At 39.9% G+C, this 288,358-nt stretch overlaps 2 protein-coding genes across 3 annotated transcripts; one reads left to right on the top strand and one right to left on the bottom strand.

Annotated features, from left to right (window-relative positions):
• The first annotated feature begins 93,419 nt into the window (after positions 1-93,419).
• On the top strand, positions 93,420-200,802 carry ALCAM (activated leukocyte cell adhesion molecule). 2 transcript variants are annotated; one of them, XM_088533737.1, is made up of 17 exons: positions 93,420-93,697; positions 168,302-168,402; positions 171,189-171,408; positions 175,359-175,423; positions 175,808-175,895; positions 176,777-176,959; positions 181,526-181,653; positions 183,442-183,571; positions 188,723-188,835; positions 189,596-189,731; positions 189,818-189,955; positions 191,530-191,658; positions 192,372-192,410; positions 192,709-192,826; positions 194,434-194,490; positions 198,618-198,734; positions 199,983-200,802. In XM_088533737.1, exons 1-16 carry the CDS (start codon positions 93,619-93,621, stop codon positions 198,703-198,705), a joined length of 1,812 nt encoding a protein of 603 aa, XP_088389863.1. In that variant the 5' UTR covers positions 93,420-93,618; the 3' UTR covers positions 198,706-198,734; positions 199,983-200,802. The 2 variants fall into 2 exon arrangements, with proteins under 2 accessions (XP_088389863.1, XP_088389867.1); XM_088533741.1 differs by lacking the exon at positions 194,434-194,490 and having other exon boundaries at positions 93,423-93,697.
• A 24,513-nt stretch (positions 200,803-225,315) lies between these two features.
• LOC104566991 (E3 ubiquitin-protein ligase CBL-B) lies at positions 225,316-283,345 on the bottom strand. Its single transcript, XM_088533680.1, has 16 exons — positions 283,129-283,345; positions 273,182-273,338; positions 269,964-270,085; positions 267,526-267,663; positions 266,008-266,095; positions 263,132-263,263; positions 260,275-260,478; positions 252,563-252,748; positions 249,952-250,317; positions 245,215-245,309; positions 239,479-239,622; positions 235,438-235,526; positions 235,191-235,322; positions 233,795-233,935; positions 231,201-231,320; positions 225,316-226,778 (listed from the first exon to the last, which is right to left on the bottom strand). The coding sequence occupies exons 1-16, from the start codon at positions 283,236-283,238 to the stop codon at positions 226,516-226,518; spliced, it is 2,487 nt and encodes an 828-aa protein (XP_088389806.1). The 5' UTR covers positions 283,239-283,345; the 3' UTR covers positions 225,316-226,515.
• Between the last annotated feature and the right edge of the window lie 5,013 nt (positions 283,346-288,358).

The following is a 288,358-nucleotide window of genomic DNA, read 5'->3' as shown; positions in this document are numbered from 1 at the left end:
CCTCACACCAGTCCTGCCTGTGCAACATCCCAGAGCCAAGTGGAGCAACTGACAGCACAGCCAAGTTGGACCAGAGACTTACGCACTGTCTGCTTTTCATCTTTTTAGTGTGCTTTAGCTACTAAAAATCAGGAAAAAATGTCAGTACCCAGGAACAAGCAAGGTCTACCAAGTGTCCCACCTGACACATGTGGTTATCAGGCCACAGCCTCAGGAAACCACATGTCGGAGAGGAGCTCTCACTAAGCACTAGATACTTCCTTCTTGTTAGCAAAAATATTTTTTTTTTCTTTGACTTTCCTGAAGAAGTGAAATTACCAAGCAGGAAGCAAACAGGGTTAGGAGATAAAGGGAGTTATAATCACAGGCTTAGTACCAGCATAGAAGACTTTAAGAAAAACTGTGCTCAGAAAAAAAAATGTTCAGTAAACATCCCAAAGTCTGCTAAACCAAGAATATGACTCATTAGGTACCAACTGACTGTCAGTGACTGCTGTTTGTTTGTTCTCAATTTTTATTTATTTCTTCTAACTCAGATAAATAAATCTTGCACTAGCCCTAATGGATGACTCACTGTTCCACCAAAAAAGCAGGTTAGTGGCAGCAGCCTCCTCAGCTGAGAGGTATTAAACATCTCTCCCTATCTCTCCCCTCCTTTATAGCAATAACTATTTGGTGTGGAGATGATAAGAGAAGCCCCATTCAAGGGTTCAAATGCTCCCAATGAAACTAAAAATTAGTGCTGAGAGTAGCCCTGAGTTGGAAAGTGGATGTCAAAATTTCCCATTCAAATTGTAGAAAGGGGTAGGAAAGAGGCAGAGGATATGAGAGGAGAGAATGACCTGCCTTTTCTATGCTAGTTCCCAGAAAGATTCCAATAAATCTAAAGCTTTTTTTTTTTTTCTTTTCTCTTTGCAACAGTAAATAGTTGCTTCAATGAAGTCCATCCCCTACAGGCCAAGATTCAGATTCAGGCCAAGAGAAAAAAGTTACCTCTTCCATTTGCTAGCCTCTATAGCTGAAAGAAATTAAAGTTACAGGGATTAAGGCTGCTGCACCAGCTCTGCACTTGTTCGGCTCCTGATTGAACTTGAGCTGCTTGCACAGCACCCCTGGGCAGCACGACACTGGAAAAGGCACCACGGTGCTCATGGTGACCAGAGATGACAGCACCAAAAACTTGTAGGCCGTTGTAGAAAATGGCATTGCCATTGGTGGCTTCTGTTGTTTGCCCTCGTTGGCTCTGCAGAGATCTCTGCTCTGGAAGACAAGCATTGCCCAGCAGATACTTGAATTTCAGCCCAGGACCCTGACTTAGTTAATGATGCATAGCTGTGTATTCACACACACATATAAATATACATTTATATGTAAATATTCCTTTCTTTTTTCAGCTTAGTTGTGACTTCTTTCAATTTAGTTTAAGCCTTTCTTTTGTAGATATATATATATAACTGAAACAAACTGCTTTTAAACAGAAATGATAAATCCTCATAGAAGCTGAAAGCATTCAATTCGTTGAAGAAGAACAAAAAAAACCCCAAATTGAGACAGTACTACTTTCCACATAAGCAGGGCTTTTCTATTTTTGTGCAGTCTTGTTACTTAGATCTAAGTGCAGTCTTGACACTTAGCTCTTCATTGGTGGTATATTTTGAAATTTCTGAAATGCATCTATAGAAAGAAAAGCTCTTGGGGGGCATGCTTATTTTCATTTTATCCATAACACTGCCCATAAAAATTTGTTCGTTGGGTGAGAAGAGGTAGGTGCTTCAGACCATGCATTCACGCCACACTCAAGGCCAGTATACACCTGCCTTTTATTTCTCTCAGTTCATTTCCTGCTTGTCATATATTCGCTATGCAAAATTAAAACATGTAAGCATTTTACGCTGGTCCTTCTTCTAGGCGAGTTGGGGGACCATCAGCTATACTAAAGCTCTTCTCTTTGACAGGCCATATTTACATTGCTTACAATGTTGGAGGACAACTATTTGCAATATAATATTCTATTTTTGTTGCTGCTTATTATTGCTTTTCTTTATTTTGGGAGAAATACAGTTAGTCTTTGAGAACAAAATCAGAGAAAACAGTTTTCTTTTGTCATTTTCTCCCGATCTTCTCTCTGAAAATCTCCAGCACCCTTATATTTCAAAGAAGCCACGGCCTTCTTCTCAGGACCATACCTCTTCCTGTCCCCAAGGGGAAAACTCCCAAATTTCACTTAATTATAGTCCATGGGGAAGGAATCCAGATTTCAGAACTTCATTTTGTGGATACCAGTGCCACTGGCCATGCACCAGTCCAGGACTCTTTTGGAGCTCTTGCAAATGCATTTCTAAGAAAGAAATGTGATTCAAATCTCAATAAAACCTCAGCTAAATCTTAGCTGAGTTTCTCTTGGGAGAAAGCTGGCTGAAACATAAAGCAGAGCTGAAAAAGAGGATCAAAACAACCCTCTGGGCCATAGGATAACTCAGGCAAATAGGGTCCAGTCTCCTGCTAGACATAGCAGGTCAGGATGATTGCATGGTGAACAGTTGCATAGAAACAGCATAGTCAGAACTGGCTTGATCCACTGAGGTCTTGAAAATCTCCAAAGATAGAGCTTGCTTAGCCTTGCTGAGTAACTTGTTCCACTGCTTTATTGTGCCTCTGGGGAAAATTTTTCCTCATATCCAGTCTGAATCTCTCTTGTTTCAATTTGTGTCTGTAGTCTCACAATCTTTCACCATGAAACTCTGTGAAGACCCTAGAGCCTTCTTTGTGATGCCCTCCTCAATTTGCGCAGGTTGACTTCTCACAAGCAGTCCCTGGCTCACCTTCATCCGCTCCTCAAATCCTTCCTGTTAGCTTGGAAGACCTTCTAGGTGAAGACTGGAGAGGCTGAGTGTGGGACTGGCTGGACGAGGAGTCTGGGACATGGGCCAGAAGTCTGGAGAGCTGCGAGGAAGCTTATGAGGAGGCTAGATCTAGGGTGAGAAGACTGCGGAAGAGATGAGGGCTGGAGTAAAAGTTTGGAGAGGGAACCATGGAAAAGAAATGGACCAGACAAGGAGTCAGAAACTGCATAAAGCAAGCTTTCAATTGGCAGATTTTAACCCCAAACTTGTTTTTCTGAGTATCTGACTTCGTACCCTGAGGCCTGATCTGTGGAAGTGCTGAGTACTGCAGCTGCAGCTGAGCTCAATGGGACCTGAACTCTGCTTTTTAAACACATAAAGCTGCATGCATTGGAAAAATCTACCCTTAGGTAGCTCAGACTGGAATCCCGCTCCTCTCCTTTTTTTTTTTTCTGTGAATTTGTAAATTGGGACTAATAATATCCCTTATTTTCACAAGGATCCTGTATAAATAATTGCAAAGTGCTCGTATACCACAAGGATGAGCTCGATTCAAAAGCCCAGGAGGCAACTAAAAATTCTGTCTTTAGAGAATAATTTGAATAGTGCACAGTAAACAAGGCTTGGGGCCTCTCATTTTATAATGAGGAGTAAACAAGAGACTGAATAGCTGCTGATTAAGTGAGCAGCATCCATCCTGTGCACTGAATGAGGTATAGTCCTTTAGAAAAAAAAATTATCACTGTGTCATTAAAGACTATGACATAATACATAGACACAATGTAGAGGACAAATTTCTCTTCTGCATGATTTTATTTCTGATATTTCCTGGCTTTTTGGTAAAATGACTTTGCAGGCATAAAACTGCTCTTTTAACATCATTTGTGTGGGTGTGCACTCTCTTGTATGTATGTGTATTTAAAACAGTGTATTTTAATACAACTCCAAAACAGATTTATTTTTGACATATGGCTTTATTCCTATAATATTGTTAAAGCAAGAAATACTGTCACTGGTTACATTTTCTTTGTTGTACTCATTGCTCTTAGTGCCCATGAATCGTTCTAACATTATCAGTGACTGTGAATTCATTTCTTGCATGGTTTTGTATTCCCATACTTAATCCATTGCATCAATAACTGTATTACAAAAGTATGTGTTAAATGTGTATCTAGCATAAAACAGGCAATCCCATTAGTTAAGGAAGGTGTATTCATGTCTCCATATGCAGAAAAATCCTGGCTGATGTGTTTGTCATAAACACCTGTAATAAGAAAGGAAAATTGAGTTCTGAGTTGCTAGAAGGAGTTTAAATAAATTGTTTTATTGCTATTGAAAACTGCAAAAATAAGAAGATGCTTTCTAAAGCAAGGTGAGGCACTGTTCTCAGGAAGTAAGCTTTTTCCTTCTTTAAGCCAAAATAAGTTTTTTTCAATTCCATTTTAGTTTGGTGAGGCAGCTGCAGTCAGAATGTGTCCTGCTATGGCAGTAGAGGCATTTACGCATTGCTTCCCATCTGGCTTGGCTCCGCATTAGCCTTTCTTCAGAATGTCAGTTTACTATCCTTATTCGACTTCCTTTTTTAAAAGGCAACCCGCAGCTAGGGATTTGCCCATCCATTCCTGAGGCGGCTTCTCTAAGCATATTAGCCAGTCTTAAGTAAGGCCTTTCTCCCCTTCTGTATGCAGCTGCCAAAATTAAATCTTTCTTGCTTTGTCTATCACTAAGGCAAACTGTATCTGAGAAATAAGCATCAGAAACCTTGACAGTTAAAAGCTGCACAAATCTTTTTAAGAGCATGGGTCCATTAAAACCATTCCAGAAAGCAAGTGAAAACCCAGGCCAGCCCGCAGTGTCTGCTGCCATGAGTTAACTACAATATCATTAAAGCACAGGTTTCTATGAGGGAAAGGAAAGATGTGTTTACAAGAACATGCGAATTTGCTTCACCTATATGAAGGGTTTAAAACTTCATATTTGGCCATGTCTAGTATGAAGAAGAGCAACCAGTCTGTCAGCACCAGAAACGGCATCAAAATATTTTGGGATTAACCTGTCTTTTCTGTGGGCAGTGAGGTGTGGAGATTATTTGCTCTCAAGATTTTGTTTTCTTCCCTGTGCTTTAGTGTCATACAACTCTGCTACCCCTAAACATGACAGATGACACTTCTGCCCCTCCTTCATACTGGAAGGCTATTGGGGAACTCAAGAAAGAGCTGAATGTGGTTTAAGCTTTCACCACCACCCTTGTGGTCTGCCTAAGAACTTGGGCTGGCAAAAGGGGAAAGAAACAGCACAATTATGAGGGGACCAATGTCAAAATTCTCCTCGCTTGTAACTGCTCTTCCATGGGAAGCTCTTAGGATCTTGACATTTTGCTGTCAGATTAAAATCCTGCTGCTGAAGTGATCTCTGCTCCCCCGTCATCCTCTCAGTCTTCTCACAAAAGCTGCTGCCCACAGCTGAGGCAGGGCTTGTGCATCACCTCTTGACTGTGGGGTTTTGCAGCATGGTGGATCACAATGATTTATGAGTTAGTTACTGTAATAAGCCCAGCAGAAAACTGCGCTGGTTTAGGAGAGGTCCCACAGTCCAGACTGCAGGGGCAGAAGTTTTGCAGAGAGGGACAGGACAGAAAGATGGAGATGATAATTGTTTTGCCTGCCACTGTTTAATCTGCTCTGAATGTGTGTGAAAACCTTCAGTAGATATGATAAAAACATAAAAAAAGAAAAAAGATGAGGAACTCAGAATAATAAGATTCATGAGGTAACTTGAGGATCATATAACATAACCTATACACTCGGATCACATAAGAAATCATTGCTTTTGTGAACAGATAAATTGTCATTTAAATCTAAGTGTTTAGAGTAAGGAGGTGAGTTTCCAAGGGACTGGATAGAATTAAAAGGGGGAAAGAGGGGAATGACAATTTCACTAAAGCTACAAATGTAATCTTGGGCAGTGTCGTTATTAATTAACAGTTAAAAGAATAAAAGATAGGACAATGAACAGAAACAACGCAAGGAACTGAACCAACCCCAAATAATATCCTTTTCTCCTCACCATCACCTGTGTCTTAAGACTGGTTCAATGTACAGAAAAAAGAGAGAAATATATAGACTAATTGGCTATAATTATAGCAGCCAAGCTTTTTCACACCCACCATTTAATTCCCTTCCACAAGGCATATTTACCATGCAGGCATGAGTAGGCAAGCTATGCCATCCGCTGCAGGTAATCCTGCAGATCAGTGGGACACTGCCTTTCGCAGGAGCCCATGATGGAAAGCAATTTCCTATCCCTACGTGGGCTGGAAAAGCACCGTCTGGCCCCATGGTGTTTTTCTAGCCATATCCCAGAGCCAGGGCTGTACCAAGGAGAACCTGTATGAGCTTTGGTGATCTGGGGACTCCCAATGTCCTGTCAGATCCTGGACCCTTTAGGGGAAATGTAGTGATATCCAGGGTGCCACAAGCCCCCGGCACTGGGCAGTAGCCGCGTGCACCTGCATACCACATGCCTTAACGTAGGCTGTTGAGGCATGTGCCGCAGGGAACTTGTTTGTATTGCAAGAAAAGGCAGTAAAATTCACACGAATAATGAGCAGATGGCTACAACTTTGTTTTCTCCAGCTGTATATTGTCCTATTGCATGAACTGCAGGCACTGAAAAGTAAATGTTGACTACTAAGTAGCTGGGTTTTTTTTTAAAAAGTGATACAGATGATTCTGAGTAGTATAAGCACTTCAGCTGATATCTTATTCTAAAAAGCAGCACACTTTCTTTTCTCTTGCATTGTAGGGGATCTGACTAAACTGTCAAGTCTATTGTGAGGAAGGGACATCTAGAGCCATAGAATCGCGTAAGAATACCAGCATGGAAAGTGGCTGTTGCTTTCAGAAAATACATATCTTTGTTGTTGCTTGTTTGTCACAGGAGCAGCATCTGGAACCCCTATTGTGGTGGCGAGGTCTAAAAGGGAGCTTTATTCAGTAATGAGAGGCAAAGCTGTGCAGCTCTCGAGCGGCTGCAAATTTTGCATGTCCTGTTCAGAGGCTGCTTTCAGAAGACCCTCCACCTACACCAGCTGCTGCCACGGGGCAACATCCCCCACTGCCCCTGCAGTTCCTAGATTCAGTAAGCAAAGATGAAAGCCAAAAACAGGAAGAAAAATGCTCTTATTTATTTCCCCCAATCTCTAGAGTTTCCGTGACACTCAGAACATACCTCCCAAATGAATAATTTAAACCTTTGTAGCTCATTCAATTTCAGTTTACACACTTCATTTTATCCAGTTCCGTCTATGTCAATATGGAGCAAAAGATAGCCACGCAAGATATTGAGTTACTATTCTCCATATTTCTAACACTGGCCAGTATTCAAGCCTGGACACAGAGGCTTTTGTGCAGATATTTTTGGCTATAATGGAAAGTGTTTTGATAAAAAAGGATGGAAGCCATCTGCAAAACCCATATGCACACACACACACACACACACACACACAAGCAGTTTTATTGGTCAAGAAATTCAAGATCAATGCTACACTTGAACTCTGGATATTATCAGAACTATACATGAGCCAGAATTTCATTCTCAAAGACACTCCAGGATTTGGAAACTTTCCATATTAGATCAGATTTTCAGAATTTGTCCCACAAATGCTTTCAGTTAAAATGTTACTTTCCAATTTGACATGTCTTTTGTAATTTTTCATTGAAAAATAAAATTTGAAGTGAAAAGCTGCTCCAAAATAGAAACGAGGGGTTCCAATCTCATTAGTTTCAGTCTTTCCAAAACATTGCATGACAGAAGGCAAGGAGGTGGCTTCATTCTTTTTCATTTTGTTCAAAGTGAAATATCATTAAAATCAATACCTTTTGCAAAATGTCCCCAGCATAATAAGTCGGTATAATCGAACATAAAATTGCTCCCACTGAACATATTTAACCATATTTGCTGGAGGTGCTCATATACATAAGGACAAGTCAAAAACTTGATACCTTTTCTATGCAGTGATTCTTACTCCTATCTCAACCTCATTTCTTACTGAAGTCACAAGAAGCAAGCTAGAAAAGCTTGAGGAAAGGGAAAGGAGACCTAGTGGGAAAAGCAACAGCTGATACAACAGAAGGAGATGCTTTTTCCAGGGAGAACACAACAGTGAGCAGGCACTCCCTTTCATGCATATTGTTGCTGCCAAAGATCTGTGGGACCAAAGGACGGGGGTTTCTGAGCTGAGCCTCTCATCTCACTCAAACATACCATGTTCAGGGGCTCTGGGGTCAGTTTGATTGAGTCTTGTCTTTGCTCAAATGAAATACTTGGTAGGAGTGCTGAGAGAATCATCTCTGAACTGGGGACAGCTCCTTGACAGCAGTTCTGCATGTGATCATTCCCTCTGCCCCAGGGCACAAGCAGCGGTACCGAAAGGGTCAGATGTCTTGGAAGTGCCACTTAAAATTAATGAAGATGCAGGCTCATGTCCTCACGAGAAGCATGGGAAAATCAGGCACTTACCAGGTGCCCTAGGAAAAAAAGGCAATGCTGAAGTGGTCAACCTACATGTCTAAAATGAGAAATGTTACTGCAGGGAAAAGAGCAAAACATTAATTTTAGAAACAATGACAGACCAAAGGATTTGTTTTCTGGTAAAGCAAAGAAGAGCCCCCATACTGCAGGTGGATTTTAGCATAGTTTCCTGCTGCTGCCATATCTCTCGGCATTTGCTTTCCTCGCCGGTTCTCTGCCCAGCCCGGGCAGGCTGTTCCAGGAGCTCCTGGAGACACAGGACAAGCCCCTGCAGCCTCACCCTGCCCCTGGTGCAGGCTCTTCCTGGCCCCTCTGCCCAGCCGTGCTGCAAGGGAGTGAAGGCTGGGGCATGGCTGGCTTGAAGTGGCTTGCTGCTGCTTCTACTCACCTTCTGTCCCTCTCCGTCTTTCCCAGTGCTTCCATCAGCCGTGCAAAGGTGGCACCGTGCTGTGTTCCATGCCTTTCAAAGTCAGGACCTGTCCAACATTGTTGGGCATGTTTAAGTGATCTCTGGTGGCGCAAGAGGAGCAAGGGCTCAGTGTAATGGAGAATCTGGCCCAATGTTGTCTTTGCCTTTGTTTTCAAAAGGAATATTTCTTCTTCCTTTTAAAACCAAACGAGAAGACCATTTCCTCTCTGTCCTAGGTTTGCTTTGCAGTGTTTCAGCACAGATTTGGACTTTATAGTGTATTATTAATATGAGTTATTAATAGGAGTTAATAATGGAAGCACAGACACTTTAGGGAATGAGATCATTACAATTAAGAATAAGAGGAGCCTACACGATAAAATGAAACCTTACATTGCTTAAACAGCTTTAACAATAACCACTGGGTTTCCACTCATTAAGATTACTTTAAGTGTCTGTATCAGAGAGATGGCCAAAGAAAATGTATTCAGAGATAAACTGAAGGATAAAGCAGGGCAATGAATGGAGGATGAGATCACACTTCTTTCTAAATATGCAAATAGATAAACATCAGAACAATAGATTTCCTTCTATTCCTTTCACAAAGGTACTGTTTGCTTATCTGCAATCTGTGTGAGCCTGGAATATGAGGCTTAATACAAAAATCTTTCAGAGGCAGATAAACAGTCTGGCCAACATGGCTTTAATGTAGCAGAACTCTTTATATATATATATGTATATATACACACACACAAAATATATGTGTGTGTGTGAATATTCATATTCATATGTATATGTATAATCCATATATTTATATTAACACATGGACATCTGTGTGTAAAAAAAAAAGCAGGTTTTTCCCTTTCCATTTATTTAGAAATATAGTTCTGTAATTAGAACAGTGGGCTCAAGAAAATAATTATTTTTTAGCTTACTAGAGATTCACACAACCACATAAAGAATTTCTTTGTGTGACATGCTTGCATAACTACTTTAACAGACCTTCATCTTCCATTATGTTTCATGTGTCATCTTACCCTGTAGTGATGATAATGAAACACCTTGGGCAGTTGAAAGAATGGAGTGAGTCCATATTTCTTTGCAAATTCAAGAGTATCATCTAGCACAGGCAGTAACTAAGCCCTAAATAGAAAGAACATCCACCTCCTATAGGTTTTACTGTACTCACTTTGTTTTTTCTGCTCTATTTCCCTCCTTTACCAGTCCCATACACAACAAGCTACTGAGGGAGGAAGAATTATGCATTTCTCCTGGATGCCAAAGTCAGGACTGCTGCCTCTTCACTGATACTTACCCCAGCACTATCTAGACTGAAGCTGATTAAAGTGCATTTGCCCGTTCTGGGATAATTCCTTCCATCACGACATAAAAAACTCACAGTTGGGAATCCACAGCTTACTGTTTGTGTTAATGAACAGGGACAGATGTTCCCTGCTGTACACCTGTGCTATACTCCTTACCAGAAAAGTTTACTTCGGAAATTTTTCGTGGTACATACCACATTTACTCAGAGTTTGCAGTACCGTAACATACAGCCACACAGCATCCCCCATCCCCTTTCAAAGCTGTGTTTACCTGTGTGTTATGCTGCAGGTGCTGAAGGCAGGAGTTATATTTACCTTACTTCTTTCCTGATTACATTAGCTTCCCTAACAAGGAAAGGGAGGTGGAGGAAGTTACAATGCAAACCAATGTGTCATACCTTTTAAAACAATAAAAAAATATATTATTGTGGCTTTCAGATTTTCATTACATTTTACCGCCATTAGTTAAATATATTTCTGAGATAGATGGATTTTTATACAAGACTGTGTTAGTATCAGGTACTGGAATAGGAACAGGTCACTCTGTGTTTGACACAAGCTAATTCATAGAAGCCACCTGTGTGAAAAAAATAAACTGCAACTGTATTGATAAAACATATTGTCCATGAACAGGAATGTAGCCTGAGTAAGTTTTCATCAGCGCTGTTTCCTTAGAAAGATGTGTCATCCCCTGAAAGGTATGCGTTGTGCTGAGAGATGAAGAGCAAACATGCAATGACTGGGTGCCAACAGTTCTGCAAAAATAATATTCCCCAGATAAAAGGGAGGTTGTCATCTAGAAAGCTGTAGTCAGCAAAGATAAAAAGACTGTTTTAACAAGGGAATCGATGTCTGTAGTAAACAATGTTAAAATGCGCAAATATATAAATACAAATGGAAAAAAAATGTGTATTACATCATGCCATGTTATTGGAGCAACAACATATGTGATCACAGGAGAAAACACAGCCAACAGAGCCAAAAGGGGAGAATTGTGTTCAACTTGAAAATGTCAATAGTGAAAAGAGGCATAGGAGCCTGAGCCTGAAGGGGACCTACATAAATTAGGATCTTTAGTATTTTTTTTCCTGTAGTTACCTCTATCCTTTACACTAATTAAAAACTTCATTTACATGTACTTTGTCTCCCTCTTTCTCCTTGCAGCTTCACTTGGTTCTGTTCTCTTTCTCTCCGCCACTTTTTATCTTTGTAAATATCTTTTTAAATTGATTTTTCTTTAAGGTATTTTTTTCTATACAGTCCAGTAGTGGAAGTCCTTTGTCTTCCTAACTTACACCCTTCCTTTCTTCCCTGTGTGTTTCTTCTCCCTTCTCTAATTAGTCATTTTCTTCCTTTCACCCTTTCCTTTTCCTGGTTCCTTGTGTTCTCTCTCTGCCCTGCTCTATCTTCTTTCTTTACTCCCATACACCCTCCCATCTTCTCTATCGCCAAAATTCTCACCCTCTTCCCAAAGCCAACAGAATGCTGACTGTAACTTTTCACCAGGCACACTGTTCTCTTCTGGTGATTTTTCTCATTGTGTCCGGGAATTTGCATGCAGTTACATACTTCCTTTCCACCAAATTTACTTATGACTTGTGTGTATGCAGACTGGTATTCTTTTTCCCTCTGGTTGTAAATAGAAAAACCATCATCTGCTATTGCAATGCCAGAGGTAGGCTAGATCCTCAAAACTTGAAACCTTCTTGTTCTGACTGCCAGCCGCATAGGCTACAGGTATCCTGCTCCTCCCCAGAGATGTGCCAAATGGATGAACATGCAGATGGGTGGATTGTACTCTCTGTACTCTGGGGTGTCTCTAAATGTATGAGTCTTATCATCAAAGCACGTTGAGGACCTCATAACCTTGGTGTGGTTATGGTGGTGTCTATTGCTCCAACATCTCCAGGGATGTGGAGCTGCTGAGGAGAGTCCAGCGCAGGGCTATCAGGCTGATCAGGGGCCTGGAACATCTGCCCTGTGAGGAGAGGCTGAGAGAGCTGGACCTGTTCAGCCTGGAGAAGAGAAGGCTGAGACGGGACCTGATCAGTGTCTATAAGTACCTCAAGGGAGGCAGTGAGGAGTATGGTGCTGGCCTCTTCTCAGCGGTGGCCACTGATAGAACTAGAGGAAATAGCCAGAAACTAAAGCATCAAAAGTTCCACAGGAACTTAAGGAAAAATTTCTTAACAGTGAGGGTGACAGAGCACTGGAACAGGCTGCCCAGAGGGTCTCCTTCTCTGTGGAGTCTCCTTCTCTGGAGATCTTCCAAACCCGCTTGGACGCAGTCCTGTGCCACGTGCTCTAGGTGACCCTGCGTGTGCAGGGGGATTGGACTAGATGACCTCTAGAGGTCCCTTCCAACCTTAAGCATTCTGTGATTCTATGATCTCCACCAAATTGAGGAGTGGGAAACTAATGAGAACAGGAAAAAACAATGCATCTGGGGCCATGAGAAGACCCTATAACAGAGCCTTAACTCTGTTGCTTTGCCAGTCCATTGTTCTTCAACCTCCTCCGACAGGCCAAGCCAACCTCAGCTCTCTCCATGTAGTCCTGATGCTGTACCAACATAAGCAGCCTTCTGTTTTTCTTGGGAAGACACGTAGCTCTATGTTCTTTTCAAACACATGAGTCTATACTCTTACACAAACTCTTTCTTCTCTTCCTATTGCCCTTTCCTCCATTCATGTTCCTGCATATTCTGAGTACCTTCCCAAACTCACTCACTTCTGCCTTCTCGTCGTACTTCCAGCATCCAGTGCCAGCACAGACTAGTAAAGAAAACTTGTTCTTGGGTCAAGGGAAACACATAAGTGAAATCTATAGCTTTTCCTCGCTCTGTGAGCATTAGGATGTTGGTAAAGGTGACTGGCCCATTGGCAACAGCCACCAAAGGTAAAGAAGTGTGATAGAAACCAAATATAAAGGAAGAAGATGCTCCTGGATGATTTTTAACTACTAACTGGGTAGCAATTTCACCAGGAACAGGAAAAAACACAAGAAAGACAGGAACATCACTGTATCAGTGTTAAAATGTCACAAGTGCAGGAGCAGCCACGTGCTGAGGCCAGGTCAGCACTCCTTGAAGTAAGAGTGCTTGCAGAGGTGGTGCTTCCAAAGCTTCCATTATTCATATCCCTTTAGCACTATTTTCTATGTGATCCGAACATGCATTCTTACATATCCTACCATTCTGCAGTCAGGTTTCAACTGGATGTTTTTTTCTAATAGAAGTAGCATATTGAATTGCCAGCCTGAAATACGTTTTTGCCTCCTTTGATGACACACCTCCACTCTCTCACTTTATCCATCTATTGGCACTTGCTCAGCAGCTCTCTAAATACCAAAGAACTGAAAGTCCAGGGGAGTGATTAAGAAGATTTATGACAATTTATAACATACCCTTCATAAGTCTATAATGAATTTGAATTGATTTGATGAAAACAGGTCATTGTGATTGTTTTAATATGAATTTACAGTTCAGAATTACTTGCAGAGTTGGCACCACGATAGAGCCGTGTGATGTGGCACTTGCCTGGCAGCACCACTTAGTAAGGTCACGGTCTCACAGAGAGTGGTGGTGGTGGTTGGTCCCTGTCAGTTGGCTGGAGAAACAGTTACTTGCAGGAGGAAAGACCTGTCTCCATTATAAATGGCAAATTAGCCCTGTTCCCCTGTTCCTAATGCTGGAGGTTTCATGCTGCAGGTGGATGTCCAGATAATGTAGGCCTTTTAACTGGTTAGGTAACACGGACATTTATTTTCCTTGTTTCTGTTCCCCCTTGGTGCTTTGATCTGCAGAGGACTACTTTGTTCCATTTCAAATAACAGCAGCTAAGTGACAATCCAGCTAATAAAACCACAGTACTAATTGACTTAACATGTTGTTTCACCTGCCTCTCTTATGTTCTCCATTTCTTTTTCCCTTTTCCAGGGGAAATGTTTACTTAATTCATGGACACACGTTAATTCCAGCTGTCCGTTTCCTCAAGGGAAATTTTCATTCACAGCAACAGAGCTGCAGAAAGCGGGGAAGCAAAAGGAGAGCCCTGATGCAATGCATAAACCGGGATGTCAGCAAAGTACCGGAGTTTGTTTGTTCTTTCTTGTTAGTATTCTGTCCCCACTGGTTCAATAGCAAATTTTAGCTGATTGCTCCTTTTGAGAGGAGTCCCCCAAAGCCTTCTCTCCTGCCACTGCCACATTATTTTCCTAGCCACCGCCTTCTGCTTATTTCAGCTACTTTCAAAAAGCATTTTGAAGTGATCAGCAACCCCTCAAGCCAGATCTCTCCCACGTCATCTTTGTTTTCATGTTCATTCACACCTAAACTTTGTCCTCAGGGAGAAAAAATATTTGTTAGCTTGAGAAAAATATATATATGTATAAAATCAGTCTGCGTGTTAAGTGGAACTTGACCACAGGGGAATAGAAGCACACTCCTGCCTACACTAAAACTAACTCATATTGTCTCTCTGCTTTTTTTTTTCTTTTTCTTTCTTTCTTCCTTTCTTTTTCTGCTTACGACTGTTTTTATTCTATATTTGCACTGTGGGAGAGTCTAAAACACAAATCAAGGATAGGGGCATTGCTGCACAAGGCCCTTGCAGACAAACAACTAGAACTAGTTGAAAATGTCCTCAGGGAACATGCTGATTCCTTGAGCTTAACAGGTTCAGCAAAGAAGTGTTGATTTTGAAAAAAATAAAAATAAAAATCTTTTTTTTTGGCATAGTGAAAGCAGAGGGTTTCAGTTTTCTCAGAAATGAAATTTTGATGCTTGGTATGAAGACAAGCTTGTATTTCAAAATGTATGATATATTACCACATGTTTAAAAAGAGTGCAACACAAAATAAAATAAATAATGATCAAATTTCTGCACAGTGTTTCTGTTCATAAAAAGAAAAAAATGCAGTGCCATTATCTTACTTAATTTAACTATTGTGCAAAAGTCTTTTATTGTGGAAGATTTGGAATTGTCAGCCTTTCTGTGAAATTTTATACAGAATCGTGAAAATTCAGGCTTTTGGATATACTTCAGTGTATTAGGGTCTGGGAAATTCTTTGTGTTCCTGAATGACATTTATGGATCAGAAAAAAAAATGCAATAAAATTAGAAAGGAGCCAGTTACTACTCAAATGATGTGCTATCTTTCTTACATTATGTTTGCTGAATTAATAGCTTGCTCCTCTGCATATGTTTGATTTGAAGAGTTCCTCGCTCTGGAGATTCTGTAATTGTTCAGATATAATGATGCAGACTGAAAAATGACACTGCTCAGGCTCAATCGCATCCAAGCAGGGCTCATCGCTAACCACAGGGAGCACAACTGCTTGCAAAGGCATCATTAGTCAATAGCTAAAGATGGTAACTCACCAGTCGCAATTATTATGCTTTGCTTCTACTTTTCAATTCTCATGCTGTGTTTCAGTGCCACCGAGAGTAACAGGCAGGACAAATGAAACACAAGCGATAGCTCCTTCCCATTGGAAAAGGAAATTTTCCCCTAGAAAAAGGAAATGGATCACTCTATTGCATGACCTTTTTCAATGAGACGTAATGAAGTGGCACAAAGACAGCTACCAACTTCACACTCAAGAGACTTTATCACATCATTCAATTGACATCTAAAACTTCCTCTGTACAACATGGTTGCCGAGATCAATAAAGGCAAACTATAGAATAATAAAGTCTCTTGACTTCAGTAGGCTGTGCTGAGGCTCTTAGAAATTACTACTCTGTCTTCCTGAAGGAAAAAAATGTTTCATCTAACACTGAATGACTAGAGAAGGTGGGTGCAAGCAATACATATGTGAGAAAAGAGTACAGCACCCACAAGGAGTTTGCAAGAGAAAATATGGAAGTTTTTTTTTTCTAAAAAAAAAAACACAAAAAACAGAGAACTACATTTCAATGTGTTTGTTTTTTCTCTGAAATAAAGATTGCTATTTAATCCTACAAAATGTTATTGCATTTTAGCTGAATTAAACAAGTAATGTGATCAAAACACCTGTTAATCCTATATGATTCATTTTTTCTATTGCTAACACCACCCAGAACTGGGGTCTAATTAACAGCAGACAGAATTATTGATTGCTTCTGTTTTGGATTTAAGAATAAGAAGTTCTTTAACCAAATTTCCAAATTCAATGAACATATAAAAGTTCCAAAGAAGGAGAGAAAATGAAAAAGCAGTCCAGCATTACTGGAAGTAAAGACTTTCCTGTTTTCAAAGAGCTTTCAGCAGCAGCACCAACTCTTTTAGTTGGTTCTCCTGCAGAAAACAAAACAAAACAAAACAAAACAAAAAAACTCTGAGAGATGGAGAAGATGGAAAATGGTAAATGGAAGATGAAGGAAAGCACTGAGAAGAATAGACGCTCCAGAGGTGATTCCCTTTATCAATGCAGAAGTTGCACAGCCCTCACAACATCACATGTAGGCAAACAAGGCCTCTTCAGAGTAAAGAGTCTGCTTTCTATCCAAACCTTCAGTGGAAAGCAGTGTGCATATCTGCACACCTATGGATGCTCAAGACAGCACCAGTAGAATAACTTTGATGATTTTTCTTTGAAGAATATATTTATTTAACACATTCTACGCTTAACTAGTCAAAAAACCCTACTGTGGCTTGTTTTGTGCTCATTTTTACCTAAAAAACAATCGTCTCTTCTTCCCTTCTCCTTGAAATAAGTAGCCTGGCCTTCTCTCTTGTTTTCCTGAGTACCATATCACAGTGCCAGGTAATTCAGACCTCTGGCATCTTCTCCTCCCAGTTCTGCAGACCCCTTTCCCTCACAAACTTCCTCCTCATCACTCATCACCAGACAGAACTCGGAGGCAGCTTTGTAGTGGCTATGGCATAAATTTCAAAGCAGCGGAGCATGACTAGCACAGGAACAGCTTTCAAGCCGCCGAAAGGCAGACGGGGGAGCAGGACAAGGTGAAAGCTGACGAGGATGCCTGAGCAGCTGGCCCAGAAGCTTATGTAGAACCTATAGACCAAGTCAGCTGCTGAGAGGTGAGGCAGACAGCTTGAATTGAGACACAAGACTGATCATTCAAAAAAAGGAACTTTTAGCTTTTTTAGATGAAGAATGGGTTCCCTTTTCCTGAACTCGTTTCTCTCTCCTTTTCTTTCTTTTTTCCTTTTCTAACTCCGCATCCATTGGCAGGAACTCCAATAGGCCTTTTGAAGTGCTGGATAGGTACTGCCTCCCTTATACCACTCACACCTTGAGAACTTTTTACTCAGGAAAGTGTCTCAGCCCACCTATAATGCATGCTAAGGAAGGAGCTCCTTCGTGAAATACCGTTAGTTTCAAATAGCTGCATGAAAGTGGAATGTGGTTATAAAATCAATGTTATCCACAAAAAAAAGATAGGGTCGTCAATGTAAACTACCTAAGCTTCACTGTGTTCTGTCTAGCGGTTATCTTTTTGGAGGCTAGTAGGCTTAGAGAAAAACAGAAGAAAATGAAGCATATATAATATTCTCTAAAAAGTCACTAGATAATTGTTGCTGCCCTAGTGCTTTATTAAGGGAAGGCTACACCTGTTCATCATCAGCAATCAGCAATGTACCACTTTGGCACTAATGCTCAGAAACCTCAGGGAAGTGATAAACATGGAGGGGAAAAATGCCATACAAAAGTGGTCAATTCATAACACCAACTTTCAGCATTAGATGGTTTAATTAATTGAATGTTCAATTACCGAAACACTTTGCTTTCTGCAGTAATGATGTTTCAAATAATAGGTTAAAAAAATAAATGTCCAGCAAAGGCTAGGAAGCAAAAGGAGAAGAAAAATACCTTTCAGGATAACAGGTTAAAAAAAAAAAAGCCATTTGGTAAGTAAATAGTTGTCTGAGCAATGTTTTGTTTTGCAGATAACTATTCACAGGAGACGGAGGGCAGTAGTTCAAGTGTGCCCATTGCTTTTCATCCTTGTATCAGACAAAGATGGTGCTATCATTAAATCAAAATGGATTCTATCTGAGGGTTGTTCTCATGTTAAATAATAGCAAACAATTTCCATGTATATCTGTCTCCAGCTTTAAGAAATTGTTTGTTGATTTGGAACCTTAGCATGAGGCATTTCTTTTTAACATTTTAAAATAACACTAGCTTTATTATTTTTGTCTTAATATTTAAATAGGTTCAATAATTTAACAAAGAGAATAATCCTCTAATTTCACTTTAATGAGGGCTTTGTCAAGACAAACCCTGCAGACATTTCAAAACTCCATCATGAAAAATCTAGACAGTAGAAACAGGGGCCAAGCATTAAATGTGGCAATTTTGAGGCTGTCAACTCAATTCACATGTAGGTACCCAATTCATTGTCAAGTCACAACAACTTGGCAATGGAACAGAGTGGAACAGAACTCCAAATGGAGTGGAACAGAACTCCAAAGTCAATTTGACCTATGTGAGACTATGCCTAAAGAGTGACAGTACCCAAATCTGCAAAACAATTGGGCCAAAAACATGAGGAGACTGAGCACTCACTGAGTGACAGGTAGATGGAAGCCTTCAGTGAAGCCAGTGTAAGTCTGATCAATGAGAGCTGTAGGGAGCCTTTTGGTCCCAGGGCAATTTAACCACAAGCATAATTCTAAGTACATGAGTCGAAGTCAGTAGACTGCAATTTTAGATTAACACTAAGAACATACCAAAATGCTCCAAACCCATATTCTGTCAATCAGTAAAATAGCCACATACACCTTGAATCCTGGACCTGATCATAGACAACTTTCCTAAGCACAGCCTGAATTAAAAACACCCCCAACTAACCAAACCAAACCCCTCGAACCCTACTTTCAAGACAAAATAATGACCTGCATTCCAGCATAGCACTACAAATCTGTTATGCAAAAGCCATGTTCCCAAAAACAGCCTCTGGTTATAGCAGTGCTGAAAATATGTTGTCTTTTTTATCAAGGAAAACAAGGAAAGAAAAAACCCTTTATTTGTGAAAATAAATGTCCAGGATTTCATTTATACAGGAATGACTTTGTTGTGTGGTATGCCCTTCAATAAAATTATAGCTTAGGTCCACAAGTGTGTGCATGTTTTGATGTCTTAGTTTTATCCTTTCTTCATTTTGAAAGGTATTCAGCATCATTAACAATCAGGACTATAAGTTACACACATACACACATGTGTAAGTTGCCTACCTAATTTTACAGCCCCCTATTAAATGTTCTAACTACACACAGGGGTTATAAATAATAAGCCTCAAATGTATCTAAATATTTTTTACAGCAACATTAGAAGCTATGAAATGTCTTAGAATATGTAAGGTCCTGGTTGAAAAATAGCTTCAAAATTTAGAACTGAAAAGTCTTTGAGAAGTCAGACCGTTAGGTTGGATTTTTTTCCCAAACTTTAATCCACTTTATACTACATTAACAGAATTCTTTAAAGTCTTTTGTTTTAAGGCCCTTGTTGTTATGCTAGTGTGCTCACATATTAAAAGCTACACTGGAAAGTCATTTCTTTTACCTCATTATGAAGAAAATGAAATTAATATACTCCCTCATAATAACTTAGCATTTCCCCAAATGCACATATTTTCATTATTTGATTGTACAATATTTATTTCTACCCCCTTTGACCTTATTCCTTATAAATATGCTCTAAAATTCTACAAGAATATGGAAAGAATACTTAATACAAAGTGAAGTAATTATAGTCTGAAGGTTCTGAAATATAGCTGAAGTGTATCCCTGGGGCTATTTCCTGGTAATTAGGTATGATATAAATAATCATGATTAATTATGTTTCTGGATAGTCATCTGCCTCCAATGAAATATTGTTGTTACTGATAATGCTTAAAAAAAATCTAAGTGTGTTTAAATGGAATATTTTCTTGAACGTCATATGCAACTCAGGCTATAAGTGACTTTGATGCTGCTCTGATATATTGTGCTACTGGAATTCCAATTCTTCATTTCAGAGCACATTAAATAATACTGTCTGGCAATAAATCAAAATGCAGGAGACCAAAATTACAGCAAATAATTTTATCTGATGAGTTTTAATTTAATAGGTTTTGAACACAATCATGTTATTTTTTTCCTGTTTTTTCCCAGTTTATAAGGATGTGAAAAATTATTTGCCTGTTATGTTGGTTATATACCCCTGGTTATGGATATATTAGCAGACAATATAGGCAGGTATGTGAATCGGAGCTGGGACAACCCAAGATAATCTCAAAAGAAACTTCAGTTGATTTTTTTTTGCTGATGAATTTGTACCAAATGGGTTTCTAGATCAAGAACTGGATTTTCCTTCTTCCAAAGAACCCCACAGCCTTTTCTGCTTATGGCCAGCACATTAATGTATTATTTACATACTGTAAGTGCCTTGAGACTCATCTTAAACTGGACAACACAGTGTCCTGCCAAAGAAGCTCAGAGGTAGAAAGTAGAACTGAAGGACACAATTAGCAGTATCTTGCACATGAAAAACCTGGGGTGCCTCAGAGCTTGACCTTCAGGTTCGGACTTGCAGGTGATCAGTGACCATACAGGCAGTGACTGCAGGCACCTCTTACTGGGACCACGGGCAGGTATCATGTAGCTGGTGGAGACTCCTCTTCCAGAGAAGCAGGGCCTCTGCCATGAAGTCAGTGAGCACACTTGATAGGAATGGCCAAGAACCACACACGTGGACTGAGGTGGGTTCCCTAGGTACACCACCATGCCACACGCTCAAGAGAAACACCAAGAGACTACAGCAAGCTTTGCTTCTTTGTGCTGGTGGTTTTCACCACGACTAAGTTACAAACCTGCTTGCAGGGAGACAGTGGCAATGTCACCTTTGAGCCAAAAGCAGCACATTGGCAATGAGAAAATGTGACAATACCTGCTAATGTAACTGGGTGATCCCTGGAGAGTCTTGTTTTCAGCAGCCCTGTCCCTGGACCTCTAAAGTTAATGCCAAGTTGATACAGGAGAAATTTAAAGTGGTAAGGTTTAAAGCAGCCTTCTTAACAAGCCAGAAGGTGGATGCAGGAAAGCCAGAGGGAATGGCAGCTGTCAAAATGAAAAGTAAAATGACTAAACAAGAAGCTCAATTGCAAAAAATAAAGTAGAATAAAATAAAACAGTAGGAAAGAAGGGGACATATTCTTAAAATAGTTCAGAAGACCTAAAGAGGAGAAGCAAGGAGTAAAAGCAGATGAAACAAGAAAAAGCTAATAAACCCCCACCTGTCAAGATTGTCAATAAAAATGACAGGAGCAAAAGGAAGAGATTTCTTTTTTTCCCCTGCAGCAAGAAACACAGATGGACAAATTTATAAAAGAAAAGACTATATGAGTTTCTCATCTGTGTTACCTTTCCCATGAATGAGTGCACAGGTAAAATGTTTGCCTGAATTATGTTAACTGTGAGCAAAATATGGGTTTATATTCATGAATATTCTCACCAAAAAGCCAGGTTAAAGATTTTCAAATCCTAATCAGTTTGGTTCTGAGAGAAGTGTAATAGAGTAGCAATATATTTGGTGAGCTGTATTAGTGCAAGATGGGAATACATCGTGAATAACGCTGAAGAGATTTATTTTAAACATATTTGCACTTGCCAGTTCTTCATTGCAGGAGCTGGGCAAAGTAATAACTAAGCAAAGTTTGCAGCAAATCAGAGAATTAGAAGGCATTACCAGTCTCTCTATCATTTTGCTGGAATGCATGCCAATATTTAACATACAAATTTGTGCTCCTGTCACTGATGTAAACCCTGCTTCTACAAATATTCAACAAATATGGTATAAAATTTCTGCCAACATTCAGTCACCAAGCTGCAGCTAAACTCTGTCCATGTTCTCAATAACTGTGATCATGCTATTTTTAAAGCTGCTTGAAAAATAATTTACATGGCAAATATAACTAAGCTCTATAAAAATACCTGACTTCTGCAACTACATGGTTACCTTATTTGAAAAAGCATCTCTCTGAGAGACAATACTCTAAGGACAATAGAATCAGCAGAATAAAGACTGTGGAAGGGACCAGTTCTGCAGCCTCTAAAAGTTAGAAAGAACTGGAGAGTCTGCACTGCCTTTAGGAAATGCAGAAGTTCCAGCTCCCAACTTAGCTAGTGAGACTTGACTGGTTTCTTTACAGATGAAAGTTTGGCTTCTTTGGAGCAGCCTGTCCAGATGACTCCATGTCTTGACCCCAGGGCAGTCTGCTCAGTTTTGCTCTTTTGGAGCTGGGAAGAATACAAGCAGAACCCGGAATACAAGCTCAGGACTGAAGCATGATCTGAATCAAACTGACACTGCAGATAAATAAAGATGGGCCTGAACCAAGCAAAATAAATAAATAAATAAATAAATCAAAATCTGTCTCAATTCCATCCTTGACGGGGGGCATTAGGTGCAAGTCATATATATTTTTTTTTATCCATGGTCCAGATTCAGCCTTCTGGTGTGTTTAAGAATTATCCATTAATTTCAAAAGAAGTTGTGCAATTCTACCTATGAACTTGGAAGCAGTCTGAGCTTTCTTTTCAGTGTAGAAGCTTCCCTGATCATTTTTCCAGTTTGTGGTTCTGTGCTAGTTGGCTTGGTCAGCATATACTTGCTTCTTTCTTTGCCATATTGCTTTGTAATGAACCCTTAATTCAGCATGGGGCCTCTCTTCATTCTGCCTTTTAACACAGGCATGTGGTAATTGGCTCCAGGAAGGAGCCAAAACATATGTTTCCTTATGGCACTAATTAATTGTTTACTCATATGCACACTCGATACTTAATTGCTGTTGAACACTTTAGCCTTTGAGACTTAGGTGAAAATATCTAACTTTATACCACTCTCAATTAGAAGCACATGTAAAAGTGAAAAGTGCCTGTAGTCACAATAAGCAAGAGCATCAAAATTTCACTATTCACACCAATCATTCCCAGCACATCACTTAAGAAAAGTCTTCTGCATAGCTTTTTATACATTTTTCTAATGTAACCAGACCTGGAAGCATAAAGCATCTGCGCTCTGCTTAAAACTGCTGATACGACAGAGAAAAACCTCTTCCTCAGGACTACTACTCCTCTCCTGTAGCATAACAAGTGCTAGTCAACCACAAGTGCTCCTAAGAATGGCTACTTTTAGTGCTTCTTACCAATAACAGGCAGAGGTTTGCCCATTAAGGGTTTTATTTTCCATCTTACAATAGTAGCGACCATTTGGAGTTTTGCCCATACCTCTCTGTGCTGAATTTTTAGGTATTTATAACATTTCTATGGTACTTACTGCCATATTACCAGAGCCCCTCACACTCATTAATCTCCAGTATAAATTGTTGCTTTGTTCATTTCTTAGTAGATGACTAAGATCAAGACCACAGCCTCTTAAGAAGATCTAGCAGGAAAAAAAAAGAAATTGAGAGTAAATAAAATATTCTTATTTTCTCATTACTCTTCCACTTTAAGTGTTCCTGAAATAGCCAGAATGATTAAAACAAACAAAAAGAAGCCACAGCACTAAATTTTACTCTTAAAAATGTACAAGAGACAGTGAATTCCATAGAGTCCAGGACTCAGTATATCTCAAAGACTGAACATAGGTAATTTTATTTTAAAATGAGAGTAAAACATTGCGTATCTTTCAGATCACTGTGCTGGCTCATTTTGAGAAGCTCAGTTCTAAAGAGAATCACTCCAGAAACATTCTGAGACTGCTCAGAGGACTAGCTCTGCCAATATACTATTACTAAACTAAACCTTTAAAAAGTGCTGGATTTGTAAGCAACTGGAACGCTGGATAAACAAATAAATATAGGCAGCCAAATAGATAATAGATAAATTAGAGTAACTAATACACTCGAAATACATCCACGTGTAAAGATCTGGTATGCAAGTAGGATGACTCACCAGAAAACAGCTGTGGTGATGCTCATCCTTGGTTGTCCTTCTTTCTGAGGTCCCAGTCCTTGATGGCAGGAAAACTTGACCTGCTTATGAAGCAGGGGATGGATGGCCTTAGTTGCTAAACCAGAATATTAAACAAGTTTGTGCTTGTCTTAATACATCAGCCAGTTATTTCCATAGTTCAGAAGCTGGGATGTGAGCGAATAAATACTCTTCTAATAAGGGCAGAATGGCCAGTTTAAGTGTGAATTCCTACATACCAACAAGAGTAACTATTCTTGAGATCTCATAGAACACTGAATTTGCTTACAAGCAAGCAAACATGTACAGAGTAACAGGAATTGTTTGCAGCAAATCTGTTATCTGAAAGGTAATATTGCACAGTCCAGAGGCCATTTGAATCTAAATTCGGGTTTGTTCAATGTTTGCTTTAGTTTGCAAAGTTTACATAAATATCTAGAGTGGCCAATGAAAGATTTAATACTTTCCTATGCCATTGCACAACTGTGATTGCAAGTATAACTCTTGCTCAGAGTAACTAAGCTAGACCTAATTCCTGACCATCTCTTCTCCTGTCATTTATACCTGTGCAATGAGGGCAGAAAATGGAGCACTGAAGGGTTCTACATTTTCTCCATTCCTCGTGGAGTAGTAAATGAGTTCAACAAAGTGAAGGACAATGAAGACAGTGGTGCAGACTCAGGCAAGATGAGTGTCAGGAATATAATTGCATACATTCATGCAAATGGCAGATTATTCAAGGGAAGTAAGTCCATAGGCAACTGTATTGATACGATTTTTCAAGAAAAAGGGAAAGAGAAGGACTGTTTTGAAAATTACCTTAGAATCCTTAGTAACCAGGAGAACCAAACTAGTAACCATATAAATTGAGCAGCTGATTTTCCAGCTGTTAATACACCTCAGAGATGTAGCTGCTGGCATACAATGTCTGAAATGAATGTAGTGCACAGCAAGTAGCACTTTCCATAGGCACCCATTGAAGCTTTTTTTTGTGTGTGCTTACTAAAAAGAAACTGGAAGCTCATTCTGTACCATTGAAAGCATTAACTTCTAAAGAAGGTACATCCCAAAGAAATACACATAGGAAACATGAACAAAAAAAAAGTGCTAGGAGAAAAGAATTAAAGATAACCTTAGGTGGCATTGATTTCATATAATAATCTATCAACACAAATTTGGCCACTCTACCTTTTTTTGAGCCAAGAGGTTAAACCAAAGTAAAGTTTTAGAAGATCCGTGTTCTAAAAAAAGCAATGTGATGAGAACTAAAAAGACTCTCATTTCATCATGCCAAATAGCAGCAACAGATCTTGAATTTTATTTTATACCTCTGGGCCGAGTGGTCGGAAGCACAGGATATTCAGGTTGGTGATTGATGCAAGTCTGGTCACATCAGTCGTGATAGGCCAGTTTACGTCATATCATATAATGTAAGGATTTGAACTAGGACAGAGACTTTTTCTTGAAGTTAATTATAGACCCCTCTGAAGACCTCTCTGTGCATGCTCTTGTTTTGATTTTTCAGCAGATCTTGAAGGCAATGGATCTACAATGCCTGAATATCTGGGCCTCTGTGAATACTTTTATTGTTCTTATATTGAACAAGCCATAATAAAAACACAGAGACAGATCTGTTGTTACACAAAGGAGAAATTAAGTAGCTAGTTCCAGTGAAATGAGGGTCAGATGGTTAGCTTTCCTGTGTGTCTTAGAAAAACTTCCTCTCCAAAATCCTAACTATTCCCATGTGTTCACTATATTCCATGGAATAGTCTGTTCTTGTATTTCTATTTGATCTCAACCACTCAGTTTATTGCAGATTTGGGGATAAAATACCATCCACACTGCAAAATAGCAGCAGAACTCTCACTCACCACGAAGAGGCCAAGTTTCATGAATGAGAAATGCACTGCTCCTAACTTGATCAAAAGAACTTGCTTCATGTAGATGAGACTCTTAGTAGGACTCTGCCTGGAGTCAGACTCTGTCCTTTGGCCACACCAGCAAAACTGGAGTCCTGCAGGGACTCTATCCTCCAAGCCTAAGAGAGCTGCTGAATTAGTGAATCCCCAAAATGTCTATATTGCAATTCTTTCCAAGGGGAGAGGGCTCTGCCCAGCTTGTGCATGCCTGATGAAGAAGCTTACCATCACAGTGCAAAATATTTGTGTCCTGAAGGCCATTTAACACTAAAATCAGCAATCTAAAATATACACACATTCACGGAGGAAAAGATTATAGATGCTTATGATTTATAGTGACTCAGTGCTGAGAGGAAAAAAAGCCAGTCACCTTCTTGAGTTCATTTGCCTTGGGAACGAAATCAGAATTTTCAACAGAGGTACATAAAAAGGAACTGATACTGAATGGAGGGGTAGGAAGATACAAGCTCTCCATCTCCCACCCTTGTTGCATTCATTACCTTACTCAGATATCCACATCAACACTTGGAGGCTACAGGTAATGGATGCTTAACACAGATTTTCTTACTTCGTTGTAGAAGAGATGACAAAGGCAAAGCTTATGGTTTCTTTTATAATAATGATGATTAATTCATGTCACAATAAATTAGCACCAAATGTAGTGACGATAACAGAGAACTGGAAAATAATTGCCTGGAATCCTACTTTGGGCATTTTTGGAAAGTTTCCTGGTTTAGTTTCTTAGCAAACTTTCAAGTTTCATTAAAATAATACAACCCTACCTGCTGTTCAAGCAGAACTCTATCTCTCTTTATCCTTCTCCTATCGAACCAGCTTCACTATAATTACGTGTACAGACACAAAGTGAAATTACTGTAGCAAAGGTGCAAATTTAGCCTAGAATGAAAAGGGGCTTGAATTTCATAGTCTATAACTAGGTTCGTTTCAATATCAAATGCTCAGTAGGAGGCCAAGAACTTCAATATTTATTGAGCACATTACACTTTCTCATTACATAATACAGTCCTGTGCTACAACACAAATGTATTGTTTTTACAGAAGACTTTGGATGATATTATTTGAAATATTGCATTAACATTCAGTTTAGCTTTAGCTGCCAGAACAAATGTATTAATCTGAGAACCATGTAGTCACAAGTTCTTTGAAAACACATTTATTGTAGCTATATATATAATATTGTAACAAAAAATTAAAATAATTTAATATTGGCACTTCAAACACGGATAACTTGACAAAATAAATGCTCTCTGCTAACCCTTGCTGATGCTGCCAGTTGCCCTTTACAGAAGTAATTAAAATGATTTGCAACAATGGAGAATGAATATAAAATTAATCTCCTCTGCTTGATCATTGATTGGTAGTAAAGTAGTTGCAATCAAAAAGGGTATTCTGAACATGGCAAAAATGAGAATTTTCATCATATCTAACAGCTTAACTTTTCTGGTATGTTAAACTGATCACTTAATATTACATTTAATGTTTTTACACTTACCCAGACTCGACAAGAAACTTAGAGTAAGCCGACACATCATTTGCTTTTGGCAGATGTCGATTGCTCTCATCATTGTTTAAAAAAAGAAAAGAATGTGACTGCAAGAAATGAAAAGGAAGATTACCTCATTTTCATTCCAAATAAAAATGTATTATTGATTAGATTTGCTGCATTGTTGTCTGTTTATCTCATATGTTGTTTACATTATTTGTTCAGAATTTTTTTGTTGTTGCTATTGCTGTGGCATCTTTCTGGAGTTAAAAATGCAACCGGGGAACATCATTTTCCTTTATGCTTCTTACTAAAGGAAGGAATGCTTTAATGTATATGTCCTTGGCTTCCAAGAACATCTGATAGGAGCAACTAATAAACCTTTCACACTGAGCAGTCAGGCCATCACAGTCATAGCAGCTCAGAAACAAACTTGGGTGATAACTGTGGGGATTTGCGATATCGTTGCAGGCTGACAAGTTTCTTTCTTCCTATGAATGGGGATATGAGCCAGATATGAACTAGCTCTGAACCATAGTATAAAGCCATGTAATTACAGTTAAGCACAGTGCTGAACCCAAATTAGCAAGGCTTACCAGATCTTCTGTGGTATCAGAAAGGAATTGACCTGTCTGCGCAGCAAGGGTTTTTCTGTTAGCCAGAAGTGTTTCAAAACAAAATTCATGTAAATACTGTTTTATCCATGTTCTTTTTTAAAAAAGAAGAAGAAGAAAAAAAGACAGGAAGTTTGAAAACTCAAGGTTTGAAGCACCATACTTAAGTCACATTAGCATAGATGATGGAGTAGCTCAGGGAATGGTGTGCCACATCCTGCACCACTGAAGGCAGACAAGAAATGCTCTCATTGAATTGAGATAATATAAAATTAAGCTTCTGAGAGAGAGGCTGTAGAAACATTTAGAAATAAAAACTTTTGCTTTTAAGCATATAAAGCTTCAAATGGATGTATTACTTCATAAGTAAAACATGATCATGCAACTAAGGACTGGAAAATTCACACTCATTCACTTGAGTACATGACATACCTTAGCTTCAGAAATGCTCAACTTCAGAATGAATAACAGTGAAACCAAAATACTGTATCCCGTATGTTTCTGTATTTAGTGTTATATTAAAGAATGTCTGTAGGCATAAATTGTATGTATAAGAAGCATACACAGATAAATACCTTTCCCTGTATACACACATAAAACTTTTTATGCAATGCATTATTCACACCCAGTAATAAAATAAAAAGGTCATGCTAGAGAAGTATTTAGCAAGAATGAGCTTAACCCTCAAGTTTGCCAGAACATTTGGTCATTCTGATTTCTAAAGTAAAACAGAAAACATGCACCAAGCTTACACATTTTTTAAAAAGAAAAACTTCTTCACAGTGAACTTTGGTTGTGGACTCAAATAGCTTGCTATTTGAATTTTTTGAGCTTCCAGAGGAGAGGGCAAAAATTAAAATACAATCATTGTGCACAGAATTAGTGTGTCTCAAAGGAGACTTAAGGCTTTCCATAATAATATAATAATGACATGCAGGATGTAACTTATGTAATTTTTTTTTTGAAAGACAACCAAAAGTCTTTAAATTAGCAGAATTAGCAGGAAATTTAAAATGGCGTCTAACAAATTAGTGCAACTTTCAAGAAATCAGCTCAACCAAGTATCCAAGATACAGTGGGGCAATATAAGGGGACCTTTACCTGAGCAAGGTCAAGTCTTCAATCCTAACCCAAGTTAGGTAAGAAGAATAACTACTGATATTGAAAATAAAATATGAGAAAATGGATTAAATTCCACTATTCGTACTATAAATTCATTTTTTTATAGAGAACCAGTGATGCACATAAGAAAAGGTTGCTAATTTTCAGTTTTAATAATTACACATTTAACAAGTTACCATTATACTTCAGAAGGTTCACACTAATGCATGAATAATTACTGGCCCAATTAAGCATTTGATATTGCATCTACAGACAAAAATGAAATATTAGTTAAGAGTGTGACAATGTTTTTTTTATGTTGGATAGAAAACAAGAGGTAATTTGGATACTGATGCCCAGACTGAATTTATGACACAGCTCATAAAAAGCAGATAATTTCTACCCTTTAAAACATTTTAGGAGCATATTTTTCCCCTCTCTCTCTTTTCTGATTATTTTTCAACTGCACAACCTTTTCTTTTTCTTCCAGAGATGAAATCAAAGAGGAATTATCAGAAACTGGAGAATCCTCAGATGGGTTTGTATTTGGGGGAGAGGTTTTTTTTGCACAAGAGTGAGCAGAGGGGCTCTACGCTGCAAATCTATGAATTCTTAAATGCTACAGCACAGGGTGCTCTTTGGTATTTCCAAGGCTATAGGAGGCAGATGAAGTCATACAGTAAATATCAACACACAGTCAAAGAGAAAGAGCACGTCTTTCAAGTAAACAGGGAGGTAGTTACAAGATTACTAGATATTTTGCAAAACGCATTTGAGAGCGTGGCACACAACAACAAATAGCCAACATCGCAGTGGCTTTCATCAGCTTGCTGCTACTGTGTTAGTTTTCTTCACACCAATTCACCAGGTGTGTAAAGCCCGGTCTTGTTATAACAAGTATTTATTCCCACTGTTACTTGAGTCTCAGCAACATAGGAGGGTAAGTCACAAGAAGGATCCCTACTCATATTTGCAACATTCCAGTAGTTTTCCACTGGAAATGGGAAACCACTTTGAATGTACCACTGTTATTTAACTCCTTGTGGCTTGCTTCAAAACACGTCACCTATGCCATAGCTCTGCACCCCTGAATCTCCTGTAGCCCCCTCTTACTCAGCAATAAGGCTCCAAATCTGCTTGTTCAGAAGTCTGCTTTAAAGCCTCTTTAGAGAGGTAGATGAGAAGCTTTATAATATTCCCACCTTAAAGTTTTCAGGATTCTGAGATAACATACAGGCTCAGACACTCTCACTATAAAAATCCCTAAATACATGTGCTCCCCTCATACCCTGGTACCACATAGGCAGCAATTTTTCCTTACCTGCTCTTAAAATGGAAGGTCATCGGAAACACTGAGAGCCACTCTCCTCCTTGTGCTCATTACACCCTCAGTAACTGAAATGACGCTTTTATTGACTGAATCCTCCCATACTTGTATATGTAGATTCTATCAATTAAAAAAAAAGTATATATTTTCATATTTTAATTGATCTTGTTCTTCCTACACCCTCCTTTTGACTCCTGGATCATTCAGTTATCCAGTACTTCTCATGCACCCCAAGAAGGCTCTTGAATTTGAAAAGTCCCTGTTTTCCTGTAACTCCGGTTGAGGAGAAGCTCACTGATGGCATCAACTAGGGATGCATGGGAAGAAACTCCTGAAAAAGCAAAGCACCTAGAGAGATTCACACACTAGAATGTGCTTCAATTATTTCTACAGACCCTATCAAACAATTTCAGTAGAATAAAGACCACATCCCCTCTATTTTTCTCACCTGAACACTACCCCATCACTGTTAGTGGTTTAGGGCATTGTGGAAGGAACAATTAAGGCCCTGTTTTACCAGACTCTTCCCATGAAATTAGTGGGACATCAGCTCTATCTGCAAAATCAGCTGGGAAGCACCTTTTCCATTCAAGTAGACCCTGACCACAGCTTTATAGTTGAGCACAAGATTAAGTGGTTTGCATAGGGACAGACTTAATTAAATACACGCTTGCAGTATAAGCCCAGGTTCATAAAAGCCTTTTAGGAATCAAAGAAAAAGTAATTCTGGAGACATGTCACCTAGTCCATTATGCATACACTTACTTTCATTTTTGTCATATATCTCTCTGTCTTTTGAATGTACTATTTCTTGTTTCCATAGTTCCATAGGCTGAAGTGGGGATGACAATGGAAACATGGGCAAATTGCAATCACATTTTTAAGACATTAAAAGCATAACAGCAGATTATATTGTCTTTCCAAGCAAAAGCTTAATGCTGGTAAATTATAAAATTGTAGAAGCCACTCTTGGTTAAGGGACTTTTCACTAGTCTTTCAAACTTAAACAGATTACTGGAAGAAACATTCTGTACAAATTGCAAAATGAGTCAGTAACACCTGCAAGATTTGGGGACTGGGCTTTACTGGAGTTATTTTTTACTTAGAGCTTTTAGCAACTATTAAATTAATTCTTTCAATTTCACATTGCATACAGCAGGTGGAAAATGGCAGGGTGTGGGGAGTGGCAAAGGGGAGATGAGCTCTTTAAGGCATTAACTCCTTCATTCCTGAGGATTCTTTTTATGCTTGAAATGAATTTGATTATTTCGGTTTTCTTCTCCTTTGTAACTTTGTCTCCATTAGGATTATTGCATGTATCAGGGGCTGCAGAGACTGACCCTTATATTGTAATGTAATCACAGATGGATTCAGCTCTGCAATCAGTCGCTCATCTATGACGCTCTTGGTCCCACCAAGAGTTTCTGGAAAGCTCAGCCTTAGCTTTGCACTGATCACATAAATCACTAAGAAAAAAGTTCCTTCTGTATTACTGTATATTAATTCACACATGCTGTTTTGAGGGAAAGGAGAGAGGAAGAATCATGAAGCCCGCTTCTTTACAACATTAATAAAATAACTGTGCATACCACCCAGAGCAAACACTGCCCCCCAAACTTGCACATGCAAAGAAAATCTATTAACTAAAGGGGAGGAAGATTTAAAAAAAAATAAAGAATGGAAACAGTTTGTAATTTAGAGTGTGCATGTGGGGAGAAAAGGGATATCCAAAGATCAGCATCCCTGAGAATAGGCCATTTACCAATGTCTAAATAGCTAATAACTGAACGTAAAACTGTCTACTCAATGTAATAAAAACATACCATTACATTATTTACTACAGTATAAACTTCAAAACATTAACATGAAAAAGGTAAATAGAAAACTGAATATTTACTGTGTCAAAGACTAACCTTGCTTTCTGAAGTTTGAGTCAAATATTGCTATTAATAATATTGACAAGAATATTTCCCCTGACATGACTGGAATTAATATGAGTTAAAGGGAGTATAGAGAACTGCTGAATTTGGCTTTTTGTCTCTTGCTTCATGATATCCATCTCTGCAGAGTCCCTTGTGCTTTGGACACCTGGAAGGCTAATACCAGACTCCAATATTAGCTAATGGCTTGGACTCTCACGTCTGTGCATGTGGTGACAAAAATTCATTTTATTTCTGGCAGGCAGTAGGTATACCTCCCCCTCTGGAACTGTCACTGCTATCTTCTTATTCAACAGCTTGTATCTGGTACTTTCAACAAATGTTGCCTTCACTCTCTATAGCCTAAAATGATAAATACTTCACCTGGAGGCTGTATCTAGCAGCTCTTGCTAGCACTTCTTTCTCAAAAGGCGACATAACACTTTAGAGATGGAAAATAAACATCCACAAGGAATTCTGAAGAGGGAAGGGCATGTGCAAGTGCAGCCATGCAGTGAATTAATCTTTAACCACAAAATGTCAACGTCCTCTTAAAATATGGAACAGCTCAACACTTGAGGTATCAGCTAAACAACTTCAGACAAACACCACAAAGCCAGCGGTGGTGGGTACTTCTCGTATCTGCGTTGTTGTTCATCAGGTCTCTGCATGGCAGCGTGACTGGAGAGGAAGCAGGCTTGATAGCAGTTTCTCTCTGGAGTGCAGTAGTTGTCCATGATGATAACGAGGATTTTGCTAATGTGCTGTCCAGATGCTTGCACGCTAGCGACCCAGAGGCCGCAGCAGTGCTCTGGGCTGCACTGCTATGGGTGCCCACCTCAGACACTGCCCGTGACGCCCAGGCCCGTGATGTAGATGGCTCTTGTCCCCTCTGCAGGTGCCTTTCCCTTCGGAGAGGAAATGTTCAGAAAGACGGTGTCCTCCGCAGGAATTTTGGCCGGGTCGAAAGTGCAGGACAGTAGCACTCTGTAGTGCACTCTGCTCTCCAGACTCTTCACTGCCCACAGAGCAGAGCATCCTTTGCAGTGCATACTAGTTCTCCTCCAGCTCAAATATCCAGGTATTTTTCCCCTAGAAATCAGAATATAGTCCAGAAATGGACTAATGGACTATGTGTTGCCCTGCAACACATTCAGTGAACAGTCAGGTTACGCCAGCCTCAAAACTTCTCTATTTGCAGCATAAAGAAGGCAGTGCAGCTGCAACACTGATAACTTGATCCTTCCACATCAATGTCCACAATGTAGTCACTTTTATACTCCACATCTGCATTTTCCAAGGAACCTCTTCTCTATCACATCTGTGTATAATTTGTAATTTTACAATGGAGGAGAGGAGTTGTGTTGTTCCTTGCTATTCAACCTGTTTTATTAACTTCACTAAAAGGTAGGTGTCTTGTTAGCGGAATTGGAAAGATGGCAATATAATTTTCTCAGACTATAATACAGGTTCCTGACCAGTTTAGTAGCACTTTTCAGGCCAGAAAATCTGGACTGGCATTCAACCCGGAAGGCCAGAAATTCCCTACAAGACTTTTTTTTTTTTTTTTTGGTTTTCCATGCCAGGAAACAGGTCAGAACAGTCTTTCTGAAGAACAGTATAATCATACTTATTTCTTACAAGAATTCACTAAAGCAATTGGAAGCTGAACTTCATACCACCAGCCAGCAGTACACCTCCTGCAATGAGAAGATCTGCTTCAGAGCCGGGGGCACAATATGACCTGTAATTATTAAGGCCAGAAGAGGATTTGGCTCCCTTTTGTGAGCACTATCACTGACTATTCATATGAATTACTGCTTTTCAGTAAGGGAGGTAAAAGACTTTAAATCCCTTTTCATTCCCAAAGCAAATAGGAAGCTTTTCATATCCAGCAAAATGTTTCAACTATATTTTCATTATGAATAATTCTACATGTTTCTCCTCAAAATGTAGAATATCAATAATTCTTAAATGTTGGAACATTTTTAGATGAGCCTATTTTATTGTAGTAAGGCCAGACTTTGAAACTCTAAGTAGCATTTTACTGCACATGTACTTCCACTGACCCTATGGGACTACTCTTAGCATATGTTATCATTTGGCACAAGTAAATCAATATCCCATAAATTGGCCATAAATTGTAGCAATAGGTCTGATTTTGCAGCAATAGTTCAGAAGTGAACTGCATAGGAAAGTTCATTTGATTTCTAAAAATGAAGAAAGACATAAAGGTATCAAAAACTAGGGCTCCTTCTCATTATCTTAAAGAAAGGTCTGATATTTGGCAAACTTTCAATAATTTCACATTATTTCTGTACATGGCTCATAATCAGATCCAAGAATAAAGTGAAAAAAAAATCAAACCAGTAGTTAACTTGAAGTACTTTTTAACTACACATTGTTCTCCTGAATGCGTTCAACAGATCTCTTCTTGTTAAAATTATGGCAAATTGAAACAGTGTTTCCTTTCTGAATCAGCATTCATTTCTTTTTCCTTCCCCCTGAAGATTGTTACATTTTGAAGCCACATATGATTATTTATTTATTCCTCTATAAAATGCACACATGGTCCCAAAAGCTAGAATATAACATTCTTTAGTACTCACAAATGCAGTACTCATTATTACAAATTATTAGATCACTTAATCTTCTTCGCCAGTTCCTTCTCTGAAAAAAATATTCACAGTCCCTCAATACCTGCCTAACATACAAAACAATAAAAATAATAGTAATAATAATGATATGTTTGCTTGGTCTTTTATGGCACAGAAAACAAATGCCCACTGACTAGTGCTGTTCAGATTTACACATTGCAACTTGATACATGGCCGCGTAAACTCCTTGCTCTGTGGATGCTCGGGCCGCTTAGAAAACATTCAGTATGCCTTGAATGCTTTGAATGTTTCTCTTTAAGATGAAATAAGACTCAGCCCTCTCAGCTGAGAGGTCTCTGTATTGAGAGCATGATCTTTTGGCTGGGCTTGTTCTCCTTGTGCCCACAGGCACTTGTTGACTGCTGCCGTGGGACAGCACAACAGCAGACTCCAGGCTGACAGAAAATCCTATCTGGGATTGGTCTCCTTGCCCCTGGCTTTTTGGCCTGCTTTTCCCAGACCCGGCCTATGCTCCAAAGAGCTATTTGTTCACCTGATCTTCCTCATTAGTCTCATCTTCTGTGTCAAGGGCTGTTTTTCTTCCTTTATAGTCAATGAGAGTAAGTGTCTGGTTACAAAGGGACTTTCCCAGCAAGAACAGACAAAAGCAAAGACATGCTCTGCGTTTCCAATAATCCAAATCATGATACGAGTAACGTAAAATACAAATTCTTCTCATTCTCCTGGCAAGTGATTACTGAGAGATGATGTAAAAGGAATATGGACTGTTCATGTCCTCAGAAGTCCGTACATTGGTAATGAAATCACATTAATATAAGGCCTCCTGGAATAAAATCACTGTATCTACTTATTCTTCCTGTTCACTAGCACTGAATCAGGTGAGCGCTGACTTCAGATTTTGGCTCTGTACGCTGAATGAAAGTAACAAATTCCTGGTAGACATAGATGGTATACACTAACCCACTTTCCCAATCTGGACATCTCAGACTTTCTTGCATACAAGGAAAGAGCACTCAAATTACAAAGGAATTGCACATTTTCATATCTCAAGAAATTCTATCACAACTGATATGGTAAAGCTGGAACTTAACACATCTAAAATCCAATTGATTCTTGTGTGTCTTTGGAAAAAAGAAAAGACAAGTGGAAAGAGAAAATTCTGATCTTTCATCCTCTTGTTAAAGAACTGTAGAGCCCTGTGATTTTTTCAGTTTTAACACTGAATATAACTAATTCAAACTTTCATAGAGTTTGTTATTATTTAACTGGGTCATAGCAACAAGGCTGCACCCATACATAACATCCATACGGCAGCAATAATAATCGTTGTATTTCTCACTGGGCCTGGGAGAACAAAGCTCAAGACTGATACTTGATTTGGCAACACACATTTATAGTCTTTTACAGTGTGGGAAATGCAGATAGGGCTTCTGAGTCTTTGGACTTAAATTTCAGAATGAGACCCTGTGAAGAGCAATGCTGATATTTGTGCCATTTTCTAGAATATTTTCAGAACAGTTATTTATAAAGTCAGACACTGTGTCTTTATTTTACTATCAGAAGGAGAAAACTTAAGCATTTCAGCATAATCTATTTTCTGTCACCATTTGTGTTTCAGAATTACACACATGAAAAACAGGTAAATCAATTTTGGAATTTAGAAGATGAAACACTGGATTAGTTTGATCAAACCAGGAACAAGGTAGACGGCTTGTTCCTCCTGATAAATAGTTGTGATAAAACTTCACTTTCTACTGCCTTTTTTGGTCAAAGACAAAAACAGGTTGTTAGATGGGCTGAAATTTCCTATCCACTCTTCCACTCCCACTCTTTCAATATCTGTTAGTGCATCAAACAATTATCCTGAGACTGTAACTCATGCTACGTAACATATGTTGAAAAGATAAAGTAAGAGTCTTATTAGCTGTCTCTATTAGCAGGAATAAGCAGGAATAAAATAGCAAGTTCATTTCTGGGTGTGGGGCATTACACATCCTGCTGAGCTGAACAGAGAAAATTCACACTTCTTTTGAATGCTGTCAGAGCGTAGGCTGGGGGGGATAATGCAGCACTGGGTTACACAAAATACAGGTACTGTGTAACCAGAAATGCTGGAAGCTTAAGAAAAGTCACAAAAGCTTAAATTCTGAAGCTAAGTTTTGCCACAGGCATTGATTCCCATGTCACAGGGTAGCTGAAGAATCCCATAAATTAGGCAGCCTTGATTAGAGCAGAAGCAGTCAGCAGGCCTTTGCAAACTTCCCACATAAATCTGCACTAAACAGGGGGATTTCAGCCTTGGCACACCTATTCATTTCTTGCACCTGTTTCTTATTTCCACACAGTCCAGAAAGAAATAGCAACACTGATGAAGGAGGAATGATAGAGAGGGCATCCCTCCTTCTCCCATTTGTCATCTCAGCCCAAGTCACGCTCAGATCCACAGGCCACAGACTTCCCTTTGTGTTGAATGACAACAGGAAGAAAAAATTTAAAACTGAGCCAGAGATGTTGTAGAATAAGATTTCCTGAAGATTGCATAGGAGCTGGAAAGGAAATCTATGAGATTTGAAGAAAAGATGTTTTGGTGACTGTGTTCATACTGGGAAACTGAAGCAAGTCAGTCACACAGCACAATGTATAGGCTCACTTTCTTAAACTCTTAAACTCTAGAACTTCACATAAACTGTAAAAATTATTTGCAGGAGTTAAGCCTGTATGTACTGATTTCTAGCCAGTTACAGTAAAACTCTATTGTCGGCCTTCACATGTGTGCGCTGCTCCAGAATCTCTTTTTCCAGAAGTAATCAAAAGGAAGGAACTTGGCACTCTGAGCAGGCTTGGTACCCCTGCCAAACGTACTGACCCACAAAATACTTCCCCCAGAGATTCTCAGGTATTTTTGAATCATCTAAGCTTAACAGACAATGCCAGGTGACGTATTCAGCGTCTTGCATGCAAAGAGCCATATCATGTCTAGTCTTGCAGTCATCTACCAGGATCTCAGAAACGGCTTTTTCAGAAATGGCTTTTTCAGAAATGAGTAAGAGCTGGATGAGGATGAACTTGAGAATGCACAAAATTTTCCTGCCTGGGAAATGTAAAACTTAATTACATGAGAGCCTACCACTGCTTTATTGTTGCAAGAAAGCAGGATGTTGGAGTCCATATTCCCTCTTGCACGGAAAAAAATGTATTGACAAGTCTGCAGGCAACAGAGAGCACGGACACTCTCTTTTTGTTACAGCAGCAAGTTCCTGCATGCTCATTAGGTCCTTCATGAAAGGGCTTGACTAAAATTCTACTCGTCAAATGTGTTCTTAGAAGTCTCCTTTGGGATTTGTCTTATTGTCATTAGCAGTTCAACCATTTCTAATATCAATTTGGAGGACAGGTGAGGAGGAAGGGAATCTGTTGCTGGCAAACACTGTTTACAATGGACTTTGTTTTCTTTTTGGTGTGGAAATAGCTTGATATTGACCAAAGTATACCTGAAACAGTTGGGAAGAAGTAAAATATCTCCATACAGACACCTGTGCTTGCCACTTAGAAAATACTAGTCTTCACTAGATAGTACTGGAGACTTATCTAAGAAGAAGTGCAAAGTGACGACCGCAAGTGTCAGGTCCTTGTTTTGACAACTCAAGGGGGGAAAAAAAAACTTTTTTTTTCTCCCTTGCTGCAGGAATGAATGAGCTATATATTGTGGTTATAAGGAATGGACATTATTTAATGTTATCCTATTTACGGGGCCAGGTCCTCCTCCCTTGAACACACTTTACACTTGGTAGGATATTTTCTGACTGTATAAAGTCAACATCGATGACCTGACACAATGTGCTACTTGGCCACATGCACCTGAATTCTCTTTTACCATTTCAAAGTATGAGGAAAGCTTTGGCAGCCTGGGACAATCAGGAGCCCCTCTGGGACCCAGTCATCACTGCCATGGATAAAGCAGCCCTGGGACTAGACACATCTGTTCCAGGAGCCAGAACAGAAAAAGGACTGAAAGGTGACAGAAATTCACTTTTGCCCCACCCTCAAAAGAGTAGGCACATTCCCCATGGAGTCTTCAAAAAGGAAACGCATATGACATGTATCCAATTATTTTAGATTGCGAAGTCTAGAGGCACTTATGTAATGTCTGTGAAACACCTTGATGTATCTGAAAGAAGCGGTTGACCACACAAAGACATCAAGGGTGATTTTGCTACTTTTTTCATCATGCAGCACTGTGCAGAGGATTCAGATCCAAGTATAACCAAACGGTCTCCAGAACCAAAATGCCCTCAGTCACTGCGGGCTTGGGTATGAGCTGTTAAGTCTTTCAAGATGTTAAGCTTGCATGCACAGCACGGCAGCTTGCTTTTGGAAGCAAAGCTACGCTACCTTATCCTGATTCTTTGCCAAGAAGGACCAGATTCACCATTACGCTGTCCTACTTGGAATGGTCTTAGTCCAATCTGTTGATTCATTGACATCAGTGGAACTCTTAATTCACTTGAGAAACTACAGAACTAGATCAGCATTGGGTACCTATTATCAGAATCTCTTCTTCTCTGTAGAGGGAGACAATAATTTCATTTTCCTTTTATTTTCCATTTTTAAATGTCTACAGTTCACATCAGATTCACGAAATTTTATGTGAAGATACAAGCATATCCGTTTTAGTTATTAATGTATTTAGTTTGCACCACTCTGTTTATAAGTATTGATCTGTTTGGATCATTAACTGCAGCAAAATTCTAAAAATAGAATAATTAAATTCAATAAAACCTAAATTTAAGAATAGAAGTTTTAGGCTTTTAATACACCAACCATCAGTTAAAGGGCAAGCCATCTGGACAGAAGAAGAAACAAGTCATGAGGCTGTTTCCTACAGCTTCTGAAATAGAGATTAAAAATGCATCATTTAGTTGCTAATAAGAACAACTCCTCTTCCAACTAGAGATTGGCTTAACAGAACCATTAAATAGACAGTGGCCTGCACTCTGACCATGGTCAACCAAGCCCTTAATGATGATAAGAGCACTGAAAGGGTAATGACTACCTTTCCATCATAATCTCACAAAGAAGGTGGAAACTTGGATATCAAGGATCACATATACAATGAAAGGTAGAAGTAATAAAGAAATTCTACTTCTCCAGACCAAAAGAATAACGATCCTTGCCCAGTGAGGAGAATGGGGGCAGAGAAAAAGGCCTCTTTGTGCCACCCTGGAGTGAACAGAGTAAGGCATCTCCCTGAGGGAGGAGCCTCTCCACCCAGAAAGGCAGCTTACAGGCTCCTCTGCTTCTTTCCACTTTCCAGCCTCCACTGTGCAGCTCCACAGTCTGGAAGATGGGACGTAGCACATATTAGGTGAGTACTGGAAACCTAAGTTTAAAGGAAGCTATCATCATATGAATATCTATCTGGATAAATTTATATGTTTCTTGGCTTGACCAAACTTTGCTGACACTGAGACTACCGTAATGTCTGGAAAGTGGATATGCAGTTGGACATTTCACACATTAATCCCATTCCTCTTCAGGACAAATGACTTTCCCACTTATTATTATAGGAGAACCACCGATACGCTGTAATTTACATGTTCATTCCTTGTGTTCTCATCAAGACTGGCTGGTCATGATCTCAGTGTAGTGCTACAAGGTCCAGAATAAAGGACCTTCTGCAAAAAGGGAGTTTAAAGTTCTCTCTGAAGCAGAATGATAGATGCTAGATGGCAAGGAAGACTCAAGGAGAAAGTTTTGTTTATGATATATAGGGTAAGTGGCTCAGATTTATAGAAATAAACATCTTCTAGCTCACATGCATTAGGATAAAGAAATAGGGAGGTGTAAAAAGCAACTTGCACTAATTCTCCCTTGTCAGGTAGATAGAGTGCTGTGGAGCACCCTCCCAGACAAAACTCCCACATCAGACTCGTACCAAATCTGATTCTGAACACTTTCTTTTACTCAGTCTGGAACAGAAAAAAATATCAGTCCAGTCCTTGATGGTCTGCCATTCACCAGTTAGCAAGCAGAAGCTCACAAGCCTTCCTACTTGTTGAGTGGCTGGCCCCTTAAAACAATCCAAAGTGAATAAATGCTATTTAAACGGACAGTGTTCATTCAGTGATTAAATTGGTTTAAAATTTATTACATGCTGTAGCTTACTTTGACAAGACAGAACACATCATCCATTTTAAAAAACAAAAAAAAATTTTTAAGATAATCAAACATTCAGTGAAAGACACTTACTGTTGCTTTCTTCATTTGTTGTGGGGATGGATTTTTTTATATTTCTTTGGCAAACCCAGCATCACTGAATAAGCATGGAAAGGTTACAGGAATTTGCTTGACTGACTTTACTATTAGTTTGAAGAGTGTCTGAATTTATTTTTATCTTGATTTAAATGTGTACTGCAGTATATTCATTCTGCAATTCTTGAATAAGAAAATATACCCTAGAATATGCTAAATAAAGAACATAATGATTTTAAGGGATTTTTAAAAGCAAAGATACATTAAAATCTTATTCCACTGTACTAGTTGCATGCTTCAAATGTAGATAATATTTGCTTTACAATTGTAAATTAATTACTATGGCTACGAGATATAATATTTAGTTTGCAAAAGCAGGACACTATTGGACTACATTTTCGTGCAGAGGAGAAGCGAAGGGGAGAGAGATTTGGGCAAAAAGTGTTTTGTACTTGTGAGTGTTCAAGCCTTTTCAAAGGCCTTTCACATCAGAATCAAAAAAGGGCTTTCAAAAAGCTTTCAACAAGAACCCTTACCAAGGGGTTCCAAATAAATGTGTTCACAAATTTCTCAATGATGCTGAATTATTCAGGGGAATAAAAACAAGAGGACGCTGTAGAGACATACGGGAATCGGAAGCAGGAACTGGAACGATAGGAATTATCAGGCAAGAAGCAGACAACAAATCTGAAAATATCAGTACGGCATTTTATGAAGCCATGTTATATCCACATTTGAACATGCCTGCAGTTCTTGTTTTCTGGTCAGAAATGGTGAGAAAACATGCAGAGAAGGGTAACTAAAACAAAACAAAACAAAAAAGCTATAGTGTCCATATGCAAAACAAATAGGTTAAGACTCTTTTGCCCAGGAAAGAGACAACTGAGGATAGATATACCACAAGAGAATATAATCATCAAGGACACTGAAAGGATTAATACAAAATGATTATGTAGATTTTTTACCATACAAAAAGTAAGGTCAACACATGAAATAGTAGGGAGGGAGGCAGGCTGAAGACAAAGTAGATGCTTTTTTCAACTAGCATATAGTTAAACAGGAGAATTCCTTGCCTGCAGATATTCTAAATACTGCAAATTCTTGTGGGGTCAAAAAGCAAGAGGACCAATCCATGGAAGCAAATCCTCAAAAGGAACATTTCTAGTCAAGAAAATTGCTACGCTGCGGATTGCTGGAAACTGGAAGAATATGTGAGGGAGGTACCATTGTATTCTTCCTCTCCGCTTACAAGTATTCCCTAGGCATGCATTACTTGACTATCCTGTTGAAAACAGGATACAAGTTGGATGGATTTTATTATCCCTCAAAAAATGCCGTAGAAGTATGACGTGCCTCTTAAAAATACAAGTACTGGTAAATACAAGTACTGGTATCGATGTAGACGGTTGTGCTGTATATTGTGATCAGTGGGCTTGCCCAAAGAAGACCAATGAGTCCCTGGCAGATTTCAGTGCTACAGACAAAGAAAGAAGGATGATTTTTTATCACGCTGAATCAGTGAGAGCTTGGGCACTGACAGCAATGGAGGGAGGCATGATGTTCCCTCCTGCTGCCTGAGTCCCAAGGCTCAACACTCCCCACCGTGCCAGGGTTCCTCCGGGCCTGGTGGCTGTCTGAATATTCACTATGAAATGGTAGAGAGATTTTCAAAGCTCAGAACTCTGTAGCATGTTGTCCAGCACAAATGAGGAGAAGAGTCTAAGAACTACAAGAATGTTTATTTAGACAGCATACAAAAATGCACAGCCATGGTGGAATTGTTCTGTATTGCAGTCATTCTTATCAATGCATTGGCTCTGTTTTAACATTCGGATAGCTGAGCATGGAAAGCAAACCTACTTTTGCATCTTGAACTGGGAAATGGAAATGTTTTATAGGCTTTCATGCTTTATTTGAAGATTATCATAAAGTGAGATTTTTCATATTGCAAAGGCACTAAACCATAAACCCTTAAGACTGCTGACAGTTATCACAATTTTTTTCAGGGAATGATCTGATCTGTATTTTCATCAGAACTGAAAGAATCAGAATTTAGGTAAAAATTCTACCTACTTTTTAAAATGAAGAATTACTCCTGATTGAACAAAGCCTCCCTAAAAGATTTTATTTATATGGATTCTGTCAGCAAATTTTCTTTGGCCTTTTAAGAAACATTTGATTCAAAAGATTATTTGGTTTTTTAAAATGAGCATGATAATGGATTTCAAAAAGATTTGATATAATACTACTTTGGAGCTGAAATGTGGAATTATGAACTACAGAAAAAGTATTCAGCATTGTGAATCAATATATATCTTCTTATTAATATTTGCTTGATCCATATAAATCCAATAAAGGAACAAAAGTAGAATCTCAGCTTGTTAGGAAAATCTCTCCATAAAGCAGTATTTTCTGCACATTATTCTGCACCTATCGCCATTTATTAACAAGAGTCATTTCAGTATTTCTTTAGGAACAGCAATTTGCTTAATTGTAGCTGAACATGATGTCTGGAAAGTGCTGAGATAGATACACAGGGAGATTTTTACCCCTGACAATTCATGAGGTAAACGAATCTCTCCCTGATGGATGAATCAGATTTTTAGAGTTCAAGTCTAAATCCAATAGGTGAAGCTAGTCCACTGAGGGCTTTAATAATAGGAAAGGGGGAGGCACAAGAACTATATAGCTAAATCATTGCAACTAGACAGTTGGAAAGGCAGAGACAATTTGCACTTGTAGAAACTTAGATCTCATGAAACTATTTAATGAAATAAAAACCTTAACAAAGAATTAAAACAAAGATGGAGGACTTTAATTGAAAACTTGATCAATTAGCAGAGAGACCATAAGAAGGAGGCAGCAGAGCATGAAAACTGATTAAACAGAACCATACGTCCTGCCTCATTCCAGTGATGTTGCGAAACTGATGACCTTGAAAAGAGAAGACATTAGAAGAGTGTAAAACAGCAGTTATCTCAATGCTGGTTAAAACAGAGAACTGATAATAAATATTGTACAGTAAGGAAGCCTTAAATTAAAATCACATACATATTCAGAATTGAGAGATGGGTAGTCATAAATTTCTGTAATTGACATGCAATTCAAATTTATTACAATGGATATAGGCAGAGGGAATGCAAGAAAGTGCCCTAACTTCACAAATTTGACAAATGGAGCAGATCACACTATAGGTTGCTGACTAGTCAGATTATTTTTGACAGCTGGCACGACTCTACTGCACTGGGTGATCCTTTGGCAGTAGATAAAGTAGATTAAATTCTAAAGATACACTCAGTGTCTACAGCAGCATGGCACTGGAGTCACGTTCTGATTCTTCTCAGTGTTGCCTCAAAATTTAATCACAAAAGGCCATTCCTTCACCCATGCAACACTGCCATAAACCCATTAAAACCTCCCTTGTTTTTATAGCTATGATAACAGGGGAACTGGACATGCTATTGAAGACAATGTCTCTGTTGTTGTGGCCCACAGTTGTGGCTCATGGCCATGGTTCAAGATTCTGACAGTCCATGCCCACCCAGCAGTCTATATTCTCCCAGGACTAGATGTAAGCACCTAACCGCACCTAAAGCACCTAAACACACAACATGGGGCTTATGTCTTGAACTGCATTTCAGCTTTACACCCGTTGTAAGCAGACAAAAGGTGCCTTTCCAATATAAAACCAAAGGGAAATGAACTTTGAACGTTTGAACAATTTGGATTGATGGAGTTCAGGTTCAGTGCTCTATGTCATGTGGCTATGGCATTTTGATTCTCTTCTGTGCACCATAAAATTAGATCTACTGCAGGTGGAAATACAGCTTAAGTGATTTTGAGGAGGATCTTTTTCAAATGGCATATCCTTGCAGTCACTTAAAGTTAGCAGGATTGGAGTGAGAACAACACAGAGTGCTTTTGAGAAGCCCACTTACAGTGAATGCTGAAATTTTTTAAAAAACAGCAAATGTAAAAACACAGTGTGCTAGTTTTGCCATTAGCATTTCTCTGGGGAAAAGTTTGATGGATAAAGATCCTTATAAAAAAAATCTAAACACTTTGTTATGGGCAAGAGGATCGACAGCTTTCCCTGCCTATTTACAGTCCCTGCTGATCTGCTCATTGCAAAACTGATAGCAGGAGATTGATATCGGTATCATGTCATAAAGGTCATTTCATCATTGTTATTACTTTCTGCTAACATGTTAAAAAGCTAAATAAAGAATATTCAATTTTGTTCACAAGGTCAGGGAATGGATGGAATTTGTGTATGCAGTATAGCAGGAAAAGTTGCACTGTGCTCACTAAATAGGACTAAATCAGTTAAACACAATGGACTGGATTCGCCATTAATGTAAATTGGTTCTGTTTGCCGTATTGGACCACCTCTCCCTGTTTAAGTTTCCTGCAAAAGAGTAAGAGATAAGTATGGCATAATATTGGTTTGCAGCCACCAGGGCTTGGGTATGTGCAGTCTCAGAGGAGCACACATGAAAGGCTTAAAAGTACAAGACATGTTGAACTCTGTGCAAATCATTCATGCACATTTTTAATCTATTCCCTTATTTTTATTTCTCTTTTGAACAAGCTACCAAATATTTCTGGCTGCAAACTTCTCACTTTGACCTTCTGAAGTCCTTCAATTTTTTCTCTAATTCTGTGATAGACAGAAAGCTTGCAAACCCTGCGTGTTTGTTATATTACATTTGCTGTCACTTTGCTGGACTGGGAGAGTACAAGTTGCGGCCCTGATATTCTCTAAGGCTGCTTTCTTTTTTATCTTCCATTCTTATTCCGTTTGTTCAGAACTGTTTTTCTCAAATGAATGAAAGACACTGCCACCCACTTCCACAAACACTCATCTAAATGATATCAATATGTAAGGAAAAGGTGTATTATTTATGTGAACTGCATTTTCTTCCTTTTTGTTCCAATGAAGCCTATACCAATTTTCATCAGTCTGGTTTCTGAGTATCCATGGTTATCCTTTCCTTTCCTTTCCTTTCCTTTCCTTTCCTTTCCTTTCCTTTCCTTTCCTTTCCTTTCCTTTCCTTTCCTTTCCTTTCCTTTCCTTTCCTTTCCTTTCCTTTCCTTTCCTTTCCTTTCCTTTCCTTTCCTTTCCTTTCCTTTTCCTTTCCTTTTCCTTTCCTTTTCCTTTTCCTTTTCCTTTCCTTTTCCTTTCCTTTTCCTTTCCTTTCCTTCTCTTCTCTTCTCTTCTCTTCTCTTCTCTTCTCTTCTCTTCTCTTCTCTTCTCTTCTCTTCTCTTCTCTTCTCTTCTCTTCTCTTTTCTCTTCTCTTTTCTCTTCTCTTTTCTCTTCTCTTTTCTCTTCTCTTTTCTCTTCTCTTCTCTTCTCTTCTCTTCTCTTCTCTTCTCTTCTCTCTCTCTTTTCTCCTTCTTTCTTTCCTTCTTTCTTTATTGTCCCTTTCTAAATTTCACATCATGCAGGAGAGGCAAAATGTATTTATTCAGAGATAGTACTATTTTAATACATCCCACTAAATGAAGTAGGCTCCTAAATACTGCCTTTTTGACAATCAAGTTGGATATGGGAATAAATATAAAAATATAAAATTTCATTGGCTGAAAGAATGAGGAGCAGTCTGTTAATGCAACCATCTTGAAAAAAAAAACCACAAGGAAAGCAAAGTCTTTGTGTTCTAAAAACAAAAAATAAAACAGGTAGATTAGAGCAGTAATTCATAGGCACACGGAAGAGGTCACCACCATGTTTTAAATGTGCACTGCTAATGCATGAACTATAAAGACAGAAAGAACTTGAGAGTCGCTCCCCAGAGGTACTTTTCTCATGAAGCACATGACCTACCACTAGCTAGCAGCTGCTCTTAGCCACCAGTGCCCAGAAAGATGCCATAAGAACACAGGAGATAAACCTCGCCAGAAACCGGTTTGCTAGCAGAAATCACAAAATGTTTGGAGCAGATTGCAGGGAGTTCAGCAGACTCTGTGCAGAGTGGCCAATCTGTCTCCACTAGCAAGCAATCTCCTTTGGAGAACCTGCCCACCTCAGAAACCTGAGCATGAAGCTGCTTCTTCCTGGTCTCCTCCCAGAGAGGAGAAATTGTGGGCCATCCCCCACTGCAGGGCCATACAGTAACTGCATTATTTATTTGCTGAAGACTTATTTCATTCTTGGGCCACATGCATGTGAGGTCTTGAATAGAGAAGCAGGTGAAAATGGGTAGACAAAGCATTTCACTTCTTGGTTTCCTGCATTTTTTCCAGGAATTTCCACCCCAATTTGACTGCTACTGATGGTCACCTTTTCTCACCATACCTCAAGTAGGCTTATCAAACTTATAATCAACAAATTTGCTCATTTGTTGTTTAATTGCACTCTCATTGTGACCTTTTACTGTGGCTTCACTTAACCAGTAATTTACTAATCTTACTTATTATTTCAAAATTATCAACACTATTTTTAAGATGTTATTCAAAATAATTAGAGTATCATTCATATGAATTCTTCTTTCAAGTGGGTATAGTAAAGCTTTTGATTCTTCTCCAGTTCATTTTACCTACTATAAGGCTTTAATTGTGGTTGTTCTTATGAAAAATTCAGTAACTACAGCTATGTTTTCAACAGCAGCTTCTAATTTATGATTCATCTGTATTGAAATACCAGACTTAAGATACCTTGTAGCTAATTTTTGGAGGTGCTGAATGGCTACAGCTGCTAGCTCAGCTGTTGTATACTAGTCTGCCTTGAGGCCAGCTGAGAGATGGCATGTTAAGCATTAATGTACACGCATCTGCAAGACATGTAGCCCTATCTCAACCCTGACCGCAGGGTATTGGGTCAAAATGCCAGACTACACAAGTTACGAAGTTAGGAAGCAAGGATTCAAAGACCAGCCATTCCACAATGGAAGCTGTGTGAAGCTTATTAATGCTGCAAGTAGGAATGAAGTAGCTTAGCCCATGTTCAAAGACATTAAAACTTCCAGATAACTTGGAGAGCCAAGCAGGACAGAAAGTACATTTCCAAGTAAGCTACCTCTCTCTTATTGCTCATGAACATGTCTGCAGAAGGAATTAGTTTAGAGTAACTAGCAGAAGTGTGGATTTACTAGTAAGAAATGCAGCTGTGCTCTTCTCTATTCTGTACTCCCATTCTACTAATGTCACTCACTGTGGTATTTCAGTTCCTCAAACATAAGGTCACAGAGCCCTTTCCTTCTTCCTCCCTAATGCAGATGGAGTATGTACACCTTGGCATTGTAATCTCATATTCTAGCTTTGCAAAGCACTCACTGTTCTATGAAGAAAAGACCCAATAATGAGAAAAGAGTTTGGTTGCTACATCCCTGTAATCCTTGGTCATTCATTCAGGCTTGCATTAAGTCAAGTGGATGGTGGTTATATACTGGCGCATAGTCTCCAGGAATTTGACTGAAACACATCTCTTCGACTGTAAGGAAAGGGTAATGCTTTATGGTCACTGCCAGACAGTCAAATGTGCACTGTTCCTTAGATTGAAAGAATCAAGAAAAGAGTTATTCTAATCAACATAAGTTTCCTGAGCAATCTGTGGTCCAAACTATTGAAACAGAACTGGGAAATGTTGAATCAAAATAGAAACATGACAATATTCACCCCAAAACTGAGAGATAATTATGAATTTGTTTTACCCTTTCCTTTGTTTCAGTAGCATTGAAATCTTGTGTTTTGAGATGTTGCCAACATTTGCTTTCACTTTGTAATGCCTTTTAATGTATTAAGGCTTCAAATTCTTTATGTATTATTCCTAAGACCTTCGGTTTAATGTGATATTCTATTTCAGCATAATTGAAATAAAATAGTTCTGAGTTTCAAGATAAAGCAAATCAGAATTTCTAGCCTAGCTTAGATTTTAATGATGATTGAGAAAGAAAGTACATTTGGAAACTTCAGAGTATCTTGCGATATACTGCATTCTCACTTGTTCTGCTTTGCAGTCCTTAGAACTGTTAAATGTAAATAAAAAATACAAGCCAGTGCCTCCAGAGGATGACACTGAAGTTTAACTAAATCTTGATTCAGCCACTATTTCTGTACTTTCACACACAAAGAAGAAGCTGTATTTGTTACCAAAGATCAAAACATCACATAAACATGTCAGTTGCCACTATTTATCTCTCTTTTTTTCAATACTGTTACAATGATATAACACCAAGTCCTGGATGATAATTGCAACTGCAGTTTACAATTGCTTCTCATCCATAAAATGTCCTAACATTCTTTAGAAGCATTTATAGAAATATGGTTTGCAGGGATCTATGACTATAGTTCAGTCACCTCTGGTATGAAATTTGCCAATTGTTCAACAGCCTAATTGCACAGGAAACTAGAGATGAATGAGCAATTTACAGGTAGAAATGTAATCACTCAGGTGAGCTTAGACAGAACTTAATGATTAATATTAGTAACATAACCAGAATACAGCCCGTCAACATACATGCCTGAACCAATGATCTGTATGGAGAACAATGTGGAACTACATAAGTTCTGGGAAATATATGACTTTCTATGAAATGGGTCTTTTTCTTTCTTCATAGACTGTTTTCTGTTGGGAAAAGTGGAAGAATTTCACTAACGCTTCATGCTTCACTCATTTGACCACCAATGGAAGGTGGATATATGGTGACACTATGAAGGACTACTAAAAAAAAATCCCTTGATTTCTGATCACTCTAACATTTCTGATTGTAACATTTACTTCTTTCTAACTTCTTGGGCAACTATGCCATTTACCAGGCTGTTATTCCTGAAAATGGCCCTACACATATAAGAATGCAAGTGATATTCTCAGAGTTAGGAATATGTATCCATACGAATAACTTTGGGACCTAAAATCTTGCTGCAGTCTTCTGCCTCCCCTTTCCTTCCATTCTTCCTTTCCTGGAATAGATTTGAAGATATTTAATACAAACAAAACAGGGAAACTCTTGGGCATTGCTGTGCGCACACACATATACCCCACAAGCACACATGAAGATTCCTAATGAATGAAAGACTTTGTAATGATGCTATGTTCGAAATTGTAAGTGAATAGACTAGTTGCACCTGTCACACAAAATGCAAGTGGGACCTTTCCTCTCCTCTTGCCAATGTGAAGTTCTGGTAAACCACGAATGTGTGGCCAAATCATCATTAGATGTTCCAATTGCACCTGCATTAGTCAGGGTTTTGGCTCCACACCACCTCTGTTAATGAGAGACAGTGTTCAGTGCTGTATGTATGAACATTCTGTGTGTGCTGAGAAGAATTAAGGCTGTACCGTGCTTATCTGATTACTCACAGATATAATCACACAGTATAAAAGAAGTAGCTAGGCTGAAGTCACATCCACCTCTGTTTCTTCATTTGTGGTACAATAATTTAAAGTTGAAAAGCATAAGAATTCCTGAAAAATCCAGAACGTTATTATTATAGTTAATGCAAGTTAATGTCACATAGGTATTTTCATTTTGGCACCTTTGCTGCAGGGGCTCAAGGGTATTGTCCCTTTGGACACCTTCCCCTTCATGAGGCCATCATTCTGAATCTGCTCCCTCCCCGTGAAAATACAGTGCTATTAATTTTGTCTATTGCTCTACCCACTTTGGGCGTAGAAATCTCCAGGTGGGTCATCGAAAGAGACTAGAAATCTTTGCCTTAACTTCTAATGTATTTGCCTTCTACCCTTCTAGTTCAAAGGAAAACATGGATGAGTTGCTGGCTCAAATAGAAACACACCTGCAAATGGTGAGTACCTGGCAGTCTGCACAATCCCCCAAAACCTTCTCACTATGCTATTCAACCCCCGGAGTGTATTTTATGCCTTATGAGTTCCTTGTTTACAAATTTCCACCAGGCCCTTCTGCCCTTTATAGCCACTGGCCAACCAGTGCTGCCTAGAGAGGGACTGAACTAGCAGAGAAACTGGCCTAATACAAAACCTGGTGCCTACGAGGACCGCTCTCCTTTTTCTTATCGCTAGCTGAAAGTGATAGATCCAAGAGCCTTTCCTGGGTTACTGCGCTGTGCTCCCACTGCATACATGGGCATGTAAGAAAATATGTGGCTTGGCAAAGGCAGAGTTCCCAGCCTGAGCAACAAGCGGGGCCTGGCTCCGAGTCGTGTCAGAGTATGAGATGCAGCACCAGATACATTGCCCAGCTGGGTATCTGCTACAGGTCCCCCAAAACCTTCCTTCAGAGTTGGCACTATGAGCAAACACGTTGCCTTTCCTGCAAGAGTTCTAAAAATACCATGGGAGTATCTGTCAAGCTTTTTAAAGATGCTGTGTCTACAGATCTATTCTCACATCTACCCACTGACACAGAAGAGACTAAATCCTTAACATATGTGTGCTTTTTTTTAAAAAAAAAGAAAAGCATAAATCTTCGATAAAACTATGGAAACTCAAGCATGTTAACAGAAAAAAAAGGCCATGCCCAGTTGCTCTTAATACAGCATAATATTTAGCACATTTCTATCTGAAGTTTCTTAGGGTGAGCCTAAATGAGAATATCAAGGAAACACCTTTTAATGTAAGAAATATGCTTTAAAAGAACCATTACCTTTAATGGAAGATGCACAATTCAGGCTGCATGCTTACTCTCTAATGTTGTTTTAGAAAATCCTTTTTGACTACATCTCATCAAGTTTTCAATAGTAGGGTTCCTACATATACATTAGAAATTCATAATGGGAATTTTCAAGTAAGTTTCCATGAGTCTTGATAATCATTTCCATTTTTATCTGAAAGAGTTTGACATTTTTTTTAAACTATATTTTCTCATAGGCCACCTGATGATGTGTTGTACATTCAGAAGTATTATTGCTATTTATTAGTGTTAACAGCGTTATTTTCTGTGTCACAAGCTATTGTTGCAATGGGATATGTAGATTAGCACCATGCCTACTGTGGCACATGATAAGACATCTAATTTAATATGTGCTACCTCTCTTACGTTTGTATGCAACCACTGGGATGCAGATATCTTTCTCTAAAGTGATTGATTTTCTGTTGATGAAAGTTTATTGGAAATCCTAAGACTCCAGAGGTTGTTCAGTTGATGGCTCTGAGTCCTGAAGATAGATTTTAAAATACTTTATTTATTTCTTTAAATTTGCAAAAGAGGCACTGAGAATAAGTTTTCCTTTCAAAGTGACATGGTAAAAATGAGACACAAACTTAAGGGTGGTTGATTATGAGAAGTAGTTCCATTTGAGAATTCACATATGATTGACATAGTCTATGCTTTGATAAGATTAAAAAAATCTCCAGAGATAATTGCTCATAATGAATCATTTATTATGTATATCTCTTAATTCTAGTGGGGTTAAGGATGAGTGAGCATGAAAGCCAGGGACAGAGCTTTTTGCTCTCATAAGGAGAGCTCATAAACACTCCTTGCAGATATTTATATGTGTCGTCAAGCACCACTGCATGAAATACAGGAATCAAGGACAGATCCTGCTTGTCCTTGAAGATGGTTGCTACACAAAAACAATTCACTTAAGTCTGAATCCTGTCACAACCTCAGAATTCAAGGAAGCACCAGTGGCAGAGTGACAGGGCAGGGATCCAAACCAAAGCAACCTTTTCCTTGTGCCACATATTGAAAGGCATAGGATGCAGAGGGCAGCCAGCTCCTTGTATGTAGCTGATATGGATTAAGGTATGACAGACTGGTCAGAAATTCATGCTGGTAGGAATTCACGGCCTCGTTTTACAGTGCTACCTACTCAGGTCATTGAATAATGCTGGCCTTTTTTTTTTTTTTCTTTAGATTTTAAAATTCAACACATTATCTGAGCAGTGTATGGATTGTCCACTTCCATGAGTGGGAAAAATGCCAGAATTTACTAAAGTAATTAGGCACTGTCATTGTGGGGCAGTTCAGGGAGCTAGGTAGGCTGGAATACAGAGTGATGTGGGATCCATCACCCACTCCAAGCTATAAACCCAAGACTGGCTTTTCATTACCTGGAGTAAACAAAATGTATTGGGACAACTGCAGGAAATTCCCTTAAAATTTGCAAAAATATAGATCATAAGCAAAAATATATTTTTATTGCCAGATTTAATGTGCCTGGATTTGATCACAGGTCTTAAATTACAAAGAACAACGCGGAGGATGCGTTTCTCCTGGGCCTGAATAACACTTTATACAACCGTGCTTCCTGGTCTAGACCTGTGTGTGCTACAAATTACAAAATATAAAGCAACCAACAACACTGGCAGTTCCCTCAAAGTACCTTTTGCAGAAGTGCCGTAAGACTAGAACAAATATTTCAGCTTGCCAGAAATTAGTGAAAGGAAAACAGGAACTTGTTCTGGTTTATCTTTCATTGAGTTTTATTTTTGTGTTTGCTTGCTTGTTTGCTTCATAAACGCTACAAAATCCTTTTAAAATGTGCCTCTCAACCTGTTTATTACCTAAAACAGACTATAGATCAGTATTAATGTCACTTTAAAAAGATTAGCATGTGGAATTATTCTCATTTGGTGGGGTAAAGGTATTATGTACAAAAGAAAGAATAGGAAGATGCATGTTGAATATAGTAAGGAAGGTCATCAAAATAAGAGTTTATTTTTCTTCTAAAAATAAAAATAAATAAATAAAAGAGAAGCATTCACAAAATAAATATGCTGAGCACACAAACGTTAGTGCAAATATAGATCTCTCCTAATAACACAGTGGAAGCTGTTAAAAACAGATAGAAGCAGCAATTAGATTTGTGCAGGTATTATGTCTGTGTGTGTGCATTCGTGCATGTGTGTTTAGACTTTAAAATGAATGTATGGACTTCAAGATCTTATGAGTTGGAAGCCAAGCATTTAATCATGCAAAAAGTACAAAAAGCAGGATTTTGCAAAATTACTGATTTGAAGAGAGGACAACAGTGTACTGAAGAAATGGTTTTGAATCCCCTTTTTTGCAAGAGCACAACTGAAGAACTGAAAGCTTCACATAACTATAGCAATCTCTGTCAAATTAGCATCAAAATAGGATATCTGGTTATTGTGCAAGTCCGCAAGGCCACAGTCTAGCAAGCCTCTTATTCTCTGTGATCACAAGTTACGATTTTATGTAAACTGCTTTAGCGATTTAAGTAATTAAAAATCTGCCACTTACGTAGTCCGCACCACTGAAAAGGCTTCCACTGAGAACTGGAAGACCACACGATGAGCAAAGACTCTTCCTATGCTTGCCACAGGTCCTGAGAGCAGGGCCAGAGAAGGAGTCATGAAAAAGGTGACCTTCCTCAGCATTAGCCAAGGGCACCGAGCCCTTAGTTCTCTCATTCTGTAGTCACTCCTTCCTTCCCTCAGAAACTCAACTAGGCATCCTGGTCTGTGGCAACTGTACAGGCCTCTCAACTTTGGGGCACACTGACTGCCTGTTCTGCCACTCATGTACATGGGACTACTTCAGTGAATAGCATCACATAAGAAAAAGCTTTTCAGGGTCTTCACAAAAGATCTTAGACCCCAGCACTGAGGGCATTTATGCAAGAGGGAAACTATTTGCACATGCATACAAGCTTTTCCATTGAATATTCAGATTTGCATAAAATTATTCAGATACAGAAACCCTAGATCCTTTCCCTAAAATAGCTCTCAATAGAATATCTTCAGGGACTTTTCACCTTGTGGATGTAATTCCTTAATTAATTATTTCATCTTCTGTCTACAATCCTGAAAACCTGTTGGCATATCTGTTACGATACAGTTTCATATTCAGGTGATCCAAGATCTGTCTCAGTCATGTGTGCTTTTTATTAAAAATGTGGATTATGATCACAGTTCTTTTCTAAGTCGTAGCTCACCAACACACCCAGGCAACATAGATAGCTAGTTAATAAAAAAGATAAGGAATAACTGGGATCAGGCTTCAAACAAAGACATGTGCATGTACATTCCTTTAAAATGTACATCTGTACCTTTTGTCCAGATACTCAGCTGCTGCCCTTCTTTCATAAGTAAGGTAAATATTTGCCTTCTTAAAGTATCTTATAGAAGACAACTATTTGTATTTTTCTGCAATCACTGAGATAGAGGCAACCCTTAGGTCAGTGGTTCAGGCTCTATCACACACTTGGGATTATGTGTACTATCCAGGGCATATGGGAAGGATGCCCAATGTCTGTCCAGTAAATCACAGAATCATAGAATCACAGAATGGTTAAGGTTGGAAGGGACCTCTAGAGGTCATCAAGTCCAGCCCCCCTGCACACGCAGGGTCACCTAGAGCACGTGGCACAGGACTGCGTCCAAGCGGGTTTTGAAGATGTCCAGAGAAGGAGAGTCCACAACCTCTCTGGGCAGCCTGTTCCAGTGCTCTGTCACCCTCACAGGAAAGAAGTTCTTCCTCATATGGAAATTAAACTTCCTATGTTTCAACTTGCACCCGTTACCTGTCACCGGCCACCACAGAGAAGAGCCTGGCCCCATCCTCCCTACAATCACCCCTCAGGTTTTTGAACATGTTGATCAAATCTCCTCTCAGCCTTCTTTTCTCCAGACTAAACAGGCACAACTTGCTTAGTCTTTCCTCATACAACAAATACTCCAGTCCCTTAATCATCTTCATGGCTCTATGCTGGACCTTCTCTAGAAGCTCAATGTCCTCCTATTGGGGAGCCCAGATCTGCACCCAATACTCCAGGTGAGGTCTCACCAGAGCTGCGTAGATGGGGAGGATCCCTCCCTCAACCTGCTGGCAACACTCCTCCTGATGCAGGCCAGGATCCCATTGGCCTTCTTGGCCATGAGGGCCCATTGCGGCCTCATGGTTAACTTGTTGTCAACCAGAACTCCCAAATCCCTCTCCCCGGAGCTGCTTTCCAGCAGGTCAACCCCTAATCTGTAGTGGTGTCTCTTTATTGATCAAATTTATACCATATATATCCTCCTAGCTGGAAGCAGCCCGCAGCCCCCGCCCGTAAGCATACAGATGCATATGTACACATCACATATGAACACAAGACCAAGAGGTAGACAAGAAATTCTGGGGGCACTGAGCAAAGACAGGATGTGAAAGAGCTTCAAGATGAGTAAATGACACATCTAAATATTAAACAAAATTTATCTCATGTGTTCATTCCTATCTAACTTGCTGTGTGTATTACGTTCAACGCAGTGATGTCTAGAAGCCATTCAGAAGCCATTTATTTTTAAAGAAATGATGATATTATCCATATTTTCTTCTTTCTCCTCCTCCTCTTGGGACTAGTGCTCTGAAAATATATGTTGGTTGTTGGAAAGCTAAATCAAAGGAAAAGACCTAGCTGGGTTGATATTCTAACTGCTTGTTAAAATATATTTTGGAGCTGACATAAAATAGTATCTTTGTATTGTGTCCTGTGATTGCAAGTTTCAATATTATGGTAAAAAATCTTCTGAAAGATCATGCTTGTAGAGAAAGACGGGCTTTCTTAAGCATCTTTTGCCAGATAATGTGATTTATCTGGTATGAAACTGGATCCAAACAGGATTTGGCTTCATTTCCGGTTTGTTTTGTGAACTTGCCCCAAGTTCATGACTCAATCTTGTTTTCTTATTTTGTGTCCTCAATAGTCCAGGGGAGGGACTGTCCAGATATGACTTTGCAAACTATGTAAAATAGTAGGTCGCTATTACACTACAGGAAAAAAAAAAAAAACAGTGAATCCTCTGTGGAGTTTTGAACACAAGGCATAAATCTAACTTCATTCTATATTCAGTGGGGAACCACTGGAGAACAGAGCACTAGGGAAATAAGCACACAGTTGTGGTGTATCTAAACAGATAAGTTGCTGCATTTTGTCATCTTGGGCTGTTTTCATAGTAGATAGCTGTATTTCCAGATAATGAGGTGCAATTTCTTCAAAGTAGCTCTAAACCTGCTGAAATACTGTTGACGTATTTTATAACAATGCTTTTTTTTTTTTTTTTTGGTTCCTAAAAACATGGGAACAAATAGTAAAGTGTTGATTAGAAAGATTTGAGGGATTATCCATATACTTTAGAAAAACAAAAAACAAAAAACAAAAACAAACCTCCAATTCTAAATATTCCAATACCTACAATTTTCTAAATGATGCAAACTTGTGGCATTTCTTTTAGTGCATCTTCTTCATTGAGGAAAACTTTATGGGAGATCAATTTTAGTGTACTTTTAGTCTGCCCTCTAAATTTGGATGGGGCTTGGGAATTGTTTGTTTCTTTGTTTCTTTGTTTCTTTATTGTTAATTGAATTATAAATGGTCACAGAGACAATTCAATCTCTAGAGACTAAGATTTAACAATATTCTGAATCTTCTTCTGAGAGTCACCCACAGCGGAGTAGTACAGAAAGAGATGCCACCATCCCTGTGCCTAACGCAGCTAAACCCTATCTGACTGCCAATAAATGAAATAAATAAATTAGCAAATCTTTCTATAATTTAAGTGAAACGTGAAAAATATTCTTTCTTTAACTTATTTTTAGCAAGCTGAATCAATGTAGTTTGGGAAAACAAATATTATCTGTTTCCCCTGGACAGCTGACCTTAAAACCAACTTCAGTCTCTTGCTTTCTCTCCTTTTCTACCAAAACTGTTGTATTCTGTATACTTGAAGGGCTACACAGAATTTGTTACTGTCTTATAGCTAATACATCATTGCATGGTACCAGAAATAACACATATGAAAATGAAGAGTAATATCTTTTTATGTGTAAGTTTTTGGAGTTGATTCTTCCTTTGTGTCTTTATTTCAACTCATCTTTTTGCAATATGCCATAGTGACAGCTGTTGAAAATAAAATTTAATCTATAATTAAGTACAGATAGAACACAATCAGAAGTAATGTGGGTGTAGTTATACCTATATTCCATAGTATGAGTCCAAAAAGAAAGAGAAGTCATTCACCTGCTGTGCCACATAAAAGGGAACAGAAAACAGGCCCTGGACCCTTGGCAGGAATGCCACCTGTGAGCATAAGTCATCTTTGAAGAAAGCAAAATACCCTTTATCTCAGCATGGGGAGGGATACAGCAACTCAGCACAGATGCGATAGTACACAAAGCACTTCCTCCTGCAAGCTCTGCTGGCACAACCTAGAGGACTGGACCCAGCCTCCTGGAACATCTCATCAAACCTTCCTAACTAATGATTCAAATGACTAACTAATGAATCAAACCTTCCCAACTAATGATTGCAAGCATCCCCCCAAACTATAGCACGATTCAGCTGACCTACACGGGACTGGAGAAGGTCTCTCTTCTCTGCTGAGGTCTATTGATAATGGAAAAGCTAAAACCCTTCCTTTATTAGCAAAGCATACATATAGTCATTGCTTTATTAGTGTCTTTGTGTACACAAAGAGTACCCAAGATCTCCCAAGGTCCTCCAATTGACTGTTCATATCATTGCCCTCAAGGGAACTGAGTTATCCCTGAGCACACATGGTATTACGCTGTTAATAATTTCCCCAAAATGCCAGCGTCCAACCTGCAGCCATGTCAGGGACTGTTCCAGTAAGGAAGGTTTCAAAGGTTGTGAACTTTAAAAAACAAACTGGAAAAAAAACCCACAGTACTGTATTGCTATGGTTTAAACAAGCTTACATGAGGAAGGAGAATTGAAAAGAGCAAAGGACTTAGGTATCTCATTACATTGAAAATGTCTAGGCCCTATGCTCTTGAGTTCCAGAGGATCTTTGGAAAGTTTTCTCCTCAAACATAAGGCTTCTCTGCAGCACAAGCAAAACTGAATCAAGATAGAGCCAGATATCTCCTGCTGTTGGAAAGAAAAGAGATGAGGACAAAACTGGGAGAGAAATCCAGTGTTAGAGATCTGGAGATTTGGTTTTGTTGCTCTTTTTGCTGTGTGTGAGACAGGGAAAATCCATCCTCCACCTTGAACATGAAGGTTGTCCTGCAGACTATCATCTCCCTTATTTAGCTTCAGTAAAAGCTAAGCCTGATTTTGCAGTGCTCTGGCACAGGCGAAGCTACCAGAGGGGTACAATACCACTCCAGAGCAATCTATTATCTCAGGCAACTACCTATTTTTGCCTATCCCTACAGACAGTCCTGCATTCAGGTGTTAGTGAGAAGCACACCAGATGAAGATGGGTTAAAGGGGTGGGCATCAAAATCGTTTGAATGAACAACTCGATTTCTTGCAGATGATAATGTACAACTTTGCCATTGCTAATTGCTCTTGTTCTTCTCATTCAATTTTATGGAGTTCTGAAGCAAAAGGCAAGCAAAGGCAGAACACAGTAAGAAGAGAATTATCAAAATAATGGAAGGAAATGGCCAAGTCAAATTGCAATCATTGGGGTACAGGGCGAGAGTTTGACACAAAGTCAAGAAAGAGGAGAACAAGGGAGAAGAGATCTTTATTTCCCTGCTTGTTAAGTGTACTATCAGGGTGCCTAGGAACCCTGGCATAGGCAGAACATGGAAAGAGAGTCTCTATCACAGAGAATTTACATTCCAAATGGGAAGGAGAACCCTAAAGAAGATTTCAAAAGCAGGAGGAAGCTGTTTGTTAAAAAGTAATGCTGGTGATACTGAGTCGAAAAGAAGGGCATTTTGGGCTCTGCCCAAGCTCCATCAAAACCATGCCAGCACTGTCAGCTGCATGTAGCAATTGGTTGAGAGACCACAGAAGATTACCACTCCCTGGGTATAGTGCTTTTGAACTTCTGGGTAAAGCTATGACTTTGCTAGCAACCACTGATGTTTTTAAGTGTCCCTCTTGGCCTCATAGATCAAATTAAGTTCAGTGGAATTATAGTGGTATGGTCATTGTAAACCAGACTCAAAACTATTGGGAGTGTGACAAAAGTTAAGTCTTCAACAGACACTCTTTTATGCTCATGATACATGTTTAGTGTGTCGTAGGCTATGTCTTATTTCTAAGTCACTAAACTCAGCCACGTGGTTTGCTACTGAGCACCCATCACGCAGCTCCATGGTAAGCCCTGTTCAGTTCCCCTGCATCCATCTTCACCTCTTACAATAACCGTGACAATTCCTTGTTACCTCTTAGTCCTGTGATTTGGAGGCTTGCTCAGCCCCTTAGCACTCCAAATGTGTCTGTGGTCTTAAAATGTCACACAGTACATCCAGATGTAATGCCAGCCTGATATGTTCCTGAAGTCTTCGTATCACTCTGTAAAAAGTTATTATATTACCTTGTGAAGTCATTTCAAAGCACTAGCGAAAAGTAAAGGTCGTTTTCAACTGAGCTGAAAGTAACTATCCCCAGAAATACCCTGATTTTAAGTCAGCCTGGGGATTGGAACCAACCTGAGAACATTACGCTTCATTCAAAAAAGGCATTCTTCATCAATTTACTTTTGTAAGTGCAACTCCTCAGTGCTGCAGTGGTACAGTCCTGTATCACTGAAAGTAGTAGCAGTTTGAAGGGATAAAAATAAAATAAAATAAAATAAAATAGACCCTAACTCATTCCTATTGTGAAGTTCCACCGAGCTTTGCAAAGGTTGTCCGTCTGTACAAGGTCAAATTAACACACCAAGACCATTAGTATTATAAATGAAGAAAACTCAAAAGGATGGATGGTCGAATTGAAGAAAATCAATAGGAATGTTCAGCAATACTGAAATGTCTAGTGGCCAATAGCAATACTTGAGACAAATTTTTCAAACTACCTTGCCTAAAGTCAAGCATCCACATTCATCCGTAAGCAATGACATGAGTGATTTGAGCTACAGAGAATTCAGGCAACCACTACTCTCAGTTGAATTGCTTATCAAAAATCAGGCCATATACTTCCAAACCTAAGTATGGATTTTTAGACATACATTAAGCAATTTTGAAAGCTCTGACTTAAGAGTTCTGTGCCTTTAAAATACCAGAAAACATTAATTCATTGCTATAAACATAGGGGCAAGTACTCATATACTGTCAATCAACATAGACTTATTGAAATCATGAAAAGGAATTGATTTTTAATGAGCGGAAGATCTTGCTTTGCATTGCACTGTGGTATCTGCGATTCCATGCATGCATGGTAAGTCCATTTGAGCAGGCAGAGCTGGAGAGGAACAAGAGAAAAGCTTCAGAAGGCCAGAGTTACAGATTCACTCCAAGCTCTGCAAACAATTTTGTGTGAGATTTTGGACAAATCACTTCACTATTCTGCAATTTCCCTCTCCCCACATGCTATATTTGTTTAGAATCTAAAGTTTGTATAGTACTGTGGGCTCATATAATGCTGAGTGCAGCTGGATACTCATTTGGTTTGTACATTCATTACTTCAAACATCACCAATATTAAGTATATATAATATTCATAAACCTAGACCAGACTCCTTGCCTTAACCAAATAAAAGTTGCACCTGACTCAGCAAAGGAACAATACACCTGAGGAGCTTGCATCTGCCTAGGTTTGCACAGACTCCATATAATAGATGTAACTGCACATAAAATGTTACAATGACAATAAATGCACATAAATCTACTAAATTAATGAGCATTCAGTCAGGCCTGATTAATGATTCCCTCAAGAGCAGCAACAAGCTGCATTTTCACCCTTAACATTGAATAGCGACAGTTCTAAAGGATATGAAGCAACACAGAGTTCCATTTTTCTTCCAAGCCCTTGAGAAACATTCCCAGCACGATTCTGACCACTACAAAAGCACTGAATGGCAGCTAGAGTTCGGGAAGGTACAAAGCTTTGTCAACAGCCCCACCACAGGAGTGAGAGAAAACATAATCCCTCCTTCTTGTTGGTAAAGACTGTCACAAAGGACTGGATCTACCTGCCTACAGACTTACAGGAGTTCCTCCACGCCACATAACCTTTGAACCATCCTGAAACACCCCTCCAATGCAGTACGTACCTATTGGTATCCAGAAATGCAGTCTTCCGCTCAAAATAATACGCCTAGCTAGGACGTCTCCACAGGTTCTGGACTAGGGCTGGCTCTCATCCAGATAATATAAAGCACCACAAGCTCTGGAGTACCTGCACCTATTCCTGCAGGAATGTCAAAAGCAAGGTATTAAGACCTAGCTCAGGCTGAGATGATAGTTAGACTTCAAGAATTCTTGTGCCCCATTCCTGTGCTCAGACCAGCATCTCTCTCTGCTAATCACATTTTCTATGCTGCCAGTGTAATTTAAACTGAATGAATTGGTTTTAGAGTATTTAATAAATAATGCCTGCTGGCATGAAGGGGACAGAAGAGCTGGAGATCAGAAAGAGCCAAACATCCCTTTAGGCACCTTTGCTCTAATGATGCAATTGTGTCTCTGCCAGTCTTTGCCAGTCTCAGCAGACTGGCATTAAAGTGACGCTTTGCCCAGGAAAAAGTAAATTGACAGATTATGCTTCATCTGATCCATAAACAGTGGGATCTTATTAAAAGCCACTGAGTGCAACTTCAAATAGCAATGTATTATAGCCTATGATTAATTTGCAAACCATTGGTCTAGTGAATAAAGGCTGTCTTCCTGCAGCATTTCTATTTTAAATAATATGTGGAAATAGTATTTTGTAGTAGTAGTAGTAGTTGTAGTAGCTGACCTAAGAGGTCAAAGTAGTCCTGATGATTAGGCTACCTAGTTAAATACTAATACTCTACAAAACTGGCCAATAGTCTGGTTTGTCAACACATCTTAACAGAGAAATAGAAATGAAATATGTCCAATTTTCTCAGTCACGGTGCTTTCAGAACGATAGATATATTTATGCTTGTTTTTCCTTGTTTTGTTCTTTGAAGAGGAGATGTTACATAGGTCATGGCCAGACGTTAGGCACAAGCACAACCAAGTTTTGATCCTGAGCACCATTAGCCTTGCTGGTCTCTCCCTGTCTATGTACCTGCAAGGCAGCTTTATATATCACCCAGAAACAAATATTAATCAATTTATCCTTCATTGTATATAGTGAAAGCAAGAGAGATAAAGCCCTAAATTCTAGTACCTACTTGCTGTAAAGGCGACTATACAACAAAAGCTTTAGGCAAATTAGTTCCAAATAATCAGCTTTGGGAATTTTCAGCATGGTGAATAACTCGAAATTTTAAAGTAATGCATCAGGTGTCAGAGGTAAAACTGAACCTCACGTCATGCTTCCTTTCTTACCTAAAGGACAGTGTACTGGCTGGCACCCAGCTGACTTATGCCCTATTTTCATCATTCTAATGGAATCTTACGGTATACCACTTCCCTTTTGCAAGCTGTGCTTTCATCAACTGTAAAATTAAGAAAAAGTTACCAAATTTGTTGCAGAATGCTAAGATTTCTTCAAAAAAATAGCTACAGAAAAGTTAGGCATTATTATTCAAGTGTTTTTTTATTTGTTTGTTCTAACAATAGCATGGAAGGCCAATTGATCTCCAGCTCACACCCATGCAGTCATATTTAATCTGGCCTTTGCAGAAACTGTCTCTTATCTTATGATAATCTTTTAATTTAACATGAGTAGTGAGGGAGCCCAGCTGGCATTCCCAACACCAGACACTGACTAACAGATGTACGTTTTGCTTAGTCCAACAAACCTGGCTCTTACCAACTCTGCAAGACACACAGCAGAATTTCCAGAGAGTGCAGTCCTGACTCCTCCACACTCCTCTGAAAACCTGGCTTTAGTGAAGAAGCAGTAGATTTCACGTGACTGCAGACATCAGTGTAGAAGGATGTTACTGATGTTGAGCATGACTGTAATTCCAAACAGTGCTAGAGTGAAGGAAGGTAACAGTTGGAGATGAGATGGGGGTGCTTTTTTTGTTTGTTTGCTTGTGATTTCTATGCATGCTCACACTCTCACATTTATTGATACGAATATTTTTATTTACCTAGTAGAAGAATTCAGAAAACAAGAATTTAAGTGCTGCAGTCACTAAGCTCACACTCCATTGTTCTTACTGCAAGTCAGCAGAAGTTCCTACTCTAAAGTGTTCATAATCAAAATAGACAAGACTGATGAGATTTGAACTCAATAGAAGTGTGAAGATATGATGTGTCACCAATTTGGCAACTGCCAAAATCAAGAAAAAAATCTAGATCCAAGTCTCACTCCAGTAACATATCCAGAGAATTTGTCTTTTCTTTCACCATCAAATTTCAGCACCAACTCAGGCATAGTATAAAGAAAGACCTTCTAGGCACCTTTAATGAATCAGAAGGAAGATAAAATAAAAATACTGCCTAATGAATATTCGTCTTTCCTCACCATTAGATTCTCTGAAATACCATCCTTTCTCCACATTTTTACTTTCTCCTAACTCTGCACATTTAATAGCTTTAAAGAATAACATTTCACAGTTCTAACTTTCAGCCTGCAATGGGTACTTTTATTCCGGTTTAATAAATTGTTAATATTGAATATGAATAATGAAATAACTAATGTAATATAACTCCCTAATAATCATTACAAAAGTGCATTTTCTGACATGATTTAAACATATTACTAAAATACACTTATCTCTACGCAGGCAAAGTTAGTATTTCTAACATATTTATTTCAAATAATAATTTTGTTTAAAATAAAATCCTAGTTTTTATTTGAAATCTCAGCTTTTTTTCAAATAAGATGGTTTTACACTAAAAATGGAAGCAGTCTGTTTCAATGCAAGCATTCTGTTTCTGCAGCTCTCAAACTGTATCCATCTGTTTTGCAATGCTGTAAATATGGTACTGAAGATGGTAAGGCTATTCCATGTTTACACTGAGGCAAGTAAGGAAAAATCTTGACTGATCTTACACTTGAGGTATACAAGCCCACTGTTCGTGTACCAGAACTATAGCAAGACATGCAATTTTTTCGTGCATGCTAACTTAATGTCCTTTCATATTTCTGAAGTATAGACTCATCTTTGAAGAATTTGGCCTAGACACCCTGATAGTGTTTTAATAGTAACTAGAATTTTCGAAGGTTTTTTTTTTTTTAATTAGCTAACTATAGCTTCTAACTTTACTTAAAATTGTGCCAAGGCAATGCCAGAAATGGCCTTTAAATAGACAAGATACTCAAATTAATGTAAAATGTGTTTAAAAGACTGTGTCAGGAACTTGCCTGTTACAGTTACCAGTGTCTAGCCATTCTTGGAGCTGAAATAAATAAACTAAAATAAATGGCTATGGAGCCTGACATAAAGCCACGTTTATGTTAACACCATAGAGGCAACTGAAAAAAGCCTCACAGCAGTGAGCAAGGTTGTGTCCATCCTGAGCTCAAGCTGGTTTTCGACTGTCTCTGTGAAAACTACAACTTTCATACTAAAGACTCGCTCTGTAGCGGTTAACCAGCAGTAGATTGGTAATTCTGTGCTGTATACAGTGCATGAATTTTCTTCAGTATCACAGGTTCATTTGCACTTGCCCATCTAACTTCACCCAGATCAACCTTTCAAACATCCACTGGAATATGTGCAGTTTTCTGCAACGCTAATGCAGTTCCAATGGTACTCGCTCATCTCTCTCTTCCGTTTAAATCCTGAATTTACAGAAAACAAGCACATATGTTTATACAGTGAGCAATCCCCTGCCTGCAACATAGCTGTTGACTTCATATACAAGAACCCATGCACACATACTCAGCGATGCAAAATCAGGGCCTACGTAATTATTTTTGAAATCTAGAATTCCACTTTTTACTTTGTTAAGGGCACTTTGTTGGGGCAATAATATGGTAGTTTTATACAGGATTTACTGTATTTGGAACATAAGGTCTGCTCAGCAATAGTTCTTTGCTAAGCTCTAATTTTTGCAGCCCTCTTTTGTTAGCAAGTACCAACTCAGTATTCTAAAGTACTGACATCCAAATTACAACAAAGCAATTAAAAATTTGAACCCTACAGTTTCTTCACCTTCATAACATGGTGGGGCTATCAGACTGACTTTCAGGAACACTGGCACGTACTGAAAGGCTGGCAGTTCCAAGAGCTCACAACACCTTCTGTTCGGCCACAATGCTGCTTTTGGAAAGATGTTCGGGTAGCTGCTTGATATAGAAATGTTTTCTTACACAGGAATCTGAGTTAGGACTCTTTTAATGGGATTCAAAGAAGTTAGGTGGAATCTGGAAAACTTTCTTACTTTTCAATTTCTCACTTTCAGTAAATTAAACAAAGGCTGAGGGCATTAGTGAAGTGACACATGCAAAAAAATCCAGGAATTCTGCTTTACACTGATACCATTTGAACAGTACAATGGATCTTGTATAAAAAGCATGAAACAATTAGATAAAATATGACCATAAAGAATGCATCTGCAAGACAGGAGGAGAACCTCTTAATACAACTAGAATTAATTGCTGTTAGAATGTTTCTGATGTAGAATATTTTGATGGTAAACTAACCATTTGAATTTTTATTTAGCATTACAGGTGAATCCTGATAGCACATATTTCTTGGGCTTCTTTCATCCAGACAAAGTTTCTTGTCAACTCCATGCAGAAGGTGTTCTAAATCCCAGTGTTTTAAGGTAGGCTATTTGAAGCCATCCTTTTTGTTTCCTCCTGCTTCTGACCAACCATTTTTTGCATCTATCAGGTTGATCTTCCTTCTTCTTGAAAGAAGTTTTCACTTGATTATAGTCCAGCTCCTCCTCTAGGAACCTGATTAATACCAACATAGCTTTACTTTATGTTTGCTATGTTCAAGATGAAGCAAGCCATTATAGATACCTTAAAAATGGTTACATAAATAATGTTTAGAGTAGTTTGCTGATTTGTCCAGGGGCATGTAACATCTCCTGCTGCCAAAACAAGAGCCAGATCTCTTGGCAGGGTCAATTCATATAAATGGAAAATAAAATGTGCTTTAACGAACAGGAGAAAAGGGGTTTGAAACCTTTCTATAGAAGAATCATCTGGATGATTAGAGAGATGTGAACTGGAAATTCCAGAAAGATATAACTGAAGAAAGGAATACTTTATCAAAGACAATTCTTCTTGTTGTTTAAGAGGTTAGCAACAACAAGCCACTAGTTTACTTTAAAGAGTACACCTTATGATCTGCAATGTGAATTTTACTGTGTTTTCACTTGATCGAGGAATCATTCAGAATAGGCAAGATTTGGATTTTTTAACTTTAAAAAAAGCAAAAACAAAAAAACAAACCAACAAAACCCATGGGTCTTCTCTATGCAAGAAGGGGAAGGTGATGGTCATCTTCAAGAAAATAATGAAGTACAAAGGGCTAGTAGCAAATGCTAACCAATACTGAAATGAATATGGTACATGATATGCAAAATGCCTCACATCAACATGTTGTACATTTTTAAAGAAAGTGGAGAATTCGCTGAGAATCTTTAATGCCATGTGCTGAGAACATTAGGTATTCAGTGCAAACCCTGTAATTGCATGTATATGTAAATACTCCAAGGTGTAATGCCATGAGGGCACACGCTCTCTATTTCCAACCAGAAGGTGAGAAATAGCACAAGGAACACTGGCCTGAGAGAACTTCTCAGCTTGCCAATGATCCCAGGGCACACTTTGGGACAGTAGTTTGGAAACCACATGGTACACCTGGGGATCAGTAAAGCTCCAGGTTTGGATGGAAATACCCTGATCTGCTTTTAAGAGCTGCCGGCATCCTGGGATGTAACAGAGCGCACACGAAGTGAAAAGCAGACGAAGCTCTTGTGCCTTTTTCACACGTTCCAGGTGGAGAAATGCCAGAGTTTCTTTCCTAGAGCCCTCCTTGGAACAAACACAGATGTCTGGCACAGAAAGCACATCTGTGTTTTCACTGGATGCCAACCCGGAGCTCAGCTTTGCTCGCTTTCGTTTCAGCCATTCATCACGGGGACGCTGAAGTGATCCCAGGCTCCAGCGCTCCTTTCGGAGCCTGAGCACACCTCACCCTGAGCCATGAACCTGAGACAGGAGGCAAAACTCACGCCAAAATCTAGCGTGCTGTGGGCTGAGTCCTCGAGTCCACGGGCCCGGGAGCACCTCTATTTGCCTATGCGGTAGGCAGCAGCGTGGGGTATGTGCCCATTGGCCCCGTCCTAGCCATGGGGCTGCCTCCCGGGAAGCCTTTGGGGTGCGGTGAGAGCAGGGGAACCCTCCCGAGAGCGCACTGCGTCGCGGGCTGCCGCGCGGCCTGCGCTGTGGTGTCGCTCACTGCGAAAGCAGCAAACTCGGCCGCTGAAGGGAGCTCCCGCTGCCTGCGCGAGCGAGCGTGGACTGGATCATCGACTCCTGTGCGAGGAACGCTTCGGTTTTCTAAAATGAAACCTATCTCAGTTCTGAAATTGATTTGAGAAGAAGCGATATCTAGGAGCAACAGCATCTGTGAAGAGAAGGTGAAAGCAGCCTTTACTATCACGTGTGGCTCTGCCGCTTAAAGACCCTGTGTTTAAAACAGAGATGATAACCTCTTCCAAACAGTGTGAATTGAACTAATAGTTCTTCACAAGGCATTTCAAAATTCCCAAGTGAAAGCTATTAAATTTATGATTATTATTATTAAATTTTATTTTTTTATAAAATACACAACGGTTGCAAAAGACTATCAGATCTTAACATCTTAGTCAAAAATCTAACAAAATTTGCTTTCTCTCAAAACGTTGCAAAAGCTGTATGCTGCTTTGTGTAAAACAGCAGACACCCAAACAGAATCTCACTGTACAAGAACATCAGACTTAATCAGAAGTTCCTGCTATGTACTAAAGACTGAAATAAAACCCACATAGAATTTACTTGCAGCAAAATGCAAGCAATCACTTTAAGAATACTGTCTTTTTCCTGATGGTTGTCTCAGTATTCACAGAACATAAGTTGTGTTTACAAGGTCTAAAAGTAATTTGAAGAAATCTTTGATTAAAAATTCCTAAACATTACAAAATAATCAAACATTTTTAAGCTCTTATTAAAAGCTCCAAGTGAATTACTACATCGAAGTAGAAATTTAGTTAAACATCTAATTAGAGTTTAAAAGCCACTGAACACTTTAATAAAGGCCTAACTAAAATCATGTAATTTTCTCTGCAATATCTCGATGTAATATTTCAATTGCACTTTTGAGTTCTTCCTACAAACCCTTGGAGAATCAAAAGATCACACATCCATCCCTCTCTCCTCATTACAGAATCTACCCAGGTAAATTGATTTTGAATGAAATCCCTAGAATTCCTCTGAAAAGGACTGAATCTTTACAGGGAGTTGCAGACCAAATTGAGGTATTGATTTTTATGTCTCTTTTTAGAGATCTGATATCGCCAAATAAGTAGAAGTGGAAATTTAAACCAGGGTGATTCATGTTTGACTATGACCGAGGGCTATCTATCCACAGAACTGTGCTCTTGAACTAACATGTAAAACTTCAGCTCTGATTAAACTGATCCAGATTTGCATAGGACTTAGACTAAAATAATCCTTGAGCGGACAGGGTAAATCTGAAGTGTGTCACAACACTTCACTTCCCCTCATGTACTGAAAGGTAAACAGGCAGTTACTTTTTTTTTTCAAGATTGTTTCCTGTTTTTATTCCTGACTTTGTGGTAAATTTTAATGTTACATATACTAGAGGCAAAAAGTGCAGAAACATTTTTCCCGGGAAAGCTTGGATTGAGTTTCATCATTTTAAAACGTCTTTTTTTCAGCTTTTACCTAGTGAAAATAAAGAGCTGCAAATAAAAGCATGTATCTGTGATCTAGAACTTACACTCTGAATCCCTGGAGCACCTCCCAGGTGGGACTATGGGAAATAAAAATATAAATTACCTGACGTTAGATGTCACAGACTATTGGAATATCAAAAAAGAGATGGCCAAGTTACATCAATCAATCCCCAAGTCAGTTTATTAATTAAAAAAAAATCACATTTTTATGTTATCTTTCTAGAACATTGTGGTATTTTGAAATTGTAAAGAACATTTTAATAGAGAAACAAGCTTTACTTTCTCTACAAAATGGAATGAGGTAAATTTAAAATACTCTTCAAGAACTGTGTGCCAAATTATGATTGGCAGATGCTGTGCATTATGAACTGAGACAGTCAAGGTTTAAAAATTTGATTTCATAAGAAATTACACCACTGTATCTTTTCCTGCTGTGTCTTCAGATTGAAGAGTGCCAATTTTGTTTTTGCCCTCCCCACAAAAAAATTACAGGAAAGATGAAAAGCACATTCATATTACTGCTTATCAAAGCTTACCTATTCATATCACTGCTTATCAAAGCATTTAGTTTTGACTTGTTTGCTTGTTTTTTTTTTCTTTTTTTAAATACAATGTGTATATAGAATAATACCCATTTTACATACTACAATAAGGAATCAAAAGGTCAAAATGAAGGCAAACCACAGCAGTGTAACCGAAACAAAAATTCAAAACATTTAATTCAAGCTGTTGCTGAAACTGTTTTTTCTTAGAAAACATTTTTATTCAATCACATAGCATTTGAAATAGTCCATCACAAAGCATTCTAACTACTGCTAACTCTTTATGCACAAGAGAAAGCCAAAGCAACATGCTGGTTTGCTACGCTTACTTTATATAAGATACACATCTTTTCCAGCAACTTATTCCTGAATTTAACTCTTCCTAGAAAGTGACTGATCCAACAAAGCATAGCTGCAGTGCTTTGAAGCAGAAGGAAAGGAAGAAGCAAAACCAAAAAAAGCTAAAATAGCTGGAAGGCACAGAAAATATGGTATGAAAGCCAACGGCACAATATCTGCACAATCCAGAAGATCAACAAGGCGCAGAGCTATTTTCTCGCTGCACTGGCTGAGCTGGAAGGAATTGGGGAAAAAAATCTGAAGTGCTACTTACAAGCGTGAAGCAACAGTCATGACTAAAGCACAGTGAATTGGAGCCTGCCACGGCCAGCTGCCATTTCGAAAGTGTTGTGTGAATAGTGGTTTGTGGAAGGAAGCCTGGAGATGGAGAAATGCCTCCAGGAGCCCCAGGGAAATACAACTGCTCCTCGCCCATTAAAAATAGCAGTGTGAATCCCTCCTCTGACAACAGGGCAAGTGGAAGGTCTTTGGCCCCGAATAAACAGCAAAAGAATTCTTAAAAATCTGGGAAGCTCCTTGAAGCCTTCCCCTAGGCCAGCCCTGCTGAGCCCACACTCAGCCTGGCTAGATACCGAAATCTGAGGAGCAAAAGCCCAAAAAAAAAAAAAGGTATGTAGATTTGAGAGAAAGCGAAAAATGCTGTATTGCTGAGCGGAAAGCTCTGCTTGGCCTGCTTAATCCTTTGCAGGTTGGAAATACTCGCAGTGATTCTGTAAAGCACTGGCATGGAGGGCACAGGAGTTAGCTGGTTGTATCTTCGGTGGGTAGTGGTTCATATGAATAATGTTCCAGCCTTCCGAAAACAGCCTGGAGGTCTAAATCAATTAACTCATGCAGCCTTTGTGTGCAGCGAGCAAGCGACATCGGCTCTTTTCTGAGGCAGGGATAGCAGAAGGAACCAAAGTCTTTACAGCAGGAATGTAAAGCAGACAGGATGAATACCTCGTATTTCTTTTGTTTAGAGCTGTGATAGGAAGAATGTGTCCAGCCTGTTTCTCTCTCTCCTTTTATGTTACTCAGTGTTATCTATTCAGATCTCAAAAGTGAGTTAAGCACCAGAAAATGTACAGAGTGGCTGAACACCCCCACCCCCACGGCCTCTAGGAGCCTTAAAAGCCCTAAGAAAGGCAAAACTGGATTTTTTTTTCATTCTTTAGCTGGTTTTTGGCATATCCACTTAAAAATGCCATCAGGTGATGATTGCAAAGAAAAGCTTGAAAAACAAGTAAAATGCAGAATCGTTTCTTTTTTTTTTTTAATTGAAAGCTGATACTTAAACATATGGCTGGACTTGCTGAAGCATTAAATAAGATATTCAGCATTGACAGTAATCTGACATTTGATGTCACTTTATGTGGAAAAAAAAAGTTAAATTTATTTGAAAATCTTGTTCTACTAACTCTCAGAATTACTTCAAGGGAAAGCTGGTAATAATGAGGTGCTTCTGGATGCAGGGTGAGACTGTATTGTCTAAGAAGATGAAGATTTATTCTCCTATTCCTGAGCAGGACTCCTAAGATCAACGCTCCCATTGGACTGACCATATACTTGCCTTTGCACTTTATCCAGGGAAATCTACTGGAAAGCAGGCAAGGTGGAAATCCCAGTTCTGCTGAAGATAATGGCAAAAACTCCCAACTACTTCAATTAAGCTTGTCTGGTATTAATTTCTTGTTGCAAACTACAATTTAGGTGATTATTTTGAGGAAAATCAAAATCTATACAATGATCTTTGCAACCAGGTGGGAAAGTTATCCCAGCATAGGGAACATATCTGTTACAGGCTGTTGCACTCTGCAGTTCAGGGGCATTATTGAATAATTTTTTATACTGTGGAGACACATGAGTTAGGATATAAAAATCCAGCTACAAGGTGTCTACCCTGATGAGAGAGTTTAAAGCTAGCTCTGACGTCTCTGAGCTTTGTGGCAAGCAGTGAAGCCATTTCCTCGCCGATGAGTGAAGTTTACATTCAGTTCATCCTCTCTGAGTGATATGTAAGATAAATTTTCATGTAAACATGAACTGATGTTACTTCTGACGTTGATTTACGACAAATCTTTTTCACCTCTTTACGATACCTGTTCTGTGCTGGCTGGAGCTGACTAGTACTTTGAAGAGCAACAGGATTTACCAAAAATGTCTCTTGACCCAAAATGTGATATTTTTGTTTTAAACTGGGGACCTACATAACAAAAGTGAAAAATGAGGATCCATTTTCTACCCCCCAAAAAAGTATTTATAGTAGAAGAAATAAAAATCAAGAAATATCTTCCAAGACTACCTCAGCCTATTTAAGGGAGTTTCACTGTTTCAAAGCAATATAGAAGAACAAGTTGGTACAAAGCTCAATTATTGCCTTGAGTGCAACATCAGTATTGCTCATGTCTTCATATAACCTTCTGAATTTTCGTGCAAGTTCAAAAGGCTAGAATGAGCTGTCTAAGAATTGATAAAGAACTTGAATTTCTGAGGCAAAATACAGTGCCCACACCAAAATCAGTGGTGATTGGAGGTTCTGACAGATTCTTCTCATCACAAGGGTCACTTCTTGGTAAGGTACATTTGTTCCTATTATAGAAAAGCTGCTGGCAGATTTCTCAGACTGCATAGATACTTTGCACAGTGTTGTCAGTGAACAGTCTGGGCTTCCAAAACAGAATTAACGTCCTAATTTCAGAGGAAGTATGCCATAAGCCGCCACTTTCCCAATGTCACAACATGGCTCTGGAAGTTGTTATTCGCAATAACTGAAGTTTGAGGGGAATCCAAGCAATCAACATGTGTGTGTGTGTGAGCTAGGAAAACATCAGAGGGCCACATTCCTAGTGTCCTGATTTCGTATCTAATCTTCTGATCCTTGATGTCACGAGCCGCTGCAGTTGGGAAGGAAACATCCCCACACTGTTGCTGTTAAAAGGATGAAACGTGACAGCTGCACATCACAGTAACAGAAAGGTGAACACCCAAAGATGCTATTTTGATTTCTCTGAGTTGGCATTTTGCGAGGCCTCCAGAAGTGCAAAACAACAGATCACATTAACACTTCTGAATCGCCTGGAATGCCCCAATTGCCATTTGGGCTCTGAATTGATTCCCTTTGTGTCCTTGGCGATACACTAAGCAGTACCAAGTTACAACACCCAGACTCAGGCTGAAAAGCTCCTTAGCCTGCGAACAGCCCTGCCAATTCCAGCAGGAATAAGTATGAAGCAACATGTTACGCCTCTTGAGCAAGAGATGGTGCAGTCAGCTTTAATAATTTCATGCATAAAAGCAAGAAATTTTAAGAATAATATATATCTTTCCTGCTCATATATGGGTTATAAGATTTAATGTTTTTCCAGACCTTTGGAGATGAAAAGATTGACACTGAAATTAAGTATTTTTGCTAAGTTATTGTATGCTATAAAGGCAGCAGGATCTGCACACATATTCTGCAATATGCCCTACTACCTTACCTTAATGCAGCATTTTTTTAGTCAAAATGTAGAATATCTTGGCTGAGTGTTGAAGGAGGAATTACAGTGTGATTATTTGGGGTATCTCTCCATCAAGTATAGCATAAGCTGGAACACTGGGTAGCAGTGTCTTCTCTCTCATATTGGTCCTGCCACTTCACTACCTCTCATTCAAACAACTGTACATTTGGATCACTGCCTTTACCTTGTGACTCACTGATGTACAACTATTTCCTAGAAAATGACAAAAAGATGTGGCTTTTATGGAACTTTACATAAAATCAAGTTTAAACTTCAGTGGCTCTCCACAGGACATGAGACGTGCAGTCCTCTCAGAATGACATTTTCTGCTGGGTCGGATAAATACATGCCAACAGGACAGCTTTGAGATGAGAATCTCAGCATGTATTTTTTCTTCCTTTTCCTAGGGCCTGAAAGCCAATATATACATTTGGCCAATCTGTTTCTCCCCAGCTTGCGTGCTTTTGAAATCCTGTTTTCAGATTTCCAAATGTGAGGGTGAGCTACCAGCACCTAGCTCCGATGGTTATAAACAAGGTCCGCAATCACCCAGACTGATACAAGCTCCAAACTGCTGTCACTGAGATGTCTAGAGGACCAGAGAGCACCTAAATCTGGGCCTTGAGAGGGAGAACAGGAGTAATCACTTCGCCACAACTAGAGAAGGTCGGGCAACAAATGTGATGTTCCAAAAGGGCAGGAACCATCCCTCACCAATTCCATTTTCCTGCTTCCCTTGTCCGTCCCTCTCCACTCCCAGACACTTCCCCAATCCAGCATCATTTTCACACATACTTTGCATATAAATGCATCTTCTTGTGAGTTTTGCTTTCTTTTCAAAATACTCTGAACATTTTTTAAGCCTGTGCCAAATTCAGCGCAGCCAAACGCTAAAAGCATAGGCATAATATATGAAACTCAAGAAGGCAGTATTACAACTAAGGAGTATTATTTCCTACTAACGCTTTATAAGAATTATTTTAGCCAAAGTATAAAAGGAAGTGCACGCAATGGTGAACTTAGAGGATCCCAAGTTCTAGGCTAGCAAAGCTGATTCTCACAGTTTTCCTCTGAAACTCTGACAAGTCTCCACTCTTCATTCCACATCTTTTCTCTTCCCACCGCAATAATGAATTTATCAAATCTCTTTGATGAATTATTTGATAACTACAATATAGAAGTATAGAAGCACAGAATACAACTACAGATTTATTTGCAACAAAAAGGTTTCCTTCGCTGTTGCCATTTGTTCAAACTTCTACATGAGTAGAAAAAGAGTTTGGAAGAGGCTCTGTCAAGCTAAATTCAGTAACCCTGAAACTCTTTAATAACGTCTGAAAACTTTTTAGTACTTTGTAAGAAGTGCTTTACTTCCATTGCATTTGCCATGAGACATTAAGACAGAGCTGTTTCTGCAGCAGATATCAGTTTTAAAGAGCTGAACATAAGCAATGCAAAGTAAAGCATTATCACCTCCTTGCACAAATGTATATGCACATAAGTGAATGCGTGGATGTGTGGATGTGCATACCTTTATAGATATATATATACATATATATGCATGTGTTTGTATATATGCTTCCCTCGTCCTACCATCACACTGGCGGGAGGAAATGTTGAAGCTTATTTCAAAATGAAGCAAATTGCCTGCTGGCATTTCCATTTTCGAAGCATTTCAGTAAATTGTTTTGTTAAGAGTAACATCATTTCCATCTCACTTAATCATTATTCTTCTAAACAATGTTCCTCCTTAAAAAGTACACTGCTTTTTACTACTAAGTTTTGTTGATTTATAAACTTCACTGTCCCTAAAGTAGTAATATTGCAGAGCGTGCTGATTAGAAGATTACATTTAATGTTGTTATGCTTGAACTTCTTTCTGAAAATGAGGTTGGAGCCACAAGGCTGCACTGTCTTTGTTGTGAGTAAAAACAAGGACACAACAAAGAAGTTACTTACTTATGTAAATGAAAAAGATCTTGCTTAAATAGAACCTGTAAAAATAGAACGTGTAAAATTTGTCCCATTAATTGTTCCAAAAGGAATTATCAATATCACTTTTCAGTGATTGCCCTTTTTCTCTAAGCCACCAAGAAAGCACGATTTTCATAAGAAAAAAGGAACTCTGCTCTTAATGTCAAATACTTGCACCTTTTCTGCATGAGTTTGTTAACTAATATGGGTACGCTGACTGCAGCATTCTTGCCTTCAGTCCTGCAAACAGTTATTGTTACTTCAGAAAAGTCTGAATCAAACATCCGTTGAAGTCACTGGGCCGCTCACTTCCACAGATTGAACCAGGTCCAGATATGTATATGCTAATTTTGCAGGACTGGGACATTAATCCCGACCCCAAAGCACTTTCGTTAATACTGCAGCTATACCAAAAGCAGAATTGCAGAAAGCACACAGAAATGTACAATTCAGGAATGAGCTCTTGTCTCAAATTCCTAGACAGATGGAAACTACAAACACTGAAAAAACTGGAAGCACTTGGATTCAGCTTTCTGTCTTGGAACAATATATAGTAAACTCTCAACCACAACAAATGCAATATATAGGACTACACTTTCATGAAAAAACACACACACACACACACACACAAAAAAAAATCCAAAACACCAGAAAACCTCTTTGATCCAGGCTTCTCTAATATTCTGAATTCTTACGTGACATCTCTGACCTCTGTAAATTCCGTAGATGGGGTAACCTGGGTCAAACTATGAAGAAAAATATTCCATACTCATTTCACTTTCCCTCAGCTGCATTTCATTTGTTTTACAACTTGTGTGTTTTTTTTCACAAATAAAACTATGTAGCAGTTAAAGAATTTGAGTGCCTTTACGAATACACCTATAATTATAACAGATCTATTATGAACCTTAAAATTATTCTTATAAATGAACTAATTACTGTTATTATTATAATAATTTATTATAATAATGACAATGCAAAAACATATGCTTATTTAACCCAAACTCCTCTATTTAGACTCAGTCAAGTACGGAACAGAATCCTCTCACCAAAGGGTTACTTGAGTAAGCAATAGGGAGCCCAAGATGTTGAAGCAGAAGTGTGCCACATACCATGAACTGCCTTGTGCCGTGGCCTTGGTATCTTGTGGTACATCTCTCAACTGAACAGCAGGTGCAATGAGCCTTTCATTTCAATTACATGCGTTTACAGAATGTTTATGTGTTTCTGACACTCTGTGTACGCACTTCCTATTTTGATTTTTTTTTTCCTATTCAGTTAAGGGTAATCGGAGCCATACTGTTATTCATAGTATCTAGCCACTTTAATTCTGACATAAAATATTTTTTTTCTAATATGAAATACCTACTGGTCATGGTTCATCCTGTTTCTTTTCTCTGCAGACCTGAACACGTATTTCAGCCATATACAGCCATCCATTTGTAGCTGTTAAGGGTGAGTTGTGCAATGGTTAGCAAGTCAATGGATGGTGAAGCGATTTTTCCCCTAAGAAATTGTGCAGTAGAGAGGAGATGCATTCAAGGGCTTAATAAATACCCACAGGGACAGTAAATTGCAACAGAACCAAATCATGTCTATTGAACAAAAACAAACAACAAAAAAGTGGGATCTTAAAGGCTTGAATGCAGAAGGAGGATGTTGCTGCATGCCATACACTGGACACCCCACTCAGTTCTATACCAGCACGTTGTCATACATAAACAATATCAAAATCGCAAAAACACTGACAACAGAAGACAGAAGAATTTGTTTTCATGGCACTTACTTTACCTAAGAACCAGGAATACATTCACCAAAATATATGGAAGAAAACATAAACACACAGTTAGTAAAGCGTCACCCACACCTTAAAGCAGTTCTGTGATGCCAGCTGCTGCTGACAGACACGCTACAATATGACCGGGCAACTCAGGGAAACATTCAGAAGATGGGTGGTGGAAGGGTGAAAGATTGAAAACCAGGGTAATAGTGATGGTTAGCAGAGCACAGCAGTAAGTGGCTGGCAAAGGAAATTCAAGATAGCAGGCAGGCAACTGACAGACAGCAGAGTGTTACTATCCGTGTGTATATTTAATGTATGCATGCGTGTGTAGGGGTATATATCTGTGAAAAAATGGTCTCAGCTTTAAGGCATGATACCCATTCACATTGAAATACATATTATTTATAAAATGTAATTATTTGCAGGCCTTCTAAGATGCATGCAACTGTTTCTGTACTAGAATGATTAAAATGAAATGAATGACAATTTGAGTACAGTATCCTACCACAGAAATTGGAACTCAACATATCCATGAGGCAAAAAGGAAGATAGTATGTTATTTACATCATGCTGCCAGTGGAAACCTCCTAGACAGCTTCCAAAAGGCAGAAATTTCTTCAGTGCTATAATCAGTTAATAAGAACCATTTATGCTGAAATGTATTTTCTTTTTGCTGCTATACGAAATTTTTTCCTCTCTTCTTGGGAACATTGCTGCTGTGAGAAAGACTTTAAAATAATAGAATGTGCAATAATTGGGCTTTGAGATTGTGATTGCTATGTGGAAGCTTTGAAGAAATTATCATTAAGATCCTTCAATTAGAATAAAACACAGCAACTCCTGTTTGCAGTGATTTCAGCTACAGACGCCCAAGTGATAGAGCGGTATCATCATTTCTATCCTGTAAAGCTTGTGCTGTCCTTCCTTAAAAGTCTGTGTTGATTTAAGGTTCTCTTCCCCCACAAAGTCTTTATGGCAGCTAGCTAGCATAGCTTTCAGATTTTATCTTGCCATATGTTTCAAGTTGTGTGCTTCGGTCTACATCTGCTAAGTATCTGCTATGGTATGGCTACAACATCAACTCAAAAACAATTGGGACTACAGCCTTTATAATAATTACTCTCTGCAGCTGTTGAAATCAGACTCTTCAAAAAAAATCAAAAAGCTGTAGCTGTTTTTTCTCTCTCACTCTCTTTTATTTTAATCTCAGGCAAAGACTAGCATGGTTGATGTGACTTTCTGGTTCCTTTTTGAATTGTAAAATATAATTAGTTTTTTTTCAATGTATAGTATAAACCCATATTACTTTATACTATGGAATGAAGGTATATCTGGTTTTTGACATGATATGTGATTAAAGAGAACCCTGTGTGGAAAAAGATTTGCAGTATATTACACTTTATGTATTAGAAGTCTCATTTGGAAAACTATATTGACTATCTTTTTACAGAGAAGTTCTGCTTTTTGAAGAAATTTGCTGGGTTGCCAGAAACCTAAGAATATATTAATAACTAAAACCCTAGCAATTTGAAGCTTCCTTCTCTTACGGTTTACTAAGGCATTGATAACTTATTTTCCTGAACAGCTAGAGAGTTAAAACCACCTATCCTTTAACCATGTATGTTCAGGTACATCGAAGCTGAGAAATGAGTCACAAGTTAGAACAAAACTAACTTTCAGTGTGATTCTGTAGTTCATACAGAACTGTACTACATTAATTCTTTTGTCCTCTGAATGCAATATCGATTTTTATCTGTTTCAAATGGTAGCTCATAAGAAAATTCAGTTGGAAGGGACCTCAGGCAGTCCTTAGTCCAGGCTCCTGCTCTGGGCAGGGTCAGCCAGTGGGCAGCACAGGTCATTCAGCTGGGTCTGGAAAAGCTCCAAGGACAAAGCCTGGAGAGCCTCACAAGGAACCTGCACCTGCAAAGAATAAGGTTTCCTTATATCCAGTCCGAACCTCTCTTCTTTTCAACTTATGTCTGTTGTCTCTTGTCCTCTGACGATGTAGCCCTGCTAGGAACCTGGCTTTGGCTCCTCAATAGCCTCCTCAACAGCTATTGGAAAGCTGTTCCTAGGTCCTCCCTGAGCCTCCTCTTCTCCGGTCTGAGCAAATTCAGTAGTAATAACATAAAACAAGAATACCTGTATGTATTAAAACAATAACGATGGACACAAATGGTGCTATTATTGCTATTAAACACAACTATAGGCATACCGTTCCATAGTTATGCGGGGGGGAAAAGTTTCTAGTCTTAGTGGAAATCAGCTATCTAAACACTTGCATCTAAACACAGATTTTCAGCAATGACAATGTAAGAAAACACATTACTGTCATCACAATCTGAACACTTAAAGCTCCTGCAAGCATAACAACTTGCTGTAAGCATGTGAGTAGCCACATCTGGAATATTTTCCAACTTAAACCAAGCACATACATGAATATTTTCAGTCATGCCTAAAGATGTATATTCTAAGAAAAAAAAAAAGTAGGAGGAACAAGCACTGGGATAAAGGATATGTGCATAATGATCAAGTTCATTTTAATAGTGAAAGCAGCCATTTTCTGTTTTAATGGTTTTAGAGGGCTGCCATAGGAGCCTTACTACTTTTTAAACTATTTTAAATTTCATTATTGTTCAACAAGATCTTCTTGTGTGTGTAATTACACTGCTTTGAAACACGCAGAATTTGGCCCTTGCAGTAGGAAGGCAGGAACCCAGAAGCTAGTCTGGAAACACTGAAAGCAGAACATGCACTGGAAAGACATTTATTTAACTGTTCAGCTCTTCATTTAAAATGTGGAGATGGAAACCTGTGCTGGAGTGAAGCTGATGTGTTGTGAAGATAAGGTCTACAAGGTAGGCAGGGCACTAAACGATGTGTTCTGCTAGCCAGCTTCATGTGAAGTCAGCTTAAAAAACATTACAGACATTTTCTGCTTTTGGCTACAGTCTAGATACGACAGTCTGTACATGTTCAAAGCACTGTATCAGTTTTAAATCTCTCTAAATACATATATCTAATATCTGCATAGGTATAAGCATGAGTTAATGAGAAAAATGTACTAGGACTTAACAGACAAAAGTTTATCTATCAAGCTACTGCTGCCTTTTTCTTCATCATCATCTGTGCATTTAAATGCAGAGAAAATGTATTTAAAGACATCATTTAGAAATACACATGAAAGTAAATATTAGCCTGTGTTCTAAATCCAGAAACTACTATTTATGGAAAACATACATAAAAAAACACCTGTAAGAATACAGAAAATGGATCACATTAAGCCAAGAGCTTTCTTTGAACTCTTTCTAGAGCATATTCAATATTGCATTTCTCACTTCCAAAATTCCCACGGGAGCACCACATTGAAGGCACAGGAGCTGAGCAAGAGGGCTGCTCGAGTTTCTTATGTTTTAATGAATGGGTGTTCAATTTTTAAAGTAAGATACCAAGCCAATATTTAAGTAACAATAGTTTTCTCTATTTGTTTTCAGGGCCAGGGTGAATACGATAATTACATGAAGCAAATCTTAGCAAGGTTACTCCTCCTTTCTCTGTCTGTCTTTACTTTCTTTACCAATTGAATGTAGACTAGAAGCACATAACATTTATTATGGATAACAACATTAATTCTCAGACCTCATAGCAAGGAACCCTCAGTGATCCGCACTTATTTTTCTATGCACCAGCAAACAAGCTATAAATCTTATGAACGTTGTTACTAATATCCCTATCTTTTCTAGTAATTACAAGCAATATCTCAAAAACACAGTTGCCTATCCACTCCTACGGTATTGTGGTACAGTTTGATAATTGTAGCTCTACAGGCAGTGGAGAGTTCAAATGATGTTTCAGTCTCAACAAAAAATTGATAATTTCGTCAATTGCTAGAACTTATTAAGGAACCCCAAGCCCTTTGTTTTACTTGTCATTCTTCGTGTCACCTTATTTTTTTCCAGATAGAAGGTGTTAGCATAGTAAGATAGGGGGAAAAAAAAAAAGAAACTAGAAATGATAGAAGTGGTACTGAAGTGAATGCTGGGTGAGATTGCTCATGAATAGAGATGTCAACTTGTTTAATGGGATTTTAATTGGTTAAAAAACACAAAATAAAGACATGACTTCCCAAGTCCTGGAGGCATGCTAAGTAACCCAGGCACCAAAAAAGCTTAGATGAGAACTTGCTTGTGGCCTGTACACACTTAGCACAAGCAATAGGACGTCTCTCTAAAGTAAGACAATCCTATTTGGAGTATTAGAAATCAGAAGTACTTAAAATGGAAACAACATCTTGCCACCATTTAGAAATATGGCAAAAGGAAACCAACAGCAAAAGGGAACCAATGTTTTTACTCAGTGGCTGCCGTGTCAGCTGTTGGTGCTAGTTATTAGTTTGAGAGCAATAGAATAAGAACAGCTCAGAGTGGGTTAACTTCCCAGTTATTCCCAGCGTTTCATGGAAAGTGCGTTTTTGAAGCCTATGTAGTTGTACTCAGACTAAAAGGCAATGTCAAAATACTATAAAATATTCCAGAGGTTATGGCCTTGGTTGGAATTCGCTATTAACAAGGCTCTTCGACTCTTAAGACAAACAGGACAGATTTAAGTGAGTGTAAAAGTAATTCTTCGGATCAGCAATAATTTATGTAAAAATACCAGTGCCTTTTGACGAGCCAGCTCCCTGAAGGAAAGTTTTGATATACATAAATTAATGAAAAGTAAAAATCTTAATTTCATATTAAATGCTACAATATCTCTGTTTCTTTAAGACCACTTTGCTTATACTCCACAGGAGTGTTGTTAAGAATGATGTTGCCCCTTGAACATGCCATTGCAGTAAATCAAATAACCAAAATAAATTAACTGTGGACGGCAGTTATGTTGAATATATCTTACCAGGCAAAGCTTTATGTTTAGTATTAGATTTTTTCTTAAACTTACTTTCATAAAGTAAAATAGTTTTAAAGCTAATAAATTAAAAGACCAAAAATAGGAGCTAACAGATGTATAAGGCAAAAGTATATGTATCTCTGCAACTCAATCTCTCTATTCTATTTTTTTATATTCAATTTTCTACCCACTATAACTGACTCATTTTTCCACCTTGTTATAAAAGGAGTTAGCTCTGAAATTGCTGTATTGGTGATAAGAGGGGAAGGAATTTCCAAAGTGAATTCCAATCTACTGTTTAGTGCAAAGCTTATATACTCACATACATGTTTACATATATCCACTGCTACTGCGTTCCATGTGTTCAAACAGCAGGAGTCATCAGTAACAGCACTTGCCCTGCATGGGGAAGACAAAAGCCTTTGGAAAACCAGCAGCCAGTTCTTATCGACCCTCATTATAGAAAGAGAGGTTATTTTCAAGCAAATTCCGGAGGCAGAAACAAGACCGTGATGACTATAGGGCAGGACTAGTATTTATGGGACACACTAGCTGTTCCTAAGTCTGCTGCAGATCTTCTGGATGACTTTAGACAAGCACATGACTGCCTCATGACTCAGTTTCCCCATCTGAGTAATGATACTCGATTTCCCCACAAGTAATGATACTGACATCCCTTCTAAAAGTACTGTTAGAACTGTGGATGACGAGCACTTCATAGAAGCTGTGTTTAAGTATTATTATTCTTTTTTTAAAATTTGATAGGCACTTAGATTTGAGTGAGATAGATGCCATCTCTAAGCACCTCTCCAGATCTCAGAACTCGGTTCATACAGTATAAAAATGGCATGGCTGTGCCATCCTCCATGTCATTAAGCAGCATGTGAAAATGTGACATTAATTCAGCATGAGCTCAATTAAAGAACTCAAATCTCTCTGGCTGCCTTGTTAGTGGATTTTGCTTTTCAAGGGGTTCATGCCTCTCCGAAGTGATATGATTTGCAAAAGGCAGCCAACAATGTATGCAAGATTAGTTGCAGTGGTTCAAAGAAAAGTGGAAACCTTTCTGCTTAACCATTCACTTCTGCAATCTATTACTGCATTTATGCCCTTCTAGATTCCACCTCAGTTCTTGGAAAGCTGAAATTTTGTACACTGCTGCCCTTTTTCGGTGAAGCAAATTCTAATTTCCTAACCTATGTAACACACACACACACAGAAGACTCTTATTAAACGTCTGCATCTTCTTTCCAGTTCCTTTTTTTTTGACCTTTTATTCATGTGGGAAAATATAATCAAAGATTTATACCTGAAAAACAGGTAAGTGAATGTGTGCAAGGTCTAGTAGAATTGTGATTAATGCATTCATTTTCTCATGTGCCTCTGTTTGTTTAAATAGATTTTACATCTGCCTTACGAAGAGCTGCAAGCAAAAAAAAAAAAAACAGTTTTAGGATCAAATGGATCTTCATCATACATCTTATACTTGTAAACTTCTTTATTCTTGTAAAAATGCATCTTCATATCTTGCAATATATATTGGACATACAATTCTGTTGGTGAATAGGTGGCATAACTGCTATTCTGTGTATATCACTATCTATCAATAAAGCTATATAAAGTCATAACAAACCTGTTTACTTGTAATAACTAGATCACACCTTTGCCAGAGAATGGATGGAAAATCCTCCTAACGTAAACAGAAAATCAGCCATTGGGCTGCGCCATGTTCTGGAAGGAAAAGATTACAGGTGAACTTCCAAGTCAAAGCCAAATTTCATATTGTGGAGCCCAACATCTAGTGGGTAGGAGACTCCACAGTGGAAACGAAGAGTCAAGGCATTCACGGTGAGAACCAGGAGAAGATGCAGAGGAAGTGTGGGGAGAAGGACGAACTGGCAGATTAAACGCTGCTTTGCTGTAGACAAAAGCGAGCCCAGGAAACCAGGAAGATCCCGGTAAGTGTGCCTTTGGGACAACAGTTTTGTTGGGAGGATCTGAACTCCTTTTGCTGCAGTCAGCTTCTGCTTTGCAGGACACTACTAAATAGACCTGGCAAAATATGTTCATTGGTTATCCACACTTATCTGTCGCTCTCAATACTCCCTAAGAAAAGAGCTCCTGCAGTGTTGCTTTGGCAGCTGCACTGATTACTTTAGCCACTGTGAACACATCACTGCTGCCCCAGGTAGTCTATTTAATAAGGATGCACCATCCACGGGTCCTACCTTCTAGGATGTAACTCAACACTAGTCCTTAGTCTAACAATCTGTGCTTGCATCTTCTGCCAATAAGTGCAGGGCCATAAATTTCCTTCCCCAAGACATCTTCATAGTTTCCCGAATATAACAAAAAGATCATTTTTACCAGAATTCATCTTCTACTTTTATTTCTGCAAATCAAAAGTTTCTTCAAGTTTGATTTTATTCTTCACACATTTTTTTGGCTTTAATCTAAACTTCTGATGCACAGAACACTGTAACCTACTAGACTGAACCACGATATTTTGTTGGTCACCTTTTGATGTGGATGAATTTTTATTTATGTTGAAATATTTGCTATTGAAACTAGTTTAAAAAGATTTGCTGGATGGATCCTACAATTTTCTTTTTTTTTTTTATAGATGCACTGTTCTGTAAATTTTTATAGAACATCTTTCCTGCATTTTTGACATGCAAAACAGCAGACTTTAAGACCATTTACATTAAAATTTTCTCTCTCCAGAGAATCATGTCAATCTCACGATGCCTCATAGTCCCATTTGTGAAACAGGAATGACATTTCTCTTTTCCTTTCAGCCATCCTTTGCTCATCCTGTCTATTTAATCTGTAAATTGTAGTAGCAGGGGCTTCCCCCTACTCTGGAATAATAAGAGCTATTTAGGGAGAATCTTGTCATTTCAGACCATTTAGGGCTGTTCCAATACAATATGATATAGTAAACATCTCTCTCCTACATGGCTAATACCCACACCCCACTTTCAGTCTCTCCTCATGTCCAAATCTGTTGGTACATTTCTATTGATTTGATAATAAAAACCTGTTTTCAATTTATAATAACTGTATCCTCCTTCTTGAGGGCTAATTTTATCTTCTGAGGAACCAGTGCATATAATAGAGATGTTCCAATACTTTTCCCCCAAGCTGTGTTGCAATCCAATCAGTGCAGTCTTGAAAGCCTTGTAATATTCAAGTATTAAAAAATAATTTACAAAATAAGGCTTGGCACAAATACCCAGGTAAAGAACAGAGGATCAAATATATTTTTCCAAGGAAATGGCTGTTCAACAACATGGCTCTGTGGAACATGTGAGCAACACATGGCCTTTCATTCCTTCAAAATCATCTCCATGGATTTAGGTAAGAATTGCTCTTTCTAATGTGGGAGTGTTGACTGCAGCACAATCGGGGCAGACACACCGCAACAGAGGTTGTAACTGATGCTGCAACAGAGTCAGTGAGTTCATTTAAATGATTCTGCATAGGGCCAGGTGGAAAAGCATCATAGATTTCCCACGGATCCTCCCCTCAGGTTAATGAATGAAAACAAGTCATGGTCGAAGGCCTGCAGCATGAGAAGTTCTGCTACTACCATCGAGACTAGAGAGAAAAACTGGTAAGTAGGACACATGCTGGGGGTTGATACAATCCTTGCCACTTAGGGAAACTGTTCTGGTTTGGGATGTACAGAATCTAGCATGCCAGCATTGCAGACTAATGGGAATTTGTACTATCTTTTTATTTTAATTCCTACTTTTCACTTTGCTACGCCTTCTTAATCCAGTTCTTATTTTGCTATGTTACCCACAGAAGCAGTATTTGTAAGGAGCTGAATTCTGCAGCATAGTGTAACCAACATACCTGGGATATTCAACACTAACTCATCAATCTTCATCCCTTGGTCCAGGTTCTCTGGTTCCTCCAAGACAAAAACAGCAGAAATCTGCTTCTGAAGGAGGGCTAACAAATGTTCTTTGGCTCAAGTGAGATTTGAGCAGGCATGGCAGGCTTCAAGCTATCTGCTGCCCTGTCCCTCTTCCATAGAAAGACCTATAGGCTGCTGTGAGCCTCACCATTATTTTCTTAGACACAAACAGAGCTAAAACCACTTGCTCCCTATTTACATGCATTGAGTACAAGCGCAGACCAGCCAAGGATTTATCCCATATTACCTAATTTTCCACCATTATAAAATTATATTCTGTCAAGAATACTATTGCTTTCTACTGTCCTACTTGTGATATAAGATGATGAACTACAAAAAGGTGGCAATAGGTAGCCTCCTAAAGCATTTATTTTTCTAAGTTAATCTTTGTTTTTTTTGGTTTTCCTTTTCCAGCTTCACATTTTTGATTTCTAGTTTTTGGTTCTAGCTTCTTTTATCATTAGGTCCATATTGATTTTATATTTTATCGCAGCTAAGAATTATGTGGAGATGGGACAGGGCTAAAGGGATTGTCTCCCTGTTTTCCCTGATGGACATGTCATCAGTCTGCTAGACAGAAGGAGCTATGAACATGACTCCATTCCAACTTTTCCACTTTTTGCCTTCCAAACTTTCTGTTGAACATACATCCCATAGCGTCCTCATAGGCAAGCTGAGGGAGTGTGGGCTACAGGGACAGTGGAGGTGGATTCAGAACTGGTTGAATGGCATCGCTCAGAGGGTAGTGGAGTCCCCCAGGGGTGAGTCCTGGTCCCAGGACTACTAAAATGATTAAGGACTGGAGCATCTCTTAACATGAGGAAACACTGAGAGAGCCTGGAGAAGACTGGATAGGATCTTAGCCATGTGTGTAAGTATCTCAACAGAGACTGTAAAGAGCATTGGGCAAGATCCTTCTCAGCGGTGCCCAGTGACAGGATAAGAGGCAACGGGCACAAACTGAAACATGGGACATGAGGAAAAGCTTCTTCGCTGTGAGGGTAACAGAACATTGGAACAGTTTGCCCAGAGAGGTTGTACAGTCTTAATTCTTGGGGATATTCAAAAGACATCTGGACACCATCCTCAGTAACATGCTTCAGGGGACTCTGCTTGAGCAAGGGGGTTGGACCAGATGATCTCCAAAGGCCCCTTCTAACCTCACTAACCTCAACTATTCTGTCATTCCCTGATTCTGTGATTTTTCCCCATTCTTTAACCATTGCTTTGTTAAGGAGATCTGGGGAAACTGCTTATGTCTTGAGGCTTCTGTGTCATCTCTGTCCTTACATGCTGTCAAATGCCCAATGCTGTCACAAGCCTTTGAATTCCTCAAATGAAAGGCAAGACAGAAGTACTTGAGTACCTTGTTTACAAAGGTGTTGTGATTTGAGGCCTAATCAGCATGGATAAAAAAATGCTGAATATAAGTATTAGATTTGATAAAGCAGGTGATTTTAAAATCACACAGCTCTTCTCAACTTATATATATATAAAAACAGTGATCTAAGTAAGAATTTGAAATTTTGGGCCAAAATCAGATCTCTGTAAAAAGAAAGCTACAATTAATTTCTGAGTACGAGGATATTTAGAAGGTCTACTGGTGTTGATGTAGGAGATGGCATGAGTGGCTATGCCCATCTTTGCTCTGCTGGATTGCTTCCCCAGAGGATCTTGTCAAGGGCCCTCCACAAGGAAGGACACCTGCAGATGACTTCAGAACGCCCCATTCACTCTATCTCACAGTCCAGAAGGTGTTTGGCATCCTCACTGCTGTCCCAAAATTGGCTCCTATGCCAGTTTATCTGGTGTCACGTAATCCCCAAATGATTACGGATTGCTGCCTGCCTGACAGCACTGTAGTACAGATGAAAGGAGGGTGCAGGCCAGAAAGGGCCTCTGTTCTTCTCTGTTGCTTTGCCAGCAGCTCATCTGTACTTGCCCTGGCAGCATAGGTAGAAGCAGACAACAGAGGCCCTGATGTGGGTGTATTGCCATGACAAAGCTGAGAGTCCATTTGGTCCTACTCTCAGACACAAGTGACAGCAATGGAACAGACAGGAAGATGTTTCAAGCATGAAGCTGCAGGCAAGATCATTCTCACTCTGCACAGCCCTGTGGAAAGGCCTTCAGGCCTAGGCCAATTACCCCAGAAGCAACTTCCCAAGTCCAGCCTGAGCCCTGCTGAGAATGGTGCCTTGCACGGCTTGAGATCGTGCATGGAAACCTGGCAGACAGAGCAGCCGCAGGCAAGCACAAGGAGCCGGCCAGAGACACCCCACAGGGCAAGGAAACCCATCAATGCCCTCTTTCTCCAGCCAGCACAATACTGACTGAGAAATTAGAAAACTCTGCTTGAATCGTACCACACTGTGGTCTTGCTTGTTCCTTTACAGCTTGGCAGCATTGCATGTCTGATTTTGCAGCACTGGCTTGCAAGGTGTTTGCTGGCAAAATGGGATAAGCCAAGTGTAGCATGGGCTCAGCCACTTCCTACAGTATTAGGGTGTCTTCCTCCTACAGCCAAGTAGCAATAAGGACTAGAAGGCATGGAAGGTCACATAATTTGGCACAAAAATGGGGAAACACTGTGCAATCATTTTAGCAGTGTTAACAAATTTGTTCTTTGCGTTAGAGCTGTGTTGCATCTATGATATATTACATGCCACTCTTTGCATGACACCATCATGTACCCTACTGGATTTGCATATAAAAACCCTTTCTTTTCCCTTGAAAAGCCATTTTCATCATGAAAAAAAGACACCTGATCTAAAAACTGTACTTTTTTACCTTCCTCAAAACTGTTTCAGAGAAAGAAGGAAACTGAGCCTTCAAAAAAGGTAAGAAGACAGCATAGCTGAGATATATACTAGTGCAACCTAAAAAAAAGAAAAAAAAGGATTTTGTTCTTTACGCACTTTATTAATATGTTGAGCCTTTTGACTTCTCTTATATCTTCTATTTATAAGATCTGTTTCCAGTCTGTTATCTTCACTCCCAACCCCTTTTGTTTTCCTGAGGCAAGTTGCAAACTTTTAAAGACAATTCTTGAAAATTCTTCCTCCCACTCATATTTGTCAAAATATGGGTGGGTATTTTCTATATAATGTAAGCCAAATGCCATTTTAATGAATGTTTGTACAGTGCTGGTCCTTCCATTAAATTATATATATAAAAAACAGGTGTGTTGGACACAGGTAATAGGAAAAAAAGTTTATTTCAGGAACTTAATTGCTATGCTGATGACTATCATAACAAAACTCTCAGACACTTGCTGATTGATTTGAGTAAGGTCTCTTTTTTTTTTTTCTTCAGTGAAGGAATACTGGAAACACAAAGTCCAGGTATTCTTCCAATGTGAAGTGTTTGTTTCCTTCTCTCCCACTACCCCCACCACATGCCTACATCCCATTTACTTAGATCAGAGACCAAATCAGAGAGTGCACACAGCTGCAGTAAGTGCCCTTTCCTCTTTGCTACCATTGGCCAAACGGCCATTCCTAGCATGGCACTGCTTTTAATCCCTTTTCTACCTGTGCCCTGCACTTTTTGTGTGAGATACCCTACAACCTAAACCTACCTAGCCTCCTTACCACACACAGTAGACTTTGGCATCAGATATCCTAACTTGATAAGCAAAATGGCTCGTGCCAAACATGACTATTCCTAAGACACAGAAGGTGGCTTTCTTCTAACACAGCCTGTTCCTCAATGAAGCAAAATCAGCAGAAAGGTTTCAGCAAGATTTGGCTCAGATTTGCAAAGCGTTCTTTTAAAAGGTATTCCAGTGACGAAGGGTGCAGCAAGTACCTTGTGGATTTCCCAGCTGTCTTAAAAATATGGTCCAAGTCACTGACATAATTCCTGTAAAGATTTCATGGCTGGCGGTATGGACTACATTCATGTTCAATCTTTGGTGAAAAAAAAAAGACAAAAAAAGAAGAAGAAATGTTTATCAATATAAATGACTCAAGAATCTATGCACACGCATGCCTCTGCTGAATTAACAACTTTATCTGAACAATACCTAGCTAAACTAACAGCAAGTAGCTTACAGAAATACAAGGCTGGGCAGTGCCTTCAATAGCTGTCTTATACTTTAACTGCAGCATCAACAATGGAAGATTTCCATTTGCAGACTGTCCTTTTGGATGCTGAACCAAATAGCATGCACAGTTTCATTGACATTATATTAACTATCGAACCCTGAAGTTTATTCACTCAATACTCCTAATGGATTAAATTGCCAGATGCGCTGAGCAGTCCTCTATCCAACAACATGCCGTACTATTCTTGCTAGAAATTTGCTTTCAACATAACTATGCTATACATCTGTTGTAAATGGAAAGTGATATTTTAGTTTAACAAAAACTCTTTGTTATGATGCACAATCCATTATTAATGGATTACACTTTTAATCCATTTGTCACATAAATGCAAAATCTGTGGTTTGATAGGATTAAGCATCTATCAAAGAATGTTTTTATTATTAGTGCTTTTCAGTCAGAGTTATTTCCTACAGAAGAATAATTTTATACTAGTAACTGTTTTAACTTCTTCAAAGAAAGTGTTTATTTTGAACTTTAAAGACAGGCAGTTGCTGTTTTCCCAGCAGATCAGTGACTCACTCATTCTCCCATTAACTTCAATGGGAACAGGAGCATGCCCCAAGTATATAATTTGTAAAAAACAAATCTATATTCCATCAACCCAATAGACATTAAAGGAATTAATTACAAATCTCAGAATTGAGGATAGTTGAAATGACATAGCACATAAAGATATCTTTGATAATTATCTTGACAATTTCTAATCACATTTAAATTCCAGCAAAGTTATCAAAACATTTGAGTAATCTGAGCTTGAGATGTTTTCTATTTACTCAGAATTTAAAGAGCTCCTTTCAAGTGAAAGGTAGAAACAGCTTTGAAGAGAAATGACAAAGTAGTGAGGAAAACCCAAAACAAATCATACTTCTGATTTAAGTATTGTGTCCTTGATGTAATTTTCCACACTTCTCATATTTCTTACAGACTTTTAACAACACATTCAGGATGGACCTGGGGGCAAAATAGTCACTGAAGAATATTTTTTTGAATAATAGCTTAAGCATAAATTATAAAAATGACTCTAGATGTTTCATCAGTTTGAACCTTGTCGTTCCGTAGTGTAGTTTCATAGCGTTTGCATTATTTAAATTATTTGCGTCATTCAAAGATTTCTTCATTGCCACCCCCACTGAGAGAAAATACATATTACTCACTATTTTGATGTGAATAAGGGAATGGTTTATCACCTACATTAAAAAAAAAATGCTTGGATATTATTTAATGTCCTAATCCAGCAAATCATGTAATTTTCTGCACAAATTGACCTCACTATTGTCATGTTTAAAACAAACCATATGCTAAGTGCACCACTGAATTCTAGCTTATAAGTCTTGCCCTCTGTGTTTCTTTACATTCATGTGAATTTAAAATTTTGACCTTTCAGCCTTTTCTCCCATCTTAGAAACCTACTAGCTTGAACAGGTTTGTCCATGTCAACAGTGATTTCAGGATCAGGCCCTTAATTTGTAATGTATTAAATTGTTGCAGAAACAGCGAACACTCTTAGAGCACTAGAAGATAAAACACTTAATAGGAGCACAGGCCTGAACTGGATTAGGCAGTCATCACAACCTACTTTCACACAATACGTCCCTTGAGACTTTGAGGGGGTCTCCAGGTTCTGCAGTAATAAAAATACTAAATACTCCTGTCTATGCATATTAGGTAAAGGCTTTCAAACATGTGAGAAAACCTGGAAGGAAAGCCGCCATCACTTTCAATAGGAAGACAAAAAATTTTCCTGATCTTAAATTAGCATTTTTTGTATCTGTTTATTAATATATCCCATGGAGAGGAATCTGCTCAGTTTAGGGAAAAAAAATATTTTTGGATTTGAATGCATAGCGTGACTTGCACACGGAGACAATAACACTGCGAAAAAAAAAAAACAGAGGATGTTTTGATTTGAAGACAGTGTTTTAGACTTCAGCTGCTAAAAGTGAAACATCCTCATTCCATTTTACAGGCGGAAAAAAAAAAGTACACGAGAAAAAAAAAAAAAAAACACGCGGGCTGCACTGTTTTAAACTCGCTCCGTGCTGTAGCAATGTTTGCGCGTCCTCAGCCCTGAGTCACCACGCTCGCACTTGCAGGCTCGGCCGGCTTAAGCGCGGCTCCAGCCTGCGGGAGTTCTGGGGAAGTTCCTCGCCGGCAGCTCGCACCATCACATGGCGGAGTGAGATAAGACACGCTCGTCACTCGGCGCTCAGAAAAGCCCCTCGGGGGGATCACACGGTGCCGCCGAGGTAGCCGCCCGCAGGGCTGCGCCGCACGCAGCACCGCGCGGAAGCAGCGAGCGCAGCGCGGCCCCGCACCGCCACCGCAGCGAGAAGCCGCGGAGCCGGCGGCTCCATCCCAGCCCAGCCCATCCCGGCGCGGGGGGCCGGGACACGGTGCCAGGGGCGGGCGGAGGGGCCGAGCCGGCTCCGCCTCCGCGGCGCCGCTCTCAGTCCTGGAGCGCCGCTCGCTGCCAGAGGGGAGCCGCCACCTGCCCCGGCGACGAGTCGCTCGCTCGCCGCTCGCCCGGCAAGGGGGAGAGCAGCCGCTGCCGCCGACGGGGACGTGACCGCTCCTGCTCCCGCCGCCCCGGGGAAAGAGTCGCCGCCGCCACCGCCGCCCGCCCTCGGAGGGCAGAAGTTGCCTCCCCGCTCCGCCGCCGGCGGGAAGAGCCCCCCGCCCGGTCCCGCCGCGGGCAGGCGGGATGATGGAGTCCCCCGGCGCCTCCCGCCGCCGCCCGCTGCCGCTCTGCCTGCTGCTCGGAGCCCTCTGCGTGCCGCCAGGTGAGCGCGCCCGCGCCGTGCGGCCACCCGCCGCCGTCCCGGTCGCCCTCAACTTCGCCGGGGGGCGGACGCAGGTGGCCGCGGCGGCTCTGCCCTCCGCTGCGCTCCTTCCCTTCCCCTCGGGCGCTGCCCGCGCCCCGCTGCCCCTCACCACCTACCGCCGCTCCGGGGCGCCGCGGGAAGGACGCTCGCGGCGCGCGGGCGGCCGTTGGGGCGCGCGGGCGGCCGTTGGGGCGGCCGTTGGGGCGCGCGCCGGGCCCCTCGCGCCGCCGTCTCGCCCCTGGCCCCGCTGCGCGCCCTCGGTCGCCACCGGCGGCAGGTCGGGCTCGAGGGGCGGCCGCGCTCGCCCGCGCCCAAGGGCCGCCCTGGGCGCTGGGGGAGCGGGGAGGGCTGCGGAAGCCCCGGCTGCTGCGGGAGCCTCCGGGCTCGAGGCGTTCGTAGGCGGCGTGTGGTAAAAACGGAGCGTGGAGCCCCGAGTCTGAAGGGGAGCGGAGAGGAGTTTGTGCGTTCGAGGCGGGGAGAGCCTCGGTGTTCCCGTGGAAAGAGCGTCAGCCTGTGGTAGCGCTCTGTATTGCTCGAAGGGAACGGCTTTGCCCTTGCGCGCTTGGCGTTGCAACGAGGAAGCGTTGGAGTTGTGTGGCGCTTCCCTTTTATTTCTTTTCTTTTTTTTTTCTTTTTATTTCTGGCCTCTTCCTTGTTCGTTATGTGGTCTCCGCTTAACCCTTTGCAGGCGATGTAGTCCCATCAAAATGGAAGATGTGGATGGGACCCTAGGAGATCTCTCTCACTAGCAATATTCTGATGTTCATGTAGTGCAAGCTTTAGCTGAGTCTTTTAAAAAAACTGAAAAACTACTAGAGCAATAGAGCAAGGCTGCTCGAGGCTTCCGTTTCCATTGGAATACTAAAAAAGCTGCAGAAAGAACCTGAAGGGAATGTGTCAAGCTGTTCTGCCAGGCTTTTTTTTCTGCTTTAGCAAGTACAGTATTTAATCACCGCAAGACTTACAAATGCGAGTCTCGGTGGCGGCGCTTACAAAGAACGCTCGTTTCTATGATGTAGAGAAACTCTTCAGGAAAGCTTATTCATTGTATGAAAATCTAAAGGTATGTTGAGATAAGCACCTTGGCTTCCAAAAAGCATGACTTGTCCCCATATGGAGTTTCATCCCAGTTTCCAATAAAGAAAATACGAAGTGATCTCACCGGGTGTTAACAATTTCAGATCTCTTTCTCAAGGCTTGCGTTGGGGAAGGGGTATAAAAAGATGGAACCAGCTATAACCTTAAGTAAATGGTTTACGTCCAACCTATCTAGTTCTTCGTGCAGTTCATTCCTTGTCCCTGCTATGAGAAGTTCAGTATAACTCTGTTCAACATGCATGCAAATACGTATTGGGAGAAAACAGCACTATATCGCCTTAATAACTCTTCAGTAACACACCAAAATGCCTGGAAAGCCAAAGTTAAAGTTTAACCCTTTAGTTTCCAATTGATTCTTTGAAGGCCAAAACATGTTTCAATATGAAACTATCTGTAAGAAGGTCCTAATATTATAGGGTATTTCAGGTTAGTTTCACCTTGTTATCTCAGCTGTTTCATGCTAATTTACTATCATCTGCAAGTAAGTTCTGGCTATATTGCTCTGTCGTAGTGTTTGGCTTTGGGCAATTTCATTTCAGGTTTACATGTGAAAAGCAATAGATAAGATATTAAAAGCATATTACAAGAGAATGTGTATCAGGTGTTGATCTCTTCAGCAATGCTCAAGTTTATTAGTGAATTCCTGTTAGAAGTTTTAGATTTCTTTGCAGAATAAACTACCTTATATATTAAACATGCAGATATATTACAAGATACAGATCTTTTATTTTTATATACATATGTAATATCTACATCAAGATATATAAGAAAAAAGAGGTGATCCAAGTTTGCTATTAGAAGATTAACCCTAGGCCAGATTAAATAGATACACTAATTAAAATGTACGATCCTCTAGAGGAAATAACTCTATGTGAAAGGAAAGTCAACTTTTAATCAAGAGCTAATCTTCATCCTTATCTCTCCCCACCTCTATGTTGAGTGATAATTATGAGGAGCAGAGTCTACTGAATTGCTTTAATACTAGAGATGTGTTATATATTGTTCTGCTACACAAGTGTAGTGAAACTGTGATGTTTGCTCATCTCATTCAGATGATGCTTACCAGTGCCTTCTCTTGACTGCTGTTTTTCTGATGCATCTGACGTGATGCTAGTCCAGGAAAACTATTTTTCCATATTAGAAAGAACACATGAACCCTCGGATTAGAAAGAACACATGAACCCTCGGATTTTAAGACTGAAGTTAGGAATCTACCACAATGTGTATATTTGTTTTGTTATGCTACGTTTCTGTGGTCTAACACAAAGTCGGCAAAGCCCAACTCATTCTCAGAAGTTAATCATTTGCTTTAAGAATGTTTGACTTGAAAAGTCTCTCACACACACACACAAAAATCTTTTTTATCTCCCCCTCTCCTCTATTGTTTTTCTAGTGTTTCTTATAAGGCAGAGGGCAACAACAGAAATAATCCCAGTCTGTAATCTTAATTTCTTTCAGTATGAAATTTGAGATTCAGTTTCTTAAGTCCTTAGCAGGACCCAACCCATTGCATTTTTTTTTATGGAAAAAAATCTATTTTGTGTTCATTAAATAATTATGGTGAGTCATAGTTGCAGTCTGTGGAAGAGCACTGCCTTTTCTTATAGTGCCATTCACTGCTTTTCCTAAAATCATGCTGTAATCCTAAGGAGTAGTCCCAGAATAAGTGGTTCCAGCAGTCTCTGTAGTAGAAGTTCATTCGCTTGTCTGCGTCTTTAAGTTTTGGGGAACAAGATCTCTCAATATTTATGCAAGGTGATACGTGGATGGGGAAATGCAGAAAATACTATTAAATACTTTAATTACATGCTAAATTACATGTGTGATCAACATAAATTTACCTTCTCCACCATCTTACAAATGTGTTTTGTAGTCTTAAGTTATAGAGGGCTCGCTGCATGCGGATACCATGTCAGATCTGGTTTCATATGTATGGACAGGCCTGGAAGATGAGATCTTCTGCAGTGGGACCTTAATTTCAGTTTTAATAGCTTTAATGTCCAGCACAGCACTGCGTCCCTTCCTCCCTCCCACATCCCAGCCCTGTCAAAGGCACTTTTTTTGAACTGGAAAAAAAAAGCTATCAAAATGGTCTTGGGGTAATTCCTGAGTCTGTGGTGAAACAACAGCAGATCACAGAAGAGGGACCAGGTATGGATGAGTCAGGCCTATCTATATAAGAAAACTTAAAGTGCACTATGAGCCTGCTAACAGTTAAGAATGACTATGCTAACTTTTTAGGAGCTATAATTTGCAGCAATAGAAGGCTGTGCAGTATTCATAGTTTCTACTCTTTGTGACCTGTGTTAAATGACCACAGACACCATGGTCACAGATCAGCTGCCTTACGGTCTGGTCTGCAATGGCTTTCCTCCCACTGCTAATCCTATGGGAGGGCTCCTTTATGCTAGTGTGCTGACATGGGATTATTTATTTATTTATTAATAAAGTCTTGTTCAATTCTGTAAACAGAGAAATGACTTGTCTTGTAGACTGGCTTTCCAAAGGTATTTAACCTATCTGGAAGTATAATCCTTAGGCTCTTTGTTTGGTGCTCTTCAAGGTATTTTGAGGCTGACTAGTATATAGATTTTACTGTGGTAATACAATTGTATTTTTTCAAGGCTTTGAAAAAGTTATGTAAACTGTAAGGCCACGCTTCTAAGAGAACCGAGCACCTGTTGCATGTGCCAAATTCTCTCAAGTTCTTCTGCTTTCAAGAGAAATCACGTCAGTTATACTTCCATGCATCAGTGCTCAAATGAAAGCATTTTCAAGAATTGTAAATGCTGTAGATGATGATTAGAATTGACTTAAGTAGAATGTGATTTTTCCAGGGGGAGAGGAAAAAAAATATCCATAACTCTTGATTTAGTACTGTTGTATTGTCCTCAGTGAGGATACCACAACAATATGTGTTTTTGATCTAGATATTCTGTATCTTGATATCTTTAACATATGTATGTATATTTAGTATGTATACTAAAGGAATATCATACATTTTCATGTCTAATCGGCTTGACTTGTTTGTTTGTTTATTTTTCTTCCCTCCACAGTCTATTTTAGTGAAAGTGGCTTGAATTGCCACTACCCCAGTAAATGTTAATCTACTGCTCTGAAATGGTGGCTCTTTTGAGGAGTATCTGCCATGTTTAAGATGCAGTTGTTTTTCTTATCATACATATAAGTCTCCAGAACAGCAAATGAGTATTTAGTTATTAAAGCAAGCCCTGCATCTACTCAGCTGGTATTTTCTTCGGAGATAAAAACATGTCTCTTTAGTGGAGGGAAGGAGAAAGTGAGAAGACAGGTAATAAAACAGTGGAGAGAGAAACCGCACAAAGCTTCAGGGTATGAATTTAGGAGGTTACCGGTAGTAGAACAGTTCTGTAATGTTTGGTTAGAAAGCATGTGAAGTGCTTTCAATAGCAATAACTAGGGGCATACTAAGCTGTTCCCTTGATAACCAGTAAAAACTGCATTTAGTGATTTAAGAACTGTTGCAGCAATCTGTATATCTGTATCATCTGCTTTATATTAGGTTCTACTAGGTATAGCTAACCACTTGCTATGGAAGAAAAATGATAAATATTTGAAATGTGTTTTGCACTGCTGTTCTAAAATCTGTAGAGTTTTCTAACATTAAAAACTGGCATTAGCTATTTTGGTCCTAAGGAACAGCAATGACACATTTGTCAAACTTTAAACATCTACTCAGGTCTTAAGGGCTGCAAAAAGCTTCGGATTTGGAGTCCTGGTGAATCAGTGGAGTCTTAGGATGTGTTGGGAGCCCTGTGAATAGCTGTTGCTGTTCATTCAGATGCCTCTTTTAGTTAGTTTGCATATCAGATAATTAAGTCCTAGTTGGAATGTCTTTTAATAACACATTTTGATTTTGGCTGTAGTACGCTGTTGTGTGGGGGGTTTTCGTGCTTTTTTTGTGTGTGTGTGTGTTTTTTTTTCTCTTAATTTTTTTGTCAACTAACTCAATAGAGGGAGCTCCACTACCTTCCTGATAAAGGCAGCGTGTTTGTGCTCTTCTCAGACCTCTGGCTGCAGATTATGTTAAAATTCTTTTCCTTCACAGTGTTCTGAGCCATCGAGCTTTGTTTTTGAGAGCATCTTGCTCCTTGTTGCATGAAGGACAGACCTAAAGTGGTGGCTCGGAGATTTTTCTTTTCTGCTGCATGGCGATTTTTAAATTTTATTTTTTATTTATTTTTTAATAAGAATAATAATGGATCAGTTACTGATGCAGTTTTTCAGATGAGTTGCTCTTGCCTGTTGAGAGGCTTCAAGGAGAAATTCAAAGAGAACCGGAATAAAAAAGGTGCTTTCCTGGGGTGGATGATGCCAGGAGTGGTGTTACATGATAAAATACAAACAGGGTAAGGAGATGGTTGCCCTGAGTGCAGGGAGAGAGCTAAAGCACTTCCAATAAGCTTTGTGAAGCAACTTTTTTTTTTTTTTAAGTTTGTTTTAGAAAGTGGAGCAACTCATTTTTCAGTAACTCTGCGTTGATGGAGTTCATCCTGCAGGCCAAAAAGAGTTAGAGCTCTTATTTTAGAAGGACAGAAGTGAATGATGCCATTTGTCCCATGGGGAAAAATGATAAACATTCATATTAGGCTCTGTACCTGGGTGCCTTACAGAGAATACTCAGTTTATAGAGTGGGATTAGGGTAGCTGAACGTGAGAGTCTGTATAGCTATTTGAGGGGTAAAGCTCCCATTGCCATTGCTGATATATTTAGCTGTAGATTATGTAGAGAATTAGCCTAGGTAATGGCATACACTCAGTTCCTGGTATGAAAGTTTGTTTCATAAAAACTAGAAACCAGAGTGCTTTCAGCCAAGCGAGGCCTATTGCTTATTCAAGTAAAACCATGCTTGTTCAGTGGCTTATCCTAGTTGTTCTGGAAAGCAGAGATGAACTCAATGGCCTTTACTTGCAAAAGCCATGCATAGAATAGGAAAAGGAGGGGAAAACGCAGTATTTAGGAAAGTTTGGGAAGACTTTAATGCAGTTATTTAACTTTGGAAGAGAAAAGAATTTAAAATTTTGATTCCTTCATTGCTGATATTGCACATCAAGTTGTGTAAAAAGTGCATATAAATGAGATGATAGGATAAGTATTATTAATGGATGTTTTTTAATGTTATATACACTGTTAAAAAGATTTACTTTCTGAAACCAGGGAACTTTAAAGTTTCTGACAATGCCAAAAATAGGCCATGATGACAACTAGTGACATAAAACCTTAGTCATGAATTTAAGCTGGAAAATAAATCCGTTTTCCAGCTGTCATGTACAAGATGCAAAACCATCACAATACAAAATACCAGAATAAGAAAAAAAAGGATTTTTTTTGTTTACTCGTTTGTTTTTTGTTTTGTTTTATCAAGATTGCTTAAGCCTTCTCAGTTCTTGAAGTGTTGCAGGAGATTGCTAATCTCGAACTCTGCTCATCTACGTGCACTAGTGATATGCAAGCCAGTATTTCACCTGTTCCTCCCTCCACCCCGTTTTCTAGTTTATGTTGGTGAACGACATTTTTTTATTGTAGTTTTCTTGCACAATCAAATGAGCTTTCAGTAATACAGTTTGCTGTGTAAACAGTACTACAATTTGAAATAGTTGCCATTTTATATAAGCAAGAAATGACAGTCACTTCGCATGATCATAAAGCTACACTTTTCTATTTTTCTACTCTCAAAGTGAATTTTTATTAAATATTTAAAATGTCTAGAAACTACATTGCTCTAGTGGTTTATCTTTTGATGTGGTTTTTAAAACAGTGCTTTTTACCTTCTGGAGGAGGTAACTTCCCTAGTTTTCTCTGACCTTGCTCATCACACTGCTGTTGAATGATGCAGTAAGTTATTTCATTCTTCTGATGTTTAAGTCCTTATAATGCACCTTGAAGATTTAGGCCTAGAAAAGGCCCTCCGCCTCATGGAGAGGCAAATTCCTGTGTGCTTGTGTGAGAATTTCTGTCCTCAGAGCAAGGTTTCTTGATGTTTCCTGCATTTTCAAGGGTTGGGTCCTATCTCTGGTATTTCATCGAAACTCTGTTGTGACTTGAGATGACTTCTTATTCTGCTCGTATTCTTAGGAGCCCTGCAATGTTAAACCTGAAACTCTCACTTGGTTTTGGGGAGGAAGGACTGCAGAGCTTCTGAGGTACTGGAAAACAACTGGTGTGTTGTGAGGGTTTCCTTTGTGCACGTGGTGGAGAAAGGCAGGTGAACCACTCTTAGCTTGGAGTCACAGCATCTATTTAGTATCTGTTAAGCATTTTAAAATAGCACAGGCTGGTTTGGGTAGAAACTGCTTCCATCCTCGAGGAAGAGCAGAGCTCCCTGCCCTGCGTGGCTCTGTGCAGAGACCTGCATTGACACTGCTGGTTTCCTAGAGTGCCCAGGGTGGTTGCTTGCTTTCCAGTGCTTGGGTGGCACAAGAGGAGCTGCGTTTTTCCAGAGCTGGAGAATTTCCCGGATTTTGCTAAGAGGGGAGGCTTTTGTCTGCAGTCTGAACGGTGGCAAAGGGGTATCTGCATAGTTTGGGGTCATCATCAGTTCCTTCTCTTGCTCTGAATCGTGTGCGAAGGTCTCTGACTTGCTTTTGTTATCGTTGTTTCCATCTGCCTGTACAGCCATGATAAGGAAGGACAGGCTTAAGCGTATTCCGTGTGCTCATGATCCTTGGCACCGCTTCCATCGCACGAGGCGCGGAGGGATGAATAAAGCAGTGTATTTCTCCCAGGGAGTGCTGAATGGCAGAGCCTGAGCCGGGAGAAGCTTTATCCAGAGGGAACGATATCCGCACACGTGGTGGGAGAAGCGGGTGAGCCGTTTTCAGCTGGGATTTACAGGCTGGTTCTGTAAGATGTGGGAGTGTTTGAAAACTGAAATTGAAGGATTACCCAAAAAGCTGCTTTTTTTTTTTTTTCCCCCTCAGCAAAAATAGCGATCTGTGCAATTTCTCAGAGCAAATTATTGTCATGCCCTTACGTACAGGAGCCATGCCCTTACATACAGGAGCATGTATAAGCTTCATGCGGCTGCTTGCTCATTTGGCCAGTGCTTTGCATAAGTGGGTATAAAACCCAGCCTTCTTAGTATGCCGGAGGGCCTCGTCTTAGGTGTGGATTCTAATTCACAAAAGCCTTACAAATCACCCGCTTTCTCTCGCTTTTACACCAGTTTCTGGTCTTCCTTTGAGATGCTGTCAACTGTGAGCAGAAATGATTGTTCGGCAAATTCCTTCATATAAATGCAAAAGAGCAGGACATCGAGAAGGCAGGAGGCTGTGACCCCTTGTGAGGAGGCTTTCTTCAGATGACAGAATAAATATTTGTTACTTTTTTGTGGACATATTATACAAGCCAGGCAACCTTTTCTCATAACCACACGAGGAAATAGGTGGCTTATAGTTTGGAAGTTCTATAATAAGACATGACAAGCAACAAAGAAGTCTTGAGGGGGAGCCTGTTAATTGAGATCTTCAATGAAAACTTTACTTGGATCAATTAAATGCAATGTTATTTAATGGGAGAGGGAGCTAAAACTTTTTGTAAACCCCGGATAACTTTAAGAGGGGCTGTCTCTCTACCTCTAGGAAAGGAGGGAAAGAAAGGTCCTGGAAAAATATGTGTTTTATGCAGGAAGGAATACATGAAGGAATTACGCAGGGGTCGGGGGGGGGGGGTTGCACTTTTTTTTTTTTTTTTTTTTTTTTACTATTATCATTTAAGGGAGGAGGAGAGTGCTCTCTGGAACAAATTTCACTTTCCCAGCTCTGCTGTGTGGAGGCTGGGCTTTTCAAGCACTGTTTATAAGCAGAAGGAAATGGGGAATTAGGAAAGATATTGCTCGGGAGAGGTCACTGAAGTTAGTTGCTTTTTTTTTCTTTCCTTGCAGGTGTCAGTGCTTTCACACCCCTAAGTGAGGACACAAGTTTCACAGCGTGCAATTAATTGGCATGGATTTGAGTTTCTAACTTAAACTGTGGCACTCCAGTGACAGAAAAGCGTTCTGGGTTCTTATACCTTTTATTTTAGCTAAACTTCAAGCCTCGTGGGCACGTTGCCTTTCGCAGCTTGGAGATACTTCACTTGCAACCGCAAGGCTGCCGAATCCTGTGGGGGCTGCAGCTGCTGCGGGGAATGGCTGTCCTTAATAGTTGCTATTCTTGGCACACTGTTTGCAGGCCTGCAATCCCTTAGCTTTGTGCAAATCATATTTGTAGATATTTCAGACAGATTATATACTAAAGAGCTATCCTTGTATCCCTGGACAGTAAAGAGCTATCCTGAGTGTCTGAGTCTTGTGCTGTGGGACTCAGAGAGCTGGAATGTATATATGGTGAGGACCCTAAAAAGCTTATGTAATTACCAGGAAAAAAAAGCCCAGAGAAGTAGAAATGCCACCCTGTTTTCCAGGTGGCAGTAGGGATTCCTCAAAGGTGGCATTTTTCAGTCCTTTTCAGCAAGAAAGGACCGGGTTGAGTCCGTAGTGACTCTCGAGGCAGCCTAACACCAGCGGTCATGGTGGCAGCCAGCAGCTTCTGTGGTTCCGCCCTGGGAATGAGGTGCGTCCCGGGGGGCACTTGAGCTGCTCACAAGCCTCGTGGGGCTTGGGAACTGCTCTACTTGTTCTTCCTAGATGAAACTTTTGTATGTTGCCGACTTCGATCCCTCGTACTCCTGCATGGCATGCCGGTGTGGTTCTTTACAACTGTACGAAGCCTGTGCGCGGTTCCGCGCTGGAAAAGCTGGCTTCCTGCTCTTTCATTTGGAGGGGGTTCTGAACTTGTCTTCTGGGATCATAGAAAAGATTAAAAATACTTAAAAACAGAATACTGAAAATCTTGGCCAGTGTTTTTTTTTCTAGAATGTAGTGTTTTAAGAAAAAAGTGCAAGATTTGTGACCTTAAAGAAAACATTAAATTACATAATATAGACCTTTTTAATTTATGTATTGTTCTTGAACATTAGAATATGATTTTGGGGAGTATTTCTGATAAATAGTTTTTGTTGGTTTGTTTGCCAGACCTCACTGTCTCTGACTGTATAGTGTATGTATGCTTTCAGAGAGAGAAGGGCATAGAAATTAGAACAATTAAGCAAAGCTAAATATTTCGAACTGCAAGAAGAGTTCCTTGAATCTCTGGCAAGATGCATTAACCTAAAAGAAGAGGGATTGATTTATACTAAAAGTTCAGTTTTCTCTCACTGCTTTTTAAGCAAATGTTCTTGCTTGATGCACATAGAAGCTACCCGAAAGACAAGTTTGCCATCAATAACTGGTGCTCTGATCAACACCATAAGTCACTACGTATGTAGGGAATGACACGCACTAAAGACAAATCGCTTGCTTCAGGTGGGACCAAGCAAGTGTACGCTGTAAGGCCTGCAAAGGGTAATAACACAGCAAAACCACACAACGTTGGTTTTGCAACGTGGACTGAGAGGGATGGAATTTCATTTGACAAGGCCTGTGAAGGGATGGAGGCAGGAGGCAGTAAGAGCAAAAAGCAATAGCTATTTTGGTGCCTGGGAGGAGGTGTGCTGCATGCGTTCCTGTGCAAGACTAGCAGCCCTGCCTCTTGGATCCAGCTTTGCAAGTCCACTTTGCAATGATATGGGAAGCGCTGCTTGAGATAGAGCCCTTTGCAGGTGCGGGGCAGGAGGGAGGATGTTGAGAGCTTTGGTTACGGCTGTTTGGGCTGCACTGTAAGCAGGTTGGTTGAGACAGCTCTGGAGTAAGGAGGCAAGTCCTAGGCATAAAAGCAACAGTTGGATTTTATCGTTTGCAAGAGAAACTGCAGGAGAACAGAAACTTTCTGCTGATGCTTTCTGGGAAGTTACAGTATTAAGGGGGATCCTCTGCTGGAAGGGAGAGGCGCAGGGGCAGGCAGAAGAGACGCTGTCAAGCAAGGAGAGCAGTATTTCAGGAAAGCCTAGTTCCTGCCTTTGCCAACCTGCATCACCACGGGTTTCACTGTTACTCTGCGCCCTCCTTTTCCTTTTCCATGCTGTAGTTGGTGGGCTGTCGTCTTTGGTCAGACTGTATAATGCCGTGTGGCCATATTCAGCTCTTTATATTGCCCCTCTTGTCAGTCACACATTTTGGTGTTCTTTCAGCCTCGGCAAGCCATTGCCTTTCCTCAGTGATTTCTGCGAAGCTGACGTGTTCCTACACTTGGCTTACCTGGCCCGTGCATGTAAATCATTCTGAGAATGAGATTATCTAGAGTCATGCATTAATTTGAAGGAACCTTTCATATTCTGCTCTTAGGTCATTGCAGATAACCCTAAAGCTGTTCAGACTAAGGTCCCTTCCACCCCCAAGACTCTTAATGTTTTCTTCTCATTTTTGCAAGTGTCCTAGTATATGAAGCAACATGTCAGGAGAGGATGTCATATATTAAATAGAATCATTGTTTGATCTAAATATTCAACTCTGTCCTTACTGAGCTGTCAAATTTTCTTCAGAGTTACAAGTGTCTTAATCCATGATCAATTAAGATAGTCAAGAAATTCTTGTCTCTGGAACAAACAAGCCTGTATTTTTACAATGCATTTTTATTAGAGGAAATATTACAATTACATTGAGCCACAATATCCAGAAATTTTAAGCTGGCTCAATAATTTTGGGCCCTGATCCAGCATGTCTTTTGAGTATCCAACTTTAGAATTATTCAAGTATTTAAATATACTGCTGCTGAAGGGCATAATTCTTAGATTAGGGACAGGATGGCAAAAATGTCCCTGTTTGATTGCTGCCTTATGTTCTTTCTCAGTAAATACTCCTATCATGGCCCTGAGGGGGTACTAATTGATGACTGAATTGATGACTTGGATTCTGGATATTGTTTGCATCTTGCTCCATGTTTCTGCTCCTCCTGAAGAGGAACAGTTTAGGAATGGGATTCTCATTTTACTCTGGTTTGGGCTTCCAAAATACGGTGCGAGTGGTAGTTCAATTCTTGATCTCACTTCCTAAGCCTCTGATTTTAAGTTGCCAACACATGTTTTTTATATATATAAAAATATATGAGGAAAGATTTTTTTTGAGCTTGGCAGCAGGCAATATGCAGCTTACTAAGCTTTCTTGAATATAACTTTAAGCGGAGAAAAGGCTCCTATATAAACTGAGATTAACTCATCACAATTTTTTTATGACTGTTAATTAAAATGTGAGGAAATCCTTTAGAACAGATTTGCAGTTTTAAGACTTTTATGAGACTTGGCATGAGAGATCTGTTATTTTATAGTTATGCCTTTTTATTAGTTTTGAGATCAGAATATATTTAAATGCATGGCTGTCAAATCCTGTGATGATTTCTACTTTGTGTTGCAGTGTAGCTTAATTCGATTATGGTCCCATTCATGTGTTGTTTGTGCCCAACATATTTTCAAAGACATATTGTAATGGTTTATTGCAACTGCCATTTAAAATAAATTCCCAAAATCGTGTTAATTGGAGTTTTTTTTTTCAATGTTAACTTTCGGTGAACCATATTTTGCTAGATTATTGTGAGTAATGATCACTTAGGTTATTTCAGCTTTTCTGGAAATCAATTTCCAGGAGCTTGGAAGACTAAAATATGAGTGAGGGAAGGTTCACCGTGGTGAGCTACAAGAGATTTAACTCATTAAAAAGAAATGTGCTGACCTAAAAAAACCTGTAAAATCTTGGGTATACTGAGTGAAATAGTGATAGGAAGCAGGATATATAGAAAGTTCACTAGAGAAAATAGTACTTATTAAATTTTAGTGAGAACCCTGTTCTATTTGCAGAGGATTGGTGTGTGGGTAGGATATTGATTTGGCTGAGGATTCACTGTTGGCCAGAATTGGGTATGGTGCCTGTTACTTAAACTCAGGCTGAAGGAGTAATGAGAGCAAAGATCTTAACGGAGCTAAACAAATTCTTTTTGCCTTGCCTATAATGTCATGACAAGAAGAATCTCTCAATGAGAGCCATTAATCATCTCAGACCACAACCTAGAGTTCTTTAATGGCAGAATTTTCCAGTCCAGGAATAATTAAGACACAGAGGAAAGTGACTGAGTGTAAACTGCACAGGACGTTGGAGTCATGAGGAATGAATGAGGTGGGGATGCAAAGTGCTGTTAACTCCTGCCTCTTTGTGGGAGTGAATTTGGGATAGCTTGGCTCCAGGCCAGCAGGAGCTTTGCCTGCGGAGGGAGGACGGTTGCACTTCTCCTAGGGGCCACTGAATACAAGCTTGTTTTTTGCTGAAGAAGCAGAGAGGGGAAACCATCAGAGAAAGCATCAGGTAGAATAATTAGGACTGATCTACCACACAAACTTCTTAAAGGACTGTTTTCTTAGAGAGTAACATTGCTGAAGAATGCAACATATGTGCACGTTTCTCTGTTCATCACGTTTCTTCAATAGCCTAAGCACTTACATAAATGTACTTATTCTGGCAAAACATCCTGTCAAAACCAAAGCAAAGGCAAGGAATAGGGAGGGAGGGATGTTTGCTCTACTGGCAGTGATACACATGCTGATATGAGCTGTGTTTATATTAGCAGAGTATTCTAATATAGCTAATTAATCAAAGTTTGACTACCAAAGCTGCAGCTCAGGGATTATATATTCCTTTTGCAGGTGTTGAAAGAGAAAATGGAATGGGAGAGAGAGTTTTATTGTTGCTAATGTTTAATGAAAGGAAATACTGTAGTGATAAAGAAGCTAGAGGGTTTAGTTTTCTGTAAGAGAACAAAAGTGAAGCAAAAACATGTGAGAGGGAAAGGGGGAAGTTTTTTAGGGAATAAGTGGATGAAATCGTAGAAAGTGGATGGAAGGAGGTGAGCAAAGTAGAGCAGTTATGGCTGTTCCCTCTTGTGTCCTCTCCTAGCTCTGGGTGCTCTCTTGAATGTGGTACCAGGAGAAATGCAAGAATCCAAGAGTTGTCTTGTTTTGGCCGTGGGGATTTGATTGGGAAAGGAGACTGTGTCTGAGGCAATGATTACTGATTATCTGGAATTCTTGGATCCCCTTTCAGAAAAGTGTTATGTAGTTCCTTTTATGTGCACTTTTGCATTGGGCAAAGCTCTAGTTGCAGCTTGGCTTTCAACATTGAAGAGATTATGGTTTTCCCGAAGTGACCTTCACGTCTCCTGGGGAGCCTTTGCCTGTAAAATAAATGGTCTTGATCATGTACTTATTCATACAGGTGAACTTCTGAAATCACCTTTCATCTTAGACCAAATAATTCTTCTTTATTTTTTTTTAAGAAACATTTCCTTGAATCAGAAAGCTACAAAGCTGAAAATTGTGTCTTAGATGTAACTTGAAAAGCTCCATGTGGTCCAGTTTCCTTTGGAACATTTTAAATCCGTTCTGGAGTGCAGAAATCTCAAAACAACTGACAGTGGAGCAATCTGAGCAGGAGTCAGATTGGTAAGTAAGTGTCGCTAGGCAAAACAGGAGTGTTCACCAAGTCACCGATATTCACGTGGACAACTTTTGATAACCTTTTATCTCATCCTGTTTTGGGTCGTATACCCAGTAATAACAAATGCCCTGCAGTAGTCAAACCAATAACGCTGTGTGTGGCTACTCTAGTTCAGACATCATTCATACAAGGAAAATAGTCAATGAAACGGATGCAGCGTGAGATGAAATGTCCATGTCTCACATACAGCTGTTCATGCCAGTTGATTCATGCTTTCAGCATGGCTCCGTTATAGCCGCTGCTTATCAGACATTAGCAAATGGTAAATGCGGGTTCGTTTATTGGAACTTGTTAGCAAAGTTTACAAGCTATAATAATTTTTGATAAATGCCTACACATTACACCAGTGTATTTCTACACACCATGTTTTAGGGAGGAGAAGAAGAGAGATTTTTCATCTTTGGCGTCTTTCAGACTGCCTTGCAAAAGCATGAGCGTCAAGCCCTTCCATTTCCATGCGTGCTTTATATTCATCTCAGGACAAAGATGATGGCATAAACTTTCTCTTTAATTAAGCACTTGGTGTTTTTTTTTTCTGCTTATAAGCATAGGTGGTTTTCAGCTTCATTTTTGTGAGGAAAATCTAAACTTAAAGATCAACGGATTGCTTCCCTGCTCAGTTACTTTATCCACATCAGTGGTCAGAAGCTCCTGATAAGGAGATAGCAATTCAGGGTTATTCGTGGGGTTTGTTTGTTTGTTTTTGTCTCTGAAACTCAGCCTGCCACCAGCAATAAATAATTTCAGTACTGTGAATGCATCGTGTCAGAAAATTGCAGTCCCTCGTCCTACCAGCCCATTTAAGACAGTATTTGCTGTCCTTATACAAGAAACCATGTTTGTATTTTCTAAGTTTCATCTGATGAAGTATGATGGAGTATTACTTTATTCAAGTGTAATTTATTTGCTTATTGATTCTGTTTTTTAATTGTCCTTTCTGAGGTGCTTCTAGGCTTTGCTCTTGTTCCTTTTCTGGTGGATTGCAGCATATTCCATCCAGAGTTGCATACTCTCTGCATTATTTTTCTTCATTGCACTATTTCGACAGTGGATCTTAGATGCAGTTTCATGTATTAGGAACATGATAGTACTGAGAAATATGCTGCATCCTTTGGAAATGGTTGGATTGAGTCTCTATGCCAGCCAGACCACACATACAGGCATTAGTTATCAGGAAGATACTTAGCTCTTCTCAGTTACTTCCTCACCTAGCAGGTACTTAGACTACCTGCTAAAATCGGTGGTCTTTCACCTGATCTTGCTTGTTGGGTTTCTCCATGACCATTGCAAACTGTACTGAAATTGCTTACAATAATTGAGCTTTTGATTCTTAAAGAAGAAATTTAGAGGCTTTTTGCTTCATGTTAATTCATAGTTACTTACCACAATTGTTCTTATTTCTTGCTAAGCAATAGCTCTTTGTGTATGAATTGCAGGCTATTTTTTTCGCCCCCTGCTTTTCAGAGAGCCTTTCATTGGCACCAGTCAGGTTCTTCCTAATTGCTTTCTGCATCTATGTGATTGTATTTCTATTTTTTTAACTGAGATAAAGTTGGTTTAAAGTCAGTAAAACTGAAACTTTCTGATCACTTCTCAATTTTTTATGACTCATGGATAACTTTTTAATCTCAATGGAATGATCAGCCATTAAAAGCTTGTAAGATTTCGGTGTGTCTTCTAGCCTTACATTGGGGAATGCAGCTATGAGCTGCAAATTGCAGCAGATAACGAAAATGAAAACATTTTCTAGGTACCTTTGCTGTCTTTATTGAACCAAAAAATCTTTATCCAACCAGAAACGATGTTAGGAGTAGCAGCTTCTGCCAGCATTTCTGACTTGATTCTCATTGAAGATTCAGTATCTATTTTTAGTCCGGCTATTTTTCTGTTCTCCAAGATCATGCAAGTCTTCTCAAGCTGCCTGAACTTTCTGCACAAATTCCAGCAGGGAATCCATACCACACAGCTGGATTAACAAATTCTTTGCAGGGAAATACCAGGGAAGGCGAGTTTCTTCTGGCAGTGGTTTCCTGAGGTGCATAAGTGCTGCCCGGAGCTGTGTGAGGGTCCCTGAATGGGCACAGAGTATTAGTGTGGTAAGATAGTAGTGCTGTTAATGCAGTGCTGCACTAGAATTGATTTAGAGGGTGCTGCATTGTTTATGAGAGATTTTCCAGCTAGCTTTGTTACCATAAAGATGGAAAAGCTAAGTGAAAGGTGAAGGGAATGTGGGCTGTTTTTTTTTTTTAAAAAAAAAAGCATTTCTAAATCTCCCACCAGGATTAAGCAGTAAAAATCAGGAATGGTTTCCTTGTTTTCTAGTTTATATTTTGCACAGCTTATAAAAATGATATAACTGTACTTCATTTGTTATGTCTATCAATAATGGAGTCTGTAATTAAGTGTTTTATTACCAATAAACCCTTGTGATTCAGTGTGTAGTGAATATTATTAAAGGCCGTTTTTCACTGTGAACTTCTGCTGATGATCAGTTATGAAAGCTATTTCTAATTTAAAAATCAATGACACAAAGCACTTTGACTTTTTTTTTTAATGTTATATGTAATGTAGATATTCCAAACATCACGCTGTCTCCATTCCTTGTCTCACGAAGGAAACGGAGCAGATTTTTTGAAGGGTAAATGTGGGTTGTGCGGCACGCATGCTGACTGCTTACGCTCTCTCTCGTGTTACTACCTGCAGATGCTTTGTTTTGCTTTATTCCCCCAAAGCTGTGCAAACGCACATGCCAAGAAAGCAGCCCCACAAGAGGATTTCATAACCTGATGCCTGCAGCTTAAATTTGCAGTTCTGCAGATACCTTCTCTTTTTGCCCTTCCTTTGGGATTCAGGGTAATTGGTACTGGATGCATCCCTGAGAGCCTGTGACGTGATGGATGCTTTACCAGCAGTTGAATGGCCAGCTAAACTGCTTGGGAAGGCAGAGTCATACACCTTAATAGGGTGATTCAATAAAAAAAACCCCTCTTCTGGTTGCTAATTTATTTGTTTTTCCAAACATCCTATTTCTTTTGACATTAATGTCTTAGCATTAAAATAAGGAGCTGTGTTCTAACTTCTTTTTCTTTTCAGACTTCCAGTCTTCATTTTCCTATAGGCTTATGGAATAAACATTAGGGGTACCTATCTCAGAATATTAAAAACAAATTGGTTAGCAAGAAAAATGAGGTTATAGTCTACCAGTGACAATCTGACTTAAAATACTTTCCAGATCACTGCCATTTCATTAAATTTGGACTGGCTATTAAAGAAAGAAGCAACTGGAAGAAAAATGTGGAAGACAAATGGAAGGAAACCTACTTTGTTTCCTAGGTGTGGTAGAAGGTGGGTCTTGTAAGTGTAACTGAAAGGCAGACATTTTAATCTTTACTTTTTCAGTCAGAGTAAGGTCCTTTTTTGGGTCATGCTAAAATAGCTTTACCTGGCAAATAGAATAAAACAGATTCGGAATAAGTTGCACCACAGAATTTTATCCTCTAATCTTTCTTATTATCGTACTTTCTGATCAGCTTGTCAATTTTGTGCTTTAATATTTTAATATCATGGCAAAGGTACAATGACAGCAGGAAAAATCTAGATGCTTAAACTCAAGTTCTACCAGGAAAAAAAAAAGCCTCTGATGCGAATGCAATTGTGAAAGGGCTTTGCTGGCATTAGCCCTAATACACGTTTCTAACTGCGATAAAACTGTCCCCATCCAGGGATTTGCTCCAGCTGTGCTCGCGGGCTCTCGCCTCAGCTGGATGTGATGGACCTCGAAGTACATTTTTTTGTGCTTGATTTTTAAATGTTTGGGGGTGGAGGGGGAGAGAGAGAAGTTTTTCTCCATGTGCCCTCAGCCTGTTGCAGGCCTCCGAAGAGGTGTAGCTGTGCTTCTTCCTTCAGGTATCATTCCTGTTGTCTTGCGTCTGGGTTTGGTCACGGTGGTTGAACAGCTTGAACCATCAGCTGTAGTTATGAAGAGCCATCACCATCGTTCCCTCCCCGGTCAAAAGAAAGTGCCTGGTCTGACCGGCTGACAGCCAAGCTGCAGGTTGGAGCTTCTCGGCAGTTCCACGGGCGAAAGGACGAGCTTTACGATGATGTACGCTGCGTAAGGACGGAGTGAGAAGCCCTTCAGTCAGCTGCCCTTTTGTGTTGACGTGAAAAGGCATGAAGGCATCTCAGTTTGTCTCTCTAAAGCACGCACAGCAGTCTGCTCCTTGACTGAAGAGTGTTTGTTTGGATGAGAGAAGGGAATTTACTTCCCCTGCTCCTGCGTTCATGCTCTTTTTTCTAGAACAACCATGTTCCTTCTCTTGTAGTATCTTTGATGTATTAATGGTTAGTGGTAGGACAACAAGCAAGGCAGGTAAAGCAAATACCTCCGCAATTTTCTTCTATCAATTCAAGAGTGCTAGAAGTCTATTTCCATGTTTCTACTTGTAAGGGATTGCAGAGACTGAGGGAAAATAAGCCTAAATTCTGTTGCAGCCCTCAAAGGAGCTTCCCAAAGATCTTCCAAATGCTGAGTTTAGGATTGGCCTCTTGAATAACTCCTGAAGTAACTTCTGAGTAAATTGTGTCAAAGTTGCTTTAGCTGCACATTTTTGGTTGTTGCAGCTCTGTTGTACTATTTCTGCAGTATCAGAGAATAGAAACCTATATTTGATCAAAAGGCCGTTGCCCGTGATTCTCTTTGATTTATTTTTACTCGAGTAGTGTCAGTTGCCTTTAGATGTGCAATAGACATCTATTGCAAGAAAATGATCAGAGGAGAAAAATATTAGTCAAATCTAGCTATCTTTGTGCCTTCCTCTTCTTCCTTCCTTCCTCCCACCGAGTTAATTAACATTAGTGTCTGGGGAGGGAGGGAGGCAAGTCTCTTAGTCTCTTTAAAAAGTTGCATAATTCGACTGTTACCTCTCCTTGTCCAATGCATAGTTTTATTTCGGACAAGAATATATTTGAGCTATTTTTTAGTGTGTGTGTGCTAACAGCAGGGCAGGGGTATAAAATGCCTGGCCTGTTTCACAGTGTCCTTCACTTCTGCAATCTTTTGAAGAATCTGGTGTGTTCTTGCCATATTAATGGACCTAGCCTATGTATATCACAGTAAAGTGGAAACATTTTAATAGAAAACAGTGCTATGAGTGGACTCTTGACCACTATATTTACCTATAGTTTGTGGCTTATTCCCTGTGTGACTGATGCTTCTACCAGTTTGCTATTACCATCGGCACTTTATATTGAAAATACAGGTTAGATGACCTTTTAAATTAGTAAATTATAACTTAATGAAGGAAAACATACCACTGGCATAGCAATGGTTTCTGCATAGCTCCAGTACGTCTGTGAACATCCTGAGCCCTTTTTCCTCCTGAGGAATGACTTGTTGCAAAAGTTGGACCTGACCCTTTAAAGATGCTGTTCTTAGTAGCATAGCTATGTTTTAGACACTGCAGTTTTCCATGGTGTGAGGATCAGGTGCCTGGCTTCTTTCTCTGCCTTTTTCTCTTCTGCCTCACCTCTTCTTTCTCCATTCCTCCCCCTGCAACACACACAGTTCAGGGCTCTCATTCCTCTTTTTCAATATAGCTCTTCAATAGCCTTGCCTCCACTCACTGGGTGAGGTAATGAGGAGACATACGGGGCTCCTCTCAGATGCTTTCCAGTTAATTATGTGCTGCTGAATTCTCCTTTTAAGAGAATCGTTCTGGGATGGACTGTGTTCTTTCACAGACCATTTTTCAAAAACAGTTTTGAAGGATTTTAGCACTAAGGAAACTATCCAGTGCCTTCTCTTGCTTTAATTCATTTACACACCGTGAAAGTGGGACATTCTCATTACACCTCACCACCTAGAGGGTCATGTTAGAAGCTCGTACAGTTAAGTTGTCTGTGTCAGTAAAAAGAGGATTTTTTTTTTCCACAGAGTTTTATTTGATGAAGGCTAGAGTATTGCCCTTTGGAGTTGTTTCAGGAAGTTTAGGTTTCTTTGCTTTGAAGTTTTTTTGTAAGTTTCTTTGTCTTAGTGCAGTGTTTTTCTTAAACTGCTTAGATGTCAAAGTGTAAGAGTGTTTTGAGCTGCAATCAAATCTTCAGAAGTTTTGCTAGGCTGGTTCTTATAGTGCTATATTCATAGAATCATAGAATGCTTAAGGTTGGAAGGGACCTCTGGAGGTCATCTGGCCCAACCCTGCGTATTGTCACCCACCTGGCTATGATAGCTAAGTGCTGTCTTAATATTCGTTGTTTATATTTACAGCATAAACCAAGTGTTGTTAGAAGAAAAAGTAAAATAGAGCTGAGCCCAAGACATTGCTAGGAATTATTGTACGCTTTTAGAAGTACTATGTTTAACTTAATACACATTTTAATTCTTAAAAAAGCACCTAAACAAAAGATACTGCGCAACAAACTGGTGAATTCCTTCATCACTTCCTGTTTAATTTACATATATCACATGCATATGAATATATTTAAATATAATATAAAATGAAAAAGGTATAAGCAGCTTATGGAGGCATGGGGAGAAACGCAAACTGTCTTACTAAAATACACATCTTCCCCATCTCCTCACCCCCAGTTTTTGTAGTTTACAGACTGCAGCAGTTCATTGTATGTGTTCCATGGAAGAGCATGTTTTGAGTCAAACTCTAAAAACATATTTTTTTTGTCAATATAGTTCCATTTTGCCCTAGTTAAATGGAAGGCTGCACTTATTGTTAGCTAAAATCTGTCAATAAACCCAAGTGAAGATTAAAGCTAAATTTAGGTTCATGATACATGGATGAATGTTACCCATTCAAGTACAGCGCAAAATTTCTTGCTAGATAATGTTTTAGATATAACCCTTGATCTTGGAAAATCTGCAAAACTGGAATCGAGGCATCTATGGCAACAGAAGCCTTATATGCTATCCTCAGCTAATATATTTTAAGTTATTTAAATTTGATCTTTGGATAACACTGTAAACAGAAGGAAGATGACTGTGTGGGAAGAGATGCGTGTATATTATTTTTATTTCAGTTGGCTAGCCCTTTTTGAAACAGAATGACATGACATCTTTATGTTTCCAAGACAAGACACATCGCATTTCAGGTGTCTGAGCTTTAAGCAGAAGTTTCACACCTTTGGGGACCTGGTGAGATGGAGCGACCTGTGAGTGCATGGCACTGAAGAGTTCTCACAGATTTTTTTATGTCCCAAAGGGCAATAATGGATTATTTAAGTTAGCTCTGTAAGATAAGCCCTAGGCTTGTAGCTGCCCAAGCACATGAAAATCACAGAATCATTATGGCTGGAAAAGACCTTCAAGATCATCAAGTCCAACTGTGAGCCCATCAACACCATGTCTGGTAAACCATGTCCCTAAGTGCCTCATCTACCTGTTTCTTGAACACTGACAGGGACTCCACCACTTCCCTGGGCTGCCTGTACCAATGCTTGACTATACCTTCTGCATAGAAATCTTTCCTAATAATCTAACCTGAACCTCCCCTGGTGCAGTAACGCCTTGTAAAAGCTCAGCTGCCTCCCACTGAGGTGGGCTTCCCAACACATCAGTAGTGCTGATGCAAACAAGTTTGCAAGGTCCTCACTGAGGAGGCAGGAAGAAGCATTCCCTGGAGAGGAATGGCTTTCTGTGGGCCAGGCACACGACGAAAGCTGCTCTTGTGCTGTGGGCATCTGCTCGAAATGGTGGAATGGGGAGCACTTAGGCATGTTTGGAGCCCCCAAGTGTGACACTGCCTGCTCAGCAGCAGAGGATGGTTTTGTGCATCAAGCAACTACTACAAAGGGTAGCTTGATTATGTGGAAGAACCGAGCTTTTGAAAGTGGTGAGACTTGGGTGCCCAAGGAGAGGATTGATTGCAGACTATCCACTCTTAATTGCTCGAAATTTGGAAGGTATTTACAAAACCGAGGGATATGAAGTAACTTGAAAGGAGAATAAAAACTTCCATGGTTCCAATTAAGAATTTCTACTAATCTTTCAATTACCTGTAGTCATAGTGTGAATAACAGTCCGTGATCATGTTTCTGTGCTGACATCTGGGATTGCAATTCTTTAACTTTTTCGAGAATGAAATAGAGGAAGAACTTTCTAGAAAAAGTGGCAGAAAAGATAATGCCTGTATTTCTGTAGAATTCCTTAAGCTGTGTAGAACAAGACTCCAAATCTCTGGTCTACCTTTTTTTTTTTTTTTTTTTCTTATTTTAATTTAGCATATACATCAAGGACAATGACATCTAGTTTGCATATGATTCATGTCAAGGTTTTTTTCTGTCTGTATAGAAATGAAGATTTATAAGTACAGAAGTGTCCATATTAATAATTCACTAAGTGCCTTATTAAAATTTGTGTCTCGGATTGGGCATTTGTGCTTTAGGTGATTTAATTTGCATTTGAATGAACAAGTAGAAACTTTGAATTGGATACTCGATTAGAAAATACTGTGCAGGGACATTCTTCCTTTCTGCAGCTTTTAGAGACAGACTTGTTTATCTGTATAAGCAAATGTTCTAGTGTGCGTGTGTTTTTTTTCTTTCATTCAAAATCTTAGATTTGTAAGTTTTTTGGGGTTGTTTTACTTCTGCTCTCAAATCTAGGATTCCAGTTTTGAGAATTAGGACTTTGTTTCTTTACATTGACATAGAGAGCAGGAGGTTTGCTATCATATCTCTCAGTAGTCTTGGAAAACATCAGTATTCAATATGTGAGGTACTAGAGTTAACAAGAGGTGATGGCAATGATGCATGCCAATCCACAAAATAGAAATAGATTAAACTTACTCCACCTGAGCAAAAGAAGTAATTCTGTGTATTTTCAGAACACTTAAAAGCAAATGCATAAAATTAAATGTGGAACTTGAAAGTTTGTTTAATATCACTTTCTTGGAAGAAACCTTGCAACTTGGCAGCACCAGCACTGTTGTCGGTTAATTGGAGATGGAAGATGCAGGTGAATAAACACATACTATTAAAGTGGCTTATGAAATGTCAGAAGACTTTTCTTTGAGAAACTTATTTCAGGATAAAGAAAGGAAAATACAAGCAGGAAGAAAGGAGAAAGGAGAGTAGGAAGCGTTACCAAAGAAAAGTCCTCATTCTGAAACTGGTAGCACATCCACTGTGCTGAATGCTGAAGTGCTGGTGTAGAAGACAGCATGCTCCTGAGTCAGTAAAGAATCTGCTTGAAGTAGGCCAGTATATGTTACTGTAAGCTCAGTAGAGTTATAGAGGGTGTCAACAGATAATTCAAACAAGAAAATTGTGGACATGACAAAACAGTAAGATACAGAAACTTTTTTGGGGAGGAGGGGAGAATATTTTTAGGGGATGGGTGGCTAGGCAGCAAAAAGTTCCATATACGGATTTTGATAAAAATTCAACCTGCTAGGAAAGTGAAGTAGTCTCTTAGGAGTCTTATATTTCCAGTTCAAACATCCACTGCTCATTTTGGGTTATAGGGCATAGTGTGTTCAGGGTTAGCAGGTGGTTTACAACCACACTGGAATTTGCTTTGAGAAGATTTATAGAGACTTTAACAAGAAAGAGATAAGCGCTTAAGTATGTAGAATTGGAAGGGATGTCTTGGGTCACTAATTCCAGGACCGTGTTGCCACAGGCAATCATATCATATAAATTCCATTTATAAATTGATTGACTCCTTTTTAAAACTGACCAAGTTTTCCTTCTTTCAGAAGGCTAGGAAATGTCTAAATCTCAGAATTGGATATGAGCGTGTTAAAGCTTTGTGCCAGTGTTAAATTTGGCTTAAATGGGTCTCTGATAGAGAATGATGTCATGGCTCTGTATGAGGACAAAAGCTGGGTAGAAATATGTCATGAATATATCAAGAAGCGGTGTGGTTTGGAAATGGTGGGGTAGAGGCATTTGTGAAGTTCATGAAAGCGATGAGCTCTTAAAGACTTGGCCACGTCTGCTTAGAAGTGATTTTTCTTACAGCCCTGCAGAGTTGAACCTAGTTGGACTGTATCTTTTTCATAGTTTGCTGTCATGCAAATTAACTGATTACTCAGTTTTCTGCCTCTCTTGTGTTTGCTACCTTGTAGGTATGGTCCAACTAAATGCTCCTAATCCACCCGTATTTACAGTTCACCCTCAGCTATATGTTTACTACAACTGATTCGAAAGAACTTTTGAATGTATAGCTGGTTTAGGGGAAATGGAAATGGTTGGATTATCCCTTAAGTACCCATAGTATCTTAGATCTCAGAATAAATATGTGAAACTTTAGGACATGGTTCAATTGTCTGCCCTTGATCTTTATTATGTCCAAGATGATTTTATTTTATTTCTGCTCTTTGGGAGTAAGAAAGGAAATCATAATACTGAATAGTAGAAAGTTTGGGGAAGTTAGTTGAGGCAAAGAGTGTCAAGGAATAATGAGGGAGCATGCAATCACTTTTTACAGCATTTCAAAAGTAGGAGATAATGTCATTGCTCTGAGTATATTATTAAAGCTGCTTTTCGTTATTTACACTTTATCAGTTATGTAGAGGGATGAAATTAGTGCATGAATGTTTTATGGAGTGTAAACCCAACAGAAAGAGTAGGGTAGGGAAAAAAGGCAAATTGGAAAAGAAAGTATGTGAGAATGGTGAAAAGTACCATCTGAGGAGTCAGTGTTCTCTATGAGGTGGTTTTCTATTGTGCTTTCTTAACAAATACCAGATCTGCTGATTTCAAGGTCATTCATCATTTTGCAGGACAGAAGGTACCTAAGTTGTCCGTAGGTTGTGACTTTCCACTGTGCTATGATTCTAGTAAAGACACCGAATCAGATCTTTTTAGTATCTCAGTAATGCTCTGTGAGAAGATAAGGCTTTTGTTTTGTTTTGTAAACCTTCACCTTTTCCCACTTGCATGTTCAAAAAAAGAAAAAGATCTGTTTCATCTGCTGCTGAGTAGCTGGAACTTGAGTGAGGACAGTATTAAAATGCTGATGTGGTGAGATACGGAGTGGCTACATGATTTGCCACAGAGAGGGTTGTCTGGTTTCCCGAGAATGTACTTAATCTTTTTTTCAAAAGTGTGATAGCAAGTGTCAGCGATGACTGCAATTTATCTTTTCAAGAGGGAGAACACTTGAGAAAGCAATAGCTCTAGAAGAAAGTATAGCGCTAAAACAATATGGAAGAATGGTGACTTCTATCCAGCATCTTATGAGCAAGATGATCAGTCAGTTATTTTATACTCAGTGCCACGGAGAATAAACAGTCCCATTTCTGAACGCTAGTAAGGCAGTGCCCTGCTATTTTTCATTTAGCTTGAAGAAATGTTGCTCATTTTGTGCGCTGGTGAGCCTACATGAAGTGCTAATGCCAAACAGCTTGGGTCTACTCCCGTATAATCATGAAATTAGGACTCATGGCTTTCCTTTTCTTAATATGCATAATTTCTAGCCACTACCCTTGCTGTTAGAATGGAGTTACCAAATGATAGAGAGGGAAAAAAAGAAAAACTCCTCTCTGCTAATTGATTTAAATGGAAAATACTCATAATTCTGTGGAATGATGACTTTATACAGTGCCATATGATGCAATACAAGGCGGTAGTCCTAAAGTCAACCTCCTTGGTTATGAAAGCTAGTTTCCTGCAGTAGCAGATGGTGGCAGCCTGTGCATACAGTATTTTTCTTATAAATCAAAGAATGTGTAGGCATGGAAATGCTGACGTGGTTTATTGTAACTTATTTAATCAGTTTAGTGTGCTTATTATTTATTTATTTTCATTTTAAGTAATAAAATCCTGGAGAAATAGAAATATTCCCCTTTGTGTAGGTGTGTACGGGAGGGTAGAGAGGAAAAAGTGATGAGTATCACTCTCTACAAATTCTCTAGAATAGGTGGTGATTTTTTCCTCTCCCCCACTTCAAAAAATTTAACAAAAATGTTGAGAAAGAAACTACCATCAAAACCACAAAAAGAAGTCAAAAACAATCTCTTCACTTAGATATTGAGCTATAATATGACTTCTCAGTTTTCAGGGCTAGCTGATAAATTCAGTTTTTTTGGTTTGCCTTATCTAGACAGCTGAAATAAAACTTCATGAGATGAAGTGAAGACTGGGGGTTAATTTGAAAACAAATCCAGCTTTAAAGTGAGCGTAGATGTTATTACTAAACTCAGTTTCCAAAACTGTAATCAAACAGAAGAGAAAAAGCCTGAGTGACTGAAAGTGGCAAACATCTTGCATTCGTGTTAAACGTGAACGAGAACTTGCTGAAGTCTCATCTGAATACTGAGTCTTTAAATTGTGTTGCTGTGTGGGAAGAGACTGTTACAAAGCAGTAGTAGCACCTCTTTCCTCCCTTTATTCTCTCCTACCTTGTGTGGGAGAGTGATGTAAGGGAAGGATGCTTGAAGTGATCGGATAGAGCCAGCAGAAAGCATTCTTCACCCAACTGCACTAGGCATCTGCTAAAAAATATATATCTGTGATTGAAGACCTTAGGCTTCATCTGTCTAATTCAGAAACTTGAGTAATTCTGTTTTTTTCATGAAAATGCAAACTGATACATTAGAAGTGAAACGTTTCCAAAGTAGTTGATTTCACAAAACAGCAAATGAACAGTTCAGCAATTGAGTTAGTTGATGTTTAGAGGGGGAGCCACGAGTTAATTTTCCAAGGCATGGAAGATGCAAGTTTGAGTCCCCTTGTCCAGTAACCTATCCTGTTTCATGTATATTGAGAAATATTTCTGCTTGTGAAAGTGGAGCGTGCTACGTGTCTATTTTCAGGAAAGTATCTGAACTCTGAAGAGGAAACCATGATCCCATGCACAGTAAGGTCTGGGCAGAACTATATATGGTTCTTCCCCATGGGAGTGTGATGAGACCTATGAAGCCTGTGTTGCTTCTTGGAAATACATTCCAACCTAACAAAGAGGTATATAAGTATATAACTTTTGATCAACAGATTCCTGTGGGGTTTTTGTTTTGTTTTGGTATGGTTTCATTGTTGGTTAGTTGTCTAGGCTGTACTTAAGAAATGCTTTTGAAAATCTAGCCCCTGGTTGTGTCAGAACAGCTCACTTCGGGATGCTGCTGGAAAACTATTACAGGTGTTAAATTGTAATTCCTCCTCTGCCATCTGAAAGCTGCACAAAAGGTCTTAAGTATATCATTAAGGCTTTAATTAATTGATGTCTCTATTAGCAATGTGCAGCAGAAAAGGCAGCGATTGGTTAAAGTTATTCTCTTACTGCTGTTTTTTTTTTAGCAGACTTCACATTCAGCATTTCTTAAGTTTACTTTCAAGTAGTCCGAAGATGTCATCATTAGAATATAGTTATTTGGCTCAGGAGCAAATCTGTCGCATAAAGATGTCAGGATCTGAAGTGTTAGGCTGTCTTTTATCTCAAGTGTGAAACTTTAATAGCCGTTTGAAACCTATTGTGGAACACTCATCCCTTTCTGCAGTTTTTTTTTTTAGCTTTTTAAAACATGTATGCTTATGTTACAAATGAATTTTGAGTTCTTTAACAATGTCTAAAATATTAATGTATAGAAAGATACCAGGTAGGTGTCTCTTCTGACTGGTCGGTCACTAACATAGTGAAATGTATCTTTTCAGCAATCATTTTTTTTTTTTTAATATCTGAATAGACAAAATGGACACTGGTATACAAATAGACAAAATATGTCGTGGATTATGAGAGAATGCTCCTGGGGCCTTCCAGTAGGGAAAAATCAGGAAGGAGGAGAACTCTGTAGGCGTTTTGCATGCTTGCAGCCTTCTGAAAGACGCGCTGTCCGGTCCCCTGACATCTGCATTAAGCTGCGTGGTGGTTGCGTTGGCCTCGTCTGTCCAGTGAATTAGTTTGGAGTTAGGGAGAGGTGAGGGAAGGCATGGAGCGTCTGGCAAGCAGGGAGGTATTTGGGCATCCTGGCAGTTTCTTGTTGGCTTTGCTCCTGAAGATGCATCTTTGTATGTTCTTGCTGAGGAGTTTCCTTAGGGATTGAGCTGTGGCCTTGGATAAAGACAAGGAGTTCTGGCTGTGTAATCTGAACTCCTCCCGTTAAGAAGCAAACAACTTGAGCTCTAGTTAGTTTTTTGTTTCTGTATTTTTTTTTAACTACATAAACCCATGAAAGATTTCAGGTTGATTTTAGTTTTTTTTTTTAGTTTTCTTTGCAGTTATTGATGGTCTGTTGTTTTTCTTTTCAATCTTAGCACATGCATACACTAGATAAACAAAAGAAACAGAGATTGACAAGTGTTTAAAGAAAGTCTGCTTACGTTCTTTGAAATAATGTGACAAAAGCCACAACAAGTCCATTAAATATAATAGAATGTGAAAAGTGGCTCGTGACAACCCCGAAGAATGTTTGAGAAGCTGCGACATGTTTGATGTTGCTATTTTGCCAGTGTATCCAAGTAGCTTGGAATGGTTTCATTTCTTTAGGGCACTGCAGAAAAGATTGGTTTGGAATGCGAATGATGAAGACTGATTAAAAATAAAATCTCATCTATGTGCATCGTTTTCATTTGATTAGTGGTTCTTCTTAGAACTATGGGAGCAAACTGTCAAACACTGAGTGTAGTCCAGGCTAATAGTGTTGCTTTTACTCCCTCAAGCTTGTTTGTTCGTTTGTTTGTTTTTTCCCTGTTTGAAGTTTTCTTAATTAATTCATGAGGTACAAAATAAATCCTGGGTTTAAGCTATGCCCTCACATGTTAGACCCCCTTTTGCTTGCACCTCCCATCCCCTTGCCGTATCTCTATCCTTAAAATGGAGGATAACTTTTTCAAGAAGAATTGTGTCTTATAATCTAGTTCCAAATCACTGTGGACAAACCTTTTTTTGAGTAGGTAGTGCCTTTTGAACAGTAAATTATTTTTGATGGCAACCATAGTGAACTGTCATTCAATTTACTGCAGAAGAAGGCTGAACTACATGGTGAAACCGTGTGACTTAATCTTATGATCTTAAGAAATTAAAAATCATTTTTAGTGGTGTATTTTTAGTGGTGTATTTTTTTCTTATGTTTTTGTTTTGTTTTAGTAAAATGTGGTCCAAATGAATTCTTGTATGTTCCATAATATTCAGCTTTACAATAACTAGCATGTCAAAGCTTTTATATTTTTCTAAACTCTGAGTGCTTTTCTATTTAATACCTGACATGGCAACTATTGTATAATGCAGTGGGCTACTCTGACTCTGCAAGGGAGGTTTTTCCAGTCCAGAAATTTCAAATATCTGTTTAGTCACTGTAACTTTGTGTGTGGCAGCAGTTGGATGAACACAAATATATTTACTGAAAAAGATAGATGGGTAATATGTGGATCCATTTGTTTTCTTCTGTACCATTCAAATTAAACTAGGTCAGGAAGCTCTTCTTTTAAAAGAGAAGGCTGGAAATATAGGTATGTGTGTATATATATATGATTCCTTTGTTAAAAAGTGTAATTAGTGTAGTTATAAAGGCAAGTGGTCAAGTGATATGACATTTCATGGAGTTGTTAAGTATTTGAAGGTAGTAATATATGACCTGAGTGTTAGAACTTAATATTGATTTTTGTTGGATGATTCTAGAAGATGTGGGGTAATTCTAGAAGATGTGGAGTTACAGGCTACATATTGGGCTTACATACAGTTAGAGTGTTTCTGTGTTCGCTTTTGTTCCCCCCAGAGAGGTCCTGATTTTTCATTTTTTTAAAAAAGCTATATTGTAAAAGAAGCCTACTAAATAAATGAAAATGTCGTGTACTAACAATGCAAAGTGCAATTACTATCAAGTCTATAAAAACTGGGAAAATCTCTTAAGCCTCTAAATCTTCTCCATATTCATTTATGCCAATCTAGAACTTTGATAAGCCCTACTTATGTGAATACACAAAGGATGAAGTGGTCCTGTTAAGTTCTCGCTGTTGTTCTTATGGAACAATAATTTAAATTGCAAAGTGAATGTGCAGCTTTGGTTTATGGTTCATTATGAAACAATCTGTAGCTCAATGTTTCTGAATTTGAGAGCATTGTTTTTATATATAACCCTCTCCCCCAAGCCTGAACCAACCAGAAATGAAGCTATTCCATATTAATGCAAAAAGAGAGGATTGCTGTTGATTACATTCTCAAATTTAATAACACCTGTTTTTTCCCATCTTTATTAAAACTGAAAGACCAGGATGAATCATATGACCATCTAATGTTATATTCCTTATGTGTGATCTTCAGGATTATTATTTTTCTCTGAAAAATGGATTAAAGCATTAATGCGCAGAGATGGCGAGGAGTGGTTAATGATCTTTAATCTCAAACATTTAGTGTTTGATCCCTCTAATCTGGGAATTCCTCCCCGCCCCCCTTTTTTTCTTTGTTTTCTTTTTTTTCTATTCTCCTCCTTTTTCTAGGAGCCTTGGATTTTCCTGCCATCTGCTCTTTCACCTCTCGTGCTGCCCCCATTCCTAGGCTTGTTACGGTCTCCTCTAGGCTCACTAGTTGTTGACCAGGTCTTTTTTTAATTTTTTTTCCTGTGGCAGCATCTCTGCCGATACAAGAAAAGGCCGAGCAGTGTCTGGAACGTGGGTTACCCCCACGCCACCAGCTGCCCCTGAGGAGCTAAGCGCGGCCTGCGCAGTCGGCGCTGGGGCCTGCTGAGGAGGCTGCTCCGAGGTGGCCCCGCGGCCTTGTGTGTGAGCCCGTGCTGAAGCCCCACGGAGCACGGGTGAGGGTGGGCCTGTGTCCTCAGCCCCGGCTCGCACAGCGTGCGTGGAGCCTGCGTGATCCACGTATCCCACCCGTCTCCCGGCTTGTCCCCGCGTGGGTGTGTTTGGGGTGCAGAAGTAACGTGGCTGTCATTCAGCTGCTCTGAAATAAAACCTTTTGCCTTTCAGAGGATATACATGGAAAATGATTTTACCTCTTAAGATTCTGTATTTTTAGGCTATCTAGTTTGAGTGTCACTGTGACCCCACTGAAAGTAGCTTTTTCCAGCCTTTCAGCTTACCTCCAGCTTGCTGCTCTTTCTTCAGCAACCCTACTGTCGTGCTTATCTCTGGTCCTGCTACCTTATTTCCTGCTCTGTTCTCTTTTCTTCCCTTTTTTTTTTATATATAACAGTTGGAAGCTAAGATTTGGAGAGGCTGCCAGTTAGAGTTGGGAAAGGAAGAATAGAGCAGGGGATGACCTGAGATGGGCAGTTGTGTGTGTGACCGAGTTGATAAGCAGCACTCGCAACTTGAATGTTTGCATGGTTGTGCAACACGTGGGCCTGCTTTGCTTGCTTTAGGGGTTTTGTTGCTCTATTTTTGTTTTATAAAGTGTAAGAAAATAGTCACTCTTAATTTCAGGGAGCAGATGAGGACATGCTTGTGGCTAGAGAAGAAAATAGGCAATATTTAGCTTGGAGCATTGCTGGGTGTCTGTCTCCTGTTTTGTTTTGTGCTATTCTCATTAAGATTTAATTTGTGGCAAACATACCTTACATAGGCATGGGGGAATTGGAGAAGAGAAAGTAATATGGTTAAAAAATAAAAATAAAAGAGAGGAGAAAAAAAAAAAGAAAAAAATATACCACTCACCACTTCTTGTTTCATGCTTTTTATTGAAATAAATAAGAAGCTGTGCACTTCCTATGAAGAGGGCTAGAGAGACTTAGTACTTAGCAGTAGAAGGACTACTTGATGGAAAGGAGAATAATAGCTATTAGATTCCTGTTTTTATGACTGGTAGGGTGTGGAAGAGGTTGGCTGAGAATCAGCCTCCTCAGAATAACTTTGCTTTTGATAGAGTGTGCCCACTTGATTGAAGATACAAGGGGACTTAGAGAAGAAAAGGGTATCATCTGCCTACAAATGAGGAGGCAGCCAAGGAAAAACTCAGCTGTTTGGCATCCTGTCCTAAATGCTCTTCAGTACTTGGGGTTACGTCAGCAGAAACTATATTTTTAAGTTAATGAAATACTCAGTGCTTTAACTACTGTTATGTGAAAGTGCTCTTTTGGAAAGGTGAAGTAGCTAGCCTCACACACACCTTGAGCAAGCTGCTATTCGGAGACCTCTTTCTGGTAATAACCAGGTTCTGGCCGACGATCTGAATTCTCAGGGTGACCGCTGAACTGAAGGACATAAAAACTTACTAGCACTTACTTGTAACAGTGACGTAGTTCTACAGCAATATATATATCTTTTATTCACACGGTCATGTTGTTATGTGACAAGGAAGAAAAAAAAAAAGAAAATCTGTGAAAAAGTGGAAATATTTCAAAAATAACACAACTTGGGCATGACCATGTCTCCTACCTAAGGAGTTAAATGCTTTTCAGAGCTTTCCTTGATAAACAGAGCTTCCCCATGTACAAATATTTTGCTCAAAGTTCAAACTGAAGTAAATTCGATCAGGGATAGTAGAGTTTTCATTATGTTTTTTATACTCCATTAAGGAAGATCTCATTGTTTTGAGATTTTCCTGAAATGCCTCTTCACAAGCTACTTCTTCTGTGAAAATGGTTTAACTTGCTTTTTGACCATGACCTGTGCTGCTTCCTTGTGTAAATAATTACTTAGTTTTAATTTTTCTTTTTTTTTTTTTGAAGAACTTTTTTAATTCCTATATGCAAATGGAATAAAGGCATCCAAAATGCACTTGAAGTATTCCTCCTGCTGATGAACCATGATTTGACATTGCAAACGCCTTCTAAACTTGTTCTGGAATACTAGCATAGCATAAAAGAAAATGCCAAAAGACATTTCTATTTTCCCTGTCAGTAAGCTCACTACAAAAAGAATGGAAGCCAGTTACAGGCAACAACAGCAACAGCATGCCTTGCAAATACACAAACGCTACATGGTTTTGACATTGTGTTGAGCGTTTTTATCCAAATGTAATTGCCCTAATCATCTTTATGTAGCTTAGATGGTTACAGTGTGAGGCATTCATCCTATAAAGCTACAATTAGAACGCTTAGGCACTTGCACAGGTGCAATTTAGAGATGATACAATAGGCATAAGAATGAAACTAATTTTATGTTCCAGGAGTATTTTAAACTAACTAAATTTCAGAGCAAGATACGTAATTAGATTTGTTCTGCTTCTGTAGGAGGAAGGCTACAAGGACATTGCCTGGTTACAGTACAGCATGAATTGCATATTTAGGTTTCAGATGATTTTTAGTTAATGAAAAATGCCAATCTCAAGTTTGCTTTATACTTTATTGTAACAACTCCTTGCTCTTTATGAGAAGAAATTTGTCAAAAACACCCCCAGATACACTCTTCATTTTAAAATTCCTGCATTGAAGTATCAAAACTTAAATGCTTTATTTTAAAGTCTTGCCCAAAATTCTGTGTTTTGATCCCTGCAAATGTCATTGTGAATGTTTCTCAGACTTAACATTTGGGCCTTATCAGTTGAGTTTATTAAAAATGTTTTGCTATTCTCAAGAGAGGTGAAGTTTTCATTGCCATTTCTCAAATGAAGATGGTGAAGAATCTGTGTGTACTGTGAAGTCTGAAATTACTTAAGCCATCTACCCTATGTGGTTCTTGAGCACCAAACCATCTGCTGCTTAACACTAACACGTAAGTTAGTAGGGATCACTTGCTTGTTTTTTTTTTAATTTTTCCTAACAATGTGTTACAGATAAAAAAATCTTTTCGTGTATTTAGTCAAGAAGTGATATGTAGTTTGTTAATGCTTCCTGCACAGAACTAGCTACACCAAATATTTCTTGGGGCAGACTTACCTTAGATTTCCTTAAGCAAATCCGTCCAGACAAGTTACCTGAAGGCGTTGGGGTCAAGAGCTCAAATTCATTTTGCCTTCCGAGAACAAGGAAAATGCATTGAGAACCTGTATCAAGTATACTCGTTCAGTTGTTTTAGTGGGTTTTTCCCCAAGTATAATGGCCCCTGGGAAACAAGCCCCTAAAATGTAGTTTGTAACCATTAAGTGTCACTAGGTGTTTGAAATAGAAATGAAGCATTACATGATGCATTTTCCAGGGATTGCACTGACAGAGGAAAGACTCTTCTCTAAACTTAGGTTGCTACCTGTAAATATATACTTCTATGCATATTATATTTCACTTGCTGAAGCTGTCAGCTCTTACATGGCAGTCTGGTGAGGCTGTTGGTTTACTTGCTAGCACGTTTGCTGTCAGCACTTTTATCAGCCATAGTGGATCTTAATACAGGCTTTTAAAAGGGCCTTAGTTGTGCAAACAGCTTGAATGATTACCTGAAAGTCAATTTATTTTTAGTTTGTGGCCCTCTTTTGGAAATATTCTGTGACAAATTAAATGGAAAAATACACAGAAGAGCTGTGATGTTGCAACATAGAGGCAGCAGGGGAAGGCTGGGAGAAGGTGGCTGAAAGAACATTTAACCTCCAAGCTGCAAGTTAAGTAAAATGGTTCAGTTTTGTTCAACATCCTTCAAAGAACTTTGTTTCAGTTCTTTGAAGGTGCTCTATGATTAAAAGAAGGAGCAAGGGGTTTTCACTGTTACACAGTTAATTTACCTATCTGTGTGAAAATGAAGCGAGTGAAGTTTAACTTTGCCATTTAGGAATAGCCACTAAAATTGGTATGAAAGAGATTGGCAATGTAATACTTTCATTAAATCATTCTGGTAGAAATAGTATGAAAAAAATAATCTCTGCATCTAGACTTCAAAGAAAAGTAACATGAGTCTTTCTAATGATAGAAGACTGATATAATACTCCTGTTGTAGTAGAGATGTCTGCCTATCATTTTTTAGAAGAAATTCTTCCTGGATTTTTCCATTAGTAAAAGATACTTTTTTAAATGAGTGATGATAACAGTTGTTGAATATAGGCTGTCTGCTGTAGTACATTGCACAGCCTGTGTGAAATAAGTACTCCAAATTTGTGCAAATTTATTCCTGCATTGCATGAGAGCACCGATAGTGGTAGCCTCTGGAAATGAAAACTGAGGGAGGTGGCTGTGTTCATATGGGTTGAGCAGCAGATCTGAGAACCAATACTTGGAGGAATATTGTTCGTGCACACGTGTGAGCTCTGTTTTCCCAGGATGGGGAAATGTGTGAATGAAGCTGAATTCTCTGTGGATGTTCCCAGTATTCTTACGTCTGAAAATACTTTCTGAAGGAAACGAACTATTGTATGTGTAAAGACTCTGGTGAAGATTACCCTCTCTAAAGAGTTTTCTCTAATGTTATATAATTAACCCAATTTAGGAACAAGGAAGGAACGTTTTTTTAATGTATAATGATGGCACAGAATCCATAATGCAGGAGATAAGGGATGGGGTTGTGGCTTTTGATTGATTGTAGTTGCAGACAGATTTAAAAGGGGGTGGGGGTGAGTCAAATAGAAGCTCAAAATGTAATTTTAAAATGAAAGAAAAAGAGAGACCAGGATACTAATGAAACTTGCAGACTTCTATCAATGTCAGTTTACCAAATCATGTTATTTTATTTCAGTATGTGGTGGTGACATCCCTCTGCCTTTGACCTCTCTCTTTTACTTCTTGCTGATCCAATCTTCTTAAGGTTTCTGTAATTCTCTCCCATACCTTCTTTGCTTCAAATAGCAGATATTTGAGGAGGGGAAGGAGTTCGCTGGAGCTGTCTGATCTCATGCATACAAATACTACAGACAAAAGGAGATTTCAGAGCTTACTCGGGGTGTTTGCAAGCTGTGGAGCATCTGTAATTAGAGGGCATGGGGCTGGTCACCGCAGTGGTTTGAGCCTGCTGTTTTAAACAGTCTTGACATAGGAAGTACTTTAAAATTAGTATGAGACAGGTGGGAAATCCCTCCATATCGGTGGAGAGGGAAAGTTCCCCTATAGAGGTAGGAAGAACCATCTTGCTCATAAGTGGGCAAAAGTTTAATAGGTGATGTGGTTATGGTTACCGCGCGTATACAGTGGCTTTTAACAAGAGGAGCACAGGATAAGAAGAAGGGCATGTGCTTGGACTGTTGTGCCGGTGGCATTCAAAGCACACTGACACAGGGCTTTGCTCCTCAAGTGGGCTAGCTGGTGGCTCAGAGAAAGTCATGGAAATAGCCTTACTTTGACAGATGGTGAAGTGCTGCAATTTGAACACTGAATTTTAGTCAGGGGCTTTCCAAACATTGAAGCAAAAATTCCTGAATTGAGACTTTCCCTGTTAGGCAGAGGAACTTGGGTATCAGAGAAAAAAGCTGTTGTTTAGCTCTTGGGTCTGACTCTTGTCCTCTTCACAACACTGCAGCGTTTGGATAGATTGCTTGCTTTCTCTTAATGAAGTCTAGCAGCTGTTTGCAATGCTGAATTAAACCCTTGGGGACATGCATTAGTGAGCAAAAGTACTCGAAAGCACAAGATAAATGAATGCTGTATGGCCACATGTTCAGCATATATGCCTATGTGATTTCCATACATGTGATATATATCTTTTCGAGAGAGAAATGGCACAATATCCAGGTGGAAAATACTGTGTGTGTGCTCCTGATTCCCACCATCCTCTCTTGCTTACTCAGGTCGAGGTCTGCTCTATGGCAAGCAAGCTGTTAAAAATATAAATAATTGTGTTAATCAGGGTATAATTTATCTTTGTATTTGTTTATTACCTTGGATACTCGATTAGACGGCGCTAACATACAATTAATCAGTAACCTTCAATGTTAACTTCTCAGCACTGTTTAATTAATCGGTTGTGTTGCAGAGGCTCTGTTGGCTAAGAGAGCCAGGAACTGTGCCATGTAAACACTTTTGTTAATGCCAAGTGAAGGTTGAGATGCCTTTTTTTTCTTCTGCTTTATTAGCCTAATTGAACTAATTGGCCTTTCAGTGTTCAGGTGCAAATTCCAGAGGCTGTTCTGCAGTGTAGGCAAAAAGCCTGGAGACGATACATCGATAGGTCGTGTAAGTGCCGGAGAAGTTCTGCACCTCAGCCAGTATCAGAAGTCTCCTCAAGTGTTCAGATGATCACATGTTTAAATAAGTACCAGCACAATGGAGGGACCACACTGGTGTTTGGTTAATGCATCGTAGTTGCAGGATGATAGTCGCACGTTTCATTCGCGTTGATGATGTGAGTGTTAGTTTAACCTTTCATAAACGTTAAAAAGTTATCTGCAGATCTAGTGAACATAGAGGCTTTTCATCTTAGCACTGCGGGTAATTACTATAAATGCAGGTATTGATGCTTTTTGAGCGTGGGATCTTTTTGTATGTCTTATGTGAAAAAAGATTTTAATTCTTTTTTTCCAGTGGTATCTAAGAGAAAAGGAGGATGTGGGCTTTGGTTCAAAGATTTAACGCAGAGGCTATCTGTCAAAGTTACGCCTTGTCACACCTGTAATGTTATTCAGACATTCAAGATATCAGAAATAAAACAAATACTGGTTTTAAAAGTAGCAACTCTTGATAACCTCATAACAGTTGTGTGAACTTGGAAGGAAAATTGCATATTGCAGTTTTGATAAATTCAACCAAATTAAAAGTGGTGTGGTAGAGGTTTGTAACAGAAATATTAAGACTGTAGTAATGGTAGTGCCATATGTATATTGTGAAAGCATGAGAAGGAACAGCAGAACAAAGACCATAAGAATGGCCTGTCTTGATAATGAAGGACGCAGTTCCAGGATACTATTTCCCGGACACAATTTCTAGTAATAAAACCAAAGAATACTTCATTTATGTTCAAACCAGAAGACTTGTACTCTGATGAGACAACATCATAGATGACTGCGCAGAACAGTGTCTTCTGCTGACAACACGATGATAGCAGCATATCAGCTATGCGGTTGTTTGTCCTGGTAGCACACCTGAAAGAAGAACAAAACACTCTTCAAACAGAACAGGATTAAAAAAACAACGAGCAACAACCTGCCCTAAGATTTATGGAGGCTGAAGTAAGCAAGATTCTGAAGCTTGGGGACTTGAAGGTCTGTGCTTACAAGAGTGTGAGTGAATGTATTCTGTGAGAAAATGAGAGTAGGTAAAATCCACTCTGAGGTTCAGTAAATAAATATCACCTTGCCTTTCCATACAATCTCATGTGGAGTTTTGTCATAGAAATTTTCTAATGATATTTGTTGAGAGGGCTAATGATATTTGTTGAGGTTCCCAGATTTTTAACTGGGAACCTGCTAACGTTTGTTGTCTTGATCATGCTGGTTAGAATATACCAGCTACCCTGTATTCCCAAATTAATGTCTTCATACGCAGGCAGCAGAAATAATGGAGTCTAACTTCCCATGGCTTTGTATTATCCATCCCTCATCTCCCTCCTACCTCCTCAAACTGCTCATACCTTGAGGTGTCTCCATAATAACCGTGATTCTCTTTCAGGCAGAATCAGAAGGTTTCATGCCTTCAAGACAGGACAAAGTAAAATAGATATGGGCCTGATAGTCCTTTTCACTGACAAACTAGAAAAATGTAAACACTGGATTTTGGAGTCTTCTAGCTGCATGTCAACTTTAGGGTGGTATCACTTGGCTAAAATACCTAAGGAGGGACAGTACACAACTAAGTGTGATGACACAAACATTCCTGCCTTAGGACACCAGGCTACAACCAAGTAAAACTGTGTGCGTCGCAGCTGAGCAAAATATGCTGTGGCTTTCAGCTGGTGGGAGTAAAGATGGGAATCACTCAAAGGTAGAGAATGAGGTATGAGTGGTATAATTGACAAAAGCAAGTCCATGATGAGCTGGAACAGTAAAAAGGTATTCTTGAAAATGAGTGCATGTCTCAGATGATATAGAGAGGTCATCTCTCTCCTTCCGAGCAGGCAGGCAGTCTATATCAGATACAGATGGTTATTAAATGGAAACCTGACCCTAAAAAAAGAGAGTCAAGCATTGAACTGCTGTGAAGACCAGTGTTACCTGACGTCTAGATTGGGATGGGATAGAAAGGTTGCTCGCTGGCACATGCACACACTGCAAAAAAATACTGTCTAGAGAACAGAAAAGGTCTTTTGCCAGTACTAAACCCATTATGGAATGTTTTTACTGTGAAGGAAATAGTTGTCTTTATGCTTCACTATTCAGGATTTGCTATTAAATAAAAAAGAATAAGGCACTTCTTGTGTTTATTCCTTTGGGTTTAATATGACCTAAAAAACTACCATATATTCAGAAGAGGGATTCCCTCTGCCAATATTTGACTTCTTTATTCAAGTATATCTTCTTCTAACGTTCATGGAGAAGCTGCAAAGTAGACATTTTTATTCATTGCACGCATCTGCTTGCTTTAGATAAACTAAGTAAAAAGAAATACTGATGATAGTATTTTTCAGCTTGTTCTTTGTTTTTCCTGTGCTTTGCAGTAAGCTTCAATAACAAAATATATCTTAGCCTGGAAGTTCATATTGCCTTATTTTTTTTCAAACTTGACCACTTTGAACGTGACCACTGCATGCAGCTGAAGCTCTGTACCTGAATCTTTATGGCCCCAGGTAAGGGACTATAAGCTAATGAGTAAGGTAGCTCAGTAAAGTGATTCAGTTAAATACTAAGAGATTTTAAAGTCTCGAGGTAGCTTAAATATTTTTCACAAATACATAATTTACATAAAATTTAATGCATACTGATATTGAAATAGATATAAAATCACATTTTTTCCAGGGGATTAGGGGGTGGAGGTTTTAAGTTGAGAACAGTCAGTGCTGATATGCATTGCAGTACTTTGCTCATATCCTTTCCAGTAGCAAAAGGTTGATCCTCTCCTGAAATGTTCCTCCACATTCTTGCCCTGATGTGGCTCGACCTGCCTGCTGAATGCATTCAGAACTACAAAGCACCACATGGAGGAGGAGTAGAGCCTTTACTCATGTTAATATTTATCAGAAACCTTTTTTTACCAGCTAAGATTGGTCTGAAAGAAGTGGGGGGCTTTTTTGTTTGTTTTGTTTTGTTTTTTCCCTTGAATCTGGATTCTATATCTGGATTTCACACAGCCTCTCATTAAGATATTGGAGAAAGATATGCTGCCAGCTGTATCGTAACATCTAAGTCTGAAGATGTTTTGTTGTCTTCCTCAGGAATTCTCATACTCTTGTGCCATTTATTTGTCGTACTGTGAGGAAGATTTGCATACCATTTTCAAATGCTTAGCCTGATGTGCTATTTTGGGGGCAAATTCCCCTTAAGTTTATTTGTCTTCCCTTTAGAGCTTGCCTACAGCAAAGGATCATGTTTTTAAGCCTTTTTCTAGGGATCCTCTGTTCTGACAGTACCGCAGACTTATTTGCAGTGGTACCAAGAATAAAATTCAGGCAGATTCCCCAGGGAGATGAAGATAGCCTTCATAGGCTTTGGAGGAAGCAGCAGTATCTTGCAACAGTGCTTTATTTATGGAGTTACGAGCTTTTTGTTTATGGAGTTCGTGAGCTTTTGATAAAATAGATGGAGAATGGAACATCTGAGCCCTTTTGTCATTACAAAACCAAAAATGCTTTAACTTCCTGTGTCCTAGCCTTCAAGAAAAAGTAAAACTCTTCTTCCCCATAGCTGCCTTCAAAATGAGAACTGTAACTGCAGATAGAAGCCCAGCTTTTCACCACAAACACTGTGAATTACAGGTGCTTCCTTAGAAGACCAAGACCCATCCCAGACCTGGGATATTGTGCAAGGACTGCTCATTGTCTGGCCCTTGGTCCACCGTCCCTTACTGCTCATCCAGCACTGCTAAGTGCTGGTGGCGCAGAATCTCCAAGCTGTTTGAGAGCCCGTGGGTCAGGATTGGAGAAGGAGTCGGTGAAGGTATGGTCCTTGTGGGAGTTTGTTACAGACCATCCGGGCAAGACAAAGTCTATAAGCAGCTCAGTGAAGTCTGTGTCACAGACCCTCATTCCTAGAGCAGACTTCAACCCCCCTGGCATCTGGAAGGGCAGCCCAGCAGGATGCCAGCAATGCAGGAGGTTTCTGGAAAGTGCTAGTGTCAAATTGTTAGCGTAGATATTAACAGCTTCCTGACCTGTTGCTCATGGAGAAAGTGTTTCGTGATGTGATAGTAATGGCTGTAGCGACCATGAGCTTGAGATCGTGTGGGGAGTGATCTCAGGAGACCTGGTGGGTCTTTTAAAGATGGTCCTCCCTAAGCACCAGCAGGCAGAGATTCTCAGTGTTGTCTTTTAGCCTTTGCCAACAAGGTCTCTGAGGGTCTCCATAGACAAGCTGACCATGAAACAGCAGTTTACTCTGGCAGCAAAGGGTCTACAAGTTCCCAGGCAGTACTGATGGAAGAGTAGTATGAGGTCAAGGGAAGTGATAACTGGAAGAGCATCAGTAAACCAGAGAAAATCCACCAGACTGGTCCTTTGGCCTAGAGCCTTCGCCTTATGAGAAGAGGCTGAGGAGACAGAGCATATTGAGCCAGAAGAGGCACCTTTGGGGGGAACCTAACAGAAGCCTCCTCGCTGTGGTAAAGTGGCCAGAAAGACGGAGGCAGGCTCTTTACTGAGGTGCACAGTGGGAAGGTGGCAGACACCGATCACAGATTGATTGAAATATGGCAGTAAGGAAAACAAGTTGTTTCACTGTGAGGATAATTAAGCAGGGGAGTACCTTGCCCAGAGAGACTTTGCAGGCTCCATCCTTGGAGGTTTTACACAGGGATAAAGTCTTGAGCAGCCTGGTCTCACCTGAGAAAGGTGACCCTGCTTGGAGCAAGGAGTTGGGCTGGAGACCTCCAAAGATCCGTCCTCGCTGAATTACTTGATGATGTCTCTGTGAAGTAGATTAATCTCTGTCCTTTCTTTGTTTGACCTTCTTTACTCTTAGTCTTGGTACTGGATACCAGGATTGGAACTGGAGAATATGTGGGTTTGTAAAATGAAAATTATATACAATTTTCTGTAAGAGAAGAAAGCAATCTTTTGGTACACTTTTTTTTTTGGTTTCATTCTATGTAAGAAACAGTGTCCTTGAAAACCAGGTAATGCTGGCGCAAAGTGATATGGTGCAAAAGATTGCTATGGAGTTGGCAGTCTGAATTGTGGCTTTTTCTTCTAGAATAATGACAGGCTGTTAAAAATGTTCAATCCTGGTACGGTTCATTGTGGTGGTGGTGGTGGAGAATGTATTGTGATCCCCTCTGATTTTTCTCCCCTCCGATACTTTACTACAAAGGCATGGCATACTTTTCTTGTCAACACAGAACATTAGGAATCTAATACCATGTACTTGGGAAGCTGTGTGTCATAAGAATTGGATGCTAGACATACTGGTGCCAACCTAACTACTAAAATCATTTATCAGATCACTTCAGGGCTTTTCCCTGCATTTGCTATACCACTCTTTTGATCTCTTTGAAGAGTTATGTAATATGCTCTCGCTGACTTCTTGACAGTGGTGGATATACAATACAGTGTCTGGCTTTTGAAATCAAACCTCCCCGGGTACACTCTGTGCAGAGACCTGCAGTGTGACTCGTGAATTCTCAAAAAAGACAAGTCCACTTTTGTAAAATGGTTGTTTAGTGTCAATGACAACTCAAGGCACTTGAACTTAATTTTCTGCCTTTTTTTCTTTCTGTTTATCAGGAACCATTTCCAGCTGTTCCCTTTTCAGGAAAGGCATGACTTAGGCCAGCTCATGTAGCCAATGCAAAGAAGTCATGCACACTGTGTATACGTGTGTGTTCTGGAGGATGGTTTTGTTTTGTCAGAGCATGCTTTAGATTGTTGTAGTTTTTCTTTCTTTTTTTTTTTTTTTTCCCCCCAGTTCGGCCTCTATTCTGCATACAAATATTTGACCGTAATGCACTTACTCTTGTCCAGCTGCAGCTTCTTCATACCTCCCTGGCAGTTCCAACAAGACTATGCATAAAAGTGAATATACAAAAAACATAGGTATATGCCATCGTATGTATTTAATCTGCAGAGTTTTTAAAAGCCCTTATTTTCCACTGGCTGACTGCCTAAGTAGTTTCATTGAAATAAGCTATCATATAGGCAGGTCAAAACACAATCATATGTGTTTTGTCCTTGTAAGAAAAGGAGTAAACTGAATTATGTACTTCAGTTTTTTGGTGTTTCTTTTCCTGTGAGCTCTTGACCAGAGACATATGGTCTTCAACCCCCTCCTCACTGGGCAAAAATCACTTACTGGGAGCAGTTGGAAGGTGTGTATGTCCTATGAGGAAATTTGAATAGGTTTTACACGTGGATTCTTCCTTCCTTAGTTTTAAAATTTCTCCTCTTGAAACTTCTGTTATTTCAGTCTTTCTTGAGAAGTTGTTTGCAATTGCATTAGGAAATGTCATCACCGAGGGTACGCGGTGCTCTTCAAGTGTGCCCGTAGTTTTTACCTTGTTATTATTCAGCTGTATTGCTTTGAAGAAGCAGTATTTCCATTCCCGTTCCAACTGCTTTGGAAATGGGAAGAGCGGGGACTGTCCAGGCTTCCAAATGATACTGTCTTTCTGCTCTGCATAACCCAGCACTTCCTAAGCTTTTACTGTTGCAAATCCATTTTTTGGTTGCAGGTCTCACTTTAATCAAGCAGGTGACCCAAGATACCTGAAACGTTTATATTTTTGTAAGCACTCCAGATTGTAGTTTAGGCATTGCTGATATGACCCTTAATGTTCAGCGTATGGTTTGATGTTCGTTACTCTGAATATGAAGTCTGGATTCCAAAAGCTCAAACCTCTCTTAAAACATTCATTTTTCCTCTTCTATCTGTTTTGGCTTCCTTGCCTGAAAAATAAGGATGGTAGTACTGCCTTTTTTCCGTACTTTATAAAGATTTTGCAAAAATGCATGTAAATTGATTCTTTCAAACTTTGCTATTGAAAAATAAAATGGTATGAAATATATATCAAATACATGGGGGCCCTTACATGAGCAAAATTTTTTATCGACTTCAGCATTTTTACAGTACACTGGTACACGTTTTGCAATTAATTTCATCTGGAAAAGGGATGAAAAGGCAAATTTTTCCCCTTTGTCAGCTACTTTGTTTTCTATAGCATTGGTGGAACCAGTGTAGCTCATGTGTCATGTTGTCTGCGGGATTTATAAAGCAAGAGGTAATTAATTAAGAATCTCTTAATTAGTAGAGCTAATTTCTGGATCAGGTGTAACCCATAGTCGTCTCCTGCTTTGAATTTTTTTGTTTGTTTCTGCTGGGAACAACCAAGAGGCATAAAGAAAATTGATGTCTTTCATTTTGTTCAGAGCATCTGGCTTGTTGTCTGGGGAGGAGGAGAAGGAGAGAGGAAAAGGGGATGTGACACGGTGGGTTGTTTGATTTTGCTTGCCTTTCGCACCGTAGTTTTGGAAACTTTATGGGGAGGAAATAGGTCCTGGAGTCAATGACAGCCAAGAGGAGAGGTAGCAGGTGTGAAGAGCCAGCAAGCAAATTTGGGAGCAGAGGACTCCCACCTGCAGCTCCTTCTGTTTGCTTAGCTCCTTATCCTGCAGTCATCAAGCTGGCTAACAATTTTCCGCCACTTCCTCCCAGCACAGATTGAGGACGCTAAGTACTTCCTGATTGGAAATAGGGCCGGGATTATTTACGTTTTTGAAATTGCTCCTTTTTAAAAATCCTTGCATAAGGTTAGGCTTCAGTTAGCCTGGAATTCCTAGGATGAGGAGAGGACGCGCTCTCCGCGGTGCGGTGCCCTTTCCCTTCGGGCTGTTGGTTAAGTGCTCCCCACGTCCCTGGAACGGGAGGAGCAGCGTGCGGCAGGGGCAGCCTCCCATCTGTTGGCTCTCCCTTCTTGTTCAATAGGTTGTGTCTTAATTTTGAAATAAAGCGTTTGAATTTAATGATCATAAAGAATTGACTATAAAACAGTTAATCTACCCAGTAAAAAAAATGAGAGCCTATGCACACCCGCTATGTCCCAGGCCGTCGGCCTTTGTGACTAACGTCTGTGCGCCACGCAAGGTACAGAAAGCCTCTTTGCGTGGATCTGCCCCTTCAGGGACCAGCTGCTTCTGTGCCATACCTGAACTACTAAATTGCAAGTTTAAATGTGGCGGCGGAAGGCAGCCAAGGTAAAGTCACCCGCCCCAAAGCTTAGCAGTCTGTTGTCAGAGACAGCTTTCCTACTGCAGAAAGCTGTACAGTACAACATGGTTTGTAACAAGGATATGTTTGTTCTTGTTTTATGCCCAGCTCTCACCAAATGACTGCAAAGGTGCATGGCAGTAGGAAAATCGAACACTGGGGAGAGTAGATGTCCAGTGAATTTAATACAATATGTTGATATCATCTGCACCAACTTTGCTTTTTTCCCGTAAACCTTGATTCTTGGATAAAGGTTCAGTTTATACCTTAAATAATCTTATGCACTTGTAATTCCTTTCTTTGCAGGAGGAAACTGCAGACCTAGGTCAGGGCATGTCGAGATCCATTTTCTTCTCACCAGTATTATTCTCCAGCTTCAGGTTAAACAGAGTTGACAACACATGGTATCACATTAGCTGGCTGTCTTTATGGGCGAAGGCCAAATTATTTCTACCCACTGCTTTTCTGATTTCTGCTAGGAAAAATGGAGGCATTTATCCTTCCCTGTGAAAGACCACGTATTGGCTAATACAAGTCACTGGGTTATTAATATCAAAGAGTGTAGGCAGTCACCACAGGTGAAATACCTTAGTGTCCCTAAATGAACAAGTATCACTTCATTTCTCTCTTCAGTGGAGTGGATATTCATCCAAATGTCTAGTCCTGATACTCTGACAAAGTGAAATAGTGGGTAGTAAATAATATAGGTTATTTTTTTTACAAAGGGCAAAGGTGCTAGTGCTTGAAAGGATCACAGAGGAAAATGGAGTCAGAAAGTAACACTGATGAACTTGCAAAACGAATGTGCTCAGAAATAGTCTTGTTAGTGTGGTTTCCAAAAAGGTTTTGTTGCAATCAGTGAGAAAAAAGAATATGCATTGAAAGAGTGGAACTGGAAGTTTCTTGACCGTGCCTCAAAGTAAGTTCCCTCAGTTTCTCAATGCTGCGACATAGTTTAAAATTGTAATCAGTTATTCAGCTGAAGGGCGATCCATTTCTTGAAGAGATGTTAGGAAGTTTGATTAATCGTGTGTGTCTGGACAGAGAAGCTCAGTTCAGGAAGGGAAGAAACATCCCCAAAGAGCCAGGAGCTCTGTAAAAGAGAAGCGGCAGTAGATTAAAATGCTTACGGGAGAGAGTTTGGAAGACAAATATGTTGCTTAGGATGGCAGATAACAACAGATAAACACTCAACTATTTAGCTGAAATTGCTCGTCTCATCAAAACATTCCTAGATACGCTTCGTCTCAAAACACAGGAGACAGATTTGGGATTCCTGCTTTGAAACAGAGACTGTATCTGTCCTTTCTGTGAACTAGAGACAAAAAGATAAAATCTTCTTTCCCATGTTGGAGAGCAGTGAACAGGAGAAAGGACTTGTTTATTTAATCCTATCTTCATAAGATAGGATTGAAAAAGCAGCGGTTCAGAAGTTCTTAAAGAACTGTTGCAGGCAAAGCTATTAACAGATTTTTTTTTTCTTTTTGTCATTTACCACATTTACTTGTTCATTGTCTGGGCCAAATCTCCACTGCCAGAAGGATTCTTTGCTATTTACTAATACCAAAATTGCTGTTATTAATTCTACTTATTATTAATGTCAAGTTATTAAATTAATCTGAAGAAACAACATAAAGCATTGTATGTTTTTATCTCAGTGACTTGAGGTAACACTGACATCTTTTTCAATTTTTTTTAACTCACTGAGATTCAGAATCTCTTTATATACAGATTGATCTATATATGTCTCAGTGACAAAGTTTCGTAAATTAGTATCAGAATTACATCTAGTAAATGCTTTGATTTGGTTTTAGTACTACAGATAGATGAAATGGCTGTATGGTGGTCTCTTTTTGTAGTCAATGTCTGCGAAATATATGCTGGCCTCTGGGGAAAGAAATACATGACTCATGTTAGCATGTGAAAAGTAGTACACTGAACACTGATCTATTAAACAATTTTGTTTAGTTGTATAACTTTAAGGATAATGGTGGCACTTGCAGCTAGTTCACATCAACATTTCTACTATAAAGCACTTTTTGTCTGCAAAATTGGAAATATACTGATACCCTTTATTTGGCACTTCTACTTGTGAGCAAATCTATCTGAAGTTCAGCACAGGTATTTGTACCTCTGTAGCAGAAATGGAAATGATTTTCTGCAAGACCCAAACCTGGTAAATTCGTGGACTTTTTTTTCAAACTCCCTGAAACAACATTTTTATTTTCTGTTTTGTGACAAGGTGAAGTTCACATATATATGGGCTTGCCTGGAATATCCAGTCACTTGATTATGCAGCTTAGGTGAAAGGCCTTCTGGAGTTGTGACAGATTGCTCTATAAGAAGAAGAACTTCTGTTAGTTTTTGGTGTAGAAATGGAAGTGTTTGAGGCAGAGCTGGGAACAGTTGCTAAGTTATGCAAAGTGTTATTTATTTGCAAATAGTTTGAGCAAAATCAGCACAGGAATTTACCTAACCGAGCAGGGGCACCTACATCTCAATCACTTGTCAAAACCATATTTGTTCTCAGTGAAATAGGGCATGATTCACCATGGAAAAGGCCTCATCTGTTCCCCAGAAGTGCTTCTGTCTCTCCTGTGACAATAACGGTGATGCTGCAGATGACCTGAAAGCAGAGTGAAGTTAACTAGAATTAGGTGAGATACTGATTATAGGTGGCTCTTTTGGGGGTTACAAACATACTGGGACATAAATGTCCCATATAACTAATGTACATATTTTAATAACAAATTAGCGTGGAATTTTTTACATCACGATACAAAAAAATCAGCAATGCTTTTACTTTTTGGGGAACAACTTGATCCTTTTAAATAGAGAAAAATGAGGATGCAACTTATAGCAGTTTGTGACAGCTGAAATGGCAGACTTACGGTGCGCACAGAGAAGGTGAGCATGGTTGTGTGTTTAGCAGCATCTTCATTTTAGATGTTCTGTATGCAAAAAAGAGGGATTTTGTCATTCCTAAAACACACAGATAATAAAACTCACAAAACGCAACACAAAACACGTGTTAGATCAGATTTACTGAAGACACTTGTTTTCAGAAATTTTACTAAAATTCTGTTCTGTATTCTGTTAATGCAGAATCTTGTGAAGTCCTACAGTACCAAAAATTCTTTATACAGAAGCTTTAGATCAGGAGAGTATTTAGTGGCTTAACAGAGTCCAAAGAAATCAGGATCCAAATTTTTTCAGCATCTTCAAGGTTTGTTTGTTTGTTTTTGTTTATAGCATGAAACAATTTTTCATAGGAGGAGTTCATTTTTTGATGCTTGCTATTGAATTCCATTCACTACAGTCAGTTGTTTTTTTTTTTTTTTTCCTGATCTAACCTGTTGTTACTCAATTGCTTCTACTTCCCCATCTTTTTTACTGATATTTTTTCCTACTGGTGATAAGTACATATCTGCTACTTGCAGTGGTATTTATGAGAAGAATCTTCAGTAATAAAAACAGCAAGTTTTAGATTGCCCGCGGAGCAGTGTTATTTAAACAGTAAATTGACAATTCTTCTCTTGCAATTACTTGTGAGATACTGTTTGTTTGATTTGCTGCAGATCATGCTATGTGAAACGGCGCTTCTCAGTATAATAGACAGCATGGCCAGTGATAGGTTACGGCGTGCGTTATGTGCCATGTTTTTTTCATGCACACTTTACGATATAGATGGTGTGCTCTCTCCATATATACTGGATATAGATTCCTATCAAGGTAAGTCTTAAGCATCCGACCTCTGCTTTTGACCGCGGAGTCTCCTCTTGCCGCTACTCAGCCCCCATCATCTGCTTGAGGAGAGCTCAGAAGAGTCACAGACACAGCAGGCGAAGGGCCCTCCAGCTCCTGCTCACGTGCTGTGGAGGTTGTTGGCCCAGGAATCTCTTACATTACTGGTGTAATTCTAGCTAACAGCAGCTGGGGATTCTGGATTCGCACTAAGAGTCTTCGATAAAAACTCTAGAGGCAGCTATTTAAAGTGCAAATAAGAGCTATTTTAGCAATCAGGGGCTGAATTCAGGATGGGAAAGAAAGTTTTTTTTCACAACTTGGGGTCACATTCCTTTCTCTTCTTCTTTTTGCATTTTACTTTTAACAAAACAGATAGTCAGAAGATATTTTTTCCTGCAGTCTTAGTCAGACATTGGGAACCACCTTTTGAACCTTCCACTCTTGATTTGTTGTAATTCTTCTCTCTGCAAGTCTCTCCTGTAGTTACTTGTTCTGCTCCGAGAGTTAGTGTTTCAGAGTTTTTCTTACTATTCAGGAGACATTTTTCCTTACTTCTCCCATCTGTTCTTCTTCTATCATCTCTGCTAGAGGTCAGATGAAAAACTAATCTGCCCTTCAACTAATAAGGGCCTCCATTTTCATTAATATCTGGAGCATCTTAAGTATTCTGGGGTACAGGTTTGATGGAACGCTTACGGAAGCTGATTGATGTCAGCGAGCTTCAGATGGACTGGAGTCTAACACAAGGATGCATTAAAAGCCACTGTCTCACAATAACTATAAACAACTGAGCATCTTCTTTTCTGTCTACAGCTGACAAACACAGTGACTTGGGTTTTGTACCAGATGGCACCTGGAAAGCAAAGTCTCGAGGACACTTTGCTCAAGTGTGTGAAGCTGTGCCTTTACTGATATTGTTATCTTGTGGTGTTACACCTCTGTAAAAGGAGGATTTGGGCAGTTTTGAGGCAGCTTTTAACCTTGTATTTCAATTTGTGTTTAAACAAAGAAAACTATATTTGAAGCTGCTGCTCCTTGAGGGAACAGACATAATGAATGAAAATCAGCGAAAACAAAAGGTCTGCATTAAAATCAACACCTGTCTGGTATTTAAACATTCCTTTTAGACTTATTACTCAATCAGAAAAAAGAAAATTGGAGAAAAACATAGTGTTTTGTTGTAACTATTTAAGACTTGGTTTCAAGGGGTTATGAGTAAATCTAATCTAGGCCCTCCTTGCAACAGAAACATTCAATAGAAGGTTGGACCAGATGATTTCCAAAGCCCCCTTCCAACCTAGACTTCTATGAGTCTGTGAATTTGTCATATCTTCAGATATGTACTGGATACATGTAGAGTTGGCTAATATTAATGATACATCTTTGACTAATTTTTTGTTCACGCTTCTTTATATTTCTGCTTCCTACATAAAAAGCTCAAAGTAAACCAAACTTAAATATTATTCGAATCTAGATTTTTCTTCTTTGAAAAATAAGTTGTAGTGATACACACCAAAAGTGTTGGAGTGCTGCTTGTGGAATTGGCCAAAACTAGCTTTTGGAGCATATTCCTATTATTATTTTAGGTGTGCAAGTAAAAGTGGAAAATCAAAGGAATGCTAGGAGCATTAATGGTACTCCTGGCAGGCATGACAACAAATGCAGCTAAGTGGTTTTAAACAAAGTAATTTATCATTTTGTTCCTTTTAAAATTGTGTGATGGAGGGAGATGTGTGACTTCTGGAAATCAGATTTCTCCATTACATTTCACTTTGTTTACCCAAACGGTGACAATGACTCTCTAAAATTATGTTAATAGCAGTGTTGTCATGCTCTTACAGAGACACATCTCCTGTTAACATTTTTGAGAAGGAGTCAGATTAGTATTACTTGTTAAAGATTAACTGAATTAAAACTTTCAGCATGTGGATTAGCATTGTTTGGTGTTTAGTAATTTATGGAGATTTTTACTTATTCCTTTATCTAGGAACAGTTTTACCAAATCTGCTTTCCCTTGTATACATTTTTTGTATCGAAAGCATGAAGTTGAAATGAATGTGACCTACAAGAATGGGTATGCGTCAAAATACCCTCTCCCCGTTAAAAAGAAAATATGGTAGCATATTGTTTCATGCCTCAACCTGAGGAAAATCATCTTAAAAGAGGGAGTTTCTGGCTTCCTATCTTTGGGTGAGACTACTAGTCAGCCCCTTGTGTGACCTGTGGGAAGATGTGGCTACTTGGGTGAACCTTCTTTTCATGCTGGTCATCCCTGTGGCATTTGGAAGCAATTTGGTTTGTCCTTGCTGGACCTGCCTCCTGTGGCTACTTCAGTGGGGGAAGGAGAGGAGAAGGGAAGAGAGTTTGTAGAAGGCGAGGAGTTGAAAAGGAAGAAAAAATATTTTACTGCTATTCTCTCTTATTTGCTTATATTGCAAAGCGTTCCTGAAGGTCAGTCTCAGCTCTGTGTTTCGTAGCGCCCAGGAGAGCAGAGGTGAGTCTCCGGGTTGCTCACAACACTGTAAGGCAAGTAACAACACTGGCAATATTTGACAGGCAGAGAGAAACTGTAATATCTCTTATCTGAGCAGTATGAAATATGGCAAAACTATGAGAGCAGATAAAAAATATGCTGACATCTTTATAAAATCAACTAGATTATGTGTGCTTTTTAATGCTTACTCTGCTGACTGCTTTTTGCTGTCACATAATTTTTGAACAGAAAATATAAAAGCTGCCGAAGACAAGTAATTCTGATATTTGCACACAGTGATATTATGTAAAAGCAGAAAAGCAGCGATTTATTAGAAAAACCAATCAATCTGCTACAGAGGAAATTTTATGAGAACTTGCTTTTCATAGTTTTGTGACAGGCTGTCCAGTCAGATTAAATTCTGTCTAGAACATGGGGTTAATACCTAGGAGACCTGGAACTGCATATATAATACAATGTATAATGGGTTTAATTTTTTTAAGGAGCTCTGCTTCAAAGTGATATATCGAAACCAGCAGTTTAAAGCTGCTTCTTTCCACTTCATACTTCATGGAGTATGAGCTGAAAGCAAAATCTGTTGAAGTTTTTCAAAACTGAAAATGACTCTTTGCTTTCACAGTTGGGCACCATATATATATATGTATATATATATATGAACTGACTGTGATTAAAGCTAGACTTTAGAAACTCAAAAACAGTTTGTAAATTCATGTTGCAGCTAAGAATATATTTAAACTAACTTGTAGGAATATTTTTTCAAATAGTTTTCCGTTTATTCAGTTAATTTATTTCCCCATATATGTAATGCTGCCTTATGATTAGAAACCCAGTAAAGTCTTAGTGGGGTGCCACTCCCAGAGCATTTTCATATTTTTCTGTGGAAATTTGTATTTTTATAATAACTGTGTATGACTAGGAGGTTATTTTACAATGTCTGTAAGAGCTGGATTCAATAGCATGTTTTGTGGTTACTTCAGAAGCAGCTACTCCCATAGTGTATTGCTACAGGGGAGGTTCAGATTAGCCAAAGGAGTCTATGTGCTATAACCTAGTTTAAAAAAAAAAAGGAAAAAAAAAGTAAAGGTAGGTAAAATTCTATGTATTTCATGGATCCTGGACTTCCAACATTACTTCCTGCATCAGTCAATCTAATGCTGAATTTTTTGGCCTGTTGGCAAGGCTTGTACGAAGGTGCATTATGTGCGTGTCTTTTATTTTGCTATGAAACTAGTAACTTATTAATCTGAAAGGCGCTGATTAGAAAGAGTTGTGTGTTTTTCTTGGTGAAAACACACTTCTGGCTGAGAGAGGGATTTATTTGTTAAAAGCTTGGATGTTAAGGGGTGTTCTTCTCTGTGTGGCTTTCAGGAGAGTTTTTGGTGAATCTTGCAGCCAGAACATTAGTGTAAGTTCAGACAGGCTTTCTAGCTCTTTCTTTTCTATACAATTTGAGTTCATTTTGATCTTCAGGGATGGCATAGGACAGGTAAAACATGCTTTAGAGTCTGTTGGTAAAGCCAACATTCAACAACCAATAAATATCTAAGCAGACTTAGAGAAGAAAACATTGGCTGGCCAAAGCACCATCCAGCTTCAGTCAATGTAGGCCTCTGGGTTAGATTTTCTAGTTGTGTTTCTTTGGTTTCCCCTACGTAACATAGCGGTTTTTGAGTGTATGTTGTACTGTGAAGTAAAAGTGTGAAGAACTGTGAACACAACAGTATATGGTGCTGCACAGAATCGGTACAGAAAGGTGCTGAGCCCTTACTATTGAGATACACTTGAGCAACAGTAGAGCTATATAGAGGCCTGCTACTCTGTTGTGTGGAAACATTCGTGTATAACACATACCGAAGCTCAAGTATATGGAGTCAAAAGCCTGTAGACTTAAGGCACAAGTAACTATGTGGGATAGATGTACTCAGCTACAGTGAACTCCCCATGAGTTCACTGGGGAGTCATTAGGAAGTTACTCTGTCAAAGGCAGTGAAGAGATGCTGTGTCCAGCAGCATCACCGTTTTCCTGACCCCGGGAAACCGTTACTTTTCTCTCTTCATTTCCATGGACCAACTTGGGTGAGGCCATTGTGCAGCTACTGCTGAGTATTTTGAAGTGTTTTGGGATGTATTGTTTTGTGTAAGTTAACTTGAAACTACTCTGTGGGCGATTTGTTATAAATGAGATTTATAGTGCCCTTTACTTCGAAATTCTACTGATACAGAAAATAATTTTGTTTTACATTAACTAAGAATGAGGATTTGCCTTTATGCTAGGAAAACGTGCCTATATCTTGTAAATCAATAGTTGATGCTGAATATGCAAAATGATAAAGTTTAAAACTTGATATTACACAAAACCTTGGACAGCAAATCAGTAATTGCTAAATCAGTTTAGTTACAAAATCCTACAGAATTTGTTTCAAAAAATAATGACAGGAGTTTGCCACAAGAGCTGCAAACACAATAATTTATTTATTGATGACAGAACAAGAACACAAGCATCCTTTTTCCTTGTTCAGATCTCCAGTCAAAAACCCTTCCTTTCTCTACTATTTATAGATTGATTGGGTCTTTTTTTTGATTTTCTGCTTGTTGCTCCAGATTTCAAAATTATAATAGTCTTTTCAAGAAGTCTATTAAATTAAGGTGTTAAGCTTATGTAAACTCTCCCCCCTCTTGGCGAAAACTGACTGGTAGGTTTAAGAGAATTAATTTAGAAACAGCATGGAAGTTAGTGCTATAGTGGGCTCGCTGACTAGGTAAGGAGGCTGCAGGGAAGGAGGCAAGGATATATGGATTTGAAATACTCTGCTTCTCATATTTTGTTTTGGAGGCTGTGACAAAACTCTCCAGTTTACTTTTGGAGATACATACTACAATGTTCAATGTTTGGAGCTGCATTCTGATCTCACTTGCTCTAGACAGATCTGGAATAAGTCTTAAATTTCAGTGATTTATTTACCCTGCTGTAACTGAGATCAGAATCCGTGTCACAGCTATTATATTTCAACTTCTGTTTGTGCATTTAAAGGCACAAACTTGAAGACTGGATTCTCAGAAGATTATGAGGAGTTCATTAACCTGTTCTTTTTTTGATTGCATTAAGAGCTTTGGTAATACATGGAAAGTGAGATGGGGAATTTTTCTAATGAAATCAGTCATATTCATGGTGTGATTGTATATATATATATAAGCAAGTGTGCCGGTACATGCATGCCAAGCATGAAGCCCGTTTCTATTTCATAGAATCACAGAATCACAGAATGGTTGAGGTCGGAAGGGACCTCTAGAGATCATCTAGTGTTTCCAGGAACCCTAAATTTAAACTCTCCTTCTAGAAGGTTGAGTTTTTTCAATTAAGTGCATGCTAAAGCTGTTTAATATTTTGCTGACTCCTATCTTCATCCTCTGGTTTGAAGAAATAAAAAAGCTGGAAAAGAATAATGGAGAGACTGAATCCTAATTGATCAAAGATTTGACATCTGTATACGCCTCTGTTTAGTTAAATGCAGGGTTTTGCAGAATTGCATAAAGCTCCTCCTTTCCCATCTTGTAGCCTTGGACCAGTTGACTTGGATCCTGTTTCATTTTAGATTGGGGGCTAAGAAGGGGAGGATTTGTGGGTGTTGTTTTTACAACAGTAGCAAAAGTCACTGTATATACCAAGGTGCTGTTAGGTTTCCATCCTGTAAATAAGGATGTTGCAGCATGTACAACAGATGCAAAAATTAAAATCTTAAAGTCTTTGCAGTACTTCTTTCTTTTCAAGAAACTAAGCTTATAAAATTTTGTTATCATGGAGGGAGGAATATGCTTAATGGCATGTGTCTTGAAGGCATTCAAAATCTAAGAATATATAATATATCCATTAAATGCTGAATTTATTATTTGCATTGTAACTTTATTTTAAAATCAAAATCCAGAGATATATTTGCTCCAAGGACTCCGGCTCATACCAGATACAAATTTAAAAGTTATTCATTCCGAAAGATGATAGCTAAAATTTGAAGATATGGAGAAGTTTAAACATGCCATTGTTTTAAAACTGAGTGTATAAATCTTTTAACTAAAAATACTTTTCTGTAGGCAAATTTGGCCTAAAATATTCTGTGTAATGATAACAAGCCCTACTCGAGTTCCCCTCCCGCTCGCCGTTAGGAGTCATAAATACTCTAATGTTATTTCAAATTTATACAGTTTCTTTCGTCTGGAAAAGCTTTATTATCAGCAAAACAAGTTATAAATGGAAACAATTTTATCTGCTTGTTTAAAGAGAATTGTTATCAAGGAAGAATGTAAACTCAGCTTAAGATCATGTGTCTTCTGTAAACAATTAAGATTAGAAATGAAGCAATCTGTGTTCAGTGAAAGATAAGCCTGAAATTAAGGTGATAAACCATATACTTCTGAGCCAGAATTATGCAGAAGACTTTTAGTTTCAGGTTTTAATGCATGCAGGTACGGCCATTTACAATTATTTTCCTAGGATTAAAAATCCATATCACTAAAGACACCTGTTTTAAATGTGTCTTGGTGCTTCACTGTAATTGCCGTGTGAAGTTGAGTAGCAAAGAAAGACTTCATTGGATCAGAGGAGAGCTACCCTTGGTCGCTCCCCTCAAGTACGGCAGAGCCGAAAGGCTGTTTGTCACTACGCACCTCATTCCTCTTCGCCGGTGATATCCGGGGACAAGAGTGGGTTTGATGCTTTGACAGGTTAATAGAAAAAGCGAGCAAGAGGCACAGAAATGGGTATGTCCGCGTATAGCAAATATAGCAGAAAACGGCTAATGCCATCTTACCATTACCTGTATATTAACGTTATTTTTTGTATTAAGGACAGCTAGTGAAAAGTAGAGTAAGGTTATTTTTAGTAATTATTCCAAACCACCTGCTTCTGTTACGGTAAGTGGCTGTGCATAGCAGTTTTGGCCATGAGGAAAGCCAGGAAATATTTCAAGTCTGTTGGCTGGGACTGTTGCAGCTAGTGCAAGTTTACGCAGTTAGCTATGCTACGAGCAGTCAGAAGAGATACTATTTTGCTAAAATAATGAATAAATGAATAAATAATAAATGAATGAATAAATAAATAAAATAAAATACGATGAAGATCTTTGGGCTCTCATTGGTTACCAGGAGGTTTAGTGTTCAAATTTAATCAAGATTAGTGATTTTTGAAAATAAATCCATGAATTAGAAGGTGTGTTAATCAACTGCAGGACTCCCCAGCTTTTCTACTCCTCTGTCTGAGGAGCTAGCACGCGCTCAGGTTCATAAAAGATTTAGATGTGCGCTCTGTTTAAAAAAAAATAAATGCACTTTGCTTGCTTACATGTACTAAGATGTGGGTGATCGAGTATTTCATGAGGTGTGTTAAATGTCCTGAGAAATTGCGTTAGTACCAGTTTCTGCTCTGATAATGTGAGCTATGGAAGCTCTCTTAGAATGGGTATCATTTTGAAAGGTTTTTAAATGCATTAAGTTTTTACTTCGAGTTGGAAAAAGGAAAAACATGGTTTTGTAATATCCAGGTATGAAGACTGAGTGGAGAAAGTAGAATGCTGAAATTGAGAGGTTTTGTGTATGTGTGATGTACACCAACCAAATTACGTGAACTTGGCTTGGAGTCTTTGGAGAAGCAAAAAGAGAAGCAAATCATGTTCAAAAACATTTGTGATCCGTGGTATAATTTGCAACTGTAATTGTATTGGGGGAGAGGGATGCTGGGGAGAGGTGTTGGTATTCAAAATACTCTTCTGTAAGAAGTAAAATACTAAATCCTGTATTTATTAGTAGTCAATACAGCTTCCTTGCCACCTCTTTCTCTCTTAACTGGGCAGTGCCATTGCCATGTTTTTGAGAAAGTCCCTTTTGCTGGTGCACACTGTTAAAATATGAGCTGTGGACCTAGCGAAAACATTGCCAGGCCTTTTCTGCTGCACTTTTGCATAGCTTTCAGCCTCCCCAGTCGGCATGGCTCTGCACAGAGCACTGCAGCTGTCGTCTGCTGTTCATCTTTTGGAGCTGCAAGCAGATAATGTTAGTTATCTAAATCCACCTACAGTAAGCAGCTCGGCCCTTAGAAAACTGTCTTCCAGGCAAATACACAAAACTCAAGAGCTGAAGTTCCTAATCATAAAGAAGGAGCAATTCTGCATTCCTGTGTAAGTTATACTTCAGCACACAGGTATGGGTCAGCGATATAAAGTTTTTATTAAATCTCCATCAAGTATAGTACCTTAAGTTTTTCTTCTAAATATTGCTTCCGAATTGACCATTTCCATGATGTTTCCTTCATTTCAAAATAACAACGTCACTGCATGAATTTTGTTCAGCAGACTGTCAGTTTGCTTGTGCCTCGTATTCTCACAGTTCGAAAGAAGAAGCACTGAAAAAGTCATCTTCAGATTTTAAAGCCAATTATAAATCTCTTACTATTCATAAACCATTGACAGTGGAAGGGGAAAATTATGCTCAGGGACTGCTGAGGTAGAACAGGGCAGAGCTAATCAGACTTACTTAACCTTTTGCAGAGAGGGGGCCACTTTGTTTACTTTGGGATTTGTTCTGAATGAATCCGGGCAGACTCCATATCTTTCCCTCAAAGCTTTCCAGAGCTAAGAGGAGTAGGAAAAAATGCTTAAGACCGTCACAGAAATAAGCAGCTCTTAATCCGTGGCTTTGAACGCATACCAAGGGTGGGACTGATGAATAACATGTCACCATTTATACAGTGCTCGTTTTCAGCGGAGCCGAAGGATTACATGGTAACTTGCATTATTAATTCAGCATTGATATTTTGTCATCAGTTTTCCTCTGGCATAGATGGCAGAATTGTATGGACAATTAATAAGGATACATTCATCTGCAAGTTAGGTGCACTTTTGTCTTAAATTTAGCTGACGTACACCAAGATTAGCTTTGCAGAGTTCAATGTAAATGCTGCTGCCTTGGTGTGCTTTGGGACAAAACGTGTATTTCCTAGCACCGGGATAACTGCCATCTCTGGCAAGGCTGTAAATAAAAGCGTATAGGGGAGCAACACTGAACAACGCTCCAGTGCTGCGCGCCGGGGAGCTCGGCGTGCCGGGGAGGTGTGTGTCAGCCTGCGCTCTTGCAGCGTCCCTTAAATCTTCCTAATGTCTTCTTTCTCATTCCTACTAATGCCCTTTTTGGGTCCTACGCTGCTGCTGCATCGTGTTACCGAGCACCTGTGCACAAAATTGGCTCTGCTCTTCCCTGTCACTGCTCAGTCTTTCTCAGCACAGTCAGATGTGTTCTCTGCCTTTCCTGTGGTGCTGCTTTGGGATTACTTGTTTCTCACAGTAGATTATAAAGCTTTCTTTTTTTCCATATCGCACCGTATTTTGATTTCTGTATCATATTACAGCTACTCTGAATCTTGCAGCATTGTGACGCTGGCATCAACACTTTCCTCCTTTTTTTTTTATTATTATTTTAATGGTGTCTACAGAAATATCATATTTGGGGGGACTTTCCTTTTTTCCTTTTAAGAGAATGCTGACTATGATCAGGTTTCATACCATCCACTGGTGCCCCTACATAACCAAATTCTTTTTCTTGTACTGTTGTCTTGTGTTGTTCAACACAGATTGATCAAAATGATCTATGGTGTGGTGCGTTTGGGATACTTTACCTGAGAATTTTTAAAAGAAATTTAAGTTAAAATCCTTTGTATTAAGCCCTAATTTTGCTATAATTTCTAAAACCAATTTGCATTAGAGTTTCATGTATAAGCTTTCAAATTTGAATTGCTTATAAAAGTGATGTTTTCATGTTAAAAAAAAAAGTTTAGGTTAGCTGAGGTTTTGTAATCAACAAGTGCTCAAGTTTCAGTATGAAAGAGTTTTGTTTCCATTTTAACAAGAAGTCTGTATTTGTTACAAAATCCTCACATTGCCTGAGCAACACAAATGCTCTTCCATTAGGAAAAACGTGAAAAGTACAAGCTTAAAGTTGATGAGCTAAATCAAGGTGGCCTACTTGGCTGATCTACATCCACGATTACAATCAGAGATTTGATTTAAATCAATCCACCATTGCTTAGCCACCTTGGGAGGTACCAGTCTTCATTTCCTGCTAATTAGAATTGCTTTGGTGAGGTTAGTTAGGATTGCGCCTTGATCGAATTTCCTGTAGGACTTTTGAGGGGGAAGAGACTGACATTTATTGCTCTTTGTTTAGGTGGACAGTTTTTGCTAGAATTTTACATACTTATTATTTTAAGATAAGTGTATGATGGCAGAAACACCCGGTTTTCAAATCATAGTTTTAATGAAGTGACTCTTTTGCTTGAGCAGTGTACAACTCAATTGCTGTGGTTATAAAAATGGGTCTGTAGTCACGGTTCGGTTTGCTGTTCAGGCTGTTTACAGACTGCTCTTTTAGCTTGCTGACTTTTCAATTATTTTTTTATTCTCCCTAGTATCTTTCTGCAGACCTCTTACTATTCTTGTTATAAAATTGCAATTTTTCCATAAGAGGCTTGTCTCTTGGGTGCCAGATTATCATTCCCTGCAAAAACATCTAAAAATACAGGTGCAGCGAGGTAAATAAGTAAATTAAGCCCAATAAAAACCAACAGCAGTTACTGTTTTCCATGGCTTCTTGTCCTCGCGGCCGGGTTCGCTGGAGACCGAGTCGATGGAGGTTCCCGAGGGAGCCTCCCTTTTCCTGAGGGTGCCGGGAGCTTCTCTGCAGGCTGGAGGCCCTGGTGCCTTGTGAGCTGCTGCTCCTTCCTGCAGCCTCCGTCCTGTCGCTCCTGCCCCAGTTCCTGGCACTGCCGGGACTCAAGTCCCTCTTGCCTCCCTGCGAGGCTCTCGCTGAGATCATCGTGCTCGGTCCTGCACGCAGACAGCCCCGTCGTGCAAGCTTCACTTTCCTTGGGTGAAAACAAAAGCCTCGGACACGGCTCTAATGTCTGTGTCTCATACTAGCTGTATTTCCATTATTTTTAGGAGCACAGAAGCATCCTGCAATGACAGACTGACTTCTTTGAAGTGCAGCTGAATAGCAGTGTCTGCTGCAGCCATTGTTTCCATCCTGAGAAATGCAGACGTTATTTCAGGCTGATGGGAAATTCAAAGCAATTCAGAATATTTTACCGAATTTCATCCAGAAAAGATTTTTGCTCTTAATTTTCTTTCTTTGGTTCATCTGTGAGACAAGTCCTAGGAGGAATGGTCTCCTGTAGCACAACTTTGAAGAACTGAACCCAAAATAACCATCTGGTCAAACACTGCCTGCCCAGCAGTGTCACTGCATCTTTGTGCAGCAGTTCCCCTTCCTTCCTCCTGCCTCCCTCCCAAAAGAACCAATCAAACAGCCAAACAACCCACCCCAAGAATTTCCAATAATGCTCTTCTACTTTGCGGTCTACTTTCTTACTTAGACACAGCTCTTCAAAAGAGAGACTGCTCCACATTCTCTGTTTTCAAGGTGAAAAGTATAGTGAGACATAGGAGGGGCATAGTGGTACCTTTGCAGCAGGAGATGGTTAATAATGTGTGGAGATGTTGTGTTTGAAAATAATACAGTCGCCAGCTTTAAAGGCAGAAGAATTTGCCATTACACATCAAAATGGAATATGTGCAAAAGCTCATTTGTACTTGTGACAAGAAAAAATGTTTTGTTAGATAGAATATAATTTAAAATGTGTTACAGGAATTCACTTTTTTTTCTTTTAAGTCTGCAAATCACATTAGTTTCATATTCTGGAGACCTCTTGTTGAGGAATTCATATAAGCCATATGGTCCTCTCTTGAAAACATCAAGGCAAGGGAATTAGTGTGTGGGCTTTTATCACATTTTAGTCATTTTGAGGAAAAAAATATGTTTTAATATTTGTGAGTATGAAATACCACATATTGCAAATTAATGAGAAATAAATGTCATCTATCTCATATAAATCTAGATAATGAAAACCTACATAAATGCATTCACCTTGATTTACAGCGCCTTGTTTTGACTGTGGAATGCTTAATGAAGTTTTCTTTTTTAATGGCTATGATGGCTGTTCATTTTATGTTGGTCTCACTTTGCTGCTGCAATAGCCATTCTCAGATATCCATGTGGGCAAAATTATCCTCAGAATAGCTCACTCTTGCTGCAGCACAGAGGCAGGGTCAGGTGTGAAGGTACCTTCTGGGGCTTCTCGATGTTTGAGCCTCAGAACAGGCGCCTGATGCTGATGAAGCTGTGTGGGATATGCCAAAGATGAGAAATGCATGAGTAATGCTGCAGACAAGCCTCCTGCTTCCCTGCAGCCTGGGATGCTGTCACCGGTGCCAAGGCTTGACGGCAGCTGCCTTGGAGCTTCTCACCAGCAGTGTTGGCAGCCTCCTCACCCGAGTTGGGCAGGGCACGTCTTGACCGTGCCCCTTCGTTTTGCTCTGTTGAAATGAGGGTAATAGCTGTAATCTCTGTGGGAGAGTACAGCGAGGCTCACTGATGGAAACATCTGCCTAGGAGAAAAGTCTGGTATTCTTACGCTTTTGTTGACTTATTTAGAGAGAAGGTTCAAGTCTTGGCTCATGGGTTCAGGGAAGACCTTACTGCTCTCTGCAACTACCTGAAAGGAGGCTGTTGTGAGGCAGGGGTCAGTCTCTTCTCCAGGAAAACTACCGATAAGATAAGAGGAAATGGCCTCAAGTTTCACCAGGGTTCAGGGTTAGATATAAGGAAAAATTTCTGCATGGAAAGAGTGATGAAACCCTAGAACAGGCAGCCTAGGGAAGCCAGGGGGATGGGTTTACAGTTGGACTTGATGATCTTCAAGGTCTTTTCCAACCGTAATGATCCTGTGATTCTGTGACTTGCACACAGAACATGCAAGTTCCTGTCCTTGGCATAAAAAAGCAACTAGAGAGCTAGTAAGAGCAGTGGTGTATGTGGAGCTGTGCTATGTTGAAGCTGTACCTGGTGTAAGGAGGTGGATTTCAAAACTCAGCCTCTTCACTGCTTCTGCTCATTTTAAGGATTTGGTTTAGGTCATGAACATCTTAAGTTTCTGATTAGATTTGCATATCAAGTTCACTTAATAATAATAATAATAATAAAGAAGGTTAAGCAAAGCAAATCAGCCTAAAAATCTTGGTTTGTCTTAAATAACTAAAGGTAGGTACATTCCTAGAGGGTGATGGGTTATTCTGTTTTGTTTAGGGTTTTTTATTCACTTTCTTTTTGGTGGGGGGGGGGACTTTTTTTGAGAGAGACCTAATTAAGACGAACCTACAATTCTCCCAAGCAGCATCGATTGCCCATGCACACACAGCCCTGAGCGCACGCATGTGTCGTGACATCCCCCTGTTCTTTCAGGCAAGCAGATACTGACATTTTTACAAGGACCCTGGTCTCTTAGAGAGACAACTTCTGAGGAGTGGAACTTTGCAAAGTCACTTTTATCTTCACTGTGCGACATTTGTTTCCCATTAATTTAGAGTAAAAAAGGCTTGTTGTCAGTATCAGGGCATTAAAAACATACATCACTCCCTGAGCCATTCAGACATGGTCAAAGCTCACATAAATAATTTCCTAGCCTTGGTATTTTAGGGAGGGCACCATCTGGCTCCAAAAAAGAAAAAGGAGTCCAGAGCTAATAATTAGTTTTCAGGATTTCTTCAGAATAATTATGTAGAGGAGCCTTTTTTTAATGTGTGCTAATTAATATATGCTCTTAGAAAAGCGGAAGGGTATTAAAAATAGTGGTTATGTTTCCTCACAGTAAGACAGGAAAACAAGTTTCCATTTTGGGTGGCCACAGCGGAGTCCCAGCTTAGCGCCCATCTCGCAGATAAGAGCAGGGTGAGACCCCTCAGGATGGCTGCGCGTCACGAGGAGCTTTCGCTGCCGTGTAAACAGTTTGCCCATCCTCGCTGAAGGAAGGAGGTTGCTTCTCGTTCAGGTTGCTGTATTGCAGCGCGAGGATGTGCTCCAGAGGAGCCGCTGTTCCTCAGCGGGCGCTGCGGGAGCCTCCTGCGCCCCGCGGAGCTGGGGCCTTGCCGCCACGGCTGTCACGGCGCCACAGCTCCCCCAATGCGCGGCGAGGGTCGAAAAATGAGCGGGCAGAGTGCGTGTAGAAAAGCCTTTGCCCAGTGTCGGAGTGGCAGCTTGGGAGAAGTGGTGCCTGGGACAGCAGCGAGGCCTACGTGAGGAAATCGGTAGTTATGGCCCCGGGAGGTAGGTCCGGCTGCGCTGGGAGGTGCAGCGGGGCGCTGATGCCGTCTGCAAGGGCCTAGCGCGCTGCGTGGCACGCGGGTGCCGTCCCTCCGAGCAGGAGTTTGGGGCTGCTCTTAGGGAAAGGGGCCATCTCTGTAGCAACAAGGTGCGTGACCCTATCCGCACCCTGTCCGTTCCTGTCCCTGTCCTCATGCTGTGGGACTGCTCGTCCTTCAAGATGTGCGTGCGCCCAGGTGCCCGAAACGCTGAACTTGTGTATGGCTTCTGTTCAGGCGCGTTTCCAGTTACCCTTTGGTTCTCTTTGGGGGACTAAAGATTTCTTTAGAAATCTTCTTGAATGTTTCTTCCAAATATACCTGCCTTATAACATATAGTGCTTCTTTCCTACTTCATACCAACGCAGTGCTGACAGAAAGTGATGGCTGCAGGTTAAAATTTTAGAATGTAAAAGGAAATTAATAAAAAATAAATGGGGATGCTCTGTGTTCTCTAATCTGTGATGGATTTCTGTAGTGGGCAACTGATACTTAGAGCAGTTTGCTCAATAACTGAATGGCAAATACATGTTTTAATGCTATATCATATTGGAAAATAATTTGAACCAGTCAGCTCATCCACCAGATTTGGTCTGCAGTTGAGCAGTCCTCTCCAGCACTGTATTTTATGTATGCATTATTTTTAGCAATTTTTTTTTTGAAAAAGCAGTAGAGGATTCATGCACAGAAGAAAAGTTAGAGTAGATACTAGTTTAGCTATGCAGCTTGCATGGAAATACATACAAGATGAAGTTGAAACAGACCCAATGTTTGGTGGCACTTTGTACAATACCATGATGATATCAGTAATACCATCATTTTTTTCGCTGTGTTTCACTGTTGAATGGGAGCCTGTGTAACATTAGTTGCAGTTAATCTTCAGCATACTAGCTAGGAAAGTTGCGCAGGGACAAAACTTTTTCAGCAGTAAAGGTGATGCTGATTTTACCCGTCAGTGAAAGAGCACATCTGTTTTAGTTCATCCTCATACAGCAGGAGACAGTTGCCAATACCAAAGCTGGCTACAGGCATCTGTGAAATTTAAAAAGCCAGGTCTACAAGGAGCCCATTAAATCTAAAGAGCTCCCCAAAGGAGCTGTCAGTCACTTATTTTAGCATAAATCATAAGGATTCATTGCATTATACTTTCAATGAGCTTATTTTCCCTCCTCGTACCTATGTTATTGTGCTCTAAGTGGAATGGCAGGGCTCGTCTCATGGGAACGAAGCCCTGTTGATGATTCCCCTGCGGCTCCCTGAGTGTCATCTGCATCTCCCCGTCACCTCCCTCGTCAGGAGAGAGCGCAGACATAGCGGCCAAAATCCTATCATGAGCCGTGGGGGGTTCCCCTTGAACCAGAGCCACTTGACAGTGCAGAAAAGTGAAACTTTCCATTTCCCATCCACTTGAGGGATTTTTCAGGAAGGCTGGGCATTTTCTGTTTAAAGCACACATGTTCATTCAACCCTCTTGGAGTTACCGATGGATAAATCTGCCCTTTGCCTACCTGTGCCTTTTGGATGTGGGAGTCTTACAAGGCTTTTTCTGAAGCGATCACCTACCTTATATTTTTCACCTTAGAAAAAACACAGCTCACTTACTTACAGAAAGTTATGTTTTGGTTATGCTGCAGTCACGTGTTGTGTTTGTTCTATTGGTTGAATCTAGTCTCCTTTGGGAATAAACAGTGCTAAAACCAGCAAGTAGCAGGTCTGGACACAAGCTTGGCAGGACACCACTTGTTAATCAGCTGCAGAGCCCTCTGCTTGAATGAATGGCAGGTAGCTACATGATATGTGGTATTAGACATATGATTTTAGGTCTCGACAGCCGATTAGTGGAAGTTGCAGTGTGTTAATTTCTGCAAGTTGTCAGTCAAACTTTGATTGACCATTTTTTAAAAATCTGGAGTACAGGATGAACACGATCAAAACTGTTCCAGGTTTTTTAGAAACCTAAGAGTGATAGGTGGAGATGATGCCTTTTTTGCACAGATTCCCCTCTGCTTGCTCACAGCCTTGCTTGCTACAGGGTGGAAGGCTGACACCAGATGGAGAGGGTTTAGGGGTCTGAAGCCGAGCCCAGTTTTGCCTGAGCAGGCAAATGCCCAGCTGAATGTGCAGGTGATGGGGAGGGAGAGGTCTGCACATCTGGAACATACTGATTAATAGAGATTAGTCATTTTTCTTTATGCTTTTTCTTATTTCCTTATACCTAGGTTAATGTGATTTATTTTCTCTTCCCCCTAGTACTTGGCAAAATGATCCTTCTATTCGTCTTCTAGTATATTGATTTCCTCTTGAGAGTCCTTCATACTAAGCAGAATGTAATAAATATATGTTTTAAGTCATGCACTATTTATATATTAAAAAAAATATTGCTAAAGTGCACCGATGAATGTTAGATAGTTTATCCACACTACTTTCAGTCACTGGAGGTAGAGGAGGCACAGAGGCAAGAAGGGGAAAACAACTATCTTTAATGCTGATGTAGGTTCTGCAGACATGGAGACAGAGCTCTTGCATATATTTGATTGGAGCTTGAGGATTCAGGCTTGGGCTTTTCTGGGCTTTTCATCTTCGTATGTGTTCTTGTATTTGCCAGATCCTTCAGGAAAAAAATGATGCTTATCAGTTGCTTTCCAAAAAAAAGGGGGCTTGCTTGAGCTGCTTTGTCTTTGTATGTTTTGATGCAAAAGTTGGAGCATAGATCAATAAGTCATTCGCTCCTTAAGGCCCTGCATAATTCCTGAAGCAACTGTATATGGAAGATGCATCTGCTGTTTGTGCTCCTACAGACCCTCACAGAACAAAATCTATAGGAATATCTTAGAGGGATACTTGTATATATGCAAGCTAGAATTACTTTACTGATGTTTTTGAAACATAATGCAGAGGAAATAAAACTCTTTTTTCCTGTGTTTCCATGGTTGGAAAAGAGTGGCTTTGGACAGGGACTCTCATGCTCTGTGTGTTTTTGTTAAGTGGTTTATCACCATTAGATGTCTTAGATGGTGCTGTAATTGCACCTTCCAGAAATAGCACCTGACAAAGTGAGATGCGGTGACCGCTTCTTTGCAGCCTAGCGTTTACTCCCACTTGTTTAATCCTTCACAGTCGACCAGAAGGGGATTCTTAATTTAATGGTTGAGTGCCACAAATCTCAGCCGCATGGTAGGAGAGGAGACGAAGCATCTCGTCCTGAGAGGAGGAGTCTGCCCCCGTGCAGGTGCCCTCTGGAAGGAGCCAGCCGGCCTGGTCCCCCCTGCCACCTGCACCCCTCGCTGCTCCGGTGTGACGCAGCCACAGCCGCGTTTCTGGGCCTCCTTCCTGCAGGGAGGCCGGGCAAGCGAGGAGAAGGGTGCGAGTGAGGAGAAGGGTGCGAGTGGCAAGGGCCCAATGCCCTCCTCCTTCAAGGCATCTTCTCCTTCTGGGCAACTGCCAACTTCACATTGACTTAAAACCTGGGATGGAGGAGTGATACGCTCTTACTGTGCCAAAACAAAATCTCTCATAATTCCGATATGAAAAACATATGCTGTTTAGCCTTTTATTCAGCATTTATGCGTAAGTTATGGGCTTTTTTTCTGCTGTTCTATTACCATGTGAGTTTATTGATCCATGTTGTCAATACCACATTAAGAAAAAGCAAGAAGGCCGGCTCTTTATTTATTATGCTATCCATCGACATTTGTCTATAAAAAAATGGCTTCGTTGCATAAAATAATGAGGGTTTAGATAGTATTTTTGAGCTACAGGTTTTATTTGACATAACAGAAACTTCCAAGTCCCTTTAAAACTATTGGTTGCTCAGAAGCATTGCTGACTAGTGTAACAGAGAAGAGGGAAAATAATTGGAGTATTTTCCATTTCAGCAAGTGGAAGAGTGTTTTGGAAGGGAACTGAGCAGCAGGTAATAGAAGTATGTTGCAGAAGCTAAACTCAAAATGCCTTGAGTAGTTTCACCATGCTAGAGGTTTATTTTTATTTTTTTTTTGATCCAATTTTGCCTAATTAGGTACACTTAAAAGCTGAAACTCATTGCAGTATTGACTCGGGAACTGTTTTCCCACACTTTGCTGCTCATCTCTTGGCAGACAGTTTGTATCATCAAACTCTGTTTGGTAAGCTAAAACTCCCTGCCTTAGGAGATGTGCTGGCATGTCTGTAGTAATCATACCATATGTTAATAACTATTTTCAATATTTTCATTTTTTAAAGTATATCAAGAAAAAGCTAATAGTTACTTTAGTCAAGTCTACATCTTGCACAGAAGCATTTGCAGGAAGATGCATTGGTCATCCTATCTCTGATTTTGAATTAGGAGAACTGTCCTGATTTTTGCAGAATTAGCACCAGTCTCTCTCCTGTGAGATAGCTTTTTCCACTGTGTGCTGCTCATAAGAAATGCATCTGCTCTTTTTGATGCTGACCACAGCTTTCCAGTATTGTCTTTTCATGTTGTCTCACCCAGATCTTATGGGAACATTGCTCTGTGAGCCTTCTATTAATTCAAGACTTCATAGGTAGATAGGTTGTTCCATAAGTCATATTTGTAAGTATTTGCTTGGAATTACACTACATTTTGGCTACTCGAAGTGCTAGCAGTATATATGTAACTTTTTAAAGCCTGTAAGATTTACTTAAAGACCTTGGAAATTTAAGCCCTCAAGTCAGTCTATAGAACGGATGTGATTGTTCTCAGTTTAGTAAGAAACCCAGGAAAATAGAGATTCACAATTCCTTTTTGAAAGGCAAGCTCTTCTGTAACATAGTATGTGTGGTGTCTTTCATGGGCTTTCCTTCTAGTTCTTTTGTAGATTTTAGAGCCTTCCTTATTCAATAGGGACTGGGTTAAAAAGCAGAAGTGCTCTTACCAGCCCCAAGCAAACCAGGGGTCTTTGCTAGTCCAATTTCTGAGCGGTTTCTTTTGTCTTCTTGGAGCTGGGCACTGACAAAATGGCCGAGAAGGAAAGAAAGAAAGATAGATCTCTCTGTTGGCACAGGTAATTCATTTCACATCCGTCAGTCTACAGCTAACTGCTGAGCTTTGAACTCACTTTGTCTCAAGCTTTATTTTTAAGATAGTTTGAAAAGTTGGCTGACTTTGAACGTAGTGTCTGTTGTTCTTTAAATGTATTATTATTGTCTCTGGATGATGGACATCTGAATTTCAAGAGAATTGCTATGTGCAAATTTCTTTTATATTCCTATCAAAAACTGAAGAAGCGTTTTAGTGATTACAGTATGATCATTGTGATGATTATTGCCTTATACATAACATTTAGAGTTCCTAAACTGACAAAGCTTATTAGTTGTAATTATTTAGAAAATATGTAGGAGTTTTGGTGCATTCAGGCTGAAGAAGCTCTTCTTCTGCAAGTTTCTCCAGTTTGCTCGTGTGACAGCCACGATGCTTTAAAAACTTGAGAGGAACGTTCACTGTGCAGAGATGACAACCGGCGCAAACGCCGCGTAGTTTCTACCACAACCCCCTGCTTTGAGCGCTTACAGCTTTCTGAGACACCTGCAGTGAGGACTGAGATTCCCATCAACGTTTTCAAAATTTATGGTAAAATGGTTCGATTTCAAAGGGCCAGCAGGCGCCTTGGGGAGGAAGTGTGCAAAATGAAAGTTGTATTTTGGTGGGGAGGAAGGGGAAGTAGCCAGCAAGTACAGAAATAATAGGGTGTTTCGAAAGCGAAGCACGGAAGCAGCCCACAGTGAAATAAGCTGCAGTTGAGTAGTCTGGTTTATAACCAAATAAGCACGCGCAACTCATGATTTGGTCACGTTGTAGGACTTTGAAAATTGCGGTGAATGTGCTCGGTGGGAAATTGCCTGGCAATCCTGTCAAAACTCAGGCATGCCTGTCTAAACTCATCGAGGTCTCAGTCTTGAATTTATGATCGGAGAATGTTTGAGTGGAATTCTTTATATGGAATTTGAGAGGAGCAGGAAAATCTGAGTTACTAGGGCTCATTGGAGGAAGAATTTTGGTGTGGGAGGAGTATGTATGGGACCAGGTCGTTTGGGGATGTGAAACAGGAAAACTGCACTTTTAGTGAACTTGGCAACATCTCAAAGGTTCAGAGACTTGGAAAGTAATACATATTTCTTCTTTTTTACATATGTTAGGGTTGTCTGACTTCGAGAAAAACAATCTCTTCTCTCCTCATCTCTCACCTCTCCCCACTATATACAGCAACTTTTCCAGTGTAACATGTGTGATGAACTCTGTGGTTTCTGGCGTAGTATGAGCCCAATTTCATTGCTGAAAGCACTGATTTGCTTGTTTGTTTTTTCTCAATATTTTCTTTTCTACTCCATCAGTAGTGTTTCTTTTAGTAATATTCCCTCGTTAGTAAAGAAGAAGCCTGGATGTTTTGTATATAGCATACTGCTTTGTAGGGTAGCAATACCTGAATCATGCTGATATTAAACGAGTGCTCTGCAGCTCTGCTATTTTTTTTTTTTTGGTTTCTTTTTAGCATTAACTACTCTGCTTGTTTCTGGATGTGTACTACCTGATGGGTTAATTTTGCTGGGCACGAGGTTTCATTTCCCTAATCTGCCTGAGTACTTGCCAAAATTAGCGTTAAGCACAGAAGTGCTCCCATTCAGGTTTGACTACTTGTATCTTCAGAGTTATTTAGGTTTTTTTTCTGAACCAGCTTATCAAAAGGGAATTCAACATCTTCCAGAGTCAAGTCCATGCTTTGAGCTGGGTCTTGCCCAAAAATGAATGTGCCTTCCGATTCAGTTATTTTACATCTTCAGAGAGCACATGTTAGCAGTGACGATTCCAAAGGGTAATTGCTGTCCATTGCATCCATGCTTAGAAGTTGATAAAGGATTTTCTTTCTTTGGCTGCACTGTTATATTATACAGGATTTAAAAACCATTGAAGTAATGCTGTGATAAAGCATAAGAAACTCTATACAGCAAGCTCTGTTATGTTTTTTTTACAAGTTTCTGTAACATTAAATGCTGCTGGAGTTGTTTACTTGCAGTTATTTTTTTGTTTCAGTGTTATAGGTGATTCTCTTGTAACTCATAGCCCTTCCCGTAATCTTAATCACCATGTAGACTTGCTTCCCTCTTTAGAGAGGTGGACTTACACAGCATATAGTGCTTATATAACCTATCCCACATAACATATATATGAATGCATACTCATTTGTTTTCAGTCATTTGTGCTAGGTGGAGGAAATCAATTTTGGATTGTCTGGATGTTTCCTCACTTGACATGTTTGCCTGCTTCCCTGTTTCAATGCCTAAAACTTAAAGCAAGGAGAACTCGTGGCACCTGGGCCCGGTGTTCCTCGATGCTCTAGGGGCTGTAGTGACGTTTGGCTCCCAGGCGGTTGTGGCCGGGCGGTGAGGATGTTTCACAGCACGGGATGTTTCACAACAGGCTACGTCCACTCAGGACTTCCCATTTTCTTCTGCTGGCTTTCAGTGAGGCCATGCTAGGGGGTCATGAGAACCATGACGTATTCACTGCATTCTCTTTCCTCTGCTCCCGTAACCCAGCCTTGGAAGACCAGTAAATGTCTTTCAGAAAAGGTGCCTTTTTGGCAAGCAAGGAAAAGGGAAGGAGAAAATGATCTTCTTCGCTAAATAGCACTTCTGTTTAATTGGGAAATACTTTTCAGCATTAAAATCACCTTGGAGCATTTTGTCATCAACAGCTGGTCCAGTAAGTACCCACTCCCGGGACCTATCTCATTCATTCAAAGCTGGACAATTATTTTGCTAATACCTTTTGCATCACGCCAGTGACCACCTGTCATTCATATGCTACCTGAGAAGAAAAGAATAAAATGCTGTTAATAGACAGATGTGAAGGTAATGTCCACCATCCTCGGGTGCCACGGGGGGCTCAGCCGCCCGTTTCCCATCACGTTAGTGAGCAGAGCTGAGCCGTGAGGCAGCCGAGCTGCCCACAGTCACCCGATTCTCAGATAGCTTCATAGTCTGCATTGAATCCTGCATGTAAAGGGTGTCTGAACAGCCTTTGTTCTGCTTGAAAGTCATCTCAAAAATGTTACTCCGAAGTGCCTTAAAAAAAGGCATTTGCTGCAATGAAAAGCATTTGGTGTTTTGAATGGGGGATAGGTGGAAAACGTGAATACTCTTCATGTGCTTCCTACAGCTTTTGTTATTTCCTTGGATAACCATCAAAGTTTCCTGATTTTTTTAGATACTCGCATTCTATCTGTTCCCCTTAAATGGCCCCTTTGTCTTGAAAATAGTAATAATCATGATTCTAAATGGCGGCCTGCATGATGCACTCGTGGTGAGGCTCTAAAATGAAGCGCTGACAGCACCTCCTTTGCCCTTAAGGCTCCGATGCAGAAAACGGCTGTTTCGTTTCGTCACCCAGATAGGTGGGTGCTGGCTCGTCCCGAGGGGAGCGCGTGCCCAGAGGGGCACGACCAAGGCGGCCCCGCTGGCCCTGCCAAGGCCCTGTGGAAGGTGCTGGAATCCATGGCGGCAGCAGCAGCAGGCGCCGTCGCCATTTAGCTGCGCGCTAAAGTTACCAAACCTCCCAACGTTGCCGCTTTCTGCCCTTGTCCAAACCCGTGCCGAAAGGCTCCGTGCGGCTGGAAACGCAGTCTCTTCAGCGCTGGAGCAGCGAGGGGGAAATGAGTTGAGGCGCCTCGGTTTGCTCGGGCCTCTGTGTAACCACGTGGGAGGAATCCAAGCTGCCTTCTGCGCCTGTCCAGCTGTAATTCCCTGGCGGAGCCTCTCCCAAAAGCTGTGATCGGATCCTGCCCCTCTGTGCTGGCGGCACAAGCACCGCGGGCCCAGTTTTGGCAGGCAGCACCAGCTCCGCTGTGGGAAGGCCCCTCAGGAGCCCGGTGCCGGGGCCGTGGAGCCCTGTGGCTTTGTGCCGAGCTGCTCCTTGCTGCAGTCAGGGACATGCGGCGGCCTCGGCGTGACCCTGTGCCAAACCACGTTGGAGAGACTTGTCCGTGGATTCCTCTTTCTTCTTGCTGCCCTCGGAAGGAGAGGGAAGTCGAAGGCCTTTGGAAAATGGTGATTGATGGCAAGCATTGCCGTGTAATTAAGCAGTCATTTTCTTCTGTTTCCCTTTCCAGCCGTGCGTTTTACAAATATAACTAATAGCAACAAAAAAAGAGGATCTTCCAATTTGTTTATTTTATTTATTCATTTATTTTTGCTGTTCTTCATACACAGCTTTGCAAAATTGTTTTGCAGAGATTACTGCGGTTCCTGCTGTGAAAGTTTTCAGTGATTTAACTAGCTTGCGCTCCTTAAATGCCCTAGATTTGCTGCTAGAGAATAGAGAGGGGGATATTTACAGCTGGGCCTCTTGTATTCTTGTAAGAACTTGTATTTCTGTGACTAGGTAATAAACACCTCAGGAATAGGAACGTCTTTCTGCTTCTACACGTTACAGGTTTCTAGAAAACTGCATCATTTTAGTTCAGGCAGAATTTACGGCAAGCCAGGGTGCTGTGTTTTGTCCATTTTAAGGAATATATTTTGGATTAAAGGTTTTTTTTTCTCTCTCTCCTTAAATCAGAGGCCGCTCTTTCCATTCATCAGGCTTCTCATTGATTACCTGCTCTGACTGCTATAAACCTAAATCCCCTCTCCAAACAGGTTCATTCATGTTCCTGAGGCCCTTCGTCAAGTATTTGATAGCGTGTACGTGTTGCCGTAGCAATTTGCAGGGGTTAAATGATTGTCTAGGGGAGAGCAATAAAGAAAACAACAGTGCAGATCCCGCAGGGTTATTTTGTTTTCCCCTAATGACAAGCAATAGATCCTAGCAGAAGGAGCAGATTCCTATTTTTCCATGCGATGTGAAATCCCATTATAGAATTTTAAATTACCAGTGATATTTCACTGGAGCTTGAGCTAGTACTAACCAGCTTACCTCCTGAATATATATATACTTCTTGAATTTATATTAGCAAGTCTATCTTGTAATTTTGCCCTGCTGGGTGAAAGGAACCCAAAAGGACTGTTTGCTAGCTCTAGCAGAAATAAAAACCAGGATTCAAATTTTAAAACTGGAATTACTTTGCCTCTCTTCTATAGATCAGAATGAGGAGGACTGCAAGAGAGGGCCAAGGGGGAAATTTATTCCTTTTTTTTTCATTTTACTTCCACTAAGAGTTTGATTTTGTGGAACATTGGTCCTCTTTCAGTAAATTATTTCAGTTAGCTGATTTTTTTTCTCTTTTCCCTCAAAATTTGTAACGTTTTTTAAAGTTTGCATTTATTCAGCACCATCTAGTGGACCGAATGCTATTTTAATGTTGAAAGCAGCTGGTCTTTGTGGGCTATATAGCAAATTGGAGATCATGGTCTTCAACTTGCTCGTCGACCTCTCTGCCTTGCCATGCAGCGTCTTCTAGGCGGGAAGACACACACACACAGAGCCCTTTTTAGCAGCCTTGACCTAAATCCTGGGTAGTGTGTTGGAATTCAAGAAAACACTAAAATGGTTTCCTTTTTTTTTTCTCTCTCCTCTAGCTCTGGGATTGTACACAGTAAATGCAGTATATGGAGATACTATTATTATACCTTGTCGTCTAGAAGTACCAGATGGTCTTATGTTTGGAAAGTGGAAATACGTAAGTATAGCTTCCCTTGACTGCCCTTAATTCATAAGAAGATACATATTTTAGTGTGTGTAAGACTGCAAGACGCCAACCTAGAGAATTTCTGCCAAGTGAAAGATACTTATTTCTGTGTAAGACTGCAAGATTACCATCTGTAGAATTTGTGCCAAGTATAGATTAGCAGCACGAGGCATTAATCGCATTGTTCAAGCCGTAATTATTCAGGGCTTGTCTGCCAACCAGCGTTTGAAATCTGGCACGTTACCCGGTGGCATCTCCCTAATTTGACAGAGCCACCCTGTACACCCGAACACTTTTGTAGCAGGCTGCCTGAAGCAGGGGGTGCTTCATCCCTGGCAAAACTCCGTCCCCACGTTTGGCTGATCTGACTCAATCCAGTTTCGCACCCCAGTGTATTTTATGCACAGTGAAGAGCGCAAAGCTCAGTTTAGTAGAGTCCCTGGAGGGTTCTCTGCTGTCCCTGGCATGCAGGGAACGGGAGGACAGCACACACACACACACGTGCCTCGGGCACGATGGTGACCTCAGCCAGCTTGTAGTAGAGACGCCGCCAGTGTGCCCCTGTCCTGCATGGATGGCCAAAAGGAGAGTAAGTAGGTCAGGGTCTCTGAAACACTGGGAGCACACACGGCGCGAAAAAAGGAACATAGCAGGACACTGGAACAGCTTCTCCCGCTTGCGCTTCTGAGACTGAGAGGCTGAGACTAGAGAGAGAAGGTGGTTTTCCCACTTCTGTGAAGTTAATTTAAATCTGCTCTTAAGCTCAAACGAAAGTGTTATATCAGGAAGAGGTAATTTGAGGACTGGCAGGGCCATTTGCACAGGAGTGACTGCACAGCCTGAATTTCTGCTCTGGCAGGGGGTTTGTGCTTTAAGATTATGTAGTTCTGCCTCTCTTTTTCAAAATGGCATCTCTGGTCCATTTTAAAGCAGAAATATCTACCCCTGCAGTTGCTCTTCCCCTTGTACCTGGGTGTTCACAGTCTTTGCAGGCCTCACACACTGAAGAGTCCCTGGTCCACAAGCATGTTTTGGGGCCCTGAGTCAGAACCCTGTGGAAAATGTTTCCGTAAAATGGAGGGCAAAAATATTTCATTTTGTATTTCATTCAGAAGATTCAAGGCCTACATTTTACACTGAATTTTTTGGTCTATTGACTTTTCTTAGAAAGACGGACATGGATCTCTATGAAGACGCAAGGCTATTGTGAGAAAAAGAAATCCATTTTCTTTTTCCAGTGCATTTGGTTTGTTCATCTCAGACAAGTACTAGTCAATAAATGGAGACATTATGACTTGTTATAACAACTGTTACAAGTGTGCGTACTTCACAGATAACATCAACCGTGATAATAAAAGACCACAAAATATTATGTGCAAAGAAAACATCTGTAGAGTTGCGCTTGTGGGAAATTTTTTGACATAGTCCATACAGTCAAGTGGAACTTGCACCCGTTTTCTCCAGGCTGCTCCCTCTGTGGCAACGCAGGTTATTGGGAGGAGGTTGTTTCCTTGTTTGCTTTTTTGTTTGTTTGTTTTGGATAAGTTTATTATTTCACTGAATAGTAGAATAAATACTCCCTTGGGGGAGTAGCTTTTCTAGTGCCCCGTACACACTTGCAAGCACTGAGAGTTAAGAGCTCATTTGCACTCAGCAGACAACTTCTGAAACAGTCCCGTTTTTCCTGACTGATGTGCATTTAAAATAATCCAGGTATGGCTTTAAAAGTGGGAAAGGGAGAAGATTTATAAAGGAGTGCGTTGATGTCTCCTGCTTTCTGCCTTGACTCTGACACCACGTGTCCCTTGTCACAGCATCGTCACGCGTTCGCAGGCTCTCTAGTCAAGCTGAGAGACTGCGCTGGGAGCATGACGAGTGTCAGTGCCTTCAGATACAGTGGATAAAAGCTAATAACCTCTTCCAACCCTCAGCACAATACTGAACATAAAGATGGATTCAACTTTTCACCTTGTCACCCTTAGAGGGGGACAGTGTCCATTCCTTTTCTACATGTGTGGGGAAGAAGTTGAATGCACCAAACTCCCTGTAACTCTGTCTTTCATAAAAATGAATGTTTGATATGACAAGTCTGTGCAAGACTCTCTTTTTTGTATTCTTTCTTTGGATAGCAACTGCATACTGATGTAAGGAGGATGTGTGGAAAATGATATGTTGCATATTATATCTTGAGATGCATATATAACAGTATTTGTATGCATATTCTCATGCCACAAGCTTTTGGGTCTTTTAGAAACAAACAAAAAAAGCTAATTTAGAATAAAATAGGCAGTTATGCCTGATTAAGTCCTGCATTTGGAATGAATTCTGAATATCCCAGACACACAATATGAATATGTAAAACAACTGTCAAAAAAAGGAAACAGAAGCTTTTGAGCCTAACTAACTCGTGAATGCCTCCATTTCAAATACGGTTTCGTATACTCAGAAGTCAGGTGGTGCAGAAACACCAGCCTTGATCACAGAAAGCCCTATCCTTTCCTGAGATTGAGCCAAAGGCTTAAAATTATTTCTAGTAATGATACTCTGGGTGTGTACACAGCAATCTTAAACTAGCCCTTATATAAGCAATCTTAAACTAGCCCTTATATATAATGCTGTTTTTTTCCTGTCTGTAAAGTAGAAATTAATGGGAAGAAATAGTAGTCTCATGGAGTTTTCAGATTTTTAAAATGATGGTTTTGCACCATTTGCAGATATTGAAGCACTTACAGAGTGAGTGCTTACGAAAAATGGAGATGTTTATCCTTTTATTACAGGAAATGCCAAATGGATCTCCAGTATTTATTGCCTTCAGATCATCAACAAAAAAAAGTGTACAGTATGATGATGTACCAGACTACAAAGATAGGTTGTCTCTCTCTGAAAACTACACGTTATCCATCAAGAATGCAAGAATCAGTGATGAGAAGAAATTCGTGTGTATGCTAGTAACCGAAGATGATGTTTCCGAAGCGCCAACGATAGTCAAAGTGTTCAGTGAGTAAAACTAATTGTCACTACCATTAACAGTCATCATATCTGAATCTTAACTCAAGGAAACTTTTGTTTAAGGGAAAGATTAAAGCCAAGAAAGTAAGTTTTGCTGTGTAAGTTACTGAGACTAGCAGATTTATGCAGTTTTTAAAAATGTAATCTCTTGGTAACATTTACATAACAGGACTGCCTGCACTTACAGTTTATTCATGATAAGTGCTGGCTCAAAGAGAATTTTAGGCTTTGATAATGACTCACTTATGTGATGTCATTTGGCCTTGGAAATGAAAAATGTAAAATTAGCACTGATTATTTTTCATTTGTTCTCTGAGTGATTTTTTTTTCTGCAGGAGAAAATTATTAACTGTGTGAGGCCTGAGGTGCTAGATGTCAGTTTAGGCTCAGAGCAGATCCAAGGAGGTAGTGGGCAGTGCAATGAACCTGGAGCGAGAGGCAGAGGCTGGAAAACAAGCTGCTAACCCAAGGTGCACGCTCTGTTCCCTGCTGAGCTGACAGGAGGAGCACCCCCCTGCAGTCCTGCTTTATAGCCAGGAAGGGCTACAAGAGTTTATTAGCATTTTGACAACACTACAGATTATTGATCACAACTGAGATTTTTCATGAGTGTTGTTTATACATATAAGTTTTCTTTTTCTTTTTTCTTTTTTTTTTGTAAGTCAAAAGTAAATCTCACAGAAACCTAATTTTCTGAGGCTTCTTATTGAGCGGCTTTTGAAGATCCTCCCTTTTATGATTGCTGAAGTCAGATTTGAGATTCTCAAGGCATCTAGTCTATTGAGGAGCAGCAGTGTGGTATTTACACCCTCAAGCATACTCTGAGAGCTCTTTACAGCAGATAATTTTGGTCTTGAAAGAGTTCTTCGTGCCCTCCAGTGTCCCAGAAACAGCAGTTACATCTATATTAGCAGCTTAGTTGCCGTGAGGTAGGACCCGTTGAGCAAAGCTGTCAGTGCTCAGGAGCCAGTATATCCACGTTACACATTTCAGGGAGTTTTACTTTGAACTGCATCTAGTTCCTACCAAACTATGTTCAAACCCCACATACCAAATGAGTGTTGGTGGGAAGCATTAGGTGGATTTCTGAAGCATGTCTTTTTGGTTCTAGTTCTACCCCAGAGGACTGATTTGCAGTGTAAACCAAGGCACTGTGAGTCGCAGGCCAGCTCTGGGCTCAGACACGGGAGTGGACAAAGCGGGGCTCTTCCACGTGGCGTTTCAGAGCAGAAGTACAATCCTTGATTCACTCCATAAGGAAGTCTCTTCCTCCTTTTATGGACTTAAGAGGGGCACAGGTGTGCTGAGCTAAAGTTAGATTTTGTGAATACTGCCCTATGGCTGTAGCAGCTTTGTATTCATATATTGCTTTCGTCAGACTTCGTAGACACCAAGTAGGTGTCTAATGTCAGAAGACGCTGCTTGCAGGGATAGACAGCTTCAAACAATCAAACTTTCACTTGAAAACCATAAATATATTTTAGAAGGACAGTCTTAAAGAACTCTTGCAGGGAGAAGTTGTTAGGGATTCTGCGGCATTGCTTTGGTAGGAGTCTGTCAGTGGTGTAAATCAGTTTGAAGGTAGATGAGGAGATGATACTAATTCCTTTCCCTCGTTTCACTTTGGATTTGACTGCAAGAACAATTGAATTAATGACGATGGGGACAAGTGTGCTCAGAGCACGCATGGTAAACACAGTGCTCCAGAGGAATGATAAAGAATTATCATGTTTACTTATCGCACAGCAGTAAATATGGAGATGAGACTATAGTATATGGGGAACGAAATACTAACTGCTTGAATTAGTGTATACTGAACTAAATATCAACTCAGTGCTAATTCAGCCGTGGAGCACAGCTTGTATGTTTTATAGCATGCATTAATGCTAATAGAGAAAGCTTCTGTTTACTAAGGGAAACAAGAAGAGAAAGTGCCACATATGTAATGTGGCTGACTACTCTGTGAGGAAAAATTACCTTTGTAGTTTTTCATTTTGAGTTCCTATCTTTGAGGTTCCAGAAATAGATTTTTCACATTTAACTTCCTTGAAGTTCCCTGATTTTGTGGATTTTTTTTTCCACTATGCTTGTTTGCTTGGTTTATTAATTAGGAAGCAGTAGTGTCACTACTGACTAGCTCAGGACCAACGCGCTCAAGTGGCTCACGTGCCACCTGCGAGCAGCACTTGCTGGCTCACTTGAACGAGCTCTGCCAGCTTTCCAGATGGGTCTTGTCAAATGCCAAATACAGCCTTTTACAGGGAGTTACCTCCGTGCTGCGTGGGACTTGGCAGCCCCGGTTTCTGAAGGAGCAGCTGGTGGCCTCTCAGCCAGAGCATCCCCGAGAGCAGAAGCCACAAGACGCCCTAGAAGGTCCCAAGTTGTTCCCTGTGGCCTCGCTTGCAGACAGGCCACGTGGAGGCCTCTGGAGCGTGGAGCAGGTCACCGTGGAACAGCCCTGGGGACAAAGAGAGATGAAAGGAAGGAGATTTGGCCAGGGGCGGGTGGGCGAAAGCTGCGCACGCTCTAACTTGAGTTCAGCAGCTGGTGACGTGACCAGAAACCCACTGTGCCTGTTTACGGAGCAAAGAATCTGCACTAGAAGGCCCGTTAATGGTCTGGGGAAACCTAATTTGCTTGAATGGACGTGAAAGTGCTTTGTCCTTGACTGATTCTTACAGAAAATAGGTTAACCTTTTTACTTCAAAGCTAGCCCAAGAGAAATAAACGTGCCCATATCTTAAAAAAACTACCACTTCGTTAGCCTTTTGAAGACATGATGATGGTTCTGATGTAGACCTTTGAGTGATTCCTTTGTTTGTGTATTTATTTTCCTTATTTTTTCGCCAAAGGCAAGTTGTTTGGTAGAGTCAGGCACTTCTTGCCTTGCCCTTTAGACCTGCTCTTGCCGCTGCGCTCCAGCTCAGGCTCCCGCGCGGCGGCTCCTCACCGCGGTGCACGGGGCTCGCCCGGGACAAGAACATAGTGTGGCTTCACAGGAAGCCTCATGTGGTTCTCGAGAAAGGTGCTGTAAGCTGGCGTCGCTCAGGGAGGTTCAGCCTGGGAAGGCGTGGAATAGGTATACTTATTTAAACCGTGCATGAGAGTGCGGAGACTTCGCTTGGCGCTCTGTTTTTTCCCTTTCTTCCTTCTTACCCTTCACCCCTTATTTTAAACTTGAAGCCAAACCAGTTCCTTTTGGAGATAAAAATTTGCATTCCGGGCTTTAGGCCAAACTGAATTTTAACAGGCAAGTTACATAGTCTCTAGAAAATAGTGTTTTCTTAGGGAAACACTGATAGATCCTCCACTTTGGCAAGCTAAAGGGTCCATCTACCATTAAACAAAAGTAAATAGGAAGACATATTGGCACTGAAAAAAAGGTTTATTTTTTTAAAGGGGCAGAGCCAACTCAAAATCAGTTGAAGTACCCCACTTCCCTCTGCCAGCCACATTTCTTAAATGTAACATTAGCGGCTATGAAAATAAACATCAGAAGAATGGTTAGTTGGTTAGGCTGGATTTGTGCAGGGAAAATGTGACAGCTCAGCTACAGTGCTATCAGCATTAAAGCTGTTTTTTGTTATTTTTGGTAGCACTGGTTCTTCCTCCAGCATCTGATCAGAGAGATCAGACACGTTCGCTTCTCCCAAGCACTGAATTAGTCTGCTTGGCTAGAATGTATTTTACCGGTATGCATAAGATTAAATATGGAAATTATGACACATTTAATTTTTTTTTCTCTTTCACCTTCTGCTCATTTCCTAATATTCAGGTAGAGTTAACTCCTCTTTTTTTCCTTAACTAGCAAAGTACAGGAAAGACTGTATCAGGCCTGATTCTTCTATTTAGCCTCTATTTAGCCGTATCAGAGCGGGTCTTGCTTTTCAAAAAACTGTGCTCTTTTTACTGGTGCTTCTATCCCGTTTGTGTTTCAGAACAACCGTCTCAACCCGAGATCTTACATCAAGCGGAGTTCTTGGAAACGGAGAAGCTAAAAATGGTAAGAGCGGCGGGTTCTCCTCCAAGCCTTGCGCCCCAGGGCTGCCGAAGCCCCTGCGCAGCCCAGACCACGAGGTGGGATGGCCCCAGGCTAAGAGCAGGGCACATGGGTGCATCTCTGTGCATTTGTGTGTGTGTGACTGAGCCCCGTGGCCAGACTTGGCAAGGAGTAGCTCCCCCTGGCAGCATCGCTTAGGCCTTGCCCCAGGTGCAAGATGAGGCCGTCCTGACCTCAGACCCACCACCTGGTCCTCTTCCCAGTTCTACCCAAGCATCACGCGTGCAATTTTTAAATGTTTTGGGTTAGGTATTTGAACTTCCTAGAAATTTTAGCTCAGTGAGCATAAATTCTTCTAATACATACTGATTTCTGTGTGTTCGGCAGCTCGGGGAATGTGTTGCAAGAGATAGTTATCCAGAAGGCAATGTGACATGGTACAAAAATGGGAAAGTTTTGCAGCCTGTGGAAGAAGGTATGTTTCAGTATCGGACAGTATCCCTGAATCTATACATAGATGTGTGTGTGAATAATTCTGTTTATATGAGGTTAGTCTGAAGTATCATTCCTTTGAGGAAAACTGCTGATGCACAATGTGAAACTTGAAAGAGGCTTCTAGGCCGTTGGGAGCACCAAGCCACACCATATACTCTCTCCTGCATGTCCTGTTCTAGCTTAAAAAAAAAACACTGCAGGGAAGAAGGGTTGCCTTTGATAGTTGTATCGCAAGGTTCTTCCTTGAATCTCTGTTACGTAGCTACTTGGCCACCTTTATTTAATTTCTCACTTCTCATTAGGTATTAAATGTCTCAATTTTGTACCTGTCCAAGAGCGTGTTTTGGATTACACAGGTTATCGTCTCATTCTGCTGGAGCTATTTATTCTCCAGGAGATTTAGGAATATCACTTTTTTCTTCCCTCTCATTTTTGATTTTGCTAGGCTGGACGAGCTACTTCTTTATTTTAACTTCTATAAAATAGGTAATGTCTGTGAAATTATGTTATAAATGTGGTTTTCAGTTCTTTTTAAATGTGTTTTTCGGTTCTTTTTACCAGCCTTTATGAGGCATTCTGCCTTTACAAAGTAAGCTGAGATTTGTGTTGAAAAAAAACAGTCTGCAAATAGATTTTTGTTTTGATTTAAAATCTACAGTGTGCTAGGCATATGTGGTAGAGAAAACGTTCCTGGTTCATGTCAGTGGCAGTCCTGGCAGTGCTTGGGTAATGGTCACATTGCTTGCATGTCTGCACACTGCTAGCAAGTAGGGAGTGGGCAAGCATCATGTATCTACAGTGGGGAAAAAAAGAGATGGCAAATTCTAGTGGTGTGGCACTGAAACAGTGTTTCCTTTTCAGTTGTGGTCATAAATTTGCAAAAGATAGTGGACAAATCAACTGGACTCTTCACCATGACATCATCTCTCCAGTACATGCCAACAAAGGAAGATGCAAATGCAAAGTTTGCTTGCACGGTGACATATTACGGACCGTCTGGACAGAAAACAATTCAGTCTGAACCAGTAGTCTTTGACGTTCACTGTAAGTTATTAAAAACATCTATTGCTGTATACACCTGTGGGGGAAAACAAAATCAGAGACAGTTTATAAAATTACAGGAACATTGCTGCTATTGGGAGTGGGTTTTTTTCTTCTTCTTCTCCAAAGCCAGTTTGCAACAAGAAGATCCAAATACATTATTTATCTAATTTATACTTATCTTCAAACTTACCTGAATTTGCTTTCTTGCTAGCTAACATGAGCATACTAAATATGAGCACTGCATTGACAGAGGAAAGTAGTAACCACAGTAAGTTACAGTGAAATGGGATTTTCAAGAACTTTAACACAAGTTGGAGTGCTTGATTAGAATGGATGATGCTCTGTTAAGGATCAAAGCTGACTCCCTGGGCCTCTGAAATACGCAGTGAATATACTGAGTATGTTTCAGTGCACTGAAAGGCTTTTCAGATGTGCAACAAGGAGATTCAGCATCACTGGGCTAATGCTGGAGGGTTGGCTTGCCCAAAATACAGTAGTTTCTCTGCTGCTGTAAGATGATGTCTTTTACATCTGACATGTGTGTCATAATATTAGTGGACTCCTGTTTTTTAGTAGCAAATTTGTGTAACTAGTTATTTCCAGCTGGCCTAAATCCCAAAGCAGCTTGCTTGCTGCATTACTGATCAACAGGGATATTATACTCCTTCCTTGAGTAAAGAAGACAGGCATTTGGCAAGGCTGGATCAGAGGAGGTGGTGGTAGCAGTTAAAGAGACTGGAAAAGGCATTTCAGAGTCTTGTAAAGGTACACTTTGGTTGGATGGCAGAAGGCAGCAGGTCATAGCAGAATGAAGGATTGCAGGGAGAGATGTTCAAGCCGATGTCCAGTAAATTGTTGTTAGTCTGTAATACCTCAGCTACTAAAGAAAAATTTCTGTTTTGGGAATGCAGCTTTAGTCCAGACATCTAGCGTGACTTTAATTAAAATCAGAGCACAAATTTAAGAGGAACAGTGCACATCTTTATGAGCAGGCCATTTCCACTGAGAAGAAGTAGCAGTGAAACTGATGAAAATGCTACGTCGCCTATAGCACAGGATTCTCCTACTGCTAGTTTTTTTGCTTGATCCTGAAGGTTTCTGAAGGTACTGGAAATGCCTTGTAAAAGCCAGGCATGATCTTTTAAGTGTACTGTCTATGCAACAGACAATGTAACAGAAAGGACATGAAGTATAAATCTGTTACATCCCCCGAGTTTTGTTGCTAACAAATACAGGATGTTCTGGATTTCATGTATGTCCTGAGAAATCTATGTAGCTGTCATTTCTCTAGAACAGTAAAATGCTAAATGGCAATAGGTTACCCAAAGTTGGTACACAATTAAGGTCGGAATATACCAAGTGTGAGGTGTGTTGTATTTGCTGAACTCAGTGTTACGTGCTTAAAGTTTTCCGGCACTGGGGCTTTGAAATACAGCCTCTCTGTTGTGGAAAGCTCAGTACTGTGGCTGGGTGCACAGATAAACAGCAATGCACACTGGATTTCTGCAGCCAGCAGGATACCTATTCCCCACTACCTTGAAAGGGGAAAGTCACAAATGTGAGGTGCCTGTGTGCATTTATTTAAATGACTAGTTGTTTCTGCTTCCCTGGTAAGGTTTGTTGAGCAACAAAAGTAGGGGATCAGTTTTGACCTTTGACAACCAACAGCAGAAAGAGAGATGAAGACCTCTGGAAAGCTAACCTTTATCCTAGGAAAGAACAGAAAGGTTTCAAGCTTGCAGTTTGCGTGAAGTTAGAGTTTTCTTTCGCTTCGTCTTTAAAATCTCACTCTTTTCTGACTCTTGCGGAGCCCCGTGGCTGTGAATACCTGCTGCTGCGTGCGGCAGCAGTTCCCAAGGAGGAGGTGTGACGGCCGGGCAGGAGCAGCCTCCCTCTGCTCAGACTGCTCCGTTGCTGTTGCTGCCAAGGGGTGCCGCGCTGATCCCGCTTCCCCCACCACTTCCATGCACTGAGCTGCGTCACCTGTTGAGGATGAGGCTTCTGCACCGTTCTGTGCTGCACAAACTCTGCATCTGCAGTCGAGGACTATCCACTACGAAGGGATGCAGGAGGCTGCAGAGCACTGTCGAGGAATCACGGCTGCACAAATCACCTGTGCTTTCTGCTAGAGATTTAATATGTTTGCTAGCCCAGCTCTTTTAATCCGATCCGCGTCCTCTGGTTCACAGTTTGATTAAGATAAATTCTTCCCCAGAGCTGGGCAGCGTCGCCGTGCTGCTAATTAGCCAGGAGTGGAGTGGGAGGTGGGCGCTGGCCTGATGAGAGAAGGGGCCACCTTGCCTGAACCTTGCTGTGCCGCACGGGATGGTGTTACCCAGTTTCTGCAATATCTTCTTCTGCTCAAATGCGGCTCCAGATGCATCTGTGAAACTTGTTATTAATAGATGTCCAGAGTTTCTATAGATAGATTTCTTGACTGATGTTATTTGACAGTAACGACATGTCTTGATTTGGTTTTGTTTTTGAATTTGGTTCAGTGATCTTAATTAGCTGCCTTCTCAATTTATTTATTTTTTTCTCAGTCAGATGTAATGCAGATAAAAATAAATGCTAGACTCCACCTCTTAAGAAATGGAAGGCTTCCTTTCAGCCTTTTTTTAAAAGAAGTTATACGTTTTTTAACATTTTGCATCTCTGAAGCAAGTTCTGATACAGAAATTGGGAGTATCCTTTTCTTCTTAAGAAAGACATTTATTTTGAAGTTTTAAGAGCGCTTTCTTTTAGCACAGGGTTGTTGCAGTATTTCATAGCCATTTCAAGTCACTGCTAACATGGTGTGAGAGAAAGAGTGAATTAGCCCCTGCAGAGTTTGGTGCTAGCCACAGATAACTAGCTTAGCTGGCAGGAGTTGTGGACTCTGGTTTGCAGCTGTGGTGAGCAGGCAGAAGATGAGTAATTTATGTTATTTCCTGCAATTATAAGATAATTAGGCAGTCAGATAATACCTCAGGTATCTAAATTAGACTCTCACTATGTTGGGTTGCGCTCAAAATTACTCTCTGTAGAAAGATACGTCTGCCTGACAAGCTTTCTAGTGATGGTCTGTTGCTAAAAGTGGCTTTTTATGGATCAACTCCCTAAGAAACGAGAGCTGAGGAGCAGTTCGGCCCCCGTGCTGCCTGCAGCATCTGTGTGTCCGCAGAGCGCTGCCCGCCGCAGCCCCGGTGCCTCTGGGGTGGCAGCACTTACCAGGCAGAGGAGCTGCCCCTTGTGCCCCCTCCCAAAGGAGGAGAGGGAAAGAGACCTCCCCAAACTGCTCCTGTTCAGCAGCACGAGCAGGGGAGCGAGCTGCCGCGTGCTGCCTTAGCACGAATAGAGGAGGGTCTGCCCCAGGAGGGCGACCAGTTTGCTTTAGAGAATGATTTAGATCGTCTTTTGCCATTTACTTTTGAGGAGGTGTATATCATTATTTTTTTTTCAATTTATATTTTAAAGTAAAACATTATGCATGGTTGATTGCAGCAGGCACAATGATAAAGTACTCCTGTGGGAAAAATTGGTGGTTTGCAAGGGTGTAATTCTTGTTTAACTGTCTTCATTTCTGATCCTGTCCTTGTCTCTGTGGGGAAAACTTCCAAATTACCCCCCTCAAGTTTTCCTCCGGATAATTCATCCCTCTGCAGCTGGGAGAGGAAGCTTAGCGACTGCAGCACGGGCTGGCCAGGTTTCACAGGCTGCCCTGTTCGCGTCGCGCTCCTCTGTCGCGCGGGTGTTTTAGTGCCTCATGAGGTGCCCTGCACTGCGACCTAGTGCAAGCTCAGCAGCAGCACTGGGGGGACCTTGTTCGCTCACTGAAATTCAAACAGGGAGAGTTAGCTGTCCAGGTTATTTCCTTTACTTTCGTTCACTTTGTTTTTGAAAAATTAAATCTGGGCTTCTATTTAGGAAGAATAGCATGCATTAAAGTATACTCCTGTTTGCTTGAAAGAAATGACTGCAGTAAAATATAAGTTATAGTTCAAGTTCACTGAACATGACAGAAGTATGTTACATTTACAGTTTTGTTGACTGCATTAAGAAGCCTATTATTGTTCACCAAATTCATCTTTTTGAAAGCCGGTAGTGATCAGCATATAGAATAGCCTTGGTAGCGTTCCTCAGTTCTTATTTCTTTTTAATGCAAGAATATTATTATTTAATGTTAATGAAAGGTGCTGAGAACTTCAGTTGTTTTTCTGATTGCTGCAATCATCTAAACAGCAAGCTTCACAGAGGACAAGTTAATCCCTCATAATGAAATCACACTGTGAAATTGTCCTTACTGATCAAAGTTTTTTGTTTTTAAACACACAAAATAGTTGTCATTATTCCTGTTTCAGTTATAGGTACTTTGGTGCAGAAAGAAATTCTAAAAAATAAGGCTTCTTTGCAGTTTTTTGATTGGGCTACTTTTGGAAAGTGTGATTAACTTAAGTTCTGCTATATGGGCATACCCTCACCTGCTTCATGATGAAGTTGTGTGCCCTTTGGGCATGAATACTCCATGGCCAATGTTATTGTGATTTTTTTTGCAAAGGCTGTTAAACCTGAGTGTTATTTTCACAGATCCAACAGAGAAGGTGACTATCCAAGTGCTGCCACAAAGTCGTACCATTAAAGAAGGTGATAACATCACTCTGAAGTGCTCAGGGAACGGTAACCCTCCTCCACAGGAGTTCCTGTTCTACGTCCCCGTAAGTTCTGGCTCACCATTACTGCTTCCTGAAATAGTCTGCATCGTCCCTTCCTACACACGTTGCCCTGTGTCACCGTACACATCATGCTGTAATGAAGGGAGGAAGGATGGAATTTGATGTGACTAAAATGGAAGTAGCTGTTGGCCTTTACATCAAACTCTTGCAGATTGCTTCACCAGAGTTAGCAAAGTATTCTTAAGAAAACGTCCCCTGTCCCCCCAGCCTTAAAATTTTTAGGGAGTTAGGCCTACTAAAATTGTTAGTCTTCTTTTCTCATCATAGTATATTTTGAGAAGAAAAGTGGTTTTGAGAAAAGAAGTTTAGCACTTTACATGAAATCATCTCATCTGTTGTCATAAACAGACGAAGAGCCAGCAGTCAAGGTATAGGAAATTGTCAGCCATTTTCTTGAACCTTCACAGATGAATTTTTGTGCAATTTTTGTTTACGTAAGTTTTGCAGCCTGCCAACATGAACACGAACTAGTGTGTCAGCACAGCAACCAAGTGTAGAACAAATCTGCTAACTACATAAGAATACAGAAAATGAAAAACAAATCATTAATCTTCCTACGATTGCTCTAATCTACAGCCAGGTTTTCTAAGATTCCTACCTTCTTCCCATGCCCTGCTTCTCCGTCTCGTAGATTAGATCAATTTTTGTTCATACTGGGGTAATGAGGAGAGCTGATCTTGATAGAAGGCAGAAGAGGCAGCGTGCTCTCAAGTGTTTTTAAAACACCAGGTAGCTCTGTAAATGTAACCTCATCTATTTTGGACTCCTGGCATCTTTGAATGCTTAAAGAGTAGCAAGGGATAATAAAAGCTGAAGTTGTCTTACCTCAGGTTGGCATTTAGGTTCAGCAAGAGCAGAACTGAGGCTTCCAATCCCTTAAATTAAAGCAATCCCAAGAATTCACTGCCTGCTGGGAGGCAGCATACAGTATCTTTCCTTTCTCCATGATGACCCTGAGCAAGCTGAACCTCCCCGCTTGACTCATCTGCTAGCTGGAATTAATTCTTTCACTCAAGGGGAGCTGGAGTTACTGGTTTCTTGGCAAGGTACGTGGGCATTATGACAGACATGGAAAATATCCTGGGTTCAGAGATATGCACTGGAGCTTCATTCTACAGTTGTTTCAAAAGCTGACCCAAGCAAGTCAGTCAGGTGGGAACTGAACAGCTGGAAAGTAACATTTTGGCTAGCTCAAAACACCAGTTTCTGTAGATACCTATGTATAAGGTAGTGATACACTCTAAAAGGCTCCTATCCTGATGTGGCCTGAACAGGGCTTGCTTAGGCTGTTTAAAAATGTGGAATGCACTTCATGATTCGTCCTAAATGAAATGTATCATTTTTAGACACATTTAGATTTAGAAGCACAATTGCTTTTGCTAAGGTGGTTTCTGTTAACACCTTTTAAGTAGACTGTTTCAGGTTTCTGTTGTCTTCTTATCATCTTCCTGTTAGAGTTGTAGGTTCTCTATTTTAATAATAATTTTAATAATAATTTTCTTCCTAAAATAAGGTTGGTTATGCATTTCAAAGAGCAGGTTTTTAATTATTGGAATGGCTTCTAAAACTATGCAATCAAACAGAAAATAAACCTTAATATTTTTAGTAGGAGACTGCCCTTTAGTGATGCTAAATCTATATGTATTTTGTATGCTAAGTCTATCTTTGTTTATAAAATTTCAGGATCCTTTTAATTCCATAATCCTCAGTAAAAATAAATGTTTTTAAAACAGGCTTATATACAACAAATATTTTGTTTTCCGTCAACAGGGAGAAACAGAAGGCATAAGGAGCTCAGATACTTACGTAATGACGGATGTGAGACGAAATGCAACAGGAGAATACAAGTGCTCCCTGCTGGACAAAAGCATGATGGACTCAACCACCATCACTGTGCACTGTAAGTCACTGCATGTAGTATCTTTAGTAATGATACAAACCTGCTTCACTTGTGGGTAGCGTCAGGTTAACTTGCGGGAGAAGAGTGGTGCGGCTTGTATGAAGTCCTGTTTTCTTTTTTTGTTGTTGTTGTTTTTTGTTATTTTAAGGTGTTTACAATTTTCTCATTTTATTGACTTAGTTACAGGTTCACTTTATGAAACCTGTGTCTAGTGTATGATACAGCTGTCCTGTCATGCATCGTGTATATTCAGATGCTTTATAAGTACCAGCTCTGTGAACACACACAGCAAACAGTTCTGCTCCAACCCTATCTTTGAAACTGAAACACACAGGATGCCCCTGGTGGTATCACTCAAGGTCCTTTTTCAAAGTCAAATTCACATTAGTCTAAAATCCTTTCATCTTATCTCAATGAAGTCAGGATACAAGGAATTCAGAAAAGAGACTTAGGAATTTATAATATTCACATAGCTGAAGTTTCACTTTTTAGCCTTTCCCAGAATCATAGGGCTGTGGAGCTCAGTAATGTTCCTTGAGCTGGATACTCCCACTCCATATCTGTTGCTTTTAATCTTCTCTTGTGAAAAAAAGAGCAGGAACCCTCTTAAACTTGGAAATCCTATCACAAGCTGTGAAATGAGACTCAGCCCAATAGTGATAATTTTCCATGGAAGCACTGATGGTCTCTAGTCTTCCTAGTAGCAGAAATACCTGTATTATTTTATAAATTCAGAGGGACATGTTTAAATGCTCCTACAGTGCATTCTTCTACATAAAAAGAAACTTCACGTAGAAAAATACACAGCTCGACAAAAATAATAGATGTCTAGGTGGATTTTTCCTCTTCCTGGTGATGTCAGAGTTCACTGTCATAGTCAGTTTGCCTACTTTTATATTTGACTGTATAGCCTTCCAGTTTCGTTGTACTGTCCACTTGTCTTACTCTACGTTATCATGTGTTTCATGCCCTAATAGAAGTTTGATGATTTCTACTGCGGCATATTTTTATTATTTTATATGGCTATAACTGTTTTTTTTTTTTTAATTTCGTTCCTGATGAGATGAAACATGCATAGAATATGCACATGCATGAATAATGACGTGTTTTATTTAATGAACAGTTTGTATTTAATAAGGCCATCTACTATTTTACTTCCCATTCCCTCAGCCGAGGATCAGGGTAAGTTAAATCTGGAGAGAGGTCTCTAGTGCTGCAGCTGCCTGCCCAGTGCCAAAGGGGGTCTTCACATAGTGCCTGGGTGCAAAGACCTTGTCAATATTTTTGCTGTGGTATAAAACAACCCCTTTATTTGCTCAAAGTGGATTGCATGACTACTTGGACTGCCACAAGTAGACACTCTAAAGCGTGACTTCTTCAAATCTAGGTTATTTATAAGAAGCCAGTTTTCATCTCTGTGCTATTTTATGTGCATGTCAGAAGAGTTTTACTGTATGAGAGAATCATGTATTTTCTTGACAGAGGTCTTTCCAGTGCTGGCAGCTAGCTAGGGCAGCTATTCAGAAGGCATTGAAAGCAGCTAGCACCCTGCCACCTTACTTCAGGCTTTGTTTTTCCCTTGAACAAACCCCTCCATCCTCAGTAAAATCTTTTCCTAAGCGAGGTGCAGTGGCCTGGAATACTTCTGTGATTCCTGAATGCCCAAAAAGTTGCAGCTGTGAGACAGAATCGATCTTAAAGGTACTTTGGTGGTTTGCCTTGTGCTGCTCTCAAGCATTTCTGTAACAAGCCCTGTTGAAAGGAAAGCTCTTCTGGAAAAGTCATAAAATCAAAAATATAAAATCAAAAATTGGTTTATAATATTCTCTTCCCTCCTTCTTTCTTTCACATGAATTTGTTAGCATACTCCAGGAATTGTTAGTATTTTTGGCTTTTAATATACTTTTTTTTTGGTGTTCAATCAGAGTAATTATGCCTTCCTGCTATTTTTTCCTTGAAATAAAACTAATTCCTGATTAATCCTACTGTCTTCTTTTGTACAATTTGAAATTGAATTCTGTATTGGTGAATCTTACCCTCTTTTGCTTTACTACTTACTTTTTCATAGATGGATGAGTATTCCTATCTGTGATGTTACACTGGAAAAGCTTTCATTCTGAGCTCAGGGCTTTTTATTTCCATACTTCTGATCTTAGCATTTCAGATTTTTGATTTTTACAAAAAATGGGCAATATAATAATTATTGTTTCCAATTCTTGTTTCTAAATTTCTTTGTTCTACATCAGTCAACTAGGGCACTGCATACTAAGGCAGTTACTTCCACCCATAGTCCTTTAGCTCTTACTAGAACTGCAAAACGCCACATCAGGTAGGTCAAGTGGGGCTTCCTTTCTGCTAAAATGTGTGTTCCAGGTTCACAATCTTCCAGTAAATTCGAAGGTTTTAGAAATTTTTCCTTTCTGTTTCTGCATAGATATTTCTGATATTTCTGTTTTCTTTCACTGCAGGCATATCTCAAGTATAGGAGAAGTCATGTTTTGAATCACATGTGGAAAAAAGATCTATTCTCAGTAGACTAGGAGAAGGCTCTGGGGGCTGGTGCTACGCTTGGTGTGCTGAGATTACATGCAAACGCTGTGGAGTTTTCCCAGCTGTAGCACGGTGTCCCATCTGAGACCTCTTTAAAGCCCCAGAGACAGACCTACCCATGCAATAGAGCTTATAAACCCACACATTAGAAATATTTGTTCTAGCTTTGCCCCCCTTAATTCCATACCACTCACATACGACGTGGTAATAGAGGCAGAACACAGGCTTTGCCTCTTCCCTGTGCCACTTGGTATGCAAAGATAGCACTGAAGTCAGTGCAAGGCTTCAAATGAGACCACACTAAGAACTGGCCTATATTGAAAATGGTGCCTAATAAGAAGTTTGTTTGCAAAGAAAGTTTCAAAGCCAAACCCATAAATGTACAGAAAGTTCTTGCAAGCAAGTTTTTCTTTAAAGCACTAAGAAGCTGAATTTTGACAGTCTTCTGTATGCAAGAATTATTTTCCCTTCATACTTCCGTACCCAGCACAGATTACTTACTAATGAAGCATGTAAGTTGAGAAGTAAAAGTATCTATATCACATTTCTTTGTGGACCTTACAGATAAACTGGCAGAATATTAATCCAAATCAAATTGCTCTATGGAGACTTCCTAGAGGGAATCCAATGCTAAACAGAGGCTTAATTCTATACTTGCCTCATAAATCACCTCACAAATTCTGCTCTGAGCTATGCAGTTAGTCTTGCATATTACAAATTTGCCTGAACTTCTGTAATAACCTACAGCACCGTGCAAGGGGGACTGCAGTCTCAGTTCTACCACCAGAAGCGAGGGGCACGGCCAAGTTACCTAGGAAGAGACAGGATTGAAGGATTGCTCTGGGCTGAGTGTAAGTCTTGCCGGAGATGAAGGGCAAACATTTAATGAGTTCCTGCTTCCTGTGATGTGTGTGACAGGAATTCCTCTTGAGTGCTCTTCTGTGATCTCCTGAGTTTGAGGTGTGGTCTCTCACACCTTCTTTGAGGTCTGCTTCAAGAAATAAAGGCTTAAGTAGGTGTTGAGAGAGTGCCACTCCAACAAAAAAATCCTTAGCTTTTTCATCCATCTCCCCTCTACCGTGGCAGTATGTATTCAGGAATAACAGAGCAGAAAGAAAAACATTCTGTGAGCCATCTGGTAAAATACACAAAAAATATTCACCGAGTCTTTTTTCTACTTGTGAAAGAAATGGTAAGTTTGCTAGTTTGGGGAGGCAGGAGAAGGAGGGACAAAAATGTAGAGAAAACAAAACAAAAAGCTGTTTTCTCTCTTTGATTAGATCTTGACTCGTCCATAGCTACAGTTTTTGTGATCTAGTGAGAGAAGGCATTAGACTTGTCACACTGCAGGTAGTAGTAGAGGCAGGACCTGCAGTCCTGCTTTCCATTGTAACAGAGGGCCCAGGGCAGCTGCTGAATGAAGCTGCAGCCAAGTTGGCTGTTTTATTTAAGGGAAACTCCCCCTCTCCTCTCCCAAGCATGGTTTTCCCTCAGGCTTTGTGTGGCTCTGCTTGAAAGGAGCAGAATGTTTTGAAGCCCATTTCCAGTAGACGCTGTGCTCACCGTGAAACCACGGGTGCTTGCCACTCCAGCTGCTCCTTCCCTGTGTGTGTGTGTGTGTGTGTACATCTGCAAGTGGCACCGTGGCCTTTGAGCCAGAGCACTGCGTGCTTTGGCAAGATAGGAGCAAAACAGGCATTCAACTTGGCAAACTCTGCTCTTCTTTCAGTGCAGAAGTTCTGGGAAAAAGCAAGCACTAGCCAGCCAAATCCATATGCTAGAAAGATCTGAAAGAGCGTTCCCTGCCCTTCCCAGTATTGTGTCTCACCCTGCCTGGTGCCCAATGCAGCGATCACTGACTCCGTGCAATTTCCCTGGAGCCAAAATGGGTCAGGCAAGGCCTGGGCTCTGAGCTGCACAGGGATAATGAACAGTGTTTCTCAAGGTTAGGAATGAGAAGAAAGGAAGCCAATGGCCTCATGTGTGGCCTGCCAACCATATATTTCAGTCTAGCTTGCCCTTCCAGTCAGCAGCGTGTCTTATCCACGCTCATCCTCTTCAAAAGCTTCTCCATATGCTCAGGATAAAAATGAACTTGCTTTATCAAATTCCTGAACTCCACCTTTTGTCCTCTCACCCTCTTCTTCACGCTCTTCTAAGTAACCCTTTGAATTATCTGGCCCCACCTGCATGAGTCGTCCCCTGAAACTACATTCCTACCTAGCTCTTAACAACCTACCCTCAGAGCAATCTGTGCTTCCCCTTTCAAGCAGCACAGAGAGCTGTTTGAAGGACTCCTGCCGCTTCCTGTACCTCCTTTCAGTACTACAAAGTGCAAAAAAAGGGATCCGTTTGTCTAGTGATCAGTGAAGTTTCTCTCTTAACTTTTAGCCTGTACTTGCACCGAGAACATCAGTGTTGTACGAGGCCTATTTTAGAATAATCTCTTTTCTTCCTTACTTCTAAAATTGACTTAGATTGTATTGAAAAAAATTGTGAATTTAATGAGTGCAATTAGTCAGATTTCCTTTCCTTGTTAAGGCTTTGAAATGAGACAGCATTCTGAGATAAGCCTTCTCATAAATGCTCTTCATGTTGCAGATTTAGATTTGCAGCTTACTCCTAGCGGAGAAGTCACAAAACAGATCGGAGAGGCCCTGCCTGTGTCGTGCACGATTTCTTCTAGTAGAAATGCCACTGTGTTTTGGATAAAGGTTAGTAATCCATATACTTTATCTAAGTATTCATCTCTTCAGATTACTGCCATTACTTCAGTGTTTTGGAAGAGATCAAGCCATTTTCATTGGACCTGATTTAAAGTATATGTTAAAATGAGTGCTGTTGCTAAATTAAGAGATACTGACTCAAGTTGATGACTAGTTACTGCAATTTCTGCATTTTTCAAATGCAGATAAGTAATTTTGGATGCCTACCGTAACATTTGTAGGGATCAAGTGCTTTTTAAAATGGTCTATACAAGGCCCTTGAGAATCAGTTCCCAATTAGAAGGGTAGCCCCACTGGAGAAATTTCAATTTGTTAATTACTGTGAGCCACAGATTTCTGTTTCTTTATTGCTTCCTGTAAATGTGATGAAAGGACAAAGCAGGTTGACAGATTAAATACTGGTGACTGGGTGTTTAGTGCCTGGTAAAAAAGATTACTTATCATAGGTAGTTTTTTCCTATCACAGCTCGTACCAGTAGTAATTTTGGCCAGGACGAAGGCCCGGAACAAACAGTTGATCGCACGTATGCCCCTTTCTTGAAAGCAAATTTGATCCTGAAGAAGGATCATGGTTTAAATGAACCTCCAATAGTTTCTGTTTTTCATGCCATTATGTTTCTGTCACCTTCTGAAACATAATTGCTAGGGGGGCAGTACTTGAGCCCTAAGGGTCTAATCCAGCGAAGCGCATGAAGAGATATTGTATTCTGGGCTAGAATCCGTAGAGACTAACTCCTCCCTTTACCAGGACAATATCAGGATGCAAACAAGGCCATCGTTTTCAAGTCTTCAGTATCAGGATGCTGGGAACTACATCTGTGAGACTATTCTACAGGAGGTTGAAGGGTTAAAGAAAAGCAAGACACTTAAACTTATCGTAGAAGGTAAGGGAGCAGCAAAGCTATGATTTGTAATTGTCCTGTTCGGTGTTAAATTAACAAAATGGTTAATTATAATATTGTTCTTGTAGGAAAACCTCAAGTCAAAATTACAAAGAAAACCGACACAAATAAAATGTCTAAAACAATTGTCTGCCACGTGGAAGGTTTCCCCAAACCAGCAGTGCAATGGACAGTTACTGGTACTGGAAGCATCCTAAACAAAGCAAGTACCTTTCCTATTAACTTATTCACAAAAAGATAGGTGTGAATTAAAGCCAAGGGAAATTTTCCAGGTGCTGAGATTAATGGCACTTGGTGTAGGAGAAGGTTGTGATCGTTGTACCTACATGGATGATTTCTGATGATAAAGGGCTTCTGAATGTAGCAGCTGAAGGCACAGAAGATCCACTTGGCTACACAACTGAAGCTCTAGGGGAAAAGAAAATTAATTATTATTATTTATTATTTTAATAGATATTTTAATAAATATATTTATAATATTTATTATTATTATCAGAAATTAAATGTGCATTTTAATTGAGTGTACTTGGCCATTTTATCTGGTTGATGTGATGACTTTGCCACTGCATAACGACTTTATACATCATGATGGAGCTATACAACTTATTGCAGAAAACAGGTACTTGATGTAGGCACTGACTGGGGGAAATGCCGTGGACTATACAACTCAGAAAACATGATCAACGGGATCACTTTAGATCTTGCAATTTTCATCCTTATTTTTGTGATGGTTTTTGTGTGATTATACCCATTACTTTTCATTGGTAAGAGAACTATAACACAGTCATCCATGCGGAGAAAAATAAAAAAAAAAAAGAATGCCCATACACACCAGGAAAAATACCTGGAAAATAAGCAGTCTAAAGTATTTTCACATTAATTACCAAATCACACACAAAGAATTGGCACATTTTGCTTCAACAGGAGAAATGAATTAGGGTTCTATACAAGCAATCAGAGCCTGGAAGTGCAATGCACAGACCTTCTGTAAATTTTACTAATCCCATTAGGTTTTGCTTTAGTCCTACAAAAATGATGTCTGGCTGTAGTCAGCAAGTGTGCAAGGTCAAAATGTGTCCATTCACTGCAGCTGTAGGGCAGGAACTGTCTTGAAGTTATATACATAATTGACCGTATTTTTTCTGGAGATTGTATTAATCTAAGAATGATGTACAGCCAATTTAAGGAACAGCTCCACGTCACAGTGCTGATACTGCAGGTACTACACATAGCTTGGCAAATAACACTTAAAGTAGAAATGACTGAGGAGCCTGAACGTCAGAAAGTGGAAAATTTGCAGGGATTACTCTTATTATAAGGGGATATAAATGCAAAACAGTGAGACTGAGAGAAATGAGAATTTAGAGTCTTATAAATACAAAATGTGATTACATTTCTTTAAAAAAATGCTTCTTTACCAACGGTCTTGTTGACACAAGGTATAATACAGACATAACTCTGTATCTTGGCCAGAGTATTTTCTTGTAAATATTTTCAAGAAAATACTTTCAAATACTATTGAGTATTTCAGAGAGAAAGGAATGCCTTCAATACTATTGAAAATATTTTCAATTGAATATTTGGTGTTGCATACAGTCTTTTCCTTTACTTGATATTTTTACTTGATATTTTAAGTTACTCTGTTGCTTTCTAAAGTAAAGTATGAGTTGATAACAATTTCCTTCCAAACATTTCCAGTGCATAATACAGGTTCTTTGCAATTTCAAGGGTACTAATGTTCTTCTGTTGTTGTTTGTTTGTTTAAAAAAAAAATAGACAGAGGAGACCAAATACGTTAATGGAAGATTTTCCAGTAAAATTATAATTGCACCTGAAGAGAATGTGACTTTAACTTGCATTGCAGAAAATCAATTAGAAAGGACTGTAACCTCCATGAATGTCTCTGCTAGTGAGTATCTTCTAAGACCATTTCCTTAAAGTTGGTGTTTCAAATAAAGTATCTGCCTTCGTAATCATGTGAAGAGTAGGACTGCATAGTGCTGACAGTGTTAAGGTCGGTCAAGAAAATCTTTCTGTTTTAAAAAGTCAAGCAATCAGTAAACCAGCTTAGATTAATAGTACATAGACTTTATTGGTGAGGTCCGAAGGAAAGGATTTAGTCGTCTTAACTAAGCTGTCTCATGTGTGCAATATATTATTTATAAAACTTGCCTTTCATTTCTTATTAAGTGATTGTCATCTGATAATCCCCAGATTTATAGTTTATCATTACTGGTAAGACTTGATTCAGAACAGAATTCAGCCATGCTAGCTTTTAATTAAATGTCCATTTTTAATGATGAAAGTTAGGGAGGAACTACTGTTTATGAAAGGGGAATGTGGAAATGCATAGTTGGACGTATTTATGAGACTAATATTAAAGTTTTTGAATAAGATTCTTCAATATGATATATTATTACAGCCATAAAGCAAAGATTCCCACTTAAAGTTAAGATTGATCACCTTGCTTTTTGGCAAATGTAGCAGTAAGTTTCAGTATTTCTGTCACTGCTGTAACTAGACAACTATTTTGATAAATACTGCAGCCTATGAAAAGAAAGTAATTTTCTGGTATCAACCCATTTTTTGTTTTTAATTTCATTTTAACATTTTTCATTTCAGTAAGTATTCCAGAATATGATGAGCCCGAGGATAGAAATGGTATGTATGTCTTTCCAGCTCCCTAACCCGTTCTCTTGAGTGCCTTAGTTCAAGACGTAGGTAGAGTCACTTTACACAGTGTCTCACACCTGGACTTGATGTGAAATAGCTAATGCCATGACTGGCTAAGAATGTGAATAATTTGAAGCTTTAAATATTTTAAAGAACCCTGCTTCTTCTTTTTTTTTTTTTTTTACTTTCTGACCCCCTTTCTTGTTTTCAAACATAATTTTGTAGAAATTGTGTAATGCTGTATGTTATCATAGCTCACCTCATTAACTTTTCTTCTTTGTTTCAGATGACAATAGAGAAAAGGTTAATGACCAAGCAAAGCTAATAGTGGGAATTGTAGTTGGTCTTCTGTTGGCTGCTCTGGTTGCAGGCGTCGTCTACTGGCTCTACGTGAAGAAATCAAAGTAAGAATTTATGGAAATTTTGATATTACATTATTCTATAAAATAATCATAAGGAGAAACCTATATATACCTGTTTAACTTCCTGCAGTCATTTCAGTAGAGTGGGGAAAATGTTACCATTGCTTGATTGCATATAGGAAGGAAACTTGCTACCTCTTTGTGGCACGTCCTGATGTTTAACGTGACACAGAGGTTTTCAGACCTCTTCCCCTGTCCAGTCACAGCCAGTGAAGCTTTGCTTCCTGACAAGCAAGGCCCAAATCTTGCATGTAAATACTGTACCTGCTACTTACCCGGGGGATTGCCCCTCCGTGTGGTTTCACTGATGCTGGAAACGATCTTCACTTACAAGCTAAATAGTTCTTAGCTTTAAAAATGGAATCAATGACAGAATAAGCCTAAACCGTCTCAGGATGGAAAGGTGCTTAATTCAGTTGTTCACATACAAGCTAAACCTTGTGTTGCGAACAGCTAGATGGCACCATCCAAATCACTGCGTTTCTGCCATCCTCAGCGTAGCGCAGGATTTGCCAGCGAGACCTTGCTTTTGAGTTTACCATCACGCACGCTCACTTCAGAAACTAAGCTGGATGGTGTCAGAAAGAAACCAGCCCTGTCCATCCTGCTAAAGGTGGCCGTTGCCATATCCGTATGTCCTTATCCCCAGGTGTTTGTCCGCAGGGAGAACTTCAGGCCAGTTTTCCAAATAAAGAATGATCAAGTACAGAACCCCATTCAAATACTATACAGGAGAATATAAAAGAAAAAAGAAAAGAAAAAAAAAAGGAAACCACATTATTTTATGCAAAGTATATGATTCTTTTGGTAGAAATTGAAAAGTAATGGTAATGTTGAATTCTTCCTCCCACACTTCATTATTCTCATAATAAATGTTTTTGTTTGACACTGCTTTTCAAAAATGAGAAAGTTGAAGCATGAAACTCTGTGGGATTTTTTTATTTGATTTTGTTTCAAGAGGTGGTAAAGGTAAAAGGCAGGCAGAGAGGTAAAGTATATTTTTTATGCAGTGGTGGGAGAGCTGACAAGAAACTTGGCAACTTACTGAGAGTAGCTATTTAAGTATCATTTAAGATAGCATTTTCAGATTCACAGACAGGATATACCATATTCTAAAATGGACAACATTCTTTTTCTTCTTTTCCTCATGCTCGGTTTCTTTTCTATAAGCTCACAGTAGAGATCAGGGTTAGGATTGATTACACGGGTTCACTGGGAACAAAACAGAATTCCTCTATAGTTAATTAATAGACTTCATACTTAATACACTGTGGCTGGCCTCTAAAACATTTAATTGATGCTCCCTGGTTGACCATCTTCCCAGCATATATTTGAGTTGCTCTGCTAGCCACCCTGCTTTCTGCATGCCATACTTGCAGGAAGAAGCAGTGTGCCAGTACCTGTTCTCACAAAGTTTTCAGCACAAATTACAGCCTAGCAGTAAAAGTTGTCCTTGCAAAAAAGCACCTTATTCCTTTAGCCACAACCTGTGTCTAATCACAGGCCTCCATCTCCACACAGGCCAAGAGTTAGTAGTTATTTTTTAACCTGCCCTTGAACAGTAACTCACCTAATCTCTATCCCCAAAGTGACGCCAAAGGAAAGTCTGAGAAGGCAGCAGCACAGAACTTTCCAAGTCTGCCGAGGCAAGAAAAACATTATTTTTTTCATTATTGGTGTTGTGGTTTGTATAATCCTCTATTGTCTTGTCATCTGCACTAAGTAGGAATTATACTTGTACCCTTGGAATATATTCACAATAAATCACTTGCATAGTTACTCACTGCCTCACTGCCTCAGCTCCACTTGATACAAAAGCTGATTATTGCCACATTCTTTTCACCACGAGTGTTATCCCGTAAATCAGGGACTCATCTGTATTCCACACGCCGCAGCCAGCCCCCTCGTGTGAAGCTACGTCCCTCAGCATGCCATGGCTCTCCTTCATCTGAGAGAAGGCCACGGACAGAGGATTTCTCCTCTGCTTCCAGAAGGATACTTTAAACTAACTTGCACTAAACAGTGTATAATTTAGCATTTGCAGGTTCTTAACAAAGTTCCTCTGCCATGCCTCAGCTGAGCAATTCTGGTACTCTCATCTTCTGTACATCCTTTATTTACAAAGCTTTCATGTTGCCAGAAACAGTTCAGAGTACTAAAAAAAAAAAAGAAGAAAAGAAAGATTTAGAAAGAAAATAATGCATCTGCGTATAATAATGCATTAGTAATAATAATAATATAATGCCTCTATAGCCCTGTTCTCTAGGCATGTAAGATTTGCATTAAATGGGACCTTCGTCCCATGTTTGCATATGGGGTTTGGAGGTGCACATATCTCTATCCTCATGAGGCTAGGGCGAGGTGAAGCTGATTTAAAGTGGAGTGAAGGAAAACTCAGCTGGCAAATTTGAAGTTGCAGCAGCAGCAGCCTTCAGGCTGCGCACGCTCAGAGCGCATCGCACTGTCAGAGTTGTTCTGAGGCACCAGGAACCAGGAGTGTTACTACATGGTCACATTGCAGCTGAAATCAGACACTTGAAGCAGAGCAGTTGTGTTTGCTGATACTTTATAGGAAATAAACATGCAATATCAAATGTGGCAGGTTAAGCACGTAGAAAACTTGCTCTGTGTTCTGTATGAGAGCTGGCACGTGCATTATTTCTTATGCAATTGCCATCTTCAGAGAAGACCAAGCTACAAACATCTCTGAAAGTGTCAGTTAATGCCACAAATCTTGTATAAAATGGCACAGATTTAATGCAAAAACAGCTAGACCTTGATCACTGGAATATTTTTCTAATCTCTGTGCTCTTTTTCTGCTGATGATTTGAAAATAATTGGAAGAGGTGGAAGTCAAAATGGGGGAAATGGAAAGAGTTCGCAAATAATCCAAGTTTGGATGTATAATGCTCCTACAAAAACCTGTCAAAACGGTTTAGCTGAGTGCCTAACATGCCTTTCAAAAGTAAGGTAAATATAAATGAAATTCATGGCTCTTGCTTTAGCACCCAGAACTACATGTAAGTGTATTTTCTTACCTGTCATTATTACAAGCTCAGGTAACAAGGAGAAACAGCACTACAATTTTTCTTCCATGTGCAGAGTTGAGGGTGAGCCTCTGAGATTAAAACACAGTGGGAATCAAAACACACAGACAATTTTTGAGTAAGCTACACGCAGTCTGTATGTTTAGCCTAAAGCTGGTAAAACAACGGAGATAAAGAACATTTTCTATTAACAGTTACGTTTTTGAACAATATCTAAGAAAGATGCATGAAAATAACTGTCCCTTAACATCCTCCCCCCACACATTGAAATAGAAAAATAAAACTTCATTTTAGTACTGCTTACAGGTGGAGATTTTGATTATGATCCCTGGAGGATAGCTTATTCTTGAAGGGCAAGCACAGATAAAATATCAGCCATAATTACAGCAAGAGCTTAGAATGCTCTGTTATACAATTGAATCAAAAAGAACAGTTGAGATGATATGTAATAAATAAACCTATATTATAACCTTATAACCTATAGAATTGCATAATATAATCACATAATATAATTACATAATATAATAATATAATTAACAAAATTATATAAATATATATATAATTGTATAATAATATAATTAACAAAATTCACAAAACTATGGCCAAACAAACTAAAAGAGTAGGGCAAGACCAGTGCCGTGGGTTAAGCTCCCATTTTTAATCATGAACAGTAATAACTTAATCAAATGCTAGTTACAATTCCTCCAGTTATTAAATATCAGCTCTTAAGTATAACTATCTATTAAATTCCACATAGTTTATTATTTCAGGCACTACAAAGCTCCTGATGCAGGAGGCAGATCAGTAAGGGGGCTCTCAGTGAGCCACACCAGCCCCCTCTGTTCTCCCCAGGGCCCCACGTAAGAGGACACATAAGGCAGTGCAAGAACAGGGCAGGCACCTGTGATTGATACAGCTTTCGAGCCTCTGGTTTATTGCAGCTCGGGGAGATGGCTGAGCCTAGATCATTTGAGCACATCCTCTCTTTTCCTGCTGTCTCCAAGTTTGAAAGCCTTGCTTGTAGAGGAGACCTGTCATCCAAATGACAAGCAAATTGTGTGTGCTACGTAAAGCAAACACATTTGGGTTTTAATTTTCCTTTTTTTTTTTTAAGAATAATTAAAAAAGAGCTTTGTAGAAGGTTATTAAACTCTCAAAAGAAATTCAGTTTCCAGCAGAGCACTGGATTTTCTTCTTTGCCCTATCTTGCATCCTTCCGTGCAGATTCAGTCTCAGGCTCTGAGATATCAGAAGAAAGTTACTGCACAATAGAAATGTGCCACTGTAAGACAATTTTTAAAGTTACTTTTGTCAGTGCCAAGCAGGAGCTTGGATGTTTGTAGGAGGGGGCTGCTCGGCAGAGCTGTTCTGTGCAGCAGCCTCCTGACCAGCCACGTGAACACAACAGCCAGCCTGGGAACAGCAGGGAGAGCCGTGGGCATCTCCGAAGCAGTTACAGCATGGAGGCAGGCGGGAAGGAGCTGCTCTCAGACCAGAGCGCCGTGTCCAACGCGGCTCCGTAAGGGCCTTGGCGGTGCCGCTGAGGGCTGCGGGAGCCTCCGCGCGGATGGAGGCGGCTCGCGGAAACGCTGCCCTGGCGGCGAGCAGAGCGAGCGCGGTGGGGAGGTACCGCAGAAGGGACCCCTAGAGATCATCTACCCGCCCCCCCGGGCCTGCATGGTGTCAGCATGGCCCGTCACACGCTCCTCCAACCCGTGTCTTCGTCGCACTTTGCTCGTCAGTGTCACTGCGGCCCCTTACCCCGAAGCAAGGGTGAGCATATGCATGAATCTGTCACAACAGACACTACTGCTTCCATAAGGGAAACAAATTATCCACAGAGAAAAACGCGTGCAGGATAAGCTGCTTTGACACAAGGGATTTACTTTGTCCCACTCAAACACATTTGCCCATTTACATTTTAAAAATTGTGGTCTTTAAAATGTTATCGCCGCACTGCAGGAATCTTTCACCTTGGCTGACAGTGAGACTTCGCTCACATTAAAGGAGCAGCTTATTGGTTTTATTGTGCTCAGCTAAACTAAGCGCTTAACTCATTAATTCATCTCCACTACTCATATTAAAGACAACCTGCTCTTCTGAATGAGGCATACTCCTTCTACCCCCCCTTAGACATTTGCACAATCTCTTCTTTACCCAAAGCCTGTCAGTCAGAGCAGCACAGATCTAGAAGACAGTGATTTTTTTTTCTTTTTTTCCCCTAGCATTGCCTGAATTTTCATTAATTTCTTCACAGTTAAAAGAGCCTCCGTTTGGCACGGGCTCTGAAAGTCAATTACTACAAGTACACAAAAGATTGCTATGTTGATAAAGATATGTTAGGCACACGTCCACATTTGAGTACGCCTTAAAGCAAACTCTTGTTTATTGAAACAAGCTACACAATTAATTTGTCAAGAAACATGGCTCTGCACAACCGGTTTTAACCTTACTAAATATTAGCTACAAGCTAGCTCAGAATAACATTGAATTCTTCAGCAAGACAGCCACATTTACACAGGTGGGCTGCAATGCTTCCTGCAGCACTAATTCCAGCCGAGAAGCTGGTGCTTTGGGTCTGTTTGCAGACACATGCAAGCCTATTGCTGTGCTCGGGGGAGAACTGGAACAATTTGCTCTTTATCGACAGCGGAAACTGTCATTAATGTGCGTATAGACCAAATGCTGTAGACATGCAAAAAAAAAAAATGACCTTTTCCTTATAGGACAGCATCAAAACATGTAGACAAAGATCTTGGAAATATAGAAGAAAATAAAAAACTCGAAGAAAACAACCATAAATCTGAAGCTTAAGAGACAAACCGTGTCGCCCGCCATTCCAGGTGGGTGCCGCGTGTTGCGGTGTTCATGCGGACCCGCTCCGCTCGGGAGCGCGCGCTGCCCTGCGGAAGCCGTTCTGGGGAGACACGGAGCTCTGCTGTTAACCTTTTGCAGCGTGCCTGTGCGTGGACTATGCGCGGGTGGTGGTAGAAGTGCTTAGGCACGACACCGGATGTTCCCAGGAGCACCCCCTGCCCTGTATGGAAAACAGCAGTTTCTAGGTCCTCATCACGGCAAGAGGCAGGAAACTTTTCTTAGAACAAAGCCATTCCTTTGCTGCACATTCCAAACGCTGCGTTAAGCCACCCTCATCGATGTTATCCTGGGAACAGGCCTTGCACGTTAAGCTAGCAGCAACGCAGCAGGTTTGCCAGGCTCCCGGAGCGGGACCTGTGCGACTTGGACGAGCAGAGGCAGCAGCGGCCGCAGGGCACCGCAGGGCACCGCGAGGCACCGGCAGCACCGGCCGTGGCCGCAGCGCGGCCTGGACACGGCAGCTGCATCCCGTCCCCGCTCCGAGCAGCGGAGCCTCGTGGAGGTGTAAACTGCTGCTTATTCTTACACTGACTATTGAGAACTCCCCAGGCGGCTCGATGCCTTGCTAGGGGAAGAGGTGGAGCACGGCTGCGGGGGCTTCCCTGACAAATGCAAGTGTTTTCCTACGTCGAGAGAGGGAATCGGGCAGACCAAAATTAGCCCTGTGAATGATGTGAGGTGGGACACAGGTGAATTTCGAAAATGTTGCAATGCACAAAGCCAGGGTTTCCACTTCAGTTCTATAGGAAATTCCTCCACTATCTTTAATAGGGGCTGCTTTGTATCTTTTGTTTTTTCCCTTGGACATCATACCTTCTACAACATTGCAATCTTGAGATGATTAGAGCTGAAATGAGCTGGAGGGTGTTTATTGAATGCAGCCGTTCAAATAATATCCTCAGCCTTCAGCATGGTCTTTTGTTACAAATTTTTGATTTTTAAGACCAGCAGTTCATAAATGAAAGGCTGTCCATAAATGCATTACCTATCAATCAGATGAATTTCCTTTTTCCCCAGTAACAATTCTGCAATTCCACTTTACCAGTAGATACCAGCAGCTATTCTCATCGTGTAAGATAGTTATTCTCATTAAATGGCAGAGGAAAATACTATCAATGTGGCTGTTTACTTGGGGGGTAGATACCTAGCAGTTACCTTAGTCAACATTTTTAAAGCTAAAGATGATTAACTGGCTTTATCTTTTACGTTTGCAGAGAATACGTATAGACCAATTGAAGCATGAACGTGGATTGTATTTAAACCTATACAAAGAAGTGACAGCTCTTCATGGTTCAAGTATTAAACAGACCATACTATCAAGTTTTCCAAGGATTTTAGACACAATTATCTCAAGTTAAAAAAAAATACAACTAATTTTGGCAACAGCCATGATAATAGGTCACCATGTTGTGTTCTGTTTGAAATATTTTTTTGTAAATGTCTGCACTGAAGATTTCTTTTTGTTTGCCTTTATGTAAATTTTTTACGTAGCTATTTTTATACACTGTAAGGCTTTGTTCTGGGAGTTGCTGTTAATCTGATGTATAGTGTAATGTTTTTATTTCAATTGTTTTTATGACACCCTTTGAGCAGGTACATGTCTAATTCTGATTGTTATCAGTGAAGCCTCTGCTTTGTAGCAAGTACCTAAAGCGTAAGATTGTCTTTAAGGAAAATATCAAGCTCTGTTCTTATTCTTTGAAATCTCAATAAAGAGAAAGGATGACAGCTGCGACAAAAATAAATTGTTAACGAAAGGGAAAATTAAAAAACCCCGAGCAAAGCTTAACAGCCAGAAAGGGAATAAAGAGTTTCTGCAGAGAAGGCTGGGTCTCGAACACGGAATGTAACACAAACCTCCCAGCCTGCAGACAGCTGGTGGCTAATGATCCTTTTCTTCTAGAGGAAGACACACCTTTTATCGATAGGTTATCGGTTCTCTTTTGTGTTAGAATTAGGGTAAGAAACTGGAATTCTGGATTGGTTTTGATTCCTTTGTTATCTGCTGCCTTAAAGTACTGTACCTTCTCTTCCTTTCAGAAAGATACCAGTCAGAATTGGAGACCTTTTAAAAAAAAGTCGTCATATCAAAGCTGCATTTTTTTCCACAGAAATAGAATATATATATTTTTTGTGTGTTTTTGTTAACTACGCTACAGATATTGAATGCACCTTGAGATAATTTTAGTGTTTTTAACTGGTACCTAATTTATCAAACAGTACATATAATTGTAACTATGAAATGTCTATGTATCTTTAGTTACATTCAAGTTTGTAACTTTATAAACATGTTTTATGCTTGAGGAAATTTTTAGAATGGTACTGATAAGAAAACATGTTAGGGTAAATGGCCAATAGACAAAACGGACTTGGGAGGGAGAAGGTTTCGTGTTACACAGGAGGTTGTTTCAGGAAGAGAGGAGCTGCCAGTTTCGATGGAGAGAAAGAGGAGAGTAAGCGAACATCAGGTTTCCATTTACAGATATCCAGGGAAAAAGTAAGTTTTTATAGACTGGTAGACAGAAATAAATAAATAAATAAATAAATGATAAAGATGGACGTTAGGAAATGTATTTTGCCACTTTTGCATTATTTAGGGGGAAGAAAACACTGTTACTTGTAAATTTGTAAAATGTTAAATGTCTGGGCAGTAGTGACTGATGTCTTAATAAAAGCTTCCTGTAGTGCATTGGCATGGATTAAATACATAAGATGTCCTATAAACTCTATGCTGTATAAAATATTAGAGGGGAAAATCCTGTTACCTTGCCTCTAAACTTTAATTTGTTACTGTTTTATTTGGCAAAAAAAAAAAAAAAAATACAATCTTGGTCAATATTTAAACCAAAGTAAAATGGGGGAAAAGAACCAAAGTAATTTGTTTTGCATGGCTAAGCCATTATGTTATCTCTGTAAATATTGTGATTTTTTTTTTTTAGAATTTTGTTAAAAAAATTCTAAAATTTTTAAACACCTGTTTTTCCAAAATAAAACGTGAACACACAAAAAAAAGTTACTTTATATAGAAATATAGCTTTTTTTTTGGTGCGAGAACACTGCCAAGTGATATGCATTTTTTTAAAAATGCAGTGGGAATAATTCTAAGAAGGAAAGATTGTGGTAGGATGCTGTGATGGAGTATGCAAAAAATCAAAGGTCTTTGTTTATAACACTACAAAGAATTCTTAAATGCGGAGAAGAAACCTCCAACGATCATAAGGAAAGGCATAGGGAAGGGCTGAAAATTTGTGCACCACTGTCTGGGAATGTGGGGAGAGAAGAAACATATTCCTTCAACCCCCACAACTATGAAAAAGGAGTAAAACCACCTCGCCCTAATGGGATTCTGCTCGATCTTCTATGCACTTTAAATCGTCAGTCCTAGGAGCCAGGTTTTTCCCTGCTCAAAGGTCACTACAGGCACGTTTCAAGAACCAAGAGTGCAAAAGAATTAATGTTTCTATCCATGCCTAAACAACAATAAAACCGGAGTATGTCTTCACTCGCTTGTCTGAAATCTGCGTTTAAACGACGTGCACGAACACGAAGGAGGGCACCGCCGCGGGGCTCGCGCTCCCGTTGCCTCTGATGGCCCCGAGGTGCGTGGCAGGTCCCAGAGGGCTACGTGGGCTGTCTGGGCCTCCCCTCCAACGAGAGGGGCAGGACCGAGAGAGCAGCAGCAGCCGGTCAGAGCAAAGCGGGATCACAGCAAGGCGGGATCAGAGCAAAGCGGGATCAAATTTCCCTGTCCCACTTGGGCCCTGGTAGGAAGCCTGTAGCAGTGAGTCGTAGGGGGCATGTGCAGCTCTAGCATGAGGCCCAACTCCAGGGCACGGGGGAGGGAAAATTCCCTGCTCACAAACTGATGAAGAACAAACCCGTAGGGTGGCACACCAGCACTTTTGGCTTATAGATGAGGAATTAAGACAGTTTCTGGTGTCTATTCACAGCTTCACCGGGAAATGGACCCCGTGCTTGGAACCACACTGGTTTGTCTACACGGCGCAAACACAGCGTCGTGCGAGACCGTCTCACAGGCTTCCCAAGCAGGCAAGTGCATAGAGCCCCCAAAGCAGCAATCGCAAAGCTCTAGGTACACTACAGCGGATACGAGGCCCTCCTGAAGCTACCAGAACAGAAACACGGGCTAGCGGTGGCAATAGGGGAGGCCTCTGAGCTGGTTAGGATAAACGCAGGAAAAGGGAAAGCACTGGGATAATCTCTGCTGATTTCAAGTTCTCCACGATGATCCAGAGTCTAGGATTTTAACACAACCCGTTTGCTGCATTTCAGCTACTAGCAGATGTTCGGTTCCTCCGCAGTTGGTTCTGCTCTAACAGATGGGCTACCAGCCCAGCAACCATCTACGCTGGTCCTCTGTGTAACAGCTAGCCTACAGCAAGCCAACAGCACCGTACTTGGGCAGTATCTTGTGCCTTTCCCTGGACAGAGAGTTTTCATCCTGTCATGCTTTGAAATATATGTTGAAAACAAGTATCTATATTTGGATTAGGACTTGAACTAATTATTCTTGAACTATTATTATGAACTTGAACTATTATTATATACTTGAATTATTATTATGTTCAAGTGTATATTAACACAGGCGCTGTACATATTAGCTACAGAAACAGACAAAGAATTAAAATATGTAATTTTTTGATACATTTCTTCAGGGAATATTTAATGCTCACCTAATATCCTCAGCTGGTGGCTGTTGCAGCTAAATCTGATTTACTTGAACTAGCACATGTAGCTGGATGCTTTCCTGTTGACTCCACATTTAAAACAGCCATATGCAGTTAATTATCTCCGCTAAGATTAGCGGTGACGTGCAAAATGAGATCATGCCCTGCTGTGTCAGCCACATCTGTGCAAATGGTCTCTGGCTTTTCTTTAGACAAACAAACAAACAAACAAAAAAAAACCCTCTCTCCAGGTATCCAGGTGTCTGTGTTTCCAGGAATTGCCCGGTGCAGACTTGCAAACAGGACTTCAGGACGGGCAGGGGTTGGAAATGGTTGGACTAAAGGCACCCTCCTTAGTCACTCGCAACCCTTCCTTTCCATATGCTGAAATTCACACGTTTTCCTCATTTACACGTTAGACATTACACGTGTTCGACGCAAGGCACTCACTTCAATCTAGTAATGAATTGCAGCATGAAAAAATTTGGAGACTGATAAAGTACTACAAAATTTTAGTCAAAAATTAGCTCTTTAGTTAAAAAAAAAAGAAAAAAAAAAGGTCATATACATTTTCTTTTATTGGCCCCCAAATGTTTTGCCCATCGTCACATTTTTCCTGGTAAATGCAGACAGGCTGGCATAGTCCCATAACTCTTAGCCTCGGGCTCGTGTTCCCATCTCCTGTTCTGCACAGAATCCCAACTGCCCTCACCTTCACTGTGTGTTTTTATAGAACATTTTGTTCTGCACCTTGAGAAAAACAGCCGTAGTCTTAACACTGATAAAAAACATAGAAGCCAGGGAAACTGAAAAACACTGAAAGTACTGAACTTCTCATGCTTGCTCTTCTACGGGTTCATACCATTGCTCAAATGACCAAAGTCATTTTGTAAAAATTATCCCAAGGCTAATCCACAAAGATTACAAGGACTCAACTGTACCATATATACCATGACACACAACTACACCTATGTCACCAGTGCCTTTCTAAGCCCTTCCTAGCTAATCCTTCTCCTGTCCCCTGTAGAGCAGACAATATAGATAAGTACAAATGCAAGCATCTCTGTACTGGAAGGCCTGCACAAGTCTTTCATTTAGGGATGGGATGTTTTTCACGAGCTTTGGCCCATACAGATGCGTTCCAGGAGTTTATTACACATTATCTATCCAGGCATTCAGGAGTGAGTTGAGGCAAGAAAGTAACATCCAATTGCTGCAAGTAACAATAAACAGATTTTAAACAGATATTAATCCAGTCATATTTTTTCCACCCATTTTCTTTACTAGGAAAAAAAATTAATCCTTCTTGCAGTCCTAACCTACATTCAACCTCACCCAGAAAAATGTATTTACTACAGTTTACTACTAGAACAGGAGTAAGGCTCCCATCAGCCCAAATTTGCACCATCCTCAGACTTCCCCACCATGAGGTTCTCTTTGGATCGCTCAAGTAATCAACTGCACTAGTATATTTTTGATGACAATTTCTTCCTTCAAAGCTGGAAAGCAAATACAAATTCGAGTTTTGATTGCCAGTGATTCCATTATGTCTACACAACAGATCTGAGGTTTCATTAATATTTGCATCTGTCACAAGAACAGCAAGTCCAGCAGTGACCACAGAATCCATTTAAAAGACCGAACCTAATTCATTTCATTTCCTGAATTTAGATTCAATTAAAGAATCAAATAAAACCTCATATAGATAAAATACTCCACAAACTCAATTTCAGTGAGGTTGATATACAAGCTCTCTCTGTTGTTATTCATCCAAACAAAGAAAAATCACACTCATTTCCAAGAATTAATAAATAAATAAATAAAGAGAAGGAACCAAAGTGATTGCATTTACTAAACGGAAAGCAACAGGATATGGAGATGCGGGTGGGCTGGGACTTTCTGATGCAATTAGAGGTCACCGGCTCCTCTCCCGCGCGCGGCGCCTTCCCCAGCGCCCGCGGAGGGGCCGCCAGGGCCCCGATTCCCACTGCACCCCGGCAGCAGCAGGAGCAGGGCTCTGCAGGGAAGCTTTGCGCACACTAGGGGCCAGGATAGGGAGGCCGTCCGCCGCGGCCAGGGACTCTCCCAAAGGCACCTGGACCGTGTCCTTCCACCGCGCACCTTGGTCCTCCCAGGAAGGGAAGGCAGGGAGGGAAGGGAAGAGCGAAGCTGCACGTAAACAAGAGCGTCACTCACTGAAGTGCAAAACCCTGGGGCCAGGGCTGAGATGGGGACATGCTGTGATTGCACCCTTCACAGACGTCTCTGGGCAGGCTCAGGGCTCCGTTCCTGTGATATTCCTGCTGCTATCTCAGGAGCATCACCTCAAGCATTTGCTTTTCTCTAGATACTAGCTTGAAAGGTGCTAATAGGTACCAGCAAGAATGGATCTGGATCCCAAAGACAGCCAAAACACTATTTTGTCAGCCTTAGTGGCAGTGCTTAGCTCCAAGAGGAGAAGCAACCACAGCTCACACAGCTTCAGAGAGCGGCTACCCCCTCTGAGCAGGGCCAAATTCAATAGATTGCACCACGATGGGTATTTAGATGGTAAAAAGTAGCCTTAACATCACACAAAATGTACAGAGAACTGGCATTTGCACACCCACAGTTTAAACCCAAATGCGTTAAGCAGGATGTGTTTGCTTCCAGAAGCACCTGGAGAAGAGCTTGTTGAAGCACTAACCCCTAGCCTCAACACAGCAACATTTTAAACATTTTAAACATTTGTTACCCAGTTACCCAGTCAGCACAATTCAACTCATCATCAGAGACCAGCTACGAGACAAACTTTTCTTCTTGTGACTTTTGAATAGAATCAGGCCAGACAGGATGAGCCTACACATAATTCTACCTTTGTTGCAATAGTGTGGCTTAAAGTGCAAAACACATTGACGTAAATAAAATACAAAATAGAAGTGAGGGAAAGCATCCACATGCATTTAAAAGTATTATTAACTTTTCGATGGTATTTCAATGCACTCCCTTCTTAAGTTCAACTACATCTTGGCACAAGTCATGAGCAAAATAGTAAGTAATCCAACATAAAAATAAGCATTATTTACTATACCCAAGAAAATAGATCCACTTTTAGAATATGAGGCACGGCTACCTGCTGCTGACTGTGTGTTTAGAAGAGACAGGGCCCAAGAAACTGCAAACGTGGCCCCATAAAACAGCAAAGACACCAGTGTTTCTCAGTGGGAAGCCAGCCTCTCTGTGTCCGGGATTTTGAAGTGAATATTTGTGTGAGGACGCCATGAACAGCACATCCAGTTTGCATTACTGATGTTTGCCCGAGCAGGAAAGAAACTGAATTTTGGCTAATTCTTTGGGGCCCAAAACCCAGCATAGCTGAAGGGAGAAGGCAAGAGAGAAAATGTCAGCTTAATTCCTGTGGAATCAGGATGGAAGCAATGGGAAATGACTCCTCACTCACTAATGCTGAGCGAGCTTAAGAACGAACTGAAGGAAATTGCATCATAAGCAAAGATTTTCTGAAAAAATAATTAAAGTAACATCTGGAGGTTTCACAGAGGGTACAGGAAGCCAAAAACATGTCCAGAAAAGAACTTGCCCACAACAGCAGCTACAAGTATGTAATTATCCTTGGAAAGCTGACTATAAATTCCCAGTACAAATTTGCATTTGCATATTTTTCTATGGAAAAGCAACACCCTTTTGGCCACCAGGGAACTGATGAGCCACAACGGGATTTTAGCAGTGCCTGAACTAAACGCATCCCCTCCAAGGAGGGATTGGGGAGCCCGCAGAGCCCCCTGGAAGGGGCCCGCAGCGCCGGGCCCGGCTGCACGAGGCCTGCGAGGCCTCTCGCGAGGAGGCCCCTGCGGAGCCCCGCAGCAGGGCCCGGCTCTGCCCCACCTGCCTGGCGGAGGGAAAACCCAGGGATAAGGTGAAACATGGCTGCTAGCAGCTTTATGACCGCGGACGGTTCGATTTATTGGCCACAAAGAGCAAGCGACCTCCACACGCACACCCTCCTGATCCATTCCTGGCAGCAGGTGGAATGGCGCCGTTGGAATCAACGGTCCCCCTGCCCTCACCATTCCCTCCCTGCGCAGCCCCGGCATCGGGAGGGCAACGCGGCGGCGCCAGGTTTCTTCTCGCCCTCGCGATGCTGAGCAGCCTGGGATTAATCCTGCTGCCACGGGATCCTATCCTGATGAGGACAGCAAGCTAAGTATTATTCATATTCCGGAATGTGTTAGGCATTTACAGCATGGCTTTAACAGCTGCCCAGCGGACACGCTGAATTCGTGTGACACCGGTTTGCATTACGGCAAGGTAAAGTGACAACTGCTTAATCTGCAGAGAGCTGACAGCCATCCCTAAGCCCCTGCGGAAAGCATCCAGCCCCACAAAACTTACAAGAAGGATTTTCTCCTTTTTCTCTGGAATCCGTTCTCAGCAGCAGCCTGACCTCCATTACCATTCCGGACAGGACTACCTTGGAAGTTGATTCTTGCATATAATTACCCTGTTTATAAGGTGCTGTTGACTCTGTTCATTGTAACCCATCTTCCCCATCCCGCTACTATTTTTGTTGCAATTAAACAATTTGATTCTCCCCGGCTGTTTGCTGACCAACTTCCAGGGTATTACCCTGGTATTTAGCAGTCATCTAAAAGCACCATATCACGTTCAAAACCTCACAAGGAACTCAGCGGCTATAATTTTATTACCAATTTTTCTTATTGCAGGCAGAACATCAGACTGAAGCTAATGTATTCTGTTGATACGACAAGCTTCAAACTCCTGGCTTGTTCTTTCCTAATCAGCGGCCTAATCAAATTTTACCTGTTAATATGATTTGATTATTAACCTGCCCAGGAAGAAATCATCTCATCTTGAGTTATTAAAGCCAGGACCCTCCTCGGTCCACCACATAAATCCAGCCACTGGCAGATGGTACAGACCTGCCCTCCTGCTTTGCCGGAGTGCCTTTTTGTCACCTCTTAAGGAACGAGGCCAAGAATAGGCAAAAATGAAGTGAGCTCCACTGGAGTTTTTAGTAGAATGAACATAATTTAGTCCCAACAGGAGACACATATCCTTGATGCTTTCTTCTTTTGAACAACTACCTTTAATATTTTTTTTTGACATGGAAAAGACGCATTAGGTTTGTGTGTGCAGGGAAGCAATAGAATAAAAAGGAGAATAATATCTGGACTAGAGAAAAAAAATACATTACAAAAAAAATATATTAACTTGTGCTCCTTATTTCTGCTGGCAGGGTTTCAGAAGAGATGAGGTGGCTTTTTAGTCCTCATCCTGGCACAGTGCTACTACTTGGATATTGAGGGAAAAAGGGCTGTGAATCCTTGCGAAACGTGCATTTCTTCTGAGCACAAGCCCACACAACGAGGAAGCAGTGACTAAAGTGAGATAAATTATAACACATTCCCTCCACCTTGTAGCAGCAAAGAAGGAAAGCTTCCAATACCAATGCCTTGTTTTGATATTTTTGAAAAGGAATGGGTAAACAAATCCATTGGATGATAGATGGATGTCACCATGTATTGTCCAGGAAACAAAGTATTACAAAATCATTCTAATTACTGCAGATCTTAGTGGATTTAAGGGATTTGAGGGTCATCTATCAAAATTAAAGCATGCTGTGATTATAGAACCGCATTAGGATAGGATACATCTTGCATTACAAGGAAGGCTTCCAAAATTAAAAACAACATACAGGGAAAAATGACATTCCTTTGAGCTTCTGCTGAAATCTCAGACAACTTGTAATTAATATGCATGCATAATGACTTGCAACTTAGTGGGTAATATCACTGCCATGTCCCCTTCTTTAAAACTTGGTAATTTTAATGCCGTTTTTATTAATATGATTAATGCAAGCCACTTTGTGTAGATGGGGAGGAACAGAAGCAAATCAAAGTTAGCAGTCTGCCTCATTTAAATTCAGATTGGTAGGAAAGTATATTGCTCTCTGGCCTGAAATATCAAAAGGAAAAGAAAAACCTCAGATAAATTGAACAGTTACTTACTGAAGAGGATTGGATGCTGTCACCCATTTATTGGGGATTGTTCAACTGTGCTTTGGGACATAATCATACCTCCTGCAAAATGCCAAGAGAATGGATAAGGATTTCAAGAGAATATTAATAAAAGATAATATTGTGCAGGCTGTAAATGAGTTTTAGATTGACAAATAACATCCAAGAGTGAGATGGAAAAGTCAGAGGCAGCTTAATGCACATTACCTTGATTTAAGCTGAGCAGATTCACAAAATATCAACTTAACTTTGGGGGCACTATTTGTGAAAAGCAAACTTATTGAAAAATAATTTTAGATCCTGTTTTTGAAAAATGTGTGATGCTACAATTTAAGCTCAATAAGAAAAGGAGATAGAAGCTGTTGGCATCTCTGAGGGTTGAGCCTATAGAGTCTTGGATCAAAAACTTGCAGATCTTTTTCACTTGGCCAGAGTATTGAACACCACTGGCCGAAGGCAATCTGCACAGGGGCTGCAAGTCCACGTGCAGATTGCTGTGATAACTGAAACTCACCCTGCACTCCTGCTCCAAGGAGTCTCTTGTTTTCCTCTCGTGGATGTCTTGGGAAGGCAGACAGGAGTTGGCCCCAGCAGCCCCTCTCGAGACGCCCCAGCAGCTCTCCCCTGCTCTGCAGCCGGGGCACAGGGCTGGTGCAGGTGGCTTCTGCGTTCACGCAATCCTGCAGCATCCTGCAGAACGTCCCACGGGTCCTGAGCTTAGGCACATTTGTGGAGCCAGCCCTATATTTCCAGAAGAGTTTTATTCCAGAGTTTGCTAGATACATTCAGTACATCCTCCACACTCGAGCTGTTTCACGTCCTCCTGTGCACACAGGAAGGACAAGCGGACAGAATGTGCTGAGGGATTTTTCAGAGAAGCACTGGGCAGGCTGTGTAGACGCAGGTGTCTGGCCTGTGCAGAGATGTCCAGCTTGGCATACCAAGAAGCTCCTTCAGGACACCGTTGAGCCTGTTCTTTTATAGGACACAGACTTTTAGTAAGACTTTTGGTCCAATAACTCTAAAATCAAGGTGGAATAAAACACTATCTGCATATTCATGCAGTTCTGACCTCTTGGAAGGATCTTCATAGAGCGAAAGCTGAAAGAATAGAACGATACCACATCGGAAATAACAGTCCAACTTGGGTGCCGGTGGACTTCAGAGCTCCTGCACCAGTATCGAGTCTAACGAATCCAGGTGGTCAAGGTCTGGAAAGAGTTTGATAAGACTGACCACATTTTGGTGCTTAAACATCTTCAAAATAGCTGTGCTCTTCCTCCAACAGCAAACCAGTTCTTAGCCCCTCTTTTGGTTGCAGTTTCTTCTTTTATTAGTGAAAATAACCTAAGCAGGAAGAGCCTGCTGTCTGCCTTCCCCTTCTTCCTGCTACTTGGTTATCTTTTGTCTGATCTCCATGCTGGAAAGCCTCCCTTCAGCTAGTTCTTTTCCCGAGATAAAGGGAAGCAAAGAGAATTGGTCTTCCAGCAAAAGCAGGTTTTGTCTGTCATTAAATTCCCTTCAAAGCACTTCAATAGCCTATAAATCACTTCCACCAACTTTATATATTTGCCATAATTTTATCCTTTATCTTCACTACTGCTGCAATTCTCCCTCCTTTCCATCTTCAATCTTCTTTAACTGGTTATTGTCTCCCATTTGTTTTTGGTCTCATGGCCACAGGTTTTGATACTAACAAGAATCCCAGTCTTCCTCAGGCGTGCCTTTGGCACAGGCAAATAGACAAAATGGGTAAGAAAGTGTCTGAATTCTTGCATGGTGGGGACTTGCACGCTGCTGGAAAAGAAAGATCCCAAATACTAAGGGTGCAGATAATACAAACATTGTCAGGAATGACAACATTCAGGCTGTATACAGCACCTTCTGCAGCAGACAGAGAGAAACCGAAGCAGCCAAGCAAGATTATTTTTAAAACTAAATATAACCAGTGCAGGTGTCCCAGGAAAAGGTTGGCATTCCATTAAGAAAACTTTTCCTGTAGCAGTAAAACGGTTGAACAGCAACCAAGTTGAGTGGCAACCAAGACAACATTACCAAGAAGGAACTGGGCCATTTGAGAGCACAACACCTTCCACTGTAAGATGTAAGACTTGATAAGAAGCAGATGAAAGAAAGACATAAAAACGACTCTCTTATTTTCTCAGTGTATAAAGTGAGTCTCTCCTCTTTAACATCACTTCTCTGTATTGTTGCATCCTGCTAGGTCTCACCCTGTGGGGCTGTTTTTCATACATCTACTACGTAGAATACCCTGTGGGGCTCCTGGCTGCAATGAAACTACACGTCACCAACTACATATCAGTGGAGAAAATCATCAAGCCAAATAAGTTTGTCATTCATGTCCTCATCTGACCTCAAGAAAACAGCCAGCCCTTTAGCTAGCACTGACATCTCTATTTTCACCAAAAAAAAAAAAAAAAAAAAAAAAAGTTTGACTCTTTAATAAGAAGGGGGCAGGATCACAACTAACATGCGCTCCCTGAGGTGGCACACCAGAGTGCCACCCTCCCTACTTTGTTGCAACTGCAGTTCACACCACAGGTTCATCACCCGTGGGATAAGCACAGGATGTGGAGCAAGGAATAAAATGGGGATCCTTGCACAGCCAGTAGAATCATAGAATCATAGAATGCTTAGGGTTGGAAGGGACCTCTAGAGATCATCTAGTCCAACCCCCCTGCACACGCAGGGACACCTAGAGCACGTGGCACAGGACTGCGTCCAAGCGGGTTTTGAAGATCTCCAGAGAAGGAGACTCTACAACCTCTCTGGGTAGCCTGTTCCAGTGTTGCTCTCAGCTTTGTAGCCTCCCTTCGTGTAGCAGGGACCAGAACATCTCGGGCTGATACAAGCAGTCATACTGGTGATGTTTCAAATAGCAACGTTCCTCTGGAGTCAGCAGAGAACAGCGGTTCCCTCATCCATTGCTGCTGTACCAGTAAACCACCGCTCGCATCTCACCCCAACCCACAGCACATGCCTGCTTCCCTCTTCCTGGGGCTCCCCTAACAGCCCATGGGACTGGGGACATCCCACATGCTGACAGCCTCAGAGGCCTGAAAGCACCGTGTTCTGCCCATTGGTAAGTTCAATTGGCAAATACAGCATGAATGAGAGCACTGAGGTACTCCTTGGTGACAGTACAATACATCCACACACTCATGTATTTACAGTTACACATGTCAGGGGCCTCAGTATGAGACAAGTATGATCCTATCTGCCAAACATTAAAAAACAGATACAAGCCACTGACATGTTTAAAAGCTTAAAGTTCGTTACTTTATATAGATATTTGACAAACTAGACAAAAAATGATTATCAGTCCTTTTCCCAAGTGCCAAGTGCCCGGGAAACAGCAGCACTCAGATAGCTGGCCTGCCAGGTTCTTCAGGATAGCACAAACAGCTGAGGAGCAGATAATGAACTGCTTGTAACGAAATGACAGGGAGAGAAGAAGAAGCAATAAGGAAGCAAAGCATCATTGCCACTGAATGTTCCCAAGCAATAAAATTGTAAAGGAGGAATCACAGAATGCTTAAGATTGGAAGGGACCTCTAGAGGTCATCTAGTCCAACCCCCCTGCACACGCAGGGTCACCTAGAGCACGTGGCACAGGGTGGCATCCAAGCGGGTTTGGAACATCTCCAGAGAAGGAGACTCCTCAACCTCTCTGGGCAGCCTGTTCCAGTGCTAAGAGAAGAGGAAGAAGATCATATTGACATGATCTTGAAGAGACAGACCAAGATCTCACTAATGCTGGTCCTTTGTCATCAAGGATGGAAAGAGAAGATTTCAATATTTATTGAGGAAAGTCATTAACAACAGAGTTGCTTAATGAGCATGAGGGAAACTCAGAGAACATATAAAATGAACCAAGAGGAAAATGTAAAGCACAACACTGAAGAAGATGAGAGGAGACAACTAACAGAACACAAGCCTAAGCAGTAAAGAGAACTGCAAGACTGTAATTCAAAAAAATGTATTCAATGTTGTTATGGAGGATGGGATTGGAAGAGACAGAGGAGACACTAAGAAAGATTCCAAAGGTTCATAAAGGTAAGAAGAATTTCTCCATTAATGCATTTCAGGTACCTGCAGATTTAAATCTAGTTGCATTCCACAAACATCTGCAAAGATATGTCAACACCCCACAAATTTCCTGTAATGAAATTCCCATGTTACTTTTCACAGTTGCTGATATGCAGAAAACAGAGCCTATCAAGATATCCATTTTCATGTACTCCCCAATTTGTCTGTTTTCTCATCTTTCCTTTTGTCTCATTCTTGTCTTATGCCAATCATATATTAGGATTGATCTCTGCCTTACACTAGAGAGAAAATTATTGGGAGTGCTCCTGGGTTTTTCTTTTGTATTCTCGATTTGTCCAGTGCCTCCTTCATTGGCATCCGGTCTCGACACTGTAATAATGGCCTTCATCATGGATCATACAAACAGTGAGAATGGTACCAGTGTATCTTTCATGTCTGTTTTTTTTTTTCTCTAACCTCTCCAAGATGAGGAAAACCAAAAACCAGAAAACAAGCTAAAAACACTACTTGGAACTACCAGCATCCTGATAGCTCCTTCCTTGTGGAGCTTCATATTATCTACTTAGGATTGCACAGGAAGTCAAAACAGACACATTTTTCTTCCTCTCTACCTAGGTTACTGGGGAAGTGTCTAGGAGGAAACACTTGCCTCTGATACATGTGCAAAACTATATTACTGTACTGGACTGACAATTATTTCTCTCTCTTTTTTCTTTCAGCTATCATCTTCTACCTTATCAAGCAAGGTTTATTTTAACCTCATTTCCCTCCGAGTAGTTTTTCTCCTCAGTTTTTGCCACCATTAATACGCAGAAGGTCATGCTTGTTCCATTCAGCTCTGGACACCTGCTTATGTCACAACAAATGCTTCACAAGAAACTTTTTATGAACACCCCTGACACGTTGCTTTCCAGCACAATGCGAGCACAGACAAGACTGCGGCTTTCATTACATATGGGAAATCAGGAGAAAAATAACAACAACAACAACAAAAAAACCCACACTGCATAACTCGAAGAGAACAAATAGAATAGATAAGGAAGAAAAGAACCAAGCTGTAGATGGCCGCTTGGTAAGAAACAATATCCCTCAGCTCACATGAAGTTTGGTTTCCCAGAATGGAGAGGAAAACACTACGACTTTCACCTGCCTTTTGAACTCTTCATCACTTCTCCTATTGAACCTGTAGTGATGTTTTGACTCATCCTTTAAACTTAATTCATCAAATATTTGTCATGTAAAATGATCCAAAACTATGAGCAAGAGATCTTGGACACAGTGCAACTGACCCTGTAATGCTTTAGTCCATCATTTCTAGTCTGGCCTATCTCCCAGTCATCACAGCTCAACTGCATTAAGGTCGAATTTCACATTTTTTAGACAGAATAAGTATTTTGTAGTTTTCAGTAGGCCTTCATCAGCATCGTGTACAAAAGAGAGAAAAAAAACAACATTCTTTTATCAGAAGTGCAAATAAATGAGTTACATTTATGTTCTATATTTAAATTCTAATCATCACATAATTAAACTACAAATGTATTTCTCAATAAATAATCTAATCTTACAGTATAAACAGGAGATCAGCAAAAGGACTGAACAGCTTATCATCTTTTTGGAGTTAGTTGTTCGTGACTGCAAATATTCGCTCACGGTCATAAACAACCTTCATTCACATGCCTCTAACTGCTTGCTGTAGGGAGAGCCATTTTGTACCCACAGGATGCTTCCTTCCACATACGTGACTCCTGAGACTAAAATGCTCCAAAATGGCTTTCAAAACTCTGAAAAACAAATGCACCATTTCTTGAGGACTTGTTGCCCTGAATCTTCCATGAAAAAAAAAAAAAAAAACAGGCCCCCCTTCCTACCAGGGAAGGGAGTAGTGAGACCCCTCAGAAACTGTTAATTTTATTCAACAGAGTTAAGAATAAAGAAATTCAAGGTAAATGTTTGAAAATAATTGTCAGCAGTAACAACCCCCCCAAAAAACAAAACAAAACAAACAAACAAGAAGAAACCCATCACCGCCAAAATCTTTTCAATCAAATAACCCATCTTTATCTGATATTTCTAGTTTCAGTCTTAAATTCCACTCTCTGTCTAGGCTCAAAGGCAAGCCCCAGCAAGATTTCCTCCTGTCAGAAGATGGCTTTGTAAAACTGATCCCTTGCTTTGAATTTAGCCCAATTCATTGGTGCAAACGCAGAATGCAAAGTGCCCAAGTCTTGAGGACTTTCCCCTTCTTTGCTATTCTCTAATCCAAGAAAGCCCACTGTCATTGCAGCTTTAAATTGGCTGACACACAGCCCGGAGAGCAGGCAAGCATTTCTAAGCTTATTCTAAGCTGTTTGTTTCCTGGAGTGTCTCTCCCTCTCCCCGTTTTATTCAGCGGACATGTAAATGAAGCATTGTCCAAGTTGTCCCCTTCTTTCCTGCACAAATACAGAAGGAGGGTTCTCCTTCGTGCAGTCTCAAATGAGCCTGCAGGCCTAGCCCGTGCATCGCTGAGGTCTCTCTGTGCATTTAAACTGACTGAATTACACATAAATCACGTTTCTTGAGCAATAATACTCACACAAGCTTTACTAGTACCACAGAAAATTGCTTGTCCTCAACACTTGAGAGAGATTAAATATTATAGACAGACATAAACAACAGAACTAGAAAGAGGGCATCTCCCTTCCCTCTCTCTCCTTCTGCTTTGCACACACACGTGCACCCCTTCCCGGGGCACCATTACAGTGTGCAAGCCCTAATAACAAAAAAGGCAAAAGCAGGCTGCTGCACGAATCATTTTTTTCACATAATTTTCGGTGCTCTAACTGAGACATCTTAAAATATGCTGGATGATTAGCAAGTCACTTTTGAACTGTGTCACCCAAAACGGAGGTGTCACAATTGCCTCAAAAATAACTGCATTGTATTTGTGCAATAATAATTTCCAGCACGCAGTCGGCCTTCTGGCTGTAGGAATTAACAGCAATGATGGGTACAAAGCATAACTGCAGCATGACTGCCTGTAATTGAAAAGTAATTGCCGCCACTGCATTGAAAAGCGAAACCCAGATTTCAATTCTGAGGGGAAAAGAAAAGAACTTCCATTTGAAAGAATAACCGCTTCCAAGTTCAGCACAGAGGAAGAATGAATGTGTAACTGCACTGCAGTGCTGGCACTCAATATGGTATAAAGAATAGCCCTTAATATTGTGGGAATTATATGCCTGGATAAGGCTTAAATTCATATTCCTGTAATGCACAATTTCAGTCCCAGATGAAATGCATCTGCTGTGACTCACATATATTATAAGCCTTCCAAAGTCTTAACAGAAGGTCCTGTGCTATAGTAAGGTCTCAACATTTTTTAGATTTAATAGGTTCTCTAAAGTGTGCTGTGATACAAAATTGCCAAATGACCAATGAGGGGTTTTTGTTGCTTCATCATTCGTTTGCAAAACTGGGTGAACTGCAGTAGGTCTTTCTCAATATCAATTTAGAACCCACTTAATTTTATGAATATTTTCTAATCTTAAAAGATGTTATCTAAACATCTCACCAAGAACAAATAAAGGGGCCATCCTTTCTGAGACTAGGTGTTAACTTAAAGCAGCATTAAATGAGATTATTAAGCCATAGCATCTACCGTTTGAATTTTTTGCTAATGATGTAATTTACATTTCTCATTTACTTCTGGCAAAAGAATAGAACAAACTTCTTTTTCTCTCTCTCTCTCTTTAAGCTTATATACTTCATCTGTTTTCATTTTCTCCTTTGCAGGTACCTGTGGCATTCATCCCTCCCCATTTCCTCCAATAACCAATTTTACCCTGTTGTCAATAACCTCCAAGAGATAGATAACAATGTCTTGTTCAAACACCACTAAGTTGGCATCACGTCAGCAACCACATAAAGAGCAGAAGTTTCTTAGTTGTTGATTAACCAAGAAGGAAAAACAGCTGGAGAAGATACAGTTTCCTCAGAGTGGCAGTTCAATATATACCTTGAAAAATAATCATAATAAAAAAGAACATCAGCCTCTCTCTTGCTTTAAAAGTGAATATGATAGCTTCCGAAAACATGAATATTGATAGATAGAAGTACTTCCATCCTAAGAACAATTTCCTAAAATCGGTGCTTCCCCTGAAATCCCATTTTATCCCATAAAAACATGCTGCTAACAAAGCAGCCAGTCCCCCTTCACATGTCTACACAGCTCCCTTGGTAGACTTTGCCATAGTCTTAAAAGGGAGAAGACCAGGCAGCTTCAAGGGGCATGGGTAGTCCTGTAATGGAGGAAGCTCAAATACAATAATGATACACAAGAGCACAAGGTCCCAAAAAGGGCAGGTCGCTGAAAAATAGATCAAGAAAAATCAATCCATATGGCTAAGATGATAGCTTGTACACCAACAGAAACCTCTACACGTTAGCAGCTAGTCCACAGTGCTGTCATCTTCAGTTGCAAGCAGTTGAGCAAATTTCTTGCCAAGAAGAAGCTGCAAGAACCTCACCAAGAACATACGAACAGCTGTGCTGAGTCACTGCAAAGGTCCACCTAGCTCAGGATCCCAAGTGACAAAAGGTTAGAGAAAAACATATAAAAACAGGACACAACAAGAAAGATACTGCCATAGCCCACTGTCTCAGCACTCTGCAGGGTTTTCCTGATTCACTCCTTGCTCTGTATTATTTTTCAACTGTGAAACAGTACCTCCCCTCTCCTGGGAAGTCCCTTTTCTGTAGTACTTCCTTAGAGTGTTTTTTCCCTGTGGCAGGCTGTTGCAGACTCTTTACAGCTTGCTCTCCATAAGTGTGGGGCCTCCCTATCCAGCTGGCTTGTTTGCAGGTGTTTCCATTACCTCAATACATGGCCTCTTTGTCCCTAACGCAGAAAACTAACCTTTTCATACCCTGTGCCCTCCATCCTTCACAAAGCAAATTATATCACCACTAAATAAGCATGGGCATGACTTGGGTTTCAGGGTATGCTGAATTTCATAGCTTCCAGAGAGCATTACGCCCCACCAGTGGTGCCACAAGGGAACGCAGCAAGTTCAACAACCACAGAGAGGGAAAAGCATGCCCATGTAATCTCAGAGAGAAGCCACAGACGAACCCAGTTTGGCGTCGGCGAAGCCCTTTCGAGTTGTCATGCGATGTGGTTGGAAAGGAGCTAAGAGCTGACTCGAGGGCAGATTCGCAGCCTGCGGCGGTGCCCTGGCTGCCAGTACCTCACGTCATGGCCGCAGCGCGGAGCCGTGACGCGAGGGGGCTCGGCCTTGCCTCAGCGCCTCGGGGGCTGCCCGGGCAGCAGCACCAGCGCGTCGAATGAAAGGAAGCCGGTGCCCGAGGACAAACCTGTAACTGCCATGCCAGCTTTTTAAATTGCTAATAGTTTTCCTGCTGTAACTAAACCACAAAACAGACAGAAAAGCCTTGAAGGGCCTGGAAAACACCACGTGGCTAAACCACCAGGCAAACGCTGCTCCTAGGAGCACTGGCTGAGCAGTTTGCCATGGCCGTGCCAGAGACCACACTGTGGTGTGGGTGTGAAGACCAGTACTGTGAGAATAAGCATTACCACAGCGAGGTGGTTAACCCTGCCGTGAGTCACGAAATGCCCTTTCCAGAGGATGCGCGGAGCTCCAGGCAGGGTGAGTCACATCTCCCCTGCCTGGGCCCACTGGGGCACACACCTCAGCGAATCCTTCCTCCACGAGCACTCTGAAAGCTGTTAAAAACTCTAAAAATGGCAGGCTGTCTTTCTGCTTTTTGCTGTCTGCTCCAAATTTCTACACATACTCTCTCCAAAATTCACTCAATACTTTTCCCTCGGGCACCTCCCCTTTACCTCCATTACACTCATTTCCCCATTACACTAATCCTGCTTCCCCAGAAGAAATCATGACTCTAACATGATGCTCACTGCCTTGCTTACTCAGTTTTATACATTCTCAGTCTTTCCCATGCTATGCAGATCTCTTGTCCTTTGAGTTTCTCTTCAGGGTGGCTAGTCTACACTTGTCTGGGATTTAATGCAAACATTCCCCTTTCTGTTATAAATCTATGGACAATCTGTAATTCTATAGTTGGACTGAATGATCTTGAAGTTCCAACCACAATGATTCTATGATTCTAATATGCATCAAAACACAGACTACCTCTTAGCACTGCTCAGGATGCAGCATACATGAACCAGGAACCTTTCATCCACAGTAATGCTCACAAACACGGGATTATCTAAGTGGTACAAAAGTATAATCACCGAAAAAAACAAACAAAAAAAAAACAAATTTTATGCAAGGTTACCTGGCAAATGGAGAATAAAAATCTCTTTGGGGCAGTCATTGATAGAATTATCCATTTTTTTTTTACCTTTTCTGCAGAATTTTCAAGCTACATATTCTCTGCTTCGAAATCAAAGGCACAGAGTCAATCTTTTTTCTTGGCCACTTACATTAAGCACTCACTGTAATCTGCAGGTCACTTCTCAACTTCACTGACATGTTTTACAAATATTTTCAGTGTTCTCCCCTCTCCTTGCACCTCACTCCCAATAATAGGAATAACCAAACATAATGGTGCCTATCTAGGCCACAAATCACTGTGTTGGAAACACTTCGTAATTCTCTTCTTGAGACACAAGCCATCTCAAACACTAGGACTGTTGTTGGGAGAGGATGTCTTTATTGCTTTCTTTTCACATTTCAGAAACATATTAGGGATCTGCTGAAATAAGCAGTGGATTTCATCTCTTTCCCTGACAAACTTACAATCTAAATTCATCATGACACAGAAGAGCATATTTCCAGGCAGAGAAAGGAATAGAAAAAAAAATGCCAGTGATAATAACCAAAAAAGATAACAGGCTTTCTCACAGCATTCTGAGGCCATTTTGGACGACTGTGTTCACAGGGGCAGTTCAGATGTAGCACAGAAAATCCCAACAGACAAGACTAGCAGAACACTATAAACATATGAGGGATTATGGAAGAAAAGAGAGATGTGGTTGCAAGTGGAGATGGAGGCTATAAAGTGTCCTGTCGTTATGAAGACAAAGGGAGTGCTTGCTGGTTGATGTCAGCGTTGAAGAGAATTGGGAAAGAGGAGAAGGAAGAAAAACAGTCTTAGATGGAGAGGACAAGGATGCACAAAGTCAGGGTTGTTGTGAGAGGAAGGCAGGGCTGAACTTGGCCCAAGATGGGATGTGGGTGAACAGAATTATTTAAATTTCAGTATGAGTCTAGATAACAAAGAACATATTAGTGATAACATCTACAGTGAAGAATACAGAGAAATGAAAAACTGAATGACCAGTTGGGGAATTGTACTTTGACCATATTGAATTGGTAATGAAGATGTAAACTTCAAGGGGAAACAGCTGGAAGTCATGATGGTCATGAAAGTTAACAGCTCCAAAGAACCATGCCAGCTGCTAGCTCAAGGTATTGCTGAAGAGCTGATGATGTAGACTTACTTACCTTTGTACATGTTTTGACATTCAGTGACATTCATTCAGTAAATTATGTATTTAGAGAGAGAGAAAAAAAAGTGACCTCTCCTTAGTCCACCTATTGTATTGTGGCCTTATGGAGACCAACATTATTAGGGAATGTTTATTTTTTGCAGCGTCTTTCTCTTCAGCACCCATGATTATACAGAGGAATAGGAAAAAAAAAAAAAAAAAAAAAAGGAACTCTTTTGGGGTAGGCACATACACCTCCCTCCCCAGCTCTCTAGAGAGAAATCCTGGCCTTTGGAGTTAACACAGATGACTGTAGTCACCTGGCACACGCAGTTTGGCGATCCAGAATGGACAGATGTTTTCCAAAGGTAAATGTATGGCCTAGTTCTAAACTCCCTAAGCTGGCACAGTCCCTCCTCTGCGCTTCAGCAGATTAGCATGTGCATATAACCCTTCAAGAACATGAGCTTCACAACCAGCATTTGGTCATTTTGTTAGCATCAGAAAAACATTTTGAACAGAGGGTTACCTCACACTTCCCTTTGAGGCCAAGGGCCTGGCATCCTGTCATGTAATGACTTGTCTTTAAAAGAAGTTCTTGGAGGAGGACCCATTTTAATCCAAGAGTGGTGTAATCCTGCCAAATACTGTTTCATTTGAAATAGATGTTCAGGTACATCAAAACAGATTACAGCCAAGCATTTGGAAACATCAGAGCACTGGAACAGCTAAATCTCCTATGCCCACAGGAGAGAGGGGCTTGGGTTGTTAGGAGAGAATTATCTTTTTCTACATGGTTATCTGTCCCTCTCCCATCTTGCCACCTATCGTGGTGGTTACTGCAGTGAAAAAAAAGAAGCTGATGTTTTTCTTTCTTTTCAAACAAGTATGGGCTGGCTCTTACATGCATCAAGACAGATGTGGGCAGCTTTACTTTGAAGTTTTAGTAATTGAAGATTTGACATTTAAGATTAAGGGACTTGGGATTTAAGATTTATTTGGAACTAGAATTCTCCCTGGTAGTACCAAGCTAACACACAGTGTACATTATTATGTAAAATTATAATTCTCCAGATGGAGATGTATTGCGAGTGATTAGCGGAGGCAGCTACCTTGGTCAGAATCAGATGACTAGATTTATCAACCTAACCTTCGTGAAACATTCCAGGAGCAGCTGGCTGACAAAATCTGTGACACAATCAAGTCACAGCCAACTTCCACAACAGAGGGGAAAAATGAAGAGGCAATCAGATGATAAGTATATGTATGCAAAACAATTAATTTCTGTACTCGGTAACATCCTAGGGAGCCATAAAATGGACAAGGGTTTAAACAAGGACTGCAGAAGGTACCGTCAAAATCTCACCCACCAGAGTCTGAGCCTACCTGTAGGAAATGATGGTGGCTTTTAAATAGTAAGAGTTACATGGCCTTGCAAAATGGTGGGCCTAGCTTTTCTGAACATTTTCTAAATATTGGAATGTAAGGGAAAGAAAAAAATGTTTTTCAACCCTAAAATACACATTATTTGGTCTGCAATGCTTGAGAATGCAAGCGCGCAAGTTTTAAAGCCACATTCCTGCAACTCTGATCATCAACTATTTGTAAATTAATCTGCATTTGGACATACAGTTCATTCACTTTGTATTCTAAATAGTGATTACTATCTTTCTGCTGTACAACTGCTATTTGTGCATTCTGAAGTTACTGTTAATTTTTAAGTTTTTATTACTGGAATTTAGAAAGTGAAAAAATAGTTGAGGATATAGAGGATTTCTAAATGCAGTGGTTCACCTTATTTTACTGCACGGTCTCATTTTCTCCTTTTACAAGACAATCTCCAGCTTTTGCACACGGTAGGCTCTGTTTCTATATGAGAAGCGACTGCAGTCCGTAACAGAGAGCGTGAGAGAGGCTTGAAAAATCACAGACCAACCCAACATTCTGTTAACATTAATTTTATAAAATACCTTACAAGAACAGATAAAGAACTTGAGCTTACATAATTACCAGAATTGAAAAAGAATGTGGAATAAAATATAAATTAATTGAACACATCACTAAGTCTGCCACATGTTAGACAAGTTTATAAAAGGCATTTTCAGATAAAATAGTTATTTGGAAGAAAATCCTTCAAAAATGGAAACTACTGAAGTCCTTTTTCAAGAAGTCAGTCCTAAAGCACTAAATTCCAGGTCAACAGGCAGTACCTGAATCTGCTTAAAATACTCTGTTTATATGTTTCCAAATTTGTCAAGCTTTAAGACACAAATTTAAATGCTTTCAGGTCAGTGCAAAGTAAAGCTTCAAGCTAAAAATTTGAGAAATGCAACTCAAAAAAAAAAAAAAAATCCTGGTACAGAAATTCCTAAATTCACATTATGAAAAAAGTCCATGCCAGATGCACTGTTCAGATATGAAACATTAATAAATTCTACCAGTGGCCATCTTAGGGTTCCAGCCAAGCCATTAACATGACTAATCATATTCAATTCACTTATTTTAGCACTTTTTTTTTCTTCTCTTCTCTACTTAGAGTCTTTGGAAAGGATCCATCCTGCTGATGTTCACTTATTTTGCTCAACTTGTGATTCAGTCAATTTGCTTAAAATGCAGTAATTTCACCAAGGCGAGATAAAAGGTGAGGCCCACACACATCAGAATGACGGTCTAAAGCCTATAATGACATTTAATTGGAGGAAATACGCGTGTAGCCTTTATCATGACAGCAACTGTGCTTCTGAGTTCAATCTACTTGGTTCATCCAAGAAATCTCAACTAAAGTCAGTCTTGCTTAAAGTTATATATGTACATAACACATTGCCAGGTTCAAATCTTCAGTCTTTAGAAGGTTAAAATATTTTTCAGAGAAATAGACTGTGGCTAGATTAATTTCTTTTAAGCCCATTTTAGGCCTGCATAGTAAACATCAACAGTCTAGCAAAGCAATTTCACTCTATTGGATTTTAAATGTATTAATCCAGACATGTTGGAAATAGCCTTCACATTCCACTATTTAAAAGTGTGATTACACTCGTATGAAGATTACTGCAACTTTTAAAGTTACCAAGAATGATATAAGTGGATATGGGGGGGGGGCAAATAATTTAAATCCTTATCCTCTGTCGTTTGAATTTCTCTTATCAGGCAACAATTCCAACTTCTAACTGAAATATAAAGGTGTCATTTACACTAAGTTGCAGCATAAAATTGAGCAAATGAGAGACAATATGGCAGCGTTATCCGTTGAAATACAAAATTTCAAAACAGTCTGCAGACGGTTCACTCATCCTTCTATAGTATCTTTTTTTTAAAAAAAACTATCCCTGCTATTCTGCCAGCTATGCTAGAACCACACTTCAGTAATTCTAGTACAACCTCAGTGTTTAACATGCATCATTCTAAATTTAGTTAGCTGAATGCTAGAGTGTTATCAGGATGATGCAGTAAACAAACCAAATAAAAAACAAAAAAGCTCAAGACAGCATAATATTTGCCCTTGAAACAGAAAACGTTACTCAATCTAAGAGCACAAAAAATAACTTAAAACTTTTTCTAAGTTGCATTCATTGAATGAACATTTAAAAGAAGTTACAAATGCCCTTTTGTAGAATAAACTCAGAATCATTTGCTTAGAACAGAAACTCTTCTTATAGTCTGAATTTGCCTAATCATCTTTCATCATTGGCCAAAGCTGATTAATGCTAAACACATTATGGTTTGCATTACTGCGAAATAATTTATGTATTTTTTAAGAATAAGCTCTCTGGCGAAGTGATGGGCTTTGTGATACACAGCAATTTCCACTGGGTGTTCTCTGTTACTTCAAGTATTGTACTTTAGATACTTGCTGTTTTTCAGATGTTTAAGACAAATGCATTGGCTGCTGAGATCTTACCCTGAAAGTGGTGTTAACTTTAAGCACTTGTTACAAATGAAGGAGAAAACTGACAGTTGAAGGGGAGCAATAAATATATACCCAGTTCTGCACAGTGTAAAAGTTCTCAGATACTGGTCACATTTCAAAATGTGGAAAGTGTTCCATTTACCACCTGGCTTACATTTTGAAGAGTAATAAAGGAAAAGGTGATTTCCAAGTTTCCTGTAAAAATAGGAAAGCAGCAATAATAAGATTTATTCTGGAAATATTTGGACTCAACTCTCGAGTGTACTAAAAACAGACTTAAAATTAGAAAAAGAAATTTGGCTTGCATTAATGTGGGCTTTAAAATAAAACCTCAGAGCCTCACTAGCCATCTACAGCAAAGACATGTATTTCCAACTAGGCATCTGGAAAGTGAATGAGTGAATTTGGGTATTAAACACATACTCAAGCATAATAATGTGTACAGAGGAGATTACTGAAGAGCTTTGCAAAAAAATATTGCTACAGTAGCATTAGGACTTAACAGTGCATCAAAGATTTAAAGTTTCCATGTTAATACAAACTGATCCAAGCCACGATGAACCACAGGATAATCACTGAAACAAAAAATAACCAAATTCCTCTTTGTAGAAACTGCAGCTGGAATTTACCTGAATATCCTTAGAAGGATTCAGAAACATTCCTTGTGGCACGCCTCAGAACATATAAGGCATGGAGAGCTAGTGCCCTTGGTATGTAACAGGAACTCAGTATTATCATGTGCATTTGGCATTTTTGAACACTTGCAATCAAAGAATCCAATTTTAAAGAGTCTTTACACAACATGACATCGTATCACAGTTGCATGAACTGTTTTATTTGTAGGTTGGGATTTCTTGTTTGTTCGTAATTGTGGAAACTGTGGATAAAAGACCTTGAGGATTACAGGTCAAGATATTCATGTTAAACAGAAAGCTGCCCAACATTACTGTCAGAGTATCTTTAAAGAGCAAGTCTGTAGACACAATAATGCATTTTACATTCAGATTTTTCCTCTCTTAAGAGTAAAGGAATCTCAGAAGAAAATAAAAATATCAGTAGTGAAGGCCACATACTTTTTGCATTTGTTTGATGAGCCGAAATGCAAAAACAATTAAAGCATCTTGTAAGAGAACGAAACAAATACAGAGCTTCTAGAAAGTGATGATTTAGTTGATGAGGTGGTCAGCATGGAAATTGTTGTGAATGCTACAGCAGAACTGACCACAAGTACAAGGGAATATGAACAGAAACACAATACAGGCATCATCTAGAAAACTGTAACTTGCCAACTTGTAAACAAGAAAAAGCATTTCACAGATTAAAAGTTCTAGGGAAGTAAACTTCTTTAAATTATTTTGTCAGTTCAACCCTGATTTAAAAAAGTATGGCTAGCAAAAATACATAAGCCTCAGCATATATATAAAGTCTTGATCAGAGCAGCCATGATCCTTTGATAAACTGCTGGAAACAGACACCCTCCTATTAATGATGAGAGAAAAACTTCCCCTGTCTCTTCTTTCTCTCACTCCCCAATCCGCACACGTATATGGAGAATTCACATGCTTCAAGAAAATCTTCATGCTGCTATAGGTTGAGGCGCGGGGAGACCGGTGGAGGAAAGCAGACAAACTCTCTTAAAATACTACGGGCCACGTCAACGTTATTCTGGGCTATTTCAAGTGCCCTCTTGACTTCTTCAAAGGAATAGCCCTCTCCCATAAGTTTTGCAATTTTTGCATCCACGTTTTCTGCGGAATTGTCAGAGCTGTATGCTTTCCTGTGGTGTATTTCTGGTGCAGTCCTCCGAGGAAGTGGTTTAGGGGGCCTGGCTGGTGCTTGTGAACCATCTGTTTCAAATAAAGGAGATAGAAATCATTATGAATTGGCTTAAAATTGTATTACAGGTAGATCCAGCCTCAAGCTAGCTAGCCTCAAGAAGGAGATTAAAAAGGGACTTTGTAAAGAAACATGAAGAATTACCTTAATTCACTGATTTATCTCATTTTAAAATTCTGACAGAAGCTGTAATGCTCAAGAAAATCCAAATGGAAAGAATTTAGTGAGATACTAGATTAAGTAATATGATAACAACATGCAAGTACAGGTTACAATCTGAATTATCTGAAGCTGGAAGGAAAAGAAGTATGACGACACAGGCAAGGTGGGTGGAATCTGAGAAGATTTCCACTCTATACAGTTTGTGGACTTCGTGTTCCTAGCCTGCTTTAACAGCCCGGATTTGGAGGAAATTATAGAGGTCTGAAAGTTGTGCTGATGAGGAATCTCACCAAATGTTACCTTCACAGTTAAGACTGATGCTGACAATCTCCATGTGCTCATGCAAAGACCTAACACTCCGACCCACTAATCTCCTCCAAGTCAAGAGGTCAGGGCTCAAGTAAACTTGGTACTTTCCGGAAACCTCTTTATCCGCATTGATTCCACCATAAGAAGCTTAAAAACAAGCTGGCATACAGAGGAAAACATTTTCAAGAGCAAAGTATTCTTTGAAGAATCTTTAATCCTTCAAAAAGAGTCTGAAAAGTTCCACTCACAAACAGTGGCATTGATAGATAAATTATGGAATTTCTGGCTGGGATGCTTACTGTCCACAATGGCATCTGGCAGAGTGATGCAAAAATGTCGTATTTCTATTATTACTGTTAAAATTTGCTGCTTATCCTAATACTGCATAGAGAGAACATTCAGACTGTAATCCAACAGAGTACATTAAACACTTAAGATGAATAAAAAGAGAGCACATTATTGCATGTCTCCTCAAAGTTCATTTTTCCCCCAACCTGGTTGCTATGCATTCAGATGAGAATGTTGTTATAAATTTAATTCAATTTCTTTAATACAGAGAGGATGAGCAAACAGCACTTTTGGAAAGATGGTTGTATTCATGTAACAAATGAATAAGAGAATTTGATTAAGAATTTACATTTAAGGGCTGAGGTTAATTTTGTTTGATTTCATTGCCTATTTTCTGTGCAATATAGTTACGAGACGACCTGCAGAGAAGTAAGGACTATCTCATATTTGTAAAAGCTTCTGAAGATGAAAAGCATTACAAAAACGCTAAACATTCTAGTAAACACAATTCAAGCAGCATCGGAACCAACTGTGAAGCTATGAAAGCTGTGTGAAACATACTGGACTAAGAAATAAACCATAGCTCCGGAAAGGCCATTAATAATTAAAAACTAACCCAAACCAGAAGCAAGTTCACATATCTAATTTCACTTATTTTAGACAACTCAAAATTGACTACTAGAGAGGAATTATTATTTTTAAATGCTGACATCTTTTCAGTATCTTCACATCCATATAAAATTTTAGCTGAAAGTGGGTATCCCACTGGATCCTGAGCTTACAGATACTAAGCCTAAGCTGCACATCCATTTGGACACAGAGATAGAGGTATTGGAGCAGGACTTTCTTTGCCAGCCCCCATTCTCTCTGATGTGTCAGCCCCCACGAATGCCTAAGTAAGAATTCAAGCAGATTTGCTAATTGTCTAATTCATTTACCAGCTTCCACAGCAAGAGGAAGCTTCCTCCGTCACTCAGGAAACTGATTCGCGCAAAGGCAGCGACAGGCCTTTAGCGTGTGGGAAGCCTCCCAAGGGAAGCGCAGGAGCTCTGCGCCACAGCGGCGGCAGATTACGCGCGGTGGGGCCAACAAGCCAATCTCTCTCTTGCCTGGTTGCTTCTCCAGGGCGCCCCGTGCTCTTGCACTGACGTCCTGAGAGGCGCCAGGCTGCGCCCACCTGGGCTGGGGAGGCCAAGCTTTCCTAGGGGACGCCTGTACTAAGGCACTGAGGGAGCAGCAGCAAGCGGGAAGAGGAGCTCGTGGAGCTACTGGCGGCTCTTCTGTCCCACGTGGCGTTTCTAAGGCAGATGAGGGAAATCGAGATTCGCCCTCACTGCCTGTGCCTGGAAAGCCCGTTTCAGTGCAGGCCCCTTAGGCTTGCCTGCTAAGGCACTGATAAGCTGGATCAGCGAGGAGCCAGCAGGCAAATACACGGAACTAGGCATCTGAATCCGTATCTTCCGGAACGACAGAACTCAGGAAGGCAGAGCGTGCATTGACAGTAAGAGACCCAATTGTCTCCTACATTTTCCCGCATATCATGGCTGTGCTTTGGAAAAGACACTAATTCTGTTAGTGATTTCCCCCTCTTTCCATTTAATGAAACAATTTTAAAACTATGTATTTATGCTTGAAAAAAAAAAGAAAAAAAAAGCCTTGGTAAGAGTTAGGTACATAGCTGAGAACTATTTTCTAACTTTTCTACACTAAATGCTTGCTACATTACAATTAATTTGCCAAGACCTGCTAAGAGTCCGGTTAAGTATCACAGCAGTAAGGCAGGTGTTCCAAACTTCTAAAGAGACAAAACAGAAAAGAGGGGCCAAGGAATTTCCCATGCTACTCGAGGGAAACAAAGTCTAAATTATCATTAGGTTTTATAGTTGACTACAGTGCCTCTCCAGCTAGTTCAATGAAGAAGCATATTAAAGGGCTGGAATGAAGACTTATTTCCTAAGTGAACTGATTAATTATGATTAAAAAATAAAAGAGTTCTGAGTAGAGTTATGCTCTGTACATTGTTCAATCCATACAGTAAAGTTTATCAGCTCATCCTAAAGCGCATCAGTTCCAGTCTACAGAACTACTGCTGCCATAAAAACAATGTTTCAATTAATAGTACAGCATGATCTACCACACAGTTTTCATTTAATTGAAATTAAATCGAAGATATTGCAGTATATCATGCTAATTTAGCACAATATTTATGGCAAAGGTTGACACATACAGCTATAAAGATGAAACAATCTCTAAAAGCTCTTAAATAGCAAACATCTTGCAGTAATTCAGGAAAATTTTATAAATGCTCTACCACAGAATTGAGGGAAAGCACCTTAGTTTAAAGGGTGCTCATACAATTCTCATAATTTGTATTACAAAGGCATTTAATACTCCTTAAATAGGTCAGGATAACATTCTAAGACAAACACATCCTTTCCAGTATCACATTAAAAATGTGCTATAAAACAAGTTTTTTTTTCAAACAGTAGAAAATAATGAGCAACAACGTAACTTTAACAGAGGTGTGTTACCTTTTACCAAAGGTATCACACAGACTCGGCTGTCGCAATGATTAAAGATTCCACAGAGCATTTCAGGCCTATTTAATCTCTCCTGCACTTCAAGCTGAAAAAGACATTCTTTCTTTCTTATACCCCTTAGTGGAGTAGTGGATTACTGTGGGAGAGATTTATCATTATCATTAAAAAGGATGTCATTTTTCCACTTGTTATTTTGGCAATTAAACACAACTGACTAATAATACTGAAAGATTACAGAAATAAATCCTTTATTTCCTTTATGTGTTAGGAAAGAACTTGTATACAGTTCCCCTCTTCTCTGGAGGGTACATTACAGAGCAAGCCTTCAAACCGTGAAGGTACAGAGCACTTCACAGGAGTGGCTCTATACATATAAACAGCTCAATGGTTCATGTCATCACTTGCCTATTTCTCTTTGTGTTCTCTACCCACAGCAAAATAATGCTGATGGGACAATCCCCTCCCTTCCCCATATGCTCCTTCATCCCACGCACATCTATAAGGAGCAGAAGATTTGTCTATAAATTGGCAGAAGTACTTTGGGGTATAGGTAATACTGATATTTTAATTACTTAACGTCAGTAGATTTCCTTTAAATAATACTTTCATTGCGTGAAAGAGTGAAACTTTGATGCCAGAGAATCGATTCTACTGTACCTGTTCTGTTACAAATGGAAGATTGAGTTTTGATTGGCTTTGGTTCTTGCCTTTTTATTAAAAAATGTTCTTAAAATTTCTTAGAATCTCAGATCATTAGTACAAAGGACAGGCAAAATACTAGTATTAGGAAGATTCAAGCTACAGTTTTCTGAGGGGCAATCAAAAAAAAAATCCTGGAATTGAGAGGCATGTGGTCCCTGCAGGACTTCTGACCTCCTATAAACTGAAAGGTGGCAGAAAAATCCCTGTTTTTCCTCAAAAAACCGCAAAGCACTGGAACTCACAGAAGCACTCAGTGGGGCAGTCAGTGAAGTTGAAGACAATAGCATTTTTTTGCAGATTGATGTTTTCCTGTCATCATCCTACCATTCCCAGTCTTTGTCCTGAATGACCAAGACCTCATTGGACATAAAGGAGGAAAATGCCTTGCTTTGTTAAGCGGCAAGTCTCTCCAAGAGCAGTTTTCTACCTTACCTGAAGAGGAAGGAAGGTGATCATAGTCTTGAGATGTCCTATTTGTTTTGATGTTTTCTCCAGTTACTCTACGAGCAGGTGGCAAAGGGACAGGACCAGTTATTGGATCAAAATGCGGATCTGTAAAGCCAAAAAAAAAAAAAACAAAAAACCCAAAACTTTCTTAGAATTTTTATAGTTATTATTTGGGATAGTGCTGACACGTAGAACCTAAACTTACTATAGCCTCCTTTCCAAAAGGGTGGCCATGAATCCAGAGACATTCTTTCTACAGGCCACATCTAACTCAACGCTTTCACAGCAGACACATAACGATGCCTTGAGGGGACTGAAGCAGCTTTGTAGCTCAAGTCTGCTCTACGGACTCGTTCTGCTCTGTTGACCTGTGTGAGGTACCTTTCTATTAGGCAGCCCTGACACTACAGGCAGAGTAGCTGACGCAGAGCCTGCAGCAGCGCAGGCACAAGCATTCTGCTAGTCGCCTTGCTCGGAGCTTGGTCGCACTCCCAGGAATTGCAGTCCACAAGGACCACAGGGCAGACCTGATGACGAGGGGAAACAAAGTCCTGGCATATTTTTTCCTCCTTTACAACTTATTAGGACTCAGCAAGTGTCTAACATCATCGTGGACCTGCCTAGTCTACGGGAAGGTGTATATCACTGTGTATGTTTGTCTGCATTTTTGTGCTACTGATGATGTGATCTTTACTCTAATCTCACAGACTCTAATGGAGAGCTGGGAAACCACCTCAGACTTGTACAGAAACCAGTCATGATAAACTCATCATAAATCATCTGCTATATAAATGCAGTGGTTTATTTGACAAGATGCAAAGTGAGTAATATGGCTTTAGAAATATCATTTGAATTAGAAAACAACCAATACAGGCATGTATTCCTGAGTAGCTGCGTACATTTACAAGATTAATGAAGAATGCTGTTATAAAATTGAAATCCTATTTAAAGTTACCATAAATATACTCTCTGGATTTTTAATTAAAATCTAGGAAATGTTTTGTTAACACTACCAATGATGTTTTTCAGATTACTTGGAATTAATGCTTAATACGTTAAAACTTGTTCACGGGTTTCTTCACATTTCACTGCACGCAGATCTAAAGAGATTGTGGGAGAGCTTTTCATTTTCTCTCTCTATTTCCAGTAGGGCTCAACAGTGTCCTGCATGAGATGGAAGTTATGGCAACCATTTAGACCGGACTTCTGAATCTTAAAGTATTTTTCCGTTGAAGCATAGAGGATAAACTCATTCCTGGCCCCACATTTATGATGATCAACCTTTACAACCTGTAATATGCAAACTCATTCCTATGATTCATGCAGGGGCTTATCTGACAATACATGCACTGAGCTGAGCTCTGCAACACAAAATACACATAGTTTTTGCAAATTATTCAATGTTTCCATCTTGACCGATAGCAAAAAATACATAATAAAACATTTCAAAAAAGGTCACTCAGTTTTAGTCTAATTATTTATACATACTTGTATTGGGTCAAATTTATCTGGAGATTTAAAGTCTTTTATTTTCCCCACTATCAGGACACAAATTATTAAAAAAAAAATTTTTTTTTCTTTTTTTTTTTTTGGTGATGTGTTCTAGCTTTTCATCCACACAGGGCAGGCAAACATTCTACAAACTCTTAGGCTGTTATGAAGTTGCACATAATTCCTTGTCACCTACGTTCCTGCCTTCCTGTAATACATTCCATCAAAACGAGATGGGAGGGGGAAGAGTTCTAATCACTTCACAAAGCAGCTAATCAATGGGAATAATCTTGGGACAGGTAAACCCGCCCATTGACATCCTCTGGAAACTTCCGAAGAGAGGGGAAAGGGGGGAAAAAAGACACACTTCACAGACATGCACTATGAACCACAAAAATCCTGTCGTAACCTGTATAACCCTCATCAGAAACTGTATGAATGAGCTCTGCCAATAAAACACTGCTCAACCCAAGACAAAAATACATAAATTGTGAGCATAACTTTTGCCTTTTAAGAAACAAATACTGGACTGTAAAAGTACTACAGGAGGGGAAGACATAGGTGAAAATCTGACCTTTACTGTCAAAATCTTAAGGACCACAGAACCCTACAATTGCGGTGTTCACAATTAGTACAGTTCTGCAGCAAAATTTTCAGTAGTAGTGCTAACAAAACGAGATATTATTTTTTCTTCTGTTCTCATCTTTCCCACTTATATAAGACAAAAAACATGTATTACACTGAACTATAAAAGACAATGGCTGATACATACTAGTATCGCAGAACACAACAGAAAACTTGGCACTTGAAAACCAACAATCTTTACAAGAAAATCACTGTTTACCAAAATGCGAAGTCTAGTATAAAAACATTGACTATATCTCATTACTTCATGAGAATGAAAACCAGAGACTTTTTATATTCTGATTTGCTTCATCTTCACCATTCCTAAAAACCTATTTTTCAGCTTTTTATGTTGAACTACAGGCAGAATAGACTTCTGAAGCTTGATGACAACTTCATCACAGAAAAGATAAGCTTCCAGAGTAAACAAAAATGAGAAGGCATTGTTCCTTTGGCATTCCTACCAGGGGGATGAAGGAGCAGTTCATGTCCTGAAGGAGGTCGGCTTCCGGAGCCGGCAGGTTTGGGGTGCTCAATGATGCTGTGTCGAGCAGGTGGTGGTGGTGGAGGCAGCGAAGGCGGGGAGCTATCAAAGGCATCTTCACCTGCATTCACAAAAAGACTTATTAAGTAAGCAAGACCTCAGTAACAATACTGCAAGAAAGAGTGACGCCTAATATATTTTTTTCTTGGATGCTAACAGGCCCGTACTCCTAGGCTTCACCGAGGAGTTCAGTGACTCCAGCAACAGAGGTGTAAACCTGACTCTTACTATGGACAAGACACTTCTAAAACATGCTCTGGATCCCCCCCCAGACTGCATACTGCTGCTTTGCTGGGACAGGGGCAGAGACATTGCTTAGTGGCTCATTTGCTGTAATGAGCATCTCACTGAGCATCACTGTAGAATAGCAGAGATGCTTCAGTGGTGAAGAGAACACCTGTATTTATAAACAACAAAGCTGCCTACATCAGATCTGCTACTTTTATACTACGTATCATCTTACTGGAAGATCTGCTGATTTAAAGCTTTGACTCAAGAAATCAAAGTGAATTTCTCTGGCCTTGACCAAAGAATTTCCCTCTATACAAGATGGTAGAGCTAAGACCAGGTTTACGAAGCAGTGTGATCTTTACCTGCTCCTCTCCTTTCAATTCTATGCGCTCCTGCAAATCTGAATGCTTCAGAGACCCCAGAAGGTACAGTGGCAGGAGCATGGCAAATGTTCAGAGGTTTTATGAAGCCAAAAAATTGGATGGTGACATACACAGCACAGCCTAGCAATCATACAGTGAGTTTGTCAATCAAGGTATATGGAGCCTTAAAAAGCTCACTGACTTTTGGATACGAGAACACAAAGCAAGGTTGGGAAAGACTGCTTTTGATGACTGTAGAAAGCAGCGAGTTTTGGACTACTTCTTAATAATGGGGAAAAATAAAAATTTAATTTTCTTTAACTCAGATGCTACCTCTTAAGCCTTGTTCTTTGTGCGTGATAAAATAGTTGCAAACATTTAAGCTACAATATGAAAAACTCCCCACAGCTGCACTAAATTGCAGCAGTCAAACTTCACAGTAATTGACAAAAATTTATAATCTATTTTATGGAAAACATTTTTGCCTTTTTTTCCAGTCTGAATATAGACTGAGTTTGCCTTTTGCCTGTGACTTGCATTAGGGCTTACAGACAAATGCCAAGCACATATTTTGATGAAAATACTGAAGCACAGCTGTGTGATTTAGCCCGTAGATTGTACAGTTCTCCTAACACACATACTGGTTGGTTTTTCAATAGGCACAGCATTTGGCTCATCTAAGCTACGTTCACCATTAAATGTAATCAGCAAAAAGTCTGCAACCTAAAGGGGGCACCAGAAGATCATAATCGGAGGGTGTCCTGTTGAGCAAAGAGCTGTGTTTTGGGTTGTCTCTGGTAGGAGGTCGTGCAGGTGGCAAAGGTACCGGAGCAGTAGGTGCGTCATAGGCATCTCCTGAATGACACAATCACAAGAGGTGAATCAGCTTTCTCGCTGTACCCCTGCAGCAGCACAGAGTAAACATTCTTGTTAAAGAAGAAAAAATAAACAGCTGAAAAAATATATATACCTAGCTCTGGATGTTTTGATTTCTTCATCTCAGCAGCAGCCCCGTGTGTTCCATTCGTTATTCCAGCGCATTGACCGTTCTCACACGCCCTGCAGACAGACATTAAAAAAGAAGTAATCTACCAGTTATGGGAGTATTAATCCCCAAAATGAGAAGTATCTGAGTTGGCGTAATCCATTATACTGAAACAAATGAAAGAACATAGACTGAGCCAATTTTAAACTTTGTTTTTCATACTGAGAGGGGTTACTGGCTAACTCCTAAACAAAATCCCTTTAAGGAACTACATTGCTCTCTTAAAAAAACACTCAAGGCTGAAAAACCAAGTTGAGGAAGAGCTAATATTAAAAATAGTCCTCATTTCAGAGCTGTTTATTTACACAATTAAGTCACAGACTCAATTCTATTTCACCTTCCCAGCTCTCATAATTCCCCTTACAGAAAGAAAGGAAATGTGCATTTTGGTAATTACCTACACTGAAGGACCTAGAAAGAAAAGGTATTAAAAACAATGCCATCACCACACATAGGACACACTGCTGACAATAACATATTTTAACTAAATTCTCAGCCACGCATTGAAAATGGAACATGAACAATCTCTGCCAAAGTAGTTTTACATGAGTCTATTAATTTCTTCATAGAAAAGCTAAGCCTTGCTGATTCTTTGACTACAAGTTTTTAATATTTTAAAATTGGAAAGACATCGCTCCCCTAAGTTAAAAAACAATATCAAATTAAGTTAAAATTAAACCCAGCTACAACAAGCTTAAGAGATCCAGGCGACAAAGTAGACAGGTACCGATAATGCTGTCAGAAAAACATTATCTACTGAAGATTATTTTTATATGATAAGTCAGTTAAAAATCTGATAGACAATATCAGAGGTTGAAAGCCTTTCAATAACAATAAATAACTGTGAAATGACACCTGGGCCCTCCTCATTAAGCTGTGGACCCTGCATTGCTGGCAAAGAACCAGGGAGAGTTTCGGGAGTTGCTTTGGAAAGGGCACCACGCGAGTTGGGATAGGGTGAGGGGGGAGAGAGGAAAAAGGCAGGGGGAGAGACAGAAGAGGGGAGAGAGGGAGGTATCACACACACCATTACTGATAGCTGGTCAAGCTGCCAGGGTAGTTGGGGCGGGAATTTCAGATTTCAGGTTCCACCAACCACGCCAACACTAGTTCTATCTGCTTTGGCCATATGGAAAAGGGGGACTGAATACAGGTCTGGAATCATTTAGAGTATATACACAGGAAAGAGCAAGTGAAATTGTGTTTGTGGTCCCCAGAGTTATAACTAGGGCTAATGAAATAAACATAAGAAATAATTACAAGACTGAATGAAAAAAAAGGCAAAACAAACTCTAATGGTAAGAGCTATTTAGTAAAGTATTGGTTTCCCCAAGGGAAGTGCCAGAGGAAGCGTTCCTGCCATCTCTGAAATCAGACTGGTTCCTCCATCTCTCAAATGCAGAGGCTACGACACTCTTCTTCTGACTCCTCAGCAGATGAACTAAGTAACTGAGAATTCTTTGAATTTGAATTTATTCCTCATTTTCGATAATTTAACCAGCCACAGGCAACAAGGTGCTATCATGGCACCACTGAGGAAATCTCCCGGCCATGGCGAGCCCAGTGATGGGTGTGGGAATCACGCTGGAAGAGCTGTTTCCTTTGGCAGGAGACAACACCAGAAAGAATGGCAGCAAAGTACTACTAACAGCTAAACCTTCTGTCCTACTTGAAAACAGCTTTATTAGGAAAAGACAGTAAATGCAATAATATGTCATTCCTCCAATGGTAACTAAATTAGACTAAAGCTAAAAACCTTTTCTTGCATTCCTTATTACTAAACTCGCCCTTACGTGGGAGGAAGAGATCAGCTGTAACAAACCAGACAATTAAGTTATCTGCTAGAAAACATGACTGAGAATCATATTATGTGCTATTTTTGTACTGGTTTTGGAAGTGTCATATCTACTGCCAAATGAGCACAAAACCTTAGAATAAACACAAATTTGCGGGTAGTTATGGAGGAATTATGCTGTTCATAAATTACAAACCACCCACAAGAAGTCTTGTAGGTTCTTTATTTTACTGAACTCTGTAGTTACTATCCAAGAGCTAACGATGTAGAATTTAGGAAAAAGAAGTAAGAGAGGATAATACTGCATGACAAAGCTTAAAAGTGCTAAAAGTTTATGAAAAAAAAAAACTACACTAACTTAGTGTTCTAGTTCAAACAAAGAGAATGATTTTTCCAAACAAATCTCCTGGTCACCCCTACTTTTTAGCACTTTGATTCACATTTGATTCACAGAGGTATCAGAGCACGCAGACTGATTTGCCTCTGGGTGACATCAACCTAAAAGATGCCCTGCAGGAGCTGACCTGGTGTGCTGCAATTCCTCAAGCTTACTCTGCCTGCAGGACCACAGCAGGGCTAGTCTGAGCTTAAAACCTCCCAAAACACGCAGTGTGGATGTCGGCTTCTTGGAATCAATTCTTCCACTCTGCAGACCCACTCCCATTCCACCACGCTGTCAGGACCTGCTAAAGCAGGGTGACCTGTCCATGTACTGCTCTCTTCTCCCTATCTAAGAAAGGTAACAGCCTGTGCAACTCTGGTCATGTAAGCAACTCAGTCCTCTCTTAGATGCCTGACATGGCAGAGAAAGATATTCCCACATAGTAGTTCAACAAATCCAGATTAAAAAAAAGATAGATGTAAATAAAACTAGGACCCTGGATTTTTTTTTTTCATTTTATCCTTGGCTAACATAGTATTTTATTCATCAGATTCTTTTTCTAAACACAACAACAAAAAATAATCCAGTAGATAGGATTTAAGCGTGCAAGACCATAAAGCTCAAACAACTGCTTAACATTCACTTATATGCAATCAGCACTTTTGGCAAGGACAGCCCCTGCCCCCCACATCTTGCAACGAGCTCGCAAGCAGCGCTCAGAACACGACCTTTCTCCACTTGAACAACACCTCTGATTAGCAAGGCCTACATTTTATAACTGGCTAATTTTAGAAAGAGACATAAGCTGAGATGCTTAGATGGTGGGTCCTTTCAATTCTAAAAAATAAACCAAAAAACAAGTGGCAATATGTTACCAGAGTTTTTAACAACAGAATTTGCTTTGTAGATCAATAATTGATTTTAATATCATGCCTTTGACTTACAAGACCAATAAGGAATTGCCCTCTTTTTTTTCAGGCTTACTCTTTTCATTCCACCCCTTTGGATTTTATGAGTCTAGGACCAAGAAATTCACCATGATTGACAGAGTCTCCTGCCATGTCCCTTGGCTCCAAATCTCCTTGCCACAATCCATTAGTAATTCAAAGACTATGACAGTTTGGGGATATGATTTTAGAACATATTTAAAGCAAAAGAGAGAGATTCCATCTGAATAAAAAAAAAAAGATTTTCTTCCTGAGAAAATGTGCTGTGGAACAGGCTTGAAAAGCAAAAAAGCATTGTACAAGTGTGACAAAAACAGAATAAAAGTATGTTATGTACAGCTGCTAGACACAGCAGGATGATTCACATATTTTTCAGCACTGTGTTGCTTCCTAAAATGTATTAAATAAAATGTGAAAGTTGAAGATTTTCAAAGTTGACTTTGGTGTTCCTAGTCACACAGTTCTCCTTAAAATTAAATCTACAAGATTTGTGAGGTTGAACCTCCCAGTCAGGTCTGAAAATCCGTAACCTAAGGGTGAAAAGCATTAACTACAGGAATGGTATTCAAAACCTAAAAGCACTGAGTTCTGACACAACTGAGATACAATACAGTGAACTTCACATGTTTATGAATGTGGTGGGGTTCAAATGAAACAGAGGCATAAATAATCCAAGCTTGAAAATATAAGACATTTTAGAAAGCACGCAAGCATAACCATGAATAGAGATGTTGAACCCAAAATAATTTTTGGAGAGAAAAAAAATAAAGTTATTTCTCTCTCTCTTTTTTTTTTTGTCTTTTTTTTTTGTAAATTAACTTCCATCAGATAAATGACCTTACCGAGCAAGAGGTTTTATATTATGACAATGAGGTGGTTGTGAGCTCAGTGTTACAGGATGGGAAGAAGGAACTTTGTATTCATCATCATCATCTGTGTGGTCTCTTGATTTATCAGAGAGGGTATTTGCTAGAGGAACAGGGCACCTATGGAGATTTGAAAAAGATCAGGTTTAGTTTAATTATTACAAAATCTCCTTTAGCCTAAATGTCCTTAGTACACGTCTCTCCGTATAAGAAAAAAATTATATGGTTACTGCCTTTTCTGTCATTTTAAGAAAGTACACCACAGCAGAGAATGCACAGAATTAGACTACAAAACAAACACTTAAAAGGCGTTAACATGCTTGCATTTATCAAAAGATCAAAATAAAAACTATTTCAGAGCAAAGAATATTTAGCAGTGCTCAGGGAATCATCCTTTCAGTGAAGTCTGATTTTGGATATATCATTATCAAGCTTCAGGAATTTACCTATAATTTAAAGGTATTTGTCCTCTGAACTGGAATTGTCACCATGAGCAGTAACTTGTACTACTCCCCGCAAGAAGTGGGACCTCAAGAGAGAGGCAGACTGTACAATTTCCACTCCCAGCTAACAAGTGAGAACACTGCTGGAGGTGAGATTTTTTTTAAAATTAAGAACCCTACTGTCTGATTTCTGCTCTGTGAGCTTAAACAAACTCATGGGCAAACCTTCAGTTTAGGTAGCACCATCTAGAGTGAAAGTGATTCTGTTGGACATTAGCAAGATCGACATCTTATTTTTGTAAGACATAACTAGCTAGATCAACTTTTTTTTTAATATAGATAGCTCCTCTGTCTATAGTGATTATAATACATACATTCAACTATATAAGAAGCTCACAAAACATTTTAATACAAAAGGTCACATTAAGGCTTGATTCATGTCACTCATACATGGAAACCACAAAAGTCTGATGCTTAAGTTAGCTGTACACCGACAGGAGCCAGTGTATGACTGCAGAAATTACAAGGATATTAAAGTATGCAGTAAACAGTACATTCATTCTTTGCTTAAGGACCTATAAAAAAAAGATATGCAATGCATTTGTGCCCATTTTGATCTATGGCTCGGCAGTACGGCTAATGGCCCCCTGCATACCACATTACAAGACACATCTACTTAATGTGTCGTTTTCCTGAAGTTGTTAAGGACCATAGGGAAACCTGAGAAGGGAGTGAACATAATTTCTCTTCCGGTGATCCGATTAGCTTGATTTTATCATAAGGCAAGAAGAGCTGAACTGACAGGCTAGGGACATCTCTTTTTTCCCAACAAAAGCAGCATTTGACACACAGATGTTCCTTAAAGAAAAAATGTACATTTTTCACCACTTACACTAGATGATGCCACATGACTTCAAAATGTCCAGGTATTGTGAGAACAGAAATGAATAAGGGTAGCCACCAGGGGGGCACTAAATTAAAATAAATATAAAAAAGATGATGGATAAAGAAAGAAGTATAGCAGCAGAAGAGTGGATGGGCTGCTTTTGTTCAACCATAATTGGGGTCTAGAGCTCCCTAGGTATTTTTAACTTCTCAGACACTCTTTTCCTGCAATCAGTAGTAGTAGTTCTTTTGACTTAAAAGAACAAGCTTGTGAAAGATGGGAATCCAATTTCTTCTGTAAAGATCTACTAACTGAAGACAAGATTGAAAACCAGTAAGATTTACATCATTGAACTGTAAATGGCACTGCAGTTTTCAGCCACCTTCTGTAGAGGGAGCAAAAGGCCTTTTGTAAATACAGCATTGCCTCTTGAAATTGCTTTTTCCAGCTTTGATTTCTATTCCTATTTTAACAGACAAGAGGTTTGTGTCACTGCTGCATGGCCATTTAAAGAAAAGGTGGTAAAAATGCATCAGGACACTAAGAATTCTGTAGACTGTCAGATTTCTTTACAAAAACTAAAAGCCCTACATGTTAGGTAGACTGCTCAGGTAAAAAGCCCAAAAGTCCACACAGTGTAACTGTCCTCACTTTTGCAGATGCCCAGGCATCCTTACTTGGCAATCCAGGAACGGAATCCAGGAATCCACTGCAACAGACTGATGTAGCAGTAGCCCCCCACCTCCCCCCCCCGCCCCCCCAAAAAATAGTAGTTCTCAGATGGAGAAGCAGGGAGATTCACATTACCAATAACTGTTTATTGTCACCAACCGTCTAAATAAATCCAAGAGACTCAGCTAGCTTATGCCCCTGCTTTTTCCTTACTTACTTGGTAACCACAGGAACCCGAGCACTCTGTTCACACAAGGCCTGTCTGCACGTGCCAAAATCTTCTTCCCAAGGTCACCTCCCTGCTAAAGAGCCACCACTGGTTTGGAGTTAGCAGGGGCACAGGTTTTAACCTGCCTCTGCTTCTGAGACACGCAGCTGTAGGCAAGTCCTTCAGACTGGCCAAGTCTCTCTTTCTCCATCTTTCAAGTAAGGAAAACTTTTGCCAGATGGCACATATTGCGAGTTCATTATTTGAGAAGTGCTTTCTTTTTGTAAAGCATTAGATATTTTTACAATACTACCATGGAGATAGCCATATCTTTGTCCTACATGTGCATCTTATATTTTATTAACATTTTGTAATTCATAATTTAAAAATATCATTTTAGTCTTCAGTTTGCACTTCACTTGTAATGATATTTGACTGCCATTTGATCACAATGTTTAAAAATAACGCAATGTAATTTAAACAACGCATAAACAGTCCAGTGAAAGAATAGTCATTGCCACATCTGAGGTCAGCAATGCAGGTGCTGAGGGGAAAATATGGTTCATTTCCTTGGTTGTCAGCACCCACTTTGGAGAGATCAGAGTAGGACACAAATGAGAATCTTGCATGAGACTGCAGTAGAACAGCTAGGGAAGGAAGAGCATTTTGAGCAAATACATAAAATAGTCCAACGTATAAGTGGGGCTACAGTCTTAACTTAAGAAAAGGAAGAATAGTCTGTAAAAGACATTCTCTCAGGCAGTTTCAAATTACATCATGCAGAACATTGTTTGGGTTGTCTTTTTGAAAGCATTTCTTGGGATTGGGCAAAATATAGTTGACAGCTTGTTAAACTTGCTATTTTTGAAGAAAAAAATTCCACCTACATTTTGCCACACTTCATTATAGATTATATAAAAAAACCCTGAAAAGTATTTAAAATTATCATATTAATGGTTCAAAAATAACATACTGTGATTATTTTAACTATACCATTCCTTGTGACAGTTTAGTAGTTGCTTTTGTATAGTAGGAAGTATCAATACTGTACATATTTGAGCTTCCTATCCCTACATTTTATATATTTTTACAATCAAAATTTGAATGTATTGCACACTTTTTAAAAGGTATATAAGAAAACTAAACCAGAAATCAAAATGAATTCGTTCTGAAAAGTTGATTTGGTCTGTTTATAACCAAATGCAAGATATTCTTGCTGTTTCTACTCTGAAGATTGAAATTAACAAAAATAGTTCTTTCGATCAACCTGAATTTACACATTTTAGTTTTGGAATAGCTTAATATGATGTTGTCTTGGCTACACTGTCACGGTATCTTTAGGGAAATTCCAGTATGGAACATTGTATGGTATGTATTGCACTCCGCGATCTTGACTGCGTTTGTAAAAATCTGAATAAATAAAGGATTTTAACGAAGCAGAATGTTTTATCATTTCAACAAATGCCCTGGATGAAGGGATAGCCTGCATTCTCAGCAAGCCTGCAGATAATATGAAACTGGCAGGAGTGGCCAACACTCCCGAGGGCTGTGCTGCCATTCAGAGACCTGGACAAGATGGGGAGTTGGGCAGAGAGGAACCTCATGAGGTTCAACAAGGACAAGTGCAGGGTCCTGCACCTGGGCAGGAATAACCTCAGACACCAGTACAGACTAGGGGTCGACCTGCTGGAAAGCAGTTCCATGGAGTCCTGGTTGACAACAAGTTAACCATGAGTCAGCAATGTGCCCTTGTGGCCAAGAAGGCCAATGGGATCCTGGCTGCATCAGGAGGAGCGTTGCCAGCAGGTCAAGGGAAGGGATCCTGCCCCTCTCCTCAGCTCTGGTGAGGCCACATCTGGAGCACTGGGTGCAGGTCTGGGCTCCCCAGTACAACAGGGACAGGGAGCTACTAGAGAGTGTCCAGCATAGGCTACAAATATGATTAGGGGACTGCAGCATCTCTCTTATGAAAAAAGGCTGCGTGAGCTGGCCTGGAGAAGCCTGAGATGCGATCTGATCAGTGTGTACAAATACCTTAAGGGAGGGTGTCAAGGGCATGGGGCCAGACTACTATTTTCAGTTCAAGTCAGCAATAGGACAAGAGGCAACAGGCACAACCTGAAATACTGAAGTTCCATTTGAACATAAGGAAAAAACCCTCCATTATGACGGTGACAGAGCACTGGAACAGGTTGCCCAGAGAGCTTGTGGAGTCTCCTTCCTTGGGGATATTCAAAAAGCTGCCTGGACACCATCCAGGGCAACATGACCTAGGAGATCCTGTTTGAGCAGGAGGGTTGCACAAGATAATCTCCAGAGGTCCCTTCCAACCTCAAACATTATCTGATCCTGGGCCAATATGAAGAATAAAAATAAAATTTATCCCTCTTTACAATTAAATAATTTGATTTGGAACATTAAAATGTTTAGTCTCTCCAGAGTTACTCCTGTTTCTTTCTGACTGACACTGTGTGGAGCATTCATGAGTTGAATGTATCATGGGAGGCGTAAGCAAGCCAAGGAATCCAATCTGTAGAGGGAAACAAATACATGAAATATCCAAACTAGGACTCCCTTGAGACCCTGCAGCAATCAGGTTTCGTCTCAACATTCAACTACAAAAATGTCTGGTTAATGTCCTAATGTCCTAATTTGCTTCTGAAGGTAAACATGGAGAAATTCAACTCAGCTCCAATTCCACCTGAATATGCTTCTGAATAAAAGAGCTACTGCTCCACCACACTTTTACTCTAGCTCTTCCACAGAAGAAAAACCAACGTATTAACAAAATGCTGGGATAAATAATATCAAACAATGTAATAGCCTCTGATTGCCTAATAAAAACACAAGCACAAGATTTCAGATCACTTCCAAATTTTCTTTCTTAAAAAAATCTCTTCTTCTGTAAAATAATAATTATATATATATATATATATATATCTCCTACGGGATTCAGAGTGCAAAAAATACTTGCTATCCAGAACAACAAATTGGTAAGAAATAAACAGTCACATTACTGACATTACTGGAAGACTAGGAGTAGTCAGCAGCTTGAAATAATATTTTCTAAAACATGTTTGGTAACTCAGGGAGGTTGCCTCCATTTAAAATGGAAACAACTTTTTTTTTTTTTTTTAAGCCATGACAAACGAAAAATAAATAAAGCTTGACGTGCAGAAAGCCCAATCACACTTTCTCTAGATCTCTCATCTCCTGTAATACATAACTCCAAATCCGCTGCTTCAGTAGTAGTAGGAGCAGAAACAGAGAGCATCTGCTCCCACTGCTAAATGCCTATGAGCAATATCTGCTGCAACTCATGCTCTTTTGCTGTAAAATGCAATATGTTAAATTAATATTAAAAGTGCTGCCACTTAACACAATTTACTTGCTCTTTGTAAAACATCAAATTCATGGAAAATCAATTACCAAGGGATATTTTTTCTCTTAGTCCTATAGAGCTTCTTTTACAGATATTTATTTTACATGCAAAGTTAACTTACTTTATACTAGGGATGACGGAGGCAGCTGGAAGAGGCGGGGAAAGCCGTGGAGGGACATCATATTCTTCATTTACCAGATGACCATTTGAAAATACCTAAAAATCACAGAAATGTTACAGGGGTGTCACCTCTTTCTCAACACAGATGTTCATCAAAGAGACACTACAAAGCACACTTCAAGGAGGCTATAAGCAAAGGCCTTTCTAAGAGTTCACAGAACAGAGCTACAAAATGGCTCTTCTCATGCGTGCTTCAGCTGAGCGCAACTGGGATTTGTACAACACATGAACGCAAACCTTCTCCAAAAGAGGTAGCTTTGTATCACAGTCAGAGGGACTGCTCAGTTACAGGCGAATGGCTTAGACCCCTCCCTACCTGCAGGACTTCAGCAATAACAAAAGATTATAATATAACTGAACCATGAGCCAAGGATGAAAATCCATGTAATGCTACTCTTCGGCATATGCATACAGCTAGAAACAGTAACTCGGAGCTGTCAACTGCCCTCTTTAATCAAATGGCTTAGATCTATAAACTGAAGAAAACACTTCTAAGAGCAACTGAGGAAGGAAACAGCTAAGAAACTTCTCCAGAGTAAAGTGGTACTTTACTCCAGAGGGGTTATTATTCCAATTTGAGAAGTGCTCGTTCCAACAATCTCAATACTGGGTCAGAGCACATCTGGAATTATATGTAAAGGTAGAGTTGAAGATATAAACCTGGTATCCCTTTTAAAATCAGATTAAAAAAAATTGTAGTATGTTAAATGAGAGTCTAGCTGGAAGGAAAATCTTGTTGCTTTGCCTCAATTCTGATAAATAGACATCATAATTAGGTACAACACCATGAACTTCTAAAACACCTTTCTTCAGATATATCAGTGCTTAAGAGCAAGAACACAAATTTTAAGGCATTAAACAAAGTTCTTGGACACCGAAAGATTTAGATGGGATCTGTAAACAATAAAATCTCAAAGCTGAATATTTCACAAATTTCAAATATTTCTCAGGTGTCACAGTATTTTGCCAGATGTATCAGGCAATGGAATATGAAGTCAGTTAAACCACATGCAATCTCCTTCAGGGAAGGAGCTGCATTGAAAAGACAGTTTCATCACATTCTGAGAACAGGCATATTCATCACTTTGATGCCAAACTTCTGATCCCACAGCTTAGGGTACACAGAAGCAATGAAAAAAGCTGTAGAGAAACACCTTTTCCCAATTCAAAATGCATTTTCTTTTAAATCCATTTGAAAGCCAAAGAGTTATTAAAACGGCAGCTGGAAAGTTTCAGTTCAGTCATTTAAACTACATGATTTTATGTGCCCATAGAATTTTGTTTTATGCTATTAAAGTCATATCTGGTGGAAAGTATCCACATTTCCTTTATTCTTTGAAAACCATCTGCCTTTTCCAAGTTTTTCTTTAATCATTCTGACCGAATGTGCAAATACTACAAAACATACTGCAGAGTTTTTGCTTTTTTTTTCCTTTAAAATTACAAAAATAATCATTTTCTCCTTTTAAAATTACAAACAGAAACAACAGATATACTCTTTTTTAATGAAAATATCCTCTTCCTAAGTTTTAGAAAAAAAGATATAAAGTAACTGAAAAACTGAGAAGAAAAAATAGCAGTTTAAATTAAACTGATTGCATGATTCACAATTTTCCAGTCATATATATATAATAACAAAGGCCAAAGACCAAGTGGCTATAACCTACAAAGCTTTATATTTAAAGAAAAATGGGATATACATTTTGTCCAATTCTGAAATTACATTTAGATTAATAATAAGAGGAAGTGGCATATCTGTGCATTACTAATGCAAATATAAGATTGGCTGCTCATGAAAACATGTTCAGCTTAAATTTCCAGTGCTGTTTCATAAGTAAACTGAGGTAGTTTTACAGAACTACAGCAGTAAGAAACCCTTTGCTGTGCAGATTCTACTGGTATTCACTCTCGGCAATGAGATTCCCCATGAACTCTAACGTTGGACGCTGCTACTGGAAAGCTCTTGGCCAGTGCAGGAATACAGGCGCCCTCACAGCACACAGAGATGCACCTGAAACACGCTCTGCTCAGCCAGCTTTTCACCTTTGCTCATCTGGCAGAAGGCCCAAAATGGGAAATACGCAGTGCTTGCGGTGAAACCCATCGCATGCACCAATGCACAACGGCCGGACATGCTTCCAGAGCACACGTGCAAGCGAGAGTAGCTCTCCTGCATGAGCACAGAAGCCTGCACAGCTTCACAGCACAGTAAGTCAGGGCAGTCGGCACCGGCATCATCTGCAGCCCCCAAAGCTCCTCCTCTTGGTGCGTGGATGGCAGAGTCTGCGCTCCTCTTTGCCTGCCCCACCATGAACTCTCCTTAGAGTCCCTACCTGGCAGCAGCACCACAGGCACCCTGAGGTGGCACAAGCAGAGCCCTGTCCTAACCTTGGTGTGACACTACCTCTGGCTTGAGCTCTGCGGGCTACAGGGGACGGTGGATTCCCTGCTCTCTGTCTTCTCCAACCCCCTCGGTTGTTCTCTCAAGCCAGAAGGCATTATTAGCTGCTTTCCTGCCACAGGCTCATCTCCAGAACCTGAGCACTGACTGTTACCATGAATTCAGAACAGTCCTCTGCTCTCTACTAGCTTCAACCCTGTCTCTCTGGCTCCAAAGCTTTTCTCTATTGCTCCTCCATCTTTCAGCACTGCTTTTCCCCTCAAAGCTACCATATTTTTATCCAGAGATTGCTCACCATGTCTCAGACAGCAGCCTCTTCTCAATTTAGAGAATTTATTAAGAAAAAAAAAAAAAAGAAAACACAAGGAGCAGCAAAACATAGCAGTGCTTCAAACGCAAAGCAGCAAATGGAAGCCCAGAATTTGCAAATCTGACAGAGATAAACAACTCCCTCTACCTGATCACTCCTTTTTGTGAAAGCCATCACCAAAACATCAATAATAAGACAAACACATCCCTCTAATGTGATGATTTGGGCTTCCTGGAAATCTTGTCATTATCCTCTTTGATTCCGGCACCAGAGATGCTTTATGCTCGCCAGTGTAGGTATCAGCAGACAAGAGGTTAAACTTTAGGTTTTACTTGGAAATTCTATCTTCAGCAAAAGCACATATTACAGAAAAGATTTTTGTTGCCAAAAGGCCAAATTCTGCCTTCAGAAATGCAACTCAATAGGGTTCATGGGTGCATTTGAAGATCCTTAGGGTGGAGAAATTCTGGTATTTTGAAATGTCTGTAAATACTCCAAATCAAACTGCAAAGAAGAGGATTTATAATTTTATCAGAGGAAGAAAAGTAAAACCCTCGTGAAAACAGAAAAGCACAGCAAGAATGTCTGTACCTATATCTAATGTCTACTTCTGTGGTCTCTACAGGTAGTCCTGTGATTAATGTTCCCCAAAACGATGGCTGAAATAAGATAAACATGTGCGATTTCTTTTACAAACTTTGGGAAGTGCTACATGTGAAGCACAATCTGTAACTTAAACATAATGCTGGATTTTATTTCCTTCTAAAATTTCAATAAGGAGTCAGCAGGGATGGCTAGTATATTTTCATCAATTTGTGTTTCTCCTGTCTGGTGATCTTTTGATAGCAAAATGGCAAATCAGAGCATAGCTTTCAGTGGTCAGAAAAAAAAAGCAACAGATGTTTTAATTTTCAGTATGGAGTACTCAAATATACGTCAGTAGTTGCCAGTGTTTCATGTACATCTCATGGCTGAGCTTTTTCCCTTCCACTTCCTCTTCCTTTTCTTTACCCCTCCCCATACCTTCTGCACTCTGGCCTCCTTATTCCTCATTTTCTACTCCTTTCTCTCTTCCATATACTCAAAGCACTACAGGTGCCCTGTACTGGCATGAAAAAAAGACGATCCATTTTGTACTTCTATTTCTCCCTGTCGCTACTTGGTGGTCCTGTAACGCTGCGCTGAAGGTGCAGCACGTCTCAGCCTCTCAATACATCAGCAGCATAGCATGACTTACGGGACATATTTTGACAAGTGCAAGGAAGATGTATAACACTCGTATAAAATTTTCTTTCAAGAAGGTTAGGGTCAGCAAACCCATAATCGAGCTTTTGCTTACTTGCAAATTTGGAGGCAGAACTGAGACATTAATCACGATGCTACTGCGCTTATTAAACCACCTGATTCTTGTTCATCCTTCACAGCTGTAATTGAATGGAGAGTTTCTACATCTCTCTTAAAGCTGAAGGAAAACCTCCAAGGTATTTTCCTAGCAGAATTTGGACTGTTTGTGATGGCTTCCAGCAAACTTTGCACAGGTGGCTAAAGCCAAAACTACCCCCTCTACACATTCCTCCCCCAGACATCTTTAATTTATAAACGAAAACAACCAAATGGACAGAAGAAACACCGCAGTTACAAACATTCATGCTGTCCATTACAGACAGGCAGACACACTTCTCCTCTGAGTGACAAACAAAGGCCAAACCAAGCTATGTAATCCAGTGGAAAGGTTGTAAGAGGCAAATTCAAACTCCCTCAACACTGAAAACACGTTAGATGTCCAAGCGAAGTCAAGAGCTGTTGTGGACAAGTTACAGTCTTTGCTCCATTAGCAGCTCTGTTCATTATTACAATTCTAGCAGCTCGAGCTCTGAGATTTGACTCCACCTAAGGAGGAAAAAAGCAGGCCTACACCGACCAATATAAAAGAGTATTTTCACCTCAGGCTTCGGCACATCTCTTACCTTGGCACTTTCTGCAGGCAGTTCGTGACGCCTGTGTTTTCTCATAAATCCTGACTCAGAACTTATGCGGCTGTGCCTTCCATTTAGGTTTGAAACCGCTGTCAGTCCTGCTTTGGGGGAGGCATCGCTCCCTATTCGACATCCTACCAGCTGACCGGTGCCAAACACCTCCCTGGGGCACCAGGCCTCGAGGGGCACGGGCTGGTCCCGGGAAGGCACGCTCTCTGCATGGTGCAGGTGCCTGCTGAGCCTCGTGTCCGGCGGGATCGGGGGCGGCCTTTCCGGAGGCGGCGGCGGAGGGTCTCTCAAGGGAGGCGGAGGCGCTGGCAACGGTTTGTCCTGTTTCCTCACCATACAAGGAGAAGACTAAACAAAACAACAAATATTGATTACATACGGGCATACCTAGGCATGCGTATCTCTCTCACGACTAAGCTTGGCTTTACACTTTCTAACTGAGATCCTTCCAAGGGATCGGGCTCGTCTTGGCCTGTGGGCGCTCTCTTCAGGAGGTGTGCGTGCTCCAGGCCTGAGGGGCCCCGGGGAACCCGAGCAAGGAAGCAGCGGGAGGAAGGAGAGACTGCTTCCCTAAGGCTTCCATGGATTCCCTTGTGCAGCTGCTGGAATGCATTGTGAGACACGCTTGGGAAAGTGGAATGCCCAATGCAGAGAAAACAAATAAATACACAAAAACAAATAAATCCAACTTCCAAAGGGGGATGATGTGGTGACAGGGAACAAGCACAAAAAGAACAGTGATTAGGGAGCAAGCGGAGGGAGAAGACAAGTATAGAGGGAGAAGACAACACACTGTTCATTTTTTCAGGTAACATGCTAGGTATTCATTTATGTTTACACTAAGCTCATGTGTAAACAACCTCCAGCAGCATACTTCCTTTTTCAGAATCGAACTGTGTCATAAATGGGGAAATGTTCTTGAAGATTATGTGTACTATTACGAAAAAGCTGAAAAACAAGTTATCAGGAAAAATACATAGCAGCACATAAAGCTTCTAAGTGCACACATCTCAGAGAAAAACAAAGTATTCTCATTGGGAAGTAATTACTAACAGCAGTTTAGAAAACTATGCTTACGTCAATTGAGGTTTTCAGGAAGTGTTTTTCTCCTCCATCAGTTATAATAATAAATATTGGGAAGATTCTCTTCCTTGGAAAACATTACTTTCATGGCTCTTGCTTCAAGATATTACCATTTCAAGACAATAAGCCTACAGAAGTTTTGAAGCAAAAGTGGTATTTGGTCTCACTTTACAGGTTGACCTATTCATTTTTGGTGCAGTATCTTTACACATTAATTACACTGATAAGTGAGTTATTCTACCTGCAAGGCTATTAACACAAATAGGACTTTTTTTTTTAAAGTTTAATCCTCTTAGTTAAGAAAAATAGTTATTCTCACTGTCAAGACTGCAACAAAAACAGCTAGGTCCAAAAAAAAATTAGTAACTGTTCTCCAGTGCAGAAACAAAAACTCTTGACTATATAATCAGTGGTATTTCTGATCTTCCTTTTTTTTTTTTAAAGCCATGAAGCTTTTATAATATTGTAAAATATACCTATTTTACATTATACATACTTGTAAAATATACAAAATTAATGGATATGCCAAATGTTTAGCAGACATTCTCAATGTTATAATTTTCCTTCTATACTATTAAAAAGTGAGAGATGACTGATAAAAAACCAAACATCCATTAAACATCCAAGCATACAGAACTACAATTTTAAAAAGTAGTAGATATTCAAACTTAATGGTAAAAAAAAAATATGGTACTTAATATTCAATTATTATCAAAACACAGGTTTCAATTGATGTTATATTTGAATTCAAAATCAAAAATAAAATTAATTCATTCTCCTTATGCAGCCATTACAACAAAACAACCAACTTATAGAAGGGAATAGTACAGCACTTGCTTTCCCTCATCCTTATCCACTCAAAAAAAGTTAACTCTTTAGTATAATTTAGTATAATTGTTTCCCAAAATATAGCATACAATTTCTTAGCTGTTGTCATTAATATCTCTAAAGCCTGAGCCCTAATCTATGCCACTTGAAGTTTTGAAAGCAAGGTGTCTGCACAAACTTTTCTTGTCAGGATACTGTGTAAATGAGCATAAATTGCCATCAGTGCCCAGCATGTAAGTTTAATGAGATAATGACCTCTAAATCTACTTTCAGGAAACTGTCATTTCCATTTATTTTTGTGAATCAAGTTTTATTAGAGAAATGATCCATTACAGCAATGTCAAACCAATATCTTTAAAATTCTGAGCATAAGCAAGTGCACTATAACCATCAGATTACCAGGGGTCACATTTGACCAACACATTTAACAGCAATCATTCGACTGAGTAAGGTTTTATGCAAGGGGACAGGCCTGGCCAAAGTCAACTGAAGGAGCAAAGACTCTTCCGATGACTAAATTAATACTGATCTAATCTCAAGTTCTTCTAAGCTATGAGACATTTTGATCTTTTGGCAAGAATGGCTCAAAAAGAAGTCAAAATTTCTTACTTGTCGATTTTCCAAAATAAATATGCAAGTACAGTTTCTCACATACAAAGAAATATGGCTCAGCACAAATTACCTTTGGTGATCCAGTCGGACTGGCACATGGTGATCGTGCTACTCCCTTCTGAATAAGATCCAGACGAGGAGGTACAGGTGGAAGACCAAGATGTGGGATTTGCAGGGGGTCTGGAAGTGGTTTTCTTCTTTGTGCAAGTGGGGAAGATCCAGGAGATGTCACTGGTGAATTCTGTCTCTCATTGCACTTCAAGACAGAAAAAGCATTATTAGAATTTACCTGATCATGAAGTAAGCAGCTTTCATTCCACAATAACTAAAACATTTGGTACTTGTCAGGTTTTCGCTCAGAGTCACTTATGATAATGGACGCCCTGCTAGTCTTCATTACTGGGTAGTGTAAGCATTCAGCCTCTAGGTACAGCACAAAAGAAGTCTGTAAGTCATTCTATCTCATAATTAACTAAGATCCCCCTCATTTATTTTCCCCTTCATTCATTAGGTGATTTACAAAAAAAAATATTTCACCACAGCATTCAGTTTACCATTTTAGCAAATATTAAACTAATGACACACAAACATACTAAACATTTCAAATGACAAAGGATGACTTATTTTCTGGGCTTGTCCTTTCAAATGCACAGGTATGATGAAAATTAACTAGATCTCATCTAAAAGAGTATGTTGACTCTTTAAAAATAAGAACTTATGTTGTATGATGATCAGAATCGAAGATTTCAGTCATCAGTGTAGGCAGCACTCATTTTTGCTACCAGGTCCTAAGCCTTGTGTGGTTCAGTTTCAACAAACACGACTGACTTATTTAAATACTCAGTGAACCCACTATGTTTATATCACTGCACTGCAGGTCGTTCTGGGCATTTATGCTCTCCTGGGCTCTCCTGGCTCACAGCCTGAACAGCTGGAAGCCGTTCACACCGAACACCCCAGCCTCGGGCCATCCAGGCATGGAGGCTTTCCAAAACCTCCCATTAAACCTGGTTAGAGAGGACTATTTGCCATCACTCTAAATCAAGCATTTTAAAACACTGACAAAAATTAATGCTCCGATCTCTAGGATAAATCTGTTTTTTGGGTGACATGTTTTGTGTCACTTCAAATTTTACCATCTAGTAAACCTGTAAATTCAGTCTCACAGCTACACATTCAATTCAATTTTCTTTGCAATGCAGAAGTGGTCACAACGTTTGTATTAAGCTGTTAATTTTGGTACCCTCTAACTGGTGAAATGGAGCTGCCTGGAGGATTGGGAGGATAAACACAGGAATGATTATGCTCATATTCTCTGGATATCACAGAAAAGGAACCGATTGAATAAGTTAAATTAGAATAAAATAATGAAATAATATAATAAATATAATAATACACCTAATACACAGATATCCATATATAATTATATATTATCATAGAATATGTTATAATATAAATAGATATATACTAAATATCTTAGAAGCATGCCTGAGCAACCAAATATAATGACTATCAATTCCTTTTACTCAACAGAAAGAATCCACTATTGAATGACATAATAAATATTGTATCACTTTATAACATTAGTTTTCAGAGTTCAGTTATACCCTCACCAAGCATTTCTAATAGGAGACATGTAATATAGTCAAAACCTTGCCTTCAGCATTAGAGAGGAAATAAATTTATTTCCCAAACCTCTTAAAATAGAACCAAATAAACAGGTCTGCATCTCCAGTAAAATATATTTAAAAATAAAAGACAGTGCTGTAGTAAGTCTTTAAATTATATGGTGTTACATATTGTGCGGTGTCTCAGGCAGCAATGAATTGTTCCAAAACATCTAAGAAATAATCCTATATACAATGGAGGATGGACGCTAAGAATAATAAAAGCAGTAAATGCAGAGTACTAGGTGGGAAGGAGGGCTGAAGCTTTTACAAGTTCTAGTTGCTGTCCCACCACGTTAACAGACTTCCTGAAGGAGCAACCCGAGAATGTCAGACCCCATGTAGCTACGGGAGCTCCCAGCTACTCGCAGCAGCACTTCACCAACAGCATTTTCAGAACATCCACCGTTTTTATCTATTTATCCGGGGGTACCACCTTCTCTTACACAGTTCTGCCCTATAAAATCACTAAGCAAAATGATCCACTTTTTCTTCAATGAGGCCCTGTTGAAACAGGAAATTAATTTAACTTCCACAATAAACTCTCAGTTCCATGTGTATTTGGTATTTAGTTATTTCTAGCAACTATATTCCCTGGATAGGAAGTCACAACTGCCAAAATAAAATGGAAAGCCTTCCAAAGCATTAACAGTATAGAAGGATCTCAATCTAACCTGACAGCAGTTTCTTGTTTCAGCACTGCAAAATCTTTCGGTCTCCCTAAAGCTACCCTTTCCTACTGCCACAACGCTCTCACTATGTGCTGGAGTCCCCAAAGACGTCAGGAAGGGTACTGGGGGCAGTCAAAGGGCTAAACAGTAACTTCTGAGTAAGAGAAAACAAACACAAAAACACACACACACACACACACAGAGAATACACAAAGACCAACTGCTGATGAGAAAAGCAGTTGTCTCCTAGAAGGAAACTGAATCCATGTCACTGCTTGGTCCTGGAGAGTGAATGCTTTGCTGGGAGAATCTTAAATTGTGAACCCTCATTTATTCCTACTAATACTAAATTGAAACAAAAAAACTCTGCCGTAGCAAATGCGCTTTCTTCAGCATTCAATATTGCATTTCTATAGATAAAAAAAATTATAAATGCTTTCAAAACGTACATTATTGCTTTATGTTTGTTGAGAGCTACCTGCAAGATGGCTATACTTCATGCAGATGCAGCAATAGATTTGTATATAACTGCTCCTCTTTTGGCATGAAGTATCATCTCTCAAAAAGGCACTTTCCCTCAGGTCTAAGTGACTTATAGATTATCCTGTTTGTCACCTATTGAAGATTTCTCTGTACTTTCTATTCAATGAAGGAGCAATGAGAGTATCATAGTAAAAAGAAATAGTAACAAAAAGATAAAGCAAGCAGGCAATTAAGACACAAGCTAATACAAGTGAGCCTGTAGTGACAGAGGAGAGACCTTCTGTAGATAGAGGAGCTCTGCGGTGACCCACCCTGTGCAACAACGATATAATGAAGGAGAAGAAGAGAGGAGCAGCATGGACATCATCTGGCTGGCATAAATGCTGCCCAGCTGTGACCTATTTTGCTATTGTACTGCAGAGCGGACCACAGTTATGTTATTTAATCATATATGCTTACTACCAGCAAATATTGGTATCGGATTGCCCCTAGTGGCAGTGACTTTAAAAGTAAGGCTGCTTCTGACACGGATTACAGCTTCTAGTGAAGCTTTGTATGATGTAAGTGTTAACAGTCAGGTTACCAAATCCACTGTTTTAGTTTCAAATCCCTTTTTGCTGGACAGGCAAATACTAAAAACACGCTAAACGAAAACCTCAAAGAGTGACTGCTGCAGCAGTGTTATCTTGGTTGCTGGAGTGCTGCTGGAGCTAATACAACCATCTACAGACTGCAAAACGAGACCTCTGAGAAGGTCCAGGCAGACTGACACCAAAAGAGAACTTTTCATACAGTGCCCTGAAGCTTCATTAAATAAGCCTTAGTTATAGTCGGATAAGAGTAACTCGCATTTTCTTTCTTTCTTGTGAAGGCAAGTTGTGACCTCGGCAGATTAGTACCAGGTGGACTTAAAAAACATGGATGAGGATATAAAGCAACACCGCTTACCACTGATGGCTGCAAACATGCTTTGCCTATGTTGTTTCATTTTTTTCATTCAATCTTTCATTTGTTGAACCAACACAACACACGTGAAGCAGGGGAACGGAGCCGACCTAAGGCTGCGAGAGTCGGCACGAGGCCGACTGCCCGTGGGGCCGGTCGGGTGCTTTTGAACCAAGCGGGGCACGCTGTTTCCCAGCATTTACACCTCTTCTTCAAGCACCATAAACTAAGTACATGAGGACCCTCAAGTCATGCAGCATGATTTTAATAAACTCCTAAGTGACGTAGCCTAAGAATTCATGGTCAGGGAAAATGCCTGGATAAATATTTGAAGCCTTTTTTTTCAGAAGCTTCTGTATTTTGTATGACAAAAGTTGAAACTCTACTGAGTTGAAACTCTATTACTATGTAAACAACCATTACCACAAAAAAAAAGATTTGAAAAGGGGAAGGGTGGGAAATGGGTAAAACAAAACAAAACATACCCACTCTCCTTCCCTATTTTGAGAACTAAAAGTCTTTTGTCTTGATTTGTTAAGTCCATACTAACTCATCCTTTGGAAAGAGCGAAGTCATGAGAAGTAGTAGCTTTCAGTTTTGCTGACCTAGTCTAAATATTTTGAAGCCAACAATGTGAATCAAAGTCAGTTTTTGGTGGGCTTCAACAACTGTGAAATTCCTTTCAGAGAGGTCAGTAACTCCATGGAAAAAGTAACTTTTCATATGGTTTCAGAAGGAAGTGTCCCTAGAGAATGTGAACATACTTCACTGAAAATTTCATGGTGTCCTTACACTGTTAGGGCTTCCCTTTATGGTTTGATGTGATAATAATGTTTCATTTGGATTATACAGTTGTCTTAGCACCTATATATATAAATATATATATAGCTTTTAAAGAGAACTCCTGCACTATATAGTTTTCTTTCCTTCTTTTTAAGCCAACTGTATCAGGCTAGATCTTGCTTAACATAGAGGGATAGACTGCGCTTAATTCACTCAGACAATGGAACATTTAAGACTAAGCAGTAATACAAATGGTCTACTGGACTCAAATGCCTTCTATTAAAAAGAAAAATTAAAAAAGCTCCATTTTTAATGTTTACCTTAATCTATAATCTGCATATTTTTAAGGAGTATTTTATGACCCACATGAGGTTTGCAAAGCCTGGTTAGGCCAAAAAATACAGAGCTGAGAAAAATAAAACTTCAAGCAATAACTGCATTAGCTGATCTAATACCAAGTGGTTAGAAATTTCTTAGCAATAAGTCAATGAGGTTTTGGCACCGCTCCTCATCTTTGAATGAAAGAAATATCTGAAGACAATTTGAAATAAAAAGTTGCTGGATAAGGCAGATACACTAATTGCAATAGATTTCTCTGAAGCCTCTGTTACAGCTGATCATCTGATCTGCAAGAATGATTCATTTTCCTTAAAGTGGATCCATTTACTCATTCCATTAAAGAATGAGTAAGTAGCTTTGTGATTATTCTGTTCTTGAAAGCAATTTCCAGTCTGAGGTCCATCCGGGATTTAATCTAGACACCTCTGCCTGCTCATGAGTACGCTTCAGAGATGGAGTAGAAAATGGAGAACGGTATTTTTATATTCAACTCATATTCCTTTACCCGCCAAAGAAATTAGGCTCTTTGCTCCCTAAATGGCGTCTTGCAATTGGATTTCAGGAAATAAACAGGAGGTTTATCTTTCCAGTCTGCATAAAAGATAATTCATACAGGTACAGCAGGGGATAACAAAAAGTTATAGCTTCTTTAAACACTAATGACAACTCAAAAAGTGTTTTTCAGCTTTCCCATTTGTCAAAAAGAGCTCACTTAGAAACCCACGCAGGCCCTTTAATCAGTGAGAAACATGCCTATCTGTGCTTCATAAGGCAGAATAAAATGAGCTTAGTGCAACTATTCTTTGCATTATGAATGTATTTCAAGCGTAAGTCTCAAAGGCAGTGAAACTTGGTAGCAACAGCTTAGAGCTCCTCCATGAGCCTTTCAGCACAATAGCGATGCATTCCAATATTCCTGCGACAGAGCTTGAACCCTATCGGCATCAAGAAGTTTCACAGCCGCGGAGTCTTCTTCATCCGCTAAGTCTAAATCCCAAACCACCGCTAGCCAGATATGCCACAAGCAAATTTTCTCAGTGCTATCACATGGTCTAGCCAGATGATTTGAGATAGAATCAGTTCACTCAGTTTTCAAGGACAAAGAGATTCATTTTGAGAAAGTATACGAAAATCTTTGCAACAACTAAAAACTAGCAAGAACTACCTGATCATATCGGTCATCACCAGTGTTTCAAAAAATGCCCATAAAACACATCCATTATGCAGTATTCATATTAATACCTTACCAAGAGAAAAAACTTTTAAAGAGGGAAACATGCTATGTAATGTCACATGGAATAAAAAGTGCTTTTTATAGCAAGCTCTAAAGAAATAGTGTTTATCAGGAACAAATAAATAACAGTAAAAGAAACAGGCAAGTCTGAATAAGACATTGCTAACAAAGGTGCTTGTAAATTGTGACATATTCCACAAGAATGGCATGGTCAAGAGTGTTATTCTACCAGCACTGCTAACAGCTGCAAGAAGGCAAGGGAAAGCTGAAAATCACCAAATGACTTGATAGTTCAACAACTGCAAATAAAGAATTAAAAGAGAGAGAAAAAAAAAAGACAAACTTCAGGATGAAGTCATGAGCAGATGTCTTTCACTGAACTATGAAATGAAATTAATGCTGTAAAAACAGCAAGAACCAAAGTACTCGAGCAGTTGGTGGATGCTGAAGACAACTTCTTCTTACACTAGAGCCCACTGTGCCTTCTTTCGTTAAAAGCATAACGCACCCTGTCTTATCACGGAAATGATAGCGTTATAAAAGCCCATCAATTCAAGACTATATCACGGAGGTCAGGCTGCGATTTAAATCCAGACAGGAAGGATAAACTGTTCCCAAGAGCAGGCCGTGCGGTATTATATACACAGTATAATAATGATTCATATGACTTAAGAGGTTAGGAAGGATATCAGAAGTATGTATATTAACTGACAGATATTCTCAGATAAGACACAAACACTTTTTTTTTTAATTAAACAAATGACAATGCTAAGGAAATGGAAGAGTGAGACATTAAGAAATGAATTTCAAGACAACTATTCTATCTAGTAAAGACCTTAGTAAAAGGCAGAATATTGAAAATGCATTTCAAATTTGGTACTGCGTGGCCCATAACAGTATCTATTCTGGCAGTAATAAAATAGTAATGAAATCTTAGAAGTATAGTATGAGACAAAACTTTGTTAATGTTTGTGCTTATTTGTAAGTGACAACATCTCTTACGACCAACTAAAAAAGGATTCCAGAAATAAACACAGGGCATTTTAAGAACATTTGAAACACTGCAAAAGACAAAGTTACTGTGAATAATTTCAGATACCTTTCTCTCCCCCTTTACAGATGCCTAGTATTAAAACATAGCATTTTAATTTACAGAAATAAAAACCACAGCCAACTCACGTAAAGCATGATTAAACATGTATGTGTGCAATATGTAGGAACCGGGTTCAGGGCCACTCTTTACATAGTAATAATCTATATTGCCTATTTAGAAACACATGTTTAATTCTAAAGCATGTGTACCCATATGTTCTGTATTTATGAAATTTTGTTTTTCTTACAAACGACCACTCAAGGAATTTTCCAAACAGTATCTACTATTCTGGATAAAAGTTATCAGCTGGTGCAAACCAATGCTTCTTCCAGCACAGTAATTAACTCAAATAGATCAGCTGGGAATTTGGGACTCTCTTTTTTCCCATTCAACTTCAGTCTTCTTGTTCCAGTATTGATATATTTTATTTTTCCAACTTGAGAACTCCTCAATGAGCTGCTGAAACCTACAGCATCAGATGTGACCTCTCACTCTTTACACGTACAGACAGAGTAATTTACATTTACATATGCAGCTTTACTCATTGTGTAGTATGTGCAAACTTACCTTTCGGACAGAAGCCAAGCGATTCATCATTAAAGATTCTTCTCTGTCATCATCCTCATCCAAGTCCAACATGGGCATACTAAAGCTATCAATAATACTGCAGCACCTGGAGTTTTCATCCCTTGGATCAAACGGATCCACAATAATTGGTTCCGTTCCTTTGATTTCACAGCGGCAGAAAGGACAGCCTTGGCCATCAGATTCCTGAGCAAAACAAAGAAGTACATGCATTCTTAAAAGTAGCACTTAAAAAGTACTGGAAGATGAAGTCTTACACACTTCTACACCAAAATGTCCTCTACGTGACCTCTAGCAGCTTGCAAAGGAAACACTGTACTCACTGGAGTACTGTGTCCAGTTCTGGGTCCCCCAGTACAAGAGGGATGTGGAGCTGCTGGAGAGAGTCCAGTGCAGGGCTACAAGGATGATCAGGGGCCTGGAACATCTGCCCTATGAGGAGAGGCTGAGGGAGCTGGGCCTGTTCAGCCTGGAGAAGAGAAGGCTGAGAGGGGATCTGATCAGTGTCTATAAGTACCTCAAGGGAGGCAGTGAGGAGGATGGTGCTGGTCTCTTCTCAGCGGTGGCCACTGATAGAACTAGGAGAAACAGCCAGGAATTAAAGCATCAAAAGTTCCACAGGAACTTAAGGAAACATTTCTTGACAGTGAGGGTGACAGAGCACTGGAACAGGCTGCCCAGAGAGGTTGTGAAGTCTCCTTCTCCGGAGATCTTCCAAACCCGCTTGGACGCAGTCCTGTGCCATGTGCTCTAGGTGACCCTGCGTGTGCAGGGGGGCTGGACTAGATGACCTCTAGAGGTCCCTTCCAACCTTAACCATTCTATGATTCTATAGGAAACAGATTTAAAACGGATCACCGGCGTTTGTGCAGTATAAATGCTACAGCATGCCACTGGGCAGACAAATAACTAACCTGCTTTTACCAGTCCTGCATGTTAATTACAAAAGACCATATTGTTGATAGTCTGAGGAGTGCCTCCAAACTTCAGGGTCCTACTGAAGTAATCACCTTAAAGTGAACAGGAGTCATTCCTTATATAAAATTCTTCACGTGGCTATTTTATAGAAAGGGAGTTGATGGAAGGGCCTAGCAGAGCGCTTGCCATTTCCAAGGCTTTCTTAAACCTGTGTTGTCAGATAATTTTGTACTAGTTCTGTTCACTGAAACACACTACCCAATCACAACAGCCAAAACTTGCATGCAGTTGTATAAACACAATTGAGAAAAAAAAAAAAAAAAAGAGAGAGACCTCAGATGTTTATACATATACATACATACTTGTTTGTGCCCACAGAAAGGTTATTTAAAACATTGAGAAATGAGCTATCATGAGCCTGACAATGCAGCCTATCAGCCCACAGGCTTTCATAATAAAGCTCAGAACTTAAGCTTTAAGAGAAGAAAGGATTTCAGTGGAAAAAAACGAAATTCTCCTCCCGTTGCATACTTACTGAAGTTGCTTACTTACAAAACTTACTTACACAAGGTTGCTTACTTACTTACAAAAAGATAGTTTAATCAAGGTATATTTGAGAGACTGACCTTCATAAGGGTGAACAACTCTGAATCACGCTTAAAATTCTGTGCAGATCTGGTGTTGCATACTCAATTTATTAGCTAACTTTTTTTCTGCTTAGTGAAAACATCTGTATTGGACCTCTGGAGGCATGTCTAATGAAGCCGTTATGAGAGCAATTAAGCACTAGCCCTTCAGAAGCTTGTAACAGCCGATGCTGTTACAGGGTATTTCTTCATTGCCTCACTAATTATACAAAAGTTAAATTCGCAGTAAGTCCAAAAAGTAGCTGGCTGATTATCGCTGGACAGTATTTTCTGACAAAGCTGGATGCCACTGCAAAATGCCAACTCTCTGAGCCTAAAAGGCTTGGTCCTCTGCAGAAAGTCCCTGGGCTAGAAGACTGAAACGGGAGCTTGTTGGATCTCCAAAAGAGAGCACATCCTTGGCGCTGAAGGACGGGTGGTGGAAGGAGGCTGAATAACACTGAAAGTATTTGCTAAAAGCACAAGTGCTGAAAAAGATTTGATTTGGAAAGCATCTGTTAGGGAAAAGCATGAAGCTGTTATGAGGAATAACCTTTGCTTTTGATTTCAGTTTAAAATGTTTGTTAACTATACTTAAAGGCATCAGTCCTCTTGTCACAGACTGGTTAAGTCCATGAACAAAATGGACAAAATGGTCCAACTGGGGCATCACCAGGAAGCACCTGTGCTTTCTGGAGTATTCTGTAAATGACACTGAGATTGGTTTTCCTCTCCATTCATCTGTCTGACCCCCACAGCTGTCAAAAGCTGGGTGGTGAGGCTTCGTGACTTGCATGTTGTCAGCTAAAAGCACAGGGAGATTCTGAGCTCGTTTTGCAAAGGGCAAGGTATGAAATGCTCGACTGACTAAATCCTTCTCCTGTCAAAAATATCCTGTCCCCTTACGGAACCTTGTTTAGTCGGTTATCCAATTCCCAGCTGCTACCTGTCCTCTCATTGCTTTTGAACACACCATGAAGTGACCTGGGTGACTGAAGAGGCAAGCGAGGCCCAGCTTTCACCTCCCCTGTAGATCCCGTACTGGGGAAAAGGTTTCCAATAAGCAGCAAATGTCCTTGGCAAGCCTACAGGCCAAATTCTCATGTTTCCTAGGACTTCATTCTTCACAGACGGATTTTAGTCCACGAAATGAAAAAAGCTTACCATTTTTCATACACATGTCCATGAATATCCTTACCGAGTACCTGAAAAGGTGAATGGAAAACCCACACAGCAGAGAGAGATGTATCAGAGAGAAAACTCTCCTGTTCCCCACTACCGGACTATGACTGTACCTGCCATGCTGTAAGACAAGAAGTGCACATGAGGTGCCCACAAGGCTCAATCTTCACATCTTTATCATTTTCTGCACAGATTTTACACAGCTGGAAAGTAGAACCCATTTCACAGTACAATTCATACTGCTCCTGTAACAAAAGAATGTGAAATTATTATTTCTTTACTGTGATTAGTCAATAAAGCATATACTTAAATACTACCAGTGACAAAGGAAATTCTGAGTCCATTTTCTAAGCTGTTTACTTAAGAATAGAGGAAATCATTGGTATAGATTTATTTAAAAGCCATACTTCAGTTTCTGAAAAATCCTACTCTTTTGCTTCTTCAAGCTTAAGATAAATGGCATCATAAACAGTACAGATAAATTTAATAAACTTGTGCCTGTTTGGATTTCTACAGACTTCTCAAAAGAATTTGAATTACTATGTATTCAACTGACCTGAATGTTCTAACTTACTCTTAAGAGTTAAGAGGAACAATTATTTTTGCTTTCATCTCCCCTGCCTCTTCCCAACTACTATTGGCATTTTTTAATTTTTTACATTAACTACTTGAGAAAATCTAGCGTATGTGTGTCTGTGTAAGTGTGGATGGAATCTAATTATAAATATTGTTGGCAAGATGACTTGCATTAAGAAGCAATGGACTGCACTATTGGTTTTGCTTTTTAGGTTTTGCTTTTATATTAAGTATCACCGTTATTTCAGCCCCCCAAAAGGCCAATCTGCATTTCAGAAAAAAAAAATGACCTGACTTTTTCAACATCCATTTATTACAGGAAGTCATATCTCATCTAGCTACTATTTTGATGCAAGGCATGCATTCCGCTTTCATCGGCTGCAATTAAGAGGAAAATAATGAGAGTCTTGTTGTAAGGGACCAGTTACGTGATGGACAGGAACAAAAAGGAGGTTTCATTTTCTAGGTGTACGCTGAGGGCTCATGACAGCCACTTGATTGAAATCCGACAAGCAACAGGGCTTCCATTTGCAACCGGACACAGCTTAGTGAACAAGCCCCGGGAAGGGGCATGACAGGAATGCAGCCTGGGCAACAGTCATCCATAGGTCATCCAGGGCTTTGTGGCCTTAGGAGACTGACACTAGGGTACCAGAAAACCTTTGTCAGGAGGAACACAGGTAAAAGTCATGCTGAGAACAGTTTTCTAGAGTTAGGAAAGGTATTGGTTGGGGACTGGCAAACAAAAGCATTTGTGCAGGAATAAGAGCTTTTTTATTCTCCCTTTTTCACTCTAGGAAAAGCAAATTTTGAAAGCTTAAAGAACCATCCAGGTCACAGGAAAATAAGCAACTACTGTTGAGTAAAGAGAGGGTGGAGGAGGCTAAGAAAAGCAAGATGAAAGAACTTGTACCTGCAGCTGCGGTCAGTATGCACTAAATATGCTTGTGGTGGAGCTCTCGTAAAGCATCCTGCAGCAGTCCAGCCTGCAGCCAGTTTTGTACCATCTTTTCATAGGTTAAGGCTGCTCTAGGGACACCTTTAAACTACTGCAGCTAGGTATTATTTAAGACATACATATAGCTCAGGCTTCAATGAACTGGTATTCATACTATGAATATTGATAGATGTATTAATATATGAATATTAACTAAGATTTCACTCACAAATACATGTTCAGAAAACAAGATAGCAATGTTCAGTGACTTTGAAAAAAAAGAACAGACTACCTTGTGGAAAAACAAGAAAACTTTGAAAAGGTCTAAGCTTTGTTTTCTTCCTCTGAGGAGGAGTGAGGGTATGGGCTTAGACCATTTTCTTCTGCAACTCAAGTATCTGTTACATCTGTATTGCTCATTCATTATTATAAAGAGGGAAAAGAAGGATATCAGACTGCTGGAAGTTTTCACACCTTCCACAGGAAGGTGGGAAAGGAATTCACTGAAGAGGCAGACATTTTCATAATAGTACTCCCTCAAATACTATAGATAGTAAGTAATACCATAGATACTTTCTAAAGCATCTCTGGAGATGGAAAGTGCATCCAGCACACATAGTGATAAAGGATTCAGCAGCTCACCAGATGCAGCCCAAAGAAGCTATGACTTTACAGAGCCCTGCCTAGTGTGCAGTCTTGCCTTCAGCACACCCTCTTCCAGGTACTTTTGTTACAGAAAACACTCTTTAACATATACATAAAATACATAATATAGATAAAGCCTTCTGGTGCTGATTTCAGCAATGTTTTTTAATCAAATCTTTGCCTTGTGGTGGTTACTTCCTATTCCTCTAATATCAAACATCTGCAGATTAGTATATCCCATCATCACTTAACAAGAATATACGCATATCTAGCTAGTCTATCTTCTCTTGAAAGTCAGTCCCTTCACACACTTCATTTCCGTTGCTTTTCCCCAAATTCTCTTTTAATTTTCACAATAAACATGGAAGAAAGGAGAGACACCCTGGAAGCAACATCTTTGTGATAGAGAGGACTATGCTTTTCTTCTTGGACCTGTCAACAAACAGTACCTTTCCTGTTTTGAATTAAAAACTATGACGTGATCTTGATTTTATTTCTGTATTCCCATCTGCTCTTAGCAAAGAAATAACAAGCTCCATTAACCCATGACAAAAAATCTAAAAAACTTTAAAAAACTGTAATCACCATTAACACACTTTGCACTTGAAAGAGGTATGAATAAACAAACTTCCCAAGACATGCCACCTGCGTGACCATTAGCTCTAAAGCTTAAAGGATTATTATCCTATGCTTCATCTAAGTCTCTTTGACAAAAGCGTATTTTCACTCCTTTGAATTTATTTCTCAGAGTTTAATAAAAGTTATTCTCACTGCTGGATGAAATGCTAAGGGAGGTGAAGATTACAAAGTAACTGCCAATCTGCAACATACCTGTGTCACTTTTATGTGATCGTGTGGCGTGGGTTCACACAACCCTGTCAAATCAGGGTTATAACTTCGTCCATCTGGGAACAAATAGCTGCATCACAAAAAGATTGTTATAAATGTGTGTATTTTTTTTTAGCTTTCTTAGCTAAATATTACTTTTAAAAAAATCCAACAGCCAGAGTAAGCTACAGTAGACAATAAGTGCATCATCTTTCCTTAGATATTTTTTCTCAACTTTTGGATGTGAATGGCTGCATGTGTACTCTGACACATGATAAAGCATAGCTCACCTATCGAAGCAAAAAGCTGGCATCACACACTCAGTTACCAGGAGAATACATCTGACCTTTTGTTAGCAGGTAGCTGTTATTGCATAGTTCAACACAGTATCATTTTAGATCTTAATTTTACAGTAAGGTCTCATACTTGCATAAGTTCCTGGTGACCTCTGCACTGCTTACATGATACTCAGCAGATGTGTAGAGCCGAGTATTTCAACGAGCGGAGCAGAATGGCCAGCAACATACATATGCACTTAAACTATGACAAGAACCTACATCTGTCCAAGGTGCAGTCTGGACTTCAAGCAAGGAGGGATGAGATCATTTGGATCTTGTGTGAAGTTAATGACAGGTTAATGATATTATGGCGATACTCCGTTGTTCTATATTCAGTTTTATGTCACCTCAGACTTAGGAACAGTTTCTTGCAAGTGATATTGTTAAGTCATTGTGAAACAAAAAACCCTTCGCTTCATGTTAAATATTTTCAGCAGTAGTTTTTGATTACTTAGCTTTGCCAGTTAAACTGTATAGTGGAAACACTACAAAAATATACATCAGTATGCATAGGATCACATAATTGGGTTTTGTTTTGCTGGACAATAAATCACTTTCAAAATATGAAATCCTCCTACGGAAAATAAAATTACTGGACTATTAAGGACCAAGAAGAACTGTCAGCTCACAAGGAAGTTTTAAATCCTTTTGGGGGTGGATTTTTTTTTTTTCATTTCACAATCATGTGATATATCAAAACATGTATCCCAGTGAAAGGTTCTGACACCAAAAATTCGCCTAATTTTTTCTTATTACTTCAATTGGCCTATTAAAAAAGCATCACTTCTCCTGGTAAACTTGAGATTCTCTTACAAGTACAAATAACCAGTAAATTACTAAAACCTGAAAAACTTTCTGCTTGCACGACATATAAGAAAGCAATCACATACCTTTTAAATCATTTTCCGGAGGTAAACCATAAGTAGTTGGTAGTGCTAATTGTTCAATAAGCTTAAAAGCATTTGGGACACTTTTTGGGAGTATCAAACTGACAGCTGCCCCATCTTATTTTCTCCTGGAATCTACTTGCTATGACATACGGCTAACTCCAGTTCATGGAATTACCCTCTTTTCCAGACGGATAAAAGGGATGGTCCTTAATCTCTAAAGGAATGCCAAAAGCCCCATCCAACTTTTCTAATTGTTTCCAACATCGTGAGTAACGACAGGTTTGCGCACTTACAATCCTTCCCGGCTGCCATCAATCAAAGCTTGGAAGAGAGGCTTGTTGTGAGGGATGGTCTGCAGGATGTTCCCGTCGCCCGTCACGTAGCCGATGGCCCACTGCCCGAGGCGCGTGCAGCTCAGCCGGAAGATGTAGCTGTGCAAGGACAGCGCCCACAGAAAGTTACTGCCAGGTAAAGCCTGGCAAAGCCAGCGCAGAGATGCAGGATGGCCTCTGGGTCAGACACTGAACCGCATCTCTCAAGATCTGGGCCACAGCCCCAACTCTGCCACATGTTTTGCCAGCCTTAAACGAACCAGAGTCTTTTATGCTGCCATTGCTCATAAGCATAAAGGGCCTAATAGTTAGCTACCCCCAGCTTCTCATTCGCTTGCTTTTTAGTCCTCAGAAAGTTGTACTTTCAAAGTAAATAGTGCTATTACACTTATTTAGAGATACCCGTACACCTTTTCAGGAACAGAGCACATCATCTCCATAGCTAGCCTGAGCTACACCACAAACCAGAGGCTTTTAGCTCCAATGGGGATGTGTGGGGAACTAGAACACATCTTTAGACATACCAGAAATAAGCTGATGAATAATAAAAACTGTTCTTGCTGGCAACAGTAATTTTGTGCACACCACAGCTGGCACAACGCTTCCACTTCACGATATACCAGCCTAAATGGACCTTTCATGTGAACCGTTCTGTGTAGCGCAGGTGGTAGCCAGAAGTATAAATAATGCAGAGCTGGAGAGTGCAGAGGAAGGCATGAGCTTATAGACAGGACATCGGACAGGTTTATTTCTTCTTACTAAAAACTCTGGAGTCTTCAGTATCAAACGCCAATTGAGATGCAAAACCCCCACCCAGGAAAGCATGCCATGGGGAAGTATCACCCCGTGTACCTCTTAACTGCACTAGAATGCTTTATTACCTTTCATGCACTAGGGAATGTGAAAATTTAGCCTCTCCAAGATTTGCCTCTTAGGAGCTTAATAGGGCCAGCACTACATGGTAGTAGCAACTAGATTCTAGTCATTGCATGTTAAACGAGCAATTTCATTTCATATCTCCTCTTTAGCAATGACAAGTTCAGTATTTTATCTAACCAGTTCAGAGAATTATCTTCTGATACACAAATGGAAAGCTGGCTTAAAGCTAACACTCTACTAAAAGAACATTAAGGCAACTTTGAATAATTTATCTAAAAGAAACTTCTTCTATACACACAAAATCAAAGCTCATAATAGAGAAAACACTAAATATAGAAAGAATTTTCAAAATCATTCCAGTTATCTGAATTCCACACCACCATTTATGGGTGCCAGTGCAATATCAGCATTAATGCAGTGAAACCAGACTCTTGTATAAATGCGCTTTACCACTCAGCTAACCTAACCGGATACACACTGTATTTGGTTTCCTAAATATCAGTGAAACCAAGAAGAAAATACGGATACACCTTTCTCACTGTACTGCCACACTTCTAGAAGTTTCAGAAAAATATGTTTGTAGATACATGCACATGTGATCCAGCAACAAAGTTAGAAAGCGAAACAAGCTAACAACGAACAAAGAAAAACTCAAAGTCAAACCAATAAATGCTTATATTCACTAATAATTTTTTAATTTCCCCAAGCTGAGTAAAGAAGGAAAAACAGAAGAGCAGAAGCATCATGCAAGGGAAAAGTTCAGTTTAAATAATACAATAGATAGAGCATCACACAAATTATTTAAAATCTATCTACTCATCGAGATATTTTATCTGACAGTTTCCGTTCTAAGTGCAGAGTTTAAAATGTAAAATCATTACTGATGAAGTAAAGCATGTTTCTGACATAAAAGGGACATTACAGCACTGACTGAAATTATAATTCATGTCTTGACATCTAAAGGGTTAGAATGAATTTTATTTACCTATTAAACAACAATTAAACAAAAATTTTGAAAAGTAAGTTATATTTCAAAATAAACCTTCCAACATGACATTGTAGGGTGTACATAATTCAAAAGAGAGGAAAAGCAGTAAAAGTTCACTTTTTTGTTTACTTGTCCTTGATTTAGACATTTTGTGGCTTTTCTTCATGTCTAATGCAACACTCACAGCACTACAGGAAGAACTACAGAAGAAAAAGTAGGTCAGGACTACAAAATTCTTAAGTCTGAAAATTTCAAAATTTGGCAATTTTGGATCGAGAGTTTTGGGCTTTAGTACTCACCTATCTTTCAAAATACTATCTTTCAAAAAAGGTACTTTGAATAAAGTCCCTAGTTTAAAAAGCAAAGCCTAATAATACTTCTCTGTGATTCACTCGGTTAAAAACAGAGAGCTAAAAATTTGCTCCTTCAGTATTGCAGCACCACTGTCACAGGAAGTATGGACCTAGAAAAAACATATAATGTCTCAGACAGTAAGTTTATTTGGAAGGCAATAATCAGCAGACCCTCTTACCTCCCAGGCTTGGTGCTGTATTTCTGTAACCTCGCTTTGACTTCATCGTATGTCAGGAATGCCATATATCCAGGATGTGTCACAGCCAGAAAGTTCCAGTTCCGTAAGATTGAACCCCAAGGCTAAAAAGGAAGGACAAACAATTAAACAGGTGCAGCCGCACAGTTATAAATGTCTAATAAAACACCGATTTGTCAAAAAGACTGAAAATGCTTTAGCGGAAACGCATACGGTTTTGGTTAGGGTCTAAATACGATAGAAGACTGTCTGACATACTCGGCTATGCTGCAAGGATTCTGCCAGAAGAATTATTCCAAGAACGTCAAGGTAAGTATTTGGAGAAACCTTTTGAAGACCTAGTGTTTAAGGGAGCTTCTTTTTGTAGCCACATAGAATATTAAGCATGTGGTTTAGTGAGAGCCTGCAGACTATGGCTCCATGATAGTTAAAATCCAATTAAAAAAAAAAAAAAAGAAACTTATTCTTGACTGGTCCTGAGGCAATTACAAAATGAATGATAAATAATACTAACAAATGAAGCCTAATAGAGCCGCTAATTTGGGCTATTATTCCTTTATTTATTTCTCTACTTCTTAATTCCTTCAGTTACTACAATAGCATCACAGCCAGGCAACAAAATAAATACTGACTGCACTTCATCACATTATTTGTTCACAATTGCTTCAGAAAACTCAGCAAAATACATCTGACGTGCCATTACTTCAAAGAAAATATTCTTTTATTGCCAAGAAGGATGATTTTTAGGGAATGGGGAATGAATACAAATACAGTAAGTGTTCACTGCCAGCATCTAGAAAGAGAAGAAACCGCTTTTTAATAGTTTGGAGTTTTTTTAAATGTATTTGACAAAAGAAGGAAAGTTAAACAGGAGAGGAGAGACTTGTGTTCTTGTGCATCCTGCGCAAGTCCTTTAAGTGGACTTTGCAGAAGCTAGCAAGGCAGAGAGATAAAACATCCTTACAAGAGACCCTCTTGAGCGGAGTACTGCAACACTTCCACTGAAGATTAAGGGCCATCTCCTAGGAAAACCCTAACCACGATGTAAACATTGCTGAACTCCTTTTTTTCAAAAAGGAAGAAATCTTCATATACACACAAAATTGAGCAATGAATTTTTAATCCGAAAAATGAAGAGTTCAAACTTGTACAAAGCAAAGTAATGGGAAAAACACGGCAATGCCCGGTGCAGCGCTGCCTCTTGCACTGTCAGCTCGGGAGCAAAGCAACATCCCAGCTCGGTGGCAGGAGGCTCAAGCACACGCAAAACCTAAGCCGACCTAGTTAGAAGAAAGAGGCTTTTAACCCTCCTCCTTCCCCAACCAACACTGCTGCTTTCTTCACAAAAATGCCCCAGTCTTTTGCTTTTCACAGCGTTGAGGTGCACCTAGATGTGCGAAGAAAGGGCCTGGGGCCGTGGGGGCGGCGCGGAGGCGGAGGGGAGCAGCTCTGCTGCTACAGCAGCTACAGAAACAGCCGCTTGCTTCTGTGAACAAGCAGAGCTCTCCGAGCAGCCCTTCTGTAACATGACCCACAGTTGGCAAAACAGTATTTTGATTACTTAAACAACTGGGATTTTCTCTCGTGGGTGTATGCGCACAGAGCTAGGGAAGCGGTTTAAAAAGTGCAGAAGTAAAATGTAACCTCGGGGAGAGAGTGTCAGCCCAAGTTCAGCCTAAGTTCACAGCAACAGTTACACAGCTATTGCTCCAGTTGGTAATCTGTATGGGCAAAAAAAATCTGCTTCTTTGAAATATTTTCTCCTTAAATTAAAAGCTAACCCTATCCTGTCTTCTCTCCTTATACGCAGTACTGCTGTTCCCCCTTCTCTAACAGCCAGCATGTTAATAATCAAGCCAGCAACAGTCTGACAAACCAGCAGGCAGAGAAGCTCATGCAACCTGCTGTATGTTGCTTTATGGATTCAGGAGAAATAAATTTCTTTAGAGACTTCTGTGTTGCAGTCTGAAGTTTAGTACAATCTGTAAGAGCCCACGGGACCACGCTGCATTTCTCATACCATTGCTTCCTCATTTCATCATTAATGTACAGATTAAAAAAAGGAGGAAAAATGTGATTATTATTTGTGATCAATGTAAGAAGAAAATCAATCCTATGCAAAGATGCTTTAAGTAGATGTATTTCATAATGATGTATGTTCTGATCAATAGTTCTCAAATATTTTGTGGTTAAGTCTGAGTTGAAGATTTTGGCTTCCTACCAATGTGAACCCCAGAGCTGTTTGCCAAATACTGAATAGAAGGAGGGAAACCGGTAGAAGAGAAACTCATCCCAAGGAGCAAAATTCATAAGGGAATGTCTGATAGTATCAAGCTCCACACACACAATAAAGCTTGGAGGGATTTTACTAAAACAGCAGAAAGTCCTCAGTGATCTTACTCTCCAGTATTTTTCTCAGGAGATCACTGAAGTTTTCGTCTGAAATTCTATAACCAGTGCAAACTGTTTCAAAGAGGGCCTGGCATTTGTGGTTAAAGCAAACATAGGGAGATTATTTACACTGCAACGTGTTCAACTTCGATAAAATTTTGACTCAGAACGGACAAGAGATGATCAAAATGAAAACTGTGAGAGCTCAGACTGTTACTCATCTGCCAGTCCTTAACACTGGCTTCGCAATGGCCCTATTCCCGTAAGGGCAAAAAGCAGCAGAGCCTGGCAGGGATCACCCCAGCATGGCAGGGAAGGCTGGACAAGGTTGTAAGCCCAGGCTTTGATGAACACATGGTATTTTGAACAAGTCTTTAACAGGCTAAAGGAAAATGCACTGATTGATCACTACACAGGGGAAAAAGTAAATGACCAAATAAATGCTCCTGTACCCTAATGGTTTCTATATACCAAGTAAAAAATCTGACATGATTAATTCACAATCAATATATTTAGTATGGATACAAACCAGTGCAGCCTTCTATATTGATTCGAATACTCTAAGAGTATCTCTCAAAGCATGCTCCACAGAAGGGAGATAAGCCTAAAAGAGGTATGTAACATACAAAAAATTTTATTTCAGCTAAGTATTTCCTATGAACAATTATAAAATTAATGCTATTCCCAAAGAGAGTTCCTTACCTTAAATAAATAGCAGAGCAATTGATGGCAAAATCCTTAAAGCAGTAGTTATGCTTACATTTAGGGGAAAAAACGAGTCAAGTGCATTTTGAAGTTTCAAATCTTACCTGAAATAGCCTAGTGAAAATATCAAACTCAAAAATTGAAATGTAGTCATTGCAGGTCAAGTCTATAGTAGACTTAAGGGCCATTGCTTCCAAACCGGAGCTTATTTGATGAACTTCATGAAGGCACTGCCTGAACAGTTTCCACGGCACGATAGTTCTGTGAGGAAGGAAAGGAACAAATTTTGTAATTCATTAAAATTTACTACAATTATATTATATTTAATAGACCCTGCATTTAAGGTCTGGCATCTGATTTAAATAGCAGAACTAGACTTAGAAAATAGTTGAGCATTAATTTGCTTTTTCCAGAGAAAGAAAGAAAAAAAATCAAGTTTTCTGAAATGATCTAAAGGTAATGAAATAGATTATCTTTCTTTAAACCTGGAGGAAGAAAGTGAGATATATTACATAAATATTCAAGCTTCCTTTGAAGACAACAGAAGAAAACACCGCAGAGACTGAAATACTGTCACTGACATAAGTCACTGTGACTTATTTTGTTTTTAAAACTAGGGCTAGACTGGCATGTTGAGACTGCCTAGTAGAGACTTAGTAGAGACCTTTCGATAACAATCGTCTGAATACCAGGACCACTGGACCAAGGTCTGTCAATAGTTCATGACAATTATATAAATATCACAAGACAAATCTCGGATCTTCCTCTTGCGATATTTTGCAATATGGAGAGTATTTTCAGGCAGTAGTGAAGGTGGGAAGAGATGGAAGTCTGGAAAGAAAGATTAATATTATCCTCCTCTCTCAAAAAGTTGCAATCTGTCAAATTCAGTTTCTATTTGCACTGGCCAAGATAAACAGGCTAATTATTTTTCCAAGCAATTGCTTACATGTGGAATCTGAGATGAGGCTGCTCGCCTGAAAGTCATCTATTTTTTCAGTCTCAAAGCTATAAAAATTTGGCTAACAGCAGCATGTTCCTTTTTCTCATGTCATTAAGATCAAATCTGAATTTTGCAAAGCCGTAACACCTTCTCTAACAAAGGTTCTGACTCCCAGTGGAAGTAGATTATATCACGTACTAAAGGCATTTTAATTAATAAATATATAACTATTTTCAAGACTTAACAAGAGCTCACATATTCTCAGTAGTATTTTTTCTATGACTGCTAAAATGCCAAGAAAAGACAAATGAAACTGGCCTTGGGTACTCATTAATATTTTCTTCCAATCTTTTGTACTTCACACTGGACCTTTATTTATTTTTTAACAAAACCCAGAATAATTTATTCCATATTCCATTCTTCTATGTATTACTTCATGCTAGGGTACAACACTGTGTAAAAACCCGAAGTATATTAAGTTGGTTCTTGCCTAACAAGCATTCTACAGTTAACCTAAATTTAAACAAGTATCAGCTGGCAGCGCAAGAGTGAAGACTTTCTCCTGCACTTCTACCCCAGGAAAGCATCAGGCACTCACTGTATTTCTAAGTGTACGGAAGCCTGAATTTTATTTTGAGGCTTATACTGAGAAAGCCATAAACAATAAAAGCTGAAGTTTAATAGATCTCAGCAGATACTTTCGTCTGTGTACGAAAAACAGGAAACCACAGAGAGCTGAAGAGCGATACCACATCAGATGCCATTTAAGAAAGAATGCACATCAAATTCTGATTAAGATAACGAGAGAACGAAATGTTGCACTACATTCAGAGAACAAAATTGGATAACTTCAGTGCTTTTGTGGTGTTAAAGCATGTGCATATCACACATTTAGTTCCTATGGCTCTGAAATGTCTTCTGATTCTCTTTGTAAGCCTTCTGAATGGTTACAGCCCTGCCATCACACTGAAATGGGGTTAGAAATTAACCTGCAAACGAAAATCAACTTGACAGATAAAGGAACACAGTACTATTAGACTGTAAGGACTTCTTTTGGGTGACTAACCTGAGCTAGCTGCACAAAACCACGTTCATTAGATGTGATTGATAAGTGGGATCCTTTGCCACCTAGTCAGTACTAACAACCCGTACCCCAAAGCCTCCCCCACAGGGGAGAGGGAGCCTGTGTTTTTAGGACTCTGTTGGCCAGCACTTAACTGTCGTTAAGACAGAAACCAGATGTTGAGAACCAAGTGATTAGCTAATGAAATAACACACAAAGTTATTTCATGGGATTCTTCCAAGAATAAGTGCCCCAAACAGTGGTGGCCTCAATTTAAAACTCACTAAAATCAACAGATTTTTTTTTTCTGTTAGAATTTCTGAAATAGGCTTTTTATCTTCTGCTTTCTTAATAAATATGAGAAGCTGTTGCTGAAACATTAATTCCTCTTTCTCGGTAGCTACTTTTAGACAGCAGTCATTCCTAAATATTTTGAAATAGCACGAGCCAGGGATCATTTCTCTCCTGACACCTCTCGAGCAATGGTTGAGCTCTGCTGAGACCTCACATTCGACACCCTGTCACTGGAGCGAGGGAGTGACTGAGTCCCCACAGAAAGTTCAAGGATGCTGAAACACTCCTGTCTCCTGCTCCTGAGGAGCTGAAATTCGGTGACTTTTCCACACACTGAAAACCACTTCTCTTTGACAGAGAGCTAAGAGAGGTTCACACAGAATTTTTCCCACAATGTTGAAGGGGTGAGAGAGAGTTTTGAAGATGGCTGAGAAGTCGAGTTTCTGTTTTAATTAGCATTTCACTGCTGCTCTCGTATTATTGTGTTTTAGGGGATGCACTTTGAAGGCACCTTATCACTTGCACCTGAGCAGCTATTTCACTTGTTTCCCAGGAGGGGGAGTGGGGGTTGGCACTCATCAAACCAAGACTGAGCTTAGGACTGTTCTAGTTAGAAAGGAAAAAAAATATAGGATCTTGTCTATAATGCAACAACATCTTCAGTTTTCAGCTCCTGAATCACACAAGATACTTGCTGTAAATCCTTTCCATGCTCTTTGTCCTTGTAATATTTGTTGCATTGTGCCCTAGCGATGCCCGGCTCTAAAAGCTGGCAGGTATTTTGCACATGCCTCATGAAATTAGGCAGAGCAGCAGACGCTCGTCTAGGAAGAGATGAGTCAGTCAGCTCTGTTATAGTCCATCAGAGAGATGAAATATGACATCCCCGTAACACTGGGTCTCTTCTTTACTAGGTTGACTTCAGTGCATGGTCTCACTACTGCCTGTAACGCTCCTTTCAGTGTAAAGATGTAAGCTGTCACTGGCAGCAGCAGCCCCCCTGCACACCCAAGACAAGACTCCGGGGGGTGTATCCATGAGAGGACGATACTACGGAGCAGTCGGAATTCTTTCCAACTGGCTGATGCCACCGCTAGGAGCCCTGTTGCATAGGTACATGCATATATAACACATAGGGCTTTGATCCTAGTTCCTCTTTTTACAGTACAAGCTCGGAAAGACCAGAACGCCAAAGTAAACCAAGAATATCTGCTTATGTAACATCTGTATATTGCTATCATTGTACATGTGTTATTTTACTTAATTTAAAATCATGTGGAAACAAAACTATGAAGGAAGCTCAAATGTATATACCTTAACAGCAAAGAATTACTATGAAGGACATTTTACAACAGGAATTAATAGTCTCCCTATATGGTATCTTTATACTACCTTTCCTCATCATCAAAATAGTATCAACTCCATATCACTTTAAGGAAGAAAACTCAAAATAAAAATGCAAAGGTTCTCTTAAATCTACAGACATCTACATGATGACATACATCTTGATGTTGTCTTGCTATCTGAAGAATCCTGTCAAAAAATGTATTACAAAACTAAAATAACCAATTTTCTCCAAGCCTCTAAAAATAGCATTACTTCCGTATCCTTTTTTTTTCCTGTAGGAGTAAAATTAGTAAGCATACTTGAGTAAAACTGAGGCCTTCATAAAAGTCTTGATCAAAGTACATCCGTTCTTTTAAATGCTTTTATACAAGATGGTGTCTATTTACAATTTTTGAGACATGTGAAAGGGTAGGGTCATTCAATATTCTCAAATACACTGTCTTTAAGCATCACACACACACCACTTCCATATGCCTAAAGGAGAAGGATTCGAGTTCAGCACGTAATTTTCAAGCAATTTAGCAGAAGAATTTAGCTCCCCCCTTATTCCTGCCCTGGTCATGTGTAGATGGGATTTTCTTAAATTCCTTAAATGTAGCTGTGTTATTAAAAAGCAAAAGGCATTAGCATAAACCCAGAGAGAAAGAAGATATTCTCTGTGAGTACTGAGCATATAAGACTTCTGCAGAACCACACAGATGCAGCTACCCTTGAAAGTCAAATTGTGTGGCTTCCATTGGAGCTAAAACAGACCACAGGTATGTCCAGGAAGGTAAATGTCCCTGTGTCACTTCCATTCACAGCAAACCGTTTTGGCTGCAAGACAGTCTCTCAGCTGGTGTCAGAAAACTGAGCAGGAAAAGGGCATTACTGTATTCACAGCAAATTCTGAAATATTAAAGCAAGCACTGACCCAGATTGGAACAACATTCTTCGCATGTCTGCAGTGAGCACTGTGGATTTTAGTTTATCATCACTAAAAAGGGCATTTTATGAAGACTGTTGCTCCAGTTTTGAGAGAGAGGCCACATGTTTTCTTTGCCTCTGTACTACAGAGAAAACAGTGAGCACACAGAAGGCTTGAGAAGGTCAGGCCTGAGGGCAAAACGGGAATCCTGCCAGATTGTGCCACTATAGACGCTGGATAGTGACATCACGCTGCACAAACATAGATGAATCTAACAAGAGGAACAGAAAGTAAGGGGGAGAAGTTGAGCTTTAGAAAAAGGGGAGAATATATTACCACACGTATCCTTTACCAAAGCCATGCAACATTGGAGAGAGAACAAGTAAGTACTTCTAGAAAGATGCAGAAAATCTGCATTTCCTGAAGAAGCCCTGAAGGTACACTTATCTATACACGGCATCAACTATTTCCAACTCCGACCTCAAGTCATAACCCAGATTACACCCATACTTTGTAAGATCTCCAACACTTAGAACCCTGCCTCTCCTGCCTATCCACTGAGCATCTGTCCTCCTGTCTCTGTGAGTCTTGGGTGGCAACTGTTAAAACTTCCTTTTCTCTATCCCTTACACACACACTGTTACATTATTCTTAGGCATCTGCAAGAGCTGTGAAGACAAATGCCCTTTTCTGTTGCTTTAATTGTACCTCGCATCTTTGCGTCGACCGGAACTGGCATCCTGCATTCGTATGAACCAAACTTACCTTCCCCTTTAGCTCCTTGGGAATGTCATATCTTCTGCCTCTGGCTCAAGTTCTCAAACTAAGGCACCTACATTTCCTATGCTACTGCAGCCTGTGGAAGAACTGACCTCAAAAAAGGCCCAATGCCTATTTGTTTTCTTCTCTTAATTTTTTTTTTCATTGCCAAAACACCTATTTTGATGGTGCAAATGGCTGTGGCACAAAGCCCACTGCTTCTGCCTCTTTCATCTCTTTGTATCTTTCATTTTCCTTCACACTTCAGTTCATGCTCAGATCACCAGCTCTCTGGTCCCGGAGCACTTCTTCAATCCATATTTTTTACAGCGTTCAGTCCACAGTGGGGCTCTTGGGCAGCTCAAACAGGAAATCAAGTAGCAAATGAAGGGGATCAACAAGGTGTCAAAACCGAGCTTATCTGAGATCTAACTTTGTGAGACCCAGACGTTTTGGAGCGCAGCCTCGCAGCATGACATGCCGATGAGCTGGTTTAGGGCCTGCTCGCCGAGCCGATGCCGCAGAGGCTGCGTGTGCGCCAGGCCGAGGTGGGGAGCGCCGACCGCAGCAGGACCACAACTGCTCTGAGCTCCAGAGCATCACTCTGAAATACCTTGTTTAGCTACTACGCAGAGATCAATAGCCACATTTTCCCCTAAATTCCAATAAATCATATCTGAGGTCTAAGCTAGAGACAGAAAAGATAACAATGCTATAAAATAGTTATGGGTTTGACCCTAGCAGTGAATTTTTTTTCCATTTCCTTTGAAAATACAGGGTGGGGATGGAGGAGAATCAATTTGTCTGACAGGAATAAAATGCTTTCAGTTTTTTAAGGTTTCACAATTAAGAGTAAAACCTTAGAGATGAAAGAAATGGCAGAATTATGGAGAAACGAAAATCTAAGTACATTGACATTTTGTTACTGATTCATTCTACAACATGAAGATAGCCACAAATCACAAGTTTCAACAGTTACAAAGCACTGGATGACTTCACTGTAGCTTAGAAATTAAAAGGCTGGAAAGATCTGTTAGGTCATCTCGCCCACTCTCCCTCTCAGTTCAGGGTTTCTCCCAGCAGTATTTTGCACGTTTTTGCTCAGAACAGAAAATAAGTAAAAGCTGTAAGGTGCCATTAAAGTAAGTGAGGAACTGGGGGAAATAAACATCAAGCACCAAACAGTGATAAAATACGGATAATGAAGAATCTATCAGCTTAAAGTTTTATACATATGTTTACAACCCACTGGAGATTACTAAAGCATCCGTAAACAAGTGTAACAGCTGATTATATGCGATACAATTCACGGTTCCATTCAGCATTACTGTTTAGCTGTACATTTAACTATCATTTGTTTCAGTGTAATGATAATGGTAAAACAGGCATAATGATCCATTCCACCAAAATCACTTGCACCTATCATTGTAACCCGGCATTCAGTACAAAATCACAAATGACACCTTCTCAATTTCGCCAATTTCCTGTTCTTGACATTAACAGCTTCCGGGTATAGATTTTGACCTAAAATCTTGACCTTGAGTTTGGTATAAATCTTGTGCCAATTTATTTCTTATTTCTTTTTTCAGGCAGCTCCTTTGAGAGGCTCTCCTCCTCCTCAGATACACCAAAGGGGCATGTTCCCTACCTACTCCAGTTCTTCAGCCCTGGGAAACTTCCACTCAATCCTAGTTTTTGTCCTTCACAAAGATGGCTTTAAACACTGAAAGAAAAAATGCTTCCTATGAAACATATTAATAATTGGACAAATAAACTTCAAAGAAGTTCCTGTGACCTTAGCAATTACAGCAGCCTGGTTACACATCAAGTTTTCACACAAACAAATGTAGCAAAGCAACACAAGGAGAAGTTCCCCATTCATGGGGGAAGAGTAGTGGAAGGAGTCAGATAAAGGAAAAAAATCCTTTCAACAATAAACCTGACTCTGGAAAAATTGATCTTTTGGATTTCACTTCTTAGTCAGTTGCCTTTTGTAAATGGAGGTGTAGGATACATTTTCAGAAACTGAAACCCAAAGATTCAACTTAAAAATGTCACTGTTGGCCTCTTTCTTGCCATTTAGAACATTTCAAATTAAAAACAGAAAAAAAAAGACAATATTTCAAAAAAAAAGAAAAGGTAGAAAACAGAACTTAGAAAAGTTCCCAACTCATTTCATTTAAAAGTGAAAAGATGTTTATCATAGCATCTGAAGTTATTGTATATTGATCTATTATTTAAAGTATTTCTAATTCTTTCAGATCATATCATACAATGCATTTAGAACTATCTCCTGTGCTACAGGTCATCCAAAAGAAGCCATATACCAGTAAAACTAGCCCCCTCTCTTTTTTTATTTTATTTTATTTTTTTAATTTAGTCCATCTTTGAGCAGCATTATCTAATGAATGCAATTTCAGGGCCTAGGCTTGTGCTCCGAAGTAGGTCCCTCAAGGAACATGCAGTGCAGCTCCTCCCAGTGCGACTTCATTTGTGGCGCACGCCTAGCCAGACTGGGCGGTTTAGAAAGGCCCTAGGGACGATCGGTTAGAAAGAGATTTCTTCATTTGTTCTCAACATCCTAAATCTTGATATAAGCTCTGTTTCTAAGGAAGCAATATTAGACTGTTTGCAGACTAATTTGTCACAACAGGCCCGTTCTAAAACCTGAGGCCCGAAGGCATACCTGCCATATGTTTCTCAATGAATCAGAAGACAATGTTCAAAAAGCTTCAGGCATTCTGTTTAATGAAGAGATTAAATATAATGCCAAAAACCCTCTCTCTCATCTTTTCAATATACGTGCCGTTACATGCTTTACAGCTACTTAAGCACAATTTACTAAACCTGAGGTAATGGCAAGGCTGCCTAGCACGGATCAACCGTTCCCTGCTTACAAGACAGGTAACTAGAAACAGGCAGCATCTGCTTATTAGTAAAGTACTCCAACACTAACAACAGTGGTTATTTACCTAGTCTGCACGTAAGAAACCTATGTTACTACATGTAACTAAAGGAACTTGAAGGCTTTGCTAGATGACAATGATCGCATGTGGAATTAACTGATGTCCTCTGATTGCCTTGATTCCTGGCTATGTTTGGTAGCTGGGTGCTTTAACAGCAAAAACATAATGGAAGGACATAAATCCAGGGCAGTGTGAGAGGGTTAGTACTTTAAACATGGCAATTCATATTTAAAGTTACATTTCATGAAGAAATGTAGATAAGCATGAAAGAACTGAAGCAGAAAAGAAGGCACAGCAAGAGTGCCAGGGATCTGAAAGGGATTAGAAAGACTCTTTGACAGAGGAGTCAAGAAAAAGTAGAGTCAAGTGTGAGCAGACAGACAGGCAAAGATAGAGTTAAGTTGTTCAGATGGATTGACAGACAAAAAAATATTTTCTTAGAATCTTGTTGTGGAAACATTTTAATGTTACAGTATTCTGTAGTCTGGCATCTCAAGTCTGTCTATCCTGCCGTTCTCAAAAGGAAATCATCAGGACCATAAACTGGAAGGGAAACAACCGAAACCCTCAGAGGAAGTACAAACTAGGTAGCAGAGAAATATGCAGAGGAACGAAGGAGTGGATAGGGAAGCTGTGTGGACGAGATGCCAGGTGGCCAGAGTGAGACAGCAGCTTAGGGAAGATGAGATCTGCAAATCCCAAGTGCAGGAAGTGAGCTGGCAGCAAGCCAGCAGGTGAGGGCATTCAAGGACAGAACCCAACCGAGGCAGCAGGAACTGTCTGCGACCCTCAGCGGTCCCCACCGCACAGTGCAGCTGGCTCGGTGGCCATAGTGGCTGCTCCCCATCTTCAGACCTGCAAGTCTTCTGTCTTCTCCCTCTTACATCAGTTGTGTTCATAAATACTGCATGAGAGTAAGTGACCAACCCATACATCTCCTATTCAACTTGATCTAAATCATATCCCCCATGATTCAGTAAAAGCAAAACCAAGAAAACCCTAAAACAATGGTCTACTGCATTTTCATTTTGGATTAAGTCACATATCTAGAAGTGATGCCTTAGCACCTATTTTATGACCTACGCTTAAATATTAAGTTTCCCTAAATCTGCTTTTGATAAATCTTCCAACACTCAAGTCTCCAGCTAACCTTTTTCTTTCTATAACAGAACTACAGCAGAAGAAAATATTATTTGCCTGTGACTGCTATAGACATCACAACTGCTATATATATATATATATATAATAAAGCATGAAAATATTAACCTAAATTCCTTAAAATAACACTAAAAATGTAAAAAATGTTTATAAGTAACAAGTAAAGGATGGAATAAAGAAATATATCTTCAATGAAACCAGTATCATGTTTGTAATTCAGACTATAAGGTGGTCATCTGTACCAGCGTATATGTGCACATCTGTACATACAAATATACATAAACACACACATGACAGTGAAAGAACACACTTTGTCATGTTTCTTTTAAAAACAAAGTGCGCAATCTAATCCAATTTATGATTTATTTTAAATGCCCTTTACAGAACTTTTCATGCACTTTTATTCATCTTCGGAGTAGAAATTACTCACAGCGTCAAAACAAAGTTGGTGGTGTTCAATTTAGCAGTCCCAGCTAATTTTAAAGACATGAAGATATGGCAATTAAAGACTCCATCCACTTATTTATAATCATAATTTGAATTTTAAAGATGCCATTCCTTTTCATGCTTGTCATTAGAAACAACAAACAATTATCTGAAGTTTTAGTACTTACTTGTCTCCAAAGAATTTTCTCCAGAAATCTGCAGCATCTGCTTTTGTGATACGGAAGTTATCGCCCTGGAATTGGCCATTTGGGAAAATAGCCTTGATTTCTGCTAGCATGTGGCTGAAGATGAGAGACAGCTTTGTTAGGTTTCTCCTGCAGATAAAACAGAAAAAAAGAGAAATCCAACACTTAGGATTGAAAAGATCTTTCAGCACCTCAGATATCCTGCATACTTGTGTAATTATCAGTGTCTACACAGGAAAAACACTGAGCTTTCACTTGAAAGCCCTTAAAGTACATAAATATGAATTTGTCCATCATGTTCGCATACAGTTCTGTGGATACGTTTATCATAAGGCTCTATGAATATAAAACCATTTGTTTAGCAACAGAATTGAATTTGGGGTTGTGGATTGGATATACCAAAAACTTCCATCTTTATACTTATTAGCTAACATGTTTTTGAAAAACATCTCAAAATATATGTTCACATGTGACATCAAAGCTATTTCAGTCCAGGTTCCCAGAAATGGGAACAGACAGCACAGGACTACACTCACTCCTCCTTCCTATGACAATCCCTTTCTTTTGCTTCTTTCCTGCTGTCCTTCACTGCTGCCACTTCCCACTCTCCTTTAACATGAGTTCTCCTTAGTTTAATTTGTAGGTTTTCCTACAGGGTTTTGCTACCATGACAGCCATGATAAAGATATCTCGAAAACACAAATAATTTTTAAAAAGTCTGAGGGAGACGTTCTCCCTGCGCACAACACTCATTGGCTGCAGGGCTAATTCTTTCAGAGTCCTTTAATTCCCCCAGTAAAGTCAGATGTCTATAATTACACTGCCCAACTGTTACTTATTTTCAAGATCTGTCCCCCGCTATCCCACTTCCAAGTTCCTTTGTACTTTAATCACCCACATGTGTGTTTTATCCCTTTTCCTCCTCAGAGCTCAAGCCCGAGGCATGGCAGAGGCACTGGCTATTCTATGGCGGCCTCGCGAGCCTGCCTTGGGCCCGAGGTGAGGCAAGAACCTTCCTGTGCTGGGGAGAGGCGAGCGAACACGGGGCGCGTGTCTGAGCAGAGCCGTCCCGCGGGTGGCACGAGGGGCACGCGGCCCCGAAGCAGCAAACGGGAGGAAACTGCCCCTGAACGGGCAGCGTGACCAACCGCAGGGCCTGCGGCGCCTCTCTTGGAGCTGCACCAGTCACTGCGGGGCACGCGCTGGGTCCACTCTGCTCTTCTGTTACTCCAGTTGATTAGAAAGGGAAAGAGTATGAAATTAGCTTGGATTTGTATTTGCATAAGCAAGAATAAACTGTTTGCATATCAGACTAAGACATTTACAGCTCACTGCAAAGCTGGCTTTTTTAATATAACGATAATCTGAAACACATAAAACAAGCCGGAACCTTAACTGTGCTACAACCTACACCACAGCATGTACATGCAAGCAAAAAATTGTGACTTTTTGATCATTTGTATATGGCAGCTATATTTCCTTCCTAATTTGGTTTCCTGCTGTAGCAGATGATGATTGCCACAAGTTCCTTTTTGACAGCAAATAATAATGACAAATTCTGCTTTCTCTAATTTTTACTTACATATTTTTAGAACTGTTAAGCACTTATTGCATGGTTTTTGCTTAAATATGCTTACATGATAGCAGACCTCAGCAACTTCCTGGGACATTCCTGCCCTCGTTGACTCCAGCAATGCCTAACCTTGTCAAAAATGTTTTTCAAGAACTAGAGAAGGTGCAGAGATGATGCCCTCAGGGTGGCCCTCTCATTCTCCCTACCTGCAGATTTCTCTCTGGCACTTTGCTGTTTGGGAGAGGTTTTCCAGAGGACCTGAAGAAGCTCATGCTCTCCAGGCACCTGGCAGCCTGTCCAGCTTCATTCTCCAAGTTGGGATGATACCTTATTCTCTACTTCTCCCTCCATATAAAGACAAATAAGCACTAAATTTTTTCATCTTATTTCCCATGCACAGCTGTAAGACAAAGTATTCAAGTCCTGCTTACTTGAAAAAGAACCATGAGACCTATCAGCTTTGGTGTCTCAGTGGATATTGCTTGAAGAAGCCAAGAAACATTCTTGGTCGGAGACCTGGTGCAGCTGAGCCACCTCCCTTGGGTCTCATCCCCACCACAAGACTGTAAAGAACCCGACCTTGATAAACTCAATCTGCACCTCTGATCCTAACACTGCCTCTTCTCTCCTGCTCACAAGCAAGACTGCCACGGTCTTGCTAAGGCTGCAATATAAACGCTGCCTCAGGCTGGCACAAAACAGTCCAGCAAATCATGCTCTGGAGCAATTTTTTGACACTCTAGATTCTTGGAGGGGAAAAACACCCTAAGGGATCATACTGGAATTACGTCTGAAAAAGAGGAAATCCAATTTATAGAGAAGCAATGGTTTTAATGCCCAGGCATCCAGCCACTAGGGCTTAAAATCGTAACATAATTTCCTGACAACTTCAAGCAGGTTTACAGATATGATTTTCTTTCCTTGGCTGTGTTACGCCTGACATAGGGCATCATTATGTCCTGATTTCAGCAGAGAGAATGGATTTCATCCTGATTAGAAAAACTTCAAATCCATTGCATAATACGTACTGCACAGTCTGAGTTTCTACCGTACTATCTGCTGTATTCTCAACACCTACGATCTGATGTTTTTCCTTTGTTCACGCTTAGCTTTGTTACCTTTCCTTTTTTATTATTTTTACTCAAGCCGATGCCACACAGTTCAGAAGCCTGTGCAGAACCTGCCTGCCAAGGTGGGGGTCCCTGAGCCTCACGGGGTCACAGAGCTGCTGCGCTCTGGTCAGAGCCACGGCCTTCCCAGAGGCTGGTGCTCAAAAGCAGCCGCTCGCTTTGAAGCAACCCCAGGAAACGCAACGTGCAGATGTGAAAGGCAGCCTCTCCAGCTGCTATAAGCTTGCAAAGGTCTGTTGAATCACTAAAGGTCTTCTGGTTCATAAGAGGAAAATTTTCTTATTTTCAGAATTACTCTTTCAAAGTAATAACTTGACAGCATGTTTAATAAAATACAGACAGTAAAGCCTGAAAATGAGAATAGTGAATTTGTTCCCTTGTCAGAAAATGATTATTGTCTGTCAGAACTCCTCTTCCAATCTCGGAGGGGGAGGGAGAGCAGCCAGGCTAGGCTTCAGAATTGGAGGAATTCTCACATACCCAGTTTTACTGAATTTGAAAGTAAAAGCCTAAGAACGTCAGCGGTACGACATCCCCACCATAACTAGAGCAGCACTAGCAGGATATCTGCAGCACAGGCCTTCCCGCCTGGATCTATAAAACAGCCAAGTGAAGCACGACTGCTATGCAATCACGTAAGCTTTGATTATGCCAATGTTTTAATCCTTGTACAAAAGCATTTTTTTTTCTTTTGGGGAGGCAATATGGTCCAGCAAACACGACTTCATAGGGAAGTAAGCAGAAAGGGTTTCTTCCTGCCACCGGTTTGACTGATGAAGTGGGATAAACACTTGGGTCCTGCTCTCTCTGCCTGTGGAAGAAGAGGAATTGAATAAAACACTTGGAGGGTTCCAAACAAATAGGCTTGACAGAATCATCATATAACTAAATATTACAATCACTCATAATTACTGGATTTCACAGGCTATAACCAAGATAAAGTCATCTTGACAGCTTGCAGTCTGACAATGCACAAACCTGTTTAAATACTGTATACCTCCCTTGAAAGACAGCTATTTTTGTTTTGCAGTTATATACACATCTAGAACCCACTGTGTACAAAGTAAGCCAGGTTATATAACCACGCAATTACATTATTCAAAAAAAAAAAAAAGGTTACTACTATGTTTCTTTCTTTCTTGCATTTAGTAAATGTTTAATCTTTCTACATCCACAGACATATTCTCTATTAAAGACAATCTACTATAATGAACAACGTATCAGCTTTCCAAGTTCATATAATGCATAAGACTATTCCTTGGTATAGGAAAATCAGTTTTTATTAGATCTAGAATCAGATCCATTCAGCAACTAAGAATATTTTTTCAAGTCAGCTCTAACACAAAAGGAGACCAGTCTGTTACTAAATAAAAGATATTTCCTCTACAACTTTTATTTAGAAGGCATACACAAAGACAGCTCTGTTAGCTGGCAATACTCAAACCATAATTGCTTATAAACGAAGATAAAAGCCAGTCTAAAAAGCTTTCAGAAGGTGAACTGTTGATTTTAACTTTAAAAATCCATACCCCCCCCAACTATTAAAGCTTCAAAATGCAAAACATATGTAGAGAGCTCATTTCACATAATTAGTCATATTTAAAACAGATTTCTGATCCATATGCTCCAGTTGCAGTAAGATGCAGTGATCCTACAGAATTATGTTCCTCACTAAAGGAAAGGGATAAAAGCTGGCCTTGAGGCTCAGGTACGAAGGGGAAGTTAAGGCCTGTGTTCCTGGAACTGCCCATCTGACTCCTGACAGTTCAGCTTTTAGCTTTTGTACCTCAGGATCCCATTCTTTTAAATAAATAAATAAATAGATAGATAGATCGATGGATCACTTTTCAAATTATTTCCTATATTTTGCCACCGTGCTGAAAACCAGAGCCGCCCGGAAAGCCTTCTGACAGATTCCGCCTCTGCCGTTCCCCAAAGACAAGAGATGGAGCTTCGTAATAAATCACCTCACAACTTCTCTGAAGAGACCGGTGCATTTTGGGAGGCACCGAACGTGCCTCATTCATATTAGTCTTAAGAAACGACCTGTTTCTTAAGGAAGAAATGCTTTAAGGAAGCAAAGGAAACCAAAGGTTCCTGTCCACGTGCCTGTAGAGCATAATCCTGTCTGACACTCTATCTGGCTGGCAGCCACTTCCATCTCTGCAGCCGTGCAATAATTATTTTAAAAAGCCACGTAAGGACAGGGTATTGTCCTCGCCCAAAGTCCCTCGCCCAGGACTAAGAATAACTGTGGGCTCTACTTCCTGCGTGTGCCGCTGACTCACAGGAGTGCCACAGACAAATGACTTAATCTCACCAGCCTCTGGCTTCTTCATCTGAAAGGCTCAGAGAAAAATGACTTGCTTAAGCACGGTGCTACTCAGCCGGCGCTTGAATCCGTCCACGCTGAACACGAAGAACAAGTGCAAACATGTCAGATCTGAGCTGTACCTGACATCAAAACCCACTATTTGTGGCATGAATCCCAGCGGAGCTGAGCGCATCC

Source organism: Tinamus guttatus, unplaced genomic scaffold, assembly GCF_059628265.1.
Source record: "Tinamus guttatus ecotype Peru unplaced genomic scaffold, ASM5962826v1 Tinamus_guttatus_pri_ptg000035l, whole genome shotgun sequence".
Lineage (NCBI taxonomy): Eukaryota > Metazoa > Chordata > Aves > Tinamiformes > Tinamidae > Tinamus > Tinamus guttatus.
Note: the sequence above shows the minus strand (reverse complement) of the source record. Positions and strands in the feature narration are given on the sequence as shown.

What these genes read in the sequence shown, in the direction of transcription:
- ALCAM (XM_088533737.1), top strand. Translation starts at nt 93,619, where the DNA reads ATGATGGAGTCCCCCGGCGCCTCCCGCCGCCGCCCGCTGCCGCTCTGC. An exon ending in AACCACCATCACTGTGCACT is followed by an intron (nt 183,572 to 188,722) that starts GTAAGTCACTGC and finishes TTCATGTTGCAG; the next exon opens with ATTTAGATTTGCAGCTTACT. An exon ending in CCACTGTGTTTTGGATAAAG is followed by an intron (nt 188,836 to 189,595) that starts GTTAGTAATCCA and finishes TCCCTTTACCAG; the next exon opens with GACAATATCAGGATGCAAAC.
- LOC104566991 (XM_088533680.1), bottom strand. Translation starts at nt 283,238, where the DNA reads ATGCTAGCAGAAATCAAGGCTATTTTCCCAAATGGCCAATTCCAGGGC. An exon ending in TACAGCACCAAGCCTGGGAG is followed by an intron (nt 267,664 to 269,963) that starts GTAAGAGGGTCT and finishes GTCCTTGCACAG; the next exon opens with CTACATCTTCCGGCTGAGCT. An exon ending in GTCCGACTGGATCACCAAAG is followed by an intron (nt 250,318 to 252,562) that starts GTAATTTGTGCT and finishes TGTTTTGTTTAG; the next exon opens with TCTTCTCCTTGTATGGTGAG.